This window comes from Aythya marila (genome assembly GCF_965140915.1).
Source record: "Aythya marila genome assembly, chromosome: 1".
NCBI classification, from domain to species: domain Eukaryota; kingdom Metazoa; phylum Chordata; class Aves; order Anseriformes; family Anatidae; genus Aythya; species Aythya marila.
Window position 1 is genome coordinate 28,813,428 of NC_139042.1, and position 253,956 is coordinate 29,067,383.

Below are 253,956 nucleotides of genomic sequence, written 5' to 3' on the forward strand. Positions count from 1 at the left end.
TAGGGGAAACTATCACCAAAATATTTCAGGACAGCACAGCTGCACCTGAGCACGGAGTTGAAATAACGCAGCGCTTCTGGTTTACTCAGAGCATCCCTCCTTACTCGAGCCAGTGCTGACCATCACAGACGGCACTGCCAGGCCTGGTAATTCTGGGGAAACTCACCAAACTGCATTTACTTCTGCAGAATTTGTCCTGGTGGGGACAGAGCATTAATTAAAAGGCATTATAAGCTCACAAACGCGGCCTGCTGCGTGTGTTCTTCCACTAATCTTACCAGGGTATTTATAACGAGGACACAAATGATTTCCCCAGCAAACCAGACCATCTCCGCGGAGCCTGCCGCAGGAAGCAGGAGGCTTCTGCTGCGCCTCTGAGACTGAGCAGGACCTTCAGCAGCTCGGGCTGAAGCTCCACGGGGCAGCAGGGGCAGCTGGGGAGTCCCAGATGAAGGTGGGGAGGTGCCAGCGCACCCCAAAACAAGGGGGCAGAGGGACCAGCCCCACTTCCATCGGGTTCAGCTTCCCTCTCTCCGCTCACCCCTCGTGCTGGCCATCTTGCACAATGGCTTGCGGTGAAACTGGTGTCAGGGGAACGTTTCCATCCTCGTTAGACAGAAAAATAAAAGGGAAAAGGCCCTGCCAGCAGGCCACGGGCATGCAGAGAGGCTGCGTGGCCACGTATCGGCGTGACAAAGGTTTGTTTTTCTTTTTTTTTTTTTTTTTCCCCTCTCCATCTGCACGCACAAAATGCCAGCTGTTGGTTTATTTTAACGTAAGGTTTTAATGAGGAGCACCGCCCGGCAAAAGCAAACCAACCCAACCCAACCCCTGCAGGCTGATAGAAGGGGAATGCCGCGTGTGTGCGCAGCGAGCTGGGCGCTTCTCTGCCTTCCGATGTTTTATTCAGTGCCTCAGAGCTGTGAACTGCTAACGAAACAGTTTGGCCGTATTTTTGAGACTGGAGATGGCTTGGATCCAGCTCTGCTGTTTTGAGATCCCCGAGCTGGATGTTGAGTTCCCTCAGCGTTTCGGTGAACTCCAGCATACACTGAACGCGTCGCGTGTTTGTGCCACAGCCACGTTAATTAACACAGCTTAATGAGTTAGCAGAGGCGAGTGTGGCCGTACCACCAGCGATGCTCACGTGAGCGCAGTCCGACTTCACCGATTTTTATTTCAGACTTATCTCACGACAGCCTGGAAGACAACTGGTCACGGGTCAAACCCCGGAGCAAACGGCACCGTAACTCCTTTAGAACCCCTCCTAGCGAGCGCTGGCCCTTACGGTGTGCAGTTTAACTTCGTATTTCAGCCCTCTGGGGTATTTTCAACCCTTTGGGGCAAAGCTAGCGAGCTGTTTTACGACCTGCGGCACAGCCTGGGTGCAGTCCAGCAGGTGGTGTGCAGCTCCTTTTGTGTCCCTCTCCTTATGAAAAAAAAACCACTTTAAAATAGGAAAGGCTCTCCGGGAGTTGCTCCTTGCCTTGCAGTCCTCCATGTCAGGATATTTAGGGCATAACACAAATTGTAGAGAACACAGGGGTTGAACAACACGGAGCAAACATAAAGCTCAGCTTTAGGGGTAACACACTCCAGCGTCCCCTCCCGTGCTCCCTTCCACGCGCCGCACGTCGCTCTCACCACCTCACGGTCCACGCTCGCTGCGTTAGCAAGAAACGCACGCATTTCAAAACACAAAGCGCTATAAAACACCGCAAGCCCTGCCAGCCGTCCACCCTTCCTGGCCCCGCTGTGAAAAGGAAGCGCCTTTCCTTCGCAGGGAACGTCTCCAAAAGCCGGGCGTCCGGGGTGCAGCCCCAGGGGCCGGCCCTTCACTTGTTTCTCGTGCTCGTGCTGGATTCGGTGTAGCCTCCGGCCTCCTTGGTGATGGTGAAGGCCCTTTCGGCGGAGCGGTGCGGCAGCAGCAGCTTGTAGACCGCCGCCCGGTACTTCTTGGAAATGAGGTTGTAGAGGATGGGGTTGATGGAGGCGCTCAGGTAGAAGAGCTGCAGGGCGAAGACGTTGAAGTACTGGGAGAAGAGCATCATCCTGGTGTCCTGGGTGTTTATGAAAATGATCCTGCCAATGTGGAAAGGCAACCAGCAAATTATAAAGGCCAGAATCACCACAGCTACAAGACAAAACAACACGTGCAAGAGTTAAGGAGCGAGTTAACGTATCAAGCTCTACGTCACGCGGCTGCTTTTGGAGGTTTTTCAAGTGGGTACGAATGAAATAGAGAAATAAATAGCCCCGAGCTGAGAACGGGAACAGCATCGGGTCCAGCAGCGAGCCTTTGGATTAAAAGGCAACTGGCAAGATCCGACAGCTGAACTCCGACAGCTGAGTTTGCCGAGAGGAATGTAAACAGCTGTAAGAGCACTGTAACATCTGGGCGGCACGGCCAGCACAGCAAAGATTCCCCTCGGCACCGACTGCACTGCCATGTGTGTGGTAGGAAAGGGAAAATGAAAGCCTGAGCAAGGAGAGGTGCCTTTGAGGAAGCACCGAGCAGGCTGCCCCATACAGAGGCTGCTCCTTTTGCACCTATGTTGGTGTAAAATGCTGCAGGCTCAGAGCTGTTACGGGGGAAGATCAGACATCCCAGCTCCCACTGTGTGAAGACACTGCTGTGTTAATCTGACTGCTGCTTTTTCCCCCTAAAACTCCTATGTGTAGCCCTGGACAGTTACAGCTGCAGATACTGCCCAGGTGTGTCTCTAGCTTGAGGCACTCCAGCTATTCCCGTGGTCTTGCGAAGCTTCCTAACACAACACCTTTAAAAGGTGCTTCAGCACCTACAAACCTTCCCATGGCCACGTAGCTGGAGCAGGTGGGGGAAGAACCAAATAAGCCTAGGGTTTAAAGGGTCACCTGTGAGGTAACGTGTTTCTCAGCACTGATTCTTACAAAATAAAGTAGTGTGTCCACATTTTAAATTATTTTTGCTTATAAATGCACATAAATAAAACAGATAAGCATTCGTGGAGGATCCTTCATCTTTCTCAGAGCTTAGAAAAAGCAATATAGGCAAAGCGAGTTTATGCCTGGAATAATACATCAATGGTACCTGCTCCTTTGAGAAAAGTAACAATCTTCATATCAATATGTATATATAGGATATACAGACATATAGAAATAAATGCCTTTCTTTTGCTGAAAATGGGAATGGCATCAAGTCCAATTATGAGTCTTTGGATTTGGACGTGTGTGTTTCTGTACTTTCTGCTACTCTATTTCTGCCCAGCTGATCACATCCTCGGTACGAGAAAGCTCCCAAGGAGATCACAAAACCCTTCCCACCGGTGAGTGAGCAAGCAGGGCATTTTATTTCAAGCTCGTTAATCAACAATTAGGTTAATTTTGTGTGTGTGTGTGAGATCAGTCACTATCTACAAACTTTGCAGTCCCTGACCGGATCGGGACCCCCAGCTTCCCAGCGCCTAACACTCATTCAACGAACACGAGCAAGAAAATGAATGAAGAGCTGAGTGCTGTGCATCAGCAGGAAGAGCTTCGGTGCAGTGCCACCTGTTTGGAAACAGCCCCGAAGGGTTTAATGCCGGTCTGCAGCCTGCCTGAAAATCCCACTGAGTAGAAAATCCCACTGACTTTTTATTTTATTTTATTTTCAGAGGCAGAAATTTGCCAGCAGGAGGTGGCTGGGACTGCTGGGATGCTGGGTTTTCTGAAGTGGCAGACCACCAAGAGCCTCGTATGCAGTAAAATCCCCCCCAAAAGGTAATATCTTTAAAAAAAAGGGGTATTTCTGTGGAGCCAGCGTAGCTGCTGGCTGTGTGGTGTCGGAGAGTGGCACCCCTGGAGTGCATGGCTGGGCACCTGGGCTGTTCTCCTGCATTCCCTCTGCCCTGCATGGGGTCCTGTGGATGTTTTAGCCCTGTCCCTAAAACATCCTGTCCCTAAAAGATGAGCATGGCCCCAAATTCTTCCTCCTGCCTCCCCACCTGCTGCGGTGCCCAGATGCTGCTGGTGAGGCGCGTGGGGGCCCTCTAAAGCCGAGCAGCCCCCAAATGGGCAATTTATGGCAAAAAAACGGGGAAGGGGCTGCCAGAGACAGCTCCTGTGTGCCATAGAGGGTCTGCGGGACTCACCCAGGATCTTGACGGTCTGGCGGTGTCCCCGTTCCCTGAGGGCTGCGCTGGGGCCCTGCAGGCGCCCCTTGCTGCGCCACAGCTCCCGGCCGATGAAGCCGTAGAGGACGTTGAGGCAGAGGACGGGCAGGACGAAGTAGGAGGTGGTGACCCAGAACATGGTGGCCAGCAGGCCGGACTCGAGGGCCTGCGGGGTGGGCTTGCACTCGCGGCCGAAGTCGGTGCGGTTGTCGGGCTGCTCGACGCCCACCAGGAAGAAGAAGGGCCCGGCCGAGAGCAGGGCGAAGGCCCAGAGGGCGCCGATGACGGCCTTGACGCGGCGCTTGGTCACCACCACCTTGGCCTTGAGGGGGAAGCAGACGGCGAGGTAGCGCTCCACCGTCAGGGCGGTGATGTGCAGGATGGTGCAGTAGGTGCAGCCCTCGCTCAGGTAGTGCGAGAGGCGGCACAGCAGCTGCCCGAAGATCCAGGGCCGCGAGCGCCACAGGCGGTACAGGTCCAAGGGCAGCCCCAGCAGGATGAGCAGGTCGGACACGGCCATGCTGCTCAGGTACAGGTTGGTGGTGGTCTTCATGGCGCGCTGCCTGCACACCACCAGCACCGTCAGCACGTTGCCCACCACGCCGAGGGCGAAGAGCCCGGCACACACGGCCGTCACCGGGATCAGTGCCCTCACTGGCAGCGCTGAGCACAGCCGCTCGTCGCACGGCTGCCCTGGCCACGGCGCCTCGCCATGGCTGCCATTCCCCTCGCCACCCCACACGGGGGCTGCCGCCATCTCAGCCCCTCTCCTCCTCCTCCCCCTCCTCCTTCTCCTTCTCCTCCTTCTCCTTCTCCTTCTCCTCCGCCGCCTCTCGGAGCCGGGCCCGCCCCGGCCCCCGCCCCGCAGGGAGGCGGCTGAGGGCGGGCGGCAGCCGCTGCGGCGTGGTTGGAAGGGGACTCGGGGACAACGACAAAGAATGAGGCTTTTCTTTTATTATTATTAATATTTTTTTTTTCCACAGATTTGAAAGATAACTCTGCTACATCGTTTTATTTTTTATTTTTAATGCATTTCCTAGGAGGCTAGACAGTTTTCGGCCTCGTGGAGCCCGACGCTTTACAGTTGCAAAGTGATATGTTTGGTAGTGTATCTATAACGTCTTAAAAAGTTCATTTTTTTTTCTTTTTTCATTTTTTTTTTTTTTTTGGAATGTACAGTATATGAGGTAAAATTAAGATTACATTAAAAACCTGTCTTCAGTGCAGTAATGCGCACTGAGGCTCAAAATGGCAAATACGCTAGTAAATGACTATCAAAAATAGGAGCTCATTTGAATTTTACTATGAAAAACACAAAGCCACCGCAGGCGACCTGCGGCGACAAATCTTACCGCTTTTGAGACATTCAACCGTTAAGAAATCTCTGGGCTTATTACACTCAAACCTCATTTGTACTGCCAAACATGGCACTTTTACCAAGGTTTTCTAGAAAACACCTGTTAGCACTGTAGCCTGTGGGAAGGAATCGGCCCATACAGAAAAATGACAAATCGGAAAGGAAATGTAAACATACAGTACAAAGACAGATCATCCTCGCCACTTGGAGGCCAAGTTCTTCGCCATTTCTTTTTTTTTTTTTTTTTTTTAAAAAACAAAACTCAGCAACATTTTTTTTTTTTTTTCTACAGCACAGATCATTGGACGTATAAACAATTACAATACATGCCCGTTATAGGAGAAATTCTTCAGAGATCTTCAAAGCACAAGACAGAGGTTCCTTTTTTATTAAGACCGACAGAAGTGTTTAATACCATTAAAAATGCTAAACTGAACACAACTAGAAGTCATTAATGATCCACTATCTCGTAACTCAAATAAATTAAAAATAGCTAATTACAAAGTGTATAACAAATAACGTAAGTGTGATGAGACAAGAATTTGTTTAAAGATAGGTTCACTACAAGCTTTGTGTCACTGGCAATCATTGACATCTAGCAAGATGTTCAATGGGATACTTGATAAAATTCAGTCTGGTCATTCAAGAACTCACAAATGCAAGCTCACAAAACATTGATGAGTTATGCAATTGCAAAGTGCTCTAATGCAACATTAACTACATGCAATCAACAATTTGGTACAGTATCCAAAGAGACATTACATTAAACATTAGGATCTCAAGAAAAAGCAGCTTTAAGTTTTCTGGTGCAAATTACTACACTTCGTCTCTGATTTGGTGCCCCAAAGAAAGAAAGATAGATAGAAAAAAAAGAAAAAAGAAGAAAAAAAAAAGAAGGCAGTGCTCGATTCTGGTGGATATGGCAAGTGAATGTCAGGGGTAACAGCAAAAATTCAGTAATGAATTTTATCTCAAAGATCTATTAACTAGCCAAAATCAGAGGGCACAGACACCTGTATAAACTGCATCCGATCAAAGGTCAACTTCAGAAATACATTTTTAAATTTACGTAACAAATCTAAAAAGTTCTCTCTCGCTCTCCCTTCTGTATTCGTAAGAAGTAAAAGAGGCATTTTTTTATGAGTAAACATCAAATCCTGGGGGCAAGATAAACCACTTGTGCCATCCCCTCGTAGTCTTCCAAAAACATCTACTTGCAGTGAAGAACTCCACATTTATCAGGTAAGAAGCTTCTTTCGTGCACACTCTTCCATCCAGTTTATTATTTGCTGCCTGAGAAAAGCCCCTTCTGTTTTTCATCATGAATCCTGCTTCCCAAATAATTAAGACAAATGAGGAGGTAGAAATACAGCGCTAAATTGCTTTCACAGCATCAGATTAATATTGTATACAGCACAAGTTTGTTAAGTGTAAGTTTTAAATGCGTTCTACACATTCTTCCCTGTTATGGTAGTAACCCTTAAAAGTGTGGGCCAGGTTTTTACACTTGAGTTTACTGATCAAACCCTTTTCATTTAAACACTGCTCGCCCCATATGAAGTTTGTACTGCAAGAAGGCATATTAAAAAAAGATTGTATTTCTGTGGCTTGCATTCTACTAACACGTGTCAGCCTATACCTACCAGTAAGCTTTTTAAAGTGGCTGAAAAGGTTTGCATCAGTCCCAATGCCGGTGCTAAATGCCTGTTTTTTTTTTGTAAAAGCAAGAGAACAGAATTATTTTTTAGATTATGAGAAAGTAAAATGTAATGGGCAGCATTCTAAAATAAATCTGTTTTCTTCACTTTATTACAAAGTACTGGATGATAACAGCGATCAGAATGGAAAAGATAGCAAAAAGTGCAAGAATGACAGCAGCACACACTTGGTCGCTCTGTGACCATTGTGTCCTTGTGGTTTGCACAGTGTCCTTGTTGGTGCTGGCCGGTGGTTCAGTCCTCTGAGAGATGAATAGCACTGGTGCGCTGTAGGGGCCTACCAGGTCCTGATGACCTGCTGCCTCCTGGCACTGGCGAATGGCACATGCACGAAAACGATATTCACAGTTCAGCTGGAGGCCTGTGTATCGGAACGACCAGTCCGGACCCTTGTAAATCTGTCGACAGAGAAAAAGGGATACATCAAGTAAAAATGCCATATGTACACATACATACCTCAGTATGCTTTTCTTTAAGGAGACAGGCTGAGAGAGCTGGGTTTGTTCAGCCTGGAGAAGAAAAGGCTCCAGGGAGACCTCATAGTGGCCTTCCAGTACCTACAGGGCGCTACAGGGAAGCTGGGGAGGGACTCTTTGTCGGGGAGAGGAGTGATAGGATGAGGAGGAATGGCTTTAAACTAAGAGAGAGGAGATTTAGATCAGTTATAAAGAATAAATTCTTCACTCAGAGAGTGGTGAGGCCCTGGCACAGGCTGCCCAGAGAAGCTGTGGCTGCCCCATCCCTGGAGGTTTTCAAGGCCAGGCTGGATGGGGCTTTGAGCAACCTGGGCTGGTGGGAGGTGGGCTGGAACCAGGTGATCTGTAAGGCCCTTTCCAATTCAAGCCATTCTGTGATTTCATGGTAAAGGTAACTGTGTTTTCACCCATGCAAATAAAATCGTACAGAAAAGCTCACAGCTTAAATACCAGAAAGTCTCCAGTCTTTTTTCTGATGCACAGGAAGAGAACCACACGTTCTCTTACCGCATGATAAGGTCACACTAGCTAAACTCTTACAGAAGCTGCCACGTTGTAAGGTGTTTTAGTGACCACTTACAATGTAAATACCACACCAGTGGCTCTAATATCTGCTATCATATCACAGGATTTCAGGTAATTAACTACATCAAGCTGCTTCATTTATTAAGTCTAACCAATCCAACGTACTTCACTGTAGTTGAGTTACTGCGTGTAATTTACTGTAATTTAGCCCAGTAAGCCCTACATTGGGAAAGCTGCAAAGAGCCCTTCCTGTGATTCTTGATTTCGTCAGACCCCAAGACACAGATGACTTTTGTTGGGGTGTTCTCCGTGGGTTCAGTTCAGGTTCAGTTCACAACTCTTCAGCACGGAGTGCCTAATGCAGTTAAATCTAAATGCTGGTTTCTGATTTTAATTAATTTGCAGCTATGCAAAGGCCCCGTAAAAGCTAATAAAATCCCATGCAGGCGCAATTTCTGTTAGTAGATGTATCAACAGGAACTAAGCTATTATGTGGGTAGCCTGGTAGAGTTTGATTTCCCTCTTCAAAACCCTTCATCTTTTTTTCTTTCCATTATCTGGATTTATTTAATTGGTAGCAGGATACGGAAATATCACATCAGTTGTTTTGCCCACAGTTATTTTATTGTTAGACAGCATTTCACAAGTGCAAACTGCCAACAATTCAATGAAAGGAGCAGGAAATCTGTTCTGATTTTGTTGCGTGAGGACTTATTGCTGTGCCTGTGGCTACTCGTGGACTCAGCCCTCCGACAGGCTGGCAGCTGAGCATTACTGGACTCTACAACTGGGGATTCTTGGAAAAAAGCTTTCCTTATCTCAAGAAATCGCTGGCACGGAGACAGGACAGGTCACTGGAAATGTGGCTTCAAGATTTTGCTAATTTATGTAGTGTATTTGGCAGTGAGCAATGAGACCACATGTACACATCCTACTCTGAGCCGAAGCTGGCCAGCATTGTGGTGGGTAACAAAAAGGGCTTTGACAATGCTAACTGCAACAGGAGGGCTAAAGAGCACATTGCTCCATTGCCTGATGAGGCTGGTCAACACCCAAATAGGGATGAGTGTACAGTAAAGTCATTTAATGCCTTCTTTGCCTCTGTAACACCAGTGATGGGCCCCGAGACCTCTGGAGCCTCTGGGTTGGAGGACTGCGACCTGGGGAGTGGGAAGCTCCCGGCTGATGTTGAACCTGTTTGGGATTTGCTGCTCGCAAATCCCACACTCTATGGGCCTGATGGGATTCATGCCAGGTACTGAAAGAGTTGCCTGGTGTTATTGTGAGACCTCTCTCAGGTATTTATCGAGGGCTGTGGGAATCTGGAGAGGCCCTGGCTGACTGGAAGAAAGAGGACCCTGCTAATCACAGGCCTCTCGGTCTCACTTTGGCACCCGGTAAAATTATGGAGATTATTCTGGGAGTTACCTACCTACTGGATGGATGGATGGAAAGCAGCAGAGTTGTTTTGTTTCTATTTGTCTCAAAAAGTTGTAGTAAATGGGGGTAACGTCAGGCTGGCGGCCAGCCACTGCTGGGGTTCCCCACGGCCCTATTTTGGGGCCAGTTCTCCTCAGTGTTTTCAGGAATGACCTGGACACAGGATTTGAATGCACGCTAGGCAAGTTTGGGGCTGATATGAAACTGGGAGGAGCTGCTGATTCCCCTGAGGGTAGGGAGGCCCTACAGAGAGAGGGCTCCTCATGAGGGGGAGCAGAGAGGGAGGTGCTGATCTCCTCTCTCTGGTGCCTGGTGATGGTTTAATTTAAGTTGCCCTGTGTGGAGTTGGACTCTGATCCACATGGGTCCCTTCCAATTCAAGACTTTCTAATGAATCTCTGTTTTACCCTAGCTACAGCTACGCCAGCTGGCATGGGGTACTACCCTCAGCACAGTGTCTCCCGTGTTTTGCCTCAAGTTACCCCCCCTTGGCAGGGGTGTTGGAACTAGATGACCTTTAGGATCCCCTCCAACTCAAACCATTCTATAATTCCATGAACATATAGCATTCTATCCTAATTCTACCTCAAATTAGCTTGCTGGGGTATTTACAGGATTGTTTCATAACCCCTTTAAGGGCCTGATGAATGTATACAGCTCAAATAGTGGATTGTTAATGCTTTTTGTCTGAAACGTGTTTGGAGCAATGACACAAGGAACTCAGCTGCCTGATCAGGGGGGAGAAGAGAGTTACATTTTTGCAGGGAAATGGTAGTAAGCACCATAAAATTGATGTCCCTCCACAAGGCAGGTTAGTTTTTGTCCATGTCAGAGAAAACTCTCACCACCATGTTTAAGTACCTTAAGGGCTGTTTGTGTGGTGTTTACTTCTTGACTACTTCAATATAAATTTCTGCAAGCTGCTCTTCTCATTTTACTGCAATTTATTGTGCTAACCTCTTCTGGAGAGACAAAAGGAATCACACACCTCATTCTATTTTATTTCCAGACTTCAACTGTAACCTTTAATCTTTTGTCCAGCTCATTTGCCAATGCACAGAGCTAATCAAAACATGTTTTGAGTCCATTTCTAGAAGCAAGCATGCTGACTGCACCCTGCTTACATACGTAATGTTGCAGTTGCAATTTTCAAGTTCCAGTAAGGAATATTTACATGGCAAGATAACAAACACCTTGGATTACAGTTCAGCTTAGACTGAAAAACTTAACAAATGGACACAACAAACACAGCACTACACTACAATCACAGAATCATCTAGGTTGGAAAAGACCTTCAAGATCAAGTCCAAACATCAGCCTGACCTACCATGTCTCATCACACATCTCTCAAAAACCTCCAGGGCTGGGGACTCCACCACTTCCCTGGGCAGCCCGTTCCAATGCTTGACCACCCTCTCTGTGAAGAAAATTTTCCTAATATCCCATCTAAATCTCTCCTGGCACAACTTTGAAACTGTCTCCTCACATCCTATCACTTGTCACCTGAGAAAAGAGACTGACACTCTCCTCACTGCAACCTCCTTTCAAGTAGTTGTAGAGAGAGATAAGGTCTCCCCTCAGCGTCCTCTTCCCCAGAAGTTATGATATATGAAAATATTAAGGCCTATAATCTACCAAAGCACAGGCAACACTTATTTAATATTGGCCTATAATAAAATTATAACATATCAGAACTAATTGTGCTTCCTTTCTGGAAGGAAACCTGCTTGCTTAATAGTGTGAAACAGAATTTAGAAGCCTAATTCCATGTCAATTATCAGGCAGTTTATAAGGAAGCTAAATAAGCACCGCACAACCCCTTTTAAATGCAGACTAATTTGTAATTTGGTATTTCAAACTGCATCTTTGGATAGTCTGAAAACTGAAATCAACACACACTGTCAACTGCTTGACCCTGGAAGTTACAGCATGCCCTACTACTGAAATCTGCTGGTAAGAAATTAATAACTGAGTTATATAAAAAAACAAGCATTTCTACACCTGAATGTTTGCTCTGCATAACTAGGGGTCTTTCCCATCTGCAGTTCTCTACAGAGAAGTGGGATTTACAAAATCAGACCTTTCAAAATAGTGCTTAGCATTTTCAAAGAGCTCTTAGTGCAATTATAACTTTTTTTCTCAATTCTGTACAATTTGCTATTTTTTTCTTTTTGCCAGTTCTTCCCATTAGCAGACAAATTCCTCACCACTTGAGGTGTCAAGTTGTGTTTAGCAAACATCAGTATTACCTAGAGAGGCTGCAACTTACTGCCATATTTATATTACTCATATCCCTTTAGTGTATGAGAACAGTTTTAGGAGACACTACCTTATATTATTTACTAAAAAAAAAAAGCGATGTGGCAAGAGGTTGGTAGCAGGGGGCTGCAGGGGTGGCCTCTGTGAGCAGAGCCCAGCAGCTGCCCTGTGTCAGATCAGAGCCAGCTCCAGATGGCTCCAAAGGGACCTGCTGCTGGCCAGAGCCGAGCCAGGGAGCAACACTGGGTGGGCCTCTGGGAGAGCAGAGTGAAGGAAGAAAAGAAAAAAACAACGTGACATCAGCTTGGAGAGAGGAGTGAGACCCAGCCCTGCAGACAGACCCCCAAGGTCAGTGCAGCAGGAGGGCAGGAGGTGCTCCAGGCAGGCAGCAGCAGTTCCCCTGCGGCCTGTGGAGAGGCCCCTGGTGGAGCAGGCTGTCCCCCTGCAGCCCATGGGTCCCACATGGGGCAGATCTCCATGCTGCTGCCTGTGGAGAGGAGCCCACGCAGGAGCAGGGGGCTGGGGGTGCCAGAATCCCATGGGAGGGACCCCACGGGGAGCAGAGGCAGGGAGGGACCGTGAAGGAGCGGCGGAGACGAAGTGTCAGGGACTGACCACAGTCCCCATTGCCCACTGTCCCCCTGCGCTGCTTGGTGGGAGGAGGTGGAAGAGGGTGGATGGGGTAAGGTGTTTTTAGCTTGGTTTTAGTCTCTCACTGCTCTAGTCTCATAGAGATAGGCAATAAATTATATTAATCTCCCAATGTTGAACCTGTTTTGCCTGTGATGATAATTGTTGAGTGATCTCCCTGTCCTTATCTCCACCCTTGAGCCTATTCTGTTGTATTTTCTCCCTTTTTCCTGTGAGGAAGGGGTGTAAAAGTTCAGCTATGGTAGAGTGCAGCTGCCCAGCAGGGTAAAAACCCCACACATGGTGACTAACACAATAATCTTAAATCTAAACTATTTATTGAAAACAGTAATTGAAGAAACATATAATAACTTAAACATAGCCTACCTGTTTGAATTCTGAGTCTTTTCCCACCATGACCTGAAGGCAGTAAATAACTGGATCACCCTTCATGGGCTGCAGAACCTCCCATGTGATTTCACACGTATGATCGTTTATTCTCTCTATCCTTGGTGCTGAAGGAAGATCACAAAAGGAACAGCTAAGCTCTGTTTTTTGTCACTTAACATCACATTATCATGATTACTACAAAAAAAAGTGCTGTTTTTTTTTGTCTTAGAGAAGCAAGAGATTCATATTCAAATGTAGTTTTCCAATGTTTTCTGGAACAGACAAGTGATACATTGATCTCTTGCTAGTTTAAGTAACCTCTGACAGAAAGCAAGTAAAATTTGGTCACCACAAATGTGTATCTCATGCAAGAAAATGAGCTGCTATGCTTAAAATTATTCTAAACGTGTCAAAGAGAATTGTGACCTTGAATTACACCAACAGCTTGGTCACTCTCTCTTGGTAAACAAGGATTCTAAGTAAAAACCTTGTTATGTCAAAGTACTTATAAATCCCAAGTCCCTCATTTCTGGAGCTAATATTTTAGGCTTTAGGCAATTACATTAAAGGTGCATCACCTCACAGTCTCTACCCACACTGTGAAAACAGCTTAGCATTCTACAGGTAACATAATACCACCACCAAATGTCCATCTTTCTAATCCGCACCCCATTCCACCCACCTTCAAAAAAACAAACCAAACCAAAACAACAACAAAATCAAAAACAAAACAAAACAAAACATCTTTACCTTTCAAGGCAGCTGGAACAGATTTGGGAGTAGTGAAAATATATTCTTGAGAAAGGGGACCTTCACCAGCTTCATTGCATGCCTGAATACAAAATTTGTATGACGTTGACTCACTGAGTCTTTGTACTTTGTATGTATGACATGGTCCTCTGTATAAGGATACAAACCTGAAAATGGAAAGGCTGGCTTATAGTAAATATAGAAAATGACCTCTGAAGTAGTCAGATTGTCTTGTCTTGTAATTTATGCCCATCATTTCCCAGAACCTAATGAGAACCCCCGAAATATTTCAGGCTTCAACAGTATTCTGTGATTCTGACACTATAAAACAATGAGCTTATTTTCCAGCATTAGGCTTTTGTTTCTCATGACTCAGAAATAAAATCTCTTTTTACCACCAAGTACTACAGGCTGCCTCTTGGCAAAATGATCCTAAGCACTTTCAGGCACCCTTTTCTGCTTGAAATGAGAAAGGAGATAGTAGTTCTCTCCCTCCCAATGAACCATGTGTACTACTTTCCTTCTGCCATCTACTCTCCCAATGTCCTTAGCTTTTCAAAATTAGGCAGACTAGATTTTAGCTATCTACACTTCAGCAACTTTCCCTTACTACACTTAAACGGTCATGGGTCCAACCATCTCAGCTTACATCCTGATTTAACATGAAAGAAAAGATCCCTTAAAATGATAATTTGTACTATATCATGGCTTTATTTTCTACTAGAAATAACTGCATGTAAAGACAGCAGAAAAAGAATCCACTCCTTCCAATATCAAATATATCAAATTCACAAGACAGACTAAATACTATGACAAAATACTTAACGAAATGTAAGAGAAGAGTATGCCGCTATGAAACATTTAATTATACTCTCCATACTGAACTGTAAATAAAAAGCTATGAAGTTTTTAATCTTGTACTTCGCAGCACCGAACAGTAGAGCCCTTCTGCCTTGCCAGATGAGAACAGCTCTTACCTCTCTTCCAAATCAAGCAAAGCATATGGAATTTTGCCCTGTAATACAATTTCCAAGCACCAGGTGCCAATAATACTGAGCAGATTAAGGTGACGCCAAAACCAACCTTCCATTCTTATCCTCCATTTGAAGGTGGTACTGAATGGAGTCAGTTAATGCTTTTGCAGTTCCCTCTCCCCACTTCAGCTTGAGAGTCTGAGAACTGTATGCAGCACACTCCAGGCGAGGTGGATCCGGGGGAAGAGGCTTTGTTTTCAGCTTAATGGTGTGGCTGAAAGGACCTGCTCCAAGACTGTTTAGGGCTTGAATTCGTATTCTAGTATTCAAAGAGAAAGAGAATAAATCAGCTAGAAATTAGATCTTAGAAAGTAACTGGTTATTTCCACCATTCGCATTCGGGAGAGAATAATGGTACTGTACAGACGTTACTTTCTATGAAGAAGAATTTTCTCAATATTATGCTCTGAAAAACTCTCATGAATATGCAGGAGTGTCGTTTTACTTGCTGCATCTTAAGGAGCTGGATTGATTCAAAATAAAATGTATTAGCATATTTGCATCATCCACGTTTGGGCAAAGATACAAAAGCTCTATCAGCTACTTCAGTAACGGTCCATCTTCCTGACCATGCAAAGCCTTGTACCAAAATTTTTGATTGCTAAGAGCTACAGGATTGGTACTTCTCACCATGGAGAGATGAGGGGAAGAAAAGAAAGCCCACCTCCAAAATACGCAAATCCACAGCTTTGGCTATTATATCAGGTGAGTTTGAGGATGGCTACAGGAAAATTTAAGGGCTTTTTAGAACTGAGCAGATTTATGTGAACATAAAGGGATGCTGTACAGCCACCTCTCTTACAAAATGCTGTTTTCACTGGTAACACGCCTCCAGGTGTCTGCAAACACACGCCACCTTGGGTCTGCTTGGAAATGGAGAGGGGTAATGAGAAGTCGAAGGACACATGACTGAGGGGTTTGTAGACCTTGAGATTCGAGGATAAATTTTACTTTTTTGGGGTACTCAATGGAAAACAATGCTTCTCTACAGATCTCACAGGTAGCCATAGATAGGAAAGTGTGTCTCATCTCAGTTTTCGAAGGCTAAGGTTTGCATGTCTAGTATCAGGTAGTATCTAGGTAACTGAGAAAAAGTAATCACGGTAATTCTATTCTGAAACAATCAACCACACAATGTCAAAACACTGGGACAGAAATGTGTGTGTAGGTTGTGGATAAATATTTCTCCTTCACTATAGTAATATTTAACATCATATTAATTTATTATAGCAGAGAACCAAGGTTAATATCTGCAGTTTTTTATTTGGACAAAGAGATCACAGTCCAAGATGTATTCTGTAGAAGCACTTTTATGGGGAGAAGCACAAAAGTACCTCTGCAGTGGAAGCTTCTCATTTCTCAGTTTGTTGACACTGACAGTAACAGCTCTTCAATTTGCCAGCATTATTGCTAAGTAATTATGAGGCACACAAGAAGATTTTAGTCTTTCATTCAGCATTAAAAAGAAGCAAAAAATATTTAACATTAAGGATTCATAAAATTACGTACCCAGATGATACCCTCATCACCCTGAAATCAGTGTGAGCTTAAAGTCTGACTTCAGTAAGCCTGACTTTAAGTTTTAACACAGAGGATGCATGTTTCTAACAGGAATGGAGCATCCCTTCAGGCAGAATTACAGATTTCTACATTCATATCTTTCAGTATCTCTTACGTCAAACGTAAGGGATGATTTTGGTAACTGAAATTCTTCAATTAGATTTAAAATTGATTGTTAGATTTTCAAACCAATGTTCTTTATGCTGACTGCAACTCAAATACATGGTATTTCTGCAGAAATGACATTGCAAGATTTGATGAGCTGTTATTAGATCAGACAATCCAGTCAACAAAGACTGCACATGGTCCTTCCTTGGATGGGTTTTACCTTCACAAACAGATTAGAAACCATCTATCTGTAAAGGAACCTGTCCAAAAATGGTTATGAATCTGAACCTGTAACCTGAATTCAATTAAGCTGATGCATTAACAGATGCAACGAATCTACCACAATAACCAGATTAAAATAAAAACATTCTTGAAAGAAAATAAAAACAACATAGCTCATCTTTTTATGAAAGTCATCATTACAAAGCTTCCTTTTGCTCCATGGTTAGCTACTAATGCTACTCCAGGAGTAATGTGGAGAATGAAAAACTACACAGAAACAAACAAACAAACAATCTGCTCTTGTGGGAGAAACAGCAGGCTTTCAAGTAGCTTTGCACAACATACCTGTAGGTTGTATCTGGCTGTAAGCCATCTATAAAATAGCTGAGAACCTTCCCGACAGTTATTGGTTGCTTATCTCCAAAGTCTATGCTGTAGCCAGTGATCTCAGATCCATGGTCGCAAGGTTTCTCCCAGCTTATAGCAAGGCATGTGGAAGGATAATAGTGTGGACTTTCCACTTCGTCTTCGCTTAGTCCCCGAAGACAAGTCACAACTGCAGGTACAGATGCTGGAGTCATACACGCCACTACTTCACTGAAAGGGCCTGCACCCGCAACATTCACTGCCTGCAAATGCAAAGTAGGCCATGTTTTTACAGCAGGGGTGATCTCCGCTTCCACATTTCACTAGCGAGAGTTTTACGTTAGCTTTACATTTTTACCTGAACCCTGCAATAGTATATAGTGGCAGGCGAAAGTCCTTTCATTTCACAGTTGAGCCCAGGCCCGCAGTAAGAGATCTGCATGCATCCTTCCACACCGCCCCATTCCAGTCGGTATTCTGTTACATCAGCTCCGTTACTCACTGGAACCTTTAAAATGGACAAAAAGAAGTTAAATTCACCACATCTGTATTATTTTTTCTATAAATCAACAGGATTGCAGGTAAAGTTTTGGTTTTGCTTTTTAAACAACAGTGAGGCAGAAAGGTCTGAACTTCACAGGAATGTTACCCTCTGATTTCCTTCCTCATTTTTAATTTAATACAATACAAATAAATCAGACCACATTACCAGCCTTGAGTCATCTATACGTTAAAAACACTATTTATTATTGCTGACTAATGTACACAAAGTAATTGTGATTTTAGTTGTGTTAATGCAGACATCATCTAGCATGCAGCATTTAGCTTAGAGACCTAAACAGCTGACGGCACAAGATGGTGGTCTTGAGAGGATACAGTTCAAATCATGTGTACCAGACATGTCAGACTAAGACATGAGATTACAGGAAGATATCAGTAGTCAATGAAGTAATAAAGAAAAAAAAAGCCAAAAACCACCCCCATATTAACAAAAAAAACCCCAACCTAGATCATGAAGAAAACTGAAAGAAAATGCTGTTGCTGTTTTGGGCTAACTATTCCAAGACAGCCATCCCACTGAGGTGCAAGATAAGGAATAATTACTCCAAAGCACATCTTTTGCTTTCCCCTTCCTTTGAAAGAGGAATATTCCCTACTTTCAGCATTGGGCTAGTTGAAAATAATTGACTCAGTATAAACGGCATTTCAAAGGATAACATTTGATGTGATTGACAGAGACTGCCCTTCCGTTCTCTAATTCACAATGAGAAGTGTTTGGTCAGAGAACTGATGCAGCTGTAGATGGTTGTGCAATATGACAGTGAAGATGGAGACATTTCTCAATGTTACCACTATCTGTTGTAGCTGTAGAGGAGTTCACCCTAACAGAAATCAAGGAATCGAAGCCAACAAGCTCAGGGATGACAATAAACTGTGTGGGAAGTGTTTGATATGCTGAAGGGTACAGCTATCAGGGCAATTTCAGCAAGCAGGATCTGATACAAACCTCACAAAGTTCAACTAAAGCAAAGGCAAATTTATAGTCCTGGACCTGGGACAGATACATACTGTCTGTATTAGCAGAAGAGCAGCAAGAAAGCTAAAAGGAGCAATCATTCCCCTTTGTTCAGCACATGTGAGGCTACATCTCCAGTACTGTGTCCTATCTTGTGTTTCCCAACATAAGACAGACTTTGAAATACTTGAAAAAGCCCAGTGGAGGGCCACCATAAGGGCAGTGCAAAAAAGATAAGGTTTATTTATCTTAAGATGATTAAGCTAAGGGAAGATCTTACTGTTAAGATCTTACTTAAATTACTTACTGGGAGGATACGAAGAAGATGCTGCCAAATACTTCTTAAAGATGTACAGTAACAGGACAACAGTCACATCTTGCACTAAAGCATATTTTGACTGGACATAAAGGGAAAAAAATCTACAGCATAATAGTCTGCCCAGAGGCATTTTTGTGAGGCTGCAGAATCTTCATCCTTAGAGATATGCAAAATGTGACTGGACAAGGCTCTGAGAAACCCGAGCTAAATTTGAAGTTATCTCTGTTTTGAAAAGAGGGTTGAATCAAATAACATCCAGAGGTCCAGTCCTACATTAATTACTCTGTGATTCTATAAAGTCAACATCAAAAATTGGTCCAATTAATCTTACCTGAACATTTCTTCAAAAGGGTTTGCCTTGTAGACAATTAAGGAAAGCCCAGCAGGGCTTTGAGATGCCCAGTAGGAAGCACGAACAATAGTTCAATAGTTTAATCTTTTTTTTTCTGTACAGTTCTGTAACTCAGATGATTGATTCTGTCTCAAGCTATTGAAAAGCTGCATTTAAACAGTATTCCCAGATAGAATCCTCCTTTATACAAGCTTAATTTTTTATCTATAGCATTTTTTTTAACCAGCCATCTAAATACTATGGGTTTATAGGAAGTCTGTGAGGCTTTTGCTACATTACTACTGATGCAATTATATAAAATTAGATCAGCTTATAAAAACAACATATGTACAATAATCCATGGATGTATTCGCTCTGAGGAAACATAACTACATTAAAGAAAAAAATTTAAGAAGAGCCTGCATCACTCAGAAATGTAGTGCAGCAGTTGTGGCAAAACTCTTAAACAAAAGAATAAAGTAAGATCTCAAGAATCCACAGACTGCTGTTTCACAACTGTTGTACAATGATATGATGAATTACTTTGAAGTTTTACCCACCAAGTATTGCAAAATTGGGTAAGCACGTTTAAAAATGCGACTGAAATAGTCTTAAGCTTTTGAAGTTGGACTTAAAAATGTAGAGGACAATCGTGTTAACACAGTATGTATAACATTGCATTCTTACCTCCCAAGACACCTGGGCACATGCAGCAGATCTGCATGCCACTTGTGGGGGCTTGCACTGATCTGGTGGTCCAGGCGCTGTAATAATTTCACATTTTTCCGAGTAAGGTCCAAACTATTAAAAAGAGAGTTGATATAACTAACTGGTAATAATAATATTATTGCTTTTAAAATAACAGTTTTTCATAACACAAGCATGTAATAGCAGTCTGAAACTCTGTATTACTTGCTTATAAAATAAATCTTTGTGGACTGTGTATTTATTTCAGTATCTGACTAGGCTCCAGAATAGCTGTAATGCTTGTTTCTACAGCAAATGCAATCAGAATAAATTTAGCACTTCAAACTCTCAGGCGAAAGGATTCGGAAGCATTTTCCTCTTCTTTTGAAGTTCCGTGTTTGCTACACCACAGCAGAACACTATTTGTAACTGCCTATTTGTATTTGTCTAAAAGAAAAAAAAAAAAAGGACTCCAAAAATGCTCTATCTATAAACTGCTCTTTGGGGGATTTAAAAATTAGGTCAGTGCTTTAAAGCCTTAAGCTGCAGGCCTCTCCACAGTGTCAACTGGTGATGACAGTTTCTATGAAGCAAATGTTATCAAACAAATGCAAGCTGCCTTGCAATGTTTTTAAATCAGGATTTTGGACACATCATGAAACAAAGCCTGTGCTACAGCAACAATTGATTTCAACACATTCAATACCTCAACAAGAGAAAATACTGGTCTATCTGACAGAACATACTCAAAAGTTGAACTAAATATTAAAAAACAAAACAAAACAGAAAATGCCAATTATGTTCTAGAACATGAACAGATATAAAGAACAATCCATTTACAGAGATGCATACAGAAAACAGCTTTCTGCCTCGCTTCACATGAGAATATTCAAGTGGCAACGATCCTTTGATGAAGTACTTAGCATTTCCTAACGTTTTCACAATGCTATAATTCAGGTATAAGACATAATTAGCTGTTTTCTCTTCCCAGCATCTACAAATCCCTTTGTTATAAACTGATGTTTAACTGTTTCCACCCAACAATAAGCTCTGTGAACCGAATTAATCTACATTAGGAAATCCTCATTTTAAAATCACTTCTAAAATGCTTCTTTTAACAAAGAAGATGTTCAACAGCAATTGCACTCTCTGCAACTGATTTCATTTCACACTACCTCCTTACCCCAGCCTTGTTAGCTGCTCGCAGTCTGAAGTTGTATATCCTCCCTGGAAGAAGGCTGCCTACTGTGCATTCAACATCAGAGCCTTGGTAAACCTCTCTGTGTTCATCAGTTTCTGTCTGAAACATTTCCAGACCATAACAGGTGATGGGTGAACCACCATCTACCTGAGGTGGTCCTAAAAATAAGAAAGAAAAACTTGTTTAATTTTAACACACAACACGTCTTGATCCCTTACACTCAGGAACAGTTGTAATTGAATTACCCCAGCGCAGCTGAATTTCTCTTGCTCTTGGTCTGCCCTGTAGCCTTGGAGGCTGGCACGGACCTGGAACGACGGCTGGTGTCTGTACCAGCAAAGAATCAGATGCCTACAAAGGAAAAGGGAGATTAATGAAGCCACCTAGGCCAAAACAAGCACTAGCAATTATTATAACAAATAAAAAGCACGTCCTCAAATCAGAAACAGGACCTTCCATTTCTTGAACTGTATCCTCAAATGCATGAAGATGCTTAACTGACCTGGTATGTGTTTATTGTAATACTTACATAGAACATTCTGCAGTGATCACACTATGGGCAAAATTAACCTTTGCCTTCTTGTATTTCTACGCATGAAAAAGGTTAAATTAAAAGAAAAAAAAAGTTATGTATCACCTCAAACCTACTACAGAAGCCTGTAACATGAATTCTTTAGGGTTAACTCATTTTCTTTTTCATTAAACTGTAGTTTAATGGTTTCTGAAACCTCACTCTAACGGTTGTACACTTCTTTCTGTGCAAGAACCTGTCAGAAAGCAAAGTAGGCACAAATGATGATCAGATGCCATAAAATATAATTAAGATTTCAACTTTTTCAATTACTTAGTAGTATGTACTGTGCAAGTATTTGAAGTGTGCACAAAAATACATAGCAACATGCAACAGATAGCACTGTCTGTTTTGGATACAGACAGAAATGAGTCAGACCTGATCACAGGTTATTAGCTTCAGTGTGATACAGAACAAATATTCCTGTTTCTGGACTGGAGCTGATAAGCCTTTTAGTTTACAACAGGGATGTATCTCAGAGTCTCATCTCACAACTGCTGTGTACATATGTTCCAGTAAGAGTGGACTGGAAAATCTGCTGCTTTTCAGTTCCTTTGATATGTATTATTGCACTGAGCAACAGATGCTAGATAAAAAGCAGAATGTTTCTCAGGAGGCATATAACCATGGCAAGCTGCAGAAAAGGCTTCTTTACAGCGTTATTTACTATTCTTCTGCTGAATTCTGACACCTTCAAAAAGCATTAGGACTTCCTGAAAGTTACCATCTCCTTGGTATTCAAATAATACTTATTCTAAACTCATGTGGGGAAAGAGGTTGGCATACTGAAAGTCTCCAAGGACGAATGTGCACTTGTGGCTAGGTAACTGAGAAGTGTACTGCCTTCCTCCTTCCCCTGTACAGAAAAAGCAAGCTGAACTATGGCAAGAGGGAAAGCATCACAGCTGTGCCAGCTCTGAAGGAATGTGGATTTTTCCTTAAGACAAGGTGGCTATGGACAAGGATATCTTTACAGGAGACTTCTATATGGATGAAGAACACATGAAATTTCCTATGGTCTGACTAAGCTGCTTAGGTGACTACAATGACAACACTGAAAACATTAAATTTACACTGCTGTCTTGGGTTAGGCCTTGAGAAAAGACATTTTTATCAACATGTTGCACAGGAAAAGACAGAGAATCTGTTTCAGTAAATAAGAAAAATCACTTGAAGCAAAAAAGAATTTTCTTATTTATTTCTGTAAGAAGTAGGCAGAAATTTGAACTGCTGCACATCAATACTGGGACTTCTTTGAGGTTCTAAATGGCTACATTGCTAGGCAGTTCTGTACAATTACTGCTGTAACAATATTTATTAACTGTTGGATCCGATTTTCGTACAGAATTGCATTTAAGAAAAACGTTAGCTAATATTACCGTGCTCTGTCCTCCTTCCCCAATGCAATATACTCGTAAGCGATAGGAACAACCAGGGTTTAATCGGTCACACAGATGTTCCCTGGCAGCTCCGCTGTATATCGTGTCCCACTTGTTTCCTGAAAGGTAAGCGTGCAATGAGCCAACGTGTCATTTACCACACTTCAGTAGCAGCCACAGCAGGTATCCTTGCTTCACCAAGTGTGTGCTTGTCAGAAAAAAATAAAGGCTTGCTTTGGGTTTCCTTGAAAAAGATCAAATTATTTTGCAGATGGTTTCTTATACAAATTTGTGTAGATCTGCTAAGTAGAATCTCTTCCTTATTTGGTATTCACGTTAAATATGAGAGAATTTACTCTTAATAAGGATATTGTTACTGGGCCAGCAAGCACATGTAAACAGCATAGCCAAATAAAATTGTAAGGACAGAAAAGCAAAAATTCCCACAGAAAAAACCTTTCAGTTACACCATGTCTATTCATTTTGCACATTGTTGCTACTGCTTACAATTGATAAAGTGTGTTCCTGTATTTTGGAATGGCCCAGCACCATCTGGAACACTGATTTCATTCTTTGCTTTTCAGTCAGATTCTTAAATGAGAAATTCTTCAGCATCCTCTTTCTCTCAAGAGATGAAGCTGGGAACCTGGGGACTTTAAACCAAATCTCCAACAGTTTCATACAACACAGAATTTAGAGGGCTACAAATGAAACTTAGTGCACAGCTCACTTTATCTGCATGAAGGCTCAGGTAAACTCTTTCCAAGAGTGACTTAATGTGGACATGCTGTAGGCTAAGGAAAGTGACAAATGAAGTATTGAAAGAACCACAAGCGATACCTTTGGCAGGACTACCGTTACAATTTGGGGACGGTGCACTCTTAGCCTGACACAGCAAAAGAGGTATGAACTTTCATTCTCAGACTGTGCTGCTGAGTACAGGTAAGGTTACTTAATAGGTCTAGATTTTCAAATAATTTAGCTGGATATTTCTATGCCAAATTTAGATTTTTTTTTTTTATTTCCCTTCTGTATGAAAGGACAGAAAAGCAAGCAGCAGAAACGCTTATGCCAGCTCCATCACTATTCTCATTTAGTAGCAGTAAATGGAACATGAATGTTTCATTCATCTCACACATCCAACAAAGCTAAGTAGCCCTTTCTTACCCTTAAATAACTGGCATGAATCACTTGACTTCCAAAACAGAACACACCTATGTGATAGGTGAAGCTCAGAGCATCTCTTTTGCCACAGCTTTATGACATCTTTCTAATCCAGAGAAACAGAATTTCCTGTGTGCAGGATTCAACATCCCTATTTTTTAAAAATACAGTTTCTTGAAATAACATTCCCTATCATAATACCTATTTTACTCTTCCCACAATTTATAACTGGAGGTGTCCACACAAAAAAGATCACAGCTGAATGCCAACATATACTCCTAATACTTACCATTTAAGCCTTCAGACATCTCCACAACATATGTATTTATTGCTGCTCCTCCGTTGTCTTTTGGCGGATCTATTAAAAAATAACAATATTCCAACAACACATGGTAAATCAAACTGTTTTGTAGCTTTTGGGGGGGGGATTAAAAAAAAGGTAAAATTGACAGCCAACTGGAAATGAGTGCTCTTTTAGACAGGTAGCCATAGCATCCTGCATCCTAGTTCAGACAGCTGCAAATCATTCAAATCCTCCACTATCCAAAGCTGCCAGATCACAACCCTACTACAGTCTACAGACGACGTGTGATGAGTGAATCGGGCACCTGGGAGATGCCACAGCAAACGTTTCAGTTAGTCTGAAGGGAGCCCAATTATGGTTTCAGAGACACAGATCCTAATGGCCCTGCAATCTGGACTGCAGATAGGAAAAAGACTGGCATATTGATTTTGAAGTAAGAATATTTCATCTTTTAAGGACAGCATTTGAAAAAGCAAAGTATTTTGGGAGAGAACAGAAGTGAGGAGTTCTATACTGAACACTTAATCTCGTAAATTTTTAGTCTAGCAGTAGAAATTGAGTTACCTGTCCTCCTTGGTACAATATTGAAGGACAAGACAGGAAACTATAGGACTATCTTTGACACATAGTTCTACTACTCTTTCTCAGAGCTGATTCAGGGAACAGAAAAATTAAAATACTGTGGAAAAACAACATTTTTGACAAATATAAAGGCAGCTTAATACTTTAAAACAGAAGGGCACTGCTGCTATAACATCATATTACGCATGTGCTCGATGAAATGGTGTTGGCTCTTAGGCAAGTGTTACATATCACATCACAGCTGCCAAATAAAATGAGACTTCTTGTATAGCACGCAGCACTTTTTTGGATGGAAGGCAGCAGTCAACTTACCCCAAATAAAAGGCTTTTTTCTCACATAATTATCACTCATGAAAAAAAAAGGAATATTATAGTTCAAAATAATGACTATTACAAGTTCTTTATATAAATAGATATTTTAGGTAGTTTTCTATTTACAGATCAGATTATTTGTAATACTTCATACATTGTATGTTATCCATAATGGAACAAATTTCACACCCGAAATTTTCAGCCTGATATAGCAAAGCACTCTGGAAAGATGCAAGACTGAATTCGCTGTGTACTATTCTACAAGGAGCTTTCATATTATTACTGTGAAAGAACATGAGATTAAAACACACTATTATACAGAACTAAGTAAGAAGTTTAATTATTTGTGACAGTAAGTAAAACCCTCACCCATGTGGTTTTCAGCTAAAGTACATCACAGCACTGCTTCTCCTTCTCCTATTTCACAACATCAGGGTAAGAAAAACCCCCAAGCTTAAGGAAGTTTCTCAAGCTCTCTAATGAATAAAAGTATTTATCTATCAAAAGTAAACACTTTGAAGAGAGAAGTTAAACTTGGACCTTTTCTTTTGATGAAAAAATAAAATAAAATTCATGGCATCTGCTTTTTGTGCCAGAGTAACATTAACTTCTTAGTACACAAATTAACACTACAATGTTTTAACTACTGTAGTCCTTTGCTGTAACAGTCCCTATTACAATTCATATATTATTCTTCCCACAAAATCACGCTATTACACTGCCACCCTAGGTATTTTGGATCAGTATTTTTCCATGATGGCTCAGCTGACTGAAGTATATTGAAGTAAAATCTGGCCTTTTACATACGAACATAAAACAAAAAAAAAACAAAACAGAGGACAAACTCGAAAGAGCTGGACAACATTCTTACCCCAGACTATTTTAAAACTCTGTGCATGAATTTTTCCTTTCACTGATGGTTTTGAAGGTACCCCGGGCTTGTCTGGGCAAGTAGCATAGTCTACTGTTTCACTTGGACTGCTTTTCCCTTCTGAATTATAGGCAATGACCTGTAAACACATAAAAATTATTATAAACACAGAACAAATGTAATGGCTAGTGGTATGCTGTTCAGTGTAACAGTAAGAGCAAATTAATTTATATGTATGTGTAGACAAATAGCTAGACAATAAACCATTAGGAGAACCATTAGAAGAAACAGATCTATTATGCACCTTTATTTTATAGTTTTTGGTAGTCTTATAATCAGTCAATGCTGAAATTAAAAACACCCATAAATTGCCAGAAAAAAATATTAAAAATAAACAAACAAAAATAATAATTGTGAAGCTGGAAGAAAAAAAAAAACAAACAAATACCCATCAAATCAAATACCCTTAAAAATAATTTAAAAAAATAATAAAATAAAATAAATAAAATAAAATCAAATAACCCCCAAATATCCTCCACATTTCGAATGTTGCTACATAAAGTTAGGCTTCTACTTAGGGCACTTAAGACCAGCCTGACTGTATAAGGTAATCAGGACATGCAGCCCTCTGTGACACTAATGGAATCTGTGGGTGCTCAATATAGCACAAAACACTTCATTCCAAAGTGAAGGACTTGAGGACTTTATTTTTTTTAAAACAGCTCAATATACTCAGAAACTAGCTATGTTTAAGAACTATTCCTTTTTATTGGAGTTGTGCAGGACCTGGGGATCCTGGTGAGAGCAAACTAGCAATGCACGTTGGCAGCAGCAAAGGTAAATTGTTTCATGGGCTGCATCAGCAAGAATTGAGCCAGTAGAAGGAAGGGTGTGATTTTGCCACTTTACTCAGCACTTTTCAGGCTAAACCTGGAACACTCTGCCTAGTTTTGGTCCTCCCAGCTTGAGATGCTGAGAAATTGGAAAGAGCACATAAGATGTTGAACCTGATGTAGGAGGAAAAGGCTGAAGAATGTGGGTTTACTTTGCCTAGAAAATAGAATTTTCAGTGAGGGGGATCTAATCACAGCCTTCCAATATTTAAAAGGTAGTTAAAGAAAATATGGAAATGCTCGTTTTGCAAGGATATGTGATGACAGAACAAAAGACCATGGGCTCAAGTGTGTCAGAGAAAATTCCATCTAGATATAAGGAAATACATGTAAATTAATCACCATGAGAACAGGCTGTCCAGCAAAGCAATGGAATTTCCTTTGCTGGAAACACCGAAGTCTCAGCTCAACAGGGCTAGTACAGGGTTGAATAGCCAGATCTAAGACTCTGCTCCCTAGACGAATTTGGTCCAGACCATCTCTTAAAGTCCCTTCCAACCTAGACAAAAAAGTCTAGAAACTGTGTTTCTAGGAAAACAAAACGCTGCTATTCTTTACACCTTAGTTGTGCAGTTAATTTATTGTGTATCCCCATTTGTTACGAGCAAAATCCTGAGCAACCTAACAAGTATTTTTTGCTTTTATATTTATTTAAAAATTGAATAGAATCCAAATGGTAGGAGTAATGTCAGTAGTTTGAGAAGAGGAAATGTGAGCTAACATGCTCCTCAGACATTCTCCTGATACGGTTTACAAGATTAACAATCATCTGGTTGTTTTTGTGCCCTTACAAATGAAGTTAAAAAGGCAGTTGGCATTTACGTATTATAATAATGTTTCCAATGGTTACAAAGTTTCTTTCAAAAGCCTTAAGGAATATTACTACTAATTAAGTCTTTCTCCTGTATAATAAAAATTAAAGACCTGATTAACACAGAATTTGTTTCTCCTTTATGCCCTATGAACGAGTGAACAGAGACTTCTGTTTACGGTTTTGTTAAGAAAAATATAGTATAAACATTCATATTTTATTTTAATGACAAACTTAGGATGCTAAAGTTAACTGAGCATTTACCAGTGATGTATATTATTAACACGTAGGATTACTTCCAAAGGAAAACTATCATCAAGTCCTGCAAAAGCAAGTTCCAAATTATTTAGCTGATTTTTATTTGAAATACATATGTAGCCGTAACAGTCCTAGCTTGGTGCAGTCCTGAGAATACACTGCATGATTTGAATTATTATATAAGTTATGAATAAAATCCAAGTACTCTAAGATTAACGCCTATCAGAACCTTTTCTGCTTCTGAAAAGAAAAACTCTTATTCAGAAGTGCAAAACATTTGCTATCCTTTCAGAAAGAGTATGTGTATATTTTAGTGTTAGCTCACAACAAACCAACCCCTGATCTGCTACCTTTCATATTGCAAAGAGATGCTGTTCTTAAGCAGCTCCCAGTTCTTCTTATGAAATAATATTTTAGGTGTATGCAAGACAACAACTATAGACATTTTTTTTTCCTTAGAGACTAGAAATGAGATCATTCTGACTCTGCTTCACACGTTGGGACACACATAAGCCTTATTGCAAAAGCCATGCTACTATTCAAGAGTGACTGGATCCTGAGCTAATATGTTCAGACCCTCACAATGTATAAGAATGGGTTCAGCACCATTGCAATATGATTTTTTTTTTAAACTAGATTGGGTTCAGTGCTATGCTAGCACTGATAATTTTTTTTTGATCAAAGTTGCTCTTTATCCCAACACTTCGAGTTGTGTTTAGTGTCTATATGCAATACAAAAGCCAAACAAAAAAAACCAAACTGTTAATAACATTGACTTGTTATTAATTACAAATTTCAAGATAGCTGCAACTGGGTTATGCCCTTTTAGGCCCTACTTCTTCTACAGAGATGACTTATGAAGCAGGCTTTGAACTCTTAGCTTTAAGAGATTGAAATTTTAAGAGAGACTGGCATCAAATCTGGTTTTCCTTTAAATAAGTCAGTAAATCAAATTTCAAAGTACTCTGGTACAAACAACAACCAACCAACCCCCCAAAACAACTATGTGAAAAATCTTACCCTAAATTTGTATTTTGTACTGCGCCTCAAATTCTTCACCGTGTAGGTAAGATCTTCACCATCATATTTTGGCTTGAAACCATATCCCTGCAGAATTAAACAGGATTACTTGAAACATGTATTTGTCAACTAGATTCTGTAACATCATTCAATATAAACAAATTACTGTGTTTCAGACTATAATTGTTATGGCTCTCTGACAAAGTAATTAAATGTAACTTCATTGTGTAAACACAGGATATTTTATTTCTACCATGCGAGTCCACATGGAAGCCAAAGATAAAAATAAGGTGGCGGTGGTGAGGGCGAGTGAGGAAATGAATTAACCATTCTCCAGTTCTGAAGAGGAGAAAAACCAGCAAAGAAAAACATATAGTGCCATGAGATACTATACCTAACACTTTGAAGGGGTAAAACACAGGTGCTTGTGCTGAAGTAACATCTAGGGGAGGCCACATTTCATGATGCAATTACTTTGATCCACTCTTGTAAGGCTTAAATTCACATCCAGAGTTACAAAGTTAAAAGTAGCCTAGACATCTTTGCAGGATTAGAGCTTAATCATACTAATAACTATTATTGTTGCAATAAAAAGAAAGTTATGTGGCTTGGTCACTGCAAGGACAAGTCTTTAGTTTTGCTTCAGAAAATACAGTTCCTGGTAGAATATTCTAGCAAAAATAATCACTGTTACACTTAAGTACAACAACATATCAAACACATCGTAGTCTCTTTTCTTATTAAGAGTAGGTATTCTAAACTTACTGAGTTCTCATCCTCCATCTCTAGTATATACGAGATTCCTTCATCTGATGGTGTTCCTGAGGGTTTTGTCCACTGTAGGGATAACCAAGTAACTCCAGCATTAATCAGCAAAGGACTTGCTGGTGTGGTTGGGGCAGTGCCTGAGGTATGATACAGGACTTCTTCACTAAAACCACTGTATGTAAAAACAGAAAGTATGTAAACTAACCAGACACAACAATTGATAACTAGAAAAACATCATTCTTACTAAACAAAGCTATGATAATTTCTTGAATATGTGCACAACTGGAAATTCCAAGCTTGAACGTGCAGATGACTTAACTTGCCCATGAATCTGTCAGTTATAAGCCATTTGAACAAGGTTAGCATTCATAATTGAAAGATTCCCGTGTAGGACATAATTACAGTGTTTTGCTAATTAAATTTGTTTTGGTTTATCATAATAATTCATTATTCTAAATTAGTAGAGCTCTATGTGCAGCAGCGATATACTAATACCTATTCAACATCAAACCATGAAGACGTGAAAGTGTATGTGGGAAGATCCCAAAATACACTTCACTTCCCTGGCAGCAATCTATGCAAATTGTTATGTGCTTCAGGTATGCTCTGAAGTACCAGTTCCTATAGTGATTCAGAAAATAACAGAATAATAGTCTTGTTCAATATTAGTTTAATTCAATATGAAGTTATTAAGTTACTTTAAGAGTCGGCAATACCAAAGTCTTATCACAGAACAAATGCAGCAGACTGTACACCAGTCAGTCCCTGAACTTTCAACCCGATCTGATGACTCTCAGATAAACCTCCAAGCGATAAACCTTCTGTAACAAGTTACAGCAAAAGATCTACCGAGAAACAGACGGATGCCAAAGCCAGTAAATGGGTACAACGCACAGATGGTGTGACATGTATCCATCTAGACTCTAAAAAAACTGTTCTCAGCTGGCATTTATTTAGAAATTTGCTGTTTCTACATCAGATCTGAAGAAATGCAGGCTTGAGCTAGTTTTTTTTTTTTTAACTGTATGAAACTAATGTCAAAGATGCAACTTTAAAAGCAAGACATTATCTAAGTGAGCACCAGGAAGTCTTGAAAACAAAATTCCTCATGTGTCTCGAACAACAGAACCAGTCAAATATCTTGTGTGTCCAAATCTGACTTCCCTGAAAAATCACAGTATGAAGATACCTTGCTGTCCCTTTCTCTCTAACCCATTTCTCCTGAGAAGCAGGAATAACACTTTTTTTGCCAAAAATCACAAGCGAGAAAATCTCTGAAATTAAGACAGTATGATACATATGCTGTGTCTACTTAAAAAAAAATAAAAAAATCCAGCGTTACAGTTAGGCTAAGAAAGCATGAAGAGAAGCTAGACATACTAAAGCTGTCTACTCACAACCAACTACTGAAGCAGCCAACTCACGTGCAGATGCAAGGGAAGGGGTGGAGAAAAACACCTTGAAAAGCCTTAATCTCTTTACTTGATTGAATCACTCCGAAACACATTGAAACCAACTAAATGAGCTCCAGTAATTCCCACCTTTGAACCTCTCTTAACATTTCACTTTGGAGTACAACAATACTCTATCTTTTCAATAGATTTTATTTTTCCAGATTTGTTTAGCCACGGTTTCATGTTTGGTTAGAACCAAATTTAAAAATGGGAGTAACTCTAAGAGAGAATATCCATTCTTCCTGGCAAAATCATTTAGGCAAAATTCAGTCTGCATATATGTAAGGTTCTCAATATATTTCATAAGGAATAAATTGTCACCCTATCCTAGTAAATATTATTTCAGGAGACTTAAGCGATACCATAAAGACAACATAATGTGTTGTGATACAGCTATGAAATACAGATTTAAAAATCTATTCAGCGCAATTATTTTAAAAAGGGTACTTAACTGATGACTGTCTTCCACCAGCTTACACCACAGAGGTGTGTAATACGTGTGGATACTCCTAGGGGGTACATTTACACTCAGAAGTAACCAGGGAACAGGAAGAGAACTTGAACACTGGCCCCTGCTTAACTCTCAGCTCACTCCCTGTCTGCTTTTGTCCAATTACATCTCATCAAGACAAGTCCAGGAGAAACTCAGAGAACGGTTCATTCCAGAAACATCTTCCAGAAGGCAGCAACATAAGAAAGACTGTGTTGGAGCACTCTGAAAGTCAGCCTAGCCCACTACAGTGTCCTCAGCCAGTGACCCAAAGCAGGAGCCTAAGGGAAGACACAAAGAACAGGTACTACGTGCAACACATGCCCTGGGTGCTCTCCAAAGCCTCCCAACATGTCTCAGAGACCTCCTGAGCCAGCTGTAGTTTTCATGTACTTAGCCTGCAGATGACTTCTTCTATCCAGCATGAATTACATCCTCAGGTCTGGCTCCCTATTTTTAAACTGTCCTTCAACACTGTCGAGGCAGGCATTGTTCCCTCAAACACTCCTTTGTGCCAGCTGAAGGACAGACAACACACATTTCATGCTATAAAAACACCACTCCACTGAGCTGCAGCACAACGCTCAAAATATCTCAAACACAAACAAAAAATAGCAATTTTATGCTCATGGCTAAAGAAGCCTTGCTTTTATGCCACATAGGATGTAAATGTCCAATAGCGTGGACACAGGCAGTCTATTCTAGAAGTACTGAGCCCTAGCAGTAAGAATATTAGCCAGCTTTATTGCTTCACCTGAAGACCAAGAAGCACTCCCAAGAGCTAACACATCCAGTAGTGTAAGCCCAACCTGAGAAACTGTTCATTTTTATTTTTATTTTTGTTTTTATTTTTTTTTGAGTTTTAATTATATCCTCTACTGACAACAGATGCCATTCATTCACAAATTAAAACCAAAGTTTGGTGCTTTGTAACTCCTGAAAAGCAGCACTTCTAAACTTCTAAAAATTATGACCACATGTCCTAAACATTCATAATAAGTTCTACGTGCTCAGAAAAAAAAATATCAATGGTATTGTGTCATATTCTGTCCATTACCCATGGTAACATGAGACTAACATATCTTTCAGGTAAAAGGACATATGCAGAAAATGGACATGGCAAAGAGCACAACATAGATGTAACTACAGGATGCAGAGTGGGTTCTGCTGCACCTACCTCCTGCTCCAGCAGAGTTACTGCATTCTCTTTATGCTGTCGTTACTACAACTCTAAATTTAAGGATCAAGCCCTGGTAAACTGCTACACTGGCTGCAAGAACTGCCTTAGGTCTGGCACCATGTTAAACCTCACTGGCAGCCAGAGCAGCAGCCAGCGTGGTCCAAGTTACCCTCTGGCCAAACAACAACAGCACCCCCGCAGCATTTACCAAACCATTCAATTCTGGCCCACTGGCAGGGTTGCTTGTCTTTCAGCATGACCCCCATTCTGCGTGTTAGCAGAAGTGCTTATTACATCAGACACAAAAGCCACAACGCTTCGCCAGAACTTCCATTACAGCTCAGAGCAGTAGGAAGCCAGCCCAAGGTAGCAACCTTCAGTGGAGCTCAGAGTGAGGCTACGAAGGCTGAAGCTAAAAATCAGCACGGCCTGAGCTGATTTCATGTGAGAGCAGCTGGGCTGCCTGTGCCACGCTCGCACTCCCCCTTTAGGTACAAAGGGGCATCGTGTACACAGGTTAGAGCAGGCTGTTTGGGAAATTAGGCTAAATTTGGCGGAAGCAGCTGTGCTATCTGCAGGTGACAGCTGCTCATAAGAGGGGCTGAGATGTATAGCATTTATCTGCCAAGTATTTACACGTGTAGTGGCTGTAGCCATAATAATCCCTGAACAAAACTGATTGTGCCAGGACTCATTGAACAGCTGAGGTTAGAAAGGATCTCTGGAGGTCTCCTTGTCCAGCCTCCCTTGCTCAAGCAGGGTCAAGTGATTCGCAGTGCAAATGTGATCTGCAACATGAATAATCCAATCACATATGGTACATTAACTATGTAAATGGTCAGAAGTCTTGTTTCTTTAAATGCCATCATATGCTTTTCCTAAGCAAGCACACATATGCATGCAAATGCATTCCATAGTTATGGATACAACAGTAATATTTACCTCATCCCCATGTCATTTTTGGCTGCTAGCCTAAAGGTGTACCCCATTGCTGGTGATAGTTTAGTAATTCTATACTGCTTCTGTTGGCCATAATAACACTGGCAAAACTCTCCATTTCCTTTTCCCTAAAAAGGAATAAATTAATCACATTATTCACCCTATTAAATATGTGTCCATCAATTAAAGTAACACACAAATGTGAAGTAAATTCATTTTTGAAGTGTAACATAACTCAAGAAACCCTCCCGTAGTGAGGTTTTACATAAACATACTTGTATTGAATTAGAGGCTTTTAAAATTCCTTTCTATTTCCCATCTCCAAAGGGCTAGAAGGAGAAAGCAGTACAGTTTCTACAGCTCTGCCATCTCCCTCTTGGAATAGCTGTCTGGCTAGGATTGGAACACGTTTATGGGAACATTGCTGGCGCACCCCTTTTATACAAAAGAAACACTGTTATAGGAAAATGATCTACCTCAATGCTCTTGAGAGAAGTATTGGTGAAAAAGCCACTATTATGGGTGGCAGAATCACATAACTAAGAAATATTTGATACATTATACACCCCAAGGAAAAATTAGGGCGATAATCATGTTTTCACACTCGCTTTCAGAAATTATGTAGTTGTCACTTGCCTCTCTCTACACAAGTCATAATTTTGATACAACTCGATGTGTATAGTCACGCACAACTACTTTTGAAAACCACAAAATGAAAAGTAGAAGAGAATAACTTGCTTACTTCATCCCATTCTAATAGGTAACTGTGGATTTTAGAACCATTATCGCACGATGCCTGCAACAAGAAAAAAGGGATATTAGAGCTCTAACCAGATACAAGATCAGTTAAGGAAAGATGCATGCATGGATCAAGTCACGACAAGACCAGTGGAGGGCAAATGGTGCTGCCCTTACATAACTGTTGCACTTGCCAGGACAGTCCTAATTCTGTTTCTATCCAGTGAATGCTTGTATCTATTTTTGTTTTCATTTAGACCTTGAGAAAGTATTCTGGCAGCAATGTAAAATATGACAGATTTTTTCTCAGCACTAAGATTGCAGATCTGTTCAAATCTGTCTTTCCAGACCACTTAGTTTGCTTTGCACAAATAAGCCTATGTTCAAAAAGGGAAAAAGAAATTGGTTCTACAGTACAGGAGGGGACCAGAACTCAAACCAGTGTCTCCGTTCAAGTTCATTAGCTTTATTTACAAAGGCTCCTGGCTTTTCTGGGAATCTTTTTCTCTTCGCTGAAGTCCCCATTTAATACAATACACATACTTCAGTCACGGAAGTGTGGTTGACATTACTGTTTGACAAAACTTCAATGAACTGGCATTTATTCACAGATCTGAAACTGCTAAAGAGCTTTACAGATTTTTAAGTAATTCTTACCTTCCACTGCAAAGTAAGAGAATTTTTGGTCCGATTAGTTATCCTGGGCAGATTTGGAGTATCAGGCTCACAACTCATTGTGGTAAAACTCTCTGCTTCTGAAGGATTTCCCCGTACACAATTGCATTCCACTTGGACTCTAGAACGGAAAACCGTCAGTAACATTTACCTCAAAATCTCTATATGCAATTTCCAAAGAAAACCAAGTATTCAGAATTAAGTTACTGCCTTGCTATCTCATTACTAATATGTTACTGTTACAAATCCATAGCTGGTGAAAGCTTCTTGGTCAACGGAAGCAATGCAAAAGTAGAGTCCTTTACTTTGGATATACATCATCACCAGCAATCAGCTTTATTCTCACAATTACATTTGAAATATGACCACTGTTTGCTGTACTTTTGGGAAATAATGATAACATCTTGCAGGCTCATTATTTGTTGTAGATGTGTAAGTTGATAATACAAATAATTCTTCTCCAAGTGCTTTCTTCAGATAAGCACAATGAAGCTGTTGATGTATTTTCAGAGAATTTTTTGCATCCAGCTCACTGAGTCTGTTCACCCTGTTCACCTTTTAGAAAGGCTGTGCACTAGCTCTCTGTGTACTTCAGAAGAATGATTTGTTTCTTCTGTCTCAAAGAGAAATGGTTTGCTTTTCTCATAGCTTTTCTCCAAAACAAAGTAAAAGATTATTTTCTGGCCTCCTCTGCCCTCCTCCCTCCCCCCGAGCTGTGTAACCTCATCTCCCTCTTGGGTGAAACCATCTATTACTTTCTTCTTACTTAGTTTCTTCTGATTTGCCTGTTCCTTTGAAAGAAGAAAAGAAAACAAACCACAGAACACCCTTTTCTCTGATCACTGGTTGCAGAAGGCCTTGTACACTGGTTGCATGAACACTCATAGGAAAACTGGCTTTGCAGATTCCATCAACAGGGAGAGCAGAACATTTGAATAGTCACTGGTGCTGCATACAATTGTTTGTCCTTGCATATAGTTGCAGATACATAATTTGTCAGGTTTATCTTCAGGGTTTAGCCTTTCTCGTCTTCCTTTTGGGCAATGATTAGACTGGCAAAATTCTGTTTAATTCCTAGTTCAGGAAAAGCTTATATAGCTCAATCACCTACTCACATGCTTCCTCTATAAAGACCAGAAATACATTTAAGTAAAAAAGAATCTGAACGTAGCCTGGTAGAAAACAAATTATACATGGCAAAAAGAGCTAGGCGCTGACCTCTGTGCTCCACACATTTTTGACTTAAACATAATTGGATAAAGTTCACAAACACTACTGAAAGTAAGAACAAAATCACAGGGAAACACTTGCATATGAAAGAGCTTCAAGTCAATTTACAACTCATCCTTCTCCTGAACCTGTGCTGCAGCCCATAGCATAAATGCAAATGTGTCATGAAGAACCCTGCTGGGCTTTCACTTTGGCAACTGCGACAATATCGTGGAAAACAGCACTAGGAATTGTAGGCTCCCTCACACTGAGGACCTAGAACTTAGCACTTCCACTTGAGCAAATGGAAATCATGAGACTATTGCACTACAGAAATCTTCTTCTGCCTTGCTTCATGTGGTAAGAGGCACAACATTTTTGACTCAGATCCTTACTTCTGTTCCCTTGCCTTCTGGCGAGCTGTCAAGAAGTGGCTCCTGATCAGTACACAGAAGTCTTGGGGTTTTCCACACAAAGAGAAGCAAATCCCTCAAATGATGGATAACCGATTCTAAGAAGTTTCTCTCTGCTTGCAATTATTTCTTGAAAAAGCAATACTTTTAAGGAAACCCTAATTTCTGCCTTCACAACTTTATGCTTATATAAATTACATATTTATAAACTGCTGTATTGTATCGGATTTACTGGTCTGCTGAAGCAAAGTGAAAGCAGTGTGATGAAGTGAACAGTAAAAAAAAGTTATTGTGCAAGGTACCTCCTTCTTGTATTTGTGGGAAAATGGCATAAGGGAAGCATTATCTGTGCCTGGCTTAAACAAAAAAAAATGGTCACCGTGTTGGCATGTAAAGTGAAGACCAAGTAAACAAGTAAAGACCACAGGAGCTGGGTGAGGCAGCAACAATCTCTTATGCTTTCCAAAATGGATTGTGTGGTCAACTAAGCCAACAACATTGACTTGAGAATGGCAATATTTCAACTATCATTGTGACTTAAAGAAGGATGTCACAGGGTAAAGACAGTTTCTGAAAAATTCTTCAATCAAATATACAGCCAGAATGAAACTTTGAAAACATTCTCACTGAATTTAGTGAACAGAAAAGGAAGATACTCACTTTGCATGGTAGTCAGTTGCTGGCCTGAGATCATTTACAGTAACTTTGTTTTCTTCTCCACTGGAAAGAGATAGGATTTTGTTAAAGTTATTGTTTCAGAATCACATACTTATAAAAAGGCACACATCTAACCTATCCACCTAACACTCCTTGTAAGAAACATCTGTTAATAGTTTGCTTCTGTTGCTAAGTATGCTAAAATGCAGATGCTTTTATCTTTGGATTTTATGGGCTTCCCTCATTTGGTTTCTGTTGTTTTGTCTCTTTTGTTTTTTTTTTTAAGAAAAATTATCTTCTTTACTCAGTAATACCAGCTCCATATACTGGAGAACGTGCATGTACATTATTACAAAAAAAAAGTACTCAATTACCAGATCCTGTAGAAGCACTGACATTTATAATTCTTCAGCCTTATAAAAATGATTATATAAAGCTGTAAACGACTGCATACACCTACTTTTTAGAGCTTAGTAAAGCAGAAAAAACACCGAAGTGACATCTATTACTCTGCTTTTAGTAAATCAGCTTATGTTAGAAAAACTCTTTCCTTCAAACTTCTAGCCCAGTAAGCAGAAAAGACACCTAAGTGACACCTATTACTCTGGTGTTAGTGAATCAGCTTATATTAGCAAAGCTCTTTTCCTCTAGCTCTAGGTCAGGGATATCCAACTTGTGATTCATGAACTGCTCCGAAGAAATCCACGGAAGGAGACTAACAACTGCTAGCTAAATACTAAAGGATTTATAGTTATTAGGGAGCTCTGTGCACTTTACAGTAAATTTTACTGTTAAATGTAAAATACTGCTAAAGTTGAAAAAAAAAAAAAGAACATTAAAAAAAAACATTGTGTTAGGAATTACACAGTTTGAGAGTTTAGCTTGTTTTGCTGCTGCTCGAGTTGTGGGAATCTGTTTCATAGTGTACCACTGTCTCTTGCCAAGAGCATTTCCAGAGAAGGGAAGAATACCCTTACTGGGAGGAGCAGCGTGTCCTGAAGTAAATAAACACATGCACAATTTGTATTTGTTGCTACTTGTGCACATCTTACTTCTTGAGAACCCGTAATTTCTAGTGCAGCTGACTGAAGTACAGCTAAGTGGTATTAAAGCATATAATAAATAATAAAACAGATACCTCAATAATAAAACAGAACCATTTCTACTGAAAAAGTAACTTGTTTCAGGAAGAGAAGTTGCACAAAATTGCTAATTATTTAAATCTCCAAACACTGGGCAGATTTTTATGAGGTTTTTAGCCACACAATTAAATGCAGCACCGAATAAATACAAGAAAACAAACACCTACATATATACAGTTTTGTATTTTCCATCTTTTCCAGTATTTGAAATCATCACTTCGTAAGTATAAACCTCTGGTGTGTTATTCTTGTCGGTGTCTTCTCCGACATCACTGGATGGCGGTGACCACATAAGCAGTGCTGTTCTTGCCTGAATGTCTGATACCTGTAGAAACATAACTTTTGAGACTTGTGCCATTTAAATGCCATTGCAGATAAACACTGCTTTGCCACGCAGGGCCAAATAAAAGAGAAGAAAATCACACACCATTAACAGATCGGAGTATTTATACTGGTACATGATCTACTCATTACTTTTCACAGATGAAATCAAGCTGGGAATGAACATCAGGAGAAAGCTGCTATCCTAGGGCCCAGGGCTGACTGCTAAAAACTTCTAAGCAACGAATGCCATCTAGTGGGCTCCAGAGGTTAGGCACTGGGACAGGCTGCCAAGGGAAGTGGAGGAGTCACCATCCCTGGAGGTACGCAAGAGAGGTGCTGATGAACATGGTTCAGTGGTGGACGTGGTATTGTTAGGTGGTGGTTGGACTTGATGATCTTATGGGTCTTTTCCAACCTAAATGATTTTATAATCTATGAAACATGAGATGATGGCAAAGCATATATCGTGATACCAGCTATTTCACTTAATGATAAGATTTCAGGTGTGTTTTTTTGTTGTTGTTGTTTAAATATTTTGACATGACCAGCACTGTGATTTTAAAACTTTCACGCTGACTCAGTTTTCATATGACATATACAAAAGCTCAAGAATTTCTCCAAAATGATGGGCGTTACTGTAACAGGTAAACTCTCAACAACCTTATCCTTAGATTACAATCTCTTTGGTCAACTACCCCAGCAAGTATTTATTGATCATGATATGAACAGGGATAATATTGTGTACTCTGTTAGTAAAGGGAATACTAGAATGCATCTCATAATGTGCACTGGGCTTGGGTGCTCACACAGAAGGCAGGCTCACTAAGTGCATATATGTACTACAACATCCCAAAGAGTTCCTGTGGCAGTGCCTGCATAGACCACCCTTTGCATAACCATATCACCCCATACTCCTGGAAGAACAGGGTCTGCAGCCCACACATGCTGCAAGGGGCTGGGGAATGCTCTTAATTCTACAGGTGACTGCATGGGCATGCGCGTGTGATTACAATTTCTTAGGATTTTTTACTGAAGGATGATGCTTAGAAATCTGTATGTATTAATATTGCACATCTACTGTTGTGGTTTGTATGTTGTGTCTGCCTACTGTTTCCAATCATTTCAAAAGAATTGACAACGCATTATGTGAAATGACTAGTTTCACAGTATCACTGTGATATATAGATTTATTTTTTTTTTGAATAATTGCTTTTGGAGATCTATTACTAGAGTATGAGAATCAAAATGCTGTTTTCACAACTGGTGCTCTTAACCTGACTGGGTCAACTTCAAGAACGAAGCAGAGGAAATGGCTTATTGGTAACAATTTTTTTTCCTGATGTCCAGGCATTATCTTTCCTTTTACCAATTAAACCTACTTACCCTAGCCACCATGGATTTGAACAGGAGATCTCTTTTCAGCAATTGTTTCTTATGTATTTGAAGACTTACGATGTGTCTCCCCTCACTTGCCTAAATCTGATCATTTTCACTCTCCTTGTTGATTACCTCCTCCTGCTCCCTTATCTTCAGTGCATTGCCCAGAACAGTACGTAACACTTCATCTGATGCTTTAGCAGTGCCTTACACACTTCAGATTACATTTCTCTTCAAACATCTCAGTGTATCTGTCTTCTTTTACACAGGACAAGTCAAAATGGTTGGTATAAATGAGGGCTGGTGTTACATCTTATTGGAACATTTAAGCATTAGAGGTTTCAGCTGTTCACTACAGAGAGAACAGGAAGGGTGGGACATCAAAAACAACACTGCAGCGTAATAGACAACTGACAGAACTTTGAATAGTAAAATTAAACCCAGAGCAGAGTGGAAATCTGTTATATAGCAACAAAAGTCAACAGAGAACAGGATGCAATGTTCTTTAAGTGTCTGGCTGGAAGAATTATCTTTAGTTATTCCCCCAGGACAATGTTTGCTGGTGAACTCATGTAAGCAAGAACTTCCATAAGACTTCTAATATAATAGATGACAACTGTTAATATTCTTTCATTGTGTTAGAGTTACTGTGTTATGTACCCAGCTAAAAATCAGTGACTATGTAGGTTGTTCTGGTTGTTTTACTCTGTGTAAACAGCATATGTGACTAAACAATATTACAAAGATCTGAAGCTTTGCTGTGGCCAATTTGCCAAAGCTTAAAAAGTAAGAGTTAGTGTGATTCAACATGCAGAAATGCAAAGTGAAAGGTATTTGCAGAAGCTGGGAATTAAGGACATCCTAAAGATGCATGGAAAGCTGCAGTGTAATAAAAAAAGCTATAAAAAAATTCCAAATGAAGCAAAAAAAGAGCTAACACGATTAAAGACAAAAGATATTAGAAAAAATATGAGGAAAACTCCAAGTCAGGCACTGCTCTACTACTGCTGGATGTAGAAGTTCCAACTTTAAAGCACAATGCAGGAAAGCAAGAAGCATTTAGCAGTTATTTCTGCCCTGTGCTTGCAATGCAGCAGAAATCCCTTTCCACCCTATGTACCACTGTAGCTGGACTAGAAAATTAACACCCTGCAGCAAAAGCTCTGGGTCCAGCAGATGGTGCCCAGTGAAACCAAATGGCCTACAACAAACCAGGTGGTCACGTTAAACCAGTGGTTCCCCTTCAGTGACACACACTTGTGTCAAACCAAGCAGTGGCAAGAAGCCAAGCCTAAACTAATAAGCATTGGGGAGCACCGGGAAGTGAACTTCTCATGGAACAAGTGTAAGAAGCACGTACCTGAGCACCTCTAAGGCAGAGAAATGAAACACAAGGAGCAACACTTTGCCAGGGACAAATACTGGAAGTAATTTCCAACCCTATCCAATGCCTGAATCCCACAGAAGCTGCTCTTTTCTTTCCTGCAACCCCAAAGAATCAGGGTGGTGGAGTGTAAAGTCCCCTGAACTATAGCTTGTGCGTGAGGGGTCACTGATCAGACAAAGAGAGAAGCAGTAAAAGTAGTGCTGAGCAACAATGAGGTTTTTCTTCTGGACCACATGCTTTTTGATGCTAAATATTTCATAAGTTCTGGAGCTTTTCAGTCAACTCATATAGGTGTGTGAGTATTTTCAACCACTCAGTTGCTAAAAAATAGATAAATCACAGTTGCAAGCACATACAACAGAATATAACTTAAGTCCTTTACAACTGGTTTACAAAACATTAGATTCTTTTCAGGTTCAACTTGTAGCTGGGAGAATGATTTTTAAAGACAAAGACAAGACTAGGTCCAGATTATGTCATATACATTTTGCTCAAGAATATCAATAAGGGACAAAAGCAAAGTATCAAAAGATTAGTAATGGCTAAAATGAAGATATCCTATGAAAAAGAATTCCCTATTGTGTATATCCACTATGGTAGTCTTAGATTACATCAGCATAGATGATTGCTCCACCTTCAAGTTAAGTATGCATATGACAGTCATTGCTGAACAAGTAATTATTTGGTATTGTTTATCCTCGATGATCAGTATCAATAATATCCCAATATTTGACTTTCTGAACAGTAGCCAGAGCTTTACTGAGGAATCACTCAAGTTTCAGAAATCCCCATCAGTTCTCCAGTACAAAACACCAGTGTATTTTCAAATATCACAGTGATATGAGGAGGAAAAAAATATTTTTGAAGAACAAAGATTAAGATCAGAAGAATCCACTGTGACCGATCTGAGACACTGAGGAGGGATTTTTTCAGAAAACTTGGCATTACTTATTACTTCGTGCACTTATTCAGCAGCTGCAGTTGATTGTGGTTGCAGCTCTGAGCACTGCGCTTCTTCAAAGCAGATGACACCACTTGACTTGGGCCCTAGGCGCTGAGGAAATTAAGAGGTGGCATGTCTCCACTAGCAGTGCACCTTACAAAAATAATCTCCTTATTAACCACGTGCCATTTGGGTAAAAAAAAAAAAAAAAAAAAAAAAGCAGTTTTAATATGTGCAAGCTGGATTGCATTCAGTGACATAAGGTACTTAACTGGTGAGTAAGCTGCATCATGTTCTAAAAGCCCTGAAGCATACACAACATGCATGAGCTACAAAACATGATGTACTCCCCAGGGCTTTACAATGCCATACAACCAGTCCTCAAACTCTGAGAACTCTGAGTCCCTGTCCCTTCTTGTCCTTAAATCCCCAGCCTTCAGCTCCATTCTTCAGTTTGCTTTTTGCCTTTTCAGGTCCCCTTGTCTCCTCTTCTATTAACCAAACAGCAAAGGAGGCAGATGTGATGGCTGGTGCAGCAAACTGTACTTCTTGTACTGGCTGATCCAACAGCCAGTACTCCCTGTGCTGGCACTGAAGTTCATCCAGAAAACAGGAGCTGATGATCCACCAAGAATCCCTAAATACAGTGCTTCAAGCAAAGTATTAACCAAAACCCTGTAGAAATATTTCTGATGAGACCTACAAAAAGGTGTGAAAAAATGATCTCCTGGTTCACTTGTGGGCGGGTGAGGATAATATTTCCTTGGAGAAACGGTGTGAGGCTTGCTTCTGATCATGCAAAGCCTCAGCAAACTATCCAGTTGCTCTCATCAGATCCCACTCCCCAAAGCTGCAACATCAGCTAGTCTTCCACCCACCTGCAGCTCTGATACTCCCTGTAAGCCTCTCCAAGTGCTGGAAGCCTGGCTTTTTGCCTTCTGCACTGTTTGCTCTGTGGCAAACTACCACTGCCTAGGCCTGTGATGTTTTCTGAGGGCTGCAAAGACAGCACTTGCAGGCACTCAGCTACAAGCAGTGAAATTCAAGACAGGTCATGGTGGGGAGGGGAAATGGTGAAACTTAGACTTGCCTATAAGCCATGGATGGTTGGTTGAGTGCTGCAAGCAGAAGGAAGCAAAGGGAAACAAGACAGGGATGTACTGGAACCCTATTGCTTTTTTGTATGTCCTCTACAACACAGTAGAAGTCACCATCTGTTGATTCTACTTCTCACAGTCTCCCTGACCACCTAGGATGCTCAGTTGCCACTCCCCGTGCCAATGTAGTCACTGCTGACATCCCAGACTTGGATGCCCTGACCAGGGGCAAAGGACTGATCCATTCGCAGAGCAGATTACTTCGTGCAGGGAAATAATCTTTACCATAGAGAAAAAGCACCATACAGAAAAAACACCATGTCGTTGTGTTTAAAAAAAAGAAAAAGAAAAAAAAGGCTATTTTCATCTCGCACACAATGGGCCAGCATTAGCACTAAATCTTCACTGCTTCACTTTGAAAAGGGAATCTAATTCTTCTAATGCTATTTTGATGCCTGTCTTCCTACAGTGCGATGTCCAACAGCAACCCGGGAACCCTGCACAATCCCTGATGCTCGATCTAACACCGCGATAGCTGTAAGAGTGTAGTACCATCCGTGGAGATGAAACGCACAGCTGGGCAGTGAAATAACAGGCTGCAAAACAAAACCTCTGCTGGCAGGTCTCACGAGTACTTGCTGTCAAAAGGCTGATGAGATTTAGGAAAGCTGGATTACACCCAAGCTCCTGGGTAAGGCTTGATGGTGTCAGATACAGCCTTAGGTTCACCTCTCACAGCTGTAATCCTTCCCGACCCTTTTTTCTCCCACTTCTTGAAGTTTGGCCCTAACCACTGGTTCTTCATTCCAGTCTGTACTCATTTACTCCATACCCAATTTCTCCCCTTTATCTCCCACTGAAGTTCCGGTGCCCTTACCTCACAAATCATCTTTCTCAGGCAGTTTCAGCCTCTTGCTACTACTGCCCATTACACCCACCACTCTCAGTCTTACTAGGAGCAAAAATAACAAACAGAACAGACAGTTGTTCTCCCAGTAGTTCATACACTGCTCTATTTGCTCCTGGTCTCATTTTCCCATCTCAGACTCCTCATCTATTTCAGGATCCCTCAGTCTTGGTTATCCTTTGGACCTGTGCTCTTTGCTGGGAACTGTCTCTGCTCTTCACTTCTTTTCTCCACCACACCTTAATCTTCATAAGCTTTCTTTCCAGTCCCACTTTCTTCACCTAAAAATCTTTTTATGGCCTGTTCACCAGCTCTGGTCTCCAGGAACATCCTGTTCAGAGCTACTGATCTTTAATGTCACAGCTACCACCTGCACCCCAGAAGCAGCTAGGATACTCCTCTCTATGTCTTCATTTCATTTCTCTCAACCCTTTCTTACGAGATTTGATTCAGACAATTTCTACCTCCATGACAGGGGCACTGACAATACGTTATCACGTTCTGGTGCTTGGACACAGAGGGATCCCAAGCATTTAGGTCTGCCAGCTCAGCACCACAGAATCACAGAACGGCAGAGGTGGGAAGGGACCTCTGGAGGCCACCTGGGCCGACCCTCCTGCTCCAGCAGGGCCCCCCAGAGCAGGGTGCACAAGACTGCGTCCAGGCAGCTTGAGAAGATCTCCAAGGAGGGAGACTCCACATCCTCTCTGGGCAGCCTGGGCTGGTGCTTTATCAGTCTCACAGAACAGAAGTAGTTTAGTGGCAGATTTGGACTTGTTAAGAGTTAAGGGTTGGACTTGATGATCTTAGAGGTCTTTTCCAACATAAAGGTTTCTATGATCCTAAGTGCTTGCTGATGTTCACAGGGAGCTTTCTGTGCCTCAGTTTGTGACCACTGCCTTTTATTCTGTCACTGGGCACCACTGAAAAGAGCCTGACTGCAAGAGCTGGGATTGTTCAGCCTGGAGAAGACAAGGCTCGTGGCAGATCTAATCCATGAATATAAATACCTGAGGAATGAATGCAATGAAAAGAATTCCACACAGTAAGTATTAGGACAATTTTAGCTTCATAAATGTTAATAAATTAAAAATTACTTTGGTCATTTGCATTTCAGTGAATGAAAGTTAAGTGAGTTTTCATTACTGCTAGAAATTGAAGAATTGAACTTAGAGAAAAGGAGGTATAAACGTATAAAATAGCAACAGATACACTGCTTTTATAGAAAGCTGCAATCACTTACCACTGGCTTGGCTATATTAGAAAGAAGTGCTTCAAGTGCTTTTGTTTCTTCATCCTTTTCTTAAAAAACAAAATCAAAGCAAACAAAGTGCCCATGAATCACTGTTCAGTGACTTTACATTGAAATAGTTCTTCAAATTCAACAATTGCATATAGATTACAGCATGTATAAAACACAACACCAGGCCAGCTTGTATTCAGCTAGGGCAACATAAAACCCAAAACCTCCCAGAGTTGTTGTTCACTTTAAACTAGTTGTAAATGTGTTCTGTGATTTAATAGAATACAAAAAGTGTGGTTATCTTCTATTAATGTGTAATTTTAAACAAACTACTGCTCTGGAGAAGTTAACCTCTTGGCCGAGATATTTCCTATAGATTTCTCTTTGGATGGAGTCACAGCCAAGTTACAATAGTTTAAAAGACCTTACTGCACATCAGCTGGAGGAAGGACTGACTACTGGTGACACTGGTGGCCTCCATCAATTACAGGGTGGCAAACCTGAGCTTAACCTTCAGTTTTATCTCAGGGAAAGGATTTCATGTGCTCTGCTTCAGCTGAAGGTACGCCCAAATTTTACAGAGTAATTTTACAGAAAATGTTTTTATGTGGTTTCTCTCACACAATACATGAATTTGATCATCTCAGTAATATTAAATGCACAGGCTACTCAGTTTTGTAGTTGCAGACGGGCATTTTTAATTCACTTAAAAACCTTCCTTAAACTAAAATGTTTAAGATGGAAACAACCTCCCTCAAAAAAAAAAAAAAAAAAAAAAAAAAAAAAAGATTTCTGAGGTAAAATCTTAAAATTACAAATTAATCTCTAAAAAATTAATCTCTAAAATTACAGTTTTATATTTCTAAGAGAGTCCGTGCCATTGAAACTAACTAAAACGTGTTTCTAGTTTCTACTTGTTAGCACAAGTCACAGTACATCATTTTCCAAAATGTACATCAGTACATCATTTTCTAAAATAAAATAATAATTAAAAAAAAAAAGTGGATTTCTCCATTTTTTGTATAAATAGTTATAAAGAACTGCTAACATAATTTTTGCCATGTATGTAAACAGCACATTTTGTCACCTGTGCCTTGGTGAAGTCTGCTTATAGATAAACACCAGATGTCAGAAAGTAAACTGAATGCAAGACAGATGTCAGAGTGGAAGTAGTGACATGTATTCATCCAAATTTGGAGCAACAGGTCAATGAATGTTCCCAGTTGCTGAATTCAGGTTGTATTATAAAGGTGTCCCTTGCTACTAAACTTTCATGGGGTTTTCCTAGTTTTGTTCTCTTAGAGCTATTGTTCCTACATGAGGAGCAGGCTGCTTGCCTCAACTCCCTTCCACGTCTATCACCCAACTTCAAGACTGCCAAAGGATGGTGTTCTATCTACAAAGGCTGTGCTCAGCCAGATACTGGACTTGCATATTTTATATACACACACAATTTTTGTTAACACTTACCTTCTACTTCCGTGTCTGTCTGAGAATTACTTTTTCCTTTACACACAGACTTGCTTTTGGTAGAACCTGTGCTTATGCCAGCTGTGTCCTGTCCTTTTGAAAGTCCATTAGGTTCACTTGTAGGAGAAGGACATTTCTGAGGAGATGATGGAGGACTGTTTAATTTATCCTTCTGAGTTCCATGTCGATCTTTTAATTTTTTTTGTAACCTTTCATATGTTTTACTAGACCTTTCATCTCTAAAGTTGGCTCTTCCATGAGCAGGCAGAGTATCTGAATGAAAGTAAAAAAGAAAAATAAATAAATCACAAAGAACAGAACGTAATTAAAGATCTATTTTAAAATGTCATGTGAGTTAAGTGTGTGCTTCTGTGCAAAACTACATCTACATTCCTATTATAAAACTGAACCATCCAGAAAGTGAACTTACATACAGTAATTGGACATTAACAACCTGTTAGAGGAGAAAGTGTAATCTTTCCTTCCACATCCTTTTTCCGCTTACAAAATTATTTTTAAAAGGTTTCTATATTCTTCCCTAAGCTGTGAGGTGCAGAATAAAGTTATCACACTACTTCATTACATAGGAGAATTCTGCTCTGATGCTGAATACAAAAAATAGAGAAGTTTTAAGTTTTTGGAACACTATTACTTTAATGGGATTTCTGCAGAAATCAACAGAAAAAAAAAGCAAACAGACAAACAAAAAACAAAAGCAAAGGGCAACTGAAAGACACTAGAAGACACGAGATAGTATATGGCGAGGTCTTATAAGTGCACTAGACCTGTACACGGCAAGCCAAAGCATTGCTGCAGCATCACTGAGGGCCCACCTCTACGTCAGAACATGGTTTTAGAAAAAAATGTCAGTACGAGACTAATGAAAAAAATTAAACTGCAGAGTTCTTCTGTCTAATTAAAACATTTTTATCCATTTCATCTTTATGTTTAAGCACAGTTTAAAGACTCAAGATTTAAACATTTTATTCCACATAGCACCAACTCTTTCCTCAGTGTATTCCTACCTGCATACCTAATGAAAACTTCCCCCAAAACACATCTTTCAAAACCAACATAGAATTTGACTGGAGTTTGAGAATTTGAAATTGTATCACTCAGTCTAAAGAACAAAATTATTTGTTATTCCTTCTGCGCTAGGAATTTACAGAAAGCAAGATGAAATAAAAACTTCCTTGCAAGAAGGACACAATCAAAAAACTGCAGAGCTTTTCAGTCTCTGACTTTTTAAATCAGTTTAAGTCTGGAAACTTTGACAGATTATTATTAGAAAAGCTGTATTTAAAATTTTGATTTTCACTACTATTAGAAAGTTAGGAGCTTTTGTTAGAGAACTACCACACTGTAAGTACTTTTTTCATTTTTTCCCCTTAAATTCAGATTTTTTGTATGGGAGCTGTAGGGTTCGACATCTGACAGACACAGCTAAGGTGTGTCCACAATTAAATATGAAACCTGAAGCAAGTATCAAACAAACTAATGTGTTCCTAGTCCTCTACTTCCCTAAACTTAAGAGCATATTAAATATGTACTTAAAATAAAAGAAAATGAAAGAATCCCACATTATCACCCATTCTTTTACTGTTGTTATTATTATTATTATTAGTCTGGTAGTTTAGCAGATTATCACTGAACTCATATGTAAATGGATATAATCTAGCAGCAGAAACCTACTGAAGTCTAAAACTTTATTCCATTAAGAAGTATCCTTTTTACCTTATGCGTTTAATTATCATGTTCCAATCTCTTCATTTAGGAAACTAAAAGCAAAAGCCTCCCACTTACTGTCAACTAAGAAATTAATGAGATTATAATAAGTACCCAAAAAGCATATAATAACATACTATTATCCAAGTAGTGCAAGCAAGAAAAAAGGTATAACTCGATACAGAAATACTAAGAAATCCAGCAAGATCAAGACACTGATATATTTTTTATCTGACCACGTTGTACATCATGACTATTTAAGCACAGTGACTACATGGAGGTCATTTTAGAAGATTTTAGTAGTATCATAGAACACTGAGAATCTACCCATCTACAGTGACATGACAGTGCTCTAGTTTCCCTTCCATGGCTTCCGCCTTCTTTCTGCGAGAACTGCAACCTGGTATTGTTCTCTAAAAGTCTTTTGAGGTCAGCACCTGCTTTAAAGCAGGAGTTTATGTAAAGAAAAGCAGGTCTACCAGAAAAGTAAATATTTATCAAATAACCCCACCCCTGTTAGTACATGCATACACTGTGTCACTAAACAGCATTAAAGGCAGATAGCAATGGTACTTCCAAAGACAGCTTCAACTACAGTTTAAGTGGGTAGCACCTGTTGGAATTTATGATTCTATGAATTCAATACAGACATTAGCCCAAACTTGCAGTTTTAGGAAAATAGCACCATTTTTCCATATACAGTATAGAGAACTCCTGTTTCAGGCCTCAAACAGGATACTTGCAGATAGTTATCTCAGAACAGTGCTCAAGTATGGATCTAAACACTGAATCAGAGTGAAAACCATCAGTTGAACTACCACAAACACTTTCTGCACTGCTTTCGTGGGCAAATCCTTAACTGATAGACATAAAAAATAACCTGTATATTTAAAGGATAACCAAATAGAGAAGCCCAATTAATGAAAATAACTTCTGAAATACCAAGCTTCAGCAAAAAGACTGGCATCCTCAAAACGTTTTTGTACAGCTCCCATTCAAACCATAGCTGTGCGTGATAAAGGAAGTGTATCAGCATCACGGATTCTGGAAACCAGTTCAGCATTCCTTTGGTGGCACCTGCAATACTTACTGAACTACTTACCCAGATCACCATACATTTGGGAGGTGTGATACTGTGGAATGTACTGCGTCGCTATGTCACCGGCTCCGGTCACTGGTGAGTACATGTGACGTGGTGGAGGGGGTATCATGGCTGGAAGAGGAAGGAAGCCAGGCAGTGGGGGATGAGGTGGCCTGTGTATCACTGCGTGACCGCCAGGATGAAATTCTGGAGCCTGGGGAACCACCACAACCCTTCGAACACCGTTGTCCTCAATAACCTGTATAGTGAGAGGCCATGCACCAAAAAAGAAAGGTTTAGTAACAAGCAAGAGAACAAATATGTTGGGAGGGACAAGCTGAAAGGTATGCTTCTGTATATACTTAAACAAAACCAGCAATGCCAAAACCCTTGAGTTTGAGAAAAAGGAAAACACAAAAGGGTACGAAAATAAGGGCAATATAAGGGCTACCTACCTTGCTGTTAAGTGTATTAATTACAATAATGTGTTTAATTTCTCAATGTGATAGGGAAAAATATTGTTGCAAAATCTGAGTGCAACAACATCTTCTAAACAACTAGGTCTATTTATGCCATTAACCTGAGCTTGTCAGCAGGGCTCTCTTTCCCTCCTCATTCATACCACTTGCATGCTCTACTGCTCCTCAGATTTCTTCTGCAGTATAACAACTAGATGGCTCCCTGGAAGTGATTTGATGAGCAGGTGGACCTCACATCACATAAATGGAGAGAAAAAAGGCGTAACAGTGCCTGGTGCTCCCAACACGATCAAGTCAGTCCTCCAGTGATAACCCAGGAGGCCCCTGTCAGCACCAGCAGCCACTGTCTGCATCAAGCTGTTGAAGCAAAAAAACCCTACCAGGATGGTAGTCAGCCCTCTCAATACTCCTTTACAACTCAGCATACTTTAAAATAACCTTTTTTGTTTGTTTTTCCTCTGTTAAGATATTCTGCAGCCTGAAAGAAGCCACTTACTACTGAGAAAACAAGGGAGTTTGTGACAGCCTCTGCCAGACTGAGGTATGCAAAGAGGCTTGCTGTGTACCTAAAAGTGATCTTGGCATGATTTGAGTCAGATTTACTGTAGGATTAATAACCATAGCACCTGGGATGCCAATGAATACATTGTTCTCCACATCTTAATAAAATGCCCCCAAATGATGCCACAACGAGGGCCGTAATGCAAGTTTCTGGATTTTTTACCCAGAAAAGGAAAAGAGCAAGACAGGAATCTGGAATATCAGGACAATATTTGAAAACAGGGAAGAAGGCAACTCTAAGACATGTTTTCACTGGCATTTGGAATCAGGTGGGACATGCTCACGTAAACCAGTGGGTGAACTGGGGCAACAGGAACAGATCGGGAGATCAAAGCACTGGGTGCCAAGTTGCTCTGACCTCCGCTGTTAGAGATTAACGGTGTAATGCTTGGCTAGATTTAGTCCCACGTCCTGGTGTGAACACTTCCACCGTGTCTGACAGAAAGCTGCCTGAAGGATCAAACGGTGGTTTTACTGCGTTACCACTGGGGTTGGTGTGCGTCTGGAATGGAATTTCTAGTTTAGTCCCCAGATCATCCTGCTCGCTGAACCAATGCAGGGTAAGTGAGGATGGCCTAGGAAATCATTTCAAAACTTCCCTACTGTAGTAAAAAGGAAAACTATGTAGGCACGGTTGCATGCTTCTGGTGTTATGTAGAACAAAGATCTTTACAGATAAGCAATAACTTTCAGAAGACAAAAGTACGTACAAAAAGGAGCTGATCCCACCCTACTTACGTGAATAGAAAGCTAGAATTCAATGTAAATTACTTAAGTGAACACAGCTTCAAAAAAAATTATATATATATACACACACACTTACCATGTGACTTAAAAAAAAATCACTATTTTCAGTATACAGAAATTGTCTCTTACTGGGGAAGAGTGATTTTGCAAAGTTGCATATCTGTGCAGCTATAGCTGTGTGGTACCTAAAGGTGGCATATATTAACAGCAGTAAAGCCGAGGAGAACTTCTCTTATTCAAGGAAATTCTCCAAATGTAGTTTTCATCACCAAAATCCCTTTTGTTTAGACAAGGAAATTGCAATTTATTACAAATTTATTTGCAGATAAGTTTATATAGGAAGCAAATTCCTTAAAAATGTTCCTTAGATTATCAGCAAACCCAAGAAAACAAATAAATCATAAACTAAGTAACTCAGAAATAGATACCCAATTCAAGCAGCAGGGACCTTAAGCTAAGTCTGTGACTGTGCCTCTAAATCAAACACCAGCTCAACTGTGTGACCATAGCGGGGGGGGGGGCTAGGAAAAAGTACTATGTGCATCATGTCAAGCATGCCACCTTAAGTTAAAAACAAAACAAAACCAAGCTATTATGCTAATTGTACTAGCAAAACGTGTAGTTCTGGCACAGGCCTCTTTGGTTGTGTGAATCAACCACACATCACTGGAAAATTCACTACAGGCACTGAATACAGTCAGCTTGGAAAGGATGAATGAAGATGTCTGTGCTTGCTTTCACAGCTCTAGAATTACAGTGCCAAAAGAAAAGGAAGGGAGAAGTAAATCAATGTGTGAATTGCTTTTTATGTATGTGATATAAGAAGAATCTACATGCTTTGTTCTGTAGCTCTCCCCGATGTCCAACAGGGGACAGTATGCTGTGTCAATGCCAAACAGAAGTTGAAGCAAGCAGAGGTATAACAGAACTAAATGAAAATGGACAAGCAAAATGAAGATGCTGAAGCTGTTCTTCCAGACTGATGGCTTTAGGTGTTTAAGTGGCTTCCAATTTCCCTGAAAATATATCCGAGTTACTGTCTTAAAGATATGAAGAAATCACGGAGGTTACATCGGTGGGACTGCAGTGATAACTCTTAGCAACATCGGCATTTTTTTCCTGTTTGCATGACCGCTATCATATCCTCGAGCTTGTAACAGGAACTTCCAACATAAACCACAACAGCTGGTATGTTTTGTCAGCAGTAAATACTGCAGAAGCCTTATAAACTACAGGTTTTCCTAGACTATGACATTCCTACTCAGATGAAAACAGCAGACATGAGCTCACTCCACCTGTACTCTCAGCTGGAGAGAGGTGAGGCACCTTCGGTTCAAAAGTCAGAGAGCTGTGCCAGCACAACACTTGCCTGGACTAACAAGCTCCAATGAGAGGCTAACAAGCCTGCCCCAGCAAAACTCGGTCCTTCAGCCTGCCTGCTGCAGGCTCTCCTCAGAGGGAGGGTAAAGTAATTTCAGAAAAACGATTCAGATTGTCACAGGTCACACGACTTTTTGAATGCTAAGTGCTTCATCAGCTGAAACGAACTACTGAGGAAATAGAGTAAAACTTCAAACTTCAATTCAAAAGTACTTTCAGATCCTTAAAAATGAATTCAAGGCGTTTTGCTATGATTTAAAGATAAATGGACTGTCACGATTTTTAATTTATTTTCCTGTTTCAGAACTCAGCTATGAGAGATACATGAGCCAACCTTCAGCAGATCAAAGGTAAAACCACGGAGACGCCATGGATCAGCCTGCCTGCCCTCACAGCCTTTTCTGCTACTAGAGGACAATTTTTCCATGCAGTTCAGATAATTTGTGCTACATCTCCTGGACACTGAGGATTTTTTGGTTGCATTTTGTGCATTGTATTCTCTTCTGATGTATACACAGTGAATCAGATGTAGGCTGGTCTCAATGACACAATATCATGAGGAAGATTTACATTATGGAAGTGGCATTCATCTGCTCTGGTTTCCAGGTCTCAGCTACTAACCCCTGTGCTCATTCTATAGCTGGGGAAGAGGGAGAGACATCATCTAGGAGGCCATATATCCCAGCATAATAACAAGTAGAGGTGAGAGGAATTGTCCTTTTAATGTACTCTAAAGGATGTCCAGGTTATCTAGCTCACATTTAATTTTCAGGCATCTAAATTAGGAATCCCTGAGCAGCAACAAAAGCACAGCCCTACTTCAAGATAAGGCATGGAAATGTGTGTTGTATGGTAACTTATCCCCGGTGGAGAGCTGATGTTTTTTCATGTTGTTTGCTACACTTTTTCCAACTGATCTGTTTTACTCCTTATCTGCAGGGAGCTTCCTAGACACGAGCTATGTACGTACATAAAATTACATTGGTGCCAGGAGAAAATACTCGCTAACCGAGAATTCAGCACAATGAACTATCTGGGTCATGGGCTTTTTTCTGTTCAGAGGGCATCTAGTACATTAGGATCCTGAACTAAATAAGGAAGTGTACCTGTTATTGTCATGCAAGTAGTTAATGTATAACTAAATGGGCACACACACTGGCTCCCATCACAGAGATGTTATTGGACATGTCCCATTATTTACCTGCTTGATCGCAGTGACTCTGGTTTGACAGATTCATTTACTGAATTAGCTATTTCGGTTTTACTCCCACAATCTGCATGCACACAACTGAAGAAAGAATCAAAGGGCCATACCTGTGGGGCATATCCAGGAGGCACATAAATAGTAGGCACTGAACCATTTGGGGACATCATTGGAACCTGAGCAGGACCTAAATGGGTTAAAAAAAATAGTCTCAAATTATTAAATGGTGCGGTACTGGAAGTTCAAAGAACATACTGAACTGCAAAGTCTCTGTGAAAAATATACAAGATAACATGGATAAACAAAGGCAATGAACTGTACAGATAAAATTATAGCAAAGGGCACTCTTAGAAACATGAGACATTTAATAAAAACAGGAACAAAGTAAAAAGTAATTCTCCAGTAGCTATTTCTCCTTCCTTCTCTGTCAGCTCACTGAAGAACTTTTGGCAAAACTTCTTGGCATGTGACAAATCAAAAGAAGTGTCCCCAGATGAAGAGGCAACTTTACTACAGAAACAACCAAGCAAACAAAAAATTAGAAACAAAATGCTAAAATCACATAGTATGCAGTTAAAAGTTGTAAATAAAGTTATTTACTAAATTGCTGCTCTGTTACTATGGGCTCAACACCTAAAATGGCCTCAGTACCGCGGGAATGGGAGGTGGCAAACAGGGCACCAACTTCAAATCTCAGGGGAAAGAAAGCCAGTGTTTTTTTACAAGCCAGTGAGTCTACTCCTACAAATGGTAAGGAGTTGTGATACCACAGTGATCTTTGTACCAAGCAAGCCAGAAAGAACAGAATTCACAGATTCTTGGATAAATACGACACAGTGGAGATGTGTTAAGGTGGCATTTGTAGATAAAGCACTGCCTGGAAAATCTGGTACCTTCAAAGAGTGCAGGGACAGTGTTACATGCTTGGGTTTTCAAAAAACTTTTGACAATCTTTCTCAAAGACTCTTTGAGAAGTAATGCTGCCTTGGGTTTAAAAGGGAAGAAGGCTTCTCATGAGTAACAACTAACTGGATCAAGGACAGGAAACAAAGATGAGAAGTAAGTGATCAGCTTTCAAAGTGGCTGGAGTGACCAAAGGAGTACCACGGGCACGCAAAAATAAATCTGTTTGATGCATTAACATTGCTGGAAAAGGAAATGAATGCTGAGGTGACAAATTCTTGGTATGCACTCAGAGAGCTGCAAAGGATCTCAGAGCACTTAATGACTGGATGATAAAAATGAAGAAGAAATCGTGCTGCTATGTGCAAAGCAACGCACCTGGACAAAACCAACAGAACTATTTATTTACAGAGTTAAGCCACACATTAGCTGGAAACAGATTATGGATTTACTGTGTGTATTTCTAAGGAAAAGCCAACTGAGCTGTTTGGTGGGATTTGCAGAGGGAAAGAGAACACAAGATCATCACTCACAGAACTGAGTACAGGCAGAACGCGTTACCCTAGGGTCTAACTTTATGCTGGCCCTCGTAACAGTGTTTATCAGGGAAGAATCAGGAGGCCAGGATTCTTCCACCTGAAGATGGAGGAAAGGTAAAAGGGCAAGGAGGAGAGAAATAGTAAGAGACCTACAAAAATCACAACCTGCCCCAAAATAGGAGGATGGATCATTTACACTTTCTCACGTACAAGAACCAGAGGTACTAAATTAGATCATGGAATAAAAGGTTTAAAGCGGAAAAAGGAATTTCTGAGGAAACGCACAGCTAAGTTTTGTAACTCACTACTTTAAGAACACTGCAGAAATGAAAGGTTAGGTTCCCAAGCTATTCAACAAATTGAAGTAAGTAATTCACTAGGAGCTGTAAAAAAATAATAAAAAATTACTTTTGGTTCAGGAGGCTTGAAAGAAAAGTTATTTCTGTGCATTTGACCGGTCCTTACGCTCTCCCCTTTAGTATTTGGTACTGGTCTCTATCAGAGCCAGAGCATTTGCATAGGCTACAAGAGGGACTGCATACAGATGTCCTTATATCCCCACATTTATCCAAAACAGGAACAATTCCTGGAGTTTAATTGTTAATGAGAAAATGAAGCAGGATGTAATCTAACTAGGTTCTGTGGCATGATGATGAGATTGGAATACAAACACCCTTGGCTGCATTCTCTAAATTTCTAACTCAGTTTAGACTCTACCAAAAGCATCAGCCCAGCTCTTAGTGAAGTTTCAACAATACTTCTTCTGAAAGGGTGTCCATAGTTCCACTTTAACATTTGATACACTGTGCTAAGGTCTGCAAAAGAAAAGTACAAAGCAAATGCAAGGTGCATTTTATCGCACTAGCACATCTCGTTCTGATAAGTGTGAACTTGACAGCAAAATAAAGGTAACTATTCCCAAACGCCAAGAGTGGGAAAAAAAGGAACAAAAAGCATTCTATAAAAAATGAGGCATGTAATCAAGCTTGACTCCACGTGCTATGGGGACTCCTTCACAATAGGATAAAAAAGTTTTGGAACGTGTTACCTAAAAAGAATCACAGCCTTGTTCTTGATGAAGTGTTAACCCTCAACAGTGGGGAGAAAGGAGAATTTTTAAGAAGGAGGTCTTAATCGAAAGATTAACAGAGCCATGTAAAAAGCAAATAATAAGAGGTCTACAGTAAGCTTTACATTGAGAACTGAACCTTCCTCGGCTTTTTGCTCAGGTGAAACTCAAAAATGTTTCAGTTAAAGTTTCCCCAAGTACACAGTGCTGAATCAAATGAAAAGTGGTCAAACAAGCTAAGAAGTGCTTTAGAGCATTATCTTAAAATAAATTCCAAAAGGTCAACGGCAACGGAAGCGTATTTATTACAAGATGTCCTTCAACCAAATAATGGTTTAAATTAATTCTTAAATAAGAGGATGGTTTTTACACAGCTTGTATCTCATATAGCGTACTTGTGGTTTTCATAATGAATACAAGAAACCGAAGCTTTCATTAAACTCAGTGTTTTCAGTTATGTAAGTTTCAGGTAAATTGAGAATCAAGCCCACAATTCCTTCAACTTTCATATCAAGCTCATGATGCTGGGAGGATGAAGGAACTCTGACACGAATAGCCTGCTTCTTTGTGAGCTGGTGGGTATTTCTGTGCTTTGTTGCTGGTGGTGTTTTAGACTGTTAAATTTAGACAACATTATTTGGGTGCTTAAAACAAAAAATCGGGTCCAGGTGAGTGAACCATGCTTCTTTCCAAAGAGCACTCATTGAGTGCTTTAACTTTCTGTCTGAACTAACGAAAAAGCAGCTATCTCCAATACAGTGCAAAGGTTGATCCTCAAAGTCATTCTCAGGATAGATTCCTAATCTAGCAGTCACATGAAGGCAATATACGAACCTAAATGAATGTATCAACTTTGAATGGAGTCAAGTGAGCAGTTTGAAAACTTGCATCCTAGCTTTAGCCTTTCATGGTTCCAGAAAAAAATGAAAATATTTTTAATATTCAAGATTACGTCTGATACATTTTTGATAAGATTTACGAGTGACTGCAGAATGAGGTTAGACTGAACAGGGATATTTAAGAGAACAGAAAGCACAGGAACAGAAGTTGACAAAGTTTATGAAAAATTTTAATGGATACGGGGTGTTTGCAGCAAAGTTATTGGTTTCTTTGCAGAAAGCACATTGGCAGCTGTGAAACCATGAAGCAAACTTCCATGTCTTTAAGGATAAAATGTTAACACTATATATGAGTAGAAATACATTTTTCCCCGTTCCTCTATTTGAAAACAAAAAAATGTGAAGATCTTGGCTTTAAAGCAGGATTCTCAAGCTCTCAGGTATTGATTGGACCGAAACAAGACAAGGCCAGTGTTTTACCATGAGGTGGCTGGTTAAAAAGCACCAGTGGGGAACAGCCTCTTGAAGTCCTGCTAGACAAATATCTCCTTTTCTCCACTGCACGTAAAGGGAATTTTCTTCCTCCAAGCCCCTACGTTGGAAACGTTGGTGCTTTTAAGGGGAGGTCTCACATCTTCTAACTTACTTCAGGTAAACAAATCCTCTCGGTACAGAAAGGAAAAATACCAATAGTGGGAGGAAAAGAAAAACACCAACAACGCGCCACACAGGTGTTTTATGCTTTATTCCTGAGAAACGACTTATCAAATACCACAAAGCTTTATTTAACCCGAGACGTTTCGGCGTACTTCCACCTCACCTGCCTGAAATCTGCCATCTCACTGCTACGAAAGGTAAAAGCGAACAGGGGTGGGATAGGCAAAAGCCGTCAATACGTGTGTTTTAACGACCTTTTTGCGTTACGATTTTTTTAAAAACCCCACGATAAGAACCGAGACCCCTCACACAGACCCCGCAAACCCTCGGGGAGGGGTGGAAAGCAGAGGGACACCGAGGGCTCCCCCCGCCCCGGGCTGCGTGGAGCCGCTCGGGGCCGGCCCCATGGCTCGGGGCTCCCCTCAGCGCCCGGCCCGGGAGCCCGGCGACATTTGCAGGGCCGCAGCCGGCGGTGCCCTTCCGGGGCACGGCGCTCGGAATGGCCGCCGCCGCCTGGAGCCCCCCCCCACCCCCCGGCCGCCCTGAGCGGCGAGGGGAGCCCAGCACGGTCCCGCACCGCCTCCCCCTTCCCTCGGGTCACCCCTTACCGCTCATTTCGGGCCAAGCCGAGCCGAGCCGAGCCGAGCCGGGCCGGGCTGGCGGCTGCTCCCCGGCGCGCCGCGGCGGGCGGGCGGGGCGGCGGGCGGGGCGGCTCGGCACGGCTCGGCTCGGCTCAGGTGCGCCGCGGCCTGCGGCAGCCCGGGGAAGGGATTTTTGTCCCTTCCCGGTTTTACTTCAGGGTTGTAGCAGCCACCGGGCCGTCCCCTGTCACCTTAACGAGCAGTCCGGGTCACTGCTCGGGCTAAAGCCTTCTGTGGGGTTTACCTGTCACCTCAGGAAATGGGGCGCAAAAAGGGCGCCCCGAACAAATATTCCAAATAAATGCTTTTTCCTCAGAAAGCCGCAGCTTTCTGGTACCGATTTGTGCTTCGAGACCGATCCGTGCGGATAGCGCAGCTCGCCAAGGCGGCTATACTTAGCGCGAGCGGCGATGAATCACCGCCGGCCCCGGGGAGGCGAGCGGCGTTGAGGATTGACTGCGGCACATTAGGTTAACGGTGTCTCCACAACCCAACACCCACACTTTGACATCACGCCGCCGACGATAGGCATCGCTGACGCAAGCGCTGCCAGGCTGGAATACAAAGGCCAGGGCAGCTGCAGCAAGCTGACGTCGCGGCACGGCCGGCCACGCCGCGCTCAATCAATAGTCCCAGATGCCACCAAGAGTTGCGCCGCTCTCGCTCTGACTTAACGGCCAAGGCTTCAGAGTTTTATTTTGGGCTCCCAGCAGCTAGATAATGACAAGAATAAAGCCAGTTATCGACAACAAACGAGTGGTCTCTGGCTTGGGAGCTGTGCAGGGAAAGTAGGTCCGGATTGGTACTTCAGGTTACTTCAAGTGTCACAAGGAATTGGGTGCTTTGCTTTTAGTAGGTGCAGTGCAATCAAAGCAAGTAATAACAAAAGAGAAAAGCAAACCCAAAGCTTACTGCTAGGCCTGGGCTGGGGAAGAGGTGCAAGAAGGAACTGGGAGCACCACAAGGATAGGGGCGGCCAGAAGACTTAAGTTTTCAATTTAACACATTCCTTATGCTCTAAATTCATCCTGACCAAACAGTCCCTTCCCCCACCCATCTGTCTACTTTTGTCATCAAGGCTGGGGAACAGCCGCTGACAAAGCAGGAACAGCGATTTAAATATATTAATTGGCTACTAAACTCTATCAGCGGGCTGGAAAACGCGTGGAAAAACAAGGTGAAACGTTCATGTCATTTTGTTTAAAAGCAGGGGAAAAAACATCAGTTTCATGCATGCAGACTTTGGAATAATGGATAAGAGCTGAAAGCCATAAAGCCTAACTACAGTATTTCGACAGATTCCATCCTAATGAGATCCTGAGCTTTCCCATGAAACCATACATATGTATTCAGAAAAAAAGGACACAAAATCCCTTCTCACAGGCAAATGTGCGGAGATGACAGATTCCCATAGCACTTCATCATTAATACAGCTATCAGTTTTCTTCTATAATGGCCTCACATATATTCAAAGGACAAAGGTAACAATGGTTTCTGTGTTCACATATTAAACATGCCTTCATTCCAGCTGTATCTAAACAATGACCGCTGTGCAATTTTGTGATTAAAAAAAAAGAACTTGCAAACTCATGCCTTTGAATGGTGCAAACTTCTCATCAGGAACTGACACGTGGGAGCTTGCAGAAGGATGATTTTAGTCTTTCTAGATACTCCAATAATAGAAAGTTTTTATATGTGCTTTGTGAAGCTATGGAGGAGCACAGCAACCAACTCCATCCTACTTCTGTTCAAGAAATAAGTAGCAATGAATCAAAGATGCTAAAGTGGAAATACAATACAGATTTTTACTGTGCAGCCTAGATTATTAAATTGTTCAGCTTGCTTTGCTGTTTTAGGTTTAGACTAAGGGCAATTACTTAATAACTGTGGAAGAGCTATGTCAAAAAATTATGTTCTCTCTCCCTTGTAGTCTTCCAATTTAAATATCAGGTGAACCGTAAGTCATTGCATTTCAAAGGGAGTCAAATGCGATACACCATCCTTAACACACAGAAGCTTTGATGAAAATGTTTTTATTCTTAGCAGTAAGAATAATTTGCACGAACTGCACGGTGTATTTGCTCAGCTTTTTCTCAAAGAGAGTAATTTCCTAGCATTTATGCTGCTGAGCAATATTGATCTGCAACTTCTGCAGACTAATATTTAATATCTGTACATAATGCTTAGTCATTTTCCATTTGATTCACATGACTCAGGATAAACTACAATTTAATCATCTAACAGTAGTTACCGCTAGAATTTGTGCATTTTTGATCATTTTTAAGCTGTTTGCACTGCTGACCAGTAAGTAACAACAAAGTTAAGCTCTACTATTGATAACTGGTTGTAGCTAAGAGGTGAACAGCACAAGCAAGTCTCAACAGCCAGCAGTTGCTGGCTTGCAGACAGCAGCTTCTAGAAAAGAGCACTTTGGTTTGCAGAAGAGAGATTGTGGAAGGCACAGGCATTGACTTCAACTTCTTTTCCTCTCAGGCTGGTTGTGCCAAAAATTAAATTATGTAGTGTAATTACTTGTAAAGGCCTTTTTGGCACCATTATATTCAAGTTATTACACTAATGGGTTATTTTTTCTCTACATACTTACCTGGCTACGCTGATTTCAAACTAGAGGGCAAAATTATCTGGCATGTTCTGTTGTTTCAGAAGGGGCACTCGGAGAAGCCCCTTCTCCTTTGCATGAAGTTCTTAATATTCCCACCACCAAGTTACATGTGTGTATATACGTGCATATCATGTGTGTATATATATTTACAAGATGTCTCTGCATATAGATAGTGCCTAAGAAAATCAACAGCATACGTACAAATGCTGAACCATTTTTACCAAATTCCAGAGTAGAGTATTTCAAAACAATGGATGCAAATATACGAAAGAATCTGCAGATATGATCAAATTGTTTGTGCAACCTGTGCTTACTAGAATACATACGCTGACAGAAACTTAAGCAAGAAATCAACACCAGAAAAGGCTGCCAAAAGAATATTCAGTGCCCAGCTCAAACTTTGATTTCTATCCAAGACAGACAACTCTAAAGACATACTTTTGGAGTCTCTGGAATCTACTAACACTGTGCACTTTCATTTGAGAACCTCTGAATTGTTTAGGCTTCAAGGAAATTACTAGACGAACACAGTGGATGTTCAGGTGTTCTATTTAAAACAAAACCCAGCAGAACAAAAACTGTGACGATAACACAATTCTAACATCTGAAATTCTTCTAGTATCAAAACCAAATCCCACACATGCCTTTCTGTAAAGGGACCAGTCTGGGAGTGTTCATTCCTAACTGAAACAGACTAAAACTAAGTTAGCAGGACATGAGATATCTCAGCTTCCCATCAGGGCAAAGAAGAGACAATCCAGTGATCCATTATTCTGCAGGATTTAGCAGAAAGAGGGCAAACCAGGGAAATCCAGAATGACATTGGCTTCACAGCTACAGTTCTTACCAAAGGTAAGAAGTTGATGGTAACTATGCTGATTTGAAAAACAGAACGAAACAACAGCTCCCACTGAAATTTTGCTCTTGAATGTAAATCTTGCATTAGCTAAGTGAGTTTGCTGCTCTGGTCAGATGAAAAGGTCTTCTGTAAAACAATGCAAAAAAATGTCAATTGAGTTCAATCTTACAAAGGCTTCCTTTTTCCTCACACTCACCACATAAAATTATTTTTATGCCTAAATCAGAGGTGCTTACTTGACTCCACCAACATAAAGACTCTACCAATAATCCAGCTCCAGAAGAAAACATTCAGATACAGGCTTCTGAACTCTGAAATAAATTCTGAAATAACATTTTATTACATAGTTCTGTCTCAAACCATGAGGGAAGAAAACACTCCCTGAAGCTGACAATTTGAAAGGAGACATTTGGTAATGCAAAGTCCTTCTGTCATGGTACAAACTGTAGGGAACAAGCCTCAAGCAGACAAATTGCACAATAATGGCATATGACAAAAAAAAAAAGAGACATAAGACCGAGCTGAAAACATCTGATGTTACACACCTTACACTTTGCAACATTTACAGCAAACATTTGGCTTCAGCAGGGTGATTCACTGGCTGCCTTGGAGGACAACTCTGTGTTTTGCACATTTCTCAGGGAGCCACCTCATAGCAAACGACACAAATCATTAAGCACGGAGCAGATACTTGCTTCAGCAGAGTCTATCAAGTTTTCTGAGAGGAGATTCCTACTGCCAGGAAAAAAAAAAAAAAAAGGTCTTCCTGCTCAGTTAGTGAACTGATTTCTGTGCTGTGTGCTAACCCCCAGCTTGTCCCAGTCTGGGAGAGTGCCAAGGACACCAGACCACAGAATAACCTGCCTTGCAAACACTGTCACCTCTGTAGAAGATGGGCCACTAGGAAACCAAAGTGCAGCACACAAAGCTCCCGTCCATGCTACAGGCATAGTGAATTCCTCTGATCAAGTTGCTAGATGGAAAATACAAAGCCAGCCTTTGGAAGGGGAACAAGAACCCAGAACTTCACCCGAATGTACAGGAAATCCCTATGGAATCCCCATACACCGATCTAGAAAGGCAGACTGCCTTCATAAGTGGTTTCCCTCTAGAACCCTTTTTTTTGGGGGGGGGGGGGGGGGGGGGGGGAGGGGGGTGAAGATGCCCATTTCCAAAAGACACGGAGAGAAGCCTAAACTCAGAACAATAAAAACCTCAGATCTCTATTCTGCGTGCGTGCTTTAACCAATTTAATGCTTGTACTGTTTGCATTTTAGGATAAACCAAAATACAGTGGATACTTCGAGATACAGCTTGAGTAAACAACTAACCTATCTTGCCTTTTGGAGAGAGGCAACCTTTACATACTGTCTGTATATTGTCTCTGCTCCAGTAGGTCTTTGATAGCTGGTTTCTGCCTGTCCCCCTGCGGCCTCACGTTTTGTACAATTACAAGGCCATAGGGAATTCCGTGGTCAAAACACAAGCAACGGACTCCACGTGCTTGCTGGGATTAGGTTGTGATTCAGTGGGTGACCTGTGTTGCAGTGGGACCTCTGCAGTGAAAAACTTCTTAAATTAATACTAATATAGAACCCAAACACCCTGAACATATCCTCTTATGATAATAGTCACTCATACTTTTGTCCATCTATTCAACAATAAAAAGACAAAGCTATGAATACAGATACAGTGGGGGATGCTCTGAAAAGAGTGGAAATAACTCAAAAACTACAGATCTTGAAAATTCTTTATAACACAGTAGGTGGCATAGTATTTAAACATTCAGATTAAGACTTCTGATTTTGCCGATGACTTAAGGTCAACAGGCAAGAACTTCCATGTTCAAAAGGCTTTGCAGAAATTCGGTCCCAAATTAAATAACCCCAATTCAGGGTACGTATTAAAAAACCACTGATGTTCTCAAGTTAGACTTGGTAACACAGAATGGCACTATGCTTACTACCAGCACCTGTGGCCTCTACTGCAGTGAAATGTTCCTATTATTTCTTAAGATCACAGCATACCTCAACTAGTTGCCACTGCAAACCTTACATTTTACTGTTGATAGTGACAATGAAGTGTATATAGGGTCTGGTTTAGTTAATAAAAAATCATCACAGGCTAACTAATGAAGTCATTTTTATCCTTTAAACTTGTTTTAGCATTTGAAATCTACGGTGTGACAAAGGCCCCTTCATTCTGCACAATGAACTCTCCACAGATCCCTTCAACAAGGAATTATTTTCTCTATATCTCAAACAAGTTACCAGACAGGGAAAGCATGTAAGCACAAACATTAAAAGTGTCCATGACAAAGGTTGTTGTTGATAGAAAGCTTTCATCAAGGTTAATAAATATGTATTATCAGAAAGAAAACATCTGCTAAAGCAGTAAGCAGGGACCAGACAAAGATAAGCTTGTGCTGTTGCAGTGTTCTCTTCAAACTCAATTTGCTCTGTAACCAAATACTTTTTAGAAAGTAAAATACCTACTGCTTTGGCAGCCAAACTGAACTCAGAGCCAGAAGGAACTATGTAAGGAATCTACTTACCTGTGCCAAACAAGAGGTAAGGGATGGAGCAACTAAGTTGGCTCAGACATATCAAAAATTGTGATGCCAAGCCAGATGAAAGGGAAAAAGGACACGCTCGTACAGTGGAGCTCCTGACCAAACGTTATGTATGGATCAATATATCCCTCTTCTAAGGAGAGGAGACAAGAAAATTGCTTGATAGCTGGAAAGTAAACGTGTCCTTTGTGCCAAAACCTTTTTATTGCTTCCCTACCGTCTGAGTGTAGATCTACTTTTTCTGTTGCTGGACCATCAGGGCTAAAGGACTGAAAAAGACTTCATGAATCAAGTCCATTCACCTGCAATCGCAGCTTCATTCCTCTTCCCTATTCTCATGCATCAGGATCCATCACAGATGGACTGTACATAAAAGCATCAAGGCCAATCTTATAAAAAGTCAGTTCTTTCACCCATATGTCTCCCATTGGGACACTATTCTAGAGCATCACTCCCCTATGTAGCCAGGAGGTTTCTTGTAATTAGATAAAATGTATTCATAGCCATTTGACATCCACTTGGCTCTCAATAAGCTCTAGCATTAATTTTATTATTACTTTTTAAACCCCTTGCGTTTACCTATCTGTTCCTAACAAAACTCATTTTTAGCCCAACAAGACAAGCTCTTCCAGGGTCCTTTCATAAAACACACTCCTCATTCTTCTGAATATCTTAATCTCTCTTTTCCACAACAGCTGGAATCAGTTTCATTTCATCTTTAGTAAACACGAATGATCAAAATACAGTTAAGGTCTCAGCAGAATCCTGTAAAATCCAACAGAACATCCCAAGCTGTACTTGCAATGTCTGCTCTGATGCATTTTATGATCACAGTAACCTTTACAGATAGATTACACTGGAGATAATACTTATCTTGTGAACCAAATAGCTTGCCTGCTTCCTCCTCCTCCTTACAAAGTTGCAAATGATGAGATCCCCATTTATAATTTATTAATCTTATGCAAGACCTTATACTGTATATAACTGCATTTCATCCAGTTCAGGGGTGCCATTCAAACAGCGTTCCTTTAAGCAGTTGATGCATATTCTTGATCTTTTACCACTTCTGAAATACAGATTCCCTAGGCCACTGGAGTTCCCTGGTTCATCAGCTTAGCTGAAATGGCAAGTATTTCTGGAATTATCTTGATAGCTGAAAGATACCTGAGTGCCTTAGTTACTGAGTGGCTAAGAAGGGATATATTTGCATTATACTCTAGCTGTACATCATGCTTCAGCATTCGATCCTTTCCTATTTCCTCCACAATTTAAAACCTTAAAAAAACAGACACTACATGACTAAGGTTATATTGAAACTGCTGAAGCTCTGTAGAGCGACAGGTCAAAACCATTCTGTATGATGCTTTGAATTTTGCTGTATGGAGATGGGAAACACACAGGCATGTGGTCTCAGGTCTGTCGTTCTTCACACCTGTGTTTTCTAGTCCTTTCATTTGCTTTCTACTGACCTTCACATCTCCAAAAGCCACGTCTTACACAGACACAGCTGTACCTGGCATTCAGCCTATTTTTCCATATGGCATCTTCCCAGGCACTTCAGAGCTTCGTCTAGTTCTGTGAAGCTGCACAGAAATGTTTACCTGCCCATCTGCTACTTGTCCAGACACAGCAGCACAACACCACCATACAACGGGAAGATCCAGAAACCTGCATTTATATGCTCCTGAGAAAACCCAGAACCCAGCACCCTTCCACTTATGCTGTCACCAAGATGAGACTAGATTCTTTCCCATAAGAAATAAATAACAGACCTGCTTTTCAGATAAGAGGTTGAGGCTCAGCAACTGGAAAGCAACGATAGCATATTGAAACTTTATGAACATAATGCACACTTGGAAGGCTATTATGGCCAAATCAGTGCTCTGGAAGGTATGTTCAATGTCAGAAGATGAAACGGAAAAAACCTACAGATAAAACTGTGTGGGTATATGAGTAAGATTCCTGGTCTAGTATATGTCATATATTCTGCTTGAAAGGAACACAAGAAAATTTGAGAGTGTATTTAGCTACAACTAAGAAAAAAGATGGGGTATTTCCAAGGTACCTTTTCTTCCTTTCTTATGCAATATTTTTATTAAGAATTGGAAAGGTGCAGCGAACATAAAAACACAAATATGCTATTGAAAAGGCTACACATATATAATGTCAGATTTACAGAGTAGAAAAGCACTGATCTAACGCACATGGGCTAGCAGTCCATAGTAAAAAGCAATCAAACCATCAATCAATCTCAAAACCTCTTTGCTTGCAAGTACTGCTGTATCTGTATCTATTTGCAGTACAAATATGGGAGTGGAAGTTAAGCTCACACTAGGCAGTCTTCTGCATCTTTGTTCAGCCTTTGTTAGCAGCTGATGAGTTAGATGACTTTCCAGTTTTAACTGAGCTTAAATGATCGATAAGCTTAAACTGCTTTTATCCAACACAATGGTTCTGTGCTTGATCACCAAACAGGAAACAATAAATGGCAGGTTTAAGAAAAAGTGAGAATAATGCTGACTGAAGTACGTCTGTTATTTTCTAAATTCACCTGTTACTTAGGAGTTTTACTGAGATGCCTCTTCACTGCAGAAACCAAAAAGCCCGGCTCTGTCAAAATGCCTGAGGGTGTAACACAGTAGAGCACTTCACTTTAAGACAGTCTCTTGAAAGACAGCATTCAGCACAACTTCTAAGAAAACAGAGAAAAAGCAAAAGGCTGACAATTCTTTGGAGACGCATCTTTCTCCTTCCCTTTGTTGTTGTCTCCAACTTTAATTCTGATTCTGAGAAGGGCGGAATTCAGTATCAATAAAGTACAGCTCCCTGACCTAACAGTTCTTTCTCTATTTTGGGACTTTCTCTTGCCCATGGTCCTGTTGTGGTTTTTATTCAGCACATTCTTTCCACTTCAAGTGACCTGTCTGTATTTCGTAAGATTTTTCTGCAACTGTTGCAATGCACTGTTATGAAATGGTCATGACGACAACCTTCGCTATCTTATTTATAGTAACGTATTTGTGTTTTATTGAAACTACAACTCCATATTAAATCCTTCTATGAATCATCTATGAAGTACTAATACAACCTATAGGTTTGGCATTTATATTTCTTATTCCAGCTCTCTTCCCCCAGCCTCTATTTCCTTATTTTGGAGGCACAAGCAGACAGAATCCTCCTGCAGGCAGAAAAGCTGCTATACCTGAATCCTCTCCATTTAGGTACTTCTGAAATATTTACATCTAGCCATACTTCTTTGACCTGAAAGATCTGGAGGAAACATAGCAATAAAATTCTTGTTAAGAAGTACAGGCTGTCCTGCTTGGGTAGGATCTATCTTTTTTCTTTTTTAAAGAGGGTGGGGAACAGACAGAATACAACTTTCCTAAGTCATTGCAACTGAGATATAACAATGTAATAACTAAGTTTTACGAAGCCCATAGGAAATTTGAAAATGGGGTTTTGAATCACTGAAGAATGTAATATATGTAATAAGCCATCTTTTCTCAACAAAACATTGGGCTATAAGAAAGTTCTTTCCTCAGCTACTTCAGAAGGTACATCCATCCCAGCTGTGAGTAAAACAGTCAAGATTATCCAAGGGAAATCCAACATACACTGCATGAAGATGGACCGTATGTCCAGCACCAAAGGGGAAGCAAGGGTAAAACAGCCAGCGAAAAGGCTACTGGAAAAACAAACTGAGAGCAGGCGCAGAAAGTAAACCATTCACTCACAGAACAGTTGGTTAATCAAAAAGGAAGGAGGCTGTAATCTGTCACTCCAGTAGCTCAAACACCATTAACTTGAGAAACTTCTGTAAGTTACCGGGCGCTGCACAGTCACTTGAAAAAATCTCAGGCTGTTTGGATGGTGTGTCCTAGAGCACCTGCTCCAGAAAACTGCATTTTTTCAAGTTGTGGTGTGACAAAGGCCTTTTCTTTGAAAAAAAAGAAAAAAAAAGAAAAAAAAAAAAGAACAACAGCACTTTGGGTAGCTGTATTTACTACCAGTGAATCTGGCCTTTCAAACTTTATTTGAAGACCCATGTAATTACACTGTTTCTTAATGGCTTTAAGTGGCTGAATAGACACACTTGTAATTGGTCTTTAATTCAGGGTACACAGTAGCTATTTATATTTGTGCACAGCTAGCCTATGTGCTCGTAATGGCCTTGTTACCTTCCTCCCTTTCTTCCTTCCCCTCATTTGGATAACAAACTGCTTTGGATGTGAAACAGATTGCTGCACGAATGTCTACAAAAGGAAGAAAGCAAAGGGAAGTTGTATCACCAGGATTTCAATGAGGTTCAAACGTGTCACGATCATGTAAGCCATGCGAGCTGACAAAACCTCGGTCGTCTCAACAGTCAAAAAAGACTGCAACTGTCATCATCTAACTATTAATAACGCATGCACTGCCGTATCTTTCGGGCCATGTGCTGCTGATTCATCCATTAGGGGGAAAAAAAAAAAAAAAGCAAAACTATGAACAGAATAATAATAATAAAAAAAATCCCTGGATTCAGAGTTGCAACATTCAGATGGGTATTACATTCTGGCAACAGAACAGTATGTGGACCCAAGCAGACAAAGCAGTTGCACAGGTGAAAATAAAGGGAAATAATGGGAAACCAACCTCCAGGTCTCCTTATACAGGTAAACTCTGTAGAGAACAACTTTTAGCATCAAAGGAGAAAGAGGAAGCATAGAGGCAGGACAATGCTGGCATCTTGCAGCCATCAGTGGGAGCCTGCTCGGCCTTGAGGAGGTCTGGAAAAATAGCAGCTGGGAGAGCAGCTCCCCAGCCCTGGAGATGTTGCTTTCCTTCGCAGCCTGCCACCCTTCACAGCTACCGTGTGCCTGCCCAGGAGATAAGGCGGCCGAGGCTGCTCTTTGGAGTACAAATAGAACAACAGTAAATCAAACTTAATTGGAAGTTATTTCTTCGTTAACTTGAGGCCTCTGATAGAAGCCTGAGCACTTTTACAGCTGCAGCTATACTTCAAGGATGTAGCAAAACAGCTTGGATCTCAAAGGGTGGAACTATAAAGGAACACCCTGGGGGCTCATCTAACAATTTGTAGCATTTCAAACAGATGAGACACCAGGCTGTATTCCTACTGTACATATGGTTAAAGAAGATCTAACAAACACAGTGCTTCGACACAAAGTTGTAGCCTTTTCATTTTTATGGAGCCCAGTAAAAAGACAGTTTAAATACATTGTTTCTTAGTTTCTATAAAGCACAGATCATTTTTAAAGAATTAATCAGATAAGGAAATTGAGTAATGCTTTTCTATCTGGGGACAGTGGCTGATTCACCAGAGGGCTGCACTGCCATCACGAGGGACATCAAGCCCGTCAAGAGAGGCAGGCGATCCTTCCCCTCTGCTCAGCACCAGTGAGGCCACACCTGGAGTGCTGGGTCCAATTCTGGGCCTCCCGTACAAGAGAGATGTGGATGTGATGGAAGGAGTTCAATGGAGGGCCTGGAGCACCTCTCCTGTGAGCAGAGGCCGGGAGAGCTGGGACTGCTCAGCCTGGAGAAGAGGAGGCTCAGGGGGATCTCCCCCAGGGCTGGGAATCCCCGCAGGGAGGGGGCAAAGAGGCCGCAGCCAGGCTCTGTTCAGGGGTGCCCAGCGCCAGGCCAGGGGCAGTGGGCACCAAGGGGCAGGCAGGAGGCTCCCTCTGAGCACCAGGCAGCACTTCTGTGCTGGGCGGGTGGCTGAGCACTGGCCCAGGCTGCCCAGAGAGGCTGTGGGGGCTCCTCCTGGCAGAGCGGCACAAGGCGCCTGCACGGGGCCCTGGGCACCCTGCACTGGGGGCCCTGCTGGAGCAGGGCTTGGGAGAAGTGACTTACACAAGTCCCTCTCTAGCCACAACTATTCTGACATGCTGTGATAAAGGAAAAAAAAAAAAAAAGCTATTTTCATGAATTATTATGATTTTATTCAACAAGATTTCATCCAATTAAGATTCAATGTTATGAGCATAAGTTACTCTAAATAGCATCTTCAATTAAGATCCTAATAAGTAAAATGTTTTTTGTAGTTTTTTTTTTTTTTTTCAAACTTCTTTGCCTGTATCTCTGATTCAGTTCCAACAGCTAATCAACTTTCTTCTTATGTTAGAAACTAACAAGAGTTCCTGTATTGATTTACCCCTCCTTTTGCTTCATGAAGCACAAGGCCACTTCTTTCCCATCAGTAGAACAGTCAGGGAAGAAAGCTGATGACCTGCTTACAATGCCAGGGGACTTAATCTTCTCAGACACAGACCCATCAAGCTTAACATCCTCTACAGAGGACTCATCCAAGTGGTTCCAGACTCAGACTGCCCACACTAGCAGCTAAATCTCAGCAGCATGAGTTAATGATTTACAAGCCTGTGGGCAAGACATTGCTGACTGCAGTCATGGGAACCGACTTTTAGGTGCATTCTCCAGTTGCAACCAAAGGCCTCAACCCCATCCCAACATGTACCTCCATGTAAGATGTGAGATGTTAGATGCTCATGGAAATGGATGAGTTTGAACAACTGAAAAGCAAAAAGTTCAGGGCAAAGACATTCATTGTGGGTACAACTTTGAAACAATGCACTCAAATGAGATGCTTTCAGGATGTAGCCTGCCTTTTTTCAGTTTTGAACAGCCAGGCTTTAGGCCCCAGGATGGAGACATGTCATTTAAGTATCTGGAACTGTGTCTGCATGCAAGTTAGGACCTTACTCTCCTATAATAGCAAGTGGAGATCTACTTAGTACAGACAGCAGAGCCTGGAGAGCTATTCAGTTCAAACTGATGTCAGCTGAAAAGCACTGACTGCACTTTAGCTAGTGACTAAACCTTCACTACTTATAATGGGAGCTTAGATCCAAGGCCACATATAGAAACACATTTAGACACCTAAAATTAGATGTCTTAAGAAAGCAGCTGAAGCACTGATATTTCCAACAAATGTCTCCAGAACCTTCCTGTAGTCAGGCTGGGTTTAGCTTACTGAAAGGAGGGAATAAAGGAAGAAATTGGAGAGATACAAGGGAAGTTTAACTGATCGGAATAGATAGGAAAATGGGACATGAGAAGGACAAACAGACTGAAGACCTTATGATGAATATAGCAAATCACAAACTCATTCGCATTTCAAAATGTGTGAAGTAAGACAATATAGAATAATGCCTAACAGAGGAATGAGAAAGTAACAAAGCATTGAAAAAACCAAAGCATTAGAAAGCATTATAAGCGTGTTTTATCTGTATAAAGATATTAGATCTATTTGAACATTTCAAATGGAAATCAATGACAGAAAAATTAAGTTTTCCCTGAAACACCGTGCAACAAACATGATTAAACATCCGCATTAATGCTTTCCCATTTTAACCTGGTTTTTCATTTCCTACTGCAGAAGGTGATAAAAGCAAGTCTGATTTGCTTTTGATCAAACTTTTGCCGAGTTTAGTTTATCCCGGGAATGTTACACTTTAGAAATTTTGTATATATGTAAACCTAATGAAATGGGCACAACAGTAATGCTAGCTGCAACAGTAATGCTAGGTGGAAAAGCAGTATGCTCAAGAAAGTTTTTCCAGCAACAGCTTCTTGGAGTATCCCTGACTGCCTCTTTAAGAGCTGGGGAAGGCTGGGGCCACCAAGTCCTGCTCCCTTATCAGCCTTAGTGGAGGAGAAGGTCAGGCAGTTCCCAGAGAAGGGGGAGTGCAAACTGTTTCGAGGTTAGTTCTTGGGGCTGCTCTTAGAGCCGATCGAAATAACAGACTTCCAAATTGCTATGGCTTATTCTGACCTTGGTATATGCTTCTTTGCCAGTTTTGTTGAGTTACACTGAATTTGAGAGATGGTTCTCTCTCAATTTTGCCCTATTGCAAGAAGGGACTACTGAATCAAGTAAACACCTGAGTTAGTTTTAATTCATCCTAGTACTAGTAAGAAAAAAGCTACAACAGCACGGTGTCAGGGCAAATTTTCCCTTTGCCAGTGATAGTCAAATGAAGAAGCAGATTTCTCCTGTGTGCCAAAGCCAGTACCTGAGCATTTGACATGCACTAGAGCAAGGACATGAATTCATTTTTGTGTGTATTTTATCAGAAGGAGATTTCCCCTATCTCCATCCAACCTCCATGCTAATCTACCTGTACAAGGCAGAAGAGTGCATCTGTTCCTCAAAATTTGCATGGGCATTCATGCACTCAGATTATCACTCTAAGCTATAAAAAAGCCAGTTCCCTACTTACAATAATTTTGGAATATAAGAAGGGCAGCTCCCTACTTACAATTATTGTGGCATGAGATAGCTCTAAGTCAAGGAACTACAACCATGCTTCATGGCCATTTTCTTTCCTTAGCGTCTTCTTATAACACAGAAGAGTATGAAGTCTCCTCTGCAGTCATGCTCGTGCATGACTGACTGGTACCAACATTATTTTTAGTTTGACTGTAGGCACCTGGAAATGCAATTACCTACACAAATTTTAGAAACTGTTTCATATTTAAGGCCATTTCCAAACAAAGATGCTTTAAATTTAAGCTACTCCTAGACTCAGCTTTGACAATCTTCAGCCAAGAGTTAGATGACTAAGTCACTGTAGCTTGCTGTGACCTCATACTGTCAGATGACTTGTTTTAGCTTTTTTTCAATGCTTTTATAAAGCCCTCTATATATTTGTGTCTGAGATTAACATGTACAAGAGGATGTGATCTAAGTATCTATACCCAGTTTCAGCCTTGCATATCATGTTCAGTCTTCTGCACGGCACCCACAAGGAAGCAATGGATAGGAATCAACTTGAGATGATTCACCTTTTTTTGTTGTTGTTGTTGTTGAAATGAATTGATGTATATAACCTTGCATCTGTAGCCTTCAGAAGGATACAATGCAGGAAAGCAGTAACACATCTTTGAAGAGGAAAAGCACAGCAAATATAGTTAGCTGTGTCATCAGGTAATACTCCAGTATCAAGAAATGAGGGCTAGGTAAATGGAAACTGATGAAAAATTACTTCCCTCTTGGGCTACAGAAAGGAGGTATCACCCAGAGCAGATTCCTTGGGTGGCTCCAGTAACCATTCTTAATGGGAGCAGAAACACTGAGCACTAAAAACCAAGAAATACTCATATGGGTTAACTTGTACGGGGTCACCCAGGCTCACAAGTTATCCAGAACATTTGAGATGCTCAAGAAGAGATTTCTTAATAATTTTTGCTAGTTTGCTCCATTAATACAGATCTATGGATTTAAATAAATGTTATCCTATTCCTCAACTTTGTCCACTACTACAGCTGACATTGAGTAATTTAACAAACAAGATATCTAGATATCAAACAATATATCTAGAGGTGATATCACCCTTAAAGACAACGTAGGGTTACCTGGCACTACTGCAGTGCCAGGTAACCTCGTGCATTCTCACATCACCACAGAATGACAGCACATACTTCCTCCAACCCACACAGTGGGTTTAGGGTTTCGTAATAAGCTCTGGTCTTCTTGTGACAGCAGCAACTTCCAATAACCACTAGCAACTAGGAAAGTCCCTTCTGAGGGGTTTGTGACAACTTGTACAGAATTTATGACCAGACCAACACTGGTGTTTAACCACTTCAACTAATAAATTACTCTTACATAAAACTCAACACCAAAGCACCAGGTGTTACCGAGAACAAAAAAGTCGATTTTTTTGTTGTCATTGTTCAAATGTACTTAGACAGGAGTTTCATTTATTTTAAAATGTTTGCCTTGGTTGCTTTAATGCTATCTGAAAACAACCAAAACCACATATGAGACCTGGCAGCAGGTAACAACTTTACTCATGTAGCATTCTGGATAATGGGCAGGTATGCTCTTCCAAAGTAAATTTTAAAATGTAAAGTAAATTTTAGAATGAAATAAAGTTTGTGTTTTAATACTGTAATCTTAGAATTGGTATGATTTTCCTCTTTCCCTCTTGACTTAGTTTAAAACACTTTTAACAAGCATTTTATTCTTTAAGGGGGAAAAAGAAAAGAGGTTAAGATTGCTTAACTTCTATCCCAGAGACCAACCTTAAAACTGATACTTCATTTCAAAACATGAAGTATTTATGACTCACACTAATTTACATACATTTTCTTATTCTATTATGAAAATGCCAATTTTCCTTTGCAGAGACATATATAACATGGTCTCTCATTATGTCAAGTAACATTTAATAGCCCTTAGCTGCAACTTGGGACTGTTATAAAATGTGCTCAAGATGAGTCATCTTCATTCATTTATTCTGCAATAGGAAGAATTCATGAATGAATGATCTGCAGTAATTCACTTCTACAAAGACAGCCCATTCATTTATTTCAAACCTGGCTTTCTGAATCACTGCAATGTAGCTGATTATTTCACTTTAACACAAGACAAAATTTTGCTTAAGGAAAGTTTCCACAGAAGTCTGAACGTTTCCAGTACGTGAGAACAGTTTCACAGATCTAAAAGAGCTCTTCTGAAAATAAGCACTTTGGTCTAACATATGGATACACAGGCAGATATCTTCCTGTCTGTCTAGCAAGAAAATCGCACTGTCTTTAGAAAGCAAGCCTGACAAATGGTTTAAATTGAAGTTGTGTTAAAAGAGTGGGCAGAAGTCATTGCTATCAGACAAACCACTAGGCAGCCAAACAATATTTTATAAAATCACAAGTTGGCCCTTTGTACAGAGAAATGCTCATTTAAAGTTATAATTAAGTCAAAATATACACAATGGAAAAACAACTAAAACCTAAGCTGTCAACTACAGAAATACAAAATAAGCATGCTTGTTACTTTATAAAAATATGCATGCAATACATCAAGAAAAGATACACAGTCATCAAAACTTTGTCAGAGTGAAGGAAAGAGATTAACCAAGGAGGAAAGGTCCCTCAGCAACCACTGCTCTTTTGTCAAACCTACAGATTTTAAACTAGGAAATAAAATGTCCTTTCCATCCCATCTTAACCGCCATGGAAGAGGCACACGCTTAGATGCCACTTCTCACCTACAGTTCCAAAACATTCAAGGCTTTATAGATCATCTATGTGAGTTATGCCAGCAAGTCAGTACAGAGACCTGAGTATAAATGCACTTTTTTCTCCAGAAGCTTAGCTCTCAGAAAAAGCACAGTGTGCTCCTCTATTAATTGGTACTTTAAGTTTTCATTACTTCATTGATTCAAGGACAGCTCCAAAATACTCACTTTATTCACACTTATTCACACCTCTCCTTTCTCCTGGAAAGACAGTGACTCTTGCTGTTTTCAGGCTGAGTACTTTTACCCTATGTACAGAGCATCCAAAGTAAGGCTAGTACTCTTTAGAAACAAAAGAATAATGACAGGAACAGCACAAAGACTGATGGATGGAGCACCTCATTTTTTCCATCAGACAGAGATATGGCGCAAGAACTATATAAAATGGTTAGATTTATAAACAACCCACACTGGTTTCAGCAGATCTTGCAACCTCAACGTGAAACGACCAGCAATAAAGCACAAGGGACAGAGATCTAGAATCGCTGAAGGAATCGTGACTTACCAAATCACCCACACTACTGCATCTGTGGATCTGTACTTCTACTGGGGATCCACCCAGAAGCATCTCTCAACTTCTCAACCTCCTTTCTTATGTTTTTGTACTATACTTACATAATCTCAATTTAAGCATATGATGATGCAAATTGCCTTGACAGAACCTGAAACTGTTACCATTTCAATCTTTGCTCAATGCATAGCATGCTAAAGTCATTATTCTTTGTAATCTCACATTTTTTCTCCTCTTCCTTTGGAACTTTTAAGATTTTACTCTGAAGAGAACCTAACCACATATTTGTACAGCAGCACTTTGCTAAATATAGTTTAGACTTTGAAAAGTAGTACTTGAAAATTTTCCATTCCTTAAAAAAAGAAGTTAATGTTCAACATTAAACTGAAGTCCTTGTTATCTGTAGGATATCGAACATCCTACGAAATACTAAGTAAATGAAGCTCCCAAACCAGTTCATTCTAGAAAGCAAACATCAGAAACTAAGAGAGATTTGTTTGGTGGTCACTTACCATTCTACTGCAAAGAAGTAAGTGTTGGAAATTACTCATGTAGCTTTACAAGTATCATTTTGAAGGGGATAAGGGAATACTTTTAACAAAATATTAAGTTAATTTCATGAAAAAAGCCCTATGCTTGCACTAATGATGTTTTTCTTCAGGCAGATTCTGAGCGTGATACAAGACAACAACATTAATTACATCAATATGCAATGCACTTGTTACACGTAATCACATTATTTCCGTGAGCAGTGTGCTGTCTTTGCACAGTAATATGCAGATACACATTTTTAACGTATGTAGTACGTCTTTTTACATAGCACATCACAGAAAGCAGAAAATGTTTGTTGAGACTGAAGTCAATACAGTCAGACAAGAGAATAAAGATGGGCAAGGACTGACAGGGAAACAAACTGGAAAACAGAATTATTTCACATTCTGATGACCAAATCAACTTGCTACTAATAGCTTCTCCACTGAATTTCAGACATCTTTGCTTCTCCATGCCTTTTTCTTAAATAAGCATTGCTGCATGTTTATAATGCTTCCCCAAATTGTGCTCATTATGGATTTCTGCAACTTTAACTTTGATTTGACCTAATAACTTAGTGCATACAGCGAAGAAAATAAGAACAGGGAACTGATGTGAGGTTTCCTTCTTTAGAGTCAGCACAATATTCTCTTGTAGCTGTAACCCATTTTGCAGACTGGGCATCCATTTTGCAGCAAAGTCAAGGGCAAACTATGTTTGAGAAGCTGTGTCAGAGCAAGAAGGACCAGCAACACCAAATTACTCTCTACAGTGTGCACTGCATGAAATCATTCACTTTATCTGTGCACAGAAGCTGTTGGGAAAGTAGGCGTTCCTCATTAGTGCAATACATACCATGAAAAAGTACAGCATCACTTTCTAAAGGAGTTTCTTCTTTAAGCTGGAGACCCACCATGTTTTAAATGTAGGAAAGATCTATTGACATAGCCCTCATAACACAGGAACATCTCAGAGTGGCAAGAACAGACCACAAAAGCTACATTCAAGCGAACATGTCCACCTGATGCTGTTCTATGATTAGGGAACATACGAACACAAAAAACCTCTATGTTATGATCTCTCTTTTATTACCAACTATAAGCCATGTTTTCATGTCCTGGAAAGCAGAAGGACAAGGAGAATGCCCATAAAACAAGTGGTTTGCAAAAGTTGCAGAATTTTCCAGTAAAGTTGTAAAAACCATATCTGAGTTTACTCTTAATGAGTACCAGGAACAATTGTCTATCTAATAAATACTCACTCTCACATTTAAAGCACGAATAAATCAACAGTTGAATAAAATCACAATAGCGAGCTGCCTATTTAGAAAGCAAGAGGGACCAGGCAAAGATAAAAGCAGTATCATGAAAGGTTAGAACTCTATTTGTAAAGATATGATATCAGTATTTTTGCAGTTCATCACGCACACTTTCTACTTTCAAAATTACCATGCAAGGAAAATGTCAAATCAATTTTTCTCCTCAATAAGCCCATCTGATAAATCAAAATTAAACCCACAAAAATGCAAGGTATGCCACTCCTCAATATTGTGTGCAATAGAAGTTAAATACAATTTTTATCTTTTTTTTTTTTTTAAATAAAACTTAAATTGCAGGACAAAATTACTATGTTCCCCATAGATATTGCAAAGCAACTATTACAGATACATTTCAAATAATGAAGTAAAGAACTGTGAGCTGCAATACTGACTGACTTGTGGCTGAAATGAAGCAACAAGAATGTGCAACTGGCACAGAGTTCAGAAAAATGGCACTAATGAACACGTAAACTTTAAGAACTGTCAGTGTAAACTTAATTACAGTTCAAGGCCTCCTTTTAATCAGTTCTCTTGTAGCCCAAGGATGTGCCTATGACACTGGAAATAGATCTTCTGTCTCAGACTGAAAAGATGGGGAAAAGGAGCTGGAAGCCACTTGCTTCAACTTCCCAGGACAGTATCTGTTGGAGCTGAGCCAACGTTCAGGAAAAAAAAAAAAAAGGTAGGATTCATTGGCACAGTAAATAAAAACCAAAAAGAACAACCAATAAAAACAAAACAAAACAATCCACTATCTGAATCTGTGGATACTCTTTTATAACAGAGTAAACTGGTATTCTAAACAAAAGCAATATCTGAATCCTCTTTTCTTGCAGCTGCAGATGGGCTCAACTTGTAGCTATTTTCATTCAGAACAGAAAATAGCATCCAAACTGACCATCGCGTATGGGGACACTATGCTTAGATGAAGTGTTTGTATTTTGCAGCTGGATCTTGGCAGAACTCAGGAAGGACACCAGGTGATGTCCCTAGAGATCCCCAGGTGTCCTAGAAAACTAGTAATGGGATAACAGACAGTTACTGCTGGGATGGGCAAAACAATGTCCATATGATAGCAACAATTGAAAATACAAACTGAAACCAAATCAACAACTGTGACTTTTGATTTGAGGTCTGTGCAATAAATGAGCTGACTCAAAAGTTGCTAGAAGAGTACTTGCCTGTTTGGTCTGCAGATTGTAAATGTCCTGGTTCCTGCTCTCTCTGCCCACCCCAACAAGGGAATTTAGTTTTAACTAATACAGATAAAAAAGCATGTTCCTTATGGTACCGAAATGTAAATCGAATGATGCCTAGGCACATAACCTTTAGGTCTTTAAACAGCTTTTGTATTTAAAATTATTTTCTCTCAGTCTTTTACCTTCAACACCAGAAATTACCGTTTATTTATCCTGATGCAGAATCAGGAAATATTAAAAAATAAATAAATTATCCATTTTACCTGTAATGCACTGAAACTGTCCATCTTCTCTTCTTATTGTAAATGCTTCCCCTGGATTAACTTGCACAAGAATAACCTTAAAAATAAAAGAGTGTTCACAACCATTACACAGGAATATGTTACAGAAATGTGGTATGTGCAAAAAAAAAGTTTTACTGGGAAAAACAACACTTTTTTTTTTTTTTCTGGTTGTTAAATACATTTTCCACTTCACATTGTTTGCTGCCTTCATCCCCACCGAAAAGTACAAGTACAGATATTTTTAAACATACTTTTCCAAAGAACCTAGGAGAGAATAAAAATGGGTAAAACAGTACCTATACAAATTTCATTTCCTGGACTGCTTAGTATAGTTAAAATACTGTTTCTACAGCTTAAATTATTTCAACAAAACACATTAACTGCAACATAAATCAAACCATTACATAAAGTTTCAGAGGAAGCCTAGAACCCAGTGTTTGTATTTTAAACATAACTGCTTGGCAAACAGTTCTCAACACAAGGGAAATATTGTGCAATTTCCTTCTTTTCATGATCCAAGCATGTTTGCACATTCACTAATTATAAAACATTATTAGAAGTAATAAGGAAGTGCACCAGATGCACAGCATGAAAGAATATGTATAGTTTAATCCGCAGAAAACTGTTTATCCTAGTTGTCTTTTTGTGTTCAGTGTTTTTTCTTGTAGTTTTGTTGTTGTTTTGTTTTTGGACCAAGCAAAGTAGAATTGATAGAAAAGCACATTCAGCTGAAAAACTGCAAAAAGAAGTTGACCTAAACCAAAGCAGAAGCCCATTACCATTTTAGACTTCTGCATTCTCCTTTGAAACCTACCTTCCTGAAATGAAAAGTCTGTAACTATGAAGAACCCAGCGAAAATTATAAACAAGGGAAAATAAAGAAGAGCAGGTGCATTTCATGATTTCCTTTCTGGGTACATCTTCAGTCTCACTTGCATGTGCCTAAATACAGCAGGTGTCTCCCTCCTGATGTGAATCAGAGACAGATATCTCTATACACAACTCTTCAAAATTTTGGCCAAAAAATTTACTCTGTTAGTCTGCTCAAGTATATTGGGCTTGTTGCTTCTTCTTCACAAAGAAAACAGGAAACTTAATTGTTACTCATTTTAGGAATACCAGATCTTCCTCTTTTGTTTAATTTTGTCTTTTGCTATGTCTTTACATGTTCAGACTCCTTTTTTTTTGTGCCCAAAATAGCGAGGAAAAGGCTGGAATCACACAAATTCCTCCTCCTCTGTTAGAACTTTATAAATTCATTGAAAGATGACGCTTTTTACCCAAACATAGTTGCAAATTTCGGTCTATGGGGTTCAAGACCAGTTTAGCTCAGTTTTGGCCATGCACTTTGGAAATCCTACCTTGAATTGTTTTATGTGGTGCAGTTCTGTTACTACAAAAATACATCTTTTCAAAAACTTTAGGCTCTGTGAGGGAAAACAACAACGAACTGTATCACTACTTACATTTTATCATGTTGATAAATTTTCCTGATCATCTAAACTGTGTCAGCATATAACACGCAGTAAGAGTTCACACTTAATTTACCAACAAGATTTTAGAAGTGAGCTTCAAGTGAAGCTTGTATCTCTTCCAAAAATATTCTACTGCAGAGTTTATTGAAAGGGTTTGTAGTTAGCATTTTAGCAAGTGGATACCACCTTCAGACCAGGATGGAGGGAAATGTGAGTGATGAGCTCTAATTTCTTTTTCAGACCTCCCAAACAGATGTAACTTTTGAAAGACACATATTTCATTGACTTACTTTCCCCTCTCTTTGCTGCAATTTAAAGTTTTAGCTTGAAATTTAGCCTGGAAGTACTTAAAGCTTTGCGGGGGCATATACAAATCCCTGTCCATCCACATGTACAGAAAAATAGCCAGATTTCCACAAGTGTTTTGGCTGATTTAATATGCCCTGACTTCTGGAAGGAGCCATCCTGGCTGCAGTTGGCAAGCGATGTGGCAATCTACAAGTTTCACCTCATTGTGCTTGGTGTCCACAGCGTGAACTTTGAGAAGTGGGAAAGTTGTAAAGGTTTCAAGTTTTAGGGCAACAGCTGGAATTACTAAATATACTTTGAAGTAAGATGGAAGAGGGGATGAATAAAATGACTCCACTGTTTCCACTTCTTCAGTGCCGATGCCTGGCTCCTGAGGTCAGTGGCCTACGCAATGATGTTGCTTTGGGAACCTGCTATTCCTCCTCCTCCAGACACCTGCCCCAACTGCAGCAAGTAGGCCACGCGCCTCCCAATATTCTTTTAGAGCCTTTTCTCCTGTGTGAAAACCTTTGTTGTTGGCTTCACAGCACCTCAGAAGATAAAGACTCAACACTCCAGCTGTGGCATAACGCAGGGAGAGGGAGCACTGGTCAGCACGGGCTGTGCCATGTTGCAGTGGGTCTAGTGATGAAGTCCAGCATCGTTTTCAGGTTGTCTGTGGGTTTTCCATGCCTCTGAGGGCATCTGAATCCCAGACAACTGGGTGGGGAGATTGGCTGATTTAATGCACATTAAATAGATGCTCAGATCTCAGGAAGAGGAAATAAAGCTTTTTTATTATTATTTTTATTTTTATTTTTTCCAATGGACTATTAATCTGCCTGTACTTATTTGACTGGCTCCCACTTCCAGCCTTGCTTTTATGTTGTATGTTCCCATTTATATTTTACAACTGTTCCACTATAGGCTGTATTTGTTGCTAAGTATGCCATAAGAGTCTGAATCAGGGCTGTAGTAATTTCAGAAGTTTCAAAACCCATTGGTTTCAAAAGCCTTTGTTCTGGAGTAAAGCGTGTCAATGTGACCAGTCCTACTTCTATGCCTCATTGCTGCTGAAGCCCAGGGGTCATCACTGCTTTCAGAAGGGTATTTTTGACACTCTCACACCTCCTGAGTAGATACAACTTGTAAGAAGAAAAATTAAAGCTATTCCTATTTACAAAGAGAGCGGTATGCTTCTTGTCAGAGGAGATACCACCAAAGAGAGACAATCACTCCTAGGGATTCACTCTTAGGTAATAAAAGTCTACTGCACATAATCAGAGATGCAAGAAAATCTCTCTAATGGAAAAGATAACATGGCTCTTTCATAGCATCACGGTAGGCAAGTAAAACTTAAAGGTTTCTAGTATTTATAGGTCTTCCACCTCATTCTAGGAGACTTTCAGAGGCTTGCACATCTCATTGCCCAATGTGCTACCTCATCAACCCAGTGGTGTTAAGAAAATTGAGGCTCTCGTCTTTCACAGTGAATGTTCTCGATCTCAATCTCCTTCTTCTTCAATATCGTTATTGGCTGGGACTTAATGAAATGCTTTGGAAAACTTTAATGGTTGAGTATCTTTCCCTGTGCCTCATTCTTTTCGTGACAAATCCTGTTGCTTTTCTTGAAAACTCTGCTATCTGAAAGGCTAAACTTTCTATCAAAATCTAAAACCCCGCTATCCCAAAGCCAACATGCATTATTCTATCCACATTTCTGCTGCCTGCTCTTCTCAAGTAACTACGATAATCTGAAAAAACTTGTCATGTGCCAGTCTCAGTGGGAGGCACGTTCTACACAGCCTTCAAATGCCATTTCTCTTACTAAATCAACAAACACTAATTAAGGACTTCACAAGCTTAAAAGAATAATGGGAGCTTAAGACACTGAGTCCCTGATACAGGCTCTATAATCCTACAAACACATTTAAAGCACCACCAACTATAAAAAAAAGATGAAATTTAGAAATGTAATTTCTCAAAGCTAACACAACTTTGACTCAACATATTTTTGACTCAAGTTGAGAATATGTTAAGGTATTGCTACTAAGAAATGGAGTATTAGGTCAACTAATTTTGTGTCATTTTCACTAGGACTCTAAATTGTTTCCATTAAGCAGCTATTTAATAATGATCTACATGACCTCAGTACAGTTCCTGACAAAAAAAACCGTACAGAATACCTTTTCTGGGGAGATTAGCATACAGGTTGAAAATACTCAAGTGGAGCTACACATTTATTCTCAAAACTGTTACTGCATACATAAAACAAAATGGTCAGCTCACATGGCTAAATCTTGAAATATCTGTAGCATCAGTGGCCAAAGTCTATCACAGAGTTTAAGCAGTGAAATTTCATACTTTTCAATGGTACTTAATTCCTTCTACAAAGGACATTTTAGAAGATAAACTCAAATCAAATGAACAACATACTAAGCTTTTTAGTGGTTTAATTAAATTGGTATGGATTACAGAGGTTTCTTCTTAATGCGATATTAAAAGCAAAATCCATCCTGAAAACACAGAAAGGTATTGCAAAAAGAAAGAGTATCTATTAAAACCCCCTCTTTTAGCATGGAATATTGGACTTTTTTCCCCCTGGAGTTTAAAAATTCACTTCACTTCCCATCCATCCTCTGTCAGTTCAAGATACATAGCCTGGACTGGCATAGACCAGCTTCCCAACAGAACTCAATTGTGCCACATATTAGAGAGCTCAATATGGTTTTCCTGAAATCACTGCTTAAGCTCAGGCTGCTGCCCAAGCCAAATAAGAGCAGAAGAAATGCCCTCATGGTCTGGGTTGGTGGCCCAGGTCAGCAGTCCATTCTAGCACTTTATCTCCAACATATCAATTATATCAATTAATAGAAGGGCGAAGTAGCCTGGGCAGTTTCTGCAGTCCATCTTACTCACTGTCCATGAGTTTGCCTACTCATGGACAGTGAGTCCATGAGTCCAACTTTTGGAATCTGCTTATACTGTCTGCCTCCATAACCTCCTACAGCACTGAATTCCTGAAATTCACCTTTTAACCGTTTTAAACCAGTCTTCAACTACTTAAGCGTCTTTAGTTCTCGTACTATGGGATTTGCTGAACAGTTCATTTCACCTACCTCCTTCATTATTTTTAGATTTAGCAATTTCCCCTCCTTTTACCCCGTCTCTGTAAACTGAGGGATCCCAGTATTTGTCATCTCTAAGACAGCTGCTTCACCCTCTTGACCACACCAATGGTACCTAAAAACCACATCTGTATTAGCAAAGTGAGCTGTGCTCAGGAACATTCCCAGGTGCTGGAACAGGCACCTGCAAAGATGAACTACGTTATAGTAAGTCCTGATCACCATTTGGGTTGACGCCAGCAAGCACTCTCCTAGATGATGCTATAAACTGTTCCAGGGACCACTTTCACCAGGCAGTTTGCAGACAGATACTCCTTCTGGAGGAAAAAAAACAGTTTACTGGAACAGACTCATTCCATGACATTTAGCCTCAGTTTCTGGGAACATTCCTGAGCACACTTGAATTACTAATACGCAAACACTGCCTGACAGGAGCCTGGAGAAGCACTACAATGCTTGCTTATTTGGAGGACTAGTTAAGGGACATCCTCTTTATCAGCTCTGATCAATCTATTCCTCATCTAAATCAATTTGAGCTGCCTTATTTGACAAATCCACTCTTATAATACAATAATTCTATATATTTTTTAGTAATTTTTATCTCCCCAAAGAAACCCAAATTAAAATATAATTTTATTGTAGCACAACTAGTACGATCCAACCCTACAGAGACATGCAACATCGAGTTTGACATACTACCAACAGATGTACCAATAATTTAACAATAATTTCATCTGAAGATCTCATATATGATTTAGCTTTACTACACCAGTGTGAGATGGGATGAGAAAGTATTCAGATCTTCTATCTGAAGAATCAAAGGCAGTACGAATGCTCAAAGAGCAGCATGCTCAAAGTTCCCTATTTTTTATTCAGTTAGCTTTTAACTATCCGCGGGAGAAACTTCGGATGCTTTTGCAGACTGCACTAGAAAGGCAGCTGAATGCTTTTTCAAGTCGTTAGCTTATTTTTAACACCGAAGAAATACTTCTGATAAAAATGGCTGAAGTCAGAAAAAAAAAAAAAAAGACTAAGGATACAAACAACAAAAGATGGGTGGGAGACTAGTGCAGGCAGAGCTGCAGCTACCTGGGCTCTGAGCTGCTCCAATTTAAGGCCAAACATTAATGCTCATCTCCAGAAAGATCTACAAGTAACTTTTGTCAGCACAACCTGGAGGCTGAAGAAGTCAAAATAAGCTTCTTGGAGGTATTCTCACCACCAGCATGATCACAGCAATGGCTTCTAAAAGCAGAATGGTAATCATACAAAATGTAACCAGTTCATACCTTACTAGACTTTGTATTTATGTATGCCAAATACCTTCTTAAAAACCTCATGTTTTGCTCATGGCAGACAAATATGCAGGTTAACATTATTTCTTTATTGGACCAGAGTGGGGGGCAGACGTGAATTTTTAATACAGAGCTGTTTGGAATATGTTGGTTTGCAGACTAATTAAATATGGCCCAAAAGCCCATTAATCCACTGAAACAGCAATTTAAAATGACCCTTCCTTCCATCAATAAGATGGACACTTCTTCATGCCTCTCTACTTTCCCTTCCATCCTGCTGACTGAAGCAGTGCTGTGTTAGCAGTTTGCCAAATTTCCAGGTAGGTTCAGCGAGCTGACAGGAAGGAAAGGCAGCCCAAGACTTGTGGCATCACAAACATATATTTACATTACAGCATGCAGGGGAAAGTTTTCCCCATGCTTTCAGCCACAAAGAAAATGTGACAAACCATAGGCCCAGTTAGTGGCTGGTCACTGAGAAGAGGACATGCCATGGAAGACCACCAGAGGGTTAGCAAGCAAGACTGAAATAAATCCTATAGAAGTCATTGTGAAGCATCAGTAGCAAACTAGGATTAAACCTTGATGAAGGACCTACATGATGTGAAATACTTGCAGAGCAGGAAGACAAAAAAACCTTAATTTACAGGTGTGTTACTCCACTGTTTTAAGGTAACACCTTTCCATAGCAGAAACCATAAACACAATTAGAAGTCCAAATTTTTTCTGTCCCTATGGAGGAGAAAAGAAGTCAATCACACATTCCAATAGGTAAAATGTGAAATAAGTCAATGGTAAATTGGCTTATTAGGTAAAAACTTACCTAAAAACTACTTAGTAAAAGATGCCTAATTGCAAGTTTTACACATTTTTCTTCTTTTGCTCACCATTATAGACATTTAAAGGCAGCTCTCTACAGAACTGTCTAAAAAGGCATGGCTCCCTCCACAAATATACACATGTGCATGATACAGCCAGCCAGAAGGATGTTGCTCAAATGAAATCAACAGTCACAGGCAAAATAATCCTCACAAATATTCCGCGGCTTCTACCAAATACATATATGTAGTTCATTTGTGGAAGGAGATAGAATTTATTTTAAACAACTATATGTACAAAATGTTATTGCTAATATATATCCAGAGGTAATATTTTTAATTTACTGTTTAGATTCTCTAAGTCTAAACTTTGGTGGAAGTTAAAAAACACACCTGTCTGTGTCTAGAAGTATACTGATAGTCTTTCACGCAGGTATAAAAGTAAAGAAAATCCAAAATTAAGACATTTGCTAATCTTCTCCTCAACCCTGCTGCATAAATATACAAAGACCTACCTAATTTGTGGAGATGCTTGCAGATCAGATTTGAACAAGATTTATGAAAGAGCATCTAGTTTATCCTTACTACTTGAGGACAATTCTCACTATTACAAATTATAAGGCCACAGTTTAAATACCTGTATTTGTAAAAGGACAGGACTGAAATACAGTCGTAACTCTTATGAACCCACACAAACATTAAGAGATTCAATACAGACAGTCCAGTTTTGGTTACAAGTTCAATACTCGCAGCCACACTTCAAATTTGTTGTATTAAATTATGTTGCCCAAATGAGTGCTTCTATACTTACAAGCTTCACTGTCTGTATGAAAAGTTATTAGCTACTGAATATATAACACCATTTAAATATATATATTTAGTTTTCTGAATACCTGCTGATTTATCTCTAACCAGCAAAGTCTTACCTGGAAGATCAAAACTATCATTTTAGAGTTACTGGGATACAAGACAAGTCCTTTCATATTTGCATTAAAGAAAAATCTATAGATGTCAAGCTCTTTACATCTCTCAAAGATACATTTGTTCTCAAATGCATCCTTCAGTATCAAGGAGTATCAGTCTTTTGAAAGGAAAAAGAAAAACGTTAAGTTTGCTAAGTTTTTTAATACTGACTGAGGCTAAAGAAATCAATATACACTAAATATACACTAAATACTTAATGTAATATGAAGTTGAGGGATAAGCACACATGAGAACCAGAGCTCTTTTCTCTCTGCAGGCTACCACTGCCACAAAGACAAGAAAACCAAAGGAATCAGGCTGACTATCAGTGTAAAGAAATATTTGGAGTCCTTCCCTTTCCCCAGCCACTCACACCTCCCAATAAAGGGGAGGGGAACTGAATGAGTTCCCTGGTATCTCTGTCCAAAGGAGTTAGTTGTGCTTCATGAATTTACATATTTTTACAGAATGAGAGCGATCTGGGACAAGTTTTCCAACCAAGTTAAAAGCCTCTGAATACATTTAAGAAAAATGCTAAAAGATCTACAGCTATAGATCTACAGCTATAGATCCCAACCAAAAATGCAATCCTTCAGCAGCAAAACCAATTCATATTCTGGCACGCAAACTAAAACAATGAAAAACATGGGGAAGTTACAAATGCAAGGAGAAAGCAGGGAAAAAGCCAGGATATAATATATTAATTTTATCCACAAAAATCTAAAATCTAAAAACCTAAAATCAATACGAAGAGCCAAGAGTATGCCAGATTACAGCTGTGGTTAAGGCATATTTCAATGGAATATGTAGTGAGAGTGCTCCTGTACAATGAGAAGGGTTACAAATTGGAGCAAAGTGGTACTACTGAAAAGCAGAGCTCTGGTTTTCTCTGTTTTTGAGGCTTGTTTGCGTCTTTTTGGATGTCCCCCCACAACAAACAAAAAACCATCCTGGAAACCAAGAAGGCAAAGTGTCTCAAAGCATTTCACTGGACCCCTGATAACGTAACCTAAAAGCAATCACGATCTGCTTCTATATGAGCAGAAATAATGTTCTTTTCTGAAGGGGGTTTATTAGGAAAGCTGCAAGAGCCTCAGGGATGATTTTTTGGCTTGGTTTCTTTTTAATCTGAAAACATCTGTATTTAGCATTATTATGGTTAGAGGTGCTGAGTCAGTAGCAAATGTTTGTCAGCAAAAATCACAAATAACGTACTAAAATTGTGTCTTTAAACACAGTAGTAGAATACAGCAATGTTAAAAATGACAGCAGTGGTTTGTCTAAAAAAAAAATAAATACTGCAACTGAAATTAGCTCAGCAGTACTGATGAGCAGTATTTTCAGCCACAAGGACAAAGGTTTGTTCATTTCTGAACATTTCGCAGATTTAGGAAAAAACTGTAGCTAATTCTGACTTCAATTTTTTTTTAAATCCCTAACTAAAGCTGTTTAAAGGGTGGTACAGTCTCGCCTTTTGTGAGATGTATGCTGTACCTTTAACAGCCTGCCTGCAACCAGATTATAAAAGGGTGTATTTCTGGAAAAGGAAAACATAACACAATCCCCAACTTCCAGGCAGAGCCACATTTATGCTCTGTCATTAGCGCACGATCACAATTTTCTCCGCTAACCGCTCCAATCAAGACGTTAATTAGCGCCACGCTTCAATCCAGCATCCCGTTTCAAAAGCCTTAGCACTTGGACTTACTGTTGCTCGCATCCTTTTTATTTCTCTCATTCAACTGGTGCTACCCCAGTGCCAAAGGACGAAGGAAGGTTCAAGTCACCACTCCGGATGCTCCAGCCCGGTCCATTCACTACACGCGGAGGCGATCTTCGGTGATGTGCTGGGCGCTGCCCCCCCTTAGCAGGGCACCTTACCCTGAGCGCCACCGAGGATCTCCCTTTACCTTGCTCTCCGGCATCCACGGAGCATGCGGAGGCAGGATGCGAAAGGTAGGATCAATTAACGGTGTAGTCAGCGATACCTACCTCAAGCCTTCCTTCCTATCAAATTAGCCAACGTACAGTGAGCTTCCTGCTCGACACGAATGTATCATGTCACTATAGCAACTAAATCAACAAATAGCTGCTGCAGCATCTGCTTCGGGATCATCTCACGTCAGTCAACAGAAGGCTCGGGCTTAAGAGAACAAAGCTCCTGAATATATTCCCTCTCAGAAGCGCCTTTTCGGGCTATCCTCTCAATTCCCAGCTAGGAAGGAGCCCGCTTCTGACTTTATACTTGGATACGTGCTGCAGCTCGTGAGGGAAGAAGCCTGAAAGGAGGCGGGTGAGGAGCACTTCAGAAGAGAGTGAAAAATACAGCAAAGAAGTAATCAACCGGATTTTATCGTACTTGGTCTGTAATACTCTGTTACTCCATGCTGTGCATTTATTTGCTACATTAGGAGGCGTGAAAAGAGAAAAAAAAACACGTTTCCCAATTTGGCTTTAAAATCTCCTATTTACATATATCTGCCTCGAGTAATACTGTCACCAGAAATACCTTTTATTAGGTATTAATATTTAAGGCGTTGCAGGTGCTGACAGAGATGTTCCCCCCCCCCCATTAGTCTCCCCTAAGGAGTGGAACTGAACTGAAAACATCCATATCTGACATTTTCATCCATTTCTGACATTTTCATCACATTTCTGATGATTTAGCATCTGCTGTCTGTAATCCCAACCATAGCAGGGGTCCACTGGCGTGCTCTCACCTGTAGGAAGACAGCTAGGTAGGGGGAAACGCTCAACCCTCCCTCCCTGTAATGTGAGAAATTACTTCAAATACTAGATAAAACTTTAAGCATAACCTCATACCAAAGTCCTAGTCCATAAGCAGATGTGAAAGACGTAAGCAGCCTGGTACTTGGAACGTGAGAAGGTTAGATTACCAACTGGATGTTGCCTGAGGTGTAGAAAATTAAAAAAATATTTGGACAGTAATGCCCAAACTTTATATAAAGGGGCTCAAGCCTACAGCCCAGTTAAAACAAAGACGTAACTTTCCAGTACTCCAAGTTCAAGTCACATTCCCAACGTTTCATCAACAAAATATTCTTTAACAAGTAAAAGTTTTCCAGGCTCAAGAGAAGTTTCACATCCAACATCATTTCATTACTGAAAACATTTATTTTTTTGTTTCAAAAGGGGCTGTTTTCGTTCGAAGTACAAGGAAAATTTTGTTACAAGGAAAATTACGTCTCCCTTGGTTCCTCAGAGCATGGTCCAAAAAAAAGGGAAAACTGAACATCAGGTCAGGGTAACTCTACGACAGTTCTGATGTTGACTTCTTGTGATCTGTGGGTTTGTGGCCTCCTCTGTGCCATGTCTGCACGTCCCTAAAAGCTACTGATCAAAGAACACTGCGATACTTCAGGGTTGTTACTCATTAGCAGCACAGGAATTGACAGATGGAACCACATCTGTGGTCCAGCCAAGGTGATGTCAGCTACAAACATTGCACAAGTCACTTTTCCATTGATTATGTTCAAAATATGCTGTCCCTATTACGATGCTAATGAGGCTAAGGACAACACTTTTCCAGAATGAAACCCACTAACGTTTAGAAAACTGATTAAATGGAAAAATGCAAAAGAGCTATTTAATAGGTACTACAGACAGCATAAGAATATAAATTAAGAAAAAACACCAACAACTGATAAAAAGCTGGATTAAAACAGCGTCTTAAGCCTTCGGCAATTCAAAACAATTCCAAGAATTTCATGTTTGTCAGGAATATCTAATTCTCTCTAAAAGTCATCTTTCATAAATTTCTCTAGCTCTATCCTCTTTTAGACTTTCTCCTTTCCCATTTATGTTGGCTAACAACCAGTAAGGAGTTCTGAAAACTTTAGGTTGAGTTCTGTGCTATATCATTTCTATTCATGGCTAAAGACACAACATTTCTGTGGTATTTATAAGGAAAAGTAACACTAGAATTTTGTCTTCAGTCCTCTTCTGTTTTTGTTATGATTGATAGAAGAAAACAAGCTTCTCAAGCTTATTTACAGATGTCCTACAGATACTTTTCACTACCCAAATGACATTATTCAATGCTCTTAATAATAAAGTTCTAAAATCTTACTGTATTCCACCAAGCTTATTTGAACAAATTTCAATTTATGGATTTCACACAACTGAACATTTTTCTACCCTAGCATCTGCTAGCACTGACTGATAACCAAGAGAAATCTAGCTGCTCTACTGAGATTAACACTTCCCAAAGAAAAACAGGAACGTAAAGGTTGTTAACAAATCTTGATTTTTGGGACTGTGGAGGAAATCCATAAAGAATTATGTAAATGTCCACATAATTAAGTTGAAGTAATGATTCACACGTTTGGGATTTAAAACTAAAACAAAAGGAGAACCAGACTACTTCATGGCTTCTTCCTCACTTTCTTGAGGACATCTTGTCAACTCCTAAGGCATCGGGGGTGCCAGCAAGCGACTCTGTTTCCTATTTCTAAAAAGAATTTGATGCAACAAAATTAGCAAACATTTAATCTTTAATCACTGCTACAAAATGCTGTCAGCACAACTACATGCACTAAGACCATCAAATATCCCTAGACGCAACTGGAAGAAGAAGAGGTTGGAAAGATGAACCACTGTTCAACAGCACTGACATTTGAAAACTACAGATTTTGGTAAGTTTTTGCTCCTTTATATAGTAAAGCTGGTTGGAAAGATCTGAGAATTGGTGATAATTTTTTCTAAGAATATGGCAATTTTTTTATGGAAAAGTTTTTAAAATTATTATTGAACTCATCCATTCCCCCTCACCTCTTCCACATGAAGAGCAGAGCCTTCTCCATGTGAAAGATGAGCTGAAAACTGATCACAGGATAAAAAAAAAAAAAAGATGGTTTGGAGAGCTAAAGCCTTCTTTTGTAAAAATAGAAAGTCTTCTGAGAAGAACCAGTAAAAAGATAAATGTTAAAATCTGCATCTTATGTCACTGACAAACATGTCCAAGACTTGTTAGTGCCTATGTATAACAGTGTCAGTGTATGTTCTACAAGTGCCTTTGTCTCTTGCTTTATTGATGAAAAATATTTACATTTTTTATGTACTTTGTCTCTGTTTTGTCTCTTCTCTTCTGCATTCCGCGATTCTCAAAGCTTGGCTAAGCAAAGTTTTATTTGTCTCATTTACAGCAAACCCAATCTGTTTCATTAGCATAGAAACAGGCTGTGGTTAGTGGATAGCGCACAGAAGATTTGCTACTTAAAATAATCCAACTGTAATATCTTTAAATCACGAAAAACTAAAAATGTAATGGTAACAGAAGTGTTTCAAAGAATCTGGATAATGAAACCAACACACATTTTGTGTTTCAAAGTTTTAAGCTAATCCTTGCTTACAGGGAAGTAAAAAGAAACTGTGTTATGGGCAGTCTCTGAACTCTGGAAATTTCTGAGGCATCTGGCCATGGCCAGCGGTTAGAAATACCAACCTCTGTAAATAAAAACTAGAAGACTTGAAGCAGATTATTTTTATTTCACCATGGTTTGTTGAAGTCCACTGGACTAGATCTTCACAATGCTAAGCAAAACTGGATGAGGGACAGAGCTCATACTATACAAAGTGGTAAGGGCTAAGCTTCCAGCTAATACTTAATGTACTGGGGATAGACAGTCTCCTCAATAGGCACTTTCCATAAATCTGCTTTATTTGCAACAAGCTGAAGCAGAATCAGAGAACAAACTTCCATTTAAGTTGTACCCAGATGGATTAAAATGGTAGAAGACTGCCAATTTCATTTTGGAAAACTAATTTAACAGAAATTTTTGCCTTAAGTGAAAGTGACAAAAAAAACCCAACCACCTTCCTGTTGCTCAAGAAGCTACAGATATATAGAAAGATGTTTAAATGCTTAGATAAATCAAAAAATCGTGTTATATTTCCTGTACTTTGACTGCAAGCTGTACCAGCAGTTGCCACGTAAAGTACTCCGCAAAATACGTATTATTTATTCGGTGTTCAAAAACCTACTTCGGCGGGCAAAAACCTACTTTTTTTTAAAACCCTCAGTCTTTCTGAATTTGTTCTGGAGATCTTAATGCTGGGAAGATCTTATTTGCTGGTTAGCACGCATTTGAAAAAAGCTGAACTGTTGTGACAGCTTTATAGAGTTGCTAGTATTTTGCCTCCATACAATACCTAACAATAAAAAAAAATCTTGCAAACATTATAAAAGCTAGCAGAGATTAAGAAATGGAGGTAAACAGTTAAAAACTCTTCAAGTGATGATGCAAGTCAATGGCATTCTTCACCTACAAGAATTTCTTTGTCCAGATATTACTGACATGGCTGAAGACGTGCAACCGGTTTGGCATTTATGAGAAACAATATACAAGATTATAAAGCAGTCATAATCAACCTTTGGCCTAACAGCTGAACACATTATTTCAGAAAGGTCATAAAGCTACGATTGATTCTCCCTACGTAGGCTGAGGCAGAGCCCTTTCAGCACGTATCCTGATCCCTTTCAGGCTATTTCTCCCCCTTGCAACCAAGAAGTTAAATCACCATTGGGTTACTCTGGTGGAGATCCTCACCAATTACACAGAAGCAGCACTGATTCTGGCTGTGAAACCTATTTTCTCTAATTTATATCAGAGTTATTTCAATCATTATTAAATGATGGGAGAGAAGATACAACCTTCTTCTTTTCTCCATATCTTGACAAAGACATTTTAGGTTACAGAACTCAACAACAACTAAGAATTTGAATTAAAGTATAAATATCCTTTAAAAAACGATTCCTCTCCCGCAATGCAACTGTAAAATTAAGGGAAAAAAATACATAAACAAGATGAAACAGAGTACGGACATTTGTTTTCTAAGAAGTTTGCAACATTTGAAAATTACGTAAGTCATTGGTTAATCAAGTATATGGACTAGAAGAGAATTCTCTATTTCCCAACACTACTGATGACAGCTCAGATTCCTATTTGGTGGTACAGCAATAAGGTGAAAGACAACAGGATTAAGGACTGCTATTTAAGGTAGAAATGTTAAATCCAGACCACAAAACGAAGTGTCAAAAGAAGAGCTACATTCTAAAGTTATTCAAAATAGGATTTCATCAAAAAAACAAGTATGAGTTTCTATATCTAGCTTCTGAAATAGCTTTTTAAAATTTCCCTCTTCTAAAAGTGCTCCCCATACATACAGTTTTGTGTAGATCTGTGTATCACAACACTGTGTGACAACAGCAACCACAGTCAGAAAATAAATTGAAGGCTCTGGCCTTCAGTTCTCAGGTTGGGAAGGCTTGGTCAGTCCTGGACCAAGGGGTCAGTGGGAGGAATCACCACAGCCCATAGTCCTTTCCTGTGTCTTTTCTCCTCTACTTTCAAAAAGGAAGGAAGAGAAATTAGAGCCAAAGGCCATTTTTATTATGGTGCATAAACCCCAATCTACTTCCTTTCACTTCCTCCCGAAGGATGTAATTCTGTCTGCTCTATAAAATGTATAATTCTGGAATATGCAGAAGGGTAGATGGACTTTGCTCAGTTAAAAATTGAGAAATGTCTTAATCACCAGGAAAAACAGGCTTTAGCTAGCAATGGATCTACTTCAGATGACTTGTTTGCAAAGAGTCTAATTCTGACATATTTGAAGAGTTGAGTTTCTGTAATTAAAAATAACTTTGCAAAGCAGTTGCATTTTTTTCTACAATTTACGAAGAGATTACAATATCCATCTTCTGAGAGGGAACCTGAAGAACCCAATGGAACCCGATGTAAACAGTAAGGGCAACTCTGTAGGATGCAGGTTTGACTCTGGTTTACCTAACACCAAGTGTCCTGTTGCACAAAGAGGAGCCATCAACATGCCCGAGTCCAGGAGAGGAATACAAATCTTACTGACAGAGGAGCACAGACTCAGGAACCCACTTGCAACAGACCTCAGAGAGGAACTGGCCTACCTCAACACTTGCAGCTCTGGGCAACATGCACCTTCTCATCTCATTAAGAGAAGCACACAGATCTTTAGTCACCTTCCTAAAATAAGGAAGAGATCATCTTCCAGACACGCTTATTATTCCCCATTGGCTGTATTAACAAGAAAGAATGACTAACGCTGACTTTGAGTCTGATTTTCCCGTGTCATCCAAATCTCCCAAATGTCAGCTTCTGGAAGAGATTCATTCCACAAGGGGAACCCCTGCCCCAAGTACCTTGGGAGGAATCTAACCATATCAGAGACCAAAACTGATTCAGGACTCACAGCATGCAAATTAAATCAAACATTTAGAGAGTAAGAGGAGGACTATTCAAATAAGTTTTATGAGGTTATTTCATTCCATGAATTTTCATGCTGAACACAAGTAAGAAGACTTGGACTACATAGCCTCCACCCTTGTTCCTAGTTTTTTTTTTTTTTTTTTGCAGTAAATACTAAAATAAATATATTTGCATGCAAATTTAAATCATGTACTAAATCAAATGCTACTTTTTGCTTGCTACCCAAGAGCAGCACAGTGTTCATACATAACTAAACCCAAAAGAGTTTTGAATCCTTTCACTTGCTCCTGAGAATGACAGCCTCTTCTTGGAAATGTAAAGCAAACTTTTAGTGCGTTTGCAATCAAAGATGAAGCTTAAATATATAAGAGAAAAATCTGTTCTAAAAGGCAACAAGAAGTCTACGCTTAACTGAGACAAAACTTCACTCTTCCTGACCAGAAGAATATGAACAACTCAGACACAGCAAGGATATAGTAACCTTGAGGCACCAAAACTTACATCCTCACAGTCTTTTTTTTTTTTTTTAAATAATAACCAACAACTTTTACAGAAAATTTTATTTTGTGTATGGAATGCCCCATACAAGTTTGATTATGTATTTTTCCAGTGATATTTGCTACACAAAAGTACTAATCAACACTGGAAGAAAAATGAAGTCTGATAATCAGCTTCCATATGCTGGAGCTGCAGCATTATATGCAGAAGAGTTCCAATGATTCCAGTGAACATAATTCTGTTGCATTTCAATGCTGTGAAGTCACTGAAGGATGGAAGGATGGAAGAATAATTGTTAACTAAAACAAGCTTTAATGAACTCCCCCTCTAAGTTAGACTTATCTGCCAACTCAATGGAGACAAAGAGGATGTAAAAAAAAAAAAAAAAGATGACAGAAGCAGCCATGCATGTTCTCTGTGAAATCAAAACAAAGATAAAGGAAAGGAAAACAGAACAATATGGAAAGCTGCGAAAACAGTTATAACATTGTATGTTGTTAAACAACTTTTAACACAGATTTTTTCTTATAGAGGAAAAAGATCACGAAACATATGCAGTTCTAGGCTTGATTTTCAGCAGCAAGGCAAAAACAAAGCAAGCTGGAACTTGATAATGTACCATATGCTTTTCAGAAACAGAAGCATCAGACCTAAAACTGAAGAAAAGCATTTAGTAACCTAGTTCAGATCTTCGTTATATTTCTTCTGTAACTCCACATACGCAAACAAGTAATTAATAAGCCAAAAAAGAGGATTCTTTTTTGAATTACTTGTTCTTATAGCTATTACTCTGCTGAAGACCGTGTTAAAAGGTTAATGTAACTTCAAGATCAAAAGTCTTAACACTTGAAGAAATTCATTTTAGAAGTAACTTGTAGATTTAATGCTAAATACCTATTTCAGTTCAAAGAATTTGCACTTCAACTCGCATGCTGTGTATATACGCACACAACATATATATCACACATAAACACAGTGGGATTTTTCGAAATCCTACTAAGCATCTAAACACCTGAATAAAGTTTGGAAGGTAAGTGACCAGCTTCACAGGCTGGAAGTACTACTTTATGACTATGTCTTGCTGAGAAATAAAGCTGACTGAAGGTGAAGCACTTTGTGTCCCATTCCCCAAAGAAAAGGCAACAGCACCCTGCGTAGCCCATTACCTGTTAACTATCTGTGGTTTTGGTAATAAAGGACATCAAATCTATATAGGGATGTCTCACTGCAACTATTAGCTTTAGTGGGAAGATGCAAAGAGGGCCCAGAACTCCAGGGTTGCTGCAAACTTGTGTCAGCAATTTACTGCTTTGCCTTGGAAGTGCACTGGGTGCAGTAGAAACTTTCCAGAACAATTTTACTTCAATCTCATATTAAGAAAACAACAGCTGTTAAAGAAAGTTTGAACTCTTTTCTCCCTGTTATCCTCTGTAATTAATTTACCTCCCCCAGCGAACCAGGACTGCCTGTATCTTTCCTGTCCAACCTCAATACACAGTAAACCTCAATGCAGTAGTTACCTTAACATGAAAAATCCCTAAGCACTTCTGTCCTCATACTGTGCTTTCTCAGCATCACTTCGATTTTCTCAACTCCTTATGGGTCTTCCCCATACTTCATCCCCATCCTTACTCATCACCAAGATTTAAGGAGTGCATTACATGTTAAACACAGCAGTGAGAAGGTGCAAAAATCAGCGTGTAATAGAGAGGAAGGAGCTAATGGGCTCAGTCTCCACTCTTCTCTTTTCCCAGTTTTGTCCTATGAAACTAGTAGCAGCTTCTGTGGGACACAAAAAGAGGTGGTCTCCCACCGCAGCACAGCGTAGCATGTGAATGCCAAAACAGAAGCTGTAATACCCAACTTAAACTCCCCACGTTTTCTGCCTGTACATGCACATTACTCCAACCTTGTGAATTGTTTCGTTTTAAAATGTGGTGGAAAGTTACAGCTTCAACCTGATCAAACACTTTCTACTATTTGAAGCATATGACCTTTCAGCTTAACATGTTCAAATATTTGTGCTGCTATTTCAAAGTTCTGCTAGCAGTTTAAACTTAAGTATTTGAAATAGATCTTGAAGATATGAACTGTTCTAGAAAAGTACCTAACAGCCTGTGCCTTTTTGGTAACTCAGTCAGTTACTGCTGCATCCAGTCGCATGACATTCAACACCATTCAGTGCTGGGTCCTGCACTTGGGTCATAACAACCCCACACGGTGGTACAGGCCTGGGGAAGGGTAGCTGGAAAGCCGTCCAGCAAAAAAGGACTTGGGGGTGTTGGTTGACAGCTGGCTGAACATGAGCCAGCAGTGTGCTCAGGTGGCCAAGAGGGCCAATGGCACCCTGGCCTGCATCAGCAGTGTGGCCTGCAGGACCAGGGAAGTGACTGTCCCCTTGTACAGAGCACTGGTGGGACAGCACTTGAGTACTCTGGTCAGTTTTGGGTCCCTCACAAGAACAGTATCGAGCTGCTGGAATGTGTTCACAGAATAGCTGGTGAAGGGACTAGAAAACAAGAGTTACAAGAAGTTGCTGAGGGAAGTGTGGCAGTTTAGTCTGGAGAAGAGGAGGCTGAGGGGAAAACCCATCGCTCCCTACAACTACCTGAGGGAAGATTGTTGGTCTCTTTTCTTAGGTGACACATGATAGGATGCGAGGAATCGGCCTCAGCTTGTGCACAGTGAGGTTTAGATTGGATATTAGGAAGAATTTCTTCTTGAAGGGAGAGGTCAAGCATTGGAAAAGGCTGCCTTGCGAAGCAGTAGAGTCTCCATCCCTGGAGTTGTTTAGGAGATGTGAGGACATGGTACTAAAGGATGCTCTTTCATGACAGCACTCAGTAGATCAGGCTGATGGTTGGACTTGGTTGTCTTGAAGGTCTTTTCCAACTTCAAGATTCTACAGTTCAACTGTGTTTTAAGTTGCATATACTGCATAATTAATTACTGTAAGATTTAACTTTACGTATGATGCAAGGACAGTGGGGGGTTCACTGTTTCACAGCTGAACAAGAAGTTCTAAGATACAGCCAATGTTTAATATAGAAAATACCGACATATAAACAAAATTATTTCAATTAAGATTTCTCTACTAGACTTTCAGTACTTTTTCAGCCAGAAGTGACTACTACTAATTAGGAACACTGCAGGCAACTACATCCCATGGAAACTGAAAAACATACATTTATATACAGAAAGTAAAGCTCTGAATTTTAATTGTGGGAGCACAATTAAGTTCCACCAGCAGTGTAGTCATGTTGTAGGTTACACAATCCGACATCACAATGTTGTTACAAAAGGAACTGGAGATGCAGTTTTTGTAGTTTAAGCAAGTAACACCTACTGAGTATTTGTATTATAGCTAAGGAACTAAAAAAGACATTTTCAAAAAGATGAGCAACTCCATTGTGAAGACTAAAGCCTTCAAACTTCTTGTAACCTCCATGTAGAAAGAACAACAAAAAAAGAAAAATATCTAGGTTGAAATACTTTTCAAAACTCAGAATTGTACTGTTTTGTACTTCAATACATACTTCATATGAAACTGTATGCATACTGCTTTCACTAGAGTATAATAAAGTTATTTGTTATGCATGTATTATAAGATGCTTGTAATTACATAATGGTCTGGCTGCCACTCCTCTGAAATAAGTCTTAATTGGGCAACCTTGACAGAGGAAGCAGTACCTTTAATTCTGGACTGCCTGTGTTTTAGATACAGAAACCATTTTCTACTTAGTGATGACTTTTACATCACCAGATGTAAAAAGGGTTTCCAGTAAAGTTTCCTGCCACTGAATAAATGCATCTGCAAATTCTTCATGAGTCATGTATCAGATGCAAAGGAAGGACAGAAAACGAGTCATAACTTTCACTAGTCATTGTGGAACAAAGACAGTAGGCAACATTGTGGTATAACTGTTGGTTATGAAAAGAAAAAAATGACTTTATTGATCATAGGAATTCTGCCCAATACTTTCTGAAAATCTTTTAAAAAACAAGAAAACCCAAAGCACTAGCACTATCAGTTCCACAAACAGTATTCTTAATGAACAACTTTTTTTAAAACAAAAACCACCTACAGCATGTATGTTTTTCCTGTAAGATTAACAGAATCCCCCCAACTTCATTCTTTGAAGAAATTTTTTGCTTGTTTTCCACTTTTAATCTTGCTTAGTAGGAGAAAAAGAAGCAGCATTTTAATGAAAAAGTATCCCCAAAAGAACATTGAGGCACATATGACTCGAAATTCTACCCTGTTACAGAGGAAGTCTGACAGCACAGCTTGCTAGCCTTATTTTTGGAGAAGGCAGAACAATCACCTCAGTCACTATTATCTTTGAAAGGTCATGGTGATTAGGGGAGGTTCCAAAGGACTGGAAGAAACAAATGTCACTGCAATCCTAAAAAAAAAAAAAAAGGGCAAGGAGGAGGATCCGGGGAGCTACAGGGGCTGGTCAACATCACTTTAATCCCTGGAGAGATGAGGGAGCAAGTCTTCCTAGGAGCCATTTCTAAACACATCATGGATTAAAAAAGGTGATTGGGGGTAGTCAGCATTGACTCACAAAGGGGAAGTCAAGCTTGACAAATCTGTATAGTCTTCTACAATGAAATTACTAGCTTGGTGGATGAATGGAAAGCAGTAGATACTGTTTATCATGATTTCAGCATGGTTTTTGACACTGTCTCATGTAACTTCCTCATACAGAAGCTGATGAATTACAGATTAAACAGGCAGTGAGGTAGATTGAGAACAGGCTGCAGTGCCAGCCTCAAAGGGTTGTAGAACAGCAGCGCAAAGTCCAGCAGCAGGCCTTTTGTTAGTTGTCTACCTCAGCAGCTGGTACCAAGGCAGATACTGCTTCCTATCTTCACTGAAGACTAAAGTACACCATAGCAAGTTTCCTAGCAGTACAAAGTCAGGAGGAATGGTTGGTGCACCAGATGGCTGTACTGACATCCAGAGAGACCTTGACAAGCAGAAGAAATGGACCAGCAGGCATCCTAAAGTTCAACAGTGGGAAATGCAAAGTCCTGCCCCTGGAGAAGAACAATCCCATGCAACAGTACACACCATCAGCTTACTGACTGGAAAGTAGCTTTGCAGAAAAGGACTTGAGGTTCCCAATGGACAGGTTGAATGCGAGCCAGCAATGCACCCTCATGGCAAATGATGCCAACAGTTTGCTGAGCTGCACAAGGTAGAACACCACCAACGGGTCAAGGAAGGTGATCCTTACCCAGTCAGACGTGGTGAAACATCTGTAGTACTAGACCCAGTCCTAGGCTCCCCAGTACGAGTGAGACGAATGTACTGGAGAGTCCAGCAAAGGGCTACAAAGATGATGAAAGGACTGAAGCATCTGACGTGCAAGAACAGGCTGAGAGAGATAGGAGTATCTGAACAGATTGATACTCAAATCAACTCAAATCAATACTCAATCTGTTCAGATACTCTCCTGTTCAGCCAGGAGAAGAGGAGGCTCAGGGGAGGATCCTGTTATCAATATGTATGAATACCTGAGAGGGGTAATAAACAAAACATTCTTCTCAAGAGTGAAATCTAACTTCTAAATCTATCCTCTTTTAGTTTCAGTAGATAGATTTAGACTAGACATTAGGATGAAATTCTTCACTGTAAGGGTGGTGAGACCCTGGCACAAGTTGCCCTGAGAAGTTGTGGATTCCCCATCCCTGGAGGTGTTCAACACCAGGCTGGATGGGGTCTTGGCCAACCTGATCTAGTGGGTGGCATCCCTGCCTATAGCAAAGGAGTTGGAGTTAGTTGATCTTCAATGTCCCTTCCAACCCAAGCCATTCTATGATTCTATGATATGTACCTGAGAGGGGAGTTTCCTTCCAGCCTCAAGTAATCTGCTATACATTTATGAGAAGTTTTAAACAACTGTATAAAGACTATATACATACGGATAAAGAAAATAAACGTTTAGTTGAATGCTTAACTTTATTTAGGCATGCTTTACTCTCTTGTTTGCAAGGCTTTAAAATTGAACTTTTCAAGGCAGATCATGCAAGAAAACACTAACAGTTCTTTCCTTGCATTACTGCTTCTAAAATCCAGTATTTGAAAGCTGAATTGGGAGAGAAAGCAAGACTGAGCATTGTCTCTTCCTTTTGTTCTGGAGTTTTTTGTTTGTGCATTTATTAAAAGGGACTTATTAGTTTTCTATCTATTTAAGCTTCTACAATACAAAGATCTCACCACAGACCAAACCCAGTTTTGGGAACTGCTGCAATCCCTGCTCCAGTCTCATATTAGATCTGTTCTGTATATTTACCATACAAAACAATTCCCCTTGTAATTTCTTCTTCTGCATAAGGATCAAAACACAGGAACAGCAGACCATGAGCATTCCCTGTATCATCAAATCCAGTCTCCTGCTATAACAGGCAGTGATTTCAATCTGTTCAGATACTCCAAGACACTTAAGTTTTGTTTGTTTGCTTTATCCCTTTTCTCCCCTTAGAAGCTGTTCCAGAATTATGCTTCTCTTGGGCCTAAAATGTTCTCAAGTTAAAGATATAGAAAATATATGTTTTTTTCCAACACTTTTTTTTTTTTTTATCTCCCTCTGGAGCTGACACTTCTCAAGTGTTCCAAAACCACATTTGTTAATTTTTTCCTTAGCCATCAGCTTGACTGCTTCTGCCTATCAAAGTATAAGAAGTGTCCAGGCAGACACAAACAAACAAAAGCAAGTCCCGGCATTCAAAACACTCGGTTGTAAGGACGAAAGTCAGTCTAGAGGCCAAAGTTGTTAGCATATGTGTCTGAGCTAATAAGCTCTGTCATAAGGGGGGGCTTATTAAGCTCAACAATGTCACGTGACAATGTAAATATATAGCTTCTAAATTAAGACTCAGGCATTGCTGGACAGCTTGGCAGCTGTCTAGTCCCATCTTTCTATGAAAATGTTCTTTCAGAAGACAGGTTTTCTGCTTCATGCTCCTACCAAAACTCTTCCCTGCACTAGCTCTATCTTCACCTCAACCTCTAAAATACATGTACGACCAGAGTTGCACAAAAATAGGAGGCTATCTTTTACAGTGTCAATATGTCAATGACGCTGCTGGAAGAAGGAAAAAAATATACTGAAGTTTCCTTACCTGTTGTGCTCCATCCCCACTAACAATTGGGGAAGTTAGAAGAGGGATTTCACTACTTATAATCGAAGTGGTATCCAGTAACGGTGGGTGTTCTGCCATCATTGATGGTACACAAAATCACAAGATCACCTGCAAAGAAAAAGTTATTCAAATGGTTATACTATATACATATTTCTGAATAGTTATCCTTCAAAAATAGTCTTTTTTTTTTTTTTTTTTTTTTTTTTTAATTTAAGGTACACACACCTTTAAAAAAATATGTTTCCACAATATTCCAGCAATTACACAAACTGGAAGATGTTTCATGAACTAGAATAAACCGTGCTTACAGAGGGTAGGTTTAGACCCCCTCTAGTGGCTGGACCTTAGAAGAGCCATCACAGCCTTTTCAGTCAAGAAACTTTTTTAAATTTAAGATTATAAAGGAAGATTTTTGTCCAAGTTTGACCATCACTGGTTACAAAATGACTGTTGGAAAGATATGAAAACAAAGCAGTTGCCTTGGAAATTAGATATATAGTGTTCTTGTTTACGTGAAAGTGGTATAAACAGATCTAAGAACAGGGACAGCAGCACTATTTTTTAAATCACCAACCTACTTTTTCTAGTATTACATCAAACAAGATGCTTCTTTAAGGGACAACTGGTATGTCCAAGTGAGAAAAATTAATTAAAAAGTTTCCTGCACAATCTTACCATCTGTACTTAAAAAAAAAAAAAAAAAAAAAAAAAAAAAAAAAAAAAAAAAAAAAAACCACCTGGAATTAAAGCAATGTTGTTTTGATAAACAGTGGGCAACCTTTTAATAGCTTTACCGGTAATTAAAACTTGCAAGAAAAAACAAACACAAACAAGAGGTCCATGAAAGCAGTGATCCACTTCAACTCTGATGAATGTCAAGTAACAGAGAAACAGCTGAATTTTGCTTTCTGTTAGTATCCGTGACATGAACCAGCCATAATATATATTATGTGTCGGTGTAGTACGAAGAATTAAGACCCGAAAAGCTAAAAGTTACATATTTTTTTTCATGCAGAAGTATGTACGATGAAACTAATAAACTGCTTCTGAAATTCTATTTAATTTTAAAGTTAATTAAAAAAAAAAAAAATCAGATTTACACTGATTTAGTGTACTGGTCTTAACTCTGCCCCAACAAGATGCAGTACACCTAGCTATTGAAAGGGAAAAAAAATAATTAGATCAACAAGAATTAAGAAACTGATATTTCTCAGCAAAACAAAGACAGATGGAAAGAATTCACTAGAGGTGAATGATACATTCAGAATTCCCATGTTAATTACATTTTGCATCTGAAAACAGTGTTTAACATCAAATATATACATAATGATTAAGCTGAGAAAAAGCTTGCACTATTTCTGGAGTAGAACTGCCTCCCTTAGCAAGTACCTTCAGTTCTCTGGTGAAAAGAGGTAGGTACAATCTTGAAGTTAAACAGTCTGAGAGTCAGTAATGCTGCTGGCTTTCAGAGTTCTGCCTTGAGATTATCTGCCTAATGAAACTCTCCACAAACACTTCTAAATCTCTAACACAAATATACCATCTGTTCATAAACACAGATGCTTGCTAGTTACAGTATGTAACTTACTTTAAACGAAGAGATACCCGATAAAATTCAAGGGATAATACCAGCATAATGACTCCAGCACTAAGTTCTTTGATTGAAGAGCTGCTGCTACAGCTTACTACGCAGAAGGCATCTCTAAAACTGTCTCTACCCCAGCCTTTTTACTGCTTTTACATGTTTGCTCCTCTAAGGCAGATGATGTTACACACTTGCCATGGGCTGAAATCTGTGATACTGCACTGTCAGTACAAGAATACCGATGCAAATCAGAGTTTGCGTTTTCTGGAAAATGCATTAACAAAGCACAATAAACTTCTCATACAGCTATGCACACACACTGCGAATAAGCTGTTCCCATACTGAAGGCTGTCCCGCTATAAAGTTATGAATTTGGAAAGAAAGCATTCTGAAATTGTTTTTTATATATACATATAAAATTTACTTTCCAGGTCTAGTCTGCAAAGATTAAAGTTACCAAAAAAAACAACCCTATAGGTTAAAAGACTTCGAAACTGTGATTACTTAAGAATTCATCACCATTTATATCAAGTCATTTATAGCTGCTCAGCCAGACTAATTAGTCTCCCAAGCAATGAGGACAGTTTTATATTCCTACCTTGCTTTAAAGGCTTTCCCACTCATCAAAAAATCCTCCAGGCTACAGTCAGTCCCCACCACTTCTGCAGGTGGCAGAAGGATGATGGAAGTTACTTGGATCATCTTTCAAGCTGGCAAGTTTGACGGTGCGCTTCCCAGGATATTATCCAATGACCATTTAATGTAAAGTGAACACAGCCTGGAAGCAGGGTTAGAATCAAGGCATCCCTTCTCCTACGATTATAGCTATAAACAGGCTTGCTCTTGTGCCATCTCTTAATCTTACAGGAGTGCAAAATACATGGAAATACCTATCCAGAGTGTCACAGACAAAAGTAATTAAAACACTCCAAACTAAGAGAACATGCTTCTAGACTTAGCCAAGCTTGAATTTCCCTGAGTCTAAATTGAATTAAGTTCATTTTTTCCAAACTACTTTGCAAATGCCTCTTAGATAAGAGAGCACTGGCCTCCTTCATCACACGCACAATGATTTTTTGACTGATTTAATAACTTACACACTCAGTGCAAGCACCATTTATTGAGCAAAAAATCAAAACATATCTATCAAATTGGACATCAATGAGAATTAACCCAGACCAACTCAGATATGACAGCTAATGACCACTTCTGGACATATGTTAAGATTTGGTCTCAGATTCATTGATTCACTTCCTCACAGGTGCTCAACAACTTGATTCACTCAAAACAAGTTCCTACAGGCACTGAGTGCTTGGGATGGTAGCACACAGACTTCAGTGCTTTACCTGGGGCATGGGTAAGTTCCATGTCTGGATCCAAGCGTTGGATTTATTCTGGAGATGAAGCACTGCTGCTCATTGATAAGCCCTGACAGGAGGTACCAGGTCATGTTATTCCTGACACCCTCTACAACTATAATAAAAGGACTACCTGTCAGGCTGTGTAATCCATCTTGAAAAAGAAGTAAATCAATGCTTTCTTGACAATACAATATTAGTTTTTCTCTGCAATGCCTCTGAACTAGCCTTGAAGACTGCAGACAAACCCAACACCAATGTGGGCCCATGCTACATGTACCATTAAAAGTCTTCTCTCCATCAGCGGTCAAGAGGCAGCAATCTGTACAAGTCAGTGTGCACAACCTTGTCAGTCAGTCAGATGTGGTGTGCACACCACTTGCAGGTGTTTTTTCTTTCGCTATGAGGACAAATGAGAACAGACAGGAATTTGAAAAAGAAGTGTTGTGTAGCAGAGGAAGGAGATGTCATAAAAGAAACCATAGGTTAGTGTCAAAATAAGCAGAAATGCTCAACAAACATATCTCGGATACAAAAGCAATCGTATCATGTTTGATGTAAGGGTATCAAATCAGAGCTTTTAAATCAACCAAACCAACTAGCTGGCATTCACAACCTCTGGAAGAGGAAAAATATCTAACTAGATCTTTGAAACAGACTTCCAGATAACGCTAGTCTTGGGAAAGTCTCAGAGGTCTGGAAGAAAACCAGAAGCCTTATGTTAAATACTCTACTGAGGGAGGGCAAATGGGACAATATATTCATGTTAGCCAATAGTGATCCAAGACCGAACAAGTTCACAGTCAAAACTGGATGTTATTTGTAAAGAATTAAAAGACAAGTATGATTGATGAAATAAATCTTATCCAATTAACTTGATGAGAATCTTCTGGTGAAGTGTGGCTGACAAAGGGACTGATAAGAGCACTGCTATAACAATCAGACCTTTTCTGGCATTTATGCGTTTTTCTTGAACAAAATCACTACATGGATTAAAACTGGAATGAGAGCCCTCGAATATTATTGGTAAATGCAGAATTATAGAGTGGGTGAGTTTCAGATAGGAAGGGAAGGTATTTGTTCTTGGCTTGTCATTGTAGAATGTGTCTTCAACTCAGCTCTCAGGAAAAAAAAGTCAGAAGGAAGTCTGGAAATGACAAACCATAACACTGATAAGAGACTAAGTCATTTTACTACACTAAAATGGCATGAATACGCGAAAAAGCTAGACACAACAAAAGGTTTTAATACATAAAGGTAAAGCCATTCTTTCTAAAAAAAAAAAAAAAAAAAAAAAAAAAAAAGTAACTCAATCCTGTGAAGGGTTGATTCTAAAAAGGACAGGATAATTAAAAGTAGGCAGCTAGAAAAACAAAAGCTCCCCAAAAGGCTATTAACATGAGTTATATCAACAGGTTAACCTCATTTAGCAATGAGGTCTTGAGGAAGACACACGAAAAGCAGCCTGCATTCAGACAAGGTAAGGCTGCATCCTACAGTCTGCAGAGCCACTATGAACAGCTCACTGGTCTTGTCAAGCTTTCCTGCACCACTAATGGACAGTAGGCAAGGGGTAAAACCATGAAATAAGGTAAGTCTAAGGACTTAAGGCCAACTGACTGCATCATACTTGAGGAAATATTAAAAAGGGACCCGACCAGGAAGGTGACACCTTAGATGAACAGGTAATACTGATGCTATGCACAGAAAAAGCTGAGGCAATTTTCTGTCAGTAGTGCATTAAAGGCACAGCTATTTAGAAACCCATACTGACTCATGCACAGCAACAACTGCTGCATGAATAGCTATCTCCCTTTTTGTCTTGGTACTGAATATACTGAATTAGTGGTAGGCATTCAAAGGGTAACACAGGATTGCTAATTCAGCTGACATTCTTCTTGCAGAATCCGTGCTGAGGCTGTTGTAGGATTCAAGGAAGGTGCAAGGCCTGAGTTCTCAACCACGCTGGGTACGTTTATTTTCCCTATCTCACAAATTTGACAACTGTGAAGGAGATTTTTCTGAAGGCTACCAGAGCTGAAACAACGAAAGGCATCTATACTGACTCTTGTAGAGACTCTGGGGTGATACCTGAGGAACCATTATGGAACTGATTGCACTAACAAGCCAAAATAACATTAAGGCTCAAAGACTTCAGTTCCACTCAATAGTTCAGTAGGCAAAGTATGCCTTCCTGAACTGTAATCGCAATTTAACTCAGTCCTTAAATACCTTCAGATTTGGTCCATTAACGTTTCTGTGGCATTACTTTTATGTTCTGAAGATGTACACATCTCTGCTTATTTCTCACTCATTCATTAAGGGTTAAGGAATATTGCACGGCTGAGATCACCAGGCAGCGCATTTCCTCTGCTCTTGAAAAAGATCAGCATTTCCATCTCCAAGAGTCTAGCAGCTGATCTTAACAACAGCCTCTGAAAGCACATCAGCATTCAATCAGCTGGATCACCAAGGTAAAAGAACATGAGTCAGCAGCACGCATCCTCACGGCACGCTGGGCTGCGATAGCAGGAGCACGGCTGGTGGGCTGAGTGAGGTGGCGGTTCCCAACCACTCAGCACTTACAAGGTGGCAGCTGGAACACCATGTCCAGTTGTGCTTTTCCCAATTAACTCCTCAAGAGAAAAAGCAAATGACAGACCACGAGAAGCTACAAGAACTGGAGATGACAAGGGGTCACCTACCTGCTGGATTCCACTACCTGAGGGGTGGTTACTCAAAGCCCAAATCAAACTCTTCCTGAAGGTGCATGACAGAAGTTAAAGAAGTGATGAAGAACTGCAGCACTTGGAAATTGTATCTGGCCGTAAGGTAAAAAGGCACAGTCACGGGGAGACCTGTGCAGTGCTGGCACAGGTTGCCCTGAGATGGGGCAAAATATTAATCCTGTAGACCAGTTGTCTCAGAAATGGGGTGCACAAGAAGAAAGTAGATTTGTACCATTAATAAAAAGATGTTTAAATAGTTTTTTCATCTTTATTTCATTCTAGGTGTTCTATAACATACATATTAGTACAGCAGTACATGTATATCACTTACATGTATATCACTTATGAATAGCTGTAACATCCATTCAGGGTGCATGTTCCAAAAAACTTGATGGGTGCACAATCAAGAAGCAACCACTGCTGCAGCAAATCAAAACCAGACCACACAAGGTCCTGATCAGGAGCTGAAGCACACAATCTCTGAAGGCCCTTTCTATAGTCCTATTTTTCTACAAATATCAACGTATTAGTCAATCAAAATATGGCACGCAATGCAAAAGTTACATGGTTTTCAGTAGATCAGAACCCAGAGAGCCACTCTCCAGTGGTTTCTCTGCTGCCTACTGATAGGGAAATTTGCATTCCTGCAATTTTCCTCGGTTTTTGTGATTACAGAGTGCTTCTTCCCTACCTACCTGCTTGCTACCACAACAATCACAGCAACTTTATGCCCTTTGACATCCTAATTCTGTCAAATTTAGCGACCAATGGATACAGTTATTATTGCAGAGGACTGCACACAAGGGCCACGATCCTATAGAGCATGAGGACAGAAGGTAAGCAGGGAAAAGACTGAAGTGCCTAACACAAAAAGGCAGAGCAGAAGGAACAGGCTCAACGAAATCAACACTAAATGTTTCCAAATCAGATGTTGATTTTAAATGAGAAGCGACAAAACCAGGGCCAATTCCAAGACTTTGTTGTCGGAACAGTTTCATACGTGCTTCGGCCTGCTTCACGTTACAGCTGCCAATTCGAGGTTGCCATGAGGTGTGTTTTCCCAGTGGGCTTCGGCAGAGCAGGTGTGCATTCCTTCCTCACCTGGGTTCTTCTGCAGCTACGCTCCCCCAGCAGCCACAGGCACGGAGAACTTCCAGTAAGGAGGAAAAGCCGCACTGCACAGGGGAGACAACGCTTGCTAGGCTTTGTCAGAGACCAAAGACTGAACTTCCAGAACCATAAAGGCCATAAAAACATCCCCCAGCCCCAGTGAAAGAAACATGGTGATCTTGCCTTCTCCAACATGAAGACAGCCGGGCACTTTAAAAATAAATATCTTGGAAAAGAGCTGAAGTAATAAAGCTGATATTTAGGTTAGAGCCTCACATCCGAGTGACTGCTCAAGATGCAAGCTACTGTTTAAACTCTTCCAGTGCTTTATGCATTTCTAAGTACTCACCATACCCATTCTTTAGTGCCTACTGGGAGATATGTTCATTCTTTATCATTTCCTACAGTCATTAAAAGATTTCACCTGCCTGCCAATTTGAAACCTGTAAGAATTGCTGTCCTCCCCATCTTTCCAACCAGCCAACCACTTCAGAAGTCGTCAGACAGGGTTAACAAATACAAGAGCCTAAGATGTACAAACATGCTAAAATGGGGGAAATTCTGAAAACAAAGTACACCAATACATCCCTGGGGTGAAGAGGAAAGAACAAAGTGTATGTGACAGATGTTAGTCATGTCACTGAATGCACGGCTGGAAAAAGCTCAGATACGGGGATGTTGCTGGTATAGAAACGTATTAGAATAAAATTACCCAGTGATCCATAAAGTTGCACCTGAGCTATTAAAGTTATGAAACAAACTGAATAGTTTGTTTCTAAGAATCAGAAGCTAGCAGAATTGCTTTAATTTCTTCTGTCTGGTAGATCTGCAATATTTTCTAGTCACATGTCTCCAGACATGGCAATTGTGGTATAACAGGGTATACCTTTTTTTTTTTTCCAGTTTTGAATTGATAATTTAATTAATACTCAATTTATTTAAAAATATGTGCTTTGCTTTTCATTTTTTCCTGTTTTAGGAAAGCAATTTCTGAAAAACTTGATAAAACATTTGATAAAGCAGAGAGAGTTGCATTTTTTGGTTAAATTATAGTGAAGTTGTCAGAAGAAAACCATTTTGTGAAACATGTCTACCTTCTTTGAAGAGATGTGAAACTTGAATGGCTATTCCCTTCAGTGTTTAAAATAACACAGCTGCAAACAGGCAGATACATCACAATTATAAAAGGTGTAGTTTTGTAAAGTCAATCAACAATGTCAAACTGACAATCACTGGAAACTGCAAATCTGAACAGCTGAAAATGAAAATACACTGCCAAGTGTTTTAATAAGCAATGGAATACCCCAAAGGAAAAAGAAATCTGTGGGAATACTCCACCCATAGCTTACAAGTGGTGTCACATACAATCACTAAAGGCAATTCCCAAAGAAATCCCAGAAATCAAATACATATCTCTGCTCATACTGTTGTTGCTGGAAGGCAAACACAAAGTTGTACAATGAACACAATACAATTACGGGGAAAATACTGATTTGTAAGCAAATGTCAGTTGTACTTGAATAGCCAAAACAGCCACTGGCTCCAGCTCCCTCCCAACAGTTACTGCCTGTTCTCATCAAAGCAGGAAGGGCAAAGCCACGCAGAACAGGTATAAACCTCAGTGCTGCAGGAGTTAAACATATTATCATAAATCAACACCTACTTCAGGTTACCTTCATGCTCCAGGTTGTGAACTGCAATGATTTAGGAGCAGCTTCAGGTGCAGTTCATGCATTCATGTCATGTGTTCCATAACCTATATGAGAACGCACGGTAGATACTTGGAAACACTCCAGCTGTTCAAGTTTAATGCATTTCTATTTATGAGCTAGCAGCTTTTGAACCTGAGCCAAACAGGCTCAGCTCTTATTAGCAGCTAATGTAGAAAACTAAACTTTTGAAGGTGAGGACTACCTAGGGAAGAGCTAGACACTGATAAATCAGTCACCTGGAAAGGGACAAGATGTTCGTGAACACTTACCACTTCTCACTTAGTCTGGCACTTGGATTATGAAATGCTTGATTGGATGTATCAAAAGCAATGCAACGGAGACTACCCAAAAGCACCACATTCTGGGTTCAAATGTTACAATTATTACATTCTTATTAAACCATCCACAGCCGGTATCTGGACGAACTACACATGACACGAAGTTACTGCAGAAGGAGAATTCAGTACTTTCCAACAATTTGTCCCTCCTTTCTCAAAAGAAAAAGAAGCTGAAACTGGTTGTGTAACTTCTGGGAAGGGATAAGCACAGCTGTATCACAAATCAGGAAATTAATCTGTTCCTTATACTCAGAGCTAATTTGATAGCACACATTTTAAATCAACAAGTGAATTGTCAGCACCAGAGTGCAGACTTGGCTTTACCAGATTCCCTGTTGCACCTCGCTTGTGAGCTGGAGCATGGCCTCCTCTGTCTTGCAGGATCAGCTGCCTCTCAGATATTCTTGGGAAGGATTCTCAAAAAGGAACGAGGCTGTAAGCTGTGCAGAAAATATACTACACAGTTCAAAGAAATCGAATGCAGTTCAACTTTACTTATGGTACGCCGGTCTAAACTACGTGGCTGTTTTTTTTAGCTTTACACTACTCTTCTCAAAAACTTCTTTGAACTCTCCTAGTTTTACTTCTAAAGCAGCTAAATTAGGTTCTCCTAAGATTCTGCCAGGACTGGATTTCCTTCGGTTTATTTTCTGAAGATCAGATGGGTTCAAAAACATCTCGGCCTTTCCCAGTTAAACAGAAACGAAGGCAAAAGTAATGGTTAAGTACATGCTTATTTTTTGAGAAAACAAGCGTGCTCCATGCCAAGAACCAAGCTACTTCCTCATTTGTTATCGACTCCCTTTTTCTGGTAGCTATGAGCAGCGAGGCCAAGTTTTCAAATAAGTTTTCATATAGTTCCTTTAAGGCAAACTAAAATCACACGTTTCCTTTCACTAAGGCGAGGTGAGTGGTCAGTGAGACGAATTGATTGCAGAGACAGCTGCCAGTCTTGGAGCTGCAACGAGGGCACAACTCAAGAACAACAAGCAGCAGTTTTTAAAGAACTCTTACGAAACAGCTTTTTCCTGCTTGTTCTGAAAAAATGAAAACCATGCTATCCAAACACAAGATGACATGGGATCAGAGGCCACAGCTCTAATAATTTAAAATAAGCGTGCACTGATTTTTTTTTTTTGGAAAACCTGCAGGTCTCTGCTTCCGTAAGGAACAGGATAATAACACAGGGCACGACAAGCCAAGTCAGGCACGTGGAAACTACTTCTTAAAAGTAAGAATACATCAAAAAAGGGTGTTGAGCCTTAACAAGTGCATCTGAAAGATGTTCTTTTATGAGGACTGACCGCTCTAAGTCAGTTCTGCTCAATAACACCAGCAGCTCCCACTTGCACCGCTACAAGCAACTGGCCAAGAGTACAGTGAATCAAAGCTATCCTCCGGTTTGTTACTCTTCAAGAAGTGGCTCTGTTTTAAGGTAGGTCAGTTGCCTGATCCATTTCACTACAAATAGATGCAAATGCATGCCGAGCACAGGAATAAGCAGGCAGAGAGGAACTGCTTGTTGCAGCATCAATATATAGCACTTGTGAAGCTACTGGCAACGATATGAGAAAGTCCATGGGCAGCCACCCTGGCAGGTGCTTCACTTCCCCAGGATTAAACTCAGCCACAACAGTGCTGAGACAGCTACTTGCATGCCACAAAACTAAAGCAGGGTGCTCCAAGCTCAATACACCTCAAGCTGAATGCGACTCTTGACAATTAAATGTGCAATTCATGAAAAGTTCTCCAATAGAGAACTGTGTGCAACTACTGAAGATGAAGACCACCAAAAGAAGAGCTTGTTTCTCAGATGATGCCAGCACTCCCTGCTCCCAAGCCCCACCTCACCCTCCGAGGAAAGTTTAGCCCCCCAAAACCCCATGGGACCTACCAGTTTGATTGCCCAACCATTCAGAGGACAAAGCAGTTCTTGGCTTCCTACTGTCCATGTGGAGTTGCAACACTGAATGGCTGACAATCCATTAACAAAAACAAACCCACAAAACTAGACATTATTCCAGCCTCATCTAGGACTAAGCGCTGTCAGCTGTCACTACTCACTTCTGCGGCTTCTTTCAGTCCTCACTCCTCAGGACTTTGTTTCAATGTCTTCGCACCAGACTAAGTGGGTGAAGAGAGAGTGCTCTGAAAGCATGGTCTTCTCTGTTTACTTTTCAACAGATTCTATAGGATTGGGTAACTCTTGCAGCTTGTATTTACTCCTAGTGCAGGAAGTCCCCTAAACAGATATACTAAAATATCAATGAATCGTTACCAGCCCATCCCTCTCCCATTGCCAAGACCTTGCAAGTCACCTGGTTTTGTTTTGGGTTGCCTTATGCTGGTACAGACGTTCAATTTTTGCTTACAGTTTAGTTTTCAGCTACAGGCAAACTTTTTTTGCACGTGCATTACAACTTGATTCACTGCCACCACCTACAAGGTGCCCGCAGCTCCAAAACAAGGCTTATCTCCCTGATGTTTCTGTGGCTTGTGTCTCAGTTTCCTTCAGTCAGGTCACCTAGTAGATGCAGTTTCTCCAGTTAAAGGAACAACAAACACTGAACAACAAAACCTTACAGTCTGCAAGTTGGAGAACAGGGATTTATTTTGTAATCCGTAGAGTAAGATACAGTATTGAGTATACTACATCAGCTAGAGGAAAACAGGAGCTTGGCAGTAGCTCACGCTTGTAGGATCTTATATTAAGTACAGCTTGGGCTTTAATTACCACAGAAACTGGATTTGCACTTTGGGGGAAACTCGATAGCATTTACACAGAAGTATTTACATACATAAATCATACCTTTTACATCTACTGTAAAGTAAAGCAAACAAAAATAAGTTCTGGATCCGTGAAGTTCATTTTCATCTGGAGTTATTCAGGATCAAACAGCATTAAGAATTGAGCTTCATGGTTCTAAATGCAACCAATGGATAAAAATCAAAGCGCATTCAAAAAGAACCGTCACGCAGAAGGTAAAGTTAGCATTGCTGTGCCACACACTCCTTTTCCCCCCTGTAACAGAAGCAAGTTACCATCCACAGCATAAATCTTTCTGGACCTTGTCACTTGCCCTGCAGACAGCATTTCCCAGGCTTTGATACGTAGTTATTTGCAATCATGGAGTGTATCGGTTCAGTTTTGTGATTTTTCACAGCTGTGAAACAGTTGTTGTTTTTTTTTGACACTACATTACAGAAGCCCATATGCTGCCAGGAAGTAGAAGGACTTGTTTTAGTGTTTTTGGAAAGCAGAAGAGATCTATCATATCTTAGAAAGTGCCTGTCTTCTCTCTTACTAATGGCCTGTAAGAATGATGTTTACTGGTTAAACTGGGATTGAAAACTTGAAGATGTTTTGACAGTTCTTTATGCCCAAAGTAATCAAGTTAAATAATTTTTCCATTACCTATAAATGATGGTTTGCAACTCTTTAATTTTGTCTTAAGTGCTTCAAAACAGTTCTGGAAGGAAAGTTGAGCAGGGGCAGGGTAAAAATATCAACATACCCTGCACTCCTGTTTAACTACTGCCCCAGCTCCTGCTGGGACTGTGTTTGGCACACAAGATACCAAACTGAAAGACAAAGTACCAGTGTTAACTTTGGTGATGTTCTGACTGTGGAGTAGTACAATTACAGGGCCAAGCATCCCAAAAAAGCCAAAGTTTCTTGGGGACCACAAACAAAGAGGGTGAAGTTTGTCCAGTCTGACTCCATTTGAGAGGCACTGTGAAGATACTGCCAAGGAATGTGCCATTAAAATTTTAGTAGAGGGTTTGGAAAGCACATGGATATTCCATTCCTGAAGTTCTGTAACAGTAAACAGAAAAACATTCTATACCAATTTATCCATGAAAAGTAATAACACAATCCTTTACTCAGTCATCCAGCATGAAAACACTAGCTACAAATAATATTTCACTATTGACAAAACGTCATAGCAAATTCTATTTCCATTTACATTTTGTTAAAGCCATCTATGACAGCTTATCAAAAAAGTCTTCAGCTTTTCGCTGGTTACAGGCTCAAGAGTACACGAAGGAAGCACAGCTGGAACAGGACCAGATCTTGGGGGCGTGGGTCAGACTTGAAAAATATTTGTCCAACCTGAAACTAAATGTAGATTGACTGGAACAATTAAAGATGACAACCTGCCAGAAACATGCGGTGCTATTAGGTGTTACAGGCACTTTCTAAGCATCCTTCTACCCCGTCAGCCTTACAAAATGCGGCCCCCCAGGATGACAATCCAAAATACCACCGAACATACACAAAACCATGAAACTTTAAGGATAGACCAGAAAAATGTTAGTAGTGTTTCTGTACTAACATCCAGTGAACACGGGCATTAAGGAAGCTCAAAGTTTACTGTATGATGGCAAAATACAAGCAAAAATGCTCGTCTCTGTAGCTCAGGAAACATTGGCCCCACAAGCAAAATAAACATTGTTTGTGTTTACTGTACAGAAAAAGCAGCAGTGTACGCATTCCAAACTATTATCTCTTCCCTGAGATACAAGCACTATCTTTTAGTTAAGCTAAAGAGTTGACACAGTCCAAGTCAAATCTATTTTTGCTAGATATGGTCTTACAGGAAAAGCAAAGGCTCGGTTCAACTCCTGCACCATAAACTGCACATGAGTTGAATCTTGCTACAAATTGCCTGGGAATTTCCCCAGGTCAATAGTCTTAAAGAAGTGGATGATAAAATATAGAGGTGTTATTGACAGATATAACTGAGAAAATCCAATTTGTATTTTAGATCATGGAAATACACCAATGAAACATGACACGTTACCTGTAGACATTTCAGCAGAGATTGAACTGGAAATCTCTGAACGATTAGAGGCTGGAGGTCAATAAAAGGTACAGAGATGCTGGAGGGGAGATGAGAATTCCTCGGGTTCCACAAGGCACCACCGCCAAACATCACTGGCTGCCTAGGAAGCAGGCCTGCAGCATCACAAAAACTGTCCTCTCCAGCACCTGTCTGCTGGGGAATGAGCAGGCTGCATCTTTGCCAGTTCCACCCACCCACACTGGGATGGGGAATGGGGTTAGATTATAGGATCTGCCACTTTGACAGAGGTATCAATGGACAAGCAGAACACCAGCACCTCGTACCTCCAAGCGCTCAATATTTCTCAAGACCAAGACATTTACAATAGCACGCACTATTTCAGAAGTGACCTGCCAGCAAGTTAAATGAGCTAGTTGCCTAAGAGCATTTAGATGGTATAACCATTTAGGAAAAAGTATTGACCGAGCTGAAAAATTGTACCTCTCCTGAAGTCAGGCCTGAAGGGTTTTGCTTCCCAATAAGTGCTAACACAGAAAACTGCAGAAGCACGTTCGGTGAAGTAGTTAAAGTTGCAATAACAATTAGGAAGGATCTCCATTAGGTATCCTGAGCCAGAACAATCATCATCATCATAACACTGAGTTAGCTGATGTAGGTCCAAATTCAAGCTAAATTAAATGGCCACAAGGCAAAGAATAACAAACAGAAGCACCAAGATCCACAGAACTCACAGCCCAAAGCAAATGAGTTATTAGTCTGAATCATAACTCAAGTTTCTGCAGCTCCATTACATTATTACCTATAAAAATAAAAAGCCTTTGAGTTAAGTCCACAAAGCAGTGGAAACTCCAAGTCTGAAAATGGTAGAAACACCACTAGGATTGAAATCTGGTAACTTCAGCACTGTACAAAGTGACCAGAGCCTCAAGCAACTCTTACACCTAGAGTTTGTCATACAGCAAAAAAGCCTCAGGTCTCCACCTGCTTTGAAAATCCTGAGGCACTCAGCCGATTTGGGTTAACACTATCACCTAGAGGAGTCAGTGCAGGAGTCTGCTCGAAGCAGGACGCTCTCATCCTGACCAAGTGACCTGAGCAACTCACTGCTGAGCGCTGGCCTTTCTGAGGACAGAACTCTCTCAACTGAGGCTTCATCACCCAAAATCAGTGCCTGATGGTCCCCACGTAACTGATTCTTTCCAAACTCAATTCCAACACTTAGTAGGAATGCCAGCTAGTAAGAACCCTCCCCAATTTGCAACCTCGAGTACCATACACACTCAGCTACCTCCAGCGTGCCCAGCCTTCTGCCCACCTGAAAGCTCACTACTTCTCCATTCCTCACATGGTCCAACTTCACGACTGCTTAAGCCTAGCTCCTTAGGAAGAAAGGTGGAAAAACACATTTAATTGATTACAGCGTGTCAGTTTTGAGGGCTGCGATCCACAATATTTCACGACAGGGCACATAAATGCGTGCGGATCCACATCATGGCCACGGCGACGTTTCTGTGTAATAGCCAAGGCTGCACGAAGCCAAAGTTGCCCATTGCCATAACAACACAACAGCTTCTTCCCGGCTGAGAGCTCAGAAGCTCGAGGCTGGGAGCAACGCTACCAAATCCTCGACGGCAAGAAATCCGCGAGGCTGGGTGGCGATTTATGAGCTATATGGCCAGGTTTGCGTTTGGTTAATTAGAGGTAAATTGTCAAAGTGAAGATGGTTTTGCAGGAATGAGGCGGCGACGCGAGATGCTCGGGAGCAACACCTGCCGTGCCGGGCAGCGAACAAACCGCCTCACGAAGATGATTTGAGGAGGTTAAGGCAATTTCCGAGCCCCCCCCCCGTGTTGTTTTTCCCTATTTCTCCGCGCAGCCCGAAACCCGCCGCAAAGTTTCGATTTTGCTTTCGCCGCCCGGCTGCCGGCGAGACAACGCCAACTTTCCGTGGGGTTTCACCACCACCCTCGGGGGAAGGAAGGAGCTCGGGGGTGTGCGGGGACCCAGCCCGGGGAGCACCCCACACATTTTGGGGCAAAAAAAAACCCGCAACTCCCGGCACCCCCCCCACACACACACACAGCACCGCGCTGCCGGCAGCCGCCGCCTCCCTCCGGGCGATGGAAAAAGGGGGTGGTGGGAGGGGAGGCAAGCGGAAAGTTTGTCCCCCGAGGGGTCGTCGGCACTCACCGCCATGGCCCCGCCGGCTGCCCCGGCTAACGGCTCGCTGTCGGAGGGCAGCTCCCGATGGCGCAGCTCGGGCAGGGGCGGCGCCGCTCAGCCCGTGGAAGCTTCCCCCACCCCTCCGCCCGCCCACTCCGGGGTACCTGCGGCTCAGCCCGAGCACCCGCCGGTGCCACCCGCACCTGTCAGCGCCTCCCGCCGCGGCCGTGGCTGCGGTTGTGGCCGCCGGGGGTGGTGCCGGTGCCGCCGCCGCCGCCGCCGCTTCCCCGCGGGCTCCGCGCTCGCCGCCGCCTCGCCCGGCGGAGCGCGGCCGCCATCTTGGTGGAGGGCGGGGAGGGGCCGCGAGGGGGCACTTGGCTGCGGAGCGCACTGCGCCTGCGCAGGGAGGGAGGGGGGGGGGGGAGGGAGGGACCGCTGGGGTGGGGATGAGGGAGGGGCGGGGCCGTGAGGGGCGGGGCTTGAATCGCGATGGGGGCGGGGCCTCGTCATGGGGTGGGGCTGGGGGCTGGCCCTGAGGTGGGCTCCACACAGAGCCAGGAAACCTTCAGGGTTGGGGAAGAGCTTCAAGATCACCTGGTCCAACCATCCCCTACCACCACCACCACCCACTGAACCGTGTCCCCAGGCACCACGTCCAACCTTTCCTCGAACACCACCAGGGACGGTGACTCCACCACCTCCCTGGGCAACCCGTCCCAGTGCCTGACTGCTCTTTCTGAGCAGAAATGTCTCCTCATTGCCAACCTGAGCCTCCCCTGGCACAACTTGAGGCCATTCCCTCTGATCCTATCACTAGTTATTCAAGTTCACTTTCAGCCTTTCCTTCTCAGCGAGGGGAAAGGACAAGTATCTCTGCCCATACCCACCCCATATCCACCATCCCCTCTGCCAGGAAAAAACACATTTTTTCCAGTCACTTTGCAGGGAGGACCCACCTTCCCTCAACACCTGCAATGCTCAGCCGATGTCCTGAATGCTAATTTGTGATTATCTTTCGCTTAACGTTTGTCCTTTCAACCATTATAGATTGAAATGATTTTCCTACAGTGTTGGGCTTAATGACCTTCTGCAGCAGTGGACTGAACAGAATGAGTTGCTTTATAAAGTGGTTTTGTTAATTTGCCTTAAAGTTCTCTGTTATTAAGTTAATAAGTTGTTATTTCTCTTGCATTTCATCAGTGCTGAAATTTTATAGCTTAATGGCTTTTATAGCTTAACGGCACACAGAAGATAGCCCAAGGGTGCGCCAACTGAAGTTTGCTGCTGCGAGCAAAATCCTGGTTGCTTGCTGCAGGCCCCTCTTCCAAAACTCATAATTTCACCCGTGAAACAGCAGCCGAGGCAGTGCCTCATCGAATCTCCGAAACTAGAGAGACTTGGGCCTGATCAGCGTTTGGATGAGCTACCTCATTAGGTGCTGCAGAAAGCGCTGCTGGTGATTCATCCGGTGGCATCCGTCTGTCTATGACTCAGGGCTGAACAAATGCCACTGCACAGCATTTGCGGGTTGTGTTGTCCAGCTGCACAGAGCTGGAGATCTTTGCCAGTTGTAGCTGCTGGGAGATCGCTCGGTTTCCTATCCTACCCTGGTTTCAATGCAGGTTTCTCGAATTAGCCAGCGGTTTCGGTGGACCACTTGTAGGCAGGCACCGATCGCCTTGCATTGCTCATCAGTGGTGGGGGAGCCAGGAACAGCAGCATCGTGGTCCTGAGCATTACCGTACACAGCCACAGGTCCTGGCTTTGTGCCACACGGTTTTGAACAGGGGCAATGCAGCACCAACTGCATGTGCACCACTGCCTGAGCACCCTGAGACAAAGCATCCCTTGCTACTTCTCCTGGCTTCCCTAGGATGCTGCTCCCTCACCTCCCTCACAGGTGAAATTAAGTAATCCGTGCAATGTTTTAGGTGTATGGGGCATAGGGAATTTACAGTAGGGAAAGGGAAAAGCTGAGAGTGTTTTGGGCTCTTCTCCCTATCCAGACACTGGTCCAGATGGTGTGTAAGTTTGCATTGCATAACACAGTCTGCTTCCTTCCTTTTTAGGTCATAGATATTTAAATACCTGTATGTAAAATTCCATTTTCTGCTGGAAGAACAATTAAAGTCACCCGAAAATCATTCCAAATAATATTAAAAGTAGGTGGAAGGAATGGGGGAACTAATATAGGGCCTTCCCTATCTCTTTTTATGGACTTATGTGAATAAATGGATTTTTCTAAATCAGAACTAAATTAGATTGGAATTATTTTCTAGTCCAAATTGCATATACAGATCTCAGCTACTTCCAGAGGATTGACCAAACTCCCTTGCTTTCATTCAATGCAGAACTTCCCAGAAAAAGCCATGGAGACCTAATTTCTTTATAGTGTAGCACCAGATAGACATCCAAGTGCTAATGGTGAACTTTTCTGAAATTGATATTGAAAAACAGAAGAGGAGAGGGGAGAAGGCAAATCCATCAGAGGAACATTTTGCAATGTACTCCCTTAAGATATATTCTTTGTATAGTAATGACCCCCTTCTGTGGCTGTCATTTCTTCCGTCAAACAACAGTACTATCTCTAGGGACTTCTGAAGAATTGGTGTAATCATTTCATTTTCATAATTGTGTCGACTCAGAAAAATAAGTAACAATTCAGTGTTTGTGATCAGGATTGGGCAACTCATGCTTATTTTAAAATCTAAGTCACTTGAACCAGTTTTCCAATTCTCTCCATTCTTGCAGGGAATGGGGAAGACTTCAAATTCTGAAATTAAAATATTGTGGCTGAGGCTGGAGGGGTTGGCACATCTCCTCAACACAGCACCCCAGTCCCTAGTGGCAGGCCTGTCTTTACACCTCAGGTGACCTGTAGTTCCTATGTCAGGAATAATAGCTGGGACCGGCTTTGGTGACAGCAGCTCTGCTGTTGCCAAATGGAGATCCTCCAGTCTGTGAAGGTGGTAGCTGAAAAATGGAGATCATACAAAGTTCAGTTGAAAACTACTAAGAACATTTACTACTGTCTCATGGAGCACGAAGATGGCAGTTTGGACTACAGAATGTGAAAAGCATGAGGTCAGTAGCTCTGCTATCTTCTCCCAGACAAGGAGCATGTATATAATGCAAAACTATTAAAGAAGTACTGCCAGTGTTTATTTTCAAACATGGGTAACTAATACATGAATATAACTCCACCAAAATAAATGAACTGTAAGTTCTGAGCAGCTTTATGAGGTGAGAGAAGTTTAATTTTTACATATTGGTAAAACAAAAAAAAAAATAATACAGGAAATGTAATTATTACAACATTGCATTACCACTATGTGTCCTTTCAGGTATCCTATATCTTCACCTGAGCTGCATAATAGTCATCCTATTCGACCAGGTCTCTTCCAAAGAGGCTGATGAATTATTATGATGTATGAATTATTTGTTGGTCTCTGATTTGTCTGAAAGGAGTTGAACTGTAAAAATCCCTCTTTAATGTTGCAATGATGTATGGAAATAAAATATTGATGTTTAATGCTAAGCATGATTCATTTCAATAGTAAAATACATGTTTGTGGGAAAAAAGAGGAAAAAAAAAGAGCCTGAGATTTAATTGATATGATCAGCTGGGTTTTTACATAATTTGGCAAACTAGTAGAATGAAAACACATTGAGCAATAGCGTATAATAAAATGTTTATCATGTCTGTAACTGTTTTTCTGACTTTTATCAAAATAGGAAAAAGACACAAATCCACACATCTTTGGCTTCTTTACCTACTTTTCATGACAAAGATGATAAAAACAATCATTCTCTGACAGGATTAAACCAGCTGAAATGTTAGAATTATGGTACCAAAATGAATGGGAGGATTAAATGGATAAAAATGCTAATCCAGTCATAGATTAGCATCCAGTTCAACCATTCAACTCTGGCATTGCAGGAGTAGCTCTAACACAGTATCGAGAATTTTCAGGAAACTGTAGTTTGTTTAATTCAGAGGGTGGGTGGAATATGCCATTTCCCCATTACTGATTCATCTCCTTTTCTGGAAGAGGAGCCACTGATTTTAACAGGATTACTTACAAAATAGTTCGTTGTTCAACAAGAACAAGCATGGCAGATTGCTTCCTTAAGATGTTCAGGTGCAAAAACAAACCCAACTCTATGAGAAAGAATTAATTAGTCAAAAAATTTTCAAACTTTGTGCCAAGATTAAGAGTTCAAAAACATTAGTTGGAGCCCAGCTGACAGAGTAGTTTAATTGTGTGGGATTTCATTGGGTGTATTTGCCAACTGGAAAAGCAAAATGAAGTCAGGGATTACAAGCACAGGAAGAGGAACTACATGGTTTAGACCTCAAGTTCATTTATCTCACTTTATTAACACAGAGGAATATATACGGCACAGAACTACTAGTTATAATATTACTTCTTAAACTCTAGACAAGAACCCTACATACAAATGGTGATATACTCCAAACAGCGATATTCACCTTGGGATTCTTGAAGTCGATTCTTGTAAGTCATCAGTTGTTTCTGCATAAACATATTGAGATGGGCCACGAGTTGAACTGTGATTTTCCCATCGTGAATTGAAGCTTTCATTTCATATTACAGAAATCCTTGAAACTATACTTAAAGCAGTGGTTGTAGGCACCAACAAAGTGCTTTTTATTGGCTTCATCACTTTTGAAAACCGCTGATGTTTGTTTTGGCTTTGTGCACTGAGATATTTCTGAGCTGCCTTTAGTGATCTCTTAGTAAACTAACAGATGGTTGGCGATAGATAAAGCTGAATAATCAGCCAGTCCTGGTTGTAATGAAAATGTTCACCAGAAGCATACTTTGAATTTGTGCTTCCACTCTGCTTGGAGTGGATTTGAAATTATTTTCTGGCCTTCCTTTTCAGATCATGATTAAAAGTTAAGCATCAAAAAATCAACTGGATGAAAACAGAAAGACTTACACAATTCATGTGCTAAATTTGTACTGCCTAGGTTACTAGTCTTTATTTATATAGGATCTTTTTCCTTCTTGAATATTCAGGAATTTCATACCTGGGTTTATTTTTTTCTAGCAGATTTGCTCTCAGGATAAACTGTAGCTTTCATCTGACCAGATGGACCACTGAGAGCCAAGCATGGACTGTCTGGAAGATTGTTTTTCTTTCAGTGAAACACCTATACCTGGCAGCATTTTGGATGGGTTGACTGTGTTTAGGACTTTTTGATCTAGTCCAGTAGCAAGGAGGTTACCTTTCTGATTTAAGCAGCTCTGCGTCTAAGTCGAGGAGGTTTGAGACACACAAGATTTCCATTATCTCATTCTGAAATGCTGGCTTTGGAGTTTTTGCTGTGACTCTTTTTTTCCAGCCTTTTGAAATACCAGGCCCATGTTGTGCTTGCAGACAAAGAAGTTGAAGAAAGTTTTCATCAACCTTTTCACAGAAGGGTGTATTTCAAACTTGTTCAGTAAAAAGGCCTCGCAGTGCAAGTCCTTGTCTGGCAAGATAACAGCCTGAGTTCAGTGTGCTCATGGAATACTAATTAGTCTCTTCATTCAGATTTTCCTGTTTTCTTTTCTTTTTTTTTTTTTTTCTTTCTTTCTTTCTTTTTTTTTTTCCTTATTTTTTTTTTTTTTCCGAGAAGACTGAATATTTAGCATGTCGCCAACATTCTCTGTGGTTTTCTGGAAGAATTTAACTGCTTCATGGTGGCTAGGAGAAAGCTGGTTCCTCTCGTATTATTTTTTTTTTCAAGTCTGTTTCTTCCAAATGAAGTATCCAGACGGTGTGAAAGCATCGTCCGTGTGTTTAGACAAACACTGTTTGCACCTCCAAACTCTGCAACGGTGGAAATCGAGTGTACTTCACCAGCTTCAGAATAATGGAGCCATTGAAAATCTTCAGACCAGGATGAGCACAAAGAACAGTCTTGTTTTCTGAAGTTATGTGCAGGAAAAAGCTCAGGCCGTGGCTGATGAGGTGTCTCAGAAATGTTAACAGTGTCAAGCAACTGGCAATTGGTTCCTGTGGCAGGAAATAGCAAAGGCAGCTCAGCGCTACGAGCAGTAGAAGCTGGCTTTATTGTTGTTGGAATTGTAGTTTCCTCCTTTTTTTTTAATTGTCTGTGTTGTAAGTGAGTTTGCTTCAGCCCCCGGAGAATATGTATTCTGCTTTTGCGTGGTCTCTGCTCCTCTGGTAGGAATGGTACTGGCTAACGCACACACAGCTCTTGGGCAAGCTAAAACACTTCGCTGGTCGCTTGGTTTATGCAACTGCATTTGTTGCAGAAAAGCTTGGAACATAGCGGGACGAAGATGAGGAATAGCCTACGCCATGAAGGACTATTAAAAACAAAGACACCACCTCTGGCTGAGGGAGTCTCAGAGCCACAAATTGCTAGGGACTGGGAAAATATTGGGGAGAAGTCTCACTGTGCAGTTGCCCATTGCATTGCTTCTGGCCATTGCTGGAGACAGGATGCCGGGCTTTGGTCTGCCCCACTATGCCTGGTTTCGTCTGTCTGCTTTAATATTTTCTCTGTGCACAATGTTTTTAACAAAGACTACGCAATAAATTAAATTATTTTGTGTTAGTCTGTAAGGAAAAACTACCCACTTGAAATCAAAGTCCCCAGACGGGGTTTTGTACAGTTCTGTGTGTTAATATAGTTGGTGATGAACATTAGTATATGTGAGACATGAGTAGAAAACATAAGTACCTGCTAAGGTCTTAGACTCTTGGCAAGAAAAAATTGCTCAATGAAGTCAAATCCTTTTGTTCTCCTTGAAGCATCTCTGTGGTTCTGGCTGATTCTGCTTTAATGCTGTAAACTGTTTAATTCTGCTTTAATTTTCTCCAAAGTAACCTGTGATCTTTCCAGGCACTTCAAGCAGAGACAGTAGTTAAACCTTGTTGCGTGGCTGATTCGGAATACTACTGCAGATACCTCTTTTCAGCCCAGAAGACTATTGACTGTAGAAGTTAGCACATTCCTACAAGCAAATATACAACTGACAAATGCTCCCTATAAAGTAATAACAATAAGAATGGAAAGAAACAAAAATAAGTAGTCTGAGCTTCTATTTGATATTTTTCAGCTTGAGCTCTCTGAATCCAAGCAATGAGTACATTCAGAGATCATAACTCAAGCAGATTTCTCGTACACTGACCTTCCAAACTATTAGTCTTGCGTTTTGTCTTTTTTTTTATTTTTTTTTCTTTGGGAAGGACCTCTCTTTGGAAGGGAGGATCACACAGCTTGAAACATTGCTGGCGGCATGAAAAAAGAGGATAATATTTCTTCTTCATGGTGTTTGGTCTGGTAGGAATCACTTCTTGTCTATTCCAGGGTAGATGAGCACCACTCCAAAGGCCCTGGCAATTGAGAAGGGTCTGGGGACAGAATCGACACAGTCAGCATGACCCACTGTCCTCAGCTCAGTGTCAGGGTGAGAAGATCCACCACTGTCTCACCCTGGATTGTGCAAACAGTACTTGTGTGTATTTGCAGAATTTTATCTGTCTGGTGAAATGTTAATTTTTTTTTTTTTTTTTTCTGGTACATGGCATGAAATATGCTTTTTTTTTTTTTTTTTTTTTTTTTTTTTTTTTTTTCAGATTCTAGTCACAGTGTGGCCTGTCATCAAAGACATTGTTGAGTCTTGCTCCTCTTTTCCTCCAAGATATTGCAGAATTGGCTCTTCAGTCTCAGATCTACCACAGAGTTTTCCCTTTTTGTATCCTTGTTGTACCTTTGGTTTAGATGCTATTCCTTTATTTTACTTTCAATGCAGTGCAGCTCTCCCCATTTTTTTTTTTTTTTTTTTCCTGTTCCATGTTTTTTCTTCCTTCTGGCATTAAATGAAAATGGGTAGAGACTGAGTCTACCCAAGTAGGCTGGAGTCAGAGATAAAGGTCTTTTACCATCTTTCTTTCAGCTGGCACTTGCTGACTGAAGACACAGAAGTATGTGATATATAAATCTCTTCTTGATGCCTTCTGTGTATCTGTAGGGATTCAGCTCCTCTGGAACTTTTACTTGATTCACTCTTCAACTTAAGATTATTTTTTTTTAATTTCTTTTTGCTGCTGGCACAACAGCATGTTCATTAATCACTCAGACCCAAGGTGCTCAAAAGAAATGGTCTTTATCTGGTGACACAGTTCCAACAGCTTTTGCCTAACAGAACGTGTGCTTTTCCAGAGCTCCTCCTGGGATATTTTTGTGTGTCTGGAAAGAAAGCCCACTGAAAGGTATAACTGACTGCTACAGGGAGAACAGTTTGGCTGCAAGATAAGGAAAGCAGTCTAGACAGATCTGTCTCAGCACACAGGATGAGATTATTTTGCCTATCTGAAGTTCTGTTCTAATTGTTTAGTGCATGTTTATATTTTTGGTGATGACATCCTATTCCTTCAAGGATTTTTTATGAGAAGTAATCAGACTTGTCTAGCCTCACAACCTCCTACAAATCATAGTTTGCTTGGGAGTTTAGGTCTTGTGTTCAGAGGTGCTAGCTTCACTAAAGATGTTTTCTTTAGGTGGATGAAAAAAACTCATATTCCTGTTAGAGAATTTTAATGTGCAATAGCTGAAGAATTTACCTTCATTCCAGTATCATGTGTTTTGACATTTCAAGCTGCGGGGGCTTTTAAAGCATGGTGCATGTCAAAAAGATGTGGGGCTACACCTGGAATGCTAAAGGCTAATGTGGACGATATTGTGATACTGCGTGGTTGCAGAATCAATCAGTGACTTTCTTGGGTCAGATTTACACATACCACAGGGGTAGCCCCCAAATACCTGCAAGACTAGACTTGTGGGCTGTTAAACAGAGTGCTCACAATATAGGCTGACAAGTGCCTTTTTCACTTTTCCAGGCATCTTTTTGTTGCCTGCAGACAGTCTGCCAAAGAATCTTACATTAGCTGATGGGACGACTATTTCCAGAAGCATTTTAGAAAACCTTGTTGGAAAGCGATAGGAATAGAGTCACTGCATTGAATTGTGATCCTGTCTGAGGTAAGAATACAGCAGAAAAACATTTAGAGGAAGAAACAAAAATATGCTATATGAGACGAAAGGCCAGGTCACTAGATGTTGTGAAGAAACACACAAGGGATGATACAGCAGGTATATGCAAAATTTTCCTTAGGTTCTCCAAAGCCATGAGCTCAAGGGAGTTCCTAGAGAGGTTAATATGGCAGTACATTTAAAACTGATGAGATGTTTCTCTCCAAAAAGCAGACTTTCAGAACTCATTATTCAGGCAGAAGGTTTAGGAGAAGTCAAATAATAATAATAAAAAATAATAATAAATCTGCCGCTGCCACAAATAGACGATCACATGCAGGAGGTTATAAAACTTCATGTTCCAGGATGAAAGTCAGCCACTTCCTATTTCGGGTCAGGAAGACACTTCCCCTGGAGGTATGCTATTAAGGATTGTCCATTACAGGGTTTTTAGTTTTAGATCTCAATCCAAGTACTATCAGCAGCAGTGTCAGACTAGATGAACCACTGTTTGGTAACTGCTGGTCTACTCTATTCTGAATTTAACACCCATTTTCATATGTCTTAGACTGTGCTGCCCTATTTTTTTTTTTTATTTTTTTTTTTCTTTTTCTCATGAAGGAACATCAGAAATAAGAGGAAATCATTTCCCTGCTGATCTAGCTACGATCTTGTTTAATTTGAATTTCATGTTTGGAGGAGGTGATTTTCTTTTCCCTGAAATACGGCAAGAAAAATTCTGCTTACCATGGGTAACAAAAGCCAAATTGAAACAACAGTCCCTAATTTAGTATCGGAATCTCTGTACATTTCAGGGCTATAAAATGCTCCTATATTTTTGCCGTGGTGCTTATCGTGAGTGAGCAAGCTGCTCGTTAATGATGCTCACTGACTCACCTTCCTGTCCACTCTGCCTTGGGAAGATGGACAGTGGATGTGACGCTGACAGGAGGGACAGCAGCAAGTGAACACACCCTGATAAGCCATTAGCAGAGAGCATCAAACAGTCAGTGCAGAAAGCCAAAAAATGCAATTAATTCTCCAAAATAGGAGAAAGTCTGCTCTCATTTTACTCAACATCACCTCAATCAACTCAAAGTTGCTTCAGCCATTTTTTAAGCAGTAAAATATTAAATGTGATCAGTCTTTCACAGATACCAATTTCTGATCTGCTTAAAAGGATGAAGAAACATGAAAGCTATGTTTTGCGTACTGAAGTACTTGGAAGATTCCTGTTCAGAAAGGAAAGCATCCCCTTCTCCTTGATCCTCTGCACCAGACTACCTGTAGCTGCCATCACTATGTTAACACACATGTATTTTAGGCTGCATCACAAAGCTTGAATCATGAAAGTTGAGGTCTGTGGCATAGAAAAAGTCTTTTGTACACCAGTAAAGCTGTTTCTCTGGCTGGTAAAAGTATATGGGATGTTACCTTTTAGTTTATTAGGTAGATTAATTACAGGGTTGTAGCTATAGTCCCGCAGTTAAACCACAGGAGTCTTACTTATTTTTCACTCTCTCAGTACTCTCCATAGTTAAATCTCACTCTTAGAGAGAATTTATTTTTCATGTGCAACTTTAAAATGAACTCTCCTGAACCATTATGCTACTTGGAGAGTAGCATCTATTAAAAAATATAGATACATTCCTATGGTTTTATGCAGTCAATAACTCAAAATAGCTTGTGCCTACCACAGCACAGCTATCGTGAACTTAGTCATTCCCACAGAGGGTCTTTGTTATGCTTGAAAAATACCAATTTTGAAATCAAAGGATCTGGTTCTTATTTGCACGATTGTGCCAAGAGGCCTTATAGTGGTTGCAAAAGACATTGCACAGACCTCCTAGTCTCCAGTGCTGAGGCATGAGACTTTAACAGCATTGCCCTGCTCAGACTTCCCACAGCGTATGACCCTTTTCTGGCACTGACGCAGCAGAGCCCTGTTGGATGGCACCACCCCATTGTCTATGGGTCTTTTATGAAATACTTGAGCTAGATTTTCCTGGTAGTGCCATTGCTTTAAATTCTTAACTTTATCTCATTTCCTTGTTATATCTGGTTGACTGTTTCCTTGAGGTGTCTGGCTATATCACGATTTGCATATGCATAAATATTTAATTACACACATGCATATATGTATTTGTGTTCATAGAGTCATGGAATCACAGAACCATAGAATATCCTTCATTGGAATGGACCCACAAGGATCTTCGAGTCCAGCTCCTGGCTCCACACGGGACCACTCAAAAATCAGACCATGTGTCTGAGAGCACTGTCCAAACACTTCTTAAACTCCAGCAGGCTCAGTGCCGTGACCACTGCCCTGGGGAGCCTGTCCCAGTGCCCGACCACCCTCTTGCTGAAGAACCTTTTCCTAATATCCAAGCTGAACCTTCCCTGACGCATCTTCACGCTGCTTCATTGGGTCCAATCTGTTTATTCCTGGTACTCTGTCTGCTGAATAAAGATGCTTTGTTTTACACTCAAAAGAAAAGCTTCTTACCCTGTTTGTACGCATTGGGTTCCCTCTCAGTTCCAAGCACTATCACTTCAACAGAGTACCATTTTTCCAAAAAGTGCTGAACCAGCTCATTAGCCATAAAAAAACCTTCATTTCTCAGTAGATGTGCTCACTGCTCCAGCTGTAATTTATTAGTAGAGGTGCCACTAATCTTCAGACCCCTGGAGCAGGATTGCCCAGACTTTACCTCAATGATGCATACTTAGGGCTACATGAGATCTGTAATTTCTGAGAAGAGCATAGACATAATTAAACATTTTTTGGGTCCCTTGCCCACATGCTAACATGACATTTGTCATGGGGTGCTGCCTGCTTCTATCCCAGCATTTACTATGTGAATGCAGTTTCATCAAGATGAAATACACCTAAAAATGCCTCTTTTCTCCCTGACTTTACAGGGGACTTAGACCAAGTAGCTGATTTGTAGAAGAGCAGTCGGACGGTCGGCACTCAGATGAATTACAGTTGAAATGGCAACAGATACATAACTGGACCCCGTGAAGGCTTTCACACAGGGACCACAAAGCCTGCCTGCATCTGGTGCTCTTCTGCCTCCTCTTCAGAGCCTATAAACACTCATGAATATTGTAGGAGACCAAAAGACTTTTGATTTCATATATTAGGTATTCCTTGCTATAAGGAAAAAGAAAAAAAAAAAAAAAAAAAAAAGATTTTTCAGAGGAGAAATGATTTAATCTGGCTTTCAGCTTAATATCTGTTTATATAGCGATAATTTCCATCTCCGCTATATTGTCTTTCAGCTGTAATATTGTCTTCACTTGGCAGCCAACTTATTGAAGTCATTTGCCACAGAAGGTTTCGAAACATATTATTTATGGCTCCAGCCTGTCACCCTCAGACAATATTCTGAGATGATGTAATGCAGCTGCTCACAGCATTTCTATGTCTCCACACTTTGCTAGTGTTTTTTGTACTTTGTTTGGTCTGCAAAAATAGAAAAGCCATTACTTGTTTTATCTTCTGTTAGAATTCTGTGAAAAGATACATAAAACTAATAGAAACGATCCTCTATGTTCAGTTTTGAAGTTTCTAGATTAATTACTTCCTATAGTGCAATAGGGTTAAGTAAGTTCTGATCAATTTAACTTGAGTATGTGAGCTAACTCCATGCTTCTTTGTCTTTGTTATACCTGGATTTGGTATTTCAAAGTGCTTTTGAGACTATTTTTATTGTTAGGAAGAGAAGTGACTTTTTTTTTTTAGAATTCTTGAATGAGTGAGTTCACAGTTAGCATGACATATGAGACTCATTTCCTCATTTGTTACTATTTTAAACGTATACTTATCCTCCCACTTGTTCCTGAAAAAGTTCTGTTTCTTGTAGATTCTCCACCTTAAAAAAAAAAACACAAAACAAAACAAACAAACAAAAAAAAACACCAAAAAACTATAAACACTAAAGTAGCTCCCCAGTCTGGCAGACAGTGGGTAGTTCCTTTGAATAATGAATAGGAATGTCTGCAAGCCTGTGAAGGTCATGTCGTTGTGGACATTTTGGTAGGTCTCCCTTTAGCAATGCTGTGGATCTTCTGCCTACCAGACAGCTAGTCTAGGTTCCCTCTGTGGTCAGTGGAGAGGAATGGGCACTTCCTGGGCACATTTCATCCACCTGGGAGATAAAAGTTTATAAAAAGTTGATGGGTTGAATTCTGTCTGTAAATGTAAAGTCAAGAGTCCTCCACATGGGAATTTATTTCATTCCCTCGTCCTGACATTAGTCTCTGTCTGGTTCTTGGCATAGCTCAAAACTTCTCAGAGCTGCAGTGCCTACCCACAGCTCTGAGACTTTGGTACAGTACCAAGAAGTCATAGTGCAATATCCAGATGTCCTACCAAGGAGGAGGTGTTGTTCACCTTGCAAGGAATTGTTACAAGGCTGCACTGACTGGTTTCGTGGTTTCCTCTTTCACCACCAGCTTTGCTACCAGCTCAAACATACAGATGTCCTTGTACTTAGACTATTTGCAAACATTTGCATGCATTAAACTGGTTGGAGGTACAGTGTTGTTTGGCCCACCTGCCAGTACTTTTCCATGTTAGTACTATTTCATGATCTTTTGGTCTTCAGAGATTTGCACTTGTAAAAACTCTTCCCCTGGGTGTAGTCAATCTTATAAAACTGTAAGCAGCAGAAGTATATGAAGAATAAGAAGTAATGGAGTAAAGAGAAATAAGAATACTGATTTGTAGAGTGCTATTTAGTGCAAACTTGTCAAGTGTATCTTCTCGTAGAGATTTAATGAAGACCAAAGTCATTTGAGATGACCACGTAATTGAAAGGAAAATGTTCTCTTCTCTTGTGGTCAGTGATGTATTGACATGGTTGGTTGTGGCAAATTAAGTTGCAACTGAAATTTTGTTTCCTTCATCATGTTTGCTGGAAGGCCAGCAGAGAATATTTTAAATGCATGTCCTTGTTTTAACTTTAACTGTGTTGCTTTGATTTCTATTACTTGTGTTTTGTAAAACCATTAGTGTTTTTTTTCTTATTTGCCTTTAATCTCTGATATACTCCCAGCCTGAATTAAATCCACCATACTTTATTCATCTTACTTTAGATATAAATCATTACGGTTTTCTCCATTTGTCTTTTAAAGAGAGTATCTGGAAAATAGTATTTAACCTCCACAGAAAGCTATATCCTAAACAGAGAACTATTTTCTCTTTTACAGACAAAATAGCTAGTCTCCAGTTGCTCTAGTGTGAATATAGTTCTAGTGTGAATATAGTCCTCCCAGCAATTTTTTGCTGACAGAAACAATCATAGGTAAAATAGTAGTTTTTGTTCCCATGAATTTCTAAAATAGGACAGTGATATTTTTCTTTTTCTTTCACAGCTCTTATAGAGGAAAATTTTGTTCCAGCAGAAAACAAAAAATCAAGATTTGATGCCCCTTCTACACTTTCTGAAGGACTGCTTCCACTCATAGTCTCCCCACATATTGATTTTACAGTCCAAGCTCTCTTAGTGATAAATACACTTGACAGGGCTATTTGGCTGAAGCATAGTAATTAACGGGCAAGATGGTATTCCTAAGATTTAGCAACTGGTTAATTAAATATTATTGTCCACTAGCTAATTCATACGTTTTACTATAAACTCTGAATTTTCTAATTTGTCTTTTCCTTGTTCTATCTAAAATTTAATTAAAGCAGTCTGGTTTGGGTATAAACGGGAGATAAAGACAAGTTATGAGCAATGCAGGAGTGCAAGCTAAGCTCAGCTGCACCACGTGGATTGCACAGAGCGTGGTCAAGACTCCCCGGTGATTCTCCCGTCTTGCTGCAGAGAGAAAGGTTTGGAGATTTTTCCGACCTTGTGCTTTGCTAGTCTGCAGGAGAGCTGCTCAAGAAGTGAACAGCAGCATCAATACTGACAGCAGCTTTGGCTTTAGCTATAAAATAGTCTAACCTCTTTAAAATTATTTTCATCCCTGGTAGTTTAGAGCAGTCAGTTTGTATTCTTGTTGCAGAGACTTTCAGATAAGAAATTGGAAGCAGAGGGGATAGGGTTAGAGAACCCAGGTGGACGCTGGTAGACACCAAGCTGAACGTGAGACAGCTACGTGCCATTGCTGCAAATAATAATATACTGGGCTGCATTAGGAAAATCATCACCAGAAGGTCAAGAGAGGTGATCCTTCCACTCTGCTCAGCACCAGTAAGGCCACACCTGGAGTGCTGGGTCCATTTCTGGGCCCTCCACTACCAGAGAGACATGGACACACTGGAGAGAGCCCAGCAGAGGGCCACAAAGATGACGAAGGGCCTGCAGCACCTCTCCTGTGAGCAGAGGCTGGGAGAGCTGGGACTGCTCAGCCTGGAGAAGAGGAGGCTCAGGGGGATCTCCCCCAGGGCTGGGAATCCCCGCAGGGAGGGGGCAAAGAGGCCGCAGCCAGGCTCTGTTCAGGGGTGCCCAGCGCCAGGCCAGGGGCAGTGGGCACCAAGGGGCAGGCAGGAGGCTCCCTCTGAGCACCAGGCAGCACTTCTGTGCTGGGCGGGCGGCTGAGCACTGGCCCAGGCTGCCCAGAGAGGCTGTGGGGGCTCCTCCTGGCAGAGCGGCACAAGGCGCCTGCACGGGGCCCTGGGCACCCTGCGCTGGGGGCCCTGCTGGAGTAGAGCTTGAGGATGGGGCCTCCAGAGCTCCCTGACAGCCTCAGCAGTTTTTTGATCCTTTGAAGTGTGGACATGTAGACAACAGTTTAGGCTTCCTGTACAATTAATGGAAAGCAGGCCCCAGTACTAGTTTCTTACTCTAAATTGCCCTCATGTATGGTTTTCTCCTTTCCACTGACTGCTGAGGGAGCCTAGAAGGCTGGTTGTCTAATTTAGCCACCTAAGTCAGGTACTGAAAATTGCTAAGACAGGAATGGTGACACAATAATGGATTTGTTCTTGTGAATTTGTCTGTGAGACGTGCTGGCCAGTAACTACTGACAGTAGTGTTGATAAGGAATTGTCAAGTTTAGAGCAGGAAATCAGAGCTGACGTCTTGATGCCACCAATTATTGGATACTGAATTCACTGGAATTGTTATTTCAGCAGCCCAGAGGGTGAAGTGCAGCAAGACACACACCCATCCCATCCCATCCCATCCCATCCCATCCCATCCCACCCCATCCCATCCCATCCTTCCTGACAGGGTGCTCTCAGCCAGCACTTCAGACCACATGCAGAAAACATGCTCAGATCCACGGTTTTAGTTTACCCAGCTCACACAGAAGGAATTCAATTACCTCCATTATTGCAGAGAAACACAGACGTGGATGAAAGATGTTACTAAGAAATGAACATGGAAAGCAATTTGTCTTTTTCATGTCAAAATCTGTATGACAATGATACTCTTAATTGAAAACTGTGTTCTCCTGCAAAAGAAAAAAGAGTCTGTCTTTTCTACCCAGCAAAGTTCATTATGGTTGCTAGAGAAAACACACTTTGAAGAGACTTCAGTGAATATACTATTCTTGCTGGTAGTTTCCCCTGAATCTCTCACAATATAATTAAATGCTGGTCTGTGTAATTGATTACTGCTAGCTGTTACCTGGACATGTCCTGATATTTTCATGAAGACCAGAGGGCACATGCGGGGATTTACCAGAATTTTCAACTCAGAAGAAGAGAGCTTTCCAAGTGGTTTGAGTAAACCTGAGGACATGTCTGGGCTGTGCATAATGTTCAAAATCCCTGCCTTAGGCCTGCCTGGATGGATACATGTGTAGGGACCAGTGTAATGCCGTGAGGAGACACAAGCTTGAGTCCCAGCAGCAGAGCACCTGCAGCTGTGTGGTGCTACCTCCAGGGTATCTTGCCCTTATTCTTGGAAGCTACATTGCTGGTGCAGCTGCCCTGTTTCTGGGCCCAGATCTGGTATTTTTAGTGTTGGTTTGGTAATCCCAGTACCAGAATCTTCTGTGTTTGTACCCACATTGTCCAGAATTATTTTCCCTGGGATTTTAATGTAAAACTGTTGTGTAGGAGCTAAGAGGAAATGGTGCATCAAGATCAAAGTGATGGCTTGTTCCTTCTCGATGAAAACAATCTTTAACAGAGTTATTTGGTAACATGCATTTGCATTTATCATACGGGAACTTGCTCGCAGATCTTGCCAAAATGAGTAAAGAAAGAATAAGACAGCTGGCACGAAAGGGTACACAGCAGATGGTCTCCACACTCCCCTGAACCTTTACACTTGAGTCACCCTTTAATCCTACTGAAGCCACCGAAGCCCTGCCTGCTGTGTTAAAGCAAATATATCCGAGTAAGAGGGATCAGCTACTGAGTGAGGCTTTCTTTCCCTCACTTGACATCTGTACCTGTCAGGGCTGTTTTGGTTGTGCTAGCGAGGCGAGATCAAAACAGCACCTTCCCTCTGTCCCCAGGAGGCTGGCTGCTGAGGGGTTCTTTTTTAAAGTCCCTTTTCCCTGAAGGTGACTTGTATGACTCAGCCAGGCCCAGAAAAGGAAGAGTGTGTGGGTGTGAGAGGTTTACACAAGATTATTACACTCTCTCAATATTCTGTGTTTCTTGTCATTCATCTGTAGTTTCAGAGAATCCAGAAATTAACCTTGGACAGGAAACAAAGCACTGCTCTTAAAGGTACTACAGTTTCCTGGTCTCTTTTCTTTCATCTTCTGAGGCATTTTTCTGGAAATATAGTTAAGTGACTGGCTACAAAAAAAAAAAAAAAACAAAAAAAAACAAAAAAAAAAAAAACATTTGTGATGTGATTTATTCAGAGAGGATGGTTTGAGCCATTCCCTCAGAGCACAGCGCACAGAAGTTTGTCATTTTTGGCTTGTCCTGAAGGGAAAAGAAGAAAATATTTTAATGAAAATGGCTGGGGAGAACCTACCTCAAGATGCTGTTACCGTATTCTAGGGAGTGGGGACCATGTGGTTTGCTCAGAAGTCTTTGAAAGGGTCATCAGAATATACTGCTCAAAATTAGAGGCAGGGTAGCCACTGGGAACACGGTGAGCAGCAGCTTGTAAAAGGAGGAGACAGACAGAGACATGATCTTATTAGGTCATCTGGCAAGACCAGTGTAGGTAGAAAGAGAGAAATAAAGTTGGAGTGGAGACACAGCAGAGTCCCCTGAAGGGAAGGAACCTCTGGGGTTTCTTAGCAACTTCACTCACAATTTGGAAATACTTGGCGAACAAAAGAATAATGTCATGCAGCCAGCACCAAGAGATGAGGCAAGGGACAGGTTTTGCCCTGTGCCCTTTTCCATAAAGGAGGAAAGAGGAAAAAGCTTCAAACTCTTGGCCAGTTATTCAGTGATAGGTTGAATGCCAGGGATAGTGAGCTAAAGGGGAAAGACAACTGGGAGACGATTGTGGAGAAACAGCCTGGAGCATGGAGCGATGGGGAAGCCACGTGAAAGAAAAAAGGGTTAGAGCACAGAAGGGGTACGAAGACACAGGTGAGAGAATATAAGAGGAGGGGTGAATATAAGAGGGAACAAAAAGGGACTTAAGAGACAGTTATTTATTTTCAAAAAGGGAAAAGAGTAGAAAGAATAAGAGCAAAATTGGTAGCAGTGAAGAAAGAGGCTAAATTCAGAAACAGAGCTAGCAGAAGAAAAGGGATTTTATCAGAAAAGTAGGGTTAAAGAAGAATGTTCTTGGAGGTCAAAGAGTTAGTAAATTTAGTGAAGTTTTAAACAGAAAAATGGGAGAGGAAAATAAGAAGTTACAGAAAGAAAAATTAATAAGCAAAGGAAGGTAAAAGAGAAAAGGAGAACAAAGTCAAGGAAGATAATTTTTAATGCTTTAGAAAGCTTCGTTCTGACCTATTTTGGTATAAAATACCCTTACTATGTATTGGACAGACAGTAGTGGGGGAACTCAGGGAGGACTGAGGACTGAGGAAACCAGTCTGCAGTGGTGGAAGACAGTGGAAGACAGTGGTGCTGGATGAAGCTCCACGATGGGAAGGGAAGATGTTGGCTATGGATAGGCAGTCCCAGCCAGTGAGTATCTGTGACATTGGCAAGTTTTTGCAGGGCCTTTTATGAGCCCCATCTAGCAATACAGGGCCCAGGTTTTGGTTTTCAGGTGCAAAAACAGTCTCAAAGCATTTCTAGAAACCCAGTGAAGTCAAGTCATTCTGCCTGGTATTTCATGGGTACATGTTCTTGCTCATGAAAGAGGGATAAAGCATATAGGCTTACCAGAGTGGTACTGCATGGGCCACAGAGAGGGAGAAAGAAGGGAGAAAGGGCACAATAACAGAATAACTTACACTGAAAGGGATGTCTACACACTTCTATAATACCAACATTTCTCTAGCCCCAAGCACCTTGGTGATGCTCCACAGGACTCACTCCAATATACAAGTCTTTCTTGTGCTGGGGACCCTGCAATCACACACAGTATTCTATATGTGGTTTTGCAGCAAAGACACAGGATTGGGGACTTACGTGTGTAAGAACAACACAAATCTGAAGGTTACACAGTGCAAATATTCAAAAAACTCAGTAGCTACACAGTTATTAAGCTTTCAAGATTTGGCATTTCCATTTTAGCATAATTGCACTGAGTGTGGTAGCTCATATCCAAGAAAAACACTTTTCTTATAGTCTGAAAGCATGCAGTTTAAAAATGATGCCCATATACGAAGTAATTTCTCTCATTTGATATTAAACTGCTTCCTTTTTTTTTTTTTTTTTTTTTTTTTTTTTTTTTTTTTAATCCACAGAGCTGTTCTGAAGAAAAGGAAGTTTTGCTATATCACATGGGTGATACTGTGGAGATTGAAATAGCAAAGTACACCAGCCAAAATTAGCATAGCTTTGCATTCAGATATGCTGCCACTTATTTACTCTTTTACTATGAAATAATACAGCTTAGTGTCAGATATTTATGGTTCACCCGCCTTCGATCAAACGAAGCCCTCTTACTTGAGGCAAAAGAAAGGTCTATTAAACACAGACACAGACACCAGATGGCTCAGGATATTTGTCTTTTTCTAGGATAATGTTAGACTGAGGAGCCAAAACTTGGTTCAGAGGCTGCCCTGAGGCCCCTTGGGGTTACATTTTTTTAGAAAACAGCCAATAACCCTCGCTTCCAGAACTACAAAACTCATTTCCCTGACTCATCTTTCCGATAACATTCACATCATCATTTTGAAAAACAAGCAAACCCAACGACCAAATCCAAACAATTTCCTTCAAGCTGCATTGAGAGGCTGAGCTTTTATTTTGCCTACTAGCTATACAGTGACAGCCAGGTTTACTGGTGGGGAGGACCTCAGGGAGGGAGGAATGCACATCAGATAAAATCGTGGTACATGTTGCATTATAGAAGTCGTATCTGTGTACCCTTAAGGAAACAGCCATGTTATCCCTGCTATTATCACCGGGAACTTTTGCACTGCATTACCAAATGCATACCATTTGCATTCCAAATACCCATTACATAAATGTTTGTCATCCTTGCTTGTTTTGCTATGAGCTTTGCAGGCTCGTTAGGGCTGTGCCTCATGATACAGATGCTGGGCTCATTTAGTCGTGATCAGTTCCCCTTCCCTCTGACTTCCCCCATGACTTTTTGCTGTAGTTTCTCTGTACTTTGGTTCACTATTCTTAAAATAGGAGCAAAAGCTCTATCTGGCCAAGGAAAAAGTAGTTAAGTTTTAGGAGGATATTATATGGAATTGTAGACCATAGAACAATAGGTGTCCATGCCCATGGCAAGGGGGTGGAATTAGATGGTCATTAAGGTCCTTTCCAACACAAACCATTCTATAATTATTTGAATTTGGAGCTCAGGAAGTAAGGGACAAGAAGCACCACCAACATAAGGAGATAGCAAAAGTATTATTTTTTTAGTCTCAGGGTCTTCCTCAAAACATTTTAAGATCAAGATATTTTCAGGAAGTGGCAAAGTAACTGGAGGTGACTTTTTTCCTTTTTAGAAATATCCAGTGGGGCTGTGCTATTTCCACAGTGTTTAATTCATAACCAAGTCGATTCCACACTGAAGGAAATTTCAGATAAAAGTTTGTCTATTTTCTCAATGCCTATTTTTTTCCAGGCTTCAGGATGGGTTTCTTGGAATATAATGATTTTGCAGACAGCATGAGCATTATGTCAGTGTTGGCAACAAGAGATCATATCATTATTCCTTGGAAGGTATTTTTTTAAGGCTGTTTGTGTTCCCTTGTGGTACACCTTCACTCCCCACCTACACCTGCTGCTGTGTCTGCTCTGAGGGATGGAAAGATTGATTTTGTCTAATTTTACCACCCACTCTGAAGCTGTTGGCTCAGAACGTCTGCTGAGACTCTTCCCTTCAAGCCAGATTTTGTGAATGGCAAAGCTGCCTAAAAGTTAGGTTTTTTAATGTTGAGCCTTTTCTTTGTACAACATTCCTTGTAGAAAAGTAAACCCATCACCCTTTGAACTTACCGTAAGTATGGCAGTGGCCTGTATGTTTTATTTCCTTTTCCTCTCTGCTTCTATCCCTTCACACGTGCAATACACATACATATTCAATGTTATAATTCTTATCTTTTCTCTGAGCTGTGAAATTGTTGACAATTGAGAAAAGTCAACAATCAAATCATTATCACAGAAGTCGGACTTGAAACCCACTGAACTGTGGGTTTCAGGTGCTTTGCAAATCCCAACAGTTTGCAATAGGCACTCACATTTCATACTTTAAAGTCTTTCCGAAGTAAAACCGTAGGGGCTAGAGAATGGCTATAGGATTTATCAGCAACCAGGTCCTTTTCTGTTTGTCTAGATGTCCTGTTGTGCTTCCCTAGAGCAAAAATAACATTTCAGCTGAGCAGGAGCTGCCTCTGTGCAACCTGGGGAGAGCTCCCTGTGCCTTTCAGGGCCTTGGGGCAGCTGCCTTGGCTTCTGGGTGGCACCACACAGAGCCCCCCTCCATCAGTCTTCTGGGGAGCTGCCAGATCTAAATACCCCTGGAACTGAATGAGGAGGGAAACAAGCAAATACTCAAGTGCTTTATGTTGTGAGGGTGAATGAGGCTTGCCTTTCCTGAACTAAAATTGATCCAGCACTAGACAAGTTTGTTAAAAGTGTCACAGGATGTTTAAAGGGCAAGCATTAGTCACATTGGTGCAGAGCAGTGCGGTGAGATAAATATGAGACTTGATTCATAATCTGGGTGAACAGAAGATACTTTTCAATGGGAGAGTAAAAGGGAAAGCTCTAACATGAAAGAGTCCACAACACTTAACAGCTGTTCCTCTCCTGCAAAGAAATCCTTTTGCAGTACATGGAAATGAATTGAGATGACAGTGCCTGTCATCATGTGAAATAACTTGTGACTCAGTGTTGGCAGTCACCTCGGTCATGGACAGAGTCTTCATACAGACGTTTTCTGCTTTACAGAAATCTGAAAGCATAAGAAGTTTTGGAAAGATGAATAAAAGACTCTACAGATCAATTTGCTTTGCAGAGGAAGGCTTAATGCTAAAATTGCTACCCTGAATGAGAGATGAAAAATAAAAATGTCTTGTTTCAAAACTGTAGCGAGAAAAATGCAGCAGCTTTGCCCTGTGCTTTGACCAGTTCTGCAATGAATGGTGACATTTGACTGGCTCCTCACTGTGAAGGGAAATTTAACACAACTGTGCTGGCGTCTTAAAGGTCAACTGTCCCTCTCCGACATTCCCTTCTTTAGTAGGAGAGTTGGCATCACTGCATGTGGGAGCAGTCAGGGTCTGCTCGGGGTCTTCTCCTAAACAGCCTTCGGTATTGTGCACAGCTGCACGAGTCCATTAACGCGTGCCTCTCAAATGTCCATCGTTTTCATTTAAAGACCATTTAAAGATCAAGTATACTTTCAACCCATGCAAATCTGCTTACCCTCTCATATTTATTTTTTTTAGTGTGGAAAATTCTTTGTATCAGAAATATCCTGAGGTTGAAGAAGAGCTCACGGGATCATAGGAATGTTGGTTGCAAAGGGCTCTAGTTTGACCTCCCACTTGAAACAGGGATATCATCAATGCTGGGTCACATCACCCATGGCTTTGTACAGCACAGTCTTGAAAATCTTCAGTGCTGGAGATGCCCTAGTATCTCTAAGTCCTTACTGCAGTGCTGCACCACCCTTCCAATGCAGAAGCTTTTTAGGCGAAAGTCAAGAAATCCCATAGCAATTGGCTTCTTGTTTTAATGACATTTTTTTCTTTGTTAAATGTCTGGGGTCCTCCATCTGGGAAACACTCAGCTGACCAGTGTGAGTTGGTGCTGCCTTTCAACAGCATAAATTACAAACCTTGTATGAACTCTAGACTGCAAATTTAAAGCCTGCAAGGATTTGCAGCAAACAAATTAGCTGTGCAATGACATCATTAAACCAATAACGAGAACTTCTGTTTGATTTTCATTGCATAAATAGGTGAGAGTCCCTGAAAGGGAGCACTGAGTGACTCATGGAGTCACTTGGCAGTGTGGAAAGCTTAGGACTGCTCCAGATTTTGGTGTGGAGGAGAGGCATCTCACTACCTGCCTCTTTCCCAGGCCTTTCACTGTGCCAGTGTTTCACTGCAGAGCTGAAATGTGCGTCTTCAGTTATCTAACCAAGACCCCGAATCAAGGCTCCCTCCCTGCTTCTTGCTGCAGAAAGGGAAGACACCTGCTGAAGTCCTACACCTCTGCCATGGGTCCCCTTAGCTCCTCTGGCTGAGAGGCAGCACTGCTCACCCCCAACCATTTTCACTGGGATGGGACCTTTGGCTGCTGTTCCTCACCAGCAGATCCTGAATAGTTATCTGGGGCAGAGGAAAGGGATGGAGCAGCGTGTATTACTCCTCCTCATGCTCCTCTGCAGGCACCTGGAGGTAGGCTAGCCACCAGGCACCTGGCTGATGTACGATGACTTCACTGATGTCCTCTATATGCATAGCTATATGTGTGATTTTAGCCTGTCAGCCTGAACTATGATGTTTTATGACTTAATGTAGCAGCCTTTGGGAAGAAGGCAGCTAGGTGGCATTACTTGCCATGGGGGTGGGCGAGGGGCATGCAGCGGTCTGAGGGCTCACCCGCTGCGCCGTGGCGTGGGGAGCTGCAGGCAGCTCTGCTGCGTGCTGGGCTCTGTCAGATTTACAGAAGCGTGCTTCGTTTCTTGCCCGAGGTGGCAGTGAAATGTTGCTCGCACTCTTCACCAGCTGAAATTCAAGAGAGGTCTGTGTTTCAGCAGAGTGAGAGGGTCTCTTTGTGCAGCTTATCTGCCAGCTTACGAAGCACTATGGAGTTTTTTACCACGCGTGATGGCTGCGTACTGCAAACCAATCATCTGGCATGGTCAATGGGTGCTTAAATTCAAAAGCACCCTTCATACTTCACCTGGTCTGGGAAAAAAAACACCACACACACAAGAAAGCCCATAAAACAATCTAATACCACTACGTGAAGCATAAATCCTCCCTGTTTGGGGTGCAAAAATCTCATCAAGCTTTATTTATTGCTTTCCTGCATCTACATGGTCACTTCTGCTTCTCCATCAGGGGAGGAAGTGCCAAACTACTTCCTCAGCCTGATGCTGCCTGGCATGTGTTTGCAGCCCCTCTCTACATAGGAAATGGTGCAAAATTCATCTTCTGATGTGATTTCTAACTCATGTTTTTGCACACATAATTTCTGTGAGTCTTACTGTTCGTAAAAAGCAGCGAGGCCCATGGTTATTTAGCTATCACAGAGTTCAAGCCTTTCAATTTTCCCCATAGCTTGTGCTTTAATGCTCTGTTGATGAGCCGTGCCTGCTCCGGGAGCTGTGTGCCCAATTTCTGTTGACTTTAATGAAAAACGTACGGGGTATCTGAGACAGAAGTAATTTCATAATAACATTTTCCCTTTCTGCCCCATATTGCTGGATTCTATAACATCTGTTTAATAAGCTTCTTTTTCCCACTGGAGATTCTGCTCAATCCACAGCGGACCGATGACTACAAGACAGCTAACTTTTTTCAGCTGAAACATTTTAGCTGAATATTTGGGTCACTGAGAACAAGGGCCCAGCCAGGACTCTTCTTCAAAGACGTCCACCTGTGCCCAGTAAATACTTTGCACTATCCAGCTCATGGTCATCACCTAGAAAAGTCATGCAGATGGAGCTTGGTGACCAACTCCCGCAAGGAGCAATTATTCCAGAATTTGGTGAGCAGATGGCCACTACTTCAATAAAGACTTCATCTGGAACTTCTTGGGTTTGTTTGTTTGTTTGTTTGTTTTTAATTATTACTATTTTTGTTTGTTAATTGTATTTATTTTGTTTTGCTTTGTGGGGTTTTTGTTTGTTTGTTTTGTTTCTTCATTTTGTTATTTCACCCATTGCTGAACCCAATGGTGCTGTTGTCCATTTCCAGTCATGCACGAACCTGGACATCAAGGTGTAAGGGTGTTTGGTTGATTGTTCGGGCTCGTTTCTGTTTTACTTGGGTCCTACCTTTCCTCCAAAGAAACCTTGTGTCCTCAGGAAGCCTCAGCATGTTATACTGACCTTCCTCCAGAGCAATGAGTGCATAACATAACATTACATACCTCCACTAATCCAGCTGTTGCTTCCCAGAGGTGGCAGGTTTTGGGGGGTTATGGTCAGAGAAATGAAGCTGTTCTTCTTCCTTCACCTCTCCCATGTGTTTCCCAGTGGAAGAAGATGTCTACATGGTGTCAGAAGGCTTCTCAAAGATAGGTGTTTGCTGCTCTGGTAGTGAAGCACTTTGTTTTTCAATAAAGGCTTCACTGACACACACATTGAAAAGAGGTTGAGTTAGAAGGAGGCTTTCCTTCATATATAGCAAATCAATTGCTTTTTAAATTGGATTTACTTTGTATTGAAGTGCCATTTCTAAGGGTGAGTGGCTGACAAAGCCTTTTCAACCTACGTGACTAATCCAAACCCTGCCTACATCTGTTGTGACTGAACGTTTTACCAAGCCATGGTTGCTCAGTGACTTGTGTTAAAAGAGCGTAGGTGATTCAGTTGAAATGCTAGCGACCTTGCGGCTAAAGGCAATGCCACAGTTGGCCTCGATAAAGTGAGCTACAGTGGAGGTGGATGTATCTTCTGGAGTGAGTCCTCCAAGTAAGAGCTGCAGGTAGCCTGCCAGAGCAACCTAATGGAAATATTTGCTGCCAATATTAAAACCAGACCAGGAGATGATGGTATCCAGTGCCCTCTGTGTGTGCTGCACTCAGGCAAAGCAATGAGAAGAAAAAGCCACTTCTGAATGGCTTACATTGGGCAGGGAAGGACCAGCGACTGCACAAGGATGAGTTTGTGTCCTGCTTCTGCCCCATTCAGGATTGAGTGGGCCATTTGGACTCTTCCATCAGAGATGTGAAGCACTGGGAAACACAGGCCTTTCCAGCATCTGTACCAGCACTGTACCAGATGACTCAGACCACAGAGAGACGTATTTTGTTGCGTAAGTTTGGAATTTGTCTTTCCTTAGAAATATAACCAACTTTAAAATGATAGATTTTGCTTTAACCTGTGGGAAAACTGATGTCTTTGTTGAATGCTTCATGATTTGCTCTGTCATGGGTGCTTCTGCAGCTTCTGTCCACAGCAAGTATTTTCCAAAGCTTCATTGAGACTTAGCTCACCACCTTGATCTCACAATGCTTTGATGCTGGGAAATATTTCTCAGTATATCTGAGCTGTGCCTCAGCCTAAACCATTATCACCGCTTACATTCAACTCTTTAGATGTCTGAGTTTTGGAAGTTAACGACTTTTTTTCTATTGAGATCTTCTGGTCTGGAGATCTAGGCCAAGCCCAGCTACAGCCCTGAATTAGGGTGTTCAAGGCAAGGGTACGTGGGACACTTTTTTGACACAGGAACTTCTTAATGAGTTTGGACATTAGTGATAAAATGGTGACTATAGGATTTATTTTGAGATTTGTTGTTGCTGAGAAGAACGTTTATCTAACTGCTGTCAGGCGGACCCTTGGTATGAAGGGGCAGAGACCTGAAACTCCCCTTTGCTGGCATCCTAAATGTTTAGCACTCCCATTGTTATTTTTAAATTTATTTTGTAACCAAAACAAAGGTATTGATTTTCCTCAATCATTTTTCTGACTAAGCATGGGGCTCTGTTATCTCTGAGCCAAGGAAGCATTCTGGACAGCACAATGATTCATAGGTGCTACAGGGGAAAAAAAAGAAAAAGAGAGACAAAAAAAAAAAAAGGCCCAAAGTGAGCAAATTAAGTTAAATTCACAAGAACCAGACCCAGCTAGCTACTCCATATCACTAAGATGTTGATGTTTTGCTCCATGTTTCTGAATTGGTGTATCCCATTATTAAGCCTTCTGCATGCTCCTAATGATGTCCTTCTTCCAAACCAGAACCATAGATGCCTTTTTTTTTTTTTTTTTTTTTTTTTTTGTTTGTTTGTTTGTTTGTTTTTGTGATGGTTTCTGGTAGAGTTGGAGAGTTGGTGGGCAGAAGATGTTGAAAGTGTGGAAATGACTGTGAGGCTTAATGCTGTGTTTGAGATCCTGTTTTGTTTTTTTAATAAGCTGAACAGAAAATGGAGACTATTTGTCTACACACCCTAAAGGCTTGATATCCACCTTTAAACAAATGTCTCAGTTTTGTGGTTCGGGCTACTTTCTGACATTGTGATCTCAAGAATCGCTATTTAGTAATTGTATGGCTAATTTAGAAATTGTAATAAGTAGCATAATGGGGTTTCTTTATTATCATGACCACCTAGGACCAGATGTGTTCCTTGTGTTACTTGATTTTAATTGACTTCACATCAGTAACATGGCTCATGAATTTGCCCCAGGCTCTCATAATCTAACTTGGGTATAATTGCTGTGACCCTCAAAGGACGTGGCAGGAGAATAACATTGATTTCCACTAGATACTCAGGGGAAGATATCAAGGAGGTGACAGGAGGCCATTATAGTGTAAGAAACAAAGTGTGCCAGCTATCTGGGTAGCATGGCCACTGGCACTGAGCTGAGCATGCAGGAAGAGAAGGAAAGGGCTCCATGCACAAGCCACTGTACATTGAGGCACATGTACATAAAGTCACTGATTTTGTAACACAGAGTCAAATGCAGCAATCTGGGGATGAATTTGCTGTGGTAGAATATAGCATACTGCTTCCTTCACAGTGTGCAGCAGGGAGAAGCAGCTTCTTCACATTACCTCACACTCCATGGGCAGCGCAGAGCCCTCTTTTCAAGTTGTCTCTGACCTGGTGTTCACCAGGTTTTGCAGCAGAAATTAATTCCTGTGTTGCTCCAGTTACAACTTCCCTCTCTATTTTAAAGGTCACCAGGGTGCTGAAAGCCAGCTATAATTCGGAGAGAAGTGCGTGGTAGCCCTGGGTCTTTGAATGCCCACTTGTTTCCTGCATATCCTTCAGCAGAAGCCATATCCTGAGATCTGTAGCCACTTAGGATGCCCACAGGCGAGGTGTCAAACCTCTGTTCCGCCTCTACAGCTGAATCATTATAGGACACATAGTCAGAGGTTTGTAATATGTCACAGAAGTAATTAGAAATTTCTTCCACTTCCAACACACTTGCTGTTTCATTTTTGGATGGATAAAACAACCACCATGGATCTCAGCTTGCGGGGGAGCAGGTAGACATTGGTACCCAGACTTTCCCTCCCACTGTCCAGGAGCAGCTTCAGCCACACTTGGTCACAGAGCAGTTCCCAGGAAACCACCCAGAGTGAGGAGTCATCAGGACCAGTAAAACAGAAAATCTTTCATCCAGCTGACCTGTTGTTCCTTTTCTTGGAAGGACTGTGACAGCTTATGGCTCAAATATGCCTTCACTTTCCAGACAAAGCTTTGTGTGCCAGTCCCTGTGTCCTGCCTACTAATGGCAGAGAGGAGCATCCCTGAGCATCTCCACCTTTCATGTGCAGATCCAGGCCCCATCATGATGTGCTTTGCTCTATATACAGTTCAGCAAATATCACAGCTTAGCTAGAGAGCTGAGCATATGCAGCACTTCTAAAGGTTATCAGTTTAAAGGTTATCAGGCTTACAAAGTTCAGCACTTCTGAGATGGCTGTTTAATGCACATATAGAAGAACTGCCTTTAAACCTGGATTATATATTTCCTCTGAATCCATGTGTGTTATTGTGATGCTTGATGATAATAATTTAATTCACGATAGTTTGCTGAACAGCTTTTACATGCGAAAAACCTCAGTAATGCAACTGGAAAAAGTAGAGGGAACTTGCCTGGGGTTGTCTAACCCTAGGGGAGAATGAGTCCCCCTTGTCAGGGGGGAGAGGCTGAGCTGGGATGGACTCTGAGGAACTGGAGAACTGGATTTATTCTTTCTGCTACCACCAGCCGTATGGGAGAAGAGGTAGCAGTGATAGCTCTGTAGGCATCCCATATCACCTAGCAATAACCTCACACCTGCACATACCTCTTTACACTTCAGGAACAGCAAGTCTGTTTTTCCAGTGCTTTACTAGTAAAAGCAAAAAGGACAGCAGGATTATGACTGTTTGCTACTCCCTGCAGTTTGCTGCCCTGGACAGTTGTTTTTTTTGGCTCTTCAAAAGCTTGCTCTGTGGCCCACCCCTGACCAATGCAATAGGTGTATTGATTCGCATGGATTTACTCCACATGTGTTTGCACCTGGACGCAATAACTCATGTGACTGTTCAAAATGAGGGTTGACTGGCTAGATAGCAGCTCTTCAGAAGAGGAGCTGGGGTCCTAGGGGACTTCAAGTGGAATATGTCAGTGGGATCCCTTTGCAGGGCAGCTTGTTGAACTGCATAGCAGAAGAGCATAGCCTGCACAGAGACCAGTCCCCTCTACTTGGCACTGGTGACATTGCTTATTGATTACTGTATCCAATTTAAGGGCCCCCAGGGCAAGAAAGACATTGAAAAGCTGGAGCAAGTCCTGCTGAGTGCCATTAAGAGAGGCAGCAGGCTGGAGCACAGTGCATAGGAGCAGGATGGGATTAAACAGGACAAGAGGAGGATAAGGCAGGATCTAGTTGCTTTTTTCCTAATCCGGAAGGAATTACACAGAAGATGGAGCCAGACAGTTCCCTGGGTACATGGAGATGGATGGAAAATGATGAGATGATGCAAAGGAAATTCTGATTAGGCTTAAGGAAAAATAATCTGTGAGGGTGGTCAAACACTAAACCGGGTTACTCAGAAAGCTCACAAAATCTCTGTGTCTGGAGACACTCAAAACTTGACTAGGTAAGGTCCTGAGCAAGCTGATCCAACTTTGAAGAGAGCTCTGGGGTTGAGAAGAGAAGAGGTTAGCCTAGCTGACCTCAGGAGGCCCTTTCAGACCAAGTTCTTCTATGAGTATATGATTTTTTTTCCTCTTTCAAATATTTTGGACTCACTCATGTACTCTGTGTTATGGATCAGTGTATATTCAGGCAAGCTGAGTGCAAAGGCCTTGGAAAGTAGCATTCCCAGAGCATAAGAGAGAATAGGTCCCATTCATTTCCATAAGAAGCTCCTCAGTGTGCCGAAGAAGAGGGAGCTTATGTCATCCTCTCCCCCATCCACAGCCTCGTTGCTGTCGGCTCTCTAGCACAGTCTAACACTTACATGCTGTGCCTTGTACTTATTTATTCTAGAAAGGTCACTTCAGACGTCGTATCTGGGTTCTGGGAGGTCCAGGCATGACTCAATCTTCCAGCTTAGCTGATGTAGGTAGCAAGAAGCCAGCTGCATTGCTCATGTTCACACATCCAGCATGAGTCAGGAGCTTGGCTTAACACCGTGACTGCAAGATCCTGGATGCAAGACCTTTACTCTATGACCTGATGCCTCCTTTTTGGTTTGAACTGACCCCGGTCCTGATCTGGTGCTTTCAAAAACCAACCATAACACTGTGACCTCTAATATAATAGACCAGCATGATCCCAGGGCATTCCTGGATGACAAGACTGTAGAAGCGAAGGCCTGGCAAACTCACTGCCAACTGCAAGTGCCGGTGTGAGGAGAGCAGCCCCATCCCAAATACTACATTCACTGAAATTTCCAGATTAAGATTTTACCTATTTTTCATTTACAGTCCTCCTACTATGCTTCACGATGGACCAGGTATTCCCTTAGCGCAACCCCGCATGCCCTGAGAGATGCAACACTTGTTCGCACAGCCTGGCAGAATGACTTTGTTGCTTTGGGTCATTACCTGAGGACATTTGAATTCTATAGTCACGAACCATTTCAGGACAAGTTGACGTTTATATCTGTGATATTTAACCTGAAACGTTATGCTTTCATCAAGGCAACCCACAATTTTGAGGTAGACTAGCGTTGTGATATCATTTGTCCAAGCTTGGAGCTTTTGAAATTAGGCTTTTTGTTTCCAGCATTAGGAGAAACTTGCACAGCCAACCTTTTCCCATGACCCTTTTTGTTTCTGTGCAAGCCCTCAGGAAAGAGGGATTGCCTTGCAGTACTAACTAGGGATAAATTCAGGGTTACATGGAAAAGCACAGCTGCTACAAACCAACACTGGCATGGATGAGGCTGAGAAGTCACTCAACTGGAATGGTCCCCGTGTTTAACAAGTGGTATGGCCCTATCCACGATGGACCCATAAGCTGAAAAGAAGTTAGGACAGCCTTACTTTGAGCTTTGTTTTACAATCCAAGCCCACAATAATGGTCACGTGCAGTTTCTGTTTCTTCCAGATTAGTAAAGTTTTGAAAGATAAAAAATTTACAGGTTGGCACGATGAGCATGAGACCGGGAGCTGTTTTATTTCTTTATGATTTTTGTTTTAAAATGGACTGCCAGAAGGGATGACCTTCCACCACCTCTTCCAAAGCTTCCATTTACTAACTTCAGTTGACTTTTAACGAGATCACGTCCTCCAGCTCCCCCACTTAAGTCATCCTCTTTCTGCACGGGCTGCTGTCGTCTTCTCTCATGAATGGCCGATCCCCCTGATGATTAAACAACAAATATCATTCTCTCATACATTGTATAATTGCTGTGCAGCAGTAGAAAGAATAGAATAAAATAGAAATATGACTCAGAGCTTGGCAGGCTGTGGATAAGGGGGGTATACGAGAAATGATGAACATGTTGGGGATTTCTGCGCAGAAATTCAATTTTTAAGTACACACTTAGCTGATACAATTAATTAAAAGATAAAGTGCTTAAGTACTTGACTAATCTAACTGGGACAAGGGAATAAAGCAGTTTATATTTCTCTAACAGTTTGCAAGTCAAAATAGCAGAATCTACCACTATAGATAAATGTCTTGGCAGAAATCCTGTGATAACCCTGATTCCTAAGGCTAAGTCAGCTCTTTTCCTTTCTATAGCACAGAGTCAGCTGATCCCTCTGATATTTTTAATCCAAATCCATTTTTAATTCATTCCTCTTTCATTTCTAAGACCTACCAGTCACATTTTTTCCTCAGGTATATATATGCATAATTCTCATTAGTTTTAATGGCAGTGGTAAAGCATGGAACTGAGAACAACATGGTCCTATTTAATTTTTTTATTTTTATTTTTTAATGAAGCTCTACTGTGAGATGACTGTGTCTAGATGAGGCTTCCAAAATAGTGCTTTGTTCATGGGTTTTTATTCTCAAAGTTAAAAACCTCTTTTATGAAACGAGGAGACAACTTCTGGTGGGAGCATTTCACTTACAGGCTGACTTATTACTAAAGAAATGAGCACTTGTCTCAGATATTTTTCCCAGCCTGCATAAAGCAAAAATGCCTCAAAGGAAGCAGCTGTAGGTCATTTTCCTTTCCACAGAACCACAACAAGAGCTGGTGCCTTTGTAGCGCTGGATGAGAGTTAAGCCAGTGACAGTCCCAGGGCAACAATAACTGAGAAGATGAGGACAATGGATTGAAACTAAGAAAAAACATACTGCTGACAAACTCAAAATAGATCAAATTGTAGCAGAGATGCTGTGGGAGTCTGTGAAGAGTCAGATTAAGTAGCAGACAAGACTCATCTAGAAAAAAATTGAATGGCAAGCTTCATCTGCTATCTTAAAATCATGCACATGTGAAAAGCAACTTGCTGTTTGGGTAGCTGGAGTGCTGGGAGACGTCTTCTTCCTCTGCCATTCCCCTGGATGCTGTGAGCTTGAGCTTGAAAACTTTGTTGGGAGTGTCTTCTCAGCTCGTTCAAATGCTTTGCATGTGTCCACATGTAAGTGCCTTGCACCAAGCCAATGGTTTGCAGGGCGGTGTGGAGCTGAGTGCATTGCCCTCCTGGATTTTCTGTGAATCCCCGCCTAAACTTCTTATGTCTTGGGTAGTTCCAGTATGGAAAACTCCTTCAGCAGCACCCGGGAGCCAGCTGGGTGTGCTTGTTCATGGTTGTAGTGCTGGTACCCTGAAAGAGATGACTGCACTCACAGTTATTGACATAACTTGTACGCACTGCTCCTGAAGTTTCCATACACTCCACGCTCTTGTATTTCTCGTGTTATATCTCTTTCATATGGTATAGAGTGACCCTGGCATGGACCCAATGCCCTGAATTACCCCCGGAGCACGTGGTCTCCCCAGGCAATCTGGTGAACATCTGCAACTCATATTTACTGTGAAACTAAGGATGAAGAGGGAACTCCCATGCCAAGTGGCTGCAGAGCTGGAATTAAAAAGGAAAACACAATAAGTAGGATGAAAAGTAAATTGTCAGGAATGTAAATAGAAATTTCAGCCATGTGTGGAAGTGGAAGAGATGAAGCTTTGTGTGCGGTGTTCTCTGTTTGCGTAAGTTGTCATGTGATATGGAGAGTAAAGCTGAGATTGTACTGAAGGCTTCTTAATTTCTGTTGGTCCAGCAAGATGAATGCATCTGGATCTTCTTCCTGGCATGGGAACCCTACTCTAAGCCCACTCGTGTCATGGAAGATAGTGTGAAAATGTGTTTTGCATTGTTTATGCTGAGGTTTAGTGCTTGGAAAAGGCTCGGAGTTGCATTTGCTAGCCACTGAATCTGTCTGAAAGAGGTGCCTTTTATTGCTCCTCCAGCTACGAGAACACTTCTGTAATCTTTTGGCACCGGGCAGGCATTGCTGTTGCTGTAGCATTTGCAAGCACTCTGAAAAATATTGGAACACTAGGAGGGAATATGCACTCCCTATATTAACAGTGACTTCAAGAGAAATGGTCTGAGTGCTGGATTTGTATTCATCATGTGTCTCTACAAGGCAGGTCTCTCTTACACAGAGGTCTGGGAGAGTGGCATGATGGAGGGAGGCATTTAACTTGTTGTTATTGAGAACAGCCTGCTACATACCTTTGTCCTAGGAAACCAGATAGAAGAAAAGAGGTTTGGTTTAGGGGAATTGTGTGATTTATAGTCGTATTTGTTTCCTTTTTCTTTGCATAAGCCCTCTTGAGGTGCACTATAAAAAGCGCAGGGAAAGGCAATTTTTATCGGAGAGTATTTGGAAGAGGACTGTATGTGGGAAGGAGCAGTTACTAACATCTGCATGGACATGGCCAAAGTTTTCTAGGATGTTACGAATTTCCGGTCATTTCTATTTGGGATAAAGGAATCAGCCAGGTGGGGGAGACTATAGAAGAATTGCTGCTTGTGACTACAGAGTCCCATGAAAACATGTGGTGAAGGAAGTGGCTGAGGCTGCACAGACATCAAAGGGGCAGGAGACTTTCCTTCTCTTTGGTTTTTGGTGTTTCAGCACTGTCTCATATAAATGTTGGCAGGACTGCAGTGGGAACAAGTCTTTGACAGTGTTACAAGTGGCATCTTTTAGATTTTCTTTTCATTACAAGCATGACATTTTCCAGTTAATATGTAGTGACTGAAGAACTTTTCAGTATACAGAGATTTATCTGTCTTCTTCCTGAATTATAAACACTTACATTTGGTTTCATTGTGGTGTATTACAAACTGTGTTTTAATGGTCCTGACATATCCAGATTGGTCTCTATGGCAAGCTTTCTCTTCCTCATTACTTACCTGTTAGTCAGTGCTTGATTTAGTCACGATTTTTGCCAACATTGATTTTAGGTATCTCCAAATTGCTGGTAAAGATTCTGCAAGAATCCTCGCTCTTTTCAGAGTAATGTGCATCTGTGCTCTCTCTCCAATATTGTTTCTTTTCTGTCTTTCTGGGGGAAGATCCTAAGGAGCTTTACAATGGGATAAAAACATACTTATTAATCCTAGCCTTAACTTAATTATTGAGGATCTGATTCTGAAAACATCAAAAGGAAAAAGAGAAGCTTCATGTCATGGCCTAGAATTTTCCTCCAGAGACCTAAATAAATTAGTATGGACATCTTAAGTTTGTACATTAGAAATAAAAGGGAATAGCCAAAAGCACTGCTTTTCTTCCCTGCAAAAGAGTTTGATCTCCGAGTTAGTGTACAAGAAGGCCAATTCCAGTCTAGTCCTCGGGAGGCTCTCAGAGAATGTTTTCAAACCTCAGTGAGATGAAATGGGGGGAACAAAGTGAGAAACATAGATATTAAAAATGAAAAGAGAATTATTTCCTGGGCTGACATCTTCTGAGATAACATGGTGTATGATACCTACTGGTATTAACACCTACAATTTTGTAATTTCATTTGTTAATCTTGTTAGCATGCTATTTTCCCTCTATTTCAGTTAATTAAAAAAGACAGATCTAACCTGACAATGGTCTCCATGGTGCTTGTAATCACACTTTCCTAAATCCTGACACACTGCTGTTTGTTATCACATTTTCTTGGGTTTCCTGTTGTTTTTCAAGCCATTTTTCACAATTGAATAAGAGCTGATAGGAGATAACATGCCAAACAAGGTTGTGTGAGTTTTTTGCTTTGAAAGCGACAGTAGTGAGAAAGCCATCATTTGGTAAGATTACTGGGCAAGGTTTCCAGATAAGCATTTAACTGACTAAATACAGGCTGATGGAGAGCAAAGCTGCCTGCAAATGTATAGAGCAAGCCAGAGCTGTAGTCTCTCACAAAAAGCAAGGAAAATCATTCCACTGGTCTTCTGTTCCTTTAATTCAACACAGTGAGAAGTGGCTTTCCAATTTGGGCCCTGATATATTTGCTTGTATCACTGTTTATAAAACAAATCAAGCAAAAAGTAAAGGACCTCTTTGTTAACCCTCACAGCTTTGCAGTTTTTTTCCTTGACTGATTACAAAGTTCTTTCCATATACTAATTAATCACGTTAAAAGGCCACACATGCTGATATATTCTGTCAATTTTCAATGCCAAATATCTTTGCTGCCAACAGGCAAGAAGAAGTTAATGAATGGAAGAGATTATATATGGAAATAATTCAGCTGGTAAAATGATGAGCAAGGAAAAATGAGACCGACTAAATGGAGCTAAAAAGAAATAAAGAAATTAGTAGGTTTAGATGATGTCCAAAAGACTTCTGTTGAAGTCATGACTAAAGTACTTTTATTATACTCTGAATAGGTCCTCACCTGAAGCAAAATTAAACTTCAGTTAATTAATACAGAAGGACTTCTTATTAGTGTTATGGAAACTACCATCATGAAATTTGTGAGGGGTCTGGAGAACAAGTCTTATGAGGAATGGATGAGGGAGCTGAGATTGTTCAGCCTGAAGAAAAGGAGGCTCAAAGGTGACTTGATCACACTCTAAAGGTACCTTGAAGGAGGCTGTAGCGAGGTTGAGGTTGGTCTATTCTCCCATGTGCCTGGTGAGAGGACAAGAGGGAAATGGGCTAAAGTTGTGCCAGGGGAGGTTTAGGTTGGATATTAGGAAAAACTTCTTTATCGAAAGGATTTTCAGGCATTGGAATGGGCTGCCCATGGAAGTGGTGGAGTCACCATCCCTGGAGGTCTTTAAAAGATGTTTAGATGTAGAGCTGAGTGATGCAGTTTAGTGGAGGACTTGTTAGTGTTAGGTCAGAGGTTGGACTTGATGATCTTGGAGGTCTCTTCCAACCTAGATGATTCTGCAATTCTGTGATTCTGTGAAATCTGCTTAAACTACACAGTGAAAGACAGCATAAGAGGGTGTTTTGACTCTTGGTCAATATTTAACATGTCCTGAAAAACCATAGAACTATTGAGCCATAGGGTAATTTGGGTTGGAAGGGCGTCTCTGGAAGTCCTCTTGTCCAACTCTTCACTCAAAGCACATCCAATTATAGCTTGTTGTTCAGGGCCTTGTCCAGCTGAGTTTTGAGTATCTCCAGAAATCCTGATGTCACTACCTCTCCGATAGCTGTTCCAGTATTTGACCATCCTCATGGTGAAAGGAATGTTTCCTAAACCTGTCTGGAATTTCTATTTTTGCAATTTGTGTCCATAGCCTCTTGTCCTATTGCTATACCCCTCTGAGAAGAGTTTGGCTGTCTTCTCTGCATCTTACCATTACGTATCTGTGGTCAGCAGTGAGATCCTCCAAGTCTTCCTTTCTTCAGACAGAACAAATCTGGCTTTCCCTGCCACTACCCTTGTGTCTGTGTGCTTCTTTTGAATGTTTGCTTTCTCAGTTGACTATAACATAACTTGCACTGTATAAACTCAGCTGGAGTGAATCTGAGTCATCCAAGAGAGAGGGAATCCTTCTGATTCCAAGTCACCCAAAGAGAGGAGAAGGTTGATGGTCTTTGTCCATAATTTGAGGCTTCTGATCAAAAAGAGTTTCATAAGTCCTATGGTAAAAAATAAAACATTAACAACAACAACAACAACAAAAACTGACCCAGAAGTATGCTATGCTTCATGGTAGCAACAGAAGAGACAACTTTGATCACTCTGAAGGGATTCATTCAAACTAGATTTGTCTGGCACGGAAGGCTTCTGCCTAGTCTCTAGTGTAATTCCACACTCTTGGATCATTTGGTTGGTTCCAGAGAGTCGAGATAGCCAGTGGTGCAATGGTTAACCTGAAAAAGAAATTGTAGGAAAGAGGCTTTGTGCTAATAGCACTAAGTTTGTGACTCTTGGACAGCTGTTGTTTCCATCTACAGATGTTGTACTCAGAAAGCTGCACCTTCAACCCTAAGGACCTTTCTTTTCCAATGACAACACAAGTTCCTTGGACTATGGTGAGGTACTAAGCAGCTTTTGGTAGGAAGGGACCACAAGGTATGTGATGGTTGACGACTAGTGGCATCAAAGAGAATTAAACTCAAGTAACTTCTGAAAAAGCTGAATAAAAATATGTAATGGGAAGAATGGAATAGGAAAACAAATCACAGTAATTCCTTTTGAACATGATAATTTTCTCATAAATAGAAAACAAACTGCAGAACTGAAATCAGTGGCTTGCCTTACAGAGATCTGTTCTAACTAATGACTATGTACACTTTTTTTCTGTTATGTGACCAGACTGCTTTTATGGTAGAAGGATTTTGAAATGAGGAAATGGTCACTGAACAAAATACCCCATGGTCATTGCAACAGAGCTGCTGCAGATCCAAGGAACAAGGGGATGATGATCCGCCTAGAGGTGAGGTAATGGGGTTAGGCAATAGCCAGACTATGCAGGGTATTTTCTTAAAGGGACAACTAATATACAGACTGTGGTTTCTCCCTCTTGATCTTTCAGTCCCTGGAAAGTGACATATGTGATAACACAGGATGGTGGGAATGTGGCACCAAAGACAGATTTACCTGGGACTCCAAAGGGTGGCTCAGAGCTCTGCAGGAGGAACCTGGGTTCAGGCAGATGGCCAGGAATCACTCAAGACAGGGTTGTGTGCAAGTTGTTCACATGCAGATACCTGGTACAAATTAACGTGGATCCTCTCAGCAGTGATTTATCATATTTGAGATAGGCAGGGATTACTAGTTTGTACAATACAGATGACCAGGGACTGAGATGTTTCAGGATCCACAATGAACTCAATTCAAAACTTTCCCCCGAACAAATGATTGACTAAAATTTCCAGGAAATTTCCTTTGCTGCACAGGAAAATTCCATAGAGGGCATTGTGGTCCAATCTGTTTAGAGGTGCAGTGTCCTTGCTCTTCAGAGAATTTCAGAGGAACTCAGAAAATCAACTAGTTTACATATGTTGTCACTTTTAAAAAAATGGTTCCCTGATCTCAATTTAATGCATCATATCCTCTACTTTTTTTCAGTCACAATGAGCACTGACCATCCTTGTGCACGATGTCTTATCTGGGCTTGCATGGGGATGGGGAAAAGGAAGTAATAGGGAAAGAGATTCTCCTTTTTGAAGTGGGTGAGATACAGCAAGGGTGATTTAAAAGGAGAAAATCTGGCACAAAGAGAGAACTGCTTGTGCCTCCATTCTCGGTGGAGTTTTGAGTCATTCATGCAGTGCAGTAGCTAGGGAGCCTGAATGACTCATACACTGCCAACTATGGAGAAAAAAATATATATTTTCTGAAACATTCAAGCATTACTCACATTTTCACTTAGTATCAGCTGATTCTAGTAGCCTTATTCCACCTTTTGGGAGCTGCAAGTTAGTATGCTGGGTTATATAAAAGATAGATTGGGCTCAAGTTCCCTTTAAAGTGATGAACTATATCTGGCATCAGGCAACTTGCCTAAATTATGAAGTATTTTGCGTGCCCCTCAGTTCAGCATGGAAGTTATTATCTTTAACAGAGAGGACCTGGGAAAATCGTGAAACTCTCATTGCAGCTGACTTCAATAGCTCTTGATAACTGTCTTAAATTTATGTTGCGACTCTCATCTTAAAGGCTTCTCAGATGTTTGTCTGACTGTTCAACAGAGCACATCCCCAGGGGTTTCTTACCGACTGCTGAACTGGTGCGGTTCCTAGGGTCTTCAGTGCTCAAAATCATGGAGCTGTAGGAAAAGAAATGAGTCTTGTCCAAGCTGAACGAGCCCAGCTCTCTCAGCTTCTCTTGGTCCATGATGTGCTCCAGGGACTGGAGCATGTGGTTCAGAGGTGGTACCACAAGTGTTGAGTAGAGGACAGTGATCAATTCCCTTGATGCGCAGTTGACACTTGCTAACTCGGCCCAGTGTTCGTTTGGGCTTTGCCACACGGACAGATGCTACCTATGAGCAATGACGTGACATGGGTACTGTAAATGCATAGCATGGCTGCATAGTGCTAAGGTGACCTGGAGACATATTAGGACTTCTGTATATGTTCACACAGTCCATAATTTCATCCAGTTTGTGGAAGACTGCGTAGGTTATCATAGATCCCCGGAGTAAGACCAAAAGTTCCTGATTTATGAGGGGAGACCGAGTCACTTCAGTTTTAAAGAAAAGTGAATTGAGATGGATGCTCTTTGCAAATGCTTTTGAGATCTATGGGCGAGTGCTGCATAAGAGTCAGATGTTGTTTTACATAAGCTTTCCGTGAATGTTTGTGTGAAGCAGGTCCCTGGTACAAAACTCTGCCCCAAAGCAAATTTCAACATTTGTGCTGCATTATTCTAGAAACTTTCTATTACAACACATCACCCTGGTCAAAAGCTTAGTATGAATCAGAAAAAGACTCAATATTTTTCATAATAATGGGAAAATCTTGTTTTAGTAGCAAGGACTACAAGATAAATAAAGACTTTGTGCATTCTGGAAAGGTTGAGGTTCCTTAATAAGAGGTATGTTTGTGCTCCAAATAAACAGGAGTGGAGGAGCCATTTCTGTTAGATGGAGTATTTCCACAACTGCCTGATGCAATTTCATGTTCCTTCATCTGAAGTCCATGACAGCCCTTCCCAGAGACAAGACATTGACCTCATACTGGAAAGATCCAAGATTTCTAGTGCTGAAAAAGAAATATTTCACCAGAGAACACCGAGAGCCTTCCAGTGCATCCCAGTGACTCTGTTCTCTATCCAGGAAGGCAGAAACAAGGTTTCCTGCAGTTGGATAGGGAAGAATCAGAAGTGTTCAGCTACTGAAGTCCAGAGAAACATAGGATTTATCTTTTCTGAAGGCTTATCAGAGCACTCAAGGATGGACATGGACACAGAAAGCTCTGGCCCTGAAGGGTCCAGGGATGTCAGATGTGTCAGTCACCTGGGGTTACAACTACAGTTAAGCCCATTTCTAACTTGTGATGCATTTACTTGAACATCTACCTTTTTCTTAATAAATCAATACATTTATCTAATTACATTAATGCTTTTGAATGTATTGGACTCCTAGAGTCTGGATTATGTTTATTGAAGTCAACAGGGGTCTGTGGGGTAACATAGTGCTCCATCTTCAATGTGGTGATACTCAGTGTTCAGGACCTTCACAGGGGAGATGTGGGCATCCCCAGGGTTTAGTCAAGCATGTTCTGGAGTGTGCATGAATCAAATAGAGACAGATGTTTGTTTGCTCACAAGAAATATGTAGGTTAATTCCATAAGGGAATGGATGTATCTTTATCTGATTGCACTTCAGGGGTAATTTGAGTGGAACAACTTCAATGGGAATTGTGGGAAGCACTGAACAGTCAGGTTACTCAGTTTCTTGTGGATTAAGAGGTTTAATATTAGCCAATGCAGTTGGAAACTGGTTGAGAAGAAATAAGGCAATGCTATTGCAAAACGTCTTTAAGATTTTTAAAGGTAAATGTTAGGAAATGAATCAAGAGGAGGACAGAAAATGACATTCTGTGACTAAGTAATGGGTAGCGTAACTGTGAATGCAGGATGGAGTAATGGTCCCCCCATCTCAGAGGAAGAAGACAAACAGAGAAGGGTGGAAAGGACAACCAGGAGCGTAAACTGGTTTAATGACTAAGAGAAACAAAGTGGACCAGGAGTCTTCATTTAGGAAAATAGCCAGTAGAAAGTCTGTAGAGACCTGTATATCCCACTGGGGTCTGCTGAGTTTGGAGTGCCATAAAGAAGGTAAGTAAAGTAGAAGTTATTCACTATTTCTCACATTACAAGAGCTAGAGGAGCTCCGGTAATCAGCAGGTTTGGCACAAACAAAATATTATTATTATTTTTTTTATCATTATTTTTTCACAGAGTACTTAAAATTTTGGAACTGGTTGCTGTGGTAATTGTGAAGGTGGAAACCCTAGGGAGATTGAAGCCAGACTGAACAAATTAGATCTGACTGATCATTAAGCAAGGTATTGGAGATACAATCTCTTGCTTGCCAAGTCCCCCTCTTTTAGCAGAAGGCACCAAGAAGGTCACTTGTAAATGCACCGCACCTGCTGTTCTTCCTGTCTCTTCCCTGCTTACCACTGTCATTCTTGGGGCACCTGCCTTTGAGGAAGGCAGAGTTATGCATTTTTGCTTGTGTTTTGGGATCTCTGCTTCCCACAGTGATGGACTTTGGAGAGTGGGCTCCTGGCAGCATTAGTAAGACAACTGGGGGCTGAGCTGGGCATTGCCTGTAACGCACAGGGAAGAGGAGCTGGTGGGCAGAGCAGGGAGATGCTGGCTGTCCTTGCTGGCAGAGGAACCCTGGCTGGGATGCTCCAGAGCCATAAGCAAAGACAAAGCAGGTTGTTTCTGCATGGGCAGAGACGGAAATGCTGGGATCTGAATATCTGGTGTGGCATTGTGGTAAACTCAAGGTGGGAGACACCTTGGGGCTACCTGGGAGGTGGCCATGTCCACCGAGGCTGTGACCAAATGCCACCAGGCACACACTGCAGGGGAAGGACACTTGTCACTCCCAGAGCCTCCATCACATTAAACCTCAGGTTTAGAGTGGAAACTCTGGAGCAAACATTGCCACTTCCTATTACTCTGTGTGTGACAATGAGGTCCCACAGTGGGGTCCTCCCTGGTGGGTCCCCAGGAGCTCCTGTAACCCCCTGCACCTTATACATTCAGAAGGAATCAACCTCGGCAGGGAATTAACACTGCTGGTTTCACTCTGCTGCTCTGCCGCATGAATAATCATGGGGAAAAATTTGCATTCCTTCAACAGAATGTAGGAATGTTTAAATTATAAAACTTGCTTTCATTTAATTAAGGGAGGGGGGGGCACAACAAAAAATTATCATTCATGTTAGATAGTCTAAGGACCTTAATTTACTTTAAATGAAAAGGTTGCTGTCAGTTTACGTTCAGGCTAGAAAGATGAATAATTTGTTTGATCACTTGAGAAGCAGAGGATCGTGTTGCCCAGTGGTTTGCTATTATATTTCAGCAATAGTGTCCTTCTCGTCTGAGGTTAACTAGAGTTACAGAACTGACAAAGCACCACGCTGCTGTACTTCTGGCTTCATCTCCTTTGATAGCTGCTGCTGGAGCAGAAGCATCCGTACAATGAGACATAAAAATATGCAGGAACCATCAAGAAAGAAAAAAAAAAAAAGAAAAAGCTTTCTCTTGCTCCTCTGTAAATCCAATTTACATCTAAGTGAACTGACTATATGTCTTAAAATAATAATATAGAAAAAAAAGGAGAAACTCGGGAACTTGCAGTATCAACTTTTATTGGAATGGCAGCCTTTTGACCAAAGAAAGGCCTTTGGGAGACATTTGCATTTTTCTGTTCACAGAAGAATGGAGTCTCTCTAACACAGAGAACATTTTTTCCCCTTCCCTTACTGAACTGTGCAGCGTAGGTCACTCCATGCTCCCATCCCTCAGTTGGATGATGCTGAAATGAAAGATCCCAGCTGAAGGCTCTCTGGGCTCCTTGAGTGTAAGTGTTTGTGGTTTGTGCGGATCTGGGAGAAGAAGTGTGGGGGTCATGGGGCATCACTGGGGCAGCACAGCTGCTGGGGATGGTGTGGTGAGGGTGGGTGGTGGCAGGGGACACTGCTGATGCCCACGGATGGGGCCTCCTTTATCCTTGCACCCACCCTGGGTAGGATCTGCCCATCAGCTCCCTTCATATTCAGCAAAAATGCACTTGTAGGCCATGGGTCCTATTGTCCTAAGGTAACCAGCTAAATAATTTCAGAACCATTCCCTCCCAAAAGTGCTGCCTGGCTCTCAGGAGAGCTGGAGGCGACCACCCCATGCCCTGTTTGCTCAGGGAGAGAGCCAGGTCCTGCCCACTGGGTTGTGTGCTGATTTGGGGTGAAGCATCCTTTCCCTTGCATATTGCCTAGCAAGAGAAGGACAACAGTGCCAATGGGCTACAAAACATCATCCAACCCAGATATTAACCTGCCTTTACTGGCAATGCACCTTGTTGACCACTCCAAGGGCCCTTCACACCCAGGAGGCAATAAACCCGTCACTGTGGCCTCTCCCTGTGGCCTCCATCCCAGTATGCAAACAAAAGTCAGTCTGGGAAAGGTCACAAGTTTCTTGGGTTTCTCCACAGGAACTGTGCTTGGCTGCCCTCTCTGCCCAGCCTCCTGCCACCACCACTGCTCCCCACACACACCTCGGAGATGTTGAAACAAAATAGTGTGTCTTTGTTTCTGATGGGGACCACTGATTTCTGGAAAACGTGTGGAAATTCTTGGCAGCTTCCTGACTGCAAATACTCATTGTGGGTTTAGGAGGGATTTGTTCTTCAGTCCTGGATACTTTATTAACTAGAAGAGAATTTAGGTCAAAATTTCAGACTTTGGACAAATCTGGGTTTTTGTCCACTGCCATATATAAAGGTGGCAGGTCCTTTATTGCTGATGTGGGCATGAGTTCAAGATGCTTCCCCCCACCATGTTCTCCTTCATGGCACATCCTCTTCTGTTCATCTCCTCAGGTGGATCTGCTCCACCCTGGGAAAGTCCTTGACTAATAGAGCACCTACTCATCAGGCCTAAACACCAGACCAGGAATTTGTCATGGGACCATGAGGTCCTTTGTTCGTGCATTTGTTTAAAAAGTGATGCACCCCAAATCCCAGAAGGCCAAAACCACCACACTGTGCCCTCCACTAATATGTCTGGCTTCTCAGATGCAGTTCATCACACCCAATTCAGGCAGCTGAGAGTCTGCCTTTTAGAGCTGGCTGGTATCAACAGGTCTGTCTAGAGAGTGTTTAATGTGACTTGTTGTATGTCATACCTTAAGGCTGTACTCCGGAGGGATGTATTTCGCCTCATTGATTATAAGTTGAATTTATGGTGACCAGCTCAGACATCCAACCTCCAGATGCTTTAAATAGAGTAAATTTATCCCTCTGCTCCTGTTCCTATACCATCTCCTTGGTATATACATCATCCATTTGTAGTGTCCTGACATGCTAACTGCTGAGTGTTTCCCACTACAGACTTTATTTTTATTTGTGTTTTCAAAGCAGCCTCTACAGAAGCTACTTCAGCCTGATGCTGACCCTGGGGGCTGCTACAAAGCAAGCTGCTGCTGAGCTGAAAGGGGACAGCAAGGTCCATGTGGCCCAGAGGTGCCTTACTTGATGGACACCAAAACACTGTCTGGTGCAGCTTGTGAGCTCCTCTTACTGTGTGAACATCTGAAATGCAGCAGTAGGCATCTTCTCACTGCATGTGGTCTTATTATGGGGATTCCTCCTCTGGACAGTGATATCGGGACCATTATGCAGCACTAACACATCAGCCCTGTTGTTCAAAAGGGTGCTGAGAGTCCAGCCATGATTTTCTCAGCTCATGACCCAAGAGGTGTTACACAAACACAAGGAGCATCACTCACACACAGGTAGACCATCAGGCATTTCCCCCACTTCAGTCTCAGCTCTTCTCTGTCTGGCATATTTTTTCCTGACTTCATACTTTTGCTTTTAACTTAAAGTTCATTGCTCTCTGTCTCAATTCTGGTTTCAGTGTAGTCATCTAAGAAATAACACAAGCCAAGGCTGGAAGTTAGGAGGAGGTGTTTGGTGACCAGGTGAACAAAGAATAACTCAGGCTTTCCACTGAGGAGGTGGTGCGAAAGAGCAAACCACCCTCGAGGACAGTGCATGGAAGGAATAAATTAACGTGGTTGCCTGAGATAGCCCAGACGTCCTTTGAGGCCCTGTGATTCACATAACATTTGTTCCTTATTTTCAGCTTCTCAAACGTCTGTAATTCTGCTGTTATTATTTTTAGCTTGCTTTGCTGAAGAAACAAGGCTGATGTGATGAGGCTGCCTGTCTGCTTGTTGTCCCTCCTCCCAAAACTTTCTGGCCTCTTTCAGCCCAGTCTGGTGAGCGATCCTACACACACCATGGAGATGTTCCTGGGGACATGGGAAATGTGAAACCTGTAGCAGAAAGTGCTCTCACCTGCAAGAGAATGCCCCAAAAGACATGGGGTGGCTGGGGTATTGCCATGCAATGGTAAGGGGACATTTCTGTGGAAAACCAACTCTGCAAACTCCAGCTCTGCAGCTCAGCGAGCATCATCTGCATTCATAATCCTAGGTAGCTCTCCCAGTGAAGGATTTTGTCGGCATTTTGCCAGTTAGCTGCCTCCTGATGTGAGCTGCTTCAGACGTGGGTTTGATGTGGCTACCGGAGCTGTGCGTGTCCGTATGTATACCGCACTCCTACCCATGCATGAAAGGACAGCAAGGTCTTTGGGGACCAGCCCAGGAGCACTGAGTGATCAGTCCCAACCTCAGATTTCATGGTTTGATCCTTTGGCCACCTTCCCACACTGCCGAGGCAGTGCTGGAGCACGCAGGCAAATGCTGCAGCCTGGCCAGGAATAGAAACGCGTGCTTAGGTTCGTCTGCTGGGGCTGCCCAGCCTGTAACAGGAATGAGAAATTCTGTTTTGCAGGCATGAACCTGCTCCGTGCCATGGTCTCACAGCTCTGAACGCTTCCAAGGCTGCCTTACCTGTGAGCTGAATGATCAGGACACAGATACATTTCCTTTCCTGCAGGGCATTTCCTTCCCTCCCAGGTCTCTCCACACCGCATCACACACACCACTTTGTAGGTACAAAAGGATGTAATCCCACCCGGGTGCTCCCAAGACACCCCTTCAGTGACTGGCAGCTGCTGAAGGAGCCCCTCTCCTCATTTTCAAGGTTTTCTCCACTTCTATCACGATTCTGCTCTGCAAATACTATGCACAGCGTTTTGTTACCTAAATTTCAATTGCAGCCACACAATCTGTTCGTCCATGAGCAAAAGGCTTCCCCCGTGTCAGAATACGAATTGCAGCCATGAATTCACCCTTGGCTAAATCGCGTGTTTATTCCAGCTGTGAACTCTGCTCCTGCAGGGAGGGAATCATTACCGACATCAGTTCCCTGCGAGGGGAGGGCCTCAGGAGGGAGCAGCACAAACACCGCAGAAAAAGCAAGCCTGACGTGCTTGTTATGAATAAAATACCCAGCCCAGCTTTAATCACGGCTCAGAACAGCACAGGAGGCCTGGTTTATGAGGCATAGTACATGCACTATTTTCCTCCCCAAGAGGAGTTTTATTTTAGGTAATAAAAATGAGGAGAAAGCACTGGAAAGTCAGGGGAAAGTGGAAGGACCCTTCGCACAAGAGTCCCTTCATGTCTGTGTGGCGTGGAATTGAGAAACTTTTGCAGTTTCCCTGTGTCCCTGTCTGCCCACTGACCTGCATGCTTGGGTCCCTCCCGTGGTGGCACCCCAGGGACACGTCCCTCTGCCCCTAATCCTGCTCCAGCTGCTGCACTCAGACACCGCACACACATCCATGGACCATGAACAGGGTCCATCAACTGGGAGAATAATTAAAAATGGCTTTTAATGAAGAAATAGGACAGTTCATGCTGATCAGGGCAGGGAATGGCCAGACAAAGGTAGTGACCAGTCCTGGTTTGCGTGCACACAGACCCTTTTATCCCCTTATCTCTCTATTTTCCCATGCTTGTTCCTCCCCAGGTGACCTTGATCCCGCTATCCCCACCTTTGATTCTTCCCATAAACATCCCAAAATAAGTGTCATGCAGTCCCCAAACACCCTTCCCCTGCACCCCACAGTGTGCCCCATGGCCTGGGGTGACACAGAGAGCTTCTCCCATGGACTGCTGATGATGGGTATCCTTCACCTAGCCCATGGGGATGAGGTTCACCTTGGGGGGCTGTTTTAGGGTTGGTGTCTCCCAGGGGTTCCTGGGGCTCCCCCAGCTGCATTGGTGCCTCTGGGCTCCCTTTGTGGGTGGAGATGGCCCTTTGATGGCTCTGATGGCCACCGCTGATGGCTCTGGTGATGGGCCTGGGGGGAGTGGGGCAGGGGATGATTGGCCAGAAATCACTTTGGATTACTGGGGTCTAGCAAGGAGCATATGTCACTTACGACACTTTCCAGTGTCTCTTCCCCAAAACCACATCTGGGTGATGGTGAAGGGGTGGGACACCTCCAAACAGCCCATTCACCCCTGCCATTCCTCAACAACTGAGAGGGAGACATTCCTTTCTGGTTTTGCTTCCACATTAGCATTGGTTTTACGGTAATCTCTTTGTTGCATATAAAACAATAAAAGGCTTTGGAAATGACTTCAGTAACCAAGCTCTTGTTTCATTTTCAGATTTAATGTAGCAGCTATGAATTGCTTTGAGTCCAAAAAAAGAAAAAGATTTTTCCCAAACTGTGCAATAGCATGAAGCACAAACACTTTTATGTTTTCAGTGCATTATTTGGTGGGTTTCTGGTGAGTAGGATTTTCCTCAGATGCATGACTGGGTTGTGGTGAGATAATACAGAGCTGGAGCAGAGCCTCGGGTCGGCGGCAGCCAAATAACGACGTCTTTCAGAGCTCACTTGGCAGCGCTGGCTGGCCCCGAGTCCTTTCTTATCAACAGAGAGAGCTGGAGCAAGACTTTGAGAAGTGTCTGAAGGCAACACCTGAATTAAAAGCCATCTCTACTGACCTCTGTGCCATGCCATTAGCTCACCTGGATTCCAGTATAATACCAGGGGCCTTACTGGGCTTCATACCTGATACCTGCACAATCCCACAGGTAGGTGAGGGTGGAAGCAGGGAGCAAGGGGGAAGGCAGGGAGGTTTTCCTCAGAGCACACCGCTCTGCTCTCTGGCCAGGTGCTCCCAGCCATGCACCTGTACCAGTGCTGCTGGAGCAGCATCCCCCATCCTTGTTTGATCACGAAGCCAGTGGCACTGGGGAACTTCCTCCTACAGATCTGGAAGGAACCAAAAATGCTTTTGTCCCCTCCTCCCCACTTGCCTGGCCCCAGACCTGCTGGCTGGAAGGGCACCGTCTTCCCCATCTCACCTTGCTGGCTTAATATCTGCCCCTCGTGTTCGCAAGAGCAATGATGGGACCTGCTCAAAACCCTCCTGAATTTCTTGTTCACCTCCACTAGACCTCAGCCCAGGTGGGCAGGGATCCAGCGATCCATGGCCAGCTTTGCAGCTGAGGGAGATCACTTCAGTGGCCCAGCAGTGCCACTAAGCACCATGCATCCATACAAGGGTTTGGGTTTATTAAAGGTGCTATTAAATGGCCTGATGGGTATTGGTAGGCAGCCAGCACCTCTGGCAGTAAGAAAACTCTTAACCAGATGTCTAAATCTGCATGTTGGCAGCCCTGGAAACAGGTCCTCTTTCACCATGTCTGCCCTACTGCATGGCTGCTGTAGGGCAATGCCACCCTGCAGTGACCACAGGGATGGTGCCACAGCACGCATGGTGGTCTCTAATCCTTGTAAATATTTCTTCAAAGAGCTCAGTTGTACTTGTATTCCTGCTGGTACTGCTCCTCGTCAGGTTCCTTGCAGGTGCTCCAGAGATCAGCAGCCCACCTGTGTGCCAGCTCCCTGCCTCCCCTGCTCAATAGCGTGCCCTGTTGTAATGGAAGACAACAGGGATCTGTTTTTTTCTTTTTTCCATCTCAAATTAGCTGTGAAAATTCATATGAACATTTAGTTCTTTAAACATCCAGTACTAATATTCCCTTTGTTTACACTCGGATCTATTCCTGGCCTTATTTCAGAAATTAATCACCGCACACACAGCATCCTTCTCCTCCAGCTTCATACACAGGGAAATCCTGTCCCATACCACCAAGGCTTCCTACATCTGCACTTTGCCTTTTTTACACGGCAAGTCTGTGGCTATATCACCGAAATGAGCTCTTCCAATTTCCAGTGATGGCAGCTGAAGCAGGTGAGCAGGTTCAGGGCTCTGCCTCCCACCCCTGCCCTTTCACAACGCGCCTTCCCCGCGCACAAGCCCAAGTTACCAAAGCAACTCCGGGGGCTGACGGCTCCTGCTACTTGACACTGAGTGTTTGCTGCAGCCTCTCTTAACACCACAGCACACAGAAAACTCTCTCCTGCCTGCTGTAAAAAGAGAATCGCGTTGGATTAGCAGTGCTGTGAGAGATGGGGCTGCACTCTCAAGCACAGGGGACCATGCCAAAGGCATCGTGCGGTGCCACCCCGAGCAGGGGGCCGGGGATTTGCCCCCCCTGGCTCTTTTCTCTTGCAACATTCCCTTGACAAATTGCTTCTCAAGCAAGTGATCTGTAAAATGGGGATAATCTCGCCTCCTGGTGATGGTAGAGAGCAAGAGGTGAATGCTTTTAATGTTTGCAGGAACACCAGTCACGCACTGGTACCTCCCAGCTGGGCACAGCGAGCCTGTGCATCTGAAAGGCCCGGTAATGCTTTCCCCCACATTTTCATCCCTGGAAGTCCCTGGGAATACCCAGAACTTTGCTCTTGGTCTCAGTGCTCAGCAGGACCCTCCTCTCTGACTCAGTACAGCCGCCTGTGACTCAGCTCTGAAAGACAGTATTTTTCCACTGATAATTTTGATAAGTATAACCTTAAACTGGGCTACGTTACAGATGAGAACCCAAGAATACTTTTTAATCTCCTGTTATTTACTTGCAACAACATGAATCACGGTGCTGCACAGTGTACATGATATTCCCTGATTGTATAATTACAGAGCTCTCTGTATACCGTGTTTTCTTAATTCATTGTATTCAACATTCACCTTTTAGTGAGACGGGCTTTAATTTTCACATGCACATTACTCAATCTGAGACTGAACATGGAAATTGAAAACACGACTCCTGGTACAGCAGCCAAATCACTCCGGCCAGCTGTCTGCTGGGTTTTCCCAGCAGGATCTGTGGGTGACCAGGTCAGGACGAAGCCTGCCACCCCCTCCCCATGACAGGATGGACATGGATGGTCAGGATGCTGGTGCTGTGCGCACCCAGTGCTGAAGCTACTTGTTGAGGCTCGGTGGTAGATCTGAGGCTGCTATTTACCAGGTTGCAGTGGATCTGCCAGGGGAAAACCCCTTGAAAAAAAAACAGCATCACCCCCAGAGCCTCCTCTGATGGCACAAGAGGGGCCAGCTGCATCTGGGCTGGCCAGGGAGGTGACCTGGAAAGTTTGCTGCAAATTTCAGGGAAATTACCTCTGCTCAGCATCATTGAATAAGCAGCATCCCCACATCCTGCGTATGATTAACTTACCCCAAACTTTCTCAAAGCTCTAAACTTGTATTTCATTCGGTATCTGTTGGGCTTCCAGCCCTGCCTTAGCTCTCTCCCGACAGTTACCAACACAAAGATTTGTCCCTGATCTATTTCTCTCTGTGCTACCAACCCCTGCAGGGAGGATGCCAGTAATTTTCCAGGCTTGCCCCCACACATTCAGCCCACAACGACTGCTGCTGTGTCACTGAGGGGGCCACTGAAATAATAAAGGTAAGCAAACAACGCCCAGGCTGATCAACAAATGCTGTTACGGGTGCCATATGCTCGCAGAGCAGATCCTACAAAGCTTTGGGTTTTCTTTTGTTTTCTTCCCTTCTTCAATTTCTTATTTTCATACTTATGAACATGCAAATGCAACAGGGAAATTTAGGAAATCTGTTACTAAGGCAACTGATTAGGTGATGATGCAAGTTACCTTATTATTTGAAAGTCAGGGTGCCCTGCATTGCAATCAGCTTCCACCAAAGGGGAGAAGGAAAGTTTTGGTAACAGTTACCCACTTAAAGGCAGCATGGCCCTAAAGAAGACTTGCCTTGAGAATAAACCATGTGCCAGAAGCCAGTGAAATCCTGGAAAGTGCATGGAGGGAAAATCTCATCACTTCATGCAGGCAGGAATGGGGAGAGGGCAACTCAGTAGATGTCCTGCAGTCTGTGGGAAAAAGGCAATCATGTAATGAGAGTAATTAACTAGACATCCACTTGCAATTATAATTAATTATAAATAAGAAAAATCAGAGCAGCAAAGGTGCGTGGTTTTGTACCTGAATGTGGTACCTACATGCAAGGGCACAGATGACACTGGAGCAAGGACTGTGGCTCTACAAAGTGGTTCACTTGGGCTAACTTTGTTTTCAAGAGCCACCTCAGTACCCAGCAGCTGGAATGGGTGCCGTGTCCATCATGGTTCAAGAGCCACCTGGAGGTACCAAGGGAAGCCCGATGTGCTCCCCTGCTTCCACAGGGCACTTGTGTAGGCTGGGGATAACGTGCCCCCACATCTTCTTGCCCAGCACGATGGCTGCCAGCAGTTAGAAAATGCTGTCCCTGGAGAAACCATCAGCTTTGTCCTACTCCACCCACCCACATGTCCTTCACCCAGACTGTTCAACAGCCGCAGAAACCCCTGGAGCCACAACAAGCATGCAGCGTTGGCTTCTCTCCATGTACCTGGTTGGGTCCTCACAGTACCAGGGTCAGACTTTGCCTGAAGTCCCCCAAAGTACATATACTGAAGTTGACATTGCTCGCACTGCTCCCAACCAAGGAGTGGGCTGTAAATAGCAAGGTGGAAGACTGAAATGCCTCTCTAGCCAAGGTAAGAATGAAAATTGCATTCATTTCCTTCCTTAAGGCTTCTCAGCCTTGGTGGGTGACAGCCCAGGGGATGGGGATCCAGTCATCCCCCAGTAAGGATATCTCCTGCCTCCTCCATGCCTACCCTCATCACTTTAAGTCCCTTTGCAGGCTGCAACCCCAGTGTTTGAGCCCAGTTACCTGCTGCCCATGTGTCACACAGACCTTCCTCACCAGAGGAGTCACCTCAGGCGTGCTGGTGGCTCTGGGACCCTGTTCCACCCAATGCTGCCTGCAGCAAGGCCACCTCTGCCAGCTGCGTGTTTCCACCACGAATTTCCATGAGCCTCCACACAGATCTGGCTCCTTCCTACATGCTGGGAGAAATATCCTGGACTTGTTATTTTTGGCCTGTGTTTTTAATGTTTTTATTCATAGGTCCACATGCTGATGTCTGCTCACAGACAACTTCTGGTTATTGTTCCTTGGGCCCCATAAACAGTGCTGGAAGAGTCAATAAAAGCCAGCAGATATGGATCTGGAGTGTGAGGTGTTGTCAGGAGCTGCCAGCCCTGGCTTTTGGGGCTTTGGTGTCCATATGGAGCTGTGCAAAACCAGACTCGCTTGCAGCTGTGTGCACGGTGTCAGGCTGGAAAACACGGACACTGTGTGCTCCACCAAAAATGTTGGAGGTAATGTCCAAAAATACCGTGGAAAAATACCTGAGGGACCTGGCTGGATGTGGACCTGCTGATAGTGCCCTCACTGCCCTGCTACCTGGTGGCTCTCCAGACCCTCTCCAACGTTCAGAGGATCCCACAGCAACCCACAAATCCTTCTTCTCATCTCCCCAGAGCCATGCTGTAGGCAGGCCATCAGAACCAGGGATTTACAGTGCTGTGGCCAAGCTGGGCTGCACTGCCATGCTCAGGGCAGGTGAAAACGTGTTGCAGGATGGATGGTCCTGCGAGTGATACCACAATCCAGGATGAGGTGCTCTTTCTGGGGATCACAGCTGGCCTGTGAAGCCAAGAGACACCATTCCTCCTTCTCTTTGGGGAGGATGATCCACAAATCTCCTCCAAAAGGCACAGAGATCTGGACACAGTTTGAGGTCTTAAGCAACACATCCTGGCTTAAAATTTAATTTGCTTCTGAGCCTTTTTGTTTTGGGGGAAGAAAGAGCCTCTGGTGCAAACCCCTGTGCCCAGGTTCATTAGGGGATGCAGTGCCCTGGGTGCTGTGATGCTCGTGTCCCCAGCCCCGGGGCAGGGCTGGCACCAACCCTCTGCCATGATCTGCTCTGGGGTCTGCACATGGGCAGCCATGTGCACTCTGCAGTGATTTCCCAGTGGGCTGAGGGAGAAAAATGAAAAGTAAAATGAAATTGCAAAGCTGCGTCTGCTCTGTGGGAAATGCTCAGGTAATATGAATAGCGAAGGAGGGAAGGGAACCCCCCACCACTTTCTGAATAGAGCCAGCAAGTGACTCCAATGCTAGTAAAGCTAAAATGATCATCACCCTCCTCTGGAGGAATTCATGCACTTACATTAGGCTCAGTTTTCTATTTCATTTTCTTTTTGTGGGGGTTAAATGCAGTGTCTTGTAACACGCTGTTACAACAGGACATAGGGACCAGAGTTTAATGCTTCTAGAGCCCCCTTTCCTTTCCCTGTTCCTCTCGCATCACATCCCTGGCTGTTCCACAGCCTCATGCTCCCTTTTTTTGTAGACATCACCCAGAGACTCCGTGGCATGTTTTGGCAGAGCTGAGCAGGAACCACGGTACTGGGTGGGTGTGCATTGAGTCGTAAGCAGGTTGCTGGGGTTTGCTCCGGATGTATTTCTGAAACTACTGTCCCTAGGGCCATCCTTGGGGAATAACATGGATGTCCTGACGTGTGACAGGAGGGCAGCTGAGTCACGTCTTCCCTCTGTGCTCCCCCAAGTGGGAAGCAGCCTAGGCACAAGAAGCGGTTCAGTGCAAATCTCCCCAAAACAGAGAAAGCTGTAAGGGTCTTCCTCGCCTCTCCTGGCCCAGCTCAGCACCTCTGCCCTTGTGTAACCCCCCTCAGCAAGCTGCTGCCTCTACTTTTAGCTGCAGTGAAGAGTTCACTCCTAAAACCACTCTTTTTTTTATTATCTTTTCCTAGAAGCAAACATGACTGGACCCTTGTGCACGCTTTCTGGGAAATGTTGGCTTTGGTTCAGCTCAAACAGGCTCTGTGGTTGCCTCGACAGAGCATCCCAAGGAGAGGGAGCTCTCTGTAGGGTCCAATTTGGCTTTCCTCCTTTACATCCTTATTTTCCTGATTGTAATACACTTTGGCAACCAAAAGGAAATGAAGGATGTTTTTAGGTTGAAAACTTTTAACTTTTTTTTTTTTTTTTTTGTAACATTTATTTACTTATTGCAATAATTACACGTTAATTATGATGGCCTGTCTGCTTCCAACTTTCCGTGCTCCTGTAACAGCTTCCTTGTACAGATGGGATCATGTCAAAGCTCACCCTGAAGGGTACTGCAAAATGTGTCATTTTAGGATTTTTGTGTGCGTTTTCAAGTTGCTCAGGTGAACTGCGGGCAAACAACAGAAATTCACTGTCATTTCAACATCTACCAAGGAGAAAAGTGCTGAGCCCTTTACAAGCCCTTCCGCCCATCTTGGTCTCTTCTGTCATTTATTTGTTCTTCTGTTTTTTAATCCAAGAGTTGGTATTTGCACTGGAGTGTTGTTTCAAAGCATTGTACGAGTGTTTTATCTGAGAGAAAGCTAAATAAATACAATTACTCAGACATAGTCCATGAAGTTTGACCAAGAGTGTGATGCTGCTTCTGCTTCTGGCAGTGCAAATCAGGAGGTAACATCCTCATCAGCTCCAAGATGCAGGCCCATGGTAGCGCTGCATTAATTTGTTTCCTTGGATCAGGAGGCAAAAGCGAGAATTGCCCAGGGACTCTCAGAAGCAAAGCTTCACCTACACTGTGGTAATCTGGACTTCCAATTAGGACAGGAGTGATTTGCCTTGCAAAACCTGAACTCTGATTTTGTACAGCAAGCACAACATTACTGACACGAAGAAGCACTGGGGCTGGGAAGCGCATCCCCCTACCAGGTTCAGAGCCACCCACAGACTCGGTGTGGGTGCAGACCATCCCCTTCCCCAGGCCACTGGGAGATACCAAGGAGGATGGTTACAGAAAGTAAGTGGGAAAACACCCAAGCACAGTCAGGAGGTGATTTTGACATTTGGAGGTAGATCAGTGTAAGGAAGGAGGAAACCCCAGCCAGGACCCATCCCGGCCAAGTGATGTCCCGATACCTGCACACCGTGGCAGCACGCTCATCCATCACAGGCAGTGGTGCCAAATCCCATTTTCCAGGCCATCTATCTCACCAGTCACTGTAAAACATTACAAAACTCGGCTCCACTTGATATTCAGCCCGCATCACACCTCTGCAAGGCTTCAGCCAAAGGTCTGGGCAGATTTTGCAAAATCAGACCCAGCCTGTTAAAGGGTGCCTCCTGGTTTCACTGTTGGGGCTGACTGTGTGGTGCTACCCAACTCTGCATCGCCACCCCTTCTTCACATACACCCTGCAAGGACTGAAAATGAAGAGGAAGAGAAATCTCCTGAGGATGAGCCACCTCTGTGTAGATCACAGAATCACAGAATTTCCAGGTTGGAAGAGACCTCCAAGATCACCGAGTCCAACCCCTGACCTAACACTAACAAGTCCTCCATTAAACCATATCACTCAGCTCTACATCTAAACGTCTTTTAAAGACCTCCAGGGATGGTGACTCAACCACTTCCCTGGGCAGCCCATTGATGGGAGTTTTTCTATAGACTTTAATGTAAACAGCTAAGTCAGTGCTGAAAAACCTACAGTGCTGAGACCCTACTGCAGCACACCTGGAAGCCTTCGGTGCACCAGACTTCCACTCAAACCCCATAGTATCTCTTAGGACTGCTGCACAGCCCTTGAGGTCTCTCTCTCTCTCTTTTTTTTTCTTCTTTTTTTTTTTTTTTTTCTTTTACATCAACTTTCACTAGAATATAAACTCACATTCATTCCTGGTTCCTCAAGTAGCCCACAGTCCTCAGCACAGCTCCACCCAAAAAGACCACTCAAAGCTCTACAGCACCCTGTATCTTTTCTCCACATTTTCTTATTTGGACATTTTGTGAGAGGTGGAGGACTGATTTAAGAGGGGATAGTCCAAGAGATAAGAAAATGAAAACAGCCATAGCAGGCCAAAGGTCCATCCAAGCAGGACTTCCAATGATCTCTTGACACATAGGAAAAAGTGTAAAACAAGAGTGGGATGAAAGCACCCCTGGCCCTCATGCAGATTCCAAAAAGCAGAAGCAGCTTGGCTGGAGGCCACAGCTAGCCTATTTCATTTAATAGGCAAATAAGAACAACAACAAAAAAAATAAGAATAATCACAAGTCATCATTCCCCTGTGTGCCAATTGGACTCCTGAATTTTTCTAACGTGCCACCATGTAGGTGTAAACACTAAAGCTGAAAAAAATGCTGAAAGTAAACCCTTTGAAAAAAAAGAAGAAAAAGAAAGAAAGAAAAGAGAAAAAAAAATATATAAATATTGTGTTGTTAATGTAATTCTCCCCTTGGGGAGCAGCTGGGCGAGGGGACAAGCCACACCTGGTGAATGTGAGCGGCTTTGCCAATGAGCTGGTAGACGGCGCTCAGCTCTGATGAGGGTCACAGCCCATCCTGCATGGAATTTAGATGTGGCTCCTGCTCACAGATCTTTCCTGTGTGCTCTCTGCTAAAGTTTAATGTCCATACAGCTCATGCTCACAAACACATGGAAGCCCTTGTCAGTCACCATAGGCTAACGCTGCATTTAAATATTTGGGGAGAGCAAATATCACATTATGTGTTTTGGATAAGAAAAATCGCTCCTTGCCTTGAGTTGGTGAGACAGATGACTAGCTGGGATGAATCACAAATGTTACAGTCCAATACATAATTCCAGATCGTACGGTGCTGTGGCACATGGCTATGTTCACTGATTTGATGGCTTATTTAACTAATCAGCACAGCAGGAGCGGTTCGTTTCGACTATTCCAATAAATGAGGGCTCTGTAATTTGCACATGCAGCTGTAATAGTTGTAATGTTTCATTCCTGCTGCGCTGCTTAGTTACATAAACCATCTAGTCAGAATCAATACTTATTTACTGTACCTAATCAACACAGCCTGAATTACAAACATCCCAGATTTGCATGTAGGCTGAGCCTCCGGGCTGTCCCTCAGGTACCAGCATCCGAGGGCTTCTTAATCTGTTCAAAAGGGCAGCAGAAAATCTTGTAAAAATCAGCTGAATAACAAACAGCCCTCGTGAAGGCTTTGTTAGCTCTTTTCATGTGAAACACGCCGATTTGACATTCAGAACCAGAGGCTGCTGGAAACCACAGAGGAAAGCTGGAGGAGCAGCCTCTCCTCCGTGGCAGAGACCTTGACTAGCAATTTCCAGGCAGCTTTCGATCACCAAAGGGGGGCCCGGAGCTCATAATGAAGCCCAGTGGCATCCAGCAGCCCCTGGGGTGGATGTAGGCTGGTGCCACATCGGGGCTGGGATATCGCAGCGGGTGAGCAGCGCTCCCAGGGGAGGCCTGGTTTAGAAACAATCAATAATGTTCATTTCCTACCTGGTGCCTCATATTTGGTGTCCCTAAGGTTCAGAGGGTTTGCCGTGGGTAATGCTGTTCCTCTTCATAAGCCTGAGCTCTTGCAGAGCAATAGCATGGCTGTCCCTTTTTTATACCTTTCTGGCAGGATCTGCCTGCCTTGCCATCAAAATGCACTCCTTTAAAGATTAGAATATCACCATACCCTGGGTCTATTTGAAAACGAACAGGACAGTTTCATTTCCCATGATAATTTCCCCCTCGCATAAAATGTAACAGAGGGGAGAGGGGAGAAACTGGGGAGGAAAAGGACTTCGTCCTCAGAAAGATGGGGCTTTGAACTCCCAGCTTCAAAACTTCTCAAACAGCTTTGACAAGTCATTTCTGGTTTTATTTCAATTCTAGACTTTTTTTTTTCTTTTTTTTTCTTTTTTTCCTGGAGGACCGTGCAGCCAGTTTGTCACAACCATGTTTAATCAGAGCAGATGGAAGGCAAAAGCTGCTGGTTGCTGTGAGCTCTTGTTCCTTCACATGGTACATCTAGGGTCGTCTTCCAGAGCTGGCTCCAGGCTTTGTGGCCGTCTGCACAAAATTGAATTTTGCTGTCCAAAGGAGGCAGATGAAGTGAGCTTGCCTGGGGAGGCAGGTGTGATATCCTTGCTGCCATGGCTTGGGAGAAGATTTGTCTCTGTTGGAGATCGCCTGGTGCCCCAGCATAGCCCCTGCCTCCTTTGGGATCAGCAGTCTGAGGAGCTCTGCTTTTTAGGATGCCCAAAGATCAGTGCCTCAGTATTTAAGCACAGACACCCAGTCCCATTTTCAATGCCCAAAGTGCCTGAGATGTTTGCTTGGGATGGCAGATAAGGCAGCAACTAGAGGTAGATCTGGTTCATTGGAGCATCTCAAACATATTGAGCCCCAGCTTGTAAAACAAGAATAAAAAGGCCTTTCCTGGCAGAGAAATTATTAGATGTTGTCTCCCTGTATGTGTAAAGCACTATGAGATATATGGAAGGGGCACTTGGACACAAAAAGATTGTATGAAATTAATTAATGTTATTATTTTCCCTGGAGCAAAGCACCCACTCTCTGCTCCTGTGCTGCACTGCATTGTGTAGCAAAACACCCCAGCACCAAATACCTTGGGAACCACAGCCCTGTGGGCATCAGCTGGCTTTATGAAGCTGTTTTGTTGTTGTTGTTGTTGTTGTTGTTGTTGTTGTTGTTGTTGTTGTTGTGTTTTTTTTCCAGCAGAGCTAGAGGAATTACGACTGCCATACCAGGCTGCACCTCCAGGCTTAGCAGGGTAACACAACAGAGACCCCAAATGTCTTTACCTGGCAAGTCCAGCATGAAGGCTGTGAATGGGGCAGTCCCAAAAGACCTGAAATATGCACTCGCAAGGCAAGTGCAAGACCTCAGTGAGCAAATCTAAGTATTGTTTAGGAACAATGTTAAGATCAGTATGCAGAATAAGATGTCCTGGGATTCATTTTTTTGCTGTTATTGTTTGTTTTTAATAAATGTGCAGCGTTGGATGTATCCTCCAAAACCCAACAGAGCCCCCTCCGAAGCCAGCAGCATTGTTACCAATAATTACACTGTGCCACTTAGCCTCAGTATGCTTTCCAAATGATCCCAAAACCCAAAATGTCTCCTTGCTGGTCTTCATGTGATGTTAAAGAAAAAAAGAATAATTGCAGCAATTCTCAGATCTTGGCTTGCTCTAGTACCCACGGTGTTTAAACCCTGCGATCAAAAGAAACAGATTTGACATGAGCTTGGACAGAGACTGCATCAGCAGCTGCTCTTTTATCTGTCCAGGATGGCCTCTGCCTGGGTTTGAGGAAAAACTCGTGGCAGGTTAAGAAAAATTGAACCCCACTATCACTCTGGGCTTTGAGAGTGTGCAGGCAGTTTTGCTGCTGTGAAAATGCATTCCCCAGTAGAAGAAAAAGGGTAGGAATAGGTGTTTTCATAGTATATGAGCACGGAGGAAAAGTGCTGGTCCTGAGCTGCAGTGTGCCCTTTCATTCCTCCCTTTTCTCCTTATTTACTGAAGATTTTGTACATTTGCCTGTTTTGCCGAGCTGTGAATCCCCCCAGGCCAGAACAACTTGTTTAAAATGCTTCACGGTCGCTGCTACATTTGCACTTTGAGTTGGGCCCAGTGCGCTTGTACTTTGTAGTTGTTTCTTTGTTGTTGGGTCTCTGCTCATGAAATCTGTATGTTGAGGAGCTCCTCACTGTGCTCAGGTTGTGTATGGAAGCTGAGGGAATAATGCAATTGTATACCTCTACAGTCAAAATGTGTTTTCGATCCTTATCTATTCTGCATCCATGAACATTTCAAGGGATGGAGTTAAGGTGGATGTGCTGGTATCACCCCCAGCTGCGCTGACGGTCTCGGACTTTGCTGGGTGCAGCCAAGACAGCGATCTCAGAATATTTCCAACAAGGTATGACAGAACAATATAAAAAATAGCAGCAAAAGCCAGACGAGGTCTGACTGTTTCACTATTGCTTCTGATGCATGCCTGAAGCCAAAGATTTACCATAGGGGAATGGGGCTGGATAAAGCTGTGGTTCAAACTAAGAGAAACTCATTGAAGAGTTAAAAAAAAAAAAAACAAACACAATTTTTTGATGAAATGCAGTGAAGGTCTGCTAGACATAGTGAAGGAAAGGTTTACATTTTTCTAAAATTCCCTGATCTTCTTGATCTGCTTGCATCCCCTCCCTCTGTAAATCCTCAGGCTGTTTTTGTGGTTATCATTACCATGCTTATCACAACGGGGAAAGGGAATAGCACCCTGGACCGAAATTCCCAACGCAGCCCATGTTCCCTGCTGGGCATCACGTGCTCTCTGGCTCCAACCCTTGAGGAGGCATCCCATGGAGATGAAGCAAATGTGAACCAATCTAAAAAGTATGTCCTATGGAATAGATGAGAAGAAAAAAAAAAAAAAAAAAGTGAGACAAGGCCTTACCAGCACTGGCAAAGCAATCATCACAGCCCTGGTTTTAAAGTGCTATTTATTATGCCTAATACTGTAAAGAAAGAGAGATTACTAGAAAGATGAGTCATGAAGAGATGTCAGGTAATCTAACGTCCCTTTAGATGAAGGGAACCCCAAGTTGTGCAGCATCAAACTGGCCTCCCATCAGCCTGCACGCCCCTTCCAGAAAGGTTTACCCCATATCTGTTTTTCAAGCTATTAGAGGATTTTCTTACAGGAAAACATCTCTGTTCATCATTTCTAGGGTGTTCACACGAGAGTTTGTTGCTGCCCTGTTAGATAAAGGCAAGGTGACAGGGATAGTGCAAACACTGGTACCATGTGGGAGCTGCTCACAGGTTCCTGTGATGCAATGACCCAGCTGTCCTGAAGCTGTGGGAGATGTGCAGCATGGCACAGCCCTGAAGACAGCCCATATACATAGGCACATCCTTATTCGCATCACCAACTCCTCCACATGCAAGGTCTTTCCATCGGGATCATCTCTGGTGGGCATCCCGTCAAGGTGTGAACCCCGCAGCAAAGAGCTGATGGGGCCAAGCTGCTGTGGCTGTAGTTGTAGTCCCAAGGCACACCCAGCCCCACAGGCTGTCCCACAGCAGCAGCAGAGCCCCCACCACCCCACATCCCTAAGGCATGCTCTGGCTGTACCCGGCTTCAGTAGGGACCAGCCCCAGCCTGCTTTCCCTAGATTTGAGGTCAGGAGATGGCTAAGCATGGCAAATCCAAACTCCCTTACCACAAAATACATGGCTTTAGATGTATCTGTATCCCCATGTATATTTTGTTTGCTGGGCAAGCACTTACAACCACCACTTTGGACACAGACCATGGAAAAAGCAAAAAGTGCTGAAAAATAAACCTAGGGAAAATCAAAGCATTTAACAATGTTTTCATCATGGGTTTGTTTGTTGTTTTGGTTTTATACTTTTTTTTTTTTTTTTTTTTTTTCCTACAATAAAGGCTATTATGTTACCCTGGCATGTGGATCCCAGTTTTTAAATAGCTGTTTTCCCTCCAACAGAGGAGAAATTCTATCAGTCATTTAGTTTTCTGAAAGACACTCCCTTCACTTTTCTCTCTCATTTCTGCCAATAACAGCATATATACCTATATTTATTTCTATCTCTATCCATGACAGATGAGAAAGCAATTCTGGCATGAATATACTTGTTCACATGCTGATTCCCATTTGCCTGAATAAAATTTCCTCTCCAGACATCTGTCTACTGATCCATCCAACTACTCACCAATCCACACAAGTAGAAAACCCCATAACAATATTTGAAAAGGAAAAAAAAAAAAAAAAAAGCCAAACAAAATGGGGCACAGTTTCAACTGTAATAAACTCTAAGTAATAGAGAACACTATTTTTAGATTTTTTGACAACATATCACTCTCTGATTTATGCTGTACTGCCAGTGTGTTTATGATAGGAGAACTATATGTAGAAAACTGTTGTTGGCTGAGTAGTTTACAGAATGCAGTTTGTCTTGGTGCTGCTGTTTACCTTCTGAAATATTAAGAAACAGTCAAAAAGAATAACTTGGAGAGGACTTCTGCTGAAATCTTTCATCTGGTGTACTTTTCCAAGCAGGTGTATTAAATGACAGGAAGAGAGTTCAGCAACAGCTTTCTAACATAAGTCATGCAGCTAAGAAACCTAAGTGCTTTAAGATAAAGTTATTGTCCATGAATAAACGAGTAGTCTTTTCAGTGCTCTTACAGCCTGGTGACCCCAGGAAGACTATTCCACTTTTAGGCTTGTATGTGTAGGACACTAATTCAGTATATGGGGAAGATGTATATATAGATTGTCTTTTGAACCTTAGAATCACAGAATCACAGAATGGTTTGGGTTGGAAGGGACCTTAAAGACCACCCAGTTCCCTCCCCCCTGCCATACACAGGGACACCTCCCACCAGCCCAGGTTGCCCAAAGCCCCATCCAGCCTGGCCTTGAGCACCTCCAGGGATGGGACATCCGCAGCTTCTCTGGGCAATCTGTTGCAGTGCCTCACCACCCTCAGAGTAAAGAATCTCTTCCTTATATCTAATCTCAATCTATCCTCTTTCAGTTTAAAATTGCTACCCCTTGTCCTACCACCCCACTCCCTGACAAAGAGTCCCTCCCCAGCTTTCTTGAAGGCCTCCTTTAGGCACTGGAAGGCCACTGTAAGGTCTCCCCAGAGTCTTCTCTTCTCTTGGCTGAAAAAAACACAACTCTCTCAGCCCATCTGTTTTTTTGGAGAAGTGTTCCTCTTCTCTATTCTGCTGGTGGCCTTATCTTCCCTTTGGTGCCACTGGACCACCTTGAAGCATACAGTTTGGAAAGGAGATGGCTCTGTCCAGCAGTCTAGGCTCTTCCATTGTTACTGAAATTTGTTGGGTTCTCAAATATTTTTACTGATTTTTTATTTTATTCAAGCTTGTAACAGTGAAGAAGATGAAAATGTGGCCTGAGTGACAGAAAAGAGTAACCTGAAGGTAAGATCTATCACTTGGGATGTATTTTCCTCAGGATTTGTGTCATCAGGATAAATATTGTGTGAGCAAATACTGGAGGGAAGATCTCTGCATTAATGCTCAGGTGGATTATCTGGTTAAATCTTCCAGCTGCAGCTTCAGTGATCTAAGTCTGGCAAATGAATATATCCAAGGAGGAGCTTTTAAATAAGACTCTGTCCACTGACTACTTCATGTGGTGTTGACACCACAGTTCAGTAGATCTCGCTGTGAAGATATTAAAGATACATCTCTTCTTGCTGCTTGAGACACATTTACTTTTGCTTGTCTGGTTGCAATAAAATAAGGGATACTCCAAGAACGCTTGATATCTAATAATTGATTATCACAGTAAATAAATAAATAGTCTGTTCTTGCAGCATTTTTCACTGTCTTCCCTACCTTCCTGTATGCATCATTTCTTAAGCTGACTTCCTCCAAAATTATGACTAAAATGTAATGGCATTAAATACCCTCATCAGGACTTTGCACCTTTTGCCACCTCCCTGCAGTTCCAGCATCTCTCCAGTTCCTTCACGCAGTGCTGGAAGCCTCTTTCTGTTGGGTTGTTGCTGCTTCTGCCTGGGATCCAGCAGAAACTGAGAGGAGGTGTGCAATAAACAGCAGGTGAGGGGTCTTGCTGCTTGGAATTTGCTTTCATCAGTTTCTCTGAAACCTCTGCTGGAAGGCTCTTGGCCCTTCCAAGCACAGAAACATTTTCAGGTGTAAGCCCCAATAGGTAGGATCTTCTACCTTTTTCAATCAGACCTGATGGGGACCAAAATCAACATGGGGACAAGCCACAATAAAACCCTGGGCTTGTGCTGCTCCCTTGTCCTAATGGTGACCTGGGATAATTTCCATGATTTATTCCTGATAAAACAAAGCCATTGAGTTATTGACATCTCCATTACAAGGAAGCGTTATATTTCTTGGGATGCTCTGGCTTGGGCCTTCTCACTAGTTTAGGGAGGACAGCTCATATATCGAAGCTCTGACACCACATGAATATACACAGGAAGGAAAGAAGAAAAACCCATATGTGAATAGACTTCAGCCTCTTTGGTTATAATATTAAGATCGTAGCACATTTCAAGACATGTGACTTATGTTGCCACTGTGGATGAAATAATCTTACAGGGGACTGCAATTTATTCTCTAAATTAGGAGAAAAGGGAAGATAGGATATAGAAAAGGAATACAGGGAGCTAAGACAAAGAAAGTTAGTTCCCTGGCAATTCCCAGCATTTCCAGGGTAACCTGGGGCATACACATCACGAAACCTGATAGTCAGGAAACAACAGACATTTTGCATTTCATTCCATGCCTTTCAGCTTGCAATAGCAATGATGAACTGTGGCCAAAGTAGTTTGGGAATTTATGGTCAATCGGGGTTATCGGGCCTTGGCCTTAGGTCAGCAGGTCTCTAGGAGGTCATTCATCTCTATGAAATGCTCCATGTCTCTTTTATTGTTGTTTAAATGATGAGCAACTGTGAATTACAAGAGTGGCATTGCTATATATCAAGCAGCATAAGGTTGGTAAATCTGAAATAAATTAATGGAGGCAAGTGGAGCACTAATTACAAGTTTGTTCCCCTTCACCTGTACTTTGCTGTTTCTGTTGCAAAGCTGGAGGCTGGGCTGACTTGAAAGCAATCATGAAAGAAAGTTTGCATTGCTTTTTATAGTTAGGGAAGAGGTGCTGGAAAATACAATACACAATTATTTTCTGCAGTGCAATTTATTAAACATGGTCTGTAGCCTCTTATATCTGAGATATGCTTCATATTGGCAGCATGAAGGGGGGTGAGGCATAAAAATAGGAGAAAAACAGTGAAAGGGAGTGTATTTTTACATAGTTCTCATTTTCAGCAAGAGAGAAAATAAAACATGAAATGAATTAGGTTTTAATAGATTATACACTGTAAATGGCAAGGCAAACTGTTCTGAGAATTCTTAACTTTATTTTAAAATAATAGCCAAAGTATCATTTACAGCAAGATTCAAAGGTGAAAAATGAAACAAAACTAAACAGGAAAAAAAGGGAAGGGAAGGGAAGGGAAGGGAAGGGAAGGGAAGGGAAGGGAAGGGAAGGGAAGGGAAGGGAAGGGAAGGGAAGGGAAGGGAAGGGAAGGGAAGGGAAGGGAAGGGAAGGGAAGGGAAGGGAAGGGAAGGGAAGGGGAAACAAAAAGAAAAACAAAACAAAACAAAACAAAAAAAAAAGAGAAACGGAAACAAAAACAAAAAGTCAAAGAAACAGAAACAAACAGAAAAAAAGGAAAAAGAAAATGAAAGAAAGAGAAACAGAAAAAATGAAAAAGAAACTGAAAGAAAAAGAAAAAGAAAAAGAAAAAGAAAAAGAAAAAGAAAAAGAAAAAGAAAAAGAAAAAGAAAAAGAAAAAGAAAAAGAAAAAGAAAAAGAAAAAGAAAAAGAGAGAAAGAACAAGAAGAAGTAGTTCTGCTGTGAGCCACTAATGTTGTTTATCAAAATGAGAAGTCCAATACACCTCTCAGGAAAAAGCCAATGCAGCACTGGATCTGCAACGTACCTATAACCCTAAACTGAGAAATCACTATGAAATTTCCCTACTCTGGGTATAGAAACTTGCCCGAGTTAACCCTCCGCAGTGTGCGTTTCCCCATGGTGTGTGCACACTGAGCCTTAGGCACGGAGCAGTTTTGGTGACTAAGTTACCACTGACCTCTGCTGGGAGGAATCACGTACATTCAGCTTTGTGTCACGGGTCCTGTGTTGCTGACATGTGATGGAGATGCCTCTGGCAATGGTAAACGTGTGTATATATACTCGTACATATAAATAATTTATGCATGCCTATGTGCAGGAGCATGCATCTTCCATCCTTGTTGACACTGGAATTTCCCACATGACCAAGCTTTATGAAAGAGTAAATCCATCCCAGTACTTCTAAAAAGGAATTTTCTTTGCAATGAGGAGGACCTAAACCACCTAAAGAGAAAGATCCCTACCAGTTTCCTATAGAATATAACATCACATGCATGTAAATGTATGATATTCAGATATCTTTGGGTTCCTAAGAGCTGAAGGGTTCTAAAGACTTGGCTTGTGACCGATGTGACTGAGAAGTAAGGATGCTTGTGATGACTGGTGCATCTTCCAGGTGGCTTTTAATGAACAGGTTGCACATGCTCCAAGCATGAGCAGTACAGTTTCAGATAAGTAAAGGTTTAAACTAGCAATGCACAAAATACATGAGAAAAAGAGAGAGGAAAGAAAGCAGTGCAAACAAAAGAATTCAAAGAAAAAACTCACAGAGAGGATTTTCCATCTTTCCTGTTTGAGTGAGGCCAGCACCAAATCTTCGTGTAACTAAAGAAAGAAGACCTTTCTCTCCATGACATCCAGTGTAGGCATGTCCCATTGGTGGCTCAGAGAAGAAGACAAGCTGAAAGCAGTCCATTGGAGAAAGTATTTAGAGGGGAAGAGTCAGAACTTATAAACTGAATTAATTTGTTCACTTATAATGAGTGGCATTAAATAATTACTGTAGAATGGAAAACAGATCAGATGAACCTGCAGTGGAGTAGCAAGGGAAGTTCAAGATGCCATGTGAAATTCTGGTCAGTAAAAGCTCGGATCAAAAGTGGTACTGGCCAGACAATTAACAGCACGCAGAACAGGCCTACACCTGGACTTTGCTTTGTCCGTGAAGTGAAGTCAGTTTATAGTGGAGCAACAAATCATTGAGATTGAACAAAGAATGCAGACAAACAGGATTTATTCCCTTATTGAAATATTCTAGTGGCATTCCAGCTATCCATCTCTTGCAGGAATTTATTGCCATGAGAACAGAAGATGAATCAGGTTTTAAGACTGAAGATAGCAATGAAAAGACCGATCTTGATTATATTAAAGAAGAAATGACAAGATTTAATGAGACAAGATTTAGTGTGGCTGAAGGAGAGAAAAGAGTCCAGACTACAAGGCAGAGGAAAGAAAATGGGGTTGTCCACAGTGATAGATGATGCAGAAAAGGCCAAAGGGAAAAGATCTGGGTTTCATCTTAAAGAGCTTGCATTGGGGTAGTGGATGGCATGCATAAGCCAATGTCAAAGTAATGAAATGCAAAGCTGAGAAGGAGAAGATGAGCTCGGTTTGTGTCTCAGCCAGACAAACAGCATCTCTGTTGCATGTGCACTTGCAGCCCAGAATATTGGACACTGAGCTGTTGACTGCAGGGCTTTATATAAGACCATCCTGCCAATTCCTTACCCATTGTGTGGTCTGTCTGTACAATCCATGTCTCTTCCCTTTAGAGACAGGGATGTTGTGTGGGACAGTACCAAATGCTTTGCCCAAGTCCAGGTGGATGAGGTGAGTTGCTCACACCCAGGTAAGGATGCTGTATCTAGAAGACCTATGAGAACCATTGAAGAGCTGATATCTTGTTTAAACCTCTAGCTGGGGATGTCCCTTTGACCAGGCATGCACATTCTCCAAGCAATGAGAAAAGGGGGTTTCAAATTTCCCCATGACAGTACTTAACACACATTTGTCAGAATCTCTCAAAAAGTTATAGAAATGGTCACTTTCTAGATCTTATATGGCCCAGTTAAGACACTTCTGAATACTAATAAATGCTCACAATTAATATATTGCAAAGAACACACAGGGTAGATACAAGAATGTACAATATTTATTTATTTTATTTTATATGTATATATTTCAGTGTAGCTAGAAGATCCTTAATCAAATAAAAAGATCAAATCCACTCCTGGCAGGTCAGTAGATCTGCTGCTGGCTCATATACCCTAAGGATGAGCTGCTACACTAAAGGAAAGATTTAAGACTCCTAGTAATCTGGTCATGTTAGCATGATTTGCTCTTGGCTTTGCTGGAACTGAATAATAACCTGACAGAAAGGATGTTTTGAAGATACAATGTTTTTTAACCATGTTTACTAACGCGTATAAAAGATAAGATGGTATCTCACACCATCAGTGTAGCAGGAATCAATGAGCTTACATTTCATCGTTGTGATACCTGCTAGCATGAAAGCACAGGATATAATTATTACTTTCCTCTGAACTGCAATCAGCATTGCCATTTCCACAGTGATGTCCTCTGAGGAGCAGAGGAATGATTCTCAGGGTATCGAGGTCTTCATCACTGTTTTTTCTTTTCTTGCAGATTTTTTCTGATCTCCACCTGGGCATCTGTCCAGCCGTGATGAGTGGTGTTCCCCAGGGGTCAGTATTGGGGCTGGCACTAGTTGACATCTTTGTTGGTGACATGTGTGTACCCTCACTGAGTTGCTGATGACACCAAGCTGAGTGGTGCGGTTGGCACACTGGAGGGAAGGGATGCCATCCAGAGGGACCTGGGCCTGTGTGAATCCCATGAGATTCAACAAGGCCAAGTGCAAGGTCCTGCGTCTTGGTTGGGGCAATCCCAAACACAAACACAGGCTGGGCAGAGAACGATTGAGAGCAGCCCTGAGGAGAAGGATCTGGGGTTGTGGGTTGATGAGAAACTCAACATGAGCAGACAGTGTGTGCCTGCAGCCCAGAAACCAACCATATCCTGGGCTGCATCAAAAGAAGTGTGGCCAGCAGGGTGAGGGAGGTGATTGTCCCCCTCTGCTCTGCTCTTGTGAGACCCCACCTGGAGTGCTGCTATCAGCTCTGGTGGTCCCAGCACAAGGAGGACATGGACATATTCGAGCAAGTCCAGGGGAAGGCCATGAGGATGATCAGAGGGCTGGAGCATTTCTCCTACAAAACAGGCTGAGGGAGTTGGGGTTGTTCAGTCTGGAGAAGAGAAGGCTCTGGGGAGACCTTGCAGTGGCCTTCCAGTGCCTAAAGGGGCCTACAGGAAAGCTGGGGAGGGACTCTTTGTCAGGGGGTGTAGGGATAGGACAAGGGGGAATGGCTTTAAACTAAAAGAGGGGAGATTTATGTTAGTTATAAAGAAGAAATTATTTACCATGAGGGTGGTGAGGCAGTGGAACAGGTTGCCCAGAGAAGCTGTGGATGTCTCATCCCTGGAGGTGTTCAAGCAACCTGGTCTAGTGGGAGGTGTCCCTGCCCATGGCAGGGGATTGGAACTAGGTAATCTTTAAGGTCCCTTCCAGTCAAAACCATTCTGTGATTCTATGGTTCAAACTCTGGGATGATGTATAGTTGCCACTAGAGAATTAGATAATATATGAGAGGAGAAAATACGAGAGGGAAATCGGGAGGTAAGAAAAATGTGTAAACATGGGTGGAGACAGGATGGTACAGCCATTAAAGGAGGAGAAGAAAGAATGTGGTATTTTCTTTTCTACACTAGAAATTTGGAAGATTTGACAATGTCTTCACTTTGAATGTTTCTTAGCTGTGGAGATGTAACTCAACTAGGGAAGCTATGAGAAACAAAGAACAATAATAAAGGGCCAGAGTTAAAAACAATAAATAAATAAATAAATAAATAAATAAACAAACAAGAACAACAATACAGCTAGTTAAAATGTACCTCTCAGTCCAGCAGGAATTAGGCCCCTTTTTAGGCAACAAATGTGAAGGCATCAGTTGGGAAACAGTACTACTCAGCCATGGAGATAAATCCTGGGCTAACAGAAATTGTCATGAGATCGCACTCACACACTGGGAGGCAATGGAAAAGATAACTGTGGCAAGTCCCATGTGAAAAACGAAAACCACATCCTCCTCTGTGCTGTGTAGTGAGAAAAGGTAGTTGGTTATTTCTGCTTCCTGTGGGCTGCATGGTTGTTTGCTTTTTTAAAGCAGCTCAGCTTTTGACAAGGAAGACGCAATGGGAAGCCATCGTCTTGGAGCCTGCAATGGGCAGCCATCACTGCAAGGGCCCCCAGCACCAGGAAGATGTGGGCCTGTTAGAGTGGGTCCAGAGGAAGGTCATGAGGATGATCAGAGGGCTGGAGCACCTTTCCTAAGAAGAAAGGCTGAGAGAGCTGGGGATGTTCAGCCCGGAGAAGAGAAGGCTCTGGGGACACCTCATTTTGGCCTTTCAGTACTTAAAGGTGTCTTATAGAAAGGATGGAGAAGGACTCTCTAGGTAGTTAAATAATAATAGGACAAGGGGGAATGGTCTTAAACTATAAGAGGGGAGATTTAGGTTAGAGGTTAAGAAGAAATTCAGAGGGTGGTGAGGCCCTGGCACAGGTTGCCCAGAGAAGCTGTGGCTGCCCCATCCCTGGAGGTGTTTGAGGCCAGGCTGGATGGGGCCTTGGGCAACCTGATCTAGTGGGTGGCATCCCTGTCTATGACAGGGGGCTTTGAGTTAGGTGATCTCTAAGGTCCCTTCCAATCCAAGCCATTCTATGAGACTATGATTCTCACTGTCACCTCCTGGTTGGTGACATGGCTCTATGTCCATGTGGCAGGATAGTGTAAACCCCAGTTTTCACATCTAAACTTATATTTTATATAAGTTCATATTAAAAAAAATAAAAAATAAAAAACAACCTTTATATTGTTTTAATTTATTCTTTATTTATCCAAAGGGGAAAAAAAAAACACATTTTAATTATCCCACTGCCTCAAATTCCTATGTTAATTCTTTAGCCCATCCAAAGGACTTTGAAGGGCTCTGAGGAATGGTCACAGAGGCAGCTATATGCAAGCTTTTGTTTGCCCTTACACAAACCAGCCTGTGGTACTTCTTGCCCCCCCCCAGACTTCAGTCATATCTCATATAAAAGACACATTTAGGGAGCTTTGCTTGGCCACTGAGGCCTGTTCCAAGTGGTCTCTCCAGTGCTTGGGGGCTCCTAAGGACTTACAGGCTTCCTGACAGGACAGGAATGGATTTGCCATGTAAGCTTGTCAGTCGTATCTCAGCCATATGGAAAGTCACTGTAGAAAAGCTATTTTGCCAGGAACTGAGGTATGCGTAAAGATCTCCCACCAGATTTTGAAGGTGCTGAACACAGAGAGGAGCAAAGATGCCCGACGGGCATGTGTCAGAAGCTGAAATACTGAACTAATCCCAGATGTTGGGCGGTAATTGTGGAGCAAGGTAACTAGCACAAAGAGCTGGGACTAAATGTCAGCACAAAGCTTAAGGCTCTTAACGGCATAAAACCTTAACAACATATTACCGTGCAGCCAATATTAGGCTTAATAACAAATACTGCAGAGTTAGCAGCAACCTCCAGGATGACAGGGCTAGCATTGCAAAAATTAATTTGGATTTTTAAGATTTATTTATTTGATTACCTGGAACAAAATATGGGTAAACATCAAAAGAGCTTTGTACAGGCAGAGAGGTATAAGTTGTACTCATCAATATTAAAGTAAGCAATTACCTATAAAGACATAATATCAGTGATTTGTTTCAGTGACTGGTATCTAAACTATGACAATATTGCTGTTACATGCTCATCTTATAAAATGACTAGGGAAAGATCATGGATAGTAGGGTGCCAAAACTCCATTTGGTCTTCATTTTATGGGGTAATAGCTTAATTTACCAATCTGGTAGATTTCAATTTAAGAAGAAAGCAAGTAAAAAAGCACATGACCAAGTGTCTTCTGGGTTGATTTGAGGTCCTGCTGATATCTGTTAAACTCTACTGGAAACCGAGAGGCAGAAGTCATAGTTTACAAATTTCCTTGTGATTTAAACATTTATGTTGGGGTCCAGATTTAGCTTAGGACTCCTCTACATAGACAGCCCTGTGCAGGAGTTACCTCGTGCCATTTGGTCCCACAACACCTATGCAGACTATGACACCTATGCAGCTATGACACAGAAATTACATAGACACATATCCTGGTAAACTGGGCATGATATCCCCCACCATTTAAAATGACACCAGTTTGACACCACGAATGACTCGATAGGGATGTAGGGACAACCAAAACCAGCTCCATGTCGATACAGATGGAGGCCTCTCCTTGTATCCATCATACCTAGTGACATCTGGGATGCCCTTGTGTATCCCATGGTCATGTCTATCGGCCTCATGCCAATGTTGAAGGGCCTCTAAATGGCATTAGGGAGCCATGTGGGGGTGGCTAAATTGAGCCTTGAATCATCACTGCTGGAAATTTAGACCTTGGGTCCAAAACCTGTAGCATGTGGCAGACACAGCAGGGTAAGCTCTGACTGTTTTGGCTGGCTGATATCATACCTTCCCACCTATCTGTTGTTGTACAAAAGCTTTTTTCAGGGCATCTCTGGACAGAGTCCCCATTCACTGAGAACTTATCTGGGATAATTTTCTGAAAGAAGGCGCTTATAAAGCCAGGCCAATACCTGCTAATGCTGTCCCGGGAGAGTGTGATACTCAACACTGATGGTCATCCTGACGGACCAACCTTCTTGAAAAGTGGTGTGAGTTTTGAGTCCTTGCTGTGAATTTCATTTCTCTTTATCTTTCTGGGTGCATTGACATTTCCAAGCCTTGCATTGTGCAAGGTCTCTGATTGACAGCAACCACCTCTCCACTTATCCTTTCACTGGAGTGCCAGGGAGTAGAAATGTAAGAGCTCAGACCTCCACTCTCAGATGTCACTATGCATCAACATCATCCCATCACCATGGAATTACTCTAACACTGCAGGAGCTGCAAGAGCCCGGCAGCCTTCTGACAAGACTGGCAGATAGTTTTAATTGTTTGAGAGCATCGCTTTAACAGCCTTAAATCAGACAGAGCTGGCACAGGACCATATTTGTTCACAAATCCCAGAGGGCTCTCTCTGCATTTTAATGTGCAGTTTGAGTGTATGCGATTTGCTGGTACGCTGTATTTTTAGCAAGAAGATAGGCTTCTTTTGTATTGGCTCAGGGAGGTGAAAGTTTATCATTTAAAGAGCTCGGTGATGTCATCTGTACTGAGGGATTTACTTTTATGAGCTCACTCTGTCTGCTGCTGTGTGACAGCTGCATTTTAAAACTTGCATTGCTTTATTGAAATATCATATTTAGAAACGCCAAACTGCATACTGTGGTTAACTGTATAAAGGCTATTTAAATGCCTAAGTGATGAAGCAGGATTTGCTTCATTTTTCTTTGCAATTCTGCAAAGCTTCTCATATTTCATGTTCAGTTCCACCTGTAAATATCTGAAGCAGTCATTGACCTCTGTGGAGCTACGCTGAGTTTATATAGGTGCACCGAGGCAAAATTATTCATACTTGCAGGACCTTTCTTCGAGCTGGAAGCCTCCAAAGACTAATAAAAGACACCAGCAGATTAAGAATGTGGCTATTACTGTTACTGCTGCTGCTGTAAGTAATACAGCTATTCATTGTGGCTCAGAGTTGCACAAGAGAGGTGGTGGAGAGTTTTCACAGCGCAGAATAGCAACGAGGATTGTCCAAAGTAGGCTGAGAGTACACCAGGGCATCCTCACCTCTCCTTTAGACATCTACATTGTAATCAGTACTTTAACCCAAACCTTCCCTAGATGTCACTGGCTACAACTATTCAGGGCCTCTTACTTCACGCTGAGACCAAGTGGTGCAACATGGTTCATGTTTAATCACTCTTCCACAAGGAGTGATTAAGCACTAAAAGAGGGGAGATTTAGGTTAGAGGTTAGGAAGAAATTCAGAGGGTGGTGAGGCCCTGGCACAGGCTGCCCAGAGAAGCTGTGGATGCCCCATCCCTGAAGATGTTCAAGGCCAGGCTGGATGGGGCTTTGAGCAACCTCATCTGGTGGAAGGTTCCTTGCCCACGGCAGGGGCTTGGAAGAAGATGATCTATAAGGTCCCTTCCAGCCCAATCTATTCTATGATTCCTGCTACAAGTCCATGTGGTTGCAGCCAAACTCCCTCCTGGCCAGCCCATGCAGTGCCCTGAACTTGGGTGTTGCCTGAAATTGTCAACATGGACCAAAACCTGCCAGGAAGCAGCAGTCTGGCAGTATGAATGTGCTGGTGTCCTCAGCCTCACCACCTTTAGCTGTCAGAACAGACAAAGCCAGGAAGTTCAAAGCCTATTTTCCTCTCTTCTTAGATTTCCCCAAATCTTTTTAGCTTAAAGGAGAGAAGCAGAAAATACTTGGGATAAGGGAGTCCCCACCCGCAAAGTGGATGACTCCTTGTACCTCAAGCAGAGAAGGAGCAGGGTTCCCATACTAGAGAGTTAGGAACATAAAAGCAATCTGTCTGTAAAAAGGACAAAAGTGATCCTTTGTCTCGGCGTTTTCCTCAGAGTTTTCCTCATGAATCACACATGCTACTGTTGACTCATTTCTGAGTGATGGAGAACAAGGGAGAAAAACAACAGTTTCTGTCATTCTGGAACCTGCATTTCCCTTTACTAGGCTGCATGTAGGTTTTAACCTACTGAAAGCAGAAACAGGAGGCTTCTGGACATTTGGGTTAAATCAGGGGGTTGTTGAGACCTCAGTGCAGGACCCCCACTAATATCTGCAGAATATCAACTGTAGAAGGAGCTGCTTCATATCACTCATTTCAGTCTTCTTGTCAGCTATTACTCATTTGTCTTACTGTGTCATATGCACAATATGCCTTGGGAAAATATTCAGACGGGCTCGGTGCTGATGACTCTTTAAATTGTTATCATCCCACAGCTCTAAACAAAGCATCATGACAAGAACTAATATTTGGGCAAAACTTTTAGACTAGTGTCTCTTGGACTCTGCTGCCCTCTCTACCTCTTTAACATGCAACACTTCCCCTTGAGTGTAAGCCAGTCATAGTGAGACTGACATAAATTAAACTTTCTATACAGCTTCTCTAAATGTAGCATGCATCTTCCTCTCTGCCACTGCATGGCTCTGATTCCTGGATTTCAGCAATAAGTTCTTTTCTCTGTCTCCCTTTCTCTCTCTCTCTCGTCCCCTTTCTTTCCTTGTGCTCAAGACTTCGCCAACTCCCATTTCTCTCCCTCTTTCTCTTTCTCTCTTTTTTTTTTTTTCCACTCCAGTATGTGTGTGTGTGTGTGTGTTTTGTTTTGTTTTGTTTTTTCCCTTAACTTTGTTCCCCTCCTTCATTCCTTGGATCTATGCTCTCTCCCCAGTTTTCTGTGACTGGAGAAGTGAGAAGTATACATGAAGCCAGCAATCAGCACCAAAACACGATTATAACCATATCCCTAGAAAGAGCATCCAGCTTTCAGCATCCATTCCCGTACAAAGATGTTACTCACCAAGGTCATAATTTTATCAACGTCACCCTGCCCTGGTCCTCCTCACCCAGGCTGGATCTTTGCTCCCAATGGTAGCCATGAAGAACCAGGGTCTGCCTGGCCAACTCCATGTCCCTTTCCATGGTAGGTCAGGCCATTTGCAAGCTGTGGTGTTCAGCAGTGGGATCAGTGACCTCCACTTTCTCATCAGTCAGAAATGTGAAAAGAAAGTTGTCCCACAGGAGAAGTCTCAGATTGGCGTCAAAAGCTGGCTCATGCTGCGATGAGTTATCCCATAAAAAAGTTTCTGTTTCTAATTTCTTCCCTATTTCCCCTTTTTCTTACTACTGGTTTTCCCAGTCTTGCTTCCTTTCCCTGCTTCTCTCTCATGACATTGTTTCTTACAGTTTCAGCAATTCACCAAGTTAATATAAAACAGCAGTCTTTGGATAGTCAGTAGATTCAGAGATGACTCATTTATAGGAACCGTGATTTGCTCTGGTCCAGTCCTTGCATCACAATACTCAGCCTCTTTCTCCAAACTGAGAGAAATCTAGAGTAAATGGTGTTGCAGACTGAAGAGCAAACATTTTTAGTAAGTCCTTCAAGCTGGGGGTTGCGGACTGACCAGCTCTTGGTTAGTACTGCTATTGAAGAGGAAGAAAAAGAGATGCACATACATGAGGATAATACGTCAGTTATCCTTCTCTAAAAAAAGATCACAGCAGGTAGTTCAGGAAGAAGGAGCTGGAAGCTTTAGGGAACTTTATATTGTGGGTCCTCCATAATCAGACCTGAAACCCATCCCCTTTTACCTTATTATTGACAATGCTGCCACAAAAAGTGAGCATGTGGTAACAAATTAAAAGCAAAGGACTCCGGAATCATGTTGAAAAGCCTGTGGGAAGTCTATAACAGGAGCAACATCAGAAGTGCAAAATGTGAGACCATTGAATCTTTGAGTAGTGCTAGATAAAAGGGAGCCAGGCCAAGCCAAAAAGTTGATTATCTGCTTCTCAGAGAGTCTGTTATATCAGTCCCAGCTCCATTTTGGAGGGCTCCAGCTGGCTCTCTCCAGGTTGTTCTGAATGTTAACAAGGGTGTGAGCTCATCCAGACTGCTTGGCCTCTTTTATCCATCAGCATAGGCACTGCTGTAAACATTCATAACAACAGCAGATATGTGGCCCTCCTCTGTTGGAAACAACAAATTATTTTGCTTGGGCTGAAACACTGTGTGCAGTCCTGAACAGGTATGTGCAGGAAGAAGCATTCAGCCTCAAGTGGGTGCACAGAAGAATGGCATGAGTATGTGACATAGAGTATGTGACATGCTTATCTTAGCAATAAACCAAAACAAAAATGTCTCCCCTCAATAATATGCCTTGCAAATAAATCCCAGGTGGGAAAAAATAATTAAAAAAAAAAAAAAAACTGTGGAAGATACAGGAGAGTGTCAATGCTTGAACAAAGCCTCTATGATTGCATTTAGAAAGGAAACTGGAAAACTGTTTCATGCCATCATCTGGAAAAAGGTTTTCAAAAAAACATTTTATTTTGGTCGTTTAAGTGCTTTTCAGGTGCCTCTGATTGCTTTGTGTACCTGGACATATGGTGTTGTTGTTGCTGGCAGCAGAGCAGCACCATTTCCCAGGAGATCTCTTCCACTGCTGCGTCCCTGTGGTTTTCATGAGCAAGAACTGAGAGATTTAAGATGGGATTTGTCTTGCTCAAGAATACCAATCTATAAAATAGAAGAAAAAAAAAAAAAAAAAAGGCTGAGAGAATCACCCTGAGCTGCTATTAAAGTCAACGTGGTCAACTCATACATCCTCTGTGTTAGGGTGGAATAAACCAGCACTGGAAAATGCCCACCTCCTTCTGCTGATTATATGGGGAACCAAGAGGGACTTGTGCATTTATCTCACAGGCGTCTGAAACCCAGAAACTACTTCAGGTAGCATTATGGTGCTTATGGAAGATGTTCTCTGAACTACAGCGAAACAGAGATAGCGCCTCTGTTTTTCCACCACTCGTCTCATTAGAAAACCACCAGCATTTGTAAGCACCAGAAACACAGACAACCCTTGGGCCTCCATCACGCAGGATGACTCACAGAGGAGGTGGAGACGTCCTGGCTGACGCTACAGCCACGAAGTTCTGACCTAATATCTGTCCCTCACAGCTGACATCCGTGCAGGAAACCCCAATAGTGCTGGGGATGCTGGGCTGGCGGAGCAGCCTCCATGCTTCAGGCAGCAAACCTGGAAGGAGGGGAAGGTGTCCTCTGCAAAAACTGAGCTAAATGCACCTGGAGGCAGAGAGTTTGCTTGAGGAAGTTCTTGCAACAGAGGAATTTGGGGAAATATCAAAGAAGTGGAGGTGGTTTCTCACAAAAGTGCACCACAAGTGCGGGGGGAAATATTTCTGCCTTATTGTATTTTACAGGAAGAAATGAAGCCATGTCTAATGTACTGCAGTGTTTTCAGAAAATATAGGGGGGATTTCTTCACAGCCCCCCGGCTTGGGACACGTCTCCAGCTGAGTCTATCTGAGGTGAACATCTCACCCCGGGGTTTTGTACCTCACCAGAGACAGATGTGCCTGGGATGCTTCAAATGCACGTCATCACACTGTGACCTCTTTATATTTCTTTGAACTGTGCAGCATTATGATTTCTATCACTCTGTGGTTTACGGGGTGGAAATTCCTGTTCGTTAAGTCAGCATCTTGCTTATTGCCACACAGTTCTGGTTCAAACTTTGGGCTTTGTCTCCATATCCATCACAGGTTCATTCTACACCACAGCATAATATTGAAATATTGAGGTCTAAATAATCTGATTCGTTTTTTTTGTTTGTTTTGTTTTGTTTTGTTTTTGTCTGGCCTGGCCTGGAAAGCACCTGGCTGCACCAGGACATAGCTCCATGCACGTGAATTCAACCTTGATATAGTTATGGTCTTCATATTCACTTATTCCCCTATTCAGACTTACTTTTTTATCTGTCTCCTCCCATAGAAATCAGCATATTTATTAACATCCTTTCCTGTGTTGTGTGTTTTTAGGCACTTCCTAAATACCCTGCTTGGATTTTGAAAATACAGCATCGGTGCAGTTTGCATCAGATTTTATATTTTTCTACATTTGCCAGAGGCAGCTGGGCAATCCCACAGTGTATGAGCAAAAGTCCCCAGAGCCGCAGAACAATCTGACTGTGTTCTGTTACCACCTCCGCTTATGGCACATCTTTTCTGAAACAATAAAATTTGATTGCTTCTTACACATTTGTGTATGGGAAGAAGATATAATACTGTCTTCTACTAGAGGGAGATTATATTGGCCTTCAAATCAATTTCAATTCCTCATGAGTCTTCAATATAATTTTATTTCATCTTTATTTTTGGCTATTACATTTTCATCTCTTCATTCTACTTTAAAAATTGGAATTCTCTTGATGCCTTCCACATTGATAAATTATTTGTAATTGGGAACATTGCTCTTGATGGGAGAGAGAGAGGGAGGTTTTAGGTAAAAAGTCCTAAATGTTTTAAAAGAATCCCTTTACTTTCTTCAGTGCTGTTTTGAAGGGTTTAATTTTTTTATTTTTTTTTGCTAGATCTCCCTTTCTTCTTTGCATATGTTGAAGCACTTGGGAACCCAGCCAGAGTGCAGCACTATCCAATGGAGCTGGCACAAAACTTCTCAAAATCTAATGTCCAGCCTTGCTGCTTTTATGCTCTTGCTTACTCATGCTGGTGGTGCATGCAGGGAACACAGACATCTGCATTTTGGGTTGTGATGTCCACATTTGTAATGATGTTTCATGACAACTTTCTGATTCCTTCTGGATGTGTAATCCCCCCCCCAATAGCACATTTAATCTGAGTGACAGCAGATTTGCTTGTTTTCCTTACATACTGTAGTCTCCTGGAAGGATCCATGGATCCCAGCAGTTTGCACACCATAGGGCAAGAAATACTACACCAGTGTCAGGCCACAAATCTGCTCTTTATTTCACAGCTGTCAGTAGAGATTTTTGAAATCTTTTCTACATGGTTTTCATGCGTGTGAAAAATAGACGGCTTGTCAACTTCTTAAAAAAGAAGACAGCATGTTGAGGGTTTTACATATCACCTCAGGCCAAAGTGGGGCTTACAGTCAAGTTGGAAGTAGAAATTCTCTCATAATAAGGATGTTGAGCAAAATTTAGGAAAATGTTGGACAAAGAGTTTAGGGTGGTTCTGTTGTTTTTTTTATCCCCAGAGAGGAAAGGGTTTCACCAGTGCACCATGAATGCCAATACACCATTTAATGAACAAAGTTTCACTCTTGTGTACATCAGATCTGCATTGTAATTTGGTGGTAGAGGAGGGAGGGATGGATAGTTCTGAATCTTTTATTTTGGTAAAATCTGTTACTGGAATATTAATGGAATATGGTTATAAAAGACATTCACCTTGAAAAGCTTGGCACTGATTATCAAATACTTATTAATTGACTTCACAAATTAATATCTATGGACATGTATGTAAGTATCTAAATATATAAATATACAAAAAATAAATGTGAGAGTGTGAGTGTGCATGAGTAACCAAATAAATGTGTACTGAAAAATTAGGAATATGAACGCGCTCCAAAGGTGAGTGTATTATGGGACCATGTGATGGCTACGAAAATGCCCATTACAAACGAAAAATAAGCATCTTTAAATGTACTGAAAATTTAAGAAAGTTCTCAGCTATGAGGCACAGTCCAAGCAACTTGGGATAGTCACCTGTGTGACTTTAAAGGCTCATTCCTGGAAGATCAGTTCAAAGTAAATGAATTTCTGAAATGGAGATATCACCATGCCATGACAAGCTATTCCTGGCAGAGGTTTCATAAGTTCCTTTGCTTTTACTTGATGTTTTCTGATAAAGTCTTTGGCACCATTCCCCTTACTGTTGGTTTCTCTTTGCCCCGTGACTCTGGTTTCCTATGAAACTTGAAGCTGAATGCACCCTAAAGTCAGTTTTAGCTATGTTTAGCTAAAAGAGTTCCCTCTGGTTCCCCATCCATTGGGCTGCCAGTGTCATGCACATTTTTTGGGGTGGGGCAGGAGAGACAGACAAATGTCAGGGTATCCTTGGCCCTACAAGCTGCCCAGGGATACAGGAATGATGGCCATCCTCTTCTGACCGGGTATAGACCCTCTGCCAATGTCCTGGTTCATCTCCAAAGCTATGCCATCTCATCAACTCGGTGGTTATATGGCATACAAACTGTATGGGTGGAAACAGCAAGGTGTACTGGCCAAAGAGAGGACATGGGAGAGGGGGTATCTTGGTTTGGGAGTACCCTTTTATAGGTGTGTGTCTCTACATTGATGTCACTTGCCTGGTTAGATGAGTAGCTGTGTGTGCTCTTTTGGTTCAGAACCTGAATTAAGAGAACATGATCATGTAAAGGCTTTCATGAGGAGATTCAATGTTTTTTAAAGGTGTTTACTGCTGGCTGGTTCTGGGGAAAAGGTGTTACTTGGGGAGTGGTGTTTGGAAAGGCTCATTTAAATGCTGCCTGTCTTTGCCTCAGCATGCTGCCCTTTGTTCATGGCTTTGGGACACCCAAGATAATTTAGGGGGAGACAACAGTAACACTTTTTTGTTCTCACCAGCGTAAAGTGCATCAGTGGAACTGGTATCTGAGGAAAGCCTGTCATTTTTACATTTATCATCTCCCATAGCACAACCCCAAGAAGAACTTCTTGTCCCTATTGACAGGCTGGCTGCCCATGTCATGTGCTTGTGTGGTGCTGAGTTTTGCTGACTGTGAGTCAGGTCTGCAGGACCCCCCCTGAAAGACAGAGCTTTAGATCAGATAGTCAGAAAATAGCAAAAGGCACCGCAGGCCATGCTCATAGACCTTGAGTTCATCCTGCTCCTTGCAAGCCTGTAGATTGGTTCTCCCTGTGAGACTACAGCCTGCTATTTGAGCTGCAATGGCCCTGAAAAGTAAAGGGTAAAATGAGAGATCCTGAGACTGGAGAAGGTCTGCAGGTGTGCTTAAGTTTCATTGTCTTTGAGTGTTGGCTTGAAGGTCCCATTCCTCTGAGGATGTTGCAATGTGCTCTCCTATGCCAGTCCCAAGTGGACCTGCCCATCTGCTCTCATGCTTTCCCATACTGCATAGCCCAACTAGCTCCATAGCCCAGCTAGCTCAAACATAAATCACTACTTAAGTGTAATCAGGAATTTGCAGCTGGAACAGAAAGGTCCACAAATATGGCCAGCCAGAGTGTGTGCTCCAAACCCGGGACCACAGGCTGCCCAAGTGAGTGTGCACCTGTGACAGGCTGGTGTAGCAGCACTGAGCTGTGTTCTCCACCCAACACCTCCACCTTCTGGAGGAGCTGCATTTGCCTGTTCTGCTGCTATCAATTTTATATAGGGAATTCTCCATGTTTCCCATCAGTCCAAACCCAGTGCCATGCAGACTGGCTAGGTTCAACGTCTTCAACAGCAAAGTTCAGTGAGATTCAAAATGAAGAAGAGAAAAAGAAAAAAAAAAAAAAAAAAAAAGAAAGAAAAAAGGAGGAAAAAAGAAAAAGAAGAAAGAAAAAAAAATCAACGAGATAGTACTGTTTTTAGAGCATGTTCATATTTCTGACTTGGGTTTAAATCTTGTCTTCTAGTGGTGAGGGACCACCAGAAGAGACAACTCCAACTGGAGTAATAAAGGCCTTCAGAAGATGTATGATGACTCTTGGGCTGGATCATTTTTCCCATTCTCTCTGGGTTTGTCCTTGTAGCTGCCAAGAAAAAAAAAAAAAAAAAGCTAATACACAGCATGCAAGCAGTATCTCAGCAATGAGCAAAGCACCCTTAAAATATATATTTTTTTCCCAAAACTCTGGCAAGGGACTAGTTGCAAAGAGAAACTGAGCACAAGCAAGGCTTTCTCTGCTGTGGAGGGCTTGTTGGGCTAAGCCTCAGCAGGGCCTGGAGCCAGCCTGCCAGGGATGGCCAGGCTCCCTGCTTCCACGTGCTTTGTACCAGAAGCATTTCATGACCAGGCCATAACCACATCAGAAGGCTGATGAATGAGACGGCAGTGGTTTTCATGGGCAGGGCTCAGCCCCACCTTCGTGGGCTTTGTTTATCAACTTCTATATGCCAACATTTGAAACAAAGCCCTCAAAAACAGATATGGAGACTTGCGGTGGGAGGTCAACAGAAATTACTTCCAGCGCAGAAAGCTGGCAATAAGGTAAAAAAAAAAAAAACATCTGCACCAAGTGCAGATCCCCACCCCGGGGGATTTCCTTTACAAACACTGTGTACACCATGAAACATAGCTCCACTGTGAGTGAACCTTCCCCAGTTCACATGCCATGGCTGCTCAGAGGAAGGCATAACACCAGCAAACATGTTTGCTCCATGTCTGGAAATTGGGACACCCAACCCGACGAGTCAATCTGCCCACTACCAGCCCCAGCATTCGAGGCCTACATAAGGTGATACAGGTGGTAGACACTAAAGTGCAGAGCTTTATTTCTCAGCTTCAGAAATGAAGGCTCTAATTTTGCTCATGTGAGCAGGAATGTGACTTGAACGACCAGGCTTTGGCCCCAGCCTTAGGCAGCTTTGTGCTTTCAGCTGTAAAATCAAAGGGAGGGGAAGTGGTGGTGGAAATCAGGCCAGATTTTCTGAAAGGCCAAAAGGGAATCTGGGACAAAGGAAGCTGTTTAATTCCTTTGGCTTCCTTAAGCTTTTGACCAGTGGATAAACAAATGTAACTACATAACATCAGCTGCATGCAATTAAATTTATTGCTTATATTTGCAGATGTCTAGAAAGATTCCTGTATATACACGGCTAAGTGTTGTGAGAGATAGGGGATTACAGAGCTACATGGGGACAGTCATGTTGTGTGTCAGGTCATGGTCAGTGCCGTCCAGAAAGCTGCAGCACCTTGAAAGGTACTGGGCTCTCTCAGGGAATTTGAGTTTGCACTTCTAACACAGCCTTTGAAAGAGGCTGTCATTCGAGCTGGCTCAGATACCATGCAGGAAATAAAAATATCAGTACACAACTGGACTAATATGAAATAACATCTGACTCTTCCTGACTGTGACTAAACTTGGCTGTTTTGGATGGAACTTATTTCCGCTCCTGTCAGCTGGAGGGGCAGCAGGTCATTTCTCTCTTGACCATCCCAAAGGACCAAGAGAAGTAGCAGCACCTCAAAGACAGGGGAAAAAGTCTGACATCTGGTCTGCTGCCAACAGACAATGTGCTGTTACAGCACAGAGGAATATGAAGCTTGGAAGGGGATGCTGAGAAGCAAAGTGTGTACCTCTTTCTGCAGACACTCTTAGCTCAAGCAAAATATGAGCCTTGGTAACAGTATATATGTTGCGGAGGGCAGAGGATATATCATGAAAATGAAAATTATGTGAGATAATGCATTGCTTGTAATAATACATTACATATATTTATATAAAAAGCAGAATTATGTATGTTAAATATACTGAATATGACACAATAAATACATATTCCATTTATTTTTATATATTATTATACTATTCATAATTTGTAATGTTTATGATATAATTTAGACTACTATATATAGTACATTGGTTATAATAAAGTTCTCCAGCCCATACTAGAAACAAACCAAACCAAACCAAACAACAACAACAAAAAAAACAGGTTGCTCAACAATTTTCTTCCAATTCACACCAATCTTCCCTGAAAGACTTTTGTTCACCATTGGCTAGTTGAAGAGTAATATTTATCCCAAACATTGTTTTTTTTCTTCTGATTTGTGACACTTCCATTATTTTTTTTTATGCATGCAGAAAGATCTTTTATAAAATGGCAAGGAGCAGAATTATCCTTTGGGAGGGCATAGGGTCACATTTGGAAAACAGAAGAGGCAGGATGCAGAGGTATGTCTGTAGTCCACGACAACATGATGCTCCCCTATGCACTGTGACACTGCTCCAAGTATTTCCTTGTGCTCAGGGTCAAGTGGTTCAGGATGTAGGAGGATTTACATTAGAAAATCTCTTTATCCCTGGTGTAGCTTTGGACTGAAAAATTGCCTTTGTCTAGAAATACCAGGGCTTCCATGAATGACAGGAAAACATGTATATGAAGCTAACACATTTATAATTGTTTAGGGGTACCAGTCACTTAAAGACTTCTATTTATATACTTATGTCTCTTTCAAGCTCAAAAATTTACCATTGGTTTAACTTTTCAGGCACATAGCTATTTATAGATTTTTGTCTCCTGGAAAATTAAGGAACTGTGCCAAAATACTTTGTAAGGGTAGGTGGTCCCTTGAGGAACCCAGAGGCATTACTAGGAATTTAACTGTCAGGAGCTTTATTTTTCATAATAAACATGGTGTGTGTTTTTGCTGTTTTTTTTTTTTTTTTTTTTTTTTTTTTTTTTTTTGTGTGTGTGTGTGTGTTTTTTTTTCTTTTTTTTCTTTTTTTCTTTTACTACATGGTCTGTTCAGTGAGCAGAAACATACAAGGGTACCGAATAGAGGAATGGCAGTAAAGTGATGTGAGTGTGGCATGTTATGCAAGTATTTCTAAAGTTGTGCTTCAGGATCTCTAACAAGGATGATCTTCAATCCTTTTGCAAGTAAATAGTATTAAGTATAGTATAGAATTTGTTAATATATCCACACCCCAGGTTTTGACTCATGTTGCCAACTATTTCTTTGGTGAAGATGACAACAGGATGCTCTTACACCTCTGAAGACATTTCTGTCTTGTGAAATGTTAGCCCACTTACACGAACTCGATCTCCGTGTCTTCATCTTTCTCCCCCTGCACTCCAAAGAGACTCCTTGTTAGCTGTGCAATCAATACAAAACATAACTTCAGCACCCAGTAAATCTAGTTTATTGAAACATGGTTTTGACACAAGTGAGATATATCTATCTTTTAGATGCAAAACTATTCACTAATAAGGTGCATTTGGATAGACACAGACACAAACACATTGGTGAGATTAGGCTGAAGATAACCATCTCTAGTTATTTTCCATTCCCTTGTAGCATTTAAGGCGTACAGTATCTTGCCAGAGAGTCCAAGATTGTCACTTGTCCCTGCTCAGGGTTACTCCTGACAGGGGAAAAACACAAAAAAAGAGGCTGCCCTCTTTCCTTCTAATTATTTGCCCACTATCTTTTTGCACAGGCTACCATCTTGATCCCACTGGCATTGCAGACCTTGTGTATTACTCTTTATTCCTTCAACAGCATGGGACCCAGCACTGCAGGAGTTCATATGGCTTCATTAGGTCAGCTCCAAGATGTGCCACTGGACCCATAAGCCAATCTGAGCTATTAAAATAAGGATTTGGAAAACGAACATTGGTGAAAACTTCATGATAAAACTTTGTGCTTACGTCAAAGGCAGCATAAAATGACTAAAACAGATTGACTCTTTAATTGAACATAACCCTTAGATAGCCAAGAAAAACAAGATTTTCTTAAAGCTATGTCAAGTACTTTTCCACCTGACCAGCAATGACATGTTTTCTGCAAATTTTAGACAGCTGAAAATAGCTAGTTGCAGTTATTTTTGCTTGGGAGTAATAATGTTCAGTTTACCAAGAACTTTCTCCAACAAGGTTTAGAGCATTGAGAAAGCACTTTCACTGGCAGAAACCTTCCTCTGGGAGGATTTCACAGGAAGAGAAGGCTTTCAGCCTTGTCTGCAAGTTTTCATGAGACAGTTGCTTTCCTGGGAAACATGACAAGCCATTACAAACCTTTTTGTTGTTGTTGTTGTTTTAATTATTATTTTAAAAATGAAGTACAATTAAAAATAAATCTCAATGCAGTCAGAGTTTGGACCCTGTTTTCACTTAATTGCAACTGGTCTGATTAAAAGGAAATGTGCTAGAAATTGTTCATGGACTTAAAAATGCAGACAGCCATTTCATGAGATTTCCCAAAGTGCGCATAGGAGTAACTCGTCATTGCCTAAATAATTTTAGTTTGCTTCTGGATCCCTACATGGGGATGAGCTGCCAAACCTGCAGCCCTCCAGCTCCATGCCAGCCCATGTCTTGCCCTCACTGCCAATAGTCATAATTCATAGCATCCCAGTACCCACACTGTTTGCTGGAAACCGTAATCTCACTTGATAATCAGTGAAATGTTAAACAAAATACCTCAGTGGCCAGCTCAGAGAGGAAAATTTGGAAGTGGTAATGCCTGCTAAACAGGCTGTGCCAGCACTGGGTCCCATTTGGTTCTTTGCCTTATTTACAAAGTCAGCTTCAGCAGAAAGTATTAGTGATACTTTACATTTCTAGTATGTGTAAACCTTTGGCCAGTGTTTGTAAAGAGACCTTGCAGGGGAGTGTAAAGCTGTTGGGTGACACAGCACCTGAGACAGGCACCTCTACACACGCAGGGAAATGGAGAGCAAAGAGACACTAAGATACTCAGGTGAGTGTGTTCCCTTTAAATCACTGGTTGGATATAATGAAATTAAATAAATGGACTCTAGTAGCAAGGCACATTCCTTTCCTTCCCTTGTCATGGGGAAAGTGGACACTAGATCTGCATCTACAGCGCTCAACAGACATGGACGAGGGATCATGCCCAGGCACCTAACCTCTGACCAGACACACCGCAGAGCTCCTGCCTTGGTTTTGGCCAACCCTGTGAGGTCTTTCCCAGACACATGTGGTCCAGAGAGGCCTGGCATGGAGCAGCGTGGCTACAGGGTGGCCAGCGTCATGCAGCCTCTTTCATTTAATAGCATGGACTCAGTCTAGATGCTCCAGCAGGAATGTGCGTGTGTGATTTTGCAGTTCTGCCCCAGCTACCTGCGGTATAAACTTCTGATCCTCGCTTTGAAATTTTCAGCAGCAAAGTAGTAGAGCACAGGGTCGAGGCAGCTGTTCATGGCAGCAAGGCAGAGCGTGACCACCAGTGCTTTGTGCACGGACAGGTTGTTCTGGCTCCAGCTGCCAAGCATCAGGTGGACTGTCCGCAGTACGTGGTAGGGCAGGAAACACAGGAGGAAGAGGATGAGAGTGATGATGATGGTTGACAGTGCCTTCTTGTGAGAGACCGTCCTCCTGCGCTGAGGAGTCCTGGACTTGAGCAGTGCCCTGATAGCAAAGACATAGCAGATGATAATCGTGCAAAAGGGCAGGGTGAAGCCCACAACGAGGACAACGCTGTTCAGCATGAGGAGAATATCTGTGCTTTCAGGGTGGAGGTCCAAGCATTTCTCTTGTTTATCGTACCCAGCGATTTGTTTGCAAAACAGAGGGCTGGAGGCTGCCAGAACAAAGACCCATATCATTGCGCAGGTTATCTTGGCATACTTCATGTTGGTTACTTTCCAGCGCTTGAACGGGTAGACAATGGCAGTGAAACGAACCACGCTGAGCACGGTGAGAAAGTAAATGCTGCAATACATGTTCACGTACAAGGCGTAAGTCATAATCCTGCAGGCAATATCGCCAAATATCCAATGCGATCCCAGCAGGTAATAGGAGGCCCGAAAGGGCAAAGTGCTCACAAACATGAGATCTGAAACAGCCAGGTTCTGCATGTAAATGTTTACTGAGGTCTTCCTCTGGGAAGGCTGGAAGAAAACGTATATGGAGAGGCTATTTCCGACAGTACCCAGGAAGAAGATAAAGAGGTACATGACCGGATAAATGGCTTGCTTGAAGGCATCAATGGTACTGTTGAATGAGCTGTTATCTGAGTTGTTGTATAGCACCATCTCGGAAATATTCATAGTCCGGAGTAGTCTCTGCCTTCCTGCCAAAGTAGAAAGAAGTGGAGTCAGTGCAGGGTTGCAGCTCTGCAGGGAGTTCAGTGCTGGGGTGGTTTCACAGGGCAGAAGTTACAAAATTCAGTGGAAAATAAAGGTTCCTTAATGAGTAATCACTTGTGATACTCCTGTAAATGATCTCAAGATATAAAGCACCAAGTAAGCTCTAAATGGTTTCAGTATTACAGCATCTGTTTGTTATCTCAAACTATGAAAATGCTGGCTCTTAAAGGTGAATGTTATGCCCACATCTGATGGCAAATCCCTGATCTTCTCTATCTCTATGCAAAATAACCCAATTTACCACCAGCCATTTTGTAGCACGGAGGTTTTGGGTCTCCAGTTACCTCCCAAGGAAACATCAAAAGAGAAATCACTGTCCGCTGGTAAGTTTGTGCTTCAAATTAGGACAAAAAGTCAAAATTTGTCTAGTTCCAATTTGACAATAATTTGTCATATTTTTCTGTTATGTTATCTGCTGTTGAAAGTGTGTCACTGGGCTTTCCAATGAATAGCAATACCAAGGGCATGTTGACATACTTCGATATGTGTCAATTACGGATGTTTCGACCTGAAACACTGAGTAAATGTTGTACTAGTCATGCACAGTTCCTTTTTTAACTCCCTCCTCCTTATTTCTTCTTTCCTCTAATTGGTTTCCAAGGTCTCTTTTTTTGTGGGGCCTTTGCTTCATTTACTGCTTTTTCAACCTTTTTTTGTGCTCATTTCCTCTAAATCAGACACTCATCTATGCACACTTCCAGGACTGCCTGCATTAGCAGTCCTAATGAAAATGGCCTGCAAAAAAGCAGGCTGTGTTCATAGAGAGTGACATTTTCCCCCTCCATGAGGCTGTATTTCAATCAAATCAAAATCTCTGATCACTAAACCACTCTAAATAATATATATTTCTCATTAGAGGCTATTTCCTTGCTAAACTCCTCATTTCTTCTCTCAGCAAACCTGCAGCTAGGAGTATTTGAAAATGAAGTCTCTAGCCTTGTTTCTTGTTTAACAGTGGGACAGCAATCTCCTCTCGGCATCTACCAGCACATCCCAGAAATGAAGCTCTGGAATTTTGTATCCTAAAAAAGAGAATTACATGAGATTTCCAACTGCATGAAGAAGGACGTTTTAATTTGCTCCAGAGGGAGTGATAATGGGCTGATGGCACATGATTGTGGGTTGCATTTTAATTCGGACTTCACAGGCTTCATGCTTTTAAATGAAATTACTTGCACTCTTGGAATGTCCCTAGGGGGAAGAGTGGGCTCTAGACTTGGGAGCCCTTGTCTGCCACTTGCCCACTAGAGTACTGGCAATGCTGCTGTGAATGGGAGGTGATTTGGGAACCCTTAGCCTTTTCCCATGGTGTGGGAGCCTGTGCTATATTGAGGGCAGCCCACGACATCTCCAGGGCTGTGTCTGGATCCCTTAATATAGCAACCAGATATGCCCTAGCAGTCACCTTTTATTGGCTCCACTGTGAGATGGAGCATGGGAAATGGGACCTCTCCAGCCTGGGCTCCTGTGGAGCAGGGCTTACCCACGCCGTGGCGAGATGGGACGGTGGCAGCTCAGGGAATGAGGACATTGACTCACAGTGAATTTGTGTCCATCCCTGCAGTGCCTGCAATCGTCCCTTCAGAAAACAAAGGCAATACCTAGGAAGGTCAGGAGCACTGAAGACTGGAACTGGGCAAACTGAATATTAGTGCCCAGCAAAGCTTCTGGAAACAAGTGCTCCTAGAGGAAATCTCATCTGAGAGCCTCTTCCACAGCGGAAGGGATAGACAAGGTACAGTCCCTATCAAATCTTTCGCAGTCTGAGGAGTTTTGAATGATTTTGGTTCTCTGTACAAGTTACTTACTGACACCAAAGTTTTCTGTGTGGGATCAGGAACCAGCTTTTATCCTAATGGAAGCTGGTCCCATCTTGCAGGGAAACATTGCATCCCTAGGTACTGCAAAGGGAAGAGACCTTTTGATTGTACTTTACTATGACTCAAGCATCTGTGCCTTTAGAAACCTCAAAACACAACAGAATATCTGTCAGTGAAGAAACCTGCCACTCGTAGAAGCATCCCTGTTGTGTGGGCCACCAGGCCCTTCTGTGAGATAAAAGAGTAGAATGAGGAAGAACTTGGAGTACGGTCAAATTCAAAGCCCTGCTCAGCACCATGAGTAATGAAAGTCCTGATGATGAAAAGCCCTTGGGTACCTCTGCTCTGGGGAAATAACTATGGGCACCACAGGCACAGAGCCTGAGTCATCACTGGTCAAGCTCTTCAGGTGAGGTTATCCATCTAACAACTACCATTACAGCTATTTTGTGCTCCTTACCTCTCCTGCCATCTGAAGACTTTCAAGAAACCAGATCTGTATGTGTAATTGAGGAAACTCAGCATCCTTGCACCTGGCAAGAGAGCCAGTACTCAGACCCCTCTCTAAATTACACAAGTAAAACCTTAAGGTGTTACAGGCTGCCTATGAGCAAAAGACTGGGGACCGGTAACCTGAAATGTGTTAACCACCATGGTGCCTGCCCTCTGCAAAGGGCCAGGAATGACCCTTGCAATTTTCATATGCAGATGATCCTATTAATTGTGTTTTAACACACAGATCAGTGTCAAACAGAAGATGTGCGGTGAAAGATGTATTCCACGCAGGACTATCTCAAGCAACCACAGAGGAGAAGGAGAAAATTTTAATTCCCTCCTTGAAGCCAAGAGCCATTCACCAGTCAGCTAAGGCCAGGAGATGCCTCCTTGGTACACAGAAAGAATGACATGTCTAAGAAAAGGCAACAAACTTTTTCACTGAGAGCATCCAGACTGTCTCCTGGGTCAGGAACAAACAGCAGGGGTTTCAGGTAAGAGACTATAGGGTCCCCAAAAAGACTTCCAAAGGGAGATTGATGGTACAATCTAACATCCTTCTGAATGAAAAAAAGAGGGAGAGAAAAGGACAGTCTGCAATGGGAGTCTTTCTTCAGTGGTGCTGGAAGAATTATATGATTGAAACTCCCTGGGGGGAATTTTTTTCTATATGCGATTTTCTACCAAGAAGAAGGAGCTGATGCACATCCCAAAGCTCTACCTTGGCAGGAAAGGGAGCACATCCACGGATCAAGGAAAAGGAACTCTTTTCTGAAGTAACTGCTGCATATGTAGATTAGATGTTGAGTTTGGAAAGTCTTATTTTTTTAATTTCTTCTCCTCCAAGGAGTCTTCTAGAAACATTTACAGCTTGATTATTATGGATATCATAAAGGAATATTGACCTTTTATTATAAATTATATACATAATAAATTATATATTCATTATTAATTAAAATGCTGCCTTTTATTTTAGCCTGGCTTGAGTGTGATTTAAGATTATGTGGCAATAAGAAAGTGAATCTAACAGTCTCAAGAAAAATATGGATACACAAACCAGGTGGGGAATTGATAGAGCAAAAGAAGGAGGAGACTAATCTTGACTGAAGGAGATACTAAACTAATAAAAGAGTCCCAAAACTATCAGATTTTAAGCTGGGGATGCAGGTAGCAGTCTGCACAGACTTGGAGTGTTTCAGCTCATGGGTGACACAGTGGAGAGGAAAGATCTGGGATGTAAGGAAATGAGGGATCTTTGCGGATAAAGGCAAGCTGTACAGAAAGGACAGGCTGCTCCGTACCCTGAGTGGAGCCAGTGTGCTGGCACTGCAGACTGAAAGGTTTGCAGAGGAGTAATTGATTAGAAGCAACAGGAGAGCTGACGGGCATGGGAGAGAGCAAGTGGGCTGGACTGACAAGAGCTGCAAGAGCAGTGCTGCTGACATCCAGCATGCTGCTGAAAAGGCCAGGAGGGAAAAAGCAAATAAAATAAAATAAAATAAAATAAAATAAAATAATCTGTAAAGCACAGCTGCAATAACAGCAATAACCAGGGAAGGCAAATCCAACTGCCCATAAAGGCTGGTGCGTGCTATATTGAGGGAATAAGAAAAAGCAAACCTTACATGTAATTCTGCCCCAAAGCTCAAAGCCTGGGATCTGGAAGGTTTGGCATGAAACAGCAGCCCTGGTGCAACAGGCACCTCAGAGACCTGCTGGGGAGAGGATAATCAACGGGAGCCTATGTTGCCATGCTACCAGCTTTATGGTAATGATAGTGTAGGATGTACAGGTGGAGGAGTGGCACTGTGCAGGAAGGACTGTGTAACTAGCAATAGCATAAAAATATTATTGCTACAGAGAAGCGCTACAAAGTCCTTGTGGGCAGACATCCCATCCTATGATAATAAAAATATAGTACTAGGACCACACTGCCAAGCTCCTCATCACAATGATGACAGTCATCAGAAAATGTTAAGCGAGATTAGAAAAGCTGAAAGCAGGAAGTATTAGCAGGGGATTTCAGATGCCTTTGTACAGATGTGATGCTGCATCAGAATAAGATACAGAGAGGGTATCTGTATGCAACAAATGCCCAGTTCCTAGGATAATTAGTCCCACAATCCACAATACAAGATGTTATTCTGCATTTGATCTTTAGTGCTGCATGGGTCCTAGTTAAAGCAGTTTTGGATGGAGGGAGCCCTGTACTAGCAATCACAGTAGAGCCTGGTTCAGCAGTGTACTGGGACAGGGGAGCAGTCCAGAACCAAGAATTCGACAGATGAAGGGGGGCATTTTATACTTGTATATGCATATTTATGCATTTACAGAGTTGGATTTGTCAAAGCTTTTGACAAAGCTCTGCACCAAATTTTTCTAAGTTGCCAGTATGTTCTCCGATGGACTGGAAGCTGGCTAAAGGGTAAGAAGCAAAGTGTAGGGCTTAACAAATCTGCAATGCGGTCCTATAGAGTTCAGTAGTCAGACCAGACTTGTGGAGGATTTTAAGAGTGAGGACTAAAAAATCTGGGTCTCTTCAGCACATACAGGAGGACACAGCCAAGGTCTGCAGACTTGAGGAGGTGGAGGATAGTATGGATGAATGCAACGTTATTCACAGGGTCCCACAGAATTACTGGGACTTGGGGTGCTCAGCAGGGCTGTTAGGAGCCTGCTTTCAAGCAGAGAGAAGAGGGTGTTCCTCCATGCAGCGAGGAGCAGGCAGCACTGGCAGCCTGGGCTCTCCCCAGTTCTAGTGGGAGGCTGCACCATGAGCAGACAGACAAGTCAGCCAGCATCTCAGCTGACAGTGGAAACAGTTTCTGTGGTTGCCCGGACAGAAGGACACGCTCCTTTGGGGAGATGTGATTGAGGGGACCACTGCTAAACGTATAAATGTGGAACTGAACTGAAAAAGACCAAGTAAAAGCTCAAAATCTGCTGCTTTGAGATCTACTACTGAGATCTCCATAATGCAGAGAACTACCAAAGAACATATTTTCAGTCAGATGTTCTGCATACGCAATGATGAATAAGGATTTCAGACTATTCATTCAAAAAATATATTTTTGCAATGCTAAGAGGTATATAGACCTGGTTGTATTACAGGCAAAAAAAGTGCTCTGTGAATCTATCACAGTATCCCTTTGTCTGCAGAAGACCCCAGACACCGTAGTCTCATCATATTCATTATCTGAATACATGTAGGAAGGCAGTTGTGGTATTGCCGCTATATATAGAAGCAACAGAAGTTCTAATATTTCTTAAAGTCATGTTGGCTTTCTTTCTAGTATTCACGTTGTGTTTCAGGAGCAGCATTACCAAGAATAAACATAACAGAATGTAATATTTGGAATTAACACTGAATTCAGTTTGCCAAAACATGCGGCGTTTTATTAACCTTTCTACATGCAAGATTCTGACCTCTAGCTCTTTTTATTTTAAAAGCTGGCCATAAACTAAATATATATGTGTCATTTAGTTAAAAAAAAACAAAACAAAACAAAACAAAAAGACAAGACTTAATTAATCAGATCCACTACTTGACTGCTATCTTCCATCTGGAAACAGTCCTAGTTACACAATTATACTTTTCCTTGTTTCTGCCAAAGAAAATCCAGAAGCCCTGTGTTATCATAGAGAAATTTAGTTAACAAGCACAGCTACTAACAAATTCAAAGTTTACTGCAAGTGAGACAAAGGTCGTGTTTTAGTAGTTTGTATTTTAGTTATTGCAACCCTTTTTATCTACATCAGAAAAAGCAGACAAATCTTGTCTTACCTCAGCTCGTGTGCCTTCTGGTGTGCTCAGAATTTCCTTCTTCTGCTTGCTGTTGTTAACAACTTTCAGTTTTGTTAGTGGAAAGGAAAAAAAAAAAACTTAAAGCAAAATTGAAATGCTATTTATGTAGAAGCCACAGAAGGGCAATGGGTAGTAGGAAAGGGAAGTAAATCCTGATGAACGGACCTTATGGTTTCTTAAGAGAGAAATGTTCTCAGCTCAAGGAGTGGTGCTAGCAATCACATGGCAATGTTTCATATCTTTCACCCAATGGAAGAGGCCCTGCAGCTTACGTGGTATCTGGAAGCTCTCTGGATTTCTGTATTTGTCCCACTCTTAAATATATGCGCTTTTGGGAAATCAGGATTGCTTGAAGTATTGGAAGATGTTCCTGTATATGTTTCACATGGATGATTATAAGAGTAGTTCTTGGAATTATAGAGAGGCCATATACCCACTTTATCTCTCAGGCTTCTTATGCAGAAAGGTCACAATGAGCAAAACCATAAGCAGGCATCTAAGAGTTCATGAGAAATCAATTCAGCTCACAGTCTAAAGACAAGTTTATGGAGAAGAGGGACTAATTTTCCCTGAATGTAGATAAGAACTGAATACATCACTATTTTAGGCCATGAACAAGAGACTGGAGTGAATGACTTGCTGTCCCTTAACATTTCACCGCTTCTCGGTGGAGCTACAGTAACTGCACAGTTGGATGCTCCTGGACAACTGCAATGCTGAAATGGGGTACTTTAAAACCAAGCTTGTTAATTCTTTGTAGCTGCTTGTTTATTCCTCTTCTGTGCCATCAACACACACAGGTAGGCCAGACACACCTCTGGGTGCTGTGTTTTATTTCATAAACATCAGGAAATGCAATCAGGAATTCACACAGAGCTGCTTACCACAGCTCAGCAGGTGTGGAGTTTCCCAACAAACCGTCTCACTGCCTACATCTATAGTCATTTACATCCCAAATTGCTTTAGGTACTCCCATTTGTAATCTTTCCTCCATTGGCCACTTGCATCTGATTCTCATTTATCACAAGGATTCTTCACTCTGGCTGTACACATGGATTTTGGAACAGGTGAAATAGGCTTCTGGGTGTGCTCCCTATGTGGGGTCATAGTGGGCAGAGTGCAGTGGCTGTGAGGATCAGTGCCACTAAAATTCACAAATCCCGGGGAGGAGGTACATATAGCTTTCAAGTGGCTCTGTGGGCTTCTTTTAGCATGGACCTGAAGGAGGACATGAAAAAACAGCATACCAAGGAACTAGGCTAACATCTTCAGTCTCTGGGGTGAGCTCAACATCCATGAGTGGTGGCTTTGAACATTTGCCTGTATTTGCATTGACACTGCAAAGTAAGTTTTAAAAGGCCCCTGGTAGAAGTCAGTGGCAAGTGAACTTTCAGGGTGTGGTGGTTGAATTAGGACCTCCACTTAGAGTGATCCACTCTAAGTTAGGGCCTATCTTAGACCTTGCCAACTCTTGTGGCACCAAGGATTGTGGAAGGCATCTTCTTCTAGCTGTGGTCATGCTGCTGTGCTTATTGTTTCAGCCCAAGGTCTGCCAGCAGTGGCTCACTTGTGTGCTCCCAAACCCACTTTGGCCATAAAGACAGGTTCTGTAGATACCTGAAACAGGAGGTTTTAGCTCACCCAGCCTCTTCTGACCAAAGCAGGGTAGGAAATGACCTTGTGGGCAGCTTTCAGAGGTAGAGCCCTTTAGGAGGAAGCTTTGATGTGCAGCAAGAGGAGCATGGGGAACAACAGCTTAAGACAGCAATACCGTGTCTGGAGGAGAGTTATGGGCTCGGAGTTATCTCACGAGATGCACCATCCACTGAGACTGCATCTTAACTGTATCTTATCTGCAAGCGGCAGAGGCAGTGCAGAAGCGGTCTGATAGCATCTCTATCACATGGTTCATGGTAACAATCATGCTGGGACTGATAGGTGGGCTGTTCCTAGATACCCAGGGTCAGAGACTGAAACATGCAGAAAAGTTAGACATTGATCACATGTTAATTTCCCGAGTGTGTTTTGCAACTTACTCTTTCACCGTATGATATGGTTATCTTCATTGCCTGCAAGACTTCCTATATTCACGTTCTAGTACATCCTGCTTTCTGGACAGACCTTTTCCCTTCCTTTTATAAAGTAATTCTGCATTTTTGCTTTTAGCCCCAGTTTGAATAGATGGGTTTCGCTGCCAGCTCACCCTGCACCTGACGAGCTAGATCCGGAGTGACTGCTCTGGATTTTTTATATACAGTCAGTGGATGACTCAGCTTCCGAGGAGAGTTTATTACATTTCTTACTGATAAAAACTTCAGCAATTCTGGAGAAGCCATCTCAGAATATCATGAAAAGACTCATTACAAGACTCTGTGCGCACATCACACTCAACAGTTCACAACCCAGATTACTTCTGCATCTCGAGTTCCACAAAAGTCACAGAGGATTCAGGACACAGTAGAGTGCAAGCCACCCATCTGGCTTGCAGTTACACACTGTCCTACCTTTGTTTCTCTTCTCTTTTTACATTTCTGGCTCCACAGAAGCCCAGTTTCAGGACTGGGTGACACATTCTTTTTAATTCCCCTTCTATACAGACCTGCCTCTCCTCCAGCCTTGCACAGGCGCATTGCCCATGGAGGAAGGCCCTGCTCCCTCCATCCCACAGTGGTGAGCAAAGCCACTGCTGCAGGCTCTGCATTGCCATTGCATAGAGAAGCTCACCTTTCAGACTTGAGATAAGCATTCCAGATCAGTTTAAAACAAATATTTAGATTCTCCTTCCCCTGTTCAGCATTTTCTGTAGGCTAGTTGGAGTGTCCCTAGAGGAATATGTCCCATAGAGGAATGCTACGTTTTGTCTCCTAAAGTCACATGAGCTGCTGTTGCGGATGGTCCATCACCTGGTGCATCTCTTCATCCCCGCAAGTCTCACTGGGCAGGGAGTTGTCTGCTTCACACTGCAGAAAAGGGGGCTGAGAGCTGCCTGACACCCACCTGGGCAAATCTGTGTGTCTGACATGTGTGCATAGCCTGACAGCTATCAAGCTGATGTGCAAGTTCATCAGCCATTGCTCAAGGGGCACAAAGGCATTTGCACATCAGCCCCACTGCCACAGGAACCATGCATGTGAAGTGTGGCAATCTCCAGCATTGGGGCAGCTATCAAGTGACCTAAGCAAGCCAAATGAAGAAGTCTGTATATTATTCCTGCTCTTCAGTCCATGTTTTGCTTTCTGCAGGCACAAACTTCCAGTGGCAGAGTTTCACTTCTTCATGACAAGGGATTTTTGATAAAAATTGATCTGTCAAGCAAGCAGGAGGAATTACATCCATCGAAGATTTTAGCACTGCATGTCTTCAGCACAGCAGTTTAGCCTACTAACACATATCTCTTTCCAGAGACTAAAATCGCAAAGCCTGCATTCATTTTCTCTGCAATCCAGGAATAAAACAGTATCAAATGCTGGTAGCTCATCTGCTGTCAGACATAAGGCTTGATAGATGGGAAGATGAAAGTGACTGCTGCATGAAGAAAGGGGAAATAGGGGCAATTTTAACAGAAATAATTCAGAAAGGAAAAACACAGGAGGTTTCCAAGCTGTTTCTTTTGCAACAGTAGTAATTACATCTTTTTTAATTGCCTGTAGTTTTCTTGTAACTGTTTGCTGTTCCTCTTTAAAATACTATTGAGGGCAGAGGAATGTTAATATTTATCTGGAATAGCAAAAGACACCTAATATTGTTTTTATATAAAATAAGCTGTCCTTTCACAGAATCATGGAATATACTGAGTTGGAAGGGACCCAAAAGGGTCATCAAGTCCATCTCCTGGCTCCACACAGGACCACCCAAAAATCAGAGCATGGGTCTGAGAGCATTGTCCAAACACTTCTTGAAGTCCGGCAGCTTGGTGCCTGTCCCAGTGCCCGCCCACCCTCTGGGTGCAGACCCTTTCCCTAACCCCCAGCCTGACCCTCCCCTGTCCCAGCTCCATGACGTTCCCTTGGGTCCTGTCACTGTCCCCAGAGAGCAGAGCTCAGCGCCTGCCCCTCCGCTCCCCTCATGAGGGAGCTGCAGGAAGCCATGAGGCCTCCCCTCAGCCTGCTCTGCTCGGGGCTGAGCAAACCCAGGGACCTCAGCCCCTCCTCATATTTCTTGCCCTCTAGACCCTTCACCATCTTTGTTGCCCTCCTTTGTACACCCTTTAATAGTTTTATGTCCTTCTGAAATGTGGTATGAACTACCAAAACTGAGTATGTTTTTTGCCCACACCTCCAAGGGTGACTGTGGGCCTTGGAAATAATTGTTGGTCTTCAAAAGCTGTGGATTGATGGTGGCCAGGAGCATTAGCACATTTCCTGGACAATTATCGATCTAATCTTTGACTCTGAAAAGGCTGAACTAGAGCAGGACAAAACACCAAACACTTTCTAAGGCCTTCATCTAAAGCCCATTGAAGTCTTCAGGAAGAAAAGGAAGGTTTTATTTTGTTTTGTTTTGATTTTGATTAAAACCTACATAAGACAGCCTCAGAAACTTTGAAAGGAAAAAAGAGCTAGCCATCTCCACCAGTCACCTTGATGCTGCGGTGACTTTCTGCTTGCATTGTGTGTTTTGAATAATTGTACAGTCAGCAACTGCAACCTCTATTACTTCTGGTTGGTTTTTGTGTGGGTGTGGATGTGTATTAGATATTACAGAATTACGCACTGATGGCATAAGGAAAGTGCAGAATCTGAAGGACTTGCCAGCGACTAGTTATCTCTATCTTAAAATATGGTCTCCCAAAGACTGGTTGTTTATATATCTTTGCACATGTACACAATGTTACAGTAAGTTCCCTACTCAGAAAGCTCTTTGTTTTGGTCTGTGTTTATCTCATATTAAGTGTTCTTTTAATCTTGTGCTATTCTGCTGAAATCTCCCTTCATACAAATATAGAAACCACACGCAAAACAAGCTTCCTTTAATGTATTTTTGCTGACTGTTTTATAATAACCATGACACAACAACTGGATAAAAAACACCAGTGATGTTCCAAAGTCAGAATGATCAGGTTTTAGTGCTCTGCATCTTATATCCATTGGTTAAATGCCACTGTTAAATATAGCCTGCAATTGTTTCCACATAAACTCCAACTAAAATGAAATCCACTTTCATATCAGTGTAGTCACTGCTAATACTTAATCTCATGAAGTTCAACAAGAGGAACTGCAAAGTGCTGCTCCTGGAGAGGAACAACTCAGCTGGAAAGCAGCTGGGTAGAAAAGGACCTGAGGGTCCTGGTGGGCACCAAGCTCAGTGTGAGCCAGCAATATGCTCATGATGCTAGGGAGGTTAATAGTGTCCTGGACTACGGTACGCAAAGTACTGCCAGCAGGTCAAGGAAGGTGAGGCCACACCTGGAGTGCTGGGTCCATTTCTGGGCCCCCAGGATAAGAGAGACGTGGAAATACTGGAGAGAGCCCAGCAGAGGGCCACAAAGATGAGGAAGGACTTGGAGCACCTGGCCTGTGAGCAGAGGTCGGGAGAGCTGGGACTGCTCAGCCTGGAGAAGAGGAGGCTCAGGAGGATCTCCCCCAGAGCTGGGAATCCCCGCAGGGAGGGGGCAAAGAGGCCGCAGCCAGGCTCTGTTCAGGGGTGCCCAGCGCCAGGCCAGGGGCAGTGGGCACCAAGGGGCAGGCAGGAGGCTCCCTCTGAGCACCAGGCAGCACTTCTGTGCTGGGCGGGCGGCTGAGCACTGGCCCAGGCTGCCCAGAGAGGCTGTGGGGGCTCCTCCTGGGAGACCCAAATCCCTTGCTCTTTCCATCCAACATTGACCGCATGCCTCTGCCAGAGGTGTTTCTCCCTGGAGCACGTAGGATGTTCTTCCTTCAGACACCACCTGCACCTGACATAAAATGTAAGTTTAATTTTTTGTCCTGGGTCTGGATTTTAATGATGTTTCTTCAGGTAAAACTTAGGCTTTAGATCTCAGTGGCAACATTTTCTATCCTACAGTGAAATAGTTTAGGGCTTTGGATGCTTACTAAACCGTATTTTAAAATACCATATGAAAATTGACTATATATATGATTTTGAAGGAGATAATAATGTTACCTTTAGTCTCAGTTTTTTTAATCAGAATTTTAGGGAAATACCTAATTGTTTATATATGATTGGTCATCAGTTGTGAAAAATGTCCATTTACAAATGAAATTTTCAGCCTTGTATTATATATTTCTTTGGTAATTAGTTTGCAACTAGTGTCTCCCCAGATAAAAATGAGAATTAATTTAAGCTCGTCTCTGTTACAGACTACATGCTTTTGTGAAATGATGTAGCAAAATCCTCTTTACTGGCACATACTGAACAAGACTGGCTGAGTCAGGCTGGAGGCGATGGTGGCAAGGGTGGGAGAGGGCAGGGGGAGTTTCTGCAGCAGCGTGTTCCTCCACCCTCGTAGGACAGGAATCATTCAGCACTACGGGTAGTCTGTCACCCACACATCCCACACCACCGTGCTCTGGAAAGCGGCCCAGACTGAGCTGATTAATGCCATCTTTGTTTTTTATCTTCAATGTTTTAGTCTCAACTCTGGGTTTCTTTGCAGAAGACAAGCAAAGCCCGGGGCATGATGCTGCCCCACGTGCCTGGGTACTGAGCCTGGGGGGCACCCCAGCACCCATCTTTGGGGTGGTTTGTCACCAGTTAACCTTGTTCACCAGTACCACTAATGTTTGGGACTAGCCTGGAAAGGTTTGAGCAGCCTGAGGTGGGCTGGCTACAGGAATGGTTGATCATCACTCAAGCATGCATGGGGTTTTACAGCAAAACCAGGAGATAGCTCACTATGTCTTTTATAAACTGCCTGCTGTTTTGCTTTTAGAGTCCTCAGTGCAATGAAGACAGGCTGGGCAAAGGCTAACTGCTCTTTTTCTGCAGAAAGAAAATAAACGCAAATACATGATTTAATTCAGTTTTGTTTGGCAGAGATGTTTCTGCCGGTTTGTTATTGTTGCTACAAGACCAAAGCTGTAATTCTCTTTAAATCTGGAGCATGACACCAGAGAAAAATTAGCACAATGGTTTTAGCTTTATGTAACATTCCTAATACCCAGCGACCGAGTGCTTTAGAAGAGAATAAACAAAATGAAGTAAGCTGTTTGTTCAGCATGTTCCAGCACCCATCCATCTGCTTCCCTTTGTACTCGCAGTCCTGCAGCCACAACTTTTCTCATCCACGACTGTCAAAAATGTGACTCATTCTTCACATAATAGACTGGGGAAGAAGTAGAGAAGTTTTTATACATAACAAAGCTTTCTCTTGCCCAGGATCTCCTGCATCAGCTTATTTTACTTCTCATTAAAATGAATGACACAATGAAAATGTACTTTTTTTGTAGCTGTAGTTATCTGCAGTAAGATTCACTATCTATGCCACAATTAGCTCTGCTTGACTCTTCTCACAACCAGGCAAATGAAGCTTTGGTGTAGCTAATTTTAAGACAAGGAATTTGTTCAATTCCCAGGCCAGGAGTGTACTAAGGGTTAGTAAAGTTCACAAGTAGTGAATTTTGTGGATAGAGGGGAATTCTCTTCTCTCCCCAGGCTCTGATAACACACTTCACTGGACGTACAGGGCTGGCATGGATGTCCAGCTGTGGAGGCAAGGGTTTGAATCTGAATGCCTTTGAAATCAGAAGCCACTCTGAAGTGGGGACACAGGCCAAAACTTCTGTCTCTGTCACATTTTTAATCTGCGTTGCATCAGTACAAAAACTATATATCCCCAGGCAGGTGAATTGTTTTCCATGGGAAGGGGCTGTGCATTCTGCTCTGTTGGTGGCATCTCCAGTAACTGTTTTCCAAGGAATTGTGCTGTACAGGAAGACTGATACTGAATTCCCATGCAAAGGCTGTGATTTCCTGGAGCAATAGCACAGATCTCCCTGCTCTTGCTTTACGCATGCTAGACTGGTTTTAACAACACTTCTCCTGGCTGACAGACAAGAAGCAAAACACACAGCAGGCCGTCAGCGGATTTTCAATTCAGATGAAATCTCACAGCTTTTTTTTTTTTTTTTCACACAAATCCCTCACTTTCCCATGAGACCTTGCTATGAATGAAGCAAGCATTGCTGCTGCAAGAATCTAGCATGAGTTAGACCAGTTTCCCCATGAGGAGAACATCACTTGCCAAGCAGGTGGTGGGTAGAGATCCAGCAAGCCCAGAGGGGTCCTGGTCTGCTGGGAACCCCTGTCCCATACAGGTGGCACATGTGGCACCGTGCTGGGGAGAGGAAGGCTCCTACCAGGGTGACTGATCTCCAGTCGGTTGGAGCATGTCTCTGACAAGCAGACTGATCCTTTACATTTCTCAGTGCTGAGAAATGTAACGTTTCTTAGTTGCTGCAAACACTGGTATTCATGAACAGGGCAGGAGTGGGACTACAGCCTGTCAACTCTGATTGAGATGGCCATAAACTTTGCCAGGTTATTTTGTGACACTGAAGTTATTACAGAAAGTCATAGGCTTATGTAAAGAGGAAACAAGACAAAGTTAATATGCTTTAAAATCACGGCAGCTATTTACCTTTAGGATCTTAACATGACTTGACAGAACTGCATGATGCAGTCTCCAAAAAAATATCACTCTGTGGAAAGCTCCAAAGAACATTGCCTTTAATATGCCTTTTGCACTTCATTTGCTCTACTCTACACATTAATTTCCTAGGCATCTTCTAAGCGAATTCAGTGAGATAGTAAGTATAATTCCTAGGAGCTACCTAAATTACTTTTCTCCAATTTGTATCAGCACTCACATCATTTTAGCATCATTACGTGATAATTTAAACCTTTCATTTCGCTACTAATCAAAGGCAATTCTAGCAAATAACCCAAATGTTCTAATTTAACAATAGTATCATGTCTTTCTTTTTTTTTTTAATAAGCAAGGATGGTCACTATAACCTCTGAAGGTAATAGAAAAGTTTCCACATATCGGTAAAGCAATGCCATTTTCTTATGTCAAGCAGACTTACTAGGTCTTAGAATTCACTGCTTGCATCTCTGCAAAGCTTAAATGCTTCAGCAGGGTCAGCAGCTTTATGTACAGCATCCTCTGCATACACCTTTAGAAAACTCCACAGGCAATCCTGAAAACATACGCAAGTGTAAGCAAATTGGCTGTGGGAACTAAATTCTCCCACTTTAAAGATTTTTTCTATTTTTCATTTTTTATCTATTTAGTGCACAGATTCATCATTGGTGCTGTTGAAACATATTAGAATTAGAATTGTAAGACCAAGTGCTAAAAATAGCAAAAAGCTGAGAGGACAATTTTATGATGTCAAGGGTTCAAAAAAATGGGTGAAAGGGTCTCTTTTCTGTTTGATATGACAAATTGTAGTAAAGCTAACACAATAATGCAAGCTTCCCTTGCTTCTTCATAACAAATCTTAGCCACAGCCAAGATTCACATCTGTCAGGGTACCATCCAATTTATCTTTGACTCTTTCTTGAGATGCAGTACACAAGGTTTGCAGGCCATACAGTGGAAATATAAATTTTCTGCTTCCCTTCATGCAGCTATTCAATGGAAGAAAAAAAGTGGATCCCAAGATGAATAGCTGGCCAGTAAGTATCAGCACACTGCTTGGTGAGACGGTCAGGTCCTGCGTGTGTTCACCAGCAATATGAGGGACCATAGCTAGAAAATAGGGACTGCCTTGGTCATTGTGCATTGTTGGCCTTATTTAAATTAGGAAGAATGATAAGAATGGCTTGAATCTTAGTTATTGCTGCATGCTTGGGAAAAAGTCCTCTGGTGTCAGAGATTGAAATATAAATAAATTATAGGCATTATAAATACATATAGGCATTAACTTGCTGTTGGTTGACCGTTCAAAACAAACAAAAGAAAGAGAAAACAAAACAAAACAAAACAAACAAAAAACAGACAAAAAGCCTTACCCTGAAGGATGGGTTTTGGAAGATAAAACCTACAGATGTACACACACGTTTTTCACATCCTTGCACGATGGATGTGGACGAGAGAAAATATGATGCTGAGAAAGGTCATAGAGAATCAGACAAAATGCTCCCTTTCCCTGGTACCCTGTCTGTGACAGGAACCAGCCAGGGGCACCTGTGGAGGAGTTCAATAAAAAAAAAAAAAGTCAAGTATGTAGTGATGCTTCCTCAGAATAATCTTCCAGCTGTCAATACCTCTTGCTTAAGGATTTGCTGTGGGAGATTCAGTAACCCTTGATGTTTTTTTTTTCTCCCGTGAATTTGCCCATGCCAGCCTGTGACAGCCACAACATCTTGCACAGAAGAGTTCCTCTGCAGAACTGCTTATCGTAGAAAACATACGCTGCTGAATCAGATTGTGTGCACTAAAGATGTACAAAAGTATAGCAGAGTTACATGAGTGAAAAGCATATCATTTTATCTCTTTTGAACTTTTGAGGTTTTTTTTACTCCCTACTTTTTGTACCGAAAAAGAGCAAAAAAAATGTTTCTTCCTATGTAGGAAGAAAAGACTGGCTGGTGTGGAATGAGGATCTGTCTAGGCCAGCATCCTATCTCCACCTGTGGCTAACACAGGAGACTAGGAACAAAGCAAACTTGGCACTTCCCCTTAGTGTTCTCCCAGCTTGCATCTATTTTAGCAAAGACAATTCCTTTTGTGTATACTGAGTCTGGCTCCCACTGATGACCCTTCAATCTCTACTGATGACCCTTCAATCCTGTATGGAAAAAAGTGGTGCATTTGGAAGACAACATGCAGCTTTCTGACATTACCATAGGTGACAGTTTTCCTTTTATTTCCAGACTGGATGTGAACGTTCGCCCTTCCCAGGCCATCCATGGTTTTGCAGACATTTGCCACATCCCCATATCACCCCTTTCCCAGGCTGAAGAGCCTGAGGCTACCCATTCATTCCTTGCATGGAAGCAGGGTTGCACACTTTGGTCATTTTTAAGCATAAAACTCATTCAATTTAACACCCACTGAGCAGAAGAACTTAATACACCACAGAATATTAAAAACATTTGTGCATTATAGATTTACACAGTGGCATAATAATGTTTGTAAGATTTTACACAGTAGCATAATATGTGTTATGCTACTGTGTAATATTTGTTATTAATGTAATAATTGTTCATTCGCTCCTACCATTTCTCTCCTGGTTATTCACACAAGGATCTTCTCGTCTACCCTACAGCTGCTAAATTTCTTTAAAAGGTCCCCTTGGCAGGAGACCTTCTTTGTTTTCTTTGGGTATTCAGGTATGTATGCTGCATCCATGTCTCCTTTATTCATGTGATTTTTTGTTCAGAGGACTCCAATGTAATTGTGTGATACAATTTCCCATTGTAAAAATTCTTCCTCTCTATGTCAGGTTTATGCATAGATCCACTAATTCTCAATGTTTTTTTAACAGAGTTACTAGTAATTTGCCCACTATACACATCAAGTTTCCTAATTAGTGGTTCCATTTTTCTCATTAATCCTCTTCCACTTCTTTGGTACTAAGACAGCTGTAAGTGCAAAGCTACACTTAACAGTGAGAAATTTAGTGATTTCTACCTGGAGCTCCTTTGATGCTCTTCAGATAAAAATGATCAAGAAATGGAGACTTATTAATTTTGTCTGCTTGTTCCATGACATTTTTAGTTCAAATTGAGGCATGTCCTCTGATAAACCCTCTGCAAGAAGAGCTATTCAGGCTTTTCCTCAGCAGAGAGATCCAAAAAGTACAAATAAATATGGTTTTGTTTTTTTCCTGCCTGTGCCTATTTTATTCCCACGTCTTTCACACATCGATCACTGAGTTACACCAACTCACTCCTAATGGCAGTGGTGGCAGCAGGCTTCGTGCTGAGGAGAGTGTGAGGGTCACAAGGCCCCAGGGGATGTCTGAGGGGGTTTCTGGGCCCTGAAGCTCTCGGGACAGTCCTGTTCATCATCTTATCAGTGATGTGGATACAGTATTGTGTGCAGTTCTGGGCTCCACAATCCAAAACGGATGTTAAGGTCCTCAAAAGCATCCAGAGGAGGGCAACAAAGCTGGTCAGAGGGCTGGAGGGCACGTCTTGCGAGGAGAGGTCCCTTCCGACTGTCCTGTTTGGTTCTGTTCTGTTTTATTCTATTCTACAATATTCTAAACAATCCTCTGAGAGGCTTTGCATTCTGTGATTTTAGGGTTTACTGAAAGCTTTTATGCCTTTTTTTTTTTTTTGTATATATATAAAAATAATTTCCAGTGTTCTTTGGATTTTTGAGGGATTTAGGAAAGGGTTTTTTTGGCCTGCCTTACTGCATTTTTGCACGTAGGCACAACTTACAGATCTGTCCATTCACCCTATTTGGTCACAACTTCAGAGTTTCAAAGGAAGCTTTCTTGGTCTTAATTGCATTCCTTTCAATGATGTTTATCTATGCTGTCTTCCTTTTGCGCCTTCCCAAATCTTTTCTGATTAGCAGAAGACATTTTCTTTGTCGCTCCAGTATGGTACCCTAGAGTGGTCCCAACGCTGTGTACAGTGATTCAATTCTGCCCTTTTAAACACTGTCTTAATAAACATCCTTACTTTTGTGTACTCTCCCTTTGTAAAATTTAACAGCTCTAAGTGAACTTTACTCATTTCCTTGGGCTTTTTTTTTGCTTCAGTCAATCCTGCAAATGTTTTAAATCCAAGCAGCTTGTGGTCACTACTACAAAATGGCTCTTCCATGGTAACAGTGACTGTACATTAATGTTGTTCCTTCACGAAGTCCTGTGCAACCTGCTCCAGCTGGCCCTGTTTTGAGCAGGGGGGTTGCACTAGGCAATATCCAGAGGTGCCTGCCAGCTACATCTATTCCGTGATTCTATAATGTAATACTACAATAATAACATGCTATTATATAATAGTAAACATTCTAGAAAATAATGTAACATGAATACAGTCATATTTGCAATATGGTAATATAATACGATACACTAATCTTGTGTTTTTCTGTCAGAAACCTGGAATTGCAACCCACATAGATGAACATGTAATTAACACAAGTAGAGTTTTCTCTAGCGCAGAGCAGAGCTCCATCAGCACAGGTGTCTGCATCGTTCATGGATACTTAGTGCCCAGTATTATCATGTATCATCAGGTTTCTGATATACCTATTACACTGATACCCTCATTCTAATTTTCCACTTCGATTTCTCTGGCCCATTTTCCAGACTTTAACTGTTTTTCCACATTTTCTATTTGAATATTGCAATAGTCTAGCCTATCCTTTACTCAGTATTACAGAGTTTTCCACTAGTGGATACTACATCTCAAATCATGTACAATTCCTTTTAAATAATAATCTGTGACCTTCTTAAGTCAAAGTGTCAACAGCACGATTACTTTATGGTTCATAAGAGGTCCATCTGGCTGGTGTACACTCCCTTTACTACCGAAGTATCCTTCATAGTCAATGAATTTTTATGCATCCCTTTTCTATCATTTTCTCCAGCAACTATTGGAATTACATCCCTGCCTCTTTCTAGTCTTTCACCAGGTGCCAGGAGCATTTTGGGCAGAGAGCTTCCAGCTTCCCACTCAACATGGGTCACAAGTACCTCCAGTATTTCATAGAAGCTGATTCAGATACCTTTTGAGGTTCACCTGGCAAGCAAGTCACTGCTATGAGCTCACCTGTTTACATAAGTGATGATCAAACTGCCCACTGCTACAGCTGTTCCTCCCTATGACAGGTATCTCTGCCTCTGGAGGGCTGGCTTCTATGCAAGCAGCCTAATTCTGAGATGTTTGGAGAAGGGTAGGGGAGCAGCTACTTCCTTCTGGTTAGGAAAGGGAATAGAGCAGTACCAGGGCACTCCTGGAAAAAGATTAAAAGTCTTGTGGTTTCCACTTTAAGGTAGAAATATTTCAGTATTAAGTTAGTCCTGAAGGATTTGATTAAGGACTTAATTAAGGATTTAATTCCTTAACTCAAAGACATGGAGTTTAATTTAAACCTGAAAGGTAGATTTTGATGCAGGAGAATCTATTCCTATTGAAGCAGTAGGAGACTACTTGGCCTGTGCTGGAAATTAAATACTTTTCTAAGAGAGGTTAAAAATCCATGGAAAAAGGCAGATAGCCACTAGGAACTTTTAAGAGAGGTGATTTCTGAAAGGTTACAAGGAGTCTTCAAGAAGCTCGGGAAGATGCAAGAGGAAAAGAAGGCAGATATTTTTCAAACAGTATAGGATGATTAATTCAGGTACATTTACTGTAGCTGGAAGGGCTCAGAAGGCAGGCAGAGATCTCTTCCAGTGGACTTAGTAATCAATAGGTAAATACAGGATGAACAGCAAAGCACATAGATCAATGCTAAGACAGAGCTGAGGAATTCTCTTGTAGGAATTATGGTTTATTCACAGCAATGATGTCCACTTATATCTGAAAACATTTGGAAAAGGATTAATAAATTGAGGACTGCAATAGAAAGAGATGGACTGCTGCTAACACAGCTATGAGTGAAACCCTGGATGCTAGCATTCAGAATAGTACCTGAGAGAGGATGAGGCTTCTGGTACCCAGGGTAATTCAGAAGGAGGAAGCATTAGGTTCCTTTGAAGGTTGTCTTGTGTATGAGCATCTGATTGCAGCATTGGTAAAATTCTGTCGCTAGTAGGACAAGACCCAAGGCATGTAAATCATTGCTGGTGAGCTCTTAAATCAAGATGCAAAGTAACGAATAGTTCTGTCACTACATTTTGTTCAGCTGTGGGAAGGTAATCAAAGAAGGCCTGCAGCGGGTAGATAGAAGTAAGAAAATAGCAGCTAAGCAGAAAGTCTAGAAGGGAAGGATGGCTGATGTGCAGAGAGAGAAAGAAAACCCCAACAAAACAGGGTGCACAGTATGGAGAAAAACAAAGGAAGAGTCATCAGAGATCGAGGAAATGGTCCCTTTGTGTTTACTGCAAGGCTTGTGCTGAATGCTGACCAGGGCTGGGTACACTGGGAGAATCCAGTGAAAAAAGAAATATCCTCAGCAGCTGAGACTGCAGGAGAATGACAGCAAGGTCATCTGAGTACTGTGCCCCTGAAACCCATCCCTGGGATCTTCTCAAGTACGGGGACTAGGAGGTTCTAACAGCATTTACCAGTGGCTCTGAACATCTAAGATTTGAGACAGGCAGTAAACAGTAGCAGCATTTACAATAGAAAAGGAATCTAAACCTTAGATTATAGTTACTGGAAAAAAACTTCCCATTGGTAAATTTAAAAATAGAGACCCCTGGGAAGAGCAAGAGTCTATAAAACAGTTATTCTAAGAAATATGGTCCATAATAATAGTGAAATAATGCATGCCGAGAGACGTTCTCACACACCATAAATGTTCCCAGATTGTCTACAATGTTAAATGGTTTGAACTGCTGATAAACAGCCGATTTCTCAAGTAAATAAAAAAATGACATCATGAGAAAATAGGCGTCCAAATTAAGAGAAAGGGTCATTGGCAGGAAGACACAGAAAAATATACTAATGATTGCCTACCAAACCAAAGTGCTAATCATAAGCAACCAGGCATTCCTATTCTTGGTATAAAGAATAAATTCTTAGTATCTATCTCAAGGAGCCCATTACCAAGAATTTACCAAACCACCCTCCCTTAAGCAATGCATGCGTGATTCAACAGGGACAGGGGTTGAAGTGTTTCCCACTAAAGGCAAAAGAGAGGACAGCTAGGTGGAGATTTCTGGGAAAAGAGAGACTGCCAAAGGAGCTACTTCTGTATGAGGCATTACTGATTTGTACTTCAAATGGATGGGACTGAATGAATTAGTCAGTGAGTCCATATTCCCTATTGCCCTTTGTGCGATGAGCATGTGGAGAACACCATCAGGACTATGACCATGATTTGTTCCCATCACAGCAGAGAAAACCGTATCAGAATACTGATAAGCATTTCACTTAATATACAGGGTGCCTGCTTACATTTTGTTTGTGGTGACCCACAAATGCTTGCCTGGTGGCATAGGACAGTGCTTGGAGGCTAAAGAATTATTTGCCTGAGCCAAAGTAACCTATGGAGGTGAGGTGAGCAGAGTATCCCAGTGATGCTAGCAAGGAAAGCACAAAGGAAAGTGATTGCCAATCTCACAGTCCACCTGTCTTTGGCTCTCCAGTCTGAAAAACCAACTACTTTATTTATGTGACCTTCATTTTGACCCCAGAGCAAGGCTTGAACTGATGCTTCTGTGTCCTTCGCTTATGACCGCACCTCTGTCAGGGGATGAAGTGAGATTTCACTAATCAAGGTATGTGCGCAACCCCCTGGTTACGACCTTCTTAAGTATGTAAAATATTGGAAAACTCTCAAAAGGAGCTGAAGGACCTGCCTGGTTTATTTTAGAGTGCATCTGACTGTGAGGAGCTGGGACACCTATGCTAAACCAAATCTTTATCTGCTGAAATCCACCTGGATGTTTTTTTGTTTGAAGGCTGGTTGTCCTTAGCAACTTCTTAGCAAAAGCAAAAAAAAAGCCTTCAGGAAATGGCTTAATGACTTTGATCTAAGCAATCAGAAAGCAAAAACTCTACAGATGTCTAGTTCATGCATTGCCAAATAGGAAAGGGTCTCTTTTCAAGGCAAAATTACTTACCTATGCAGTAACAGAGGCTGTTTGAAGCGAATTGATATGCATTCATTCCTGATACATATGAATACTGCGGCCTCTCCAGTGAGAAAATCATGAAAGTGAATAAAATGTAAGGATATTAATTTTGAAATAAGTTTGGGCTTTTGTCTCATGATGATCATATGCCAAAAGAAAGTAATATTTGAGACTTTGTAGACTTTGCCTCTACAGTCTTCTGGTGGAAAAAACTTCTCCTAAGAGGTCATCTTCATAAGGGTAAAGAAATCAGGGCTGGAAAACATTTTTTTTAAATGTAAAATACATCTGTTTAGGGAAGTATCTAGAAGTGCTTTGACTTACAGTGCTTCCTTCCCACACTCTCATACTGGTAGCAGCATTTCCTACCTGAATTGTCCAGGAAGACAAGGACTGCAGAATACGTGAGTGTTAGTTAAGGCAAAGAGACACAGATACTTAAATGCAGTATTTTCTTTTTAAATTTATTTGTTTCTGGTCATTAACTTGATGGGTAAATTACACGGCACCTAAAATAGTCCTTCCAGTATTCTATTGCAAGTAATTGTTATTCTACGTCCAGCATGTCAGCTCCCAAACCATCACAAGACTTCAGGACAATGTTGCAAAGGTTCGTTATGTGTTTGCACTCTCTCCTTGCCAGTGCTAATGAAGAGCGTTGGGCTTTATTGATTTTATCATGGGTGAGAGGTTATATATCAAGGATGATCTGAGAGATGACAGATTCTTGTCTGTCAGAAGGGACAGAGTCTTTGAGACTGTGCTTTCTTCTAATGTCAAAAAAGCCTAAGAGTGCTGCAGCCCACTGAACAAACTAGGCCAGCAGAGCCAGAGTGCTCAGAAGAAGTTGGATTTTGGAGTAGCAGCAGTTCAACTTTTAAGGACCAAAAATTTGGACAGTGGGCTTATATGGTGCTCCTTGCATTTCAGGTTCGAGAATATCTCCATGTCGATGGAGGACTAAATTCTGAAAACCAAGTCTCCATGCTGATTTGAGCACAGAACTGAAGGCAGGTTTATGGTTTCAGGGGATGTGTTTTACTGTCTTCTGCAGTTTTATGAACCAGCAAAATAAACATACAGACAGACTGCATTAAGAAGTACTTCAACACCCTCTGCAGGATCCAGAAACCAAAAATAAAATGATTTCTACCTGCATTTAGTTCTGGTGGATTGAACTGATAGTCTCAATTTTGTATGGATTACTCAAGTAGTTCTGAGAACTCTTTTTCTCCTGACCTCATCAATAAGTATATTATATCCTAGCAGCTCTTACATGTTTTGTTTTGTTTTGTTTTTCTCAAAAGAGATGTTGACTTGAAGAATACAGACTTCCCTCACCTTTCACTGATTGTATATTTCTTCTTTCTTGGTTCTAAGGGTAGATTGTTGCTACCATGCAGTCTCTGAAGAACTTTATAATATCAATGTCTGAAAGTAAATTTAGTCCAAGCAGTCCATGCTATATCCAAAATTCAAGCATGCCTTTTGCCTAACATCTACTAACACCATTGACAAAGGGTAGGTACAGCTTCTGAGTAATATTCCAGTCTCTAATGTATTTTGGAAGTACTGAGAAGGGCTTAGTCCATATTGTGTCTCAGCACACAAGATCATTGTTTTCACCAAGGTGACTTGCTGAAAGAAGAGAGGACAAGAGCAGATAACACAAAATTCAGATCCAAATCAGCAGTGCATACTGAGGACTTCCTCTGGCATGGAGTAAAGCCCTGAATGCCTTCTTCTGTGGAAGGAGTGTATGAACATCAGATAAAAGCAGCACAACTTAGGAGCACCCACAAACACTTCAGACCACTCTCCTAGACTACAGGAGAGAGAGAAGGACTTTTCCTGGATATTTACACATGGGTGTGAGGAAGGAGTGGGAATCAGTATTCAAGATGCAAGACACACATAATCAAGCAACCTGAATTTTATCTCCACTAAAAGCAAAACCTAATTCTTCTGCCAGGCTTAACATCTCTGCTCACCTTGCTCTTGGAGATTATGGGCAAAGCTAGGGGTTTCATAGGCAGTCTCCTAAGAAAGTCACATATTGCTGTCCTACAGAAGCCACACAAGCATCTTATGTAAATGCAGCCAGAATGCCTCCACATCCAGCCACAGTACCCACGAGCTTAAATACCTCCTGTAAAACTGGATAATTTGTTACCCACATGTCTCATTCCCTTCTTGTCGCTGGCTTTAATAGCTTTTCTCAACAGATTTCATGTAATGTGAGCCACAGGGTGGCAAAGCCTCTATTAGAGAGACCTGTTCCTAGTGAAGCATCGGTTCATCTTTGAAAAGGTCAGCCTTCTCCCTTGTGTGTTTGGAAAAATGAGCAATCATGTTATAAAAATACTAAAAATACCTGAAAAATGACTTGGAATCATTTCTCTAAGATGTGTCAATGCCACTTTCAAAGTGAGTTGGTCTTGTGTGAATAGGGTGAGCTGAATTTCAGACATGCTGGTTCTTGCTCTACCTCTTAATGAGTTCTTTGGATGCCTACTTGTCATATAATTTTACCATTTCCTATTTGATTAAGGATTTTTTTTTAACCATTCCAGTAATTTATAGAGTTCTGTGTGAGCTGTGGGTGTGAGTACTCTTTGATCTCTATTTGTATGTACACACTTTGCTAAAATACCTGCTGGTTCCTGATAAAGGAAGAAAGCAAGTTGCTACCTGTAGAGTGGTTCCTATGACACTTTGCAGTCGTCTGGATTAAACCAGTCTCTTCTGTTTACTGGGGTGGCTTCAGGAAGAAAATGTGCTTCGATGAAGCTGTGTCCAGTTTGAACTCAGAAATTCCTTTTATATATACAAATATTCTTTCTGTATATAATATATGTAAAAAGAGAGATGACGGACTCCTGATACATCACCTGATTCAAGCATTTTTATTATAAGAGGTGTGACTGCAGAATGGCAGAAGACTGTTTTCCCCATGTTGAATGAAGAATATTCAGGCAGACACATTTGCTGTTTTATTTACAGGGTCTCCAGCTAATGATAAAAGGTACTTTAGGAGGAAAAATTAAAATAATATAAAAAGCCCACAGGGAAAAGTGAAACCTCTCTGAATGACCACCTGGGAAGAGCAGACCCAGATGAGCATCCTCCTGGTTTTCTCTAAACTAAAAAGCTCTGGAATGATAGGTAAGAAAGGAGGGAAATAAGGTGTGAATCTCACGCCAGTGGTGGCTGATTCCTGTGAAAACCCATCATAACAACAATATCTGGGTTTGCAGGTGCAAAGCCATGAAAAGAGCATGAAAAATGACAAGAGCATGAGAACAACAAGGGAAAAACACTACTTTACAGGCTCTGGAAAGTGCTGTCTCGACTGCTTCAGAGAGAGGTTGCAGAGCTGTGAGTAAAATGCAAGCTGCAGGGATACAAATAGCAGGCCCACAGCATTACCAAGTCTGAGGCATTGATGGTGCAATGCCCATCCCGGAGATGGGGCAGAAAAGCATCAGGTCCAGAGCATGGGGACCCACTGCAGCAATGTCACCTCTCCCCTGAGCCACCCAGGCTGCTGCTGTCTGCTGAAACAAATCTCAGCATCAAGACGCTGAGTCACAGACAGATGTTTTCAGCGCAGGGTTGCCAATGTGGAATGAGCTCCCGAAGGAAATCAGAATGATGCAAACCATAATTAACCTTCAGGTGTGCTGCAAAATCCTATTTCTTATTTCAGCAGTCCCACTTGAAAGGCCAGAAAATCCCAGTTCTACTGAGGGCACTCAGGGTACTGAGTGGTTTTTGGATGACACATGATATGGAAAACCTTGTGACAGGGAAATATTTTGACTAGCAAAGCAATATAATCATAATTCTGTTAGCCAGGGTAGGTAGTCCAACAGAAAAGTTGGTCCACAATTTACAAAGCAACATAACCCTTGTATTAAAAATGTTATTAAAAATAATAGACCTTTAGAGCTAACAACACCTTTTGCTAGGTCTTTGCATGATGCATCTAAAATTAAAAGCTATCAGTTCTTCTTGAAACAGCTGGATCATGGGAAAACTCATTTCAGTTCCTAACCAGAGGCATCTGTCCTTCAGGGAGAAGCAATTGACATTAGGCAGTAAAGAGGTTTGAAACAACTGCAGTGGCATATAAAAATAAATTGCAGTGCATCAGTTACATGTGAAAGGGCACCCCAAAACCTGTTTTGTGGGAAGGTGAACCAAGCAGCATCCTGATCTCATCCCAGGATGTGAGTTGGGATGCCTTGGTTCAGACAGGCTCCGCTCTGCTCATACAGTGTCTGTTACCATCGGGCCATGCTCCGGAGAGGAGAAAAGACTCTAGGCTATAGAAAAGTTGGAATAATATCGTTAATCTTTCATATTTTATGTAAGCTAGCATGTTCCATCCAACAATAATAAAGCATAAACTAAGTATTTTTTAAAAATAGTATTAAAAAAGAAAAAAAAAATCTGCAGAAAACATCCTAAGCCATGAAGCCAAGTCTGCGATAAACAACAGCAGTTGTCAAAAGTTAGCAGAAAGGGATGCAAAACTCAGGAGCGAGACACTGGCGCCATCTAGAAGAGGAACAGAAGATGCACCGAGCAAGAGTTAACTGGGAGCACACAGTGCAGCCCAGCCTGGTTTGCGGAGTGCAAGAGACTCTTCTGCTACTCATGCGCCGGATTTTTATGAATTGCCAGGCCACATTTCAATGAGGAGGGTTCTCTACATTTCCAAGCCTCGGTGATACTAAAATAAAGTACTTACAGGTGTTTTTATCCTGTTTTTATTCATATTTTTTCGTATCACCATTTCGTTACTGAGACATCTTTCTCTCCATGGATACTGCTTTCACAATCTTATTTTAATGGCTTTGTATATAAACCAGTGAAACAGGCACTTATCAAGACCCAGTTTTCCATCCCTTTCAGCTAACTTTTTTTTTTTTTTTTGTCCCTGAATGAGGCACTGCCAAGAAGTGGGGACTTGGGGCTGAGGTGGGCAGCTGTTGCTCAGCCTTTGTCTCTGTGAGGGCTCCAGGAGGCATTGCGGGTGGCTGGCTCTGTCCCACTGCAGCGTGACAGAAGTGCCCAAAGCTACTACAGGGGGTGTGACGGTGGCTTCCTGCTGGGAAGGCTTTGGAAGCGAAAAAACAATGTGTTTGGTTTTGTTTATTTTATTTCTTTTATTTCTCTGCCGCATGCAATAGGCCATTTGAGTAGGATGAGAAACCATTTCCAGATGGGAAAGCAAAGGTGAAAGAGCTGCACTGGTCTTGCTGGTGTTTTGAAAAGTAACTTGTGCTGGCTGCTCACAGAGCAATGCAGGAGAAAGACCGGACCTGGTGAGCAACAGCTCAGACTAACCTGACCACCAGGAACCAGAGGATCAGCTCTAAGGGGTACACTGTTAGCCAAGAACACCTATCTGAGACTGCCATGTCTTGAAAATATCTACCTGAGCTGTGTTTCTACAAACACATCCCCAATTTTGCCATCATCTCTTCTCCTTTATGTGTCATTTTATTAGACAGGAGAACTGACTGCCCTCCACAGCTCCACCGTAAATGAACTACCCTGTCCTCTCAATAAAAAGGGCTACTCAAGGGCATGAGATGTCTACAGATGCCCTCTCTCAGGAAAAGATCTTCACTAAGGTTTCAAGTACCTCTGATATCCACTTGGGTTCAAACGACTCTTATTTTGACTATTTTTCTTTTGTGTGCTTGAATCAACTAATTTCATACCTTTGGTAGGAATTCTCCAGCGTGTTTCAACAGGACTAGACAGGCCAAGATTTCTGAGCTCAAAACCTGCCTGTACGTCTATATTGCTCTGACAGGATTTATTCCACCAAAATTAACTCCAAAATGGGAAGAGAAAATACAAGATTTATAATCTATGGTTCCGGTATTGAGTAGCCAGACAAGGTGATCCTAATCAGGGAGATCTTTCACAGGACTATTTAATAGAGGGCTTATTTGTGATCTGTGTGCCTGATTCATGGGGGGAAGCCAGCAAACCTCGTGGCAGAAGTATGATGCTCAAATAAGGCCACACTGTATAGGATCACAAAGTTAAGTGGCAAAACCACCAGGGTCAGTTTTATCAGTAATATGGGAAAAACTGAGTAAAAGTATGAAAAAAAATATCTTCCTCCTGTTGTGGTCAAGTTACTGACTTGATAAGGCTGTCATTTTGAGCTGCATATTGGTGACCACGAGTTGGTCACTGTTGTGGTGCAAACCGTGCAGCTCGAGAGGCCAAAGTGGCTGAGAACTTATTTCACAGAATCACAGAATCACAGAATTGTAGGGGTTGGAAGGGATCTCAAGAGATCATCGTGTCTAACCCCCCTGCCAAAGCAGGTTCCCTAGAGCAGGCTGCCCAGGTAGATGTCCAGATGCACTTTGAATATTTCCAAAGGAGACTCCACAACCTCCCTGGGCAGCCTGTTCCAATGCTCCGTCACCCTCACCGTGAAGTTCTTTCTCATGTTGGTGCGGAACTTCCTGGGCTCCATCTTGTGGCCATTGCCCCTTCTCCTGTCCCCACAAACCACTGAAAATAGGTTGGCCAAATCCCTCTGTCTCCCAGATCTGAGACCCAGGTCTCTCAGCCTTTCCTCAGAGGAAAGGTGCTCCAGGCCCTGTCTCATCTTTGTGGCCCTCTGCTGGACTCTTTCAACAAATTTCAGTTGTTGTAAGGGATATACTAAGGATTTATCTTCGAAACAGAGGAAGTCATCTATCAGACAAAAGGCAAGTAAGCTTTGTGATGTGCTGACTTCACAAAGGGTTTTGAGAGAAATCACAGCTTTGGATGATGCTAGGAGGCTGCTATAAAGCATTTGAGACTCAGCGTGGCTGCTCTGTTGAGATATGTGTAAGATCACTGGGACCTTACAAGGTCTTGGTCTAGTAATGCTGTAATGACATAGATATGAATTAACTGATTTTTGACCAGTGGGACACAAAAACAGAATCTACTGCAAATTAGATGATTTGGGCTCTAAAAGGCAATGTTTTTGGAGAGCTCATCACCTCTTCTGCTGTTTCTCTTTTGTCCAGAAAAGCAGGTTGTGAGCAGAAAAAACATAGGAAGTTAATCCAAAGTTGTTCTTTGTGATTTTAATTTTTTTACATTTTATCAATTATAAACATTACCTCTTGATTTCTACTTAACTAAGCTTATGACTTCAGTGTTACATTCTTAGGGTGAATGATCCAAACCATTCCTAGCTAAAATAAAGTGACCACTGTTTACTGGGGCTATATATAAACTCAGTCTAATCAGACCAAAGTCTGTGCCTATGACTCTAAATGCAGTGAGATTAAATTAAAATCCAAAAGTGGCCACCAGACATTCTGGCCTCTAAATTTTCAAAACATTCAGACTCAAGTGGAGATTTCAGTATGGAAAACCTGAAGCGTAGGAAAGTTGGCAGTCATGCTTGATTCTACCTCTGAACTTTGGAGGCTGGCATGTTTTTTTCCCTAAGGTAAGCGTAAGTAATAGCACTCACAGCATGACACAAAGCCCACAGGACCAATGTTTTAATGAAGTCAGGATTTTCTTTGGATGAGAAACCTACAAGCAAAGCCAAAAGGCTGCAAGAAAAACTGCTGCAAGTGGAAGGTAATTTATCTGAACCAGAGTCCCACCACAGTGGTCGTGGTGCTACCCTGCAGATATAGCTTCAAAGAGGAGCCAAGATGGTTCCTCACTGCCAGGATGGCTTCCTAATGGAGATTCTCGTTAAGAGCTATTCTCAAGAGCCCCTTGCACTGGGATGAGGTAGCCAAGTGAAGGGAAGGTCCCTGATTTGGCTCAGGGGAATGAAAATCCAGACTGATGTGACTGAGGGAAGTGAAGAGGGCCTAGAGGAAAGGAGACCTGGGACAGGAGCACCTGGACTAATGGAAATTGCAGGCTGGACTGATGAATGAGGATAGGGAAGGAGAAGATATCTGTGCAGATAAGATGACTGAATGCTGCTGTGGAGAAGGATACTCTGCCCTTTCCAGCTGAGAGCATCCTGCAAGGTCCCAGCCTGGTCACCTACACCGGGCCCTGCACAAGACTTACAAGGTGCATTTCCCTGGGCCTGTCCTGAGCTCTGCGTGCTGGTACATCTACACAGAGCTACAACCAAAGGCAACAACAACTCCCTTTTAATCCGCATATAATGCATTTGAAATTTAGATTTGAAATCTAAACCGGCAGATTTTAGCAGAAGTAGCGGACTCAGGGCCTTAGCTCTCAGGAGACAAATTGGAGTTGTGCTTTCCGACTCCAAAGCTGTGTGTATCATGACAAACCTGACATGGAAATTAATCATTGCTTTGAGAAGAGGAGCAGAACAAGGCTTATGGGCCAGCTTTATTTCACCTACTTTTAAATACTCGAAGTGCATTATATAGGCAATTATTCACCACTGGCTCCCTCCTGCAGAAAGGAGAGAAACACTTCCAAGAAGTAATTCAGAGTTTACACTGAACTGAAAGCCCCTGAGGAAGTGCTAATATCTCCCCACTGACTCCAGAGGAAGCCTTGGACAACTGTCCCCTCGTTGCAGTGACACTAAACCAGGCCAAAGGCTGAAGGTTAAAGAAACAGGACAAAGCTGCTGAGGAGCAGCTCTTGAGCAATCATCTCTTTTCCTCATTGCAGAGATTAAGGTAGAAATTATTTAGAGCAAAACTAGGAGGGGAAAAAGAAAATTGCCTGCTATCACAACATGCCTGTGCAAAAGGGAAAAAGAAAATTGCCTGTGTAATTTTTTCTGGCACTTCCTAACTTTAGAGAACTTGGGTCCGAAGCCTTCATGCTCTTTTATCATAGCTTGCTGTGCAAGATGTGCAGATAGCATGCATTTATTCAGGATAACTTTGTTGCTAGATCTAACTACTTCAGTTTTTCTTGGCCAACTGAGGAATGGTAATAGTACTTTTTTTTTTTTTTTTTTTTTTTTTTTTTTTGGTTACCTTTCTAGTTTCCATTTTCAGTTTTGGTTAGATACAGAATTTCTTTCACCTTCAGAAATGCCCAATGAAACTGTGAGTTAGGTTTTAGATGATGCAAATGCTTATTTAATACATGGTATGCTTATCTATATATATATATATTTGTGTATACATCAGTACATTATAATACTCAGAGTATATTTAGAAGGAGCATCAAGTAATCAAAACATACCTGGAGGAAACAGGAATTTTTAGTGGATATAAAAATACCTCTACCATGTTTAGATTCTGGTTTTCCTTTAGGTTGTATGAAAGGAAAGGACATGGGTTGAACAAGCACTATACCTCCAGTTCTGCACCTGTGTTAAAGGCAATCCAGATACTTCCTGTGTGTGGCTTAAAATAGGTTACAGACAGCTCCCCTAATTCATAGGCTTTTTTAGCATACTATTTCTGTAGAAGATGCAGAGTACATCTCTAAAAGGTGGTGTCAGAGCAGCTTCAGAGGAAGCTTTCCCAGGACCCATAGAAAAGTCGTGCCTGCAGCAGCACCCCTCAGCAAAATGCCTTCAGACAGAGCTGCTGATGAATCACAGAATCACAGAATCACAGAATTTTCTAGGTTGGAAGAGACCTCAAGGTCATCGAGTCCAACCTCCAACCTAACGCTAACAGTCCCCACTAAACCATATCCCTAAGCTCTACATCTAAACGTCTTTTGAAGACTTCCAGGGATGGTGACTCCACCACTTCCCTGGGCAGCCTGTTCCAGTGCCTCACAACCCTTTCAGTGAAGAAGTTCTTCCTAACATCTAACCTAAAACTCCCCTGGCTCAACTTAAACCCATTCCCCCTCGTCCTGTCACCAGGCACGTGGGAGAACAGGCCAACCCCCACCTCGCTACAGCCTCCCTTGAGGTACCTAAAAAGAGCGATAAGGTCACCCCTGAGCCTCCTCTTCTCCAGGCTGAACAAGCCCAGCTCCCTCAGCCGCTCCTCGTAGGACTTGTTCTCCAGGCCCCTCACCAGCTTCGTCGCCCTTCTCTGCACCCGCTCAAGCACCTCGATGTCCTTCTTGTAGCGAGGGGCCCAAAACTGAACACAGTACTCGAGGTGCGGCCTCACCAGAGCTGAGTACAGGGGGACGATCACCTCCCTAGCCCTGCTGGTCACGCTGTTCCTAATACAAGCCAGGATGCCGTTGGCCTTCTTGGCCACCTGAGCACACTGCTGGCTCATATTCAGCCGAAGTACCACTGAAGTACCACTCCTCATCTTTCCCTTTCCCTGCAGTTCTGAGTGGAAAAAACACATAACAGCATATCCAGAACATGCATAATTATATACGGAAATGTTATTTATAGAGTATAATTTTGTAAGTATCACCCTGTCTTTGGCATGAATTGCACACAACATCATTCTCCCTATAGCCCTCTCTACTGAGGGAATTAGCTGCCGTAATGATTTACACACTTGAGTAAGAATATTTGAGTTAAATCTTTGAGTTACTAATGTTATTTTAGGACAACAGCCATGTCATACTAAGCTATTTTGGTAAAGTTTCACTGGAATAAAAGATACTTTAGGAAAGACAATTTAGCTCCCATTTCCTACATCTCAGTCATACAGAAGTGAACAGAGTTGTACATTACTGCTGTTGACACTTGGCAGTACCCAGAGATGGATATAGCAAACAGTGCCATTTCACAAAGCAAATACAAACGTGCGTGATCTCATGCTACCTCTCTTATGCTCTCACTTGTGCTCTTTTGGGAACACAATGGGAATTGTCACATGACATTCTCCACCATCAATACTGTGCCTCTTTTGCAAACTACAGGTAATAAACTAGACACAATATGGAATATAATACAGAATCAATTATACACTTGAAGCTTTAGTAAAATTAAGGTTTTCTTCTTCCTTCACGTATTTTCCAAATCTACCTCCATTCACGATCTGTCAAAATTTGTCTCCACTATCTAATTATTGAGTAGTTTGTGGTCAGAAGTCAAACCTTTAATCCATTTTGCTCCAATTTAGTAATTTCATCCTCCGCAGTATCTCTAAGTGTGGGCACTGCTCTCTTGTTTTCAGTCATTTCAGAATTAATAGCATCCGTGATCTGATTCCATTTTATATAGCATTGGTTAAGGTCACAGAAAATGTTTTATGTGCTTTTTAATCCTAAGTGGTAACACCTATCTAAACACTAATTAGCTGTGAATTCCAAGACAACTGGAAGACAGTATGATAGTAATCTTTAAACTTTACAATTTGGTAGTAAGGTTGCACTATTACTGAAATAACATTCCTGCTTTTTAGCAGCATAGCTTTATCATACACTCACCATCACCTACAATCTTATTTTTCTTTATGTTGGGTCACTGTCTTGCAGGAATAAGTCACTACCTCTCAGATTATCTGGAAGAGTTTAACAGTAAGAAATAATTTCCATGTTCTTACATCCTACCTTGCTAAATTTGAATCAGTACTGATTTCAGAGCTTCTGAGAATCATCATCAATTCAAACACTTTTCTTCACAAAACAAATGCATCTGCTCTGACTTTTAGGACCAATTAAAAATTTTAAAAGGAAAGTTCTCAGCGGCAGCCAAAATAAATCTTCCCCCTTCCCACTCCAACCTGCAACTAGTCAGCATTTGTTCCTAATTATATTTTCACACATTACAGTGTCTCTTCCTTTGGAGAAACATATGGAAACAGCAGCTAGTAAAACTTTCCAACAACCTGTATTTTCCCTGCATTATGGCAGGTATAGTGTAATGGATGCATCTCTGGCAGGCAATGGGTCCAGCAGTGCAATTGCTCACAGCAATAGTATGCACTGCAAGGTCCATATATCTGCTTCTCTTTGACTTGTAGGTGGGCATTTGGAGCTGATGTATATTCATAAAGGAAGGTGACAGAGGCAGAAAGTAGACTGCCACAGGGCAGATTACCAATACACCCTGTCTGCTTTGCTGCCTTCATTCAACCATAGCCATCAGAAACCAATCCCAATTACACTGTTAAACTGGGTTAATGACTACTTTTTGTCCTTGGGAGGAAATAAAGCATAAGAAGTCCTGGGTGTTTTCAGCATATATCCATTATATTTTAAGTGACTGGGCCTAGTATATTAGGTATACATCCCATTACAAACAGTCTCTATAACTCTTTTTCACTGCCATGGGCACTTGTGCTTATAAAGCGTCACAAAAAAAAAGAGGGGTTGAAGGGCTGTGTGACTTTAGATTGCCTCGTGAAATGCCATGTACCTGATGTACTATGCTGTGAGCAAATAAATGAATAAACACAGTGTGATCCTCTTGTCTACCAAACTCGATGTCCCTAGGACAGAACAGGTACACAACAAAACTGAAAACAACAGCTTCATAATTCACTCTCAACTTTCATGAGCACTTCCATGTTCACTCTCAACACATTTTAAGTTAGTGGTCTGCAGACTGCTTTAATTTGCAGTAACAATCCCACGTCAGCTGTATGTTGTAGGGGTGGGACACAGTTTTGCCAACTCCCCGCACAAACAGAAGGTGTTGAATTAGGAAGTTTTCTCCGAAAACTTTTCAGTATTGTAAACAGATTTATTTAACCACACCAACCCACACGAACTCTTTCTTCTAATTTTGCCTTAGGCTCTCTCTTCTATTTCAGAAGACATAAGCTTTGAGGTCTGAGGCCTATCCAGCAAGAGGGATGCAATGCGCTGTCTTCTTCGGTTCACTGCAGATTTGGGTCTCTGTCAGTCCAAGCACAACTATCTGCCTTACAATTTGTGGCTCGAAACACAAAAGACTGTGATGGTTGAAGTAATTATAATATATGGAAAAAGGGAAAAAAATAAAAATCATTTCTATTCAGAAAAAAAAAGTGTTTAGAAATCCTGTACATGCTCATAACAAAGAACAGTAAGGAAAAAATGTAGTTAGCCTTCAAAGTTTAGCAGCATTTATTGAAACATTATGTTGATGCTACTCAGCAAATAACTCAGTCTACCCCAATACCAGATTGCGAATTTGTAAGAAATAAGTGCCATGGTTGCATGTGTGATAGCAAAAACACAGCCAAGATGGGGTAAAAACAGTTCTGTTGCAGAGCATTAATAATTTTTCTCCAGGGAAAGAGGCCAAAACATTGGTAGTGGTGTTCACCACTGGTATGATGAGATTACAGGCAGTGCAAAGACAGACAAGAATCTGATACGAACCCAATCAGACTAGCAGGAAAGCACAGCTATATTTTTTTCAGAAGACCAAATTCTTTTCATGCACAACCCAAGACTGAATTACTGATGCTTTCACAGAGGGTCCAGCTGCAGCCAGCCCCCTTCCAGAAAAACTACCTACTTTTGAGAGGGGAATTGCTTACCCAACAAGGAGACTGAGCTCTGCACCTGATTTTCCTGACAATTTGTCGGCTTTGCTCAAAAGACTGAAGTAACAAAGGGTTTGGATCACTGCCTGTAGGGAGGCACTGTGATAGTCACTTGAGAAAATGAAGGGTTTTACAGAAAGGAGCCGGGAACAAAGCTCAGTGCTGAAAATGGAAAGTGAGATAGTGCAAGACAGAGCCTATCAGGCCAATGGGAAAACCCATTTCTGCTCTGACTTTAAATGTATCAACACATCATTCATCCTAGCCTTTTGGGTTAGATCCCAAGGCCCCGGGTGTGAGGGTTCGAGGAGGTGTGGGGTAGCTCACCCCATGCTTTGTTCACTGAGCAGCTCCTCCAACCAGGCTCACACAGATCATCCCCCAAAGCAAGGGGTTGTGATAAGGCTCTCAGGAGTCACCAGGAGATTTTCAGCACCCAATATTTGAATCTCCAAAAAGATTTTTTACACTGGGTGTGTACGTGTCTGTGCCTGATACTTCACACAGCAACAGGCTTCTGCACAGGGCAGACCAAGCCCGGAACTTTTTCCTATCTCATACAAATATATATATATATATATATATATATTGGTTTAAACTAATGGATTTGTGCAAAAGAAGTTTTCATTCCAAATAATTGATGTTTTTGATGACATGAAAAGTTCTTGACTGTCTCTAATTTTCATAGAAAACTATATTTAGTGTTTTTTTACTTTTAGTTTGTGTTTTAGTTTCTCTCTTACACATATACTTTTGTACAACATCAAGCCCAAAGAAGCCACAATCCTGTTTGAGACTTCCACATGTAAATAAATATAACACTAATTGTGGTGCATACAGAGTGTGTGTTATTATCTGCCACAGATATAGTAGCCCTGCTCCTGAGTTCAAGGAGTTCATATTAAAAATCCGGGACTGTAGATCACTTTTCCTGGAATTTTCCATACTTTTCTTAAAATGACCATGAAAACCTTTTCCTGAGACAGTGAACCCAGGTCAAATGGATTCTGTTTTCAGTCTGGTTGCATATTTGGACAAGTTTAGAAAACTCTTATCAGTTCATTCAAAGAGGGTAATGCAAAGAAAAATGAACCATGAAGAAAGAAAAAAAAAAAATTACTTCATGAATGTTAAATTAATAGGTCAATCAGACAATCAGACTTTTTTTTTTTTTTTTGGGGGGGGGGGTCCCTTAAACCTTTGAGCTGCATGCATGTGCTCATCCTACAGTAATCCAAATGTCCCCCGAGTTCTCCTGAGTTTCCCCAAAGACGCAAAAAAATCACATGCTGGGGCAGCTAGTCGCTGCCAAAGTGGATGCATCATGACCTGGGTCTGCTTGTTTGTCCGTCAGTAGACCCATTTGTTCAGAAGTCTCCTCCACCTAGCTGTCAGTCTCAACATATCTGGTAGAAGCACGATTATCTGGAAAACCTCCATCCCTACGTTTAATTGGGTTGAAATGGGGCAATGAGTTTAAAAGTTGATTGCTGAGGGGAAGAGGAGAGAGGGACGAAGAACATGATTGTACGGACATCTTTTCTTCTCTAAAAAAGCTGGTGTAAGAACCCAGCAAAATGTCAGCAGTGAGGAACTCCCATGAAATAGGAACAGAGAGAAATAGCACTGGAATTATTTTTAGTGTGGCCAGAAAAGAGAGAGCTAGACAGTAACAAGAATAGATAGCAATAATTAGTCTTTCAGGTTTGGAGATTCAGAAGGCAATTTGCATTTTAAGTAACCCAATACATATTGAAACTAATAATATCCATCGTCTCTTCTTTTTGATTTTTTTATGTCACTGTTCTAAAGAGAGATCAAGACTTTTTTTGACTTACTCATGTTGATTAATATCTTAATTGCAATTTAAATGTCTGGAAAGACTATTGATTTAAATTTAAACCTAAGTGCTCAAAGATTGTGCTCAGCTTCTCCTGATGGAGCCAGAGAACAGACATTTCTAACTCTTTGTACAAATCAGAGTAAAAAAGAATTGTGTGAATGTAAGCAATTTACTCTGATGAATATCAAATGAAAAACACAAGTGGTTTTTTTTCCTGATGTCTATTTAATTCATGACAATATTACAGTATACCTGCACACATCTCTGAATAGACAACATCATTATAATTATTAAAAAATCATCCATGGGCTCAGTACATCACACTGTTGCTTTGTAGGCTGCCACATGCCCGTGAAGACTGAGCAGTAGCCAGTGGCGAATTTGCTTCATGAGCCAGTCACGATCCTAATTCCCCTCCATAGTCAGCAGAGAAGGGGGGACATTGCCAGGATTTAATTCATCTCGTCCTAAAGCAGACAGCTAAAATAAAATAAATTACCCCTCAAAATGATGATTATCTTCTCCTGACCATAAGGCATGCATGAGGGATCGTACAGGTCTACCCTATCTACGTGAAGTAAAGATGCTCCCACCCGTTATGTCTGCTTGTGTGGGGACTGGATCCAGCCTCACTGAGGAACACAGAAATTTCTCACAGCTCACATCACTACAAACTCTAGTTTCCACTTACGAGGCCATGGCTTTTTACAGCATGAAGGAAGGAATATTTTAGGTTTATTAAAGAAAGAAGAAACCTGTACTTCTGTGAAGCCTTTTGCTTCTGGGGGATGGAACCAGATTCCTCCTGATATCACATGTTATGAAAAGACTTGACTCTAGGCTGGCATTCTTCATCTAGGTTTAGTTCTATCCATATTTATTTGCTTATGTGATCTTTGGCTGTCTCTGCGATGTTTTCTTTCTGTAGAGCAGACAGCAAAAAATGCATGATTTTTGTTTTGTTTTGTTTTGTTTTTCCAGTTAACGTATGGGTTTGATTAGCCATTTGGATTCAAAGTAGCAGGAGGGAGAATGAAAAGAGGTTAAAATTTTCTTTACAGAGGCTTGGGCAGAGAACAGAAAAGAACAGGGTTAGATAGAATTGCAACCATAGCTCCTCAGAAAGAAAGAAATTCCACTAAGAGGGAATAAAACCAAAATTATTGCTAAGAAAGAGCTTCTGAAGAATGGTTCTTTATATATGAAGCCCCTGAAGGCGACAAAAATGCCCAAAAGAAATATCTTTGGTAAATTGGAGCTGGAACTCCTCTTTAAATTTTGAATAGCTCCATCCCAGCATTTGCAACATGAAGCTTGCACCCAGAAGTCCAGATGGCTTCCAGATGAATAAATATCATTTTGTCCACACCCCGAAAACCTTCGCCCCATTTTGCTTGTCTTTCTGTTCACTGAACCGTGCTAATCTGACCCCGTAGCCCCACTGCATGCTCTGTCACTTGTCAAGCAATGCTTTTAGAAGTCGCAAGCCTTGCCTCAGTCCCCTGGCAGCAAGTCAACCGGTCAGCAGGCAAAGCTGGATAATTACTGCTTAGCCTTAAAGAGCTTAACATGTGTTTGCACAGGCTTGTGTCCTGGCAACACCAAGGCACTGAACCAGAGAGCAAACTTTCTTCTCCCTGAGTGTTTTCTGTAAGGGAAAGGACACAAGGGACTTTAGCACAGACACAAAACGATGGTTACCAAGAAGGATTACCAGGGATTGGGATATCAGGACTATCCTCTTGGGTTGGCTTGCTGACTTTATAGAGAGAAGACTGCTGGGCTCCATGCCTCATCCTTTTCCGTGTTTATAGAAAACTGCACTAGTCTGAAGGTTTTTGGACAATTTCCTTATCAGAGGTGCTTAGAAAAAGGTCTGGCAAGAAGGCTGTAACATAGACAAGAGAAAAGGCAAGCTAGGAGGTATTAGATTGTCACAGGACAAGAGCTGTTTGACTAGTGGACAACAAACCCCAACAGAATGCCAGCTTACAGTCATTGTATTGTAGCAGCGAACCTTTACTACACAGACATCTATTTTTTAAGTGAAATATAACCAATTTAAACATAACTGTACTAAGCAAAATGCAGACAACTCAAAATGAGAATACCAAATGCGATGTCAACAAGTTAAACTAGAGCAGGGGAAAAGCATAATTATCAGATTGACAAGGGATGATGCCTTTAATGATTAATCTCACCCACTGATGAGCCACTTGGGGGGAAGTTGTGAACCTCTCATACTCTCTGACACATCAGATGTCTCCTTCACTAGGCAGCACCCCTAGACCGCCAACAAGAGCTACCCAGAGCTCGATCTGGGGAGCTGTTCTTACGGGTTGGTTGCTTTCAGCTGCCTGATCTACCGGCTGATGTGAAAGCACCAGTGCGTGTCTAGAAGGTTGGTGGTCCATGAATAGTTTACTATTATCTAGTGAGTCTATCCATGTCCTTGAGGAGAACATTGTCTAGACCATTCGTGAGCAACTGAGTAGGCCAGCACAACTGTGTCATCTGTGCGTAGTCCATTGATATGTTTAAGGACTCCTATGCGATAAATCACAGATTTAGTTGTGTAATTTGGCCATGAAAGCATGTTACATGAGCATCCTGTTGTCCTGTTGTCCCTTGCCATAGCTGAGGAAAGGAATGTCTTACCACACAGGTTACATGTTCCAAGTAAAGCTAAAGTTTTCTTTGTTTATCCAGTGCAGTTTGCTTGTTGGGTTTCTCTTCTTACTTTTTCATGGCTGAAGTATCCTGGCTGGCTCCATATGGAAGAAATAAAATTCCCCAGACACTGATCTGGGTCGAAAGGAAAGAGCTTCAGACAGCTACGCTCAGTTTCTCTACAGCTAGCTGCAGCCTTTCCATGGTGTTGGCGTTCAGTGTGTAAGTCACGCTGGAGTGATGACAGCAACTGCCACCCTACATGTCATGCTTATGCCTGAAGGTGATCCTGTGTCCACAGAACAAAGATTTAAAGGATGTCTTCAGTCACTGAATCATCTTGCAAATGCAGGCAATTAGGCTATACAATCCTGTTCATGGTCTGAAAGCCAAAGCATCAAAAAGAAGCTGCAGTGTTCAACCTGAGGACACTCATTCTTCACTGTTGCTCCTATGCCCATTTAACTCCAGTTTATTTATGCAATTGCATTTACACTGTAATCTGGTAAGTATTGAGGTAGTTTAAAGCTATATAAAACATGTTGGATGCAGAGTGACAGAAGTAGCAGGGTATTTTTGGAGTCCAGTATGAGCATTATCAAAAGAGTAGAGGAGAGCTGCATCCTACCACACCAGTCAACTCTGCAAGAGAAAACTTAAACCCAACTTGGGGCTGGATTTGCTGCCTGTTTGTGATAACCTGTGAGAGTCTTCGGAGGCAGTCTAACTTGTATGTTCAGGGAAAACCATAACTACTGCTTTCCTGGGATGTTTCTCAAGGTGTTTATCAGCTGTATGGAACAGTCCTGCTGTGCCTGACCTCCCTAAACCATCTCAGCAAGATCATATGGCCAAGAGACACACAAGTTCATGTTCTTTCTTTGAAGAATGTTGACCCTGCTGTCAGCCAGGGAAGAAGGGAAGCACAAGCAACTTTATATTGGCATGAGAGAAATGTGGATGTTCAGAGGGAGATCCCAGAAATGCTTTAAGCTTCAGGTTTGCAGCAAAAACTTAGAGATCTTTAGGGTGTGTTTTTTTTTAAGACTTTGAGAGTCCTTGGTTTGGTTTGTACCCCTGAACCTTGACACTTAAGCACCATTTATGTCCTTTGTCTAACCTTCTAAATCCAATCTCATTTCTTCAACTATTTTCTACTTCAGTCCCCTAGAATGTCAGTGGTGCCACAACCGCGACTGATGGTACTCAGCACCTCATAGATTGGATTAATTACTCAGAGATACTTTTTACTTAGCATTTGTATGGGTCTGTAATGTGCACAATACTTGTTGCATAATATACCACTGCAAGCTTGTAATACAATAGGAATACCACCCTCAGCTTGCAATGCTACTGTGTTTCGCCATTAAGAGCATGTTCTTTTTTATTATTTTTTATTTTTTTTCTGTTTCAGTTGGGGGCCTTTTTTGGAAAGGGGAGTGAGAGGCAGTTGTTGGGTTTTATGGATAAACAGCACAACATAAACACCCCACAAACCACTATTCCAAACCATAAAAAAGCATTTTTGAAAATGTGCGAACTGTGGCTGCAGTCTCTCTTTACTGGTGTACTCCATTAAGCCTGTCTAGAAAATAGGTGGCATCTTAGCAATTTTTTTGTTCACCATCTAATACTGATATCATCTTGTTTTAGTCTTTTGGCTAGCTGAACTATCACAGGAAGAAATACAAAACCATAGTGCATCCATTAATGATGCCTGGGCTAAACGGTTGTGCTGTCACAGAAGTCTTCCTTCGTGTGAACCGAATACCTTCAGTGGTGGTATACACCATTAACAAATGGGAAGGGTTTGGGCATGGAGCAGTGACACAAGTTTGCCCTTTGAAAATGGAGTCAGTGGAGTGCATATCTAGAGGTGAAATTTTGGACCTCATATATGTAAGAGTTGTCAAGAATTTCTGTGCTAATTTGACTGGATTAATTACCCAAAACTATTTTGTACTACTTTGTTAGCCTCATTTACAAATTAATATATAGAATCATATAGAACCATGCTCCCAGAGAATATTTGGCTGCCCCATCTCTGGAAATGTTTAAGGCCAGGCTGGATGGGGCTTTGGGCAACCTGGTCTGGTGGGAGGTGTCCCTGCCCATGGCAGGGGGGTGGAACAAGGTGATGTTTAAGGTCCCTTCCAACCCAAACCATTCTATGATTCTGTGATAACCAACACCCACATAGCCAAGTAGTGCACCAGATATTAACTCTTTTCTGAAGAGAGAAAGCAGAGGGAAGACTGAACAGTCTGTGTTACAGGTATTGAACTCTTCCTCAGGAGGACTTCGCTACATTCTTGGCTATATCTGAAATCTGTCGTTATTCTGTCCAATGCATTTTGCAATCTACTGTCTGTACCAGCTTTAAAAAAGAAAGGAGAGGAAATATTTTGCAGTGAAGATGTCCATCATTTTATTATTCAAATGCCTTAGATGAAAAAGAACTACTAATACACTGATGGAAAATAAGCTACCTACTCGGACATGTGTGGTCCCAGGGTCTTTGAACAGTCAGGACCAGGTGGGTCTCTTTTTGCACTTGTCTCAAAATCACTGAAGGGAGAACACCATGAACACCCAGGAAAGCTGTGATGTACAAAGAATTTTTGGCATGAATTTGAAGTTAATTATATTCCCTGGATATTCATTTAGGAGATCAAACTTCAGATGTATACCACAACTTGAGATTTATACTTAACATGCCCCAAACTTGAGGTTTGTACTGCACAGCACACTTACACTTGATGTTCAAGCCAAGAAAAAGTACAAGAAAGGAGTAATATTTGAAATAGTAACTGTACCTTGGTGTTTAATTACAGGTCTGTGTTAGGCACTCTATTGAAGAATGTGATTTACATTCTAAAAGTGCTTCCCGGACTTCTGTGTCTATTGTCCCTTTGGACAAGAATGGAAAGTTCATGCTTTTAAGAAGTGGATTTTGTACTGAAGTAGAGTTGTCAGAGCGCTTCACAAAGAACAGGGCTCCTGCTTTGGGGGCTTACTGACTAGACAACAGGCAAGAAGCAATTTCACTCTATCTGTAAGACATTCAAGGACAATAATCAACACTTGAAAGAGAGAGGAAGGGGACTGGGGAAAAGAGAAGGAAAGAAGTGCATGTCATGTACAAAATATTTAGTAGTAAAAGAGAAAAAAGCATCCCTGAAAAAAAAGTAATTTAAAGGTGGAATTATAAAAAGATGGAACTCACTTTACATGTAAACAAATAATTTCAGGTGAACTATTCTGTTCCATGGCTAAAATTTAAAGCACAATTTGTTTCCTGCCTCCAAAATATATATATATATATAATATTATTATATTAAATATAATATATAATATTATTATATTATAATATAATATTAATATATTATATGATATGTTATTATATTATATTTAAATATATTAAATTATATTATTTAATAATTTAATATATTTAAATATATGTATATATTTAAATTAGAAGATATTGACATTAGAATTAGGGCAAAATTAGGATTTGTGCAAGGCTTCTTTATTCTTCCAAATTCCTCCCAGTAGCAAATGCTCCTCTGAATGGCACAGATTCCATCTTGCTTTTTAGAACCATCTTCATTTCTTCCATGAAGAGAAGCTGACAGGGTGATTGATGAACTGTCACACAGTGTGACTTGTAGCTATAGAAACATATGAAAAAGCTGTGAAATGCAGTATGAGCCATTCCCCGGTGTACAAAAGAGAACATCAAAAATCTTATGGTGGTCCAGAGACCCTTGTCACTGGAAAAGATTGAAGGTTTCAGGAAAACTTCACCTGATGCCGACAACTCGACTTGTCTGAGGAACTCCAGTTTTGTAATTCCAGCTCTTTACCCTGAACAACTTCCTTATTTTCCTTTCCCTTCCTGTAGTGGGTTTACGTGGCAAGGTTTTGGTAGCAGGGAGCCATAGGGGTGGTTTCTGTGAGAAAGATCTAGAAGCTGCCCCATGTTTGGGAAGGGCCCCATTGTTTTCCAGATCCGAGCCAATAAGCGATGTTGTTTTGCGCCTCTGTGAGAGCATATTTAAGACAGGAAAAAAACACTGCGCCACACAGCAGCCGGGAGAGTCAAGGGAGTGAGAGAACAGCCTTGCACCAAGGTCAGTGTAGAAGGAGGGGGAGAGGTGCTCCAGGCGCCGGAGCAGAAGTCCCCTGCGGCCTGTGGTGAGGACCATGGTGAAGCAGGATGTCCCCCTGCAGCCCATGGAGTACCACGGTGGAGCAGGGTTCAGCGCTGCAGCCCGTGGAGGAGACCACGGTGGAGCAGGTGGCCCTGCACCGACGGAGGCTGCCGCCTGTGGAAGACCCCTGCAGGAGCAGATTCCGGGCCGGACCTGTAGCCCGTGGAGAGGAGCCCACGCAGGAGCAGGTGACCTGGCAGGAGCTGCTGCCCGTAGGGGAGCCAGGTTGGAGCAGTTTTCTCCTGAGGGATGGACCCCGTGGTACGGACCCATATCTGGAGCAGTTCTGGAAGAGCTGCTGCCTGTGGGAAGCCCGCGCCGGA

At 41.8% G+C, this 253,956-nt stretch overlaps 3 protein-coding genes and 1 long non-coding RNA gene across 8 annotated transcripts; 1 reads left to right on the forward strand and 3 right to left on the reverse strand.

The window, feature by feature from the left end:
* Positions 1-1,778: 1,778 nt before the first annotated feature.
* MLNR (motilin receptor) lies at positions 1,779-4,893 on the reverse strand (the record flags this gene model as incomplete). Its single annotated transcript, XM_082751911.1, has 2 exons — positions 1,779-2,134; positions 4,116-4,893. 2 exons carry the CDS (start codon positions 4,891-4,893, stop codon positions 1,836-1,838), a joined length of 1,077 nt encoding a protein of 358 aa, XP_082608037.1. The 3' UTR covers positions 1,779-1,835.
* Positions 4,894-7,272: 2,379 nt separating this feature from the next.
* FNDC3A (fibronectin type III domain containing 3A) lies at positions 7,273-120,425 on the reverse strand. Of its 5 annotated transcripts, none has more exons than XM_082767591.1 (26): positions 120,268-120,425; positions 104,241-104,369; positions 80,357-80,432; positions 54,892-54,968; positions 50,432-50,669; positions 47,605-47,877; positions 46,135-46,193; positions 39,024-39,181; positions 37,718-37,777; positions 35,418-35,556; positions 34,765-34,818; positions 34,026-34,150; positions 29,956-30,130; positions 29,191-29,277; positions 26,209-26,347; positions 24,429-24,497; positions 22,976-23,094; positions 21,271-21,376; positions 21,008-21,183; positions 19,825-19,938; positions 17,330-17,479; positions 16,951-17,234; positions 14,765-14,974; positions 13,682-13,848; positions 12,929-13,056; positions 7,273-7,609 (listed from the first exon to the last, which is right to left on the reverse strand). In XM_082767591.1, the coding sequence occupies exons 2-26, from the start codon at positions 104,340-104,342 to the stop codon at positions 7,295-7,297; spliced, it is 3,600 nt and encodes a 1,199-aa protein (XP_082623717.1). In that variant the 5' UTR covers positions 104,343-104,369; positions 120,268-120,425; the 3' UTR covers positions 7,273-7,294. The 5 variants fall into 5 exon arrangements, with proteins under 5 accessions (XP_082623717.1, XP_082623715.1, XP_082623716.1 ...); XM_082767589.1 differs by having other exon boundaries at positions 120,229-120,425; XM_082767590.1 differs by lacking the exon at positions 120,268-120,425 and adding an exon at positions 120,092-120,222.
* On the forward strand, positions 57,723-60,172 carry LOC309881538. Its single transcript, XR_014318146.1, has 3 exons — positions 57,723-57,867; positions 58,783-58,985; positions 59,746-60,172. It is a non-coding gene; the product is annotated as an uncharacterized lncRNA (long non-coding RNA).
* Positions 120,426-204,584: 84,159 nt separating the features above from the next.
* Positions 204,585-215,040, reverse strand: CYSLTR2 (cysteinyl leukotriene receptor 2). The gene is made up of 2 exons (XM_082753025.1): positions 214,885-215,040; positions 204,585-208,709 (listed from the first exon to the last, which is right to left on the reverse strand). Exon 2 carries the CDS (start codon positions 208,684-208,686, stop codon positions 207,754-207,756), a length of 933 nt encoding a protein of 310 aa, XP_082609151.1. The 5' UTR covers positions 208,687-208,709; positions 214,885-215,040; the 3' UTR covers positions 204,585-207,753.
* Between the last annotated feature and the right edge of the window lie 38,916 nt (positions 215,041-253,956).

Coding starts and splice junctions, on each gene's coding strand:
- FNDC3A (XM_082767591.1), bottom strand. CDS start 104,342: ATGATGGCAGAACACCCACCGTTACTGGATACCACTTCGATTATAAGT. Junction 47,878..50,431: donor CCAAATGTATGGTGATCTGG/GTAAGTAGTTCA, acceptor ACTTTCATTCAG/ATACTCTGCCTGCTCATGGA. Junction 35,557..37,717: donor GCAACTGACTACCATGCAAA/GTGAGTATCTTC, acceptor TTTCCGTTCTAG/AGTCCAAGTGGAATGCAATT.
- CYSLTR2 (XM_082753025.1), bottom strand. CDS start 208,686: ATGAATATTTCCGAGATGGTGCTATACAACAACTCAGATAACAGCTCA.